This window comes from Adiantum capillus-veneris, chromosome 26 (genome assembly GCF_014529385.1).
Source record: "Adiantum capillus-veneris isolate H3 chromosome 26, ASM1452938v2, whole genome shotgun sequence".
Classification (NCBI taxonomy): Eukaryota; Viridiplantae; Streptophyta; class Polypodiopsida; order Polypodiales; family Pteridaceae; genus Adiantum; species Adiantum capillus-veneris.
Genome location: NC_140956.1, coordinates 108,989,517 through 109,236,676, shown reverse-complemented (window position 1 = coordinate 109,236,676; position 247,160 = coordinate 108,989,517). Strand labels below are relative to the sequence as shown.

General features: G+C 42.3%; 2 protein-coding genes, 1 long non-coding RNA gene and 2 pseudogenes across 10 annotated transcripts; 3 read left to right on the top strand and 2 right to left on the bottom strand.

Moving 5' to 3' along the window:
- Nucleotides 1-10,543: 10,543 nt before the first annotated feature.
- Nucleotides 10,544-74,701, top strand: LOC147423989 (amino acid transporter AVT1C-like). The gene is made up of 7 exons (XM_086502320.1): nucleotides 10,544-10,698; nucleotides 51,781-52,153; nucleotides 52,236-52,451; nucleotides 52,536-52,585; nucleotides 69,909-69,952; nucleotides 74,460-74,522; nucleotides 74,609-74,701. Exons 3-7 carry the CDS (start codon nucleotides 52,267-52,269, stop codon nucleotides 74,699-74,701), a joined length of 435 nt encoding a protein of 144 aa, XP_086358446.1. The 5' UTR covers nucleotides 10,544-10,698; nucleotides 51,781-52,153; nucleotides 52,236-52,266.
- A 16,314-nt stretch (nucleotides 74,702-91,015) lies between these two features.
- On the top strand, nucleotides 91,016-115,982 carry LOC147423988 (amino acid transporter AVT1B-like; annotated as a pseudogene).
- A 76,052-nt stretch (nucleotides 115,983-192,034) lies between these two features.
- On the bottom strand, nucleotides 192,035-234,313 carry LOC147423987 (uncharacterized). 2 transcript variants are annotated; one of them, XR_015186591.1, is made up of 2 exons: nucleotides 234,144-234,281; nucleotides 192,035-192,476 (listed from the first exon to the last, which is right to left on the bottom strand). It is a non-coding gene; the product is annotated as an uncharacterized LOC147423987 (long non-coding RNA). The 2 variants fall into 2 exon arrangements; XR_015186590.1 differs by having other exon boundaries at nucleotides 192,170-192,476; nucleotides 234,179-234,313.
- On the top strand, nucleotides 224,134-239,145 carry LOC147423986 (uncharacterized). Of its 7 annotated transcripts, none has more exons than XM_086501593.1 (2): nucleotides 224,134-224,278; nucleotides 236,157-239,145. In XM_086501593.1, exon 2 carries the CDS (start codon nucleotides 236,271-236,273, stop codon nucleotides 238,392-238,394), a length of 2,124 nt encoding a protein of 707 aa, XP_086357719.1. In that variant the 5' UTR covers nucleotides 224,134-224,278; nucleotides 236,157-236,270; the 3' UTR covers nucleotides 238,395-239,145. The 7 variants fall into 7 exon arrangements, with proteins under 7 accessions (XP_086357719.1, XP_086357714.1, XP_086357718.1 ...); XM_086501588.1 differs by lacking the exon at nucleotides 224,134-224,278 and adding an exon at nucleotides 234,213-234,349 and having other exon boundaries at nucleotides 235,074-239,145; XM_086501592.1 differs by lacking the exon at nucleotides 224,134-224,278 and adding an exon at nucleotides 234,214-234,349.
- A 3,086-nt stretch (nucleotides 239,146-242,231) lies between these two features.
- LOC147423985 (uncharacterized) overlaps nucleotides 242,232-247,160 on the bottom strand; it is a 20,150-nt pseudogene continuing 15,221 nt past the window's right edge.

Here is a 247,160-nt window from a genome sequence, read left to right as displayed (position 1 = left end):
TTTTGTATCAGAAAGTGTTTCTTATAGATATCCATGTAAATTTGAAGCCCCATGCTAACATCTTGACATTGCTTTGTGCAGTTGTATAAAGAGTTTGTTGCTTGCCTATGGCAAGCTATGTGGAAGGTATGAACTATATAAGGCCCCAATCAAAGATGTACCTATCCCAAATCAAACCGATGGAAATTCTTGCGGCTGGAGATGTCTTCTCCATGCAGAATATGTCCTGCAAAGCTACTTTGCATTAAAACCTTTCATGACTAAGGTAACCATTTGGCAATGCATTCAGTTAGTTTTGGTTTAGTTTATAAAATAATTCTCACCATGTGGTCTTTCAATTTTGCAGAGTGCTTTAAAAAACTACACATATGATTATTTGCAAAGATACCGGGTAAGTTTAATACAACACCTGCTTACTATGTCTAGCCCTAGAGATCTTGAAGATAGCGGCTTGGATGACCGCACTATTGATCTAACAATACATCACATGCCACCACGACAAACCCCTGCATCCGATACAGTGGAATCACAACGGGCCGAGGGGGTCATATCAGCAGAAGATGAAAGAGCCGAGGATGAGGAAAGGTCAAATGAGCATATGGAAGGTGCTAGTGTACAACCAGAGGAGACAATGAAAGAGCCAAGTCAGCCAGTGGAGGAGCCAAAAGATCCTATGGCTGAAACCCAAGATGAGGAAAGCAGGCCTATAGATGAGCAAAAGGATATGGATGAGGAAAGCAGGCCTAGGGATGAGCAAACTGATATGGATCAGGCAAGGATGTATGAGGCAAGCCGGTCAACCGAGGGAGAGGAAAAGACCTTGGAGGAAACCTTGAATGAGGCAGAAAGAGCCATGGGGGAGACCCCTGATGAAGATGTGAATGATGACTATGAAGATGTGAATGATGAAGCTAAAGCAGAGGAGAGCAACAACGACATCAACACTACAGAGACCCAGTATGGACCCTTGCTACCTGTAGATACGGTTGTTCCGGTAATGTCTATTCAAGTATGGAAAAATATGTTCAGCTTCTAACTACTTATATGTACTTGTCAACTTTTACAGAGGTTGATTATCTTGGACGTCAATGGATTGCTGCTGATGCGCGTGCCTCTCGGTGACACAGAACCCTTTGAGGATTTGCAAACGTTTCGGATGGGAACTTGTCGAGTCGTGGTTCATCCAGGAACCAAGGAATTTATTCAGTTTCTTCTTCCGCGCTTCAGAGTTGCCATATGGTCTTCAATGCAAAGGCAAAACTTGTCGCCACTAGTTACAATAGTTTGCAGTGTATGTGACGCTCACACGTCAAATTTTGCCTTTTTGTATGATCAAAGAAAATGCGTTACCGTTGAGGGCCACTACCACCCTAAAAAACCACACTTACCTCTTTTGTACAAACCGTTTAGCCAAATTGGTGTACCCTTTGACGCAACTAATACACTACTGATTGATGATACTCCTGAAAAGGGAGAACTAAATCCGCCGGGAACAACTATCTCACCACCTTCTTTCGAGGGGCATTCCTTCGATTTTTACCTTGAAGACATTCTGATTCCATACTTACAGAAATTGTATCTCAGTCCATTGTTCACGGACGAGTTTGTACTTTCTAATGAATTAAGATGACTCTTCTATCATGTCTTTGTCTTGTCTAACATTGAGAGAGAGAGAGAGAGAGAGAGAGAGAGAGAGAGAGAGAGAGAGAGAGAGAGAGAGAGAGAGAGAGATTTGACATGGTAAAGAAATGTATTTCAAGCACACTTTTTTACAGGGCACAATTGACAAATGAGCTCAATAAACTTCATGTATTGAAAGTCATTTGTATAGACTTGGGTTCACAAGAATATCTGTTACATTGACACTACTTCAACCCGACCATCCAACTCTTTGCACAAAATATCTTTTTCCCTTCGCCGCATCACCTTACGGCTAGCTAGGAAAAAGGAAAAATCTGATAGGTCCTTGTCCATTGACTCTTCAATTATGTCATGCCGCAAATGCTGAAGACTGCATAGCTCCCTTATTGTAACCACCAACAGTAGGCCATGCATGCTCTTTATCAATCACTTCCACATCCACATCAGGATTATCTTCCAAACCTGCAGAAACCTGGTCCATAGGAATGTACTTACCATTGAGCATTTGTGATCGCATATACCAAAACGAGAGTAACAGTGATTGGCTTGCAATCATGTACTTGAAAACTAGAGTATCAAGCGCGACCTCGCACCGTAAACCAATCTCTTCCTTTACATACCATCCTCTGTCAAGAAGTTTGTCACAGGATGACTGCTGAAATGACTTACACATGAACATAGTTTTCGTAACACGGATGTTGTAGCTATGAAACAACTCTATGAAGAGTGCAACACGACAAAAGTTTGCAATTCTAACTAGTTTGGTGGGAATAGAGCTACGTAGAGACCTCTATATATCCTTGTAGAGCTTACTTCGCATTGCCTCCACCATTGTTTCCTCGGGAACTGGCCAGTCCACAGTGTTCCAGTCGGTTGGTAGAGGCACTTTCACCAACATGCCATTCTTATTCCCTGAGCTGAGTTGGTAGAAGTGGTCATAAAAAAATATTCCCTCAGCAGCCAGTCTTTTGCTGCTCCTTCCTGAATACTGTAGAGAACCAATGTGGGCATGAACAAAATGGAAGAGGCCTATTATGCACTCCACAGGCTCCCATTGCTCATAAGAAGAGGGATAAACATCTGCAATATATATAGGAAGAGTTAAACTAAGAGTATCAATAAGTAAAAATGACAAATCTAATGTAATTGAGCTGTGAAGAATGGAGACATTGCTCATAACAAGCGGGAGAAACATTGCAAAATATATAAGAAAAGTTATAATGAGAGTATCAGTAAGTTCACATGTCAAGAGTACTTACAATTGCAACGTGGTTGATGTATATCTGATACATTTCCACTGTTTGCTATCACCTCTGGATGGGTAAACACATGCTGAACGAGAACTTCCTTTACAGATCTTTTGCCGATTTCAACTTTGAAATCCAACACTCTGGCCTTCCATGCTGAGCGGTAAACGTTGATACCACTAGACCTCTTGGGTCTTCTTGGTTGCATGAGGACCCATGAACCTTTGTTTATCCTTTGTCCAACCCATTGGTTCTCTGCACTTATTGAAGTTGATATTGTAATTGAGGATATGCTACTACTTGGCCTTCTAGGCAAAGTGCAACTGTTGGTTGTTGGTGTGAGAGACAGTAAACACCTGGAGCTTCTTGGGCGAGAAGACGTGGAAGCCATAGCTCTCAGAGAAAAGCTTTAGTGGAGGGAGATTCACTTTGAAAGCATTCTAATGGAGGGAAAGTGTTTTAGAATTCCAATATCTTGTGCGGGCTTAATGGTCACCCTCCAGTACGTTAATGACCATAAGAAAATATCAGAAGTGGGACCACATGCAAGCACCTAAAAGCTCGGTAAAAGGAAGGAAAATACGATGCTACAATCCTAGATTCATGAAAGTTTTATGCTATTTTCCTATTTTTTGAGTCTTTCCACGTACTTTCCTACGTAACGTAGCCTTCGTGCTCATTGGACGCGCTCTATTTTTCTCTCTCTTTATATGGCCCTCCAAATGACCTCTGAAATTTCCTAATGATTTATGGCGAGGCTGTTTTGCTTCTTTGGCTCTTTTGGAACCTCCCTTCTTTTTTAATAATTTCTTTGTGAAATTTTAAATTTTCTAGATTTTTTAATATTTCTCTAAATTTTTTGAGAATTTTTTATTTTTTTGGTGAATTTTGTAATTTTAATGGATTTTTTAAAGGTTTTATGAAATTTCTAATTTTTTATTTATTTATCTATCCAATATTGATTTCTTAATGAATTTTTTGTGAAGTTTTTGATTTTTTGTGAATTTTGTAGCTTTTTAAAAAATTTGAATGAATTTTGGTTGACTTATCTATATTTTTGTGACTTTAAAACATATTTTGAAATTGTTTTTTTCTATTTTCTAGTTTTTTGAAAAATTTAGTGATTTTTAAAAGATTTTTTTCCTAATGTTTGTGATTTTTTTTCAAATTTATGTGTGATTTTTTTAATTTTTATTTTTGGGTATTTTAATGAGTTTTCTTTTTTTATTTTTTAATGTTTTAAAATTGTTTTTTGGGGCTCTTTATTAAATAAAACCAACTAAAATTAAAAATTAAACCTAGTTCATTAAACTAACTAAATACTCACCTCTGTTTACCTGGATAGAGTTGGCGTAGTGCTGTTCATGACGAAGGCGCACAACAAAGGGTGGTCACTTGACACTGGCGGTTGGGGCGATAAGCACGCACGCACGCTGTCAGTGGTAGAGAGGGAGAGAGAGGCAGTGAGAGAGAGAGTCCAGCTGGCAGTGACGTGACAGGAGGCAACGAGAAGGCCTAGCCTGGCACGCAGGAGGTAAGGCACACACAGAGAGAGAGAGAGAGAGAGAGAGAGAGAGAGAGAGAGAGAGAGAGAGAGAGAGAGAGAGAGAGAGAGAGAGAGAGAGAGAGAGAGAGAGAGAGAGAGAGAGAGAGACATTGCATCCACTGGATGTGGTGAATGTGTGGGTGGGCAGCAAGAGGTGATGGCGGCAAGCAGGCAGTGGTTCGTATGGCGCACAAAGTGAGACGAGAGAGAAGAGAGTGTGGCGGTGGACTCAGGAGCAGACAAGGAGAGAGAGAGAGAGAGACAGAGAGAGAGAGAGAGAGAGAGAGAGAGAGAGAGAGAGAGAGAGAGAGAGAGAGAGAGAGAGAGAGAGAGAGAGAGAGAGAGAGAGAGAGAGAGAGAGAGAGAGAGAGAGAGTGGGGAGAAGAGAGAGTAATGAGCGCTGAGAGAATAGGGAAGAAAGAGAGTGGGGAGGAGAGAGACTATAATGAGCGTTGAGAGAATGGGGAAGAGAGAGAGTATAATGAGCTTTGAGAGAATAGGGAAGAGAGAGAGTGGATAGAGGAGATAGTATAATGAGCACACCCAAGATGAGCTGGGAAGGATTTATTATTATTATTATTTTTTAAAACCCCAAGTGATTTAAGCGTAGGTTCTCACTGAAACTTACGTTTGCACTCGATTTTCGCTCAGAGTCTAAAATCTCTTAGTCGAGCCTGGAAGTGATCGTTGTAACCTTGCTCAAGCACACATCGACTCATTGAACTTTACCGACGTGCGTCGAAATCATTTTTTTTTCTAATTTCAAGTCTTGAAATGTTCAAAAACGCTAAAATTGGCAGAAAATAGCTTGAAAATGTTAAAAAAACATCCAAAAAAAGTCAAAAATTTCTAGAAATCTCAAAAAATCATAAGCAATCACAATCAAACACTTTCAACATGCACATAATCACCCTATCCCTGAAAATAGCAAAACGCTCAAAGCTTGACCAATGAGGGCACAAAAGCGCTCAAAATGATCGTAAATACACACACAAAATAGCTCATCAAGATCGCAAGATATGAATTTTTAACGAAATTAAGCGGAAATTAATGGAAAATTAGTAAAAAATTACAAAAAAAATATCCAAAAAATACACAAAAAATTTCTAAAAATTCTCCACACATAAATTGTTAGTGAATCCAAATCAAATCACAATAATCACATTGATTCAATCGCCAATTAATTTCACCAATAAAAATAAAAACTAGGTAATTAAATCGGCAATTTTAGGTTGAAAATTGACACAAATGGAGTGCATAAATCCCTGTTTTGAACTCAAAAATGCAACAATTAACCATTAAGTACTTCAAATTTTCAATCAAAAATTGAATTAATCATACACATTAAGCACCTTTTAGGCGCACACACACACACACACACACACACACACACACACACACACACACACACACACACACACACACACAAATAATTGACAGTTTTTACCAATTTTTAGGTGCAAAATGAACTCACAAATGTCTTATTGGGCATGAACACTTCAAAAATCAATCATCACAATTGCAAAATCTTTATGTACACATTGATTTTTTAGTGCACACAAGGGAAAAAATAGTGCACACACACTCAAAATTAAGCATACACACTCAAAATAGTGCACACACACTCAATTAGAATGCACACAGACACGATTTTAATGCACACACTTGCAATTGACCATTCAAGCAAGCAATTAGGCAAATTAGAAATGCACATTAGCTATGAAACCATCAATTTGCACATTTAATTCCAAGAAAAATTTGGCATTATAACGGCATGCAAACTTGCAAAATCAAAATTTCCAATTCACAAATTGACAACCGCTAAGCATACCGTACAAATGTTGAGTCCGTAAGCACCTTCCAATTGCCAATTACACAATGTGTAGGCCGATTTTGTCGATGCTCCAAAGCCCTAATCTTGCATTCCAACAGTAGATGAGGGCACTGCCTCTAATTAAGAATTGAAATTGCTAGTCAACAACTTGTTGATCCTGACTATGGCAATTTAATCTGCCTCTCTCATACACAACTATCAACATAACCCTCACTTTCCTCCCCACCTGCTCTATTAATAGATGTCTACTAACGTAAAAACCTCGCAACATACACAAGGGATGCTGGTGCAAAAGGAGCCATTGTCAAGGAGAAGTAATTTCAATGCCCTCAAAAGACGCAAATCTTCCCTTCTTGGCCTACTATATTCTCTCATGTTATGTGCAAATGGCTCTTTTTGATTTAAAAAAATGTATAGTGTGATATATTACACACAGATCCTGATATAGCATGCATTCTCATAGCGTGCTGCAAGTAGTGCACTTTACTCAAAGAGATGACTAGCTTAGCTTAGCAACATTGCTTGCTTCGAAGCTTTTCTGCAGTTTATACAATTAAGAGCTCAATAGCTTGTTGCTTATGTTTTCGAACAATGTGGAATTATTTCATAGCAAATAAATCATTGATGTTGTGCATTGCGAGTAGGGACCGCTATTGCCTCTTAATTAGAATTGTCCATCAAAGTCAATAGCTCATAATAGTCATAACATGCTCTCAGACTTTGACTAGGTTCTCTGGAGAGCTACATTCAACCTAATTGTGGCTAGATAAATTGGTTTTGGGTCAAATAAAAACAATGCCAAAGATTCAACGTTGAGCCTACATCTCGTGGCTTAAGCTACTCTCCTTTGTTTGTTAGTTGCTACTTTCAAATGGCTTATACCATGAATTTCACTATCGTGGAACTCAAGACCTAAGAATTGGGCTGAGTCCAAGTTAGTCTAATGGAAAGTGGATGAGAGGAGCTAAACCATAGCCTGTCATAGCAGAGGAAAAAGAAAATCTCTCGAGTATCTTAGTAGCAAAGATACCAGAGTGGGATGAGATACTTGAAGAAGAGAAAACCTCTTTCAGGAAAAGGAAGTTCTCTAAGGTAGTCAAAGGAGAAGAGTTAGTGGATTTGAAACTTGGCACCACCAAGATTCTATACCAGCTTGTCAAAGGTGCATATGTACTCTTATCTGTCTCTCTCTCTCTCTCTCTCTCTCTCTCTCTCTCTCTCTCTCTCTCTCTCTCTCTCTCTCTCTCTCTCTCTCTCTCTATATATATATATATATATATATATATATATATATAAATATATTTATTTATATATAAAAATTATATATTTATTTAAAAAATAAAAATAAAATAAAAAAAATATATAAAGATATAATTAAATATGTATATATATATATATATATATATAGATGCTTTTCTTTAAATTTGCAACTCAAATACGTCGAAGCACTCTGTATTATGTGGGTTTTCTATTCCAAATTAAAAACCATGTAGAGGACATGGAGCTACTCTCTTGCAATGCCAGCTAGCTCTTTTGTGATTCTTCTTCTTCTGCAGGTGCAGAGAGTAGCGATGAAGAGGATGTGGAGCGCACCCCTGTCCTGCACATTGCAAAATATCACTCTTCTCCCCAACTATGGCCCCCGAGCTACAAGCAAAGCATCTCTCTCTCTCTCTCTCTCTCTCTCTCTCTCTCTCACACACACACACACACACACACACACACACACACACACACAAGACACGCTGGGAGATAACACACACACACACACACACCCCAATACACAAGACATGTAAGAGAGAGAGAGAGAGAGAGAGAGAGAGAGAGAGAGAGAGAGAGAGGAGATGATGCTCGACATCCTAGGCATAGATAGTTCATGTCACTGTCTGCAGGACAACGTCCCAAGTATGGATGGGTCATGGCAGGTCTCCCAGACTTCACGCGAGGACTGCTATGCTATCAACCATATACTGTAGAGAGCCCTGTTAGTCCATCACACGTGGCCTCCCTTCTTACAGCCACTTGTTTCCTTGTCCCCCCCTGGTGTTACTCCACTGCTCATCAAAGGGCATGTTTACTTAATCTATGAGGTGGATGCAACGCTTTGCTCCCTTGTATGTTTGGCCAAGTGTGTTGTGTGTGTCCTAGAGCTAGAGGCAAAGCATCTCTCTCTCTCTCTCTCTCTCTCTCTCTCTCTCTCTCTCTCTCTCTCTCTCTCTCTCTCTCTCTCTCTCTCTCTCACACACACACACACACACACACACACACACACACACACACACACACACACACACACACACACACACACACACACACAAACACACACACACACAAGACACGCTGGGAGACAACACATAGACACACACCTCAATACACAAGAAATGTAAGAGAGAGAGAGAGAGAGAGAGAGAGAGAGAGAGAGAGAGAGAGAGAGAGAGAGAGAGAGAGAGAGAGAGAGAGATGTGTGCTATATTCCCTCATCTTATGTGCAAATGGCTCTTTTCGATTTAAAAAAATGTGTAGTGTGCTATATTACACACAGATCCTGATACAACATGCATTCTCATAGCGTGCTGCAAGTAGTGCACTTTACTCAAAGAGATGACTAGCTTAGCTTAGCAACGTTGCTTGCTTCGAAGCTTTTCTGCAGTTTATACAATTAAGAGCTCAATAGCTTATTGGTTATGTTTTCAAACAGTGTGGAATTCTTTCATAGCAGATAAATCATTGATATTGTGCAATGCGAGTAGGGACCGCTATTGCCTCTCAATTAGAATTTTCCATCAAAGTCAATAGCTCATAATCGTCATAACATGCTCTCAAACTTTGACTAGGCTCTCTGGAGAGCTACATTCAACCTAATTGTGGCTAGATAAATCGTTTTTGGGTCAAATACAAACAATGCCAAAGATTCAACCTTGAGCCTACACCTCGTCGCTTAAGCTATTGTCCTTTGTTTGTTATTTGCTCCTTTTAAATGGCTTATACCATGAATTTCACTATCGTGGATGGTTGTAAGGGTGGGGGTGGGCTTTTGTAGGTGAAAAGACAGACTTAGTATTGCTACATGTGAGGAGGTTTTGGCGATCATTGGGTCAGTACTCAAAAGTACCAAAGCGGGAAAAACTTCTACTTCGATTTGAGTTGTAAATTACCGTTGTGATTTTGTGTGTTTCATATCAGGTAGTTTTACAACCTACATAATATCCTTTGGAATTCCTACTTTGGAATTCCTATGTCAAATATTATGAGTTTGCGACTATCTTTGACGCAAACTTTCAACCACGGCTAGCCCTTATAGAGGGTAAAATCATTCACTTTAAGGTGCCATCTCTTTGATTTCTTTTGGTGCTTATTCTGTACTCTATGCAATACATTATGTACAACATTTAAATAGACATGCATAGACATAGATGGGTACACATACACATATATAAAAGATTGTTATTTTAGTCATAAGTTTGTATGCCGTGTCTTTGACTATGTTTTGACACTGCTTGGGGTCCCATTTCATTTAATAGCTTATTTTAGGAATTAAGGAATTGTGCTTTTGTCTCTTGTCTGTATTGATGTCAGACTTTAAAGAATCAATTCGTTGCCCTCTCATTTCCTTATTTGAATAAATAAAATTATAGCAAGAAAAAACAAATCCTCTTACTGTTCCAAACATACAAACACAAATTTCGAGGAAATAAGTTGCAGTCAAAAGTTAATAAAAGATGATTAAATAAAACACACAGTGATACAAAATTCTTGAGAACAAGACCCTAATACATACCAGAATTTCAAACCTACAACAATATGCACTACATCATATTCAATTATTTTTCATGGTCACAATTTATTGTTTTTCTATACCAAACTTTATGTGGTTCATTACTGCTTGTTTTTTGGGAAAATCATAAAAAATATTACATACTTACTTATAGTTCACAACTGCGAGCATTCTCTAATCCAATCACCTTGACTGGTTAAAGTTTAGTGTTTCTCCAAACTACAACTTACATTCTTTGTTATTGTCTATTGTCAAGCATAGATTACATCTATATGATTTCTTGCGCCTCAAGTTTAATAACATTTTTAACCACCCATTCCAATTTTTAATTGGAGGTAGTGCCCTCGTCTACTACAGACGACCTTGTTTTATTGACTCGACAGTTGGTAGCTTTTGATGGCGTAGTTTTTTTTGGAGCTTCTTATCACATCCACGTGGGTTAATGAGAGCGCAGGATTGAGATTTTGCTCCTACGCTAACGAAGTAACCACGTAGAGGAGATGGAGATGCTCTCTTGCGATGCCAGCCAGCTCTTTTGCGATTCTTCTTCTTCTGTAGGTGCAAAGAGTAGCGATGAAGAGGATGTGGAGCGCACCCCTATCCAGCGCATTGCAAAATATCACTCTTCTCCCCAACTATGGCCTCGGAGTTGCAGGCAAAGCATCTCTCTCTCTCTCTCTCTCTCTCTCACACACACACACACACACACACACACACACACACACACACACACACACACACACACACACACACACACACACACACACAAGACACGCTGGGAGACAGCACACACACACACACCCCCAATACACAAGACCTATACGAGAGAGAGAGAGAGAGAGAGAGAGAGAGAGAGAGAGAGAGAGAGAGAGAGAGAGAGAGAGAGAGAGAGAGAGAGAGAGAGAGAGAGAGAGAGAGAGAGAGAGAGAGAGAGATAGAGATAGAGAGAGATGATGCTGGACATCCTAGGCATAGACGGTTCGCGTCACTGGTTGCAGGACAACGTACCAAGTATGGATGGGTCGTGGCAGGTCTCCTAGACTTCACGCAAGCGACTGCTCTGCTATCAACCATATATTGTAGAGAGCCATGTTAGCCCATCACACGTGGCTCTCCCTTCTTACAACCACTTGTTTCCTTGTACCCCCCGAGTGATACTCCATGGCTCATCAAAGGGCATGTCTACTTAATCTATGAGGTGGATGCAAGGCTTTGCTCCCTTGTATGTTTGGCTAAGTGTGTTGTGTGTGTGGGTATGCATGGCTGGGTCTATGTGTTGTCTATACAAGCATATTTGTGTGTGTTTGCATGCTTGCTTGTGTGTGTTTACATGGTTTGTTTGTGTGCGTGGTGGGTGATGGAGTATTTGGATGTGTGTGCACGTGTGCGTGTGGGCGTGAGTTGCATGGGTGAGCTGGGAGTGTAGAGGTGAGGGGATGCTCATATTTACGCCTTTGTGTATGGGTGTGTGTTTTTCTTTGAGTGTGCACACTTTTTATGACCTTCTGTTTGGCTTTTTGTTTGGTTGTGATTATTTGTAGGTAGGGTAGGGGCCTCTCTTCTCTTTTCCGGGTTTCTTCTAGTTCCCACTTACATCTTCATAGTTGAGATCATGTGCTCAATTTTGCAGTCTTTAGTAGCTATCTTTAGCAAGTGGACTGATTACCTTTGCGGATGAGAACTATTGTTCGAGTTCAGTGTTATCAATGCGTCACTTTGGAGATTGGCTCTATATTCTTGGTGTCTATCTATGGATTTTTCATCCTCATCCTTATCTTCCGTTGCCCTATACTCCTTGCTTGTCCTTCATCATTCTGCCTTGTTAACTTTTGGAGTGCTTGTCCTATGTACGTTAGTGAGTTAGTCCCCTTTATTTTTTGGTAAAATAGATTTCTTCACTATATTTTTCATTAAAAAGATGTTTCCATGTCAACATTATTTGCACACCGGTGCCATGTCAACAATTTTTGTATTACTTCCACATCATCCACTCGATCGATACAATCCAATACATTGGTTATCACATCATCTAGTCTGAATATAGTCTTTCTACATAGGTGCTATATCCAATGATCATGAACATGCATTTGTGCATGTGTGGCTACACAATGGCCATGGCCCATGCACCATCATTGAATTGTCATGTATGTCCCTCTTATAGAAGAGTAATAGTTCTCGATTCAACCTATCAAAGTCAAAATCATCAAAACATATCAATGGTCATTATTTTTAAGCATGAAGGTGAACACGGATGGGTCTTGGTTATCATCCAACCATTGAAACAGGTCTTGGAATGACATCCAATGATCAAGTGGGGTAAAGACCACTCGTCTTTTTGTGCAAAAAAAATCCTTCTATTAGTTTTTAATATGGCCATCTTCCCTTCAATACCAACCACTGAATATTCCTTATTGGATGAGATACTTTTGGGAAGCCAACGACCCAAGATATCAAGAGTTCCGATCTGGAATGAGACTCCTTATCGGATCAGATACTTTTGGGAAACCAACGACCCAGGGTATCAAGAGCTCCAATCTGGAACAAGACTCCTTATTGGATGAGATTCTTATGGGAAGCCAACGACCCAAGAAATCAAGAGCTCTGATTTGGAATGAGAAAACTGATTGTCCCTCAGAAATTTTTGAGCTAACTTGAGTTGTTTGCAGATATGTTGTAATTGCGTACGATTACTTTCTTTCAAGAAGGGGGGATGTCACAAACTACTGACGTGTCAAGTCATTGAAGAACGAAGCTAACCTTCAGATCCCGGCTGAGGGCCCTAAACCCTAAGTGAAGAAGCAGAAGCAGCATAAAATTTTTTACCAACTTGCAAAGTCTTACCGAGAGGCCCGTCAACTTATGGGACCCCGTTCGATGGGGCCCAAGTGACCCAAAGAAATTAAAGTAAAGCAAGCCCACACACACACTCAATTGCGTGGCGACTTGATGATGTGGTAGTAGTACGGAGTCCCGGATTTTGCGCTGATAGAGCTGCATGGATTTCCGGATTTTACGTTAACATGCTGACGTGGCAGACCTATACGGATTTTTGCATTTTACGCTGATTGCTACCGTGGCAGAGTTGTACGGATTTCTGCTTTTGTGCTGGCAGCTTTTTGGCATCTGCTTTTGGACCAGATGCTTTTGAGTTTATAGATTTTCATGTAAACTTCTTTTCATAGGCCAAGGGCCTTTAAATATGAGCCAAGGGCTCATTTTTTGACATGCTCCGCATGAGGTGCAAAGGATGGAGTATCGGTGATGTACTGAGTTCAAGCAATATAAAGAAATACCAAAAGGGGTGCCAAGGTTTGGGGCTAGTGCTCTCTGGGGTGGAACTCTGCCACTCCGCGTCTTATGTGTCATGCATCTCTTTCAGTTCAGTTGTTATTGGAGTGCTTAAAGTCTCTTAAGTGTTTTCTTTTCCGTTGGTTCGTGATGCCCGTCCCGTGATAGAATGTTTTAAAAGGGTTGTTTTTACTCGTGCCCGGGACCCTTGTGGTTATTTACGGGGGGAGTATTTAGAAGTCTTAGCAGTGGTTACTCTCAGCACCTCCAAATAACGCAGGTTGCGGTCTAGGGGGCGTTCGGTTGTAAAAGGCCTTTATATCTCATGGACCAGACCTGGATGGTTATTTACGGGGGGGAGTGTTGTGTTGTGAGCATATGTGTTGCATTTGTGTTGTGCCAACCAGCGATTATTCCTTATTCGGTGAGATTGCATGGGTATGTAATTTTAGTGCATCAAGACACCCATTAGAGATCAGCGCAGTTTGGGTGTGAAGGTTAATTTTGCTACATCGGAATATCAAGACCTCCGATCTGGAATGAGAACATACTCCTTATTGGATGAGATTTTTCTCGGAAGCTAATGACCCAGGATATCAAGAGTTCCAATTTGGAATGAGAAAACTGGTTGTCCCTCGGATTGTCCCTCGAAATGACCCTCAAAACTTTTTTTGAGCTAACTTGAGTTGTTTTGCAGATATGTTGTAATCGCGGACGATTACTTTCTTTCAAGAAGGGGGGATGTCACAAAGTGCTAATGTGTCAAGCCACTGAAGAACGGAGCCAACCTGCAGATCCCGGCCGAGGGGCCTAAACCCTAAGAAGCAACAGCAGAAGAACAAGAAGTCCTACCAACTTATGGGACCCCGTCAGATGGGGCCCCCAAGAGACCTAGAGATAGTTACATAAAGCAGATCGCACACACACTCTCAATTTCCTGCGTAAAGACCTAATGATGTGGCAACAATACCAGATTTTGCACTAGATGATGACATGGCAAACCATATGGATGCCCTCGCAATTTGCACTGACATGCTGACGTGGCAACTATACAGATTTCCGCAATTCACGCTGAAGGCTTTTTGCGCTAGCTCTTGAGGCCATATGTTTTTAGAACTTGAAGCTATTCTCTGGCACGCTCCCTCATAGAAGTGCAGAGGATGGAGTACTAGCATTGTAATGAGTTCAAGCAATATAAAGAATTACCGAACTTGGCGCCAAGGTTTGGGGCCAGTGCTCTCTTGGGGTGGAACTCCACCACTCCCCGTCTTGTGAGTTGTGCATCTCTTTCGCTTCAGTGTTATTTAAAGTGTTTAAAGTTGTTGAGTCTGTTCTTTTCCACTGGCACATGGTGCCCGTCTCATGACACCCGCTCCGCGTCCCCCGTTGCGTCCTCGCTAGAAATGGCCAAAAGGGGATGCCCAAAAGCATCAACTCTAAAAGCTCTTTCATCCAAAAGCATCTGTTCCAAAAAGTCCATGCAAAAAGCTACAAAGACCAGCTAGCGCAATTCGCAAAAATCTGTATAGCTTGCTACGTAAGCATGTCAGCGTTTGCGAAAATCAACCCAAACATCAAGCTTTTGATCTTTTCAGATTTAGGCCCCTCGGCCGGTGCTCCATAAGTAGGTAGATTAGGTTTATTAAAAACTCTAACCCCCTTCTATTTTAGGCCCCTCGGCCACATTTTCAGGGTTCAGTTCTTCTTGGTTCGTTAACCCCTTGTCCTCTCGGCCATTTCCTTAGCCATGCCACCAACTTGTGACAATGTAGTACACTTGTAGTTGTAGTACAATTGTGGCTCTTGAGAGGTTGCCAGGACATATTTGATACGAGGGTGGATGCATGAATAGGTGGCCCGGTTTTAACTGGTTGAAAGTATCTTTTGGAGGCTTAAAATTTAGGGGGTATGAAACTGGTGTTATGGGCAAGAATTGTTTGAATTAAATATTCGTGTGGAGGATACAAAATCTTAAAAATTATGTGGAGGATTCAAAAACACGTGTGGAGCCCACGTCAGAATGAATGTTCAGTCGAATGTTTTCATGACTGTGACTTCTCTGTATCTTTGTGCCTTTCTCCTTCTGCGCCTTTCTCAGCTCGCTCTACAGCCCCCTATGCACGCTGCTTATCCTTCGCTATGGATAGCAACCTAAGAAAGAGCCCAAGGAATGCAGCCCGACAGGTCTCCCCCACAAAGACCCGACATTCTCCCACGAAGGCATGTCACCTATCTTTGTCTCTCTCTGTGTTGTGTACAACGGACCTGTGTGTAGTAGAGTACTGAGGTGTGGATACATTGAGTAATGAGTATGGATTTATTCATTTCAGAGACAGAAGTTACAGCCTCCTCCCAAAATCAGCCGCTTTGTTCACCCCAAGGATGTGGAGGTGCCATTAAAGGCATTCTGCACGACAAAGGAGGATTTTCACAGGGAATATGGGTTAAGTCGTGAGGGGAAAGATGTTAGGAAGTTGACAGATGCAGATGTGTCCATATCCGACTAGATGAAAGTTTTCACGTGTCTTCCAGTGAAGGAGAAAAAAGTGCCGATAAAAACAGCAAGGCCGGATCACTACAAGGCACTCTACCAGCTCTACAAGAGGGTGTACCAATCCAAACCACCAAACTATCTGCTGGGAGTCAAGTTTGCACGCGGATATGTTTATTTTGTATGCGTAGGTCCGGTAAAGTGGGATGAGTTTGCATATGAGGTGGTGAAGAATGTGACCAATGAAGATCACTTAGATAGGAAAAGAGAACAATGGAAGTTAGAGACTTCCCAAGAATCCACAGGTACCCCAAGTGGTTCTGCCATCTTCTTAGTAAATACCCCATCCGGAAGTACACCAGTCGGAAGTGGACTTTTTACGACCACTCAGTCTGCCTTTAGTGTTGAAGTATCCACTTCCTTGCAAGAACTTCTTGTTGAGGTTAGAAAATCTCATGACAATGTATCAACCAAGTGTCAGAAGGCTAAGGATTCAGTGGTCAAATCTGTTGCTGATGTGCACCGTTGCGAGGGTGCCCTTGACACCATCCGAATGCACTTCCCTGATGATGCCAATGTACCAACAGGCTTGCTTGACAGCCTCCAAGAAAAATTTGACCAAGCAAAAGCCACCTACAGTAGGCACATGTATGCTTTTAACTCCATCTGATTGTAGTATAATACATACAAAGTACCATACGGTATGATTTTTCATATCGGTAGGATTATATCATATTCGGTAAGGGTAGATGACAATACTGGTAGGATTATACCCTACCGGTATGATTACATCCTACCGGTATGATTATATCCTACCTAGGATGTTATCTTACCGGTAGGATTTAGGAGATAATCCTATCGGTATGATAACATCCTACTGGTATGGTTACATCCGACCAGTATGGTTAGATCCAACCGGGATGATAAAATCCAACCGGTTTGATGTTATGCTTCCGGTATACTGTTATCCTACCGGCATGATGTTACCGGATGTTATCCTACCGGTATGATGTTATACTATCCAGTATAATAACATTATACCGGTGGGATAACATCATACCAGCAGGATGTAATCATACCGGTATGATAACATCATTATACCGATTTTCAAGCATTCATACCGATTTTATACCTGTTTGACATTGTCTGATAACAGAGGTCTCTTGCCTACAGGAAGAATTATCCAAATGCTTGGACCGTGAGGAAACCTTTGGTCTCTATGTCACGTTTGTGACAGGCATGATTAGTCAACCAATGCTACCTGAAACCATAGTCTTGCCTGCACGAGTTTCAGCTCCTGGACATAGTGTTGTTCTCATTGATGTGTGCAATGCTTGTGGTGTAAAAATTAATGATCACAATCGCTCAAGCCATGTTGTTCTATTGCCTTGTTCACATGCATACCATGCATTCTGCTATGCTCACTTGGATGAGAAAGGAAAGTGCATGCTTAAGGATTGCCTCGGAGTTATTTCTGCAGAAGACCAATCCCTTCTAAAGAAGAAGCCAGTTGAACCATGCCCAAAAACAGGTGAGAAAATTGTTTCAATGGGTAACAGGTGGTTGATTTTTGTCTTCTCTGATGTTTTTTCAGAGTCAAGCTGCTTCAGAACTACTATCGGTAAAGACACAGGGAACGATGCAGTGACGCCTGCATACAAGACACCTGTGGAGGTATTGCTTGATGAAAATGTCCTTGGCAATGCTGAGAAACCTATTTCGGAAACAACAGAAGAAGAACAAAACTTTGAGGTAAAGGAGCAGAGTACGACTGGTGCTGAAGAGAAAACCCAGAATGAGGAAGACGATTTGTTGCTAGACACTGGCGTGCGGGTGACAAGATCAAAGACCCCGAGAAAACGAGGCCGACGTGGCAAGAGTAAGTTTTTTCATTGATTATGGCTCTAATAAGTGATCTCTTGCTACACAGCTTTCTAAAGCTGATGGTCGTGTAGATGTCAGGCTGGAGGGAAGTCCCGAGGAGACCCTTGCTGAGCATATAAGAAAGGCAAAAAGAAAAAAAATCGAGAAGACTGGAGATGAGAAGCCTGAAATGGAGCAAAAAAGCAAGGAAGAGGAAGAGATCGAGGGGCATCCAGAAGAGGAGATGGACATAGAATACACTAAGGAGATGCAGAATACCGGCACAAGTTCTGACCCTAAACCCAGAGCCTGCAAAAGATTATAGTTTGCCCCCCCATGTTTCTTTTTATGTAACCATTTCTGAAATTAATATAACTTTCTTTCCCATTCGACGTCTCTTTCATCTTGTGCCTAATTTTTGAGCATTGTGTGTTTTTATTGTATGATTTCAATCTATAGATATGTCCTAACTGCATATTTAAATTTGAGTCTTGTGTAATTTTGCATCTGCAGATATGTTTTCAGTTGAAGAATGGCGCCTTGCAGCTAGGTTCAGGGCTGACAAGCAGAATGACAGGGCTGACATTCGTGCAATATGGAATTGCGTGTTGTCTCCTGCAGTGCTCGTGTTTCCTCTATGGTATAGACTAATTAAAAGAATCCCACTGATATCGCCAAGGTCACCACCTCCGTTGAGCGTCCAGCGTAGGGTTCTCATTTTGGACCTTAATGGATTACTGCTCAAGAAATTTGATGGAAAATATGGTGAAGATTTGCCCCACTGGCCAGAAATGCGGTATGTTGTTGAAGGGGATACACAGTTTTGGGTAAGGCCCGATGCAGAAGTGTTTCTGAATTTTTGTTTCAGATGGTTCGAAGTGTGGATATGGAGCTGCTGCGAGTTTGAGAAGCTCAAACGCACGCTAGCGACAGTGTTCCCTGACCACCACAAAAGATTCAATAGAGTGGTAAGTCAGGCGCAGTGCACAAGGGCCCCTTTTAAATTGGGCGCGACAGATAAACCGGTGTTCCACAAGAATCTCAAAAAATTTCCTGACCTACCACCTGACACACTTATCTTTGATGATTCTGGATATAAGCTAATGTTTAATCCGTTGGGGTCATTTCTTGTTTTTCCCAAGCTAGAAAAGCAGTCTAAAGAAGTGCGCGCCTGTTTTCTGTCAACCGCTGTCATAAACTGGTTGGCACACTGGTTGTACTCTAAGGACAGAATTGAGTATACAAAGAGGACTGTAATTTGGGCAGACGGACAACCTGACGACACCTATGTGCGTCGTTTTAATTGGAAATGGCGGATTGACTTTTTCAAGAAGAAAGGAACATATTTTTTATATAAAAAGAAAGCTTCATAAAGTCTGTGAAGTGGGCGACTTTTGTCGATGTATTTTTTTGTCAATGGATGTAAATGGAGAATTACTCAGCCAAAAGGCTCAATCAATGTAACAGAATTTATGTATAATACATTTACAAGCAAGTTGCACGGAAATACGTTGTATTCTATATTTCAAGTATATTGCAAATAAAAGGAGAGAGTGAGAGAGAGTGTCTCATAATGGTATTATACTGGGCATGACTGGAATGATACTGAGAAGTGAGAGAGAGAGAGAGAGAGAGAGAGTCGGATACAAAGAAGTGACATGCATGATACCAGTATGATTCTTTCAAGTGATTGGTATGATACAGGTATGATGCTGAGAAGTGACCGGTATGATATTGAGAAGTGACACGAGAGAGAGAGAGAGAGAGAGAGAGAGAGAGAGAGAGAGAGAGAGAGAGAGAGAGAGAGAGAGAGAGAGAGAGAGAGAGAGTCTTATAATGAGAAGTGACTGGTATGATATCGGTATGATATTGTGGAGTGACGGTATGATACTGAGACATTACACACACACACACAGAGAGAGAGAGAGAGAGAGAGAGAGAGAGAGAGAGAGAGAATGAGAGAGAGGAGAGAGAGAGAGAGAGTCTTATAATGAGAAGTGACTGGTATGATATCGGTATGATATTGTGGAGTGACCGGTATGATACTGAGACATTAGAGAGAGAGAGAGAGAGAGAGAGATGAGAGAGAGAGAGAGAGAGAGAGAGAGAGAGAGAGAGAGAGAGAGAGAGAGAGATAGTTCTATTATCATCCTGGGAGGTCAAATATGACCTATGGGACCAAATGAACATGTCACGTGGTGTGAGTGGAGTTCATAAGTGACTCTCGATGCTCAAAAAATGGTTGAAATGAGCGTCGCAATAGAGAGTCCACATCGTGGTTGGGAGAGGAAGGTATGTAGGGAGAGATCATGGCTGAATATATGGGGAAAAGAGGACCTAATGTGGTCAAAAGATGAGCACTCAAGTAGTGTGTGGTACTCACTCTCTCGCATTTGACGAGGGCATAAGGTGCAAAGTCGATGACACTCCTCGCCAATGCCCCAACGTCCTATCTTGCAGCGTAGAGAATGGGAGCTAAGACAAATGGAGGCAATGGTGCGGATCGCACTCAACGGGATGGGCTCAAGGATGTAGGAATGGGTTCAGTTACCTCGTTCCGAGAAGAAGAGAGATTTGTAGTTTGGGGAAACGTGTGTGGTGTAATGGCTGAAGCGAGAACCTCCGGATTTCTCCCAAGCCGTGATACATTGGCGTTGTAAGAAGGCCTCATTAACTTGGGAGTCGATCGACGCATCCTTGACCAAGTGACATGCATCCCATCTTCCAAACCATTTCTTGATATCAAGCATCCACCCCGAACTTAGTATTTTGCTCTTGCATGTCTTTTGAACCATTTGACTTGCTTCATATGCGATTCTAGGAAGTCGATGCAAAGGGCTACGTTGTGTCTTACGCATGTACTCCACAACCCTTTGCATGCCCAAGACCTCAATGGGAAGCAATCCGGACTCAAGAAGTAAGAGCATGTAGGGTGTTTGTGTCTTGACTTGGAGAAAGTTGGTGAGAAAACGCTTTTGGACATTCTCAAACTCTTTCCAAGTAGACTTCCCAATGCTTCCACCCCACACCTCCACTCCATAAAGAAGCACCGGTGTCACCAATGTGTCAAAGAGGTACTTTTTGAGAGCCCAACACTTGATCTCTCTTGCATTGCACATGTTCTCAAATGCATAATAGGCCCTCTTTCCGGCTTCCAAACGACGCATTGCACAATCCTTCCATTTATGATTGGATGGAACCTCAAGGCCAAGGTACTTAAAGTGATCTACCACTTCAAGTTTCTCATTGTTATATACAATGCATGGATTTTCATCATTGAGGGTCTTTACAAGCATAACCTTGGTTTTGGATCCATTCACGATCAGCCCGCTATGTAGGCAAAAGCGTTCCAATACACTCATAAGCTTTTGTGCATCTTCTAAGGTATGTGCCAAGAGCACTACATCATAGTCATAAAGCAAAAGCATGATCACCGCATTTTCGATCTTAACCTCTTCTATGCCTTCTTGCTGCATAAAGTCAAGAACCATGCATTCCAATTCATCAATGAGTAGCCCAAAGAGGGTTGGGGAAAGTGGGCATCCTTGTTTGACACCAATAGTGCTTGCAAAAAATTCTGAAATTCCATCTCCCATACGTAATCGACATATCACTTTTTGGTAGATGTGAAAGACTGCATGCATAAATTCTCTCGGCACTTGAAGTCTTTGCATATGTCTCCAAAGATTTCCTCGCGGTACCATGTCAAAAGCTTTCTTGAAATCCACAAAGCAACAATACAACTTTTTTCCTTTCAATCGAGACGCTTCCATAAGAACTCTAAGAGTGACAAGGTGATCAATAGTGCTATGATGCTTTCAAAAACCTGCTTGGCCAAGTGCACGTTTGCCATTATTTTCAGCCCATTCACTTATCTTCATCTCCATGATACATCCAAATAACTTTGCCATTAAAGAACCAACCATTATAGTGCGATAGTTGTTCACATTGTTTACATCTCCTCCTTTGTGCAAAGGTTTGATCCAATTTGCACTCCAATCATGAGGCATGCCATACTGAAGTGCAAGGTTAAACATATCGTATATCCAATATCGTGTTTTCTTGCTTGTCCATTTAATCATTTCAGCCTTGACACCTTGAAGGTCACCTGCCTTGTGAGTAGCAAGTTTCTCAAGCGCGCGGCATACATCTTCAATGGTAAAGAAGGGAGACATAAACGGAAGGGAGCTACAACACTCCATCTTATCAACATTGGGTTGCTCATAGAGGTTCTTACAATGAATATACATATCCTCAAGAGTCAAGTCACCAAAGCTCTCAACGCGCTTGCCTTTTAGATTTTGCCAAAACTTGCCACATGCATGTGCTTTCTCTTGTGCTAAAAGAAGTTGTTTTTCGACTTCCCACCTTCTCCTCTTCTTTTGAACAAGTGCTTTGTATGTGTGTGAACATTCCAAGTAAACTTCCTTGTCTTTGATTGCATCCAATCTTAGCAAGTGTTTTCGGGCTTGACTACATTCCATGTCAAACTATTTCTTCTTGGTGCTACCCTTCTTAGACCTTTTTCAAGACATGTGTTTCACCAAAAAGCATTCCTTCGCACAAGAGAAAATTACTTCTTTGAAAACTTTCCACTTGCATTCTAATGTTGGGCTCTCTTGATTCTCTATCATGCTTAACATTTGGTCCACCATATCAGCATATATAAGTGCTCGTTTGAAGTCTAGACGTAGGTACAAATGATTCACATCATGATTGGAGGCTACATGCTCGGGATGTTTACCACACTTGAGGTCAATACATAACATCCTATGATCCGATTCCGGATTCCATTCACCAAGTGTAAAGCTTTGTATGCATTGTAGAGTGGCTTTCGAGAACAACATATAGTCAATCACGCTAGCACCGTTGTGCTTTCTACATGTAAAGTCATTGGTGCCTTGCCATAGAGATACGCCATTTGCAATGAGCATTTCGGTACTATTGCACATATGTAGAAGTGACTTTCCATAGTGATCCACTTCTTTTGCATCATTAGAACTTCGATTATACATGTATGAGTCATCCATTCTTCTTGAGATATGCGGCATGTCTACTTGTTGTGTGTCGTGTTGTAACATATTTGTGCAAGCATTCATTTCTCCAAAAACAATGACTTCACCTTGATCCTTGTAATGAGCAATGTCTTCCTCTAGTTCAACAAAGGGCTGATCTCTATCCATATTCAAGCAAGCATAAAAGTTGGAGTCATAGTGAGGAATGTAGCAACCAGCCACAAACATGACTTGACCATTTGGTGGGCTGATTTTCAGCCATAAGTAGCGTTTATACTTATCTTCTTTGACAATCGAAACATCTTTCAAACCCTTTTTGGTCATGCATGCTACGCCTCCTTGGCCTCTTCGTTGCTTTGCATTTTTGGCCCATATCAAAGAATGCACATCGTATTTGTCAAATCCAAGAATTCGTTGCGCATCATGCTCCCATGTTTCAACAAGAAGTATCACATCGGAGTCATTGGTAAGCTCATCAATGCCAATTCCCGCATTCCATGGATACCCGTTACAATTCCAAAAGCTTATTCGCAAGCGTGAGTTGGTCTCATAGATCATGTGTCCCTATTTGTTGGGTGGACTTGCATCCTCCTTAAGTGGACTTTCTTCTTGAGGTGATACCTTAACCTTCTTGCTTCTTTCCTCAGATGCTTTGCGACGTACATTTTTTTGCATAAGAGTACGATCCTCATATACATTACAACCTGTGCCTTTGAGGTAGATCCAACCATTGTCAAGGATGATCTTTCTCTTTACCTCATCAGCCATGGTACATACAATAGGTCTTTCTCCCGAGCGAGAGACTCCTTGTTTTCCAACTCGATGTGCACCATAAGCCATGATTCCTGACATGCCAAAGTGTGTAGCAAAAAACTCTTCAGTAGCAACTGCAAGAGATTGGGGTGTTTCCATGCTTTCCTCCTTGATTCCATGAATGACGATGTTCTTTGAGCATTTTTGTCGTTCTTGCAATTCTTGAGTGTCCACATTCTCTACATTCTTTGCTTGGACAACGGCTTGCGTGATAGGAGATGTAGAAACCACATTATCCTTACATATATCAGCCCATGATTTGGATGCATTTCTCATCTCACATACATCATGTCGTATTGTATCTATTGTTTCCTCTTTCAATACATGATCACTCTCAACTTTGCTCAAGCGCTCTTTCAATACATTCATGTCAACAAGAGAGCGTTTACATTCTTGAACTTCATTCTTAAGATGCATCAAGCGTGTTGTTTGCATTTCAAGAACCTTCTTGAGATGCTCATTCTCCACAACGAGAACTCTTAAAGTACTATTCTCCATTGCAAGTGCGCGCAACTCTTCACCTTGTTTGGTGACGGTTTCTTGTAACGAGATCAAGTAGGCCATGATTATTGCTTCCGTTGTTGTAGATGATGTGGTTGGATTAGCATCCAAATTCCTTGGAGATTTTGCATCATTCTCCATGGCGAGTGTGGCTTTTCCACCCTTGCGAGTTTTGTCCGACATTGCCTTCAAGTCGGCAACAAAAACGCAAAGTTTTGACAGTTTTTTCAGTTCTGAGATGTTGCTACAGCAAAGCCTTTCATTACACAGAATAATTCTGCCTTTACATCACTGCGTAGAGGGCTTCGTGCTCTTTGATTGAGGCTATAGATCACCTAAATCGGAGTTCGGATGAGCAAGTTATGGTCAAAAGAGTGAACTATTGTCTACTAGGTCAAAAAACGGCTGAGAGAGAGAGAGAGAGAGAGAGAGAGAGAGAGAGAGAGATAGATAGATAGATAGATAGATAGATAGTTCTATTATCGTCCTGGGAGGTCAAATATGACCTATGGGACCAAATGAACATGTCACGTGGTGTGAGTGGAGTTCATAAGTGACTCTCGATGCTCAAAAATGGCTGAAATGAGCGTCGCAATAGAGAGTCCACATCGTGGTTGGGAGAGGAAGGTATGTAGGGAGAGCTCATGGCTGAATATATGGGAAAAAGAGGACCTAATGTGGTCAAAAGCTGAGCACTCAAGTAGTGTGTCGTACTCACTCTCTCGCACTTGACGAGGGCATAAGGTGCAAAGTCGATGACACTCCTCGCCAGTGCCCCAACGTCCTGTCTCGCAGCGTAGAGAATGGGAGCTAAGACGAATGGAGGCAATGGTGCGGATCGCACTCAACGGGATGGGCTCAAGGATGTAGGAATGGGTTCGGTTACCTCGTTCCGAGAAGAAGAGAGATTTGTAGTTTGGGGCAACGTGTGTGGTGTAATGGCTGAAGCGAGAACCTCCGGATTTCTCCCAAGCCATTATACATTGGCGTTGTAAGAAGGCCTCATTAACTTGGGAGTCGATCGACGCATCCTTGACCAAGTGACATGCATCCCATCTTCCAAACCATTTCTTGATATCAAGCATCCACCCCGAACTTAGTATTTTGCTCTTGCATGTCTTTTGAACCTTTTGACTTGCTTCATATGCGATTCTAGGAAGTCGATGCAAAGGGCTACGTTGTGTCTTACGCATGTACTCCACAACCCTTTCCATGCCCAAGACCTCAATGGGAAGCGATCCGGACTCAAGAAGTAAGAGCATGTAGGGTGTTTGTGTCTTGACTTGGAGAAAGTTGGTGAGAAAACGCTTTTGGACATTCTCAAACTCTTTCCAAGTAGACTTCCCGATGCTTCCACCCCACACCTCCACTCCATAAAGAAGCACCGGTGTCACCAATGTGTCAAAGAGGTACTTTTTGAGAGCCCAACACTTGATCTCTCCTGCATTGCACATGTTCTCAAATGCATAATAAGCCCTCTTTCCGGCTTCCAAGCGACGCATTGCACAATCCTTCCATTTATGATTGGATGGAACCTCAAGGCCAAGGTACTTGAAGTGATCTACCATTTCAAGTTTCTCATTGTTGTATACAATGCATGGATTTTCGTCATTGAAGGTCTTTACAAGCATAACCTTGGTTTTGGATCCATTCACGATCAGCCCGCTATGTAGGCAAAAGCGTTCCAAGACACTCATAAGCTTTTGTGCATCTTCTAAGGTATGTTCCAAGAGCACTACATCATCGGCATAAAGCAAAAGCATGATCACCGCATTTCCAATCTTAACCTCTTCTATGCCTTCTTGCTGCATAAAATCAAGAACCATGTATTCCAATTCATCAATGAGTAGCCCAAAGAGGGTTGGGGAAAGTGGGCATCCTTGTTTGACACCAATAGTGCTTGCAAAAAATTCTGAAATTCCATCTCCCATACGTAATCGACATATCACTTTTTGGTAGATGCGAAAGACTGCATGCATAAATTCTCTCGGCACTTGAAGGCTTTGCATACGTCTCCAAAGATTGCCTCGCTGTACCATGTCAAAAGCTTTCTTGAAATCCACAAAGCAACAATACAACTTTTTTCCTTTCAATCGAGACGCTTCCATAAGAACTCGAAGAGTGACAAGGTGATCAATAGTGCTATGATGCTTTCGAAAACCTGCTTGGCCAAGCGCACGTTTGCCATTCTTTTCAGCCCATTCACTTATCTTCATCTCCATGATACATCCAAATAACTTTGCCATCAAAGAACCAACCATTATAGTGCGATAGTTGTTCACATTGTTTACATCTCCTCCTTTGTGCAAAGGTTTGATCCAATTTGCACTCCAATCATGAGGCATGCCATACTGAAGTGCAAGGTTAAACATATCGCATATCCAATATCGTGTTTTCTTGCTTGTCCATTTAATCATTTCAGCCTTGACACCTTGAAGGTCACCTGCCTTGCGAGTAGCAAGTTTCTCAAGCGCGCGGCATACATCTTCAATGGTAAAGAAGGGAGACATAAATGGAAGGGAGCTACAACCCTCCATCTTATCAACATTGGGTTGCTCATAGAGGTTCTTACAATGCATATACATATCCTCAAGAGTCAAGTCACCAAAGCTCTCAACGCGCTTGCCTTTTAGATTTTGCCAAAACTTGCCACATGCATGTGCTTTCTCTTGTGCTAAAAGAAGTTTTTTTTCGACTTCCCACCTTCTTCTCTTCTTTTGAACAAGTGCTTTGTATGTGTGTGAACATTCCAAGTAAACTTCCTTGTCTTTGATTGCATCCAATCTTAGCAAGTGTTTTCGGGCTTGACTACATTCCATGTCAAACCATTTCTTCTTGGTGCTACCGTTCTTAGACCTTTTGCAAGACATGTGTTTCACCGAAAAGCATTCCTTCGCACAAGAGAAAATTACTTCTTTGAAAACTTTCCACTTGCATTCTAATGTTGGGCTCCCTTGATGCTCTATCATGCTTAACATTTGGTCCACCATATCAGCATATATAAGTGCTCGTTTGAAGTCTAGACGTAGGTACAAATGATTCACATCATGATTAGAGGCTACATGCTCGGGCCGTTTACCACACTTGAGGTCAATACATAACATCCTATGATCCGATTCCGGATTCCATTCACCAAGTGTAAAGCTTTGTATGCATTTTAGAGTGGCTTCTGAGAACAACATATAGTCAATCACGCTAGCACCATTGTGCTTTCTACATGTAAAGTCATTGGTGCCTTGCCATAGAGATACACCATTTGCAATGAGCATTCCGGTACTATTGCACATATGTACAAGTGACTTTCCATAGTGATCCACTTCTTTTGCATCATTAGAACTTCGATTATACATGTATGAGTCATCCACTCTTCTTGATACATGCGGCATGTCGACTTGTTGTGTGTCGTGTTGTAACATATTTGTGCGAGCATTCATGTCTCCAAAAACAATGACTTCACCTTGATCCTTGTAATGAGCAATGTCTTCCTCTAGTTCAACAAAGGGCTGATCTCTATCCATATTCAAGCGAGCATAAAAGTTGGAGTCATAGTGAGGAATGTAGCAGCCGGCCACAAACATGACTTGACCATTTGGTGGGCTGATTTTCATCCATAAGTAGCGTTTATACTTATCTTCTTTGACAATGGAAACATCTTTCAAACCCTTTATGGTCATACATGCTACGCCTCCTTGGCCTCTTCGTTGCTTTGCATTTTTGGCCCACATCAAAGAATGTACATCGTATTTGTCAAATCCAAGAATTCGTTGCGCATCATGCTCCCATGTTTCGACAAGAAGTATCACATCGGAGTCATTGGTAAGCTCATCAATGCCAATTCCCGCATTCCATGGATACCCGTTACAATTCCAAAAGCTTATTCGCAAGCGTGAGTTGGTCTCATAGATCATGTGTCCCTATTTGTTGGGTGGACTTGCATCCTCCTCAAGTGACTTTTCTTCTTGAGATGATACCTTAACCTTCTTGCTTCTTTCCTCGTATGCTTTGCGACGTACATTTTGTTGCATAAGAGTGCGATCCTCATATACATTACAACCCGTTCCTTTGAGGTAGATCCAACCATTGTCAAGGATGATCTTTCTCTTTACCTCATCAGCCATGGTACATACAATAGGTCTTTCTCCCGAGCGAGGGACTCCTTGTTTTCCAACTCGATGTGCACCGTAAGCCATGATTCCTGACATGCCAAAGTGTGTAGCAAAAAACTCTTCAATAGCAACCGCAAGAGATTGGGGTGTTTCCATGCTTTCCTCCTTGATTCCACGAATGACGATGTTCTTTGAGCGTTTTTGTCGTTCTTGCAATTCTTGAGTGTCCACATTCTCTACATTCTTTGCTTGGACAACGGCTTGCGTGATAGGAGATGTAGAAACCACATTATCCTTACATATATCAGCCCATGATTTGGATGCATTTCTCATCTCACATATATCATGTCGTATTGTATCTATCGTTTCCTCTTTCAATACATGATCACTCTCAACTTTGCTCAAGCGCTCTTTCACTACATTCATGTCCACAAGAGAGCGTTTACATTCTTGAACTTCATTCTCAAGATACATCAAGCGTGTTGTTTGCATTTCAAGAACCTTCTTGAGGTGCTCATTCTCCACAACGAGAACTCTTAAAGTACCATTCTCCATTGCAAGTGCGCGCAACTCTTCACCTTGCTTGTTGACGGTTTCTTGTAACGAGATCAAGTAAGCCATGATCATTGCTTCCGTTGTAGACGATGTGGTTGGATTAGCATCCAAATTCCTTGGAGATTTTGCATCATTCTCCATGGCGAGTGTGGCTTTTCCACCCTTGCGAGTTTTGTCTGACATTGCCTTCAAGTCGGCAACAAAAACGCAAAGTTTTGACAGTTTTTTCAGTTATGAGATGCTGTTACAGCAAAGCCTTTCATTACACAGAAAAATTCTGTCTTTACATCAATGCGTAGAGGGCTTCGTGCTCTTCGATTGAGGCTATAGATCACCTAAATCGGAGTTCGGATGAGCAAGTTATGGTCAAAAGAGTGAACTGCTGCCTACTAGGTCAAAAAACGGCTCTGTGTGTGTGTGTGTGTGTGTGTGTGTGTGTGTGTGTGTGTGTGTGTGAGAGAGAGAGAGAGAGAGAGAGAGAGAGAGAGAGAGAGAGAGAGAGAGAGAGAGAGAGAGAGAGAGAGAGATAGGGACTGGTATGATACTGAGGAGTTACAGGTATGATACCGGTATGATACTGAGAAGTGACTGGTATGATACTGAGAAATGACAAAGAGAGAGAGAGAGAGAGAGAGAGAGAGAGAGAGAGAGAGAAATAGAGAGGAGCTTGTATAATACCGGTATCATACCAGTCACTCTTCAGTATCATACTGGTATGATACGGAGAAATGACTGGTATGATGTTTAGAAATGACACACACACATAGAGAGAGAGAGAGAGAGAGAGAGAGAGAGAGAGAGAGAGAGAGAGGGAATGTATGATATGGGTATGATACTGGGAAATGACTGGTATGATATTGTATCATACCGGTATGATACTGGGAATTGACTGGCATGATACTGAGAAGTGACTGGTATGATACAGAAATGATACTGAGAAGTGACAAAGAGAGAGAGAGAGAGAGAGAGAGAGAGAGAGAGAGAGAGAGATAGATAGTTCTATTATCATCCTGGGAGGTCAAATATGACCTATGGGACCAAATGAACATGTCACGTGGTGTGAGTGGAGTTCATAAGTGACTCTCGATGCTCAAAAATGGCTGAAATGAGCGTCGCAATAGAGAGTCCACATCGTGGTTGGGAGAGGAAGGTATGTAGGGAGAGCTCATGGCTGAATATATGGGGAAAAGAGGACCTAATGTGGTCAAAAGCTGAGCACTCAAGTAGTGTGTGGTACTCACTCTCTCGCACTTGACGAGGGCATAAGGTGCAAAGTCGATGACACTCCTCGCCAGTGCCCCAACGTCCTGTCCCGCAGCGTAGAGAATGGGAGCTAAGACGAATGGAGGCAATGGTGCGGATCGCACTCAACGGGATGGGCTCAAGGATGTAGGAATGGGTTCGGTTACCTCGTTCCGAGAAGAAGAGAGATTTGTAGTTTGGGGCAACGTGTGTGGTGTAATGGCTGAAGCGAGAACCTCCGGATTTCTCCCAAGCCATGATACATTGGCGTTGTAAGAAGGCCTCATTAACTTGGGAGTCGATCGACGCATCCTTGACCAAGTGACATGCATCCCATCTTCCAAACCATTTCTTGATATCAAGCATCCACCCCGAACTTAGTATTTTGCTCTTGCATGTCTTTTGAACCTTTTGACTTGCTTCATATGTGATTCTAGGAAGTCGATGCAAAGGGCTACGTTGTGTCTTACGCATGTACTCCACAACCCTTTCCATGCCCAAGACCTCAATGGGAAGCGATCCGGACTCAAGAAGTAAGAGCATGTAGGGTGTTTGTGTCTTGACTTGGAGAAATTTGGTGAGAAAACGCTTTTGGACATTCTCAAACTCTTTCCAAGTAGACTTCCCGATGCTTCCACCCCACACCTCCACTCCATAAAGAAGCACCGGTGTCACCAATGTGTCAAAGAGGCACTTTTTGAGAGCCCAACACTTGATCTCTCCTGCATTGCACATGTTCTCAAATGCATAATAAGCCCTCTTTCCGGCTTCCAAGCGACGCATTGCACAATCCTTCCATTTATGATTGGATGGAACCTCAAGGCCAAGGTACTTGAAGTGATCTACCACTTCAAGTTTCTCATTGTTATATACAATGCATGGATTTTCGTCATTGAGGGTCTTTACAAGCATAACCTTGGTTTTGGATCCATTCACGATCAGCCCGCTATGTAGGCAAAAGCGTTCCAAGACACTCATAACCTTTTGTGCATCTTCTAAGGTATGTGCCAAGAGCACTACATCATCGGCATAAAGCAAAAGCATGATCACCGCATTTCCAATCTTAACCTCTTCTATGCCTTCTTGCTGCATAAAATCAAGAACCATGTATTCCAATTCATTAATGAGTAGCCCAAAGAGGGTTGGGGAAAGTGGGCATCCTTGTTTGACACCAATAGTGCTTGCAAAAAATTCTGAAATTCCATCTCCCATACGTAATCGACATATCACTTTTTGGTAGATGCGAAAGACTGCATGCATAAATTCTCTCGGTACTTGAAGGCTTTGCATACTTCTCCAAAGATTTCCTCGCGGTACCATGTCAAAAGCTTTCTTGAAATCCACAAAGCAACAATACAACTTTTTTCCTTTCAATCGAGACGCTTCCATAAGAACTCGAAGAGTGACAAGGTGATCAATAGTGCTATGATGCTTTCGAAAACCTGCTTGGCCAAGCGCACGATTGCCATTCTTTTCAGCCCATTCACTTATCTTCATCTCCATGATACATCCAAATAACTTTGCCATCAAAGAACCAACCATTATAGTGCGATAGTTGTTCACATTGTTTACATCTCCTCCTTTGTGCAAAGGTTTGATCCAATTTGCACTCCAATCATGAGGCATGCCATACTGAAGTGCAAGGTTAAACATATCGCATATCCAATATCGTGTTTTCTTGCTTGTCCATTTAATCATTTCAGCCTTGACACCTTGAAGGTCACCTGCCTTGCAAGTAGCAAGTTTCTCAAGCGCGCGGCATACATCTTCAATGGTAAAGAAGGGAGACATAAATGGAAGGGAGCTACAACCCTCCATCTTATCAACATTGGGTTGCTCATAGAGGTTCTTACAATGCATATACATATCCTCAAGAGTCAAGTCACCAAAGCTCTCAACGCGCTTGCCTTTTAGATTTTGCCAAAACTTGCCACATGCATGTGCTTTCTCTTGTGCTAAAAGAAGTTGTTTTTCGACTTCCCACCTTCTCCTCTTCTTTTGAACAAGTGCTTTGTATGTGTGTGGACATTCCAAGTAAACTTCCTTGTCTTTGATTGCATCCAATCTTAGCAAGTGTTTTCGGGCTTGACTACATTCCATGTCAAACCATTTCTTCTTGGTGCTACCCTTCTTAGACCTTTTGCAAGACATGTGTTTCACCGAAAAGCATTCCTTCGCACAAGAGAAAATTACTTCTTTGAAAACTTTCCACTTGCATTCTAATGTTGGGCTCCCTTGATGCTCTATCATGCTTAACATTTGGTCCACCATATCAGCATATATAAGTGCTCGTTTGAAGTCTAGACGTAGGTACAAATGATTCACATCATGATTGGAGGCTACATGCTCGGGCCGTTTACCACACTTGAGGTCAATACATAACATCCAACAATAAGAGCTTGACTGAGGGTGTCATAGTGTCCTTCATATGCTGCATCCTCATTTATTTCGTCGTCATCGTCTTTCCCTTCTTCTGTAGGCTCCAAAATAAGGTATGTCCACAAAGGAACGTGTGACTTGCTCACACATCTCCTCCACTTTTCCTGTTTACATGCACTACAGAAACAAGATAGTGAACGTGTTCTCAAAGCAGTTGTATCATGCTTTGAATATGCAGAAACAGAGTGCATTGAGCGGGTATTTTTTACAGCCTTCACATCCCAATTTTTTCCCCTTTCGACATCTCCCAATTCAATCACCCAAAAATCATGCTTACATAACGGGCTTGGGATGCATAGGTGGATGTAGCACCATCTGACAAGGTCTGTCTCAATAATGCCACAACATCTGTAGCACAATCTATCTTTGGGCAGTTTGGCTGCAATTGGTATTGAGTTAAAGACCTTTTTATCACTGCTCCCGCACCGTCATGTTCTTCCTTACCATGTCCGGATCCAAAAAAGTTCCAAGACATTTTCCATACCGTAAAAACACTGTATCTTCAATTTATTCAATGGATAGAAGAAGATTAATATACTCTTGGCACGATAAAATTACCAAAAGAAACACGTATTATAATATTAGTGATGTTAGACAAGCATTTTATTACAACTTTAATGCCACTATTATAGGTCTTTATATTAAAACCACCTTCAGATAATGTTTGTTAGAACATGGTATACCTGGCAAGGAAATAGAATGGTCTTCTTGATTTGAATTGTGAAGCTGCTCCATCAGACCATACCCAATGAAGTTTTATGTTCAGACCAAATTGCTTTAGCCATTCCACATGTTTCAGAAAACAGTGTTGAACAAAATGTGTGTCATGTTGCTTGTCATCTGAAATGAAGAAGTGAATTGTCTTGTGGATGTCACCTGCATAATATAAAAATCAAAAATTATTGAAGGCTTAATACAAAAGAAATAATACTGATCTAGGGTGATGTCGTTACCTGCAATTCGGAAATATGTTATGTGCACAAAAATAGTTACTTGATTTTAATACCAGTGCATGGATTGAATCTCATTTTGTTCTTTGAAACTATAATTTTCAGCAAAGTCAACAACTGACACAACAACATCTTTTGGAAAGCTTTGTATACATTCCTTATATTGTTCTGCTTGCCATCTATACACAAAATTATGCATTATGTATTTCTTAGGATGATCTTTGAACATGACTGAGAGATCTTGGCATGATATTTCCTTATGCGACAAGACTTTCCTTTTCTTCTTCAGACCGTCACGCGCAGTTCCTACTTCTAGGTCCTCAAAAATCTTCACCACAATCTTTTTAGCAATAAATGCAGCCTCTGTAGCACAAACGTCTAACTTATCCGGGCCACACCTTTTACATTGACCACTCAAGCAGGCAAGGGCATGGAAGGTGGACGTATCTGATTTAGGACACAGTATAGAGTCCAATAAGGCTGTTACACTCTTGATAGGGTTTTTTGGTGCCTTGCATCCACCATTGTCTTTGCATATGTTGCATTGACAATGGCAAGCTTTTCCATGCAGACCGAATACAGAACTTCGCATGTGATTTATGGCATCCTTTAGAAAGGACATTTGAACATGTGAAATGCAGCAACAAGTATATCGGTCTCTCAATTTCCGCACAAAATATGGCTTCATGTACTCAAACACCCACTGCCTTATTACAATTTCAGGGTATTGTTCTTTGAAGTTGAGAAAGAGCTCCACCTACAATGAAAGACATATATGGTTAAAGAACATTGAAGAAAACTGCAGGTTTTGAGGAAAACTGTTACATTACTATAAACCAGTATTTTTATTTCAAACCACTATGTTTTTTCACTTAATTGGTTAGGTAAACCAGTATATATGAACACATGTCCTTGGTACGTACTAGTGGTATATAAGTGTCAACCAGTGCAAATGTTCTTACTGCTGATGTAAACCAGTCTTTTCATTTATAACCGGTATGTTATTTACCTAACCAGTACAAGTGAGCACTTAACCACGATGTATACCAGTGATAAATAAGTCTTACAAAGAATGAACACATGCCCTTGGTACGTACCAGTGGTATATAAGTGTCAACCAGTTCAAATGTTCTTACTGCTGATGTAAACCAGTTTTTTCATTTAAACCGGTATGTTATTTACCTAACCAGTACATGTGAGCACTTACCCATGATGTGTACCAGTGAAAAATAAGGGTTAAAAAAATGAACACATGTCCTTGGTACGTACCAGTGGTATATAAGTGTCAACCAGTTCAAATGTTCTGACTGCTGATGTAAACCAGTCTTTTCATTTAAAACCGGTATGTTATTTACCTAACCAGTACATGTGAGCACTTAACCATGATGTATACTAGTGAGAAATAAGTGTTAAAGAAAATGAACACATGTCATTGGTACGTACCACTGGTATATAAGTGTCAACTAGTGCAAATGTTCTTACTGCTATGTAACCCAGTCTTTTCATTTAAAACCGGTATGTTATTTACCTAACCAGTACATGTGAGCACTTACCCATGCTGTGTACTAGTGAAAAATAAGGGTTAAAAAAAGGAACACATGTCCTTGGTACGTTCCAGTGGTATATAAGTGTCAACCAGTGCAAATGTTCTTACTGCTGATGTAAACCAGTCTTTTCATTTAAAACCGGTATGTTATTTACCTAACCAGTACAAGTGAGCACTTAACCACGATGTATACCAGTGAGAAATTAGTGTTAAAATAAATTAACACATGTTCTTGGTACATACCAGTGGTATATAAGTTTCAACTTGTTCAAATATTCTTACTGCTGATGTAAAACAGTCTTTTCATTTAAAACCGCTATGTTATTTACTAACCAGTACATGTAAGCACTTAACCACGATGTATACCAGTGAGAAAAATGTGTTAAAAAAAATGAACACATGTCCTTTGTACGTACCAGTGGTATATAAGTGTCAACCAGTTCAAATGTTCTGACTGCTAATGTAAACCAGTCTTTTCATTTAAAACCGGTATGTTATTTACCTAACCAGTACATGTGAGGACTTAATCACGATGTATACCAGTGAGAAATAAGTGTACAAAAAAATTTACTGGATATGTAAACCAGTATTTTCCTTTCAAACAGATATGTTTTTTACCTATCTGACATGACAAACAGTACATGTGAACACTTAACCACTATGTATACCAGTGAGAAATAGGTGTTAAAAGATTTTTACTGGTTATGTAAACCATTTTTTTACCTAACCAGTTTATACATATCATACGCGTGTGAAAGTATGCGTTTGCAAACGTATGTTTCAACAAACATACGCGTATGATAAAAACTATGTTTCCATTTATATTCTCCTTCACATCCAATATTTATCTACTCTTAGTCTAGGACCAAATACAGATTCCCCTTATTTCCATTTATAACTTCCTTCATATCCGATTTCATATCTACTCTTATCAGCCCATTTATAGTGAATATAGGTCATGAATGCAAATATTAGAAAACAAAAATGGATATAGTGAAGCAAGTTATTACTTGAGATTGTTCAAGAAGATGCACAGGATGTTTGACATATGAATTTCTTCCAATACGCTTTCTGCACACATCCTTCTTATTGGGTGAAACACGAGTGTTAGACATCCAAAAAGAGAAGATGAAGTCTTTCTCATCAGGTGTTATGAAGCCACGATCCATGGGCTCTCGAGCACACAAAGAGATTGGCAAATTGCCATCACCTGCTGCCCTCAACCAATTCTTTGCAGCTATGAAGTTCCTCTTGTGCAAATTTAGCAACTTAGATGCAGCTGAAACATTCACTTTTGAGGTAGATGTACACTCAACATTCATAAGCATTGTGGTGATGAACCTTTTAAGAAAGAGCTCCTATCCGCTCTTGGGTAATTTGATTGCATCTATTGTGTTGCGTATGGCTTCAACAAAGGTTGTTTGTGCCCTGGGCATTTCAAGGTCTCCAAGAGAAGGATGATTGACAAACTTGCACAAAATATCTGAGCGTGATGCAACATCGAGGGCCTTTGTACGCCGATTGAAGAGCATAACAAGGTCATTGCAAAGTCTTTGACGCTTTGCATCATCAGCACCATTTTGACCATTATCTTCCTCACGTGCTACCTGCTCAAGCTTGTTCTTAGCACACTGCTCCCTCTTTCTCCTAGCATGATATTCCTTGACCGCATCAATAGCATACCTAGCACACAGTTCACAGTGAGGTTGAGAGCAGTCACATACAGTGTGAGATTCTTTCTCCATGCTAGAGAGGGAGAGATTGAGCGAGGTGATAGGCCTACAGAGAGCAAGAGCAGTATATGACAGCAATAGATGTGTGATAGGCCTACAAAGTAAAACAACAATCTGTGCTCCTACAAAGAGAGTTAGAGAGAGACAGGAAAACGAGAGAGCGGGAAGACAAAGAGCTGGCTGACGTGCATAGTTAAGAGCTACAGAGCCGTCTTCTATATTTGAAAAAGAGACGTGGAAATAGTAATGGTGTAAAGAGCTGGCTCACGTGCATAGTTAAGAGGTACAGAGCCGTCTTCTATATTTAAAAAAAAGCTGTGGAAATTCTATATTTAATTAAAAATCTGTTCAAAAGAATATATCGAATTGAACTAATAGAGATGGTTTTATGTACCGGTTATAAAACCTCTGTCTGGGACAAGGTTTTTGGTCCACCTATTCATGCATTCACCCACAGGTTTTATGCTGCAATCGATGTGTTCAGGTCTTATATCTCTTAACCGAAGGGAGGGGACACCACTTGTTTGAGACAATGGCGACCATCACACTCCTCTCTTTGGTTTATAAGATATTGGCTAAATTGATTAGTACTAAACTGCATCCTTTTTTGCTGTGTCCTTTTCTTTTGGACCTTATACACAGTTCTCATATAGGTTCTGTTCAAGATCAGTGTATTCTAGACATTTCTTTTTGCTTTCATCAAGCAGTCAAGCGGGCTCGCTCGTCACATACGCTGTTGGCTATCCTCCTTGAATTTGAGAAGGCCTATAACAGAGTTGATTGGAGTTTTCTTGAGGGATCCCTACTTCGGATAGGTTTTCCAGATGCTTGGATCAGAGGAGTCTCAACTCTATATAGATAAGCTTATAGTGCAGTGACCATTGGAGGGTTTGCTGGCTCTCTCAGGCAGGGTTGCCTACTAGCAAGATACTTGGGTTGCCTACTAGCAAGATACTTGTATTTATTTGTGGCAGAGACAATGTGGGATTTTAGTAGAGCACAACAGCCAGGTATTAAATATTTGCTCATGTCCCTTAAGGATGAGCTAGATTTGGTAGATCAAGAGTATTCTGATGTCACTCTACTGTTTTTACGCTATGCCCCGGATGTTTTGGATGCGATTTGTCACTCTTTGGATGTATATTGTTTAGCCAGTGGTGCACACATCTACCGGCACAAGTCTTTTGGCATTCTTGCTGACCTGGGGTATAGTGGATGGTTTTACTTGGTTGAGACGTGGTCAGTCTTGTAGATAGCCAGGGTTTCAGGTAGGTCTAGATGTGACTATGGAACAACAGTTTGCACTTGTTATGTAGTTGATGCGTAGGAAGATTTGCAGCTGGTCCTCGTAGCATCTTTCTTTGGCTAGTCCATCATTGGTGGCCAATCAGGTGCTGTTGGCCTTTGCTTGGTATATTGCATCATGTTGGATTCTCCATAAGAGTGTTATGGCACAGTTGAGGTGCTTGATTTGGAACTTCTTTTTTGGGGGATCAAAAGGTACTTGAGACACTTGGGCTTGATAGTCCACAGTGATTCTCCCTCGTGCAGAGGGTAGTTTGGGTGTCATTGATCTTGAGTTACAAAGGCGTGCACTTCTTGCCAAGCTCATTGTTAGGTGTTTTTTCCTAGGCAATGAACCTTGAAGATGTCACTTCAGCCCACCTTAGCTACAATCACTCCTACCCATGGTGTTAGAGACATGCACACATGGACTGCATGGATATGGTTTTACAGATGTGCTTTTACATTGAGAGCATCTCTCCTTTTGTGCGCTCACTGTTATAAATCTAGAGCTCCTTTAGAGAGTGCTTGGTTGGATGTACAGCCCGATCCAGAGAGGAGATTGCATAGCAGCCTCTTGTATGGATTTGGTGACCATCCCTCTCCACTTAGATTCTGGAGAGAGACCTTCACAACTCAGGCAGCAATTGCACATTGATTGAGCTATTTGGGATGTAGGTTTAGCAAGCTCGATGAGCACTTGGTGTCGTGATAGATTGTTTCTAGCAAATATCTTTGCAGAAAGGTATCATATTCACAGAGGGATTCACCCCAGGATTATTGAGATAATCTGCCATTCCAGACTCGTGGGACCAGGTCATAAGAGGAGATACTTCTCTTCCACATCATTAGGGCTGGTGGGGTTACTTCGATGAGTCTAGCACAACCCTTCTTGTTAATTATCAAGTCCTTTCATTCATTATTGCTAGAGAGTAATGCTCCTCTGCACACACACACACACATACATTTTTACTTCAATGAGAAAGGACCTGTTCTTTCTAGCCTTACTTGGCAGTCGATCAGAGTCATGGGTTCTTGTAAGAGAAAGCGATTCCTGGATCCTCATCTCACCGCAAAGGATGCTGCCTCTTGGAGGCTTTGGATTTGGGAGGGTCGTCCTTTATCTCAACTCTATTGGGATCCTGGCACGTGGCAGTGCCCATTGGATGTATGTGGACATGCTCTATTGCTAAATGGACTAGTTTCTTATTTTTCTGATTAATTTCTATTTTATGAAATTAGGATATTTAAATGTGTACACTTGAACTGTTAAAGTTAGGCATTGTAGATCTACTGGAACTGATAAAAGCCATCAGGAACGGACAGCTGTGATGTGTCATATGATGGGTGACATTAAGCATCATGAAGGAGTTGTTCCATAAGCTCGGTGGGAGAGACTGGGGAATGGGTATTCCCGATGCGTCACATGATGGTGACGGGAGCATTGGATAGGGAATATTCCATTGGTCTAGGAGGAAATCCAAACTGGATAAAGGAATACGTGTAAAGACGCAAACACAAGAATAAAGAGGGTTACTAGAAGCTTTTTCTTGAAAAAAGCAGGATATTTTTAAGTGCTTTCTGGGAAAGTAGATGCTTTCCCGCGAGGAAATATATGTCTGCATTGCATCTGTGCACGAGGTTGCATCCAGGGACGCCTGGGAAGTGTTGTGTAGCATAAATTTTCTGCTCACTGAGGTTTTTATTGAGTTTTTGAACAGGTTCACCCTATTTAATAAGTGGCTGACTAACTGCCCACTTAATAAGTGGGAAACCCATTATTAAAATAAAGCAGGACAATAGGAGGGCGTCCCCAAAATCTGCCAAAATCAGCAAATAGGGCAGCAATCTCTCTCTCTCTCTCTCTCTCTCTCTCTCTCTCTCTCTCTCTCTCTCTCTCTCTCTCTCTCGTTCAACTCCTCATCGGCTAGATCTTTAAGGTCTCTTGGGATAGTTTCCTATGACGTTAAAACTCTCTTCTTCTTCTTCTTCTTCTTCTTCTTCTCTCTCTCTCTCTCTCTCTCTCTCTCTCTCTCTCTCTCTTTCCCTGTCTCTCTCTCTCTCTAGAAGCTTCCGCCAATCTTCTCTCTCCTCTCCGTGCTATCCCAACACCCCGATCCATTGCTATTGTTATGGGAGAGCTGTCGGCTATTCCTCCTGCCCTCCGGAGCCAGCCCAACTTTCGAGAGTCGGGTACAGTTTCGCTTTCTTATGTGGGGAGGAGCAGTCTTGTGATTAATGCATTGTGTTGGCACTCATTAGTTTTGTGAGGTTGTTGCCACATATTTGATTTGTATGCTGACAGTGTCAGGGTATCTCATTGGTACCTTTGAGTATGATACCCAGAGGGGATGCGTAGCATGACGCTCCTTGATCCCAAGATAAGGTGTTTTGCATACTAGTTGTCATTACATTAGGAACGTTTGGCGAGCTCGTTGCTGTCACGTCCTCAGTGTTGCACCATCCTCTACTGTGGACATCCTTGCAGACATTTGGATGGATATTTATCTACACTCCATTTAGTCGCTGGGATTCAGCAGTGGGTTCCTCAAGGGCAGTTGAGGAGCGCAGGTTTTGTTTTTTGAGATGATGACCTCACTCCCACATGTTTCTTAGTTTTTCAAGGTCGTATGTAGTGGCACAAATCCCCACCACAGTGGTTCATCCTGCACTCCACCATCCATGTCTCATGTGGATTCTCTTTGTCTCTCTTTGTCCCAGGATGCGTCCCTTGTGACTATGGCCTATATGGCTCGTAAAGAGCCAAAACTCAAGATTAAAGCTAGGAAAATCCCGACAAGAGAAAACTACCTCACTTCGACACATTGAGGGCAACTGGCCTTGGTTTATTCATCTGTCTCTCTTCTCGATTAGTCTAGCTCCCATGAGGAGGTGCATTGTGTTCTCTTAGGGTGCTTGGGGCTTGTTGCTAATCTTGAGGCCAAGTCAGTGGTCTCATGTGTAGGAACAAATGGCATCAGTAGTAGCATATGTGTGTACAAGGGATCTATCCATCAAGGACATGTCATATCTATGCCGGACCACCCTTGGTCACTTGTACATGCATCTTTTTATGAGCATGGAGTGCCTTCCCCTGATCTCTCTCTCTCTCTTAGAGATTGTCTTGTCTCTTTCTACCTCAGTGATCTATCTTCTCCGCAGTTGCTTGTATATGTATGTGGCATTGCACATTTTCTCTATTTTCATAGGATCTTTTTAGAGTCAAGCGAGATTGGAGTCGAGGTGTCCATCAGATTGAAGGTCAGTCTGCATCCTCATTGCATCTTTTTCTACCTATTTCTATAATGTCTTGGTATCGTGAATGTCTTGGATGCGCAATGTAGGTTGATCCGGTGCTTTATTGGACTTGATTGAGAGAGAAGAAGCTTGTAACACGACAAGCACCGCGTGCCAACTGAAATGAGTAGACTAAGATAGACAGTTAGCACTTCAAACAACTAAACAGAAAGACAAAGAGAATCCACACGAGACACGGATGGCGGAGTTCCACTCCTAGATTGCAATGGCCCCATATGATGGCGCCCCTTTTGATATTTCTTTATATTTCTTCAACAAGGTACAACTCTATGGCTCTACTCTGCTTCTCCATGTGGTGAAATCCAAGAGAGAGAGAGCCCACAACATGTATTTAAAGGCCCTTGGTCTATACAAAAGCAATTACACACCCAAACAAGTTCAAAATAGTTCATTTGTATTTCAAACAATATTGTCAAACAAAGTTCAAAGAGTATCTTAATACAATTCAATCTTAAAATCATTTGGGTTGGTTTGTGTCAGCCAAACTTTAAGGACGACTGGCTTGTCGTTTTGCTACAAAGTGATGGTGCGGTTATGAATCTGGATGGTCGCATCGTTCTTGTCGTGCCAACGCATGCCCAAAAGAGCATCACAATTGCCCAACTTCATGATGTGAAAATCTCCACGAGTTGATTGTACTCAACATCCATATGTTTTAGGAATTCGGGATGGATGAAACTTTTGGTGGCTCCTGGGTCGAAGAAAATAAGTGCCTTGAAGACATTTGGGTGAAAGCATGTTAACCTGTCGCGCTTTTTGTGCTAGTTAGCAGTTTCAAGTTAGCACATCTTCAAAAAGTTGGGTGTCCGGTAAATTTTTTACAAATAATATCAAAATTTGTCGGAGGTTGTACATTTGGATTCCTTGTTTCAAGTGCTTTCTATTGATATATCATATGTCATAGATCTTGGAGATGTAGCTCAAGTTATTGTACTTGTTAGCATATGTCAAAATTGTGCTAGTTAGCATTGTCCAGGACACGAAAAAGCATGACAGGTTAACATGCTTTCACCCATTTATCATTCCATAGGCTTTGTATAGTTGATTGGAACCTTCTAGAGCAATGCCGTAAATGTCGGAGACAAGTCCCACAACAGTTTTGGTTCTCTTTGCAGATGGTTGTTCTGGAGGCAGATGGTTGTCCCGTCTAGAAGCATTCAAAGCATGAGCCTTCTTGGAGTAGGGCGTCTTGTTGACATTGAGTTAAATGAGGCTTGACCACTTGAGTCGAGTTGTCGGAAGAACCCCGAGAAGTGGTTTGTTGGGGACCATAATTCTTAGTGTTGGTCGGTTGCGCTTCCGTAGGAAATTCCAATTTTTCTTTCATAAGTTAATAACCAACCGCAACATGGTCCATGAGCTCTTGCATAGTAGATACGTTTTTAGAGAGACAATATTCCTATGATGGTGATGGCAGTCCAATTGTAGAGCGCTCGCATTGGTCCTTCGAGGGAATCAGCTTGAAGAAAGACATTGGAAGGTAAACATCAAGGAACCTTTGGTTGTAGTCTTCCATGGTTTCCGTGGCAAGCATTTTCTAGGGAGGTCATGCAGCTTCATGCAAAAATATTCTTGAAAGCCTACCAAGTCCTTGGAGCATGCGGCTTGAGAGATATTTGATTCTTTTGTGTAGTTCCCCAAGGCATAGATGTTGTCAAACTGTTGCGGAAACTGCAAGGCTTTCTTTCTATCTTTCACTTCAAAATTTTACTGTAGTTTTTTTTCCGAGAAAAAGATCCTTCTATTAGTTAATGAAAACTGCCCATAGGGCTACAACCACCTCTGCAAGAGAGGGCTACAACAAAAATGATGGGGAGACTCTCCCAATGAAAAAACAGCATATATACAATGAGTCTAAATCAAGAGATGGGAGGAGGGAAGAGCCACACAGGTGGATGGTAGTGCCATCTGAGCACACCCTGGACAATGGTGTAGAAAGGCCCACGGCGCCAGAGTCTAAGGAAAGCCTCGTGACGCTCCCGCATGCAGTCAGAGCTACCCTATAGTCCCTCTAGCTATCGTCTGAGAGTATGGATCTCAGCTCTAGCCAAAAGTCACGAACAGTCTCTGGTGGTGGCATAGGGCGAGCCTCAAAGATGCGTAAACAGCGGGCCCGCCAGATGAACCAAAAATGATGGGGAGACTCTCCCAATGAAAAAACAGCATATATACAATGAGGCTAAATCAAGAGATGGGAGGAGGGAAGAGCCACACAGGTGGATGGTAGTGCCATCTGAGCACACCCTGGACAATGGTGTAGAAAGGCCCACGGCGCCAGAGTCTAAGGAAAGCCTCGCGACGCTCCCGCATGCAGTCGGAGCTACCCTATAGTCCCTCTAGCTATCGTCTGAGAGTATGGATCTCAGCTCTAGCCAAAAGTCACGAACAGTCTCTGGTGGTGGCATAGGGCGAGCCTCAAAGATGCGTAAACAGCGGGCCCGCCAGATGAACCAAAGTGTCAGGCCACTGATGAGCTCCCAACACTCCTCTCTCTCACTGCACCACTCCTGTGGAGTAATCTCTGTAGCAGGCTGGAGTGTAGGTCGTCCCCCCTGTATCACTATCATCCTGCTAGTGGAAGATAGCTCAACATGAAGTGCCGGCCCGTGAGAGTGGACCAAGCCGCTGCCCCCCAAGTGTACTGTCGAGCCTTGGAGAGAGTAGGCATCAATGGAAGAACTTGTAGCCACACTTGCTGGGCCAAGGGACAGACCCAAAGACAGTGACACTGACTCTCCACCAAATGGTCACAGGCTGCACATGCGATTGAGAGACCACTATGCACTAGCCAGCTCCCTACTGTTATAGCTCTGTGTGCGACCAGCCACTGAAACAAGGTGACGCGCCTCGGCTGTCTGGAGTCCCACAACCTCTCCCAAAAGGCTGCCAAGAACTCGACTGTGAGACCCTCCTCCTGCCAATGACGTGCTGCAGCGGGGCGGGCCTCTCTCTGTGGTGCTAGTATATGACGTACAAACCGAACAGTGTACTGAAAGAAAGGGACTCCTGGGTGGTCTGCAAAAGAGAAGGGGTCCCTCCATAGACACTCACCAGGATCCCACTGTACTCATGCCAGTTGACAACACTCCCAAGTCCATAGCCTCCAGTGTCCAGTCTCAAGAGCTGTTGGGCCAGGGTCTATTGCGCAAGTCCTCCCACAGATGCCCACTACTCGGATCCTCTGGAAACGGCACTCTGCTATCTGCGGGCCTCTACTGCAACTCGCTATAGTCGTCCCCCACCCTGAATCTCAAAGAACAGGGCTGGGATAGTCTCTGAACAGGCGCTGACTGAGATGAGAACCTCCAGTCGTGTGAAGGCTCACATCCACCGGGGTGCTACTGGCTTGAGAGGCGTGAGCCACTCAGCTGGAACTGACTCTGAGATGTTCTGACACATGCTCTGCATCCCTCTCATGCCCTGTAGTAGCTAGAACCCCTGCAGCTCCTCTAACAAACCTGTGAACTCTAGCAAGTCACCTAGAGAGTGCGCTGGACCTGCTGTCATGGGACCCCAAGAAACATGAGGCCGACTACCAACCAAATGGCCTCTCTGAGTGCTAACCATGGGGTTCCAGATGAGGGACTGCCGTAGGCGCTCCTCTGTGCACGTCGACTGTCTCTGCTCTAGGCCACACCGTAGGAGCTCCCAAGATCGAAGCAAACTCACAGCGAAGCGGTCCTCCAGTCTCCTGCTCAAACCAACTCTACGCATCTCTATAAAGATGCAGTTGGTCGAAGGTTTCCAAGGGCCTCCTAACTGAGGCACCCTGGCACAAAGCCTCTACAGCAAGAACTCCTTCCATGGCTCCTCACCTGGAAGAAGTCCTTTGACTATGAAATTCCCAAGAAGTGCTATGTTTTGTTGTGTTGGATGAATGATCCCAAGCCCTCCCTGAGAACAAGGAAGCATGATGACCTACCAAGCCACCTTGTCTCGGGCTATCTGAGTGTCACATCCTGACCAAAGGAAGTTCCTGATCAGCCTCTCGAGAAGATCTAAGAAGTGATGTACCGCATAGTCGCCAACAACACATGGTTGGCAATTACTACTCTACCAGCCAGAGAAAGTCGTGTTGAGCTCCAATGTTACAACTTTCTCATGATAGACAGGAGAAGGGGAGAAAGCTGCTGCTCCGGAGACAAGGTTAAACCAGCCTAACAACCCAAGTATCGAACTGCAATCCCTGGGGGAATCCACTTGAAACCCGCTCTTGGCATCCAATCTGGCACAGGAGCACTACCAACTGAGAAATCCACTGTCTTTCTCCAGTTGATCAGTGCGCCCGATGCACAACAGAAGGTCTCCAAAGCCTGCTCACATCTGTGAAGATTGGCCTCCAGGCCATCTAAGTACAAGGCTGAGTCATCGGTAAACTCAACGTCCAGTAGCTCATCTCCCCAAATAGGGAGTGCTAAGCCCCGTAGACCAACCTACTGTGACACATAAAATCTGCTCATCACCTCCGCATAGAACAGAAAGAGAAAGGGGGCAAGAGGACAGCCGTGTCTGACCGAGCATGTAAGCATGAAGCGATCACCTCTACCTCCTGCCAAAAGCACTTGACTGTGAGCCTGTCTGTACAAGGATGACACCCCTCTGATCCAAGCATCTGAGAAGCCCATCTTGCGTAGAGTGCCCTCTAGAAAGTCCCAATCAACTCTGTCGTATGCCTTCTCAAAATCGAGAAGAAGAATCACGAGGTCCTCACCACAGATCCGTGCCAGGGCAGAAGCCTCCCAGAAAGTAAAGATGTTGTCAAGGATACTGTGTTCCTTGACAAAACCTGTCTGAGTCCCATGTATAAGGCTCTCTAAAAGTGGCTGAATCCTCAAACTCAGAGCCTTGGCAAGAATTTTGTAGGCTGAGTTGAAGATGGTGATGGGGTTCCACTGTCGAATCTCATCCAAGGAGCCACCCTCCTTGGGAATGAGGTAGATCAGGCCCTCACTCATGCTGTCAGGCATCACTCCTGTGTGCAAAATGTACTAAAAATCACTACAGAGATCTGGGCCAAGCAGGTCCCAGTACTCCAAGAAAAAGCTGGGAGTCAACCCATCCTCACCTGGACAGCTACCACGGGGGAGGGCCCTAAGAGCCGTGTACAGCTCCTCAAGCTGAAGTGGCATCTCTAGCCTCTGATGCATCTCCTCAGTCACAAGAAATGGAATCTGTGCCTAAACCTGCTCCCTGCATGCATCCTGTCGCTCTGACGGGACTCAGCAGATCGTAACTCATGATAGAAGTGAGTAGCAACTACATGCATATCCTCGGGCTCACAAGAAACTGACCCATCGGGTCTCATCAACTGACAGACCTTGGCATGCGAGTGCCAAGGTCCCACTGTCTCAAAAAAAGCACCAGTCACTCTGTCACCCACCTGAGTCCACTAAGACGCCTGTTGGTGGAAAGCAAACGCATGTCGCCTCTCCTCTGTGCTAGCAAGCTCCTGCCAAGCCTACTGTAACTGCTCCTCCAACCATGGACTGTCTGGATGCTACTGCTGCATCCTCTGTAATGAAGCAATGCCCCGTTTGAGATGCTGCTCTGCCTCTCTCGCTACAGCTCGGCGAGCCAGAGACTCTTGAAGAAAAAAATGGCTAATCTGAGCTAGGCCTGAGGCCACTCTGTCAGCAGGAGAATCCTGTCTATCCATGCCCTCTTTCCAGAGAGCCTCTACCCTCTCTCTGAGTGCTGAGTCCAAGAAGACCCACTCTGGGATGCAAAGCATCGTGCTCCCACTCCTCTGCCTGTCTGCCACTGTGAGGATCACTGGTGCATGGTCCGAGAAGGAGGTCCCTGCCAGGATGCCCATTGATCCTCCCAAGTCACTGAAGTGGTCACTAGTGTAGAAGCGATCTATCTGCGATAGATTCACTCCTCCCACTCTGCGGTCCGATCTAGAGAAGGCAAGATTGTCTGGGGGCCTGACAAAACCAGAGGGATGCCATGTATCTGACCCTCAAAGTCATACACAACCTCTCCCAAGCTACCAACTCGACTCCATGCACAGTAGCATGGCTTCCACCAATCCTGTCAGAAGGGTCCTCCAACATGTTGAAGTCCCCTCCTATGCACCAATGATCTGCCTGCGGCAAATTCAATAATCTGTGACCAAAACTTTGCACGAGCACTCGCCACATTTGGCGCATAGATGTTCAGGAAACCCACAAGGACACCCTGAACCTGCATAGTAATCCACTGAGCCTTGCCTGGCACAATAATCCCTCTGCCCACAATGGCCTACTGCAATGAGTCCGCAATAGTCATACATACCCCACCTTGGATGCCTCCAGGTCCAAAAGCAGCTGACCAAAAGGTATCATATCGTCCATGCAAAAACTGACCACATCGCCGAATGCGGCTCTCACACAGATGGTGCTCCTAAAGCATAAGGAGATCAATCTCTCCTCCCACAAGGCAACGCTGAAGCTCCTGACGCAATCGACCCCGCTGACGCTAAAACTGGGGCCCACCTAGTCCTTGCATGTTCCATGAGAGGATCCTCATGGGGAGTGAGAGAGAACAGATGTTGCCGCAGCAGCTAGACGGGCTATCTTCGAGGTTGGCTTGGATGGGGAGGAATCCGCATCTGAGCGTCCTCTAGATAGGCATGACTGTAGTGAGTGCCTAGCCCAAGCCCAAGTAGAGCGAGCCGTGCGTAAAGCAACCTCCTTTGTCCAGGAGTCCTCATGAATGTTTACATAGCATGGCAAACACTGCGTATCAGCAAAGAAGTACACCACAATGTGCCTACATCCTGCTGAGTCTCGGGGTGTCACCGCAAACTTGGCCAATGGCCACAAAGTCTGCAGAATGTCTGTAACTCCAAGTTCTCCCATGTGGTGAGAGAACTCTAGGACCTGTGTATGCAACCATCCCAACACTGAGTCGAGGGTCCACTCTGTCTCGGCCCTGCCACAGAGGGGGAAGGAGAAACCAACTGCTGAGTCCAAGGCCTTTGTCCCCCTAGCGGTAAGGAACAGAGCATGGACCCTGAAGAAGGCTGCCTCATGGTCATTAGGAAAAGTTTTGAGGATCGCCAAGAAAATGAGTGAAGCCGTAGTCGAAGAAGTCCCAGCGGTGTCGGATGTCAATGATCGTCAGACCACGAGGGATAGCTGCAAGGGAAGATGTCTGTATCTGAAGAGGGGGCCGTAAGAAAGGCTGACCCTCTCTCGCTAGGCGACTCGTGGCAAAGGCGCTGCCAAGAGATCTCCTAGCTGCCGGAGAAGGCCCTGCCCCCTGGGTCGACTGTGGAACTGGAGTAGGAGGGGGGGAAGAAGGAGCTGGGGGAAGCGGTGGAGAAGAGGAGCGGGAGGGGGCAACAGAGGTAAAGGGGCGAGGTAGAGAGGCGATGGGAGCAAAAGGTGGGGGGGAGGATGAGGAAGAGGGGGGGAACTCTGGGGGGGAGAATCTATCGAGGGTGAAGCTGAGGTGGGGCCTGGAACAGGGACCTCCTCCTGCTCAAGAGGACCAAAGCGATTCCTCGTGGGAACCCATTGCTGCTGAGTAGGAACTTGAGGGCCACTCTGAGTGCCAGGCTGACGCTATGGCCCCTGTCGTCGTCTACAATAGGCCTGCTGCCACCCTCCTTCGCTGGAACCCCATGATCGGAGGGTGGCTCTGCCTGTGTGCATTGTGTTGCTGATTGTGGCTACCGGCCAGCCCTGGCAGGCTAGGGCTGAGGCTGTCATGCAGGTTGCAACCTCCTCCGTGGACAGGCCTTCGCTAGATGGCCCATCTGTTGACAAATGAAGCACTGGTTCGGGAGGCTCGAATACTTCACACTCTGTCTAAACCAACCCCCACTCACCTAAGGCAAAAGGATAACTTTCGGGAGCGTATAGGTGTCTCTGACCAAAACTCGAATTGAGGGAATGCCAGCCGCCTTGGCAATTATTGATGCTGCCATATGAGGTGTCTTCAGGACAGTCCCAATGGCTGAGCCGATCCTGGATAGAAGTGGTAAGTACTCCCTCCGTAAACCCGAAAAGCAAACCGAGATGGGGATGTCTGCCTCCTCTACTAGAACATCTGAAGCCGGTTCAAAACCATGTCTCCACTGTCGAAAGTGGGCACGTGCTGCTCAGATGGTCAGTGGACTCATAGCTATGACCTTGGACGCCATCTCGAAGGTCTCAAACTCGATCTGATAGTAACCCCATCCGAGAATCTGTACATCCAAGATCTTGCCCACCTCTACGAGAGGGCGAGCCTGGAGAAGGTCACGCAGCTCTCCTTTGCTAGGTCGGGTGCCGAGAATCTTGCAGATGACCGAAGTCGCCTGCAATCGCTCTACCTCTGCGGCAAGGCTCGCTTGCTCTGTCGGCGAGAAAGCAAGTCGAATGGTGGGCTCAACGGGGTCGGGCGAGGGGGCTTCGGGTGAGTCCCTATGTGGTGAAGTTGGAGCCTCCATCTGTGTCTACTGCTGTGGCATAAGAAGAGAGCGGTGGGAGGACTCTGCAAATAGGCACGCAGAACACTGCCCCAAACGAGACTCAGTACAAAAGGAGCCGATTTGCAGAGATCTATCGGGATGAAAAGAAAAACAGGCGGGCGGGTAACTTTGGAGGGTGCTATGAGAGAATGTCACGAAGCTCGTCAAGGAGAAATTGCATATACTCTGTGGAATCCAAAAACGCATCTTGCTCTATCTATTCTTGGGAGGACTGGTATGCTTTTGAAAAAGCACAAGATTGAAGCTCTGATATCACTTTGACGGGGACGAGTACCATGTGTCAATTGAGAAGAACAGACTGAGACAGACGTTTAGCACTTCAGGGCCCCAAATGATGGCGCCCGTTTTGGTATTTATTTATATTGCTTCAACAGGGTACAACTCTGTGGCTATGCTCTGCTTCTCCAAGAGGTAGAATCCTAGAGAGAGAGCCCACAACACGTATTTAAAGGCCCTTGGCCTACACAAAAGTAGTTACATGGAATGCAGCAGTTCTAAAAGCATCTGGTCCAAAAGCAAGCACTCAAAGGGCTGTCCGTATAACGCTACCACGTCATCAGCAGCCAGCGCAATTCGTGGAACGTTTGTATAGCTGCCATGTCATCAGATTTTACGCAAGTTAGGGTAGAGTGTGTGTGCTTTATTTTTAAGGATTTAGGTCCCTCGGCCAGTTCCATAAGTTGTTGGGGGCTAGGATTTTCAATCCTTACCCAATTTATTATTTGGGACACTCGGCAATGATCTGCAAGTTGGTAACTCCGCCTAGGGCTTAGGCCCCTCGGCTGGGTTCTACAGGTTGGCTAGGGTTAGGCTCAGGGAGTCCTTACCCTGTGGATCTTCAGTGGCCTAACAAGTCAGCAGTTTATGACAAAGCTTGCTGTTTTTTCCTACGTTTTCACCTTTTTGGGCTGATTTGGGTATGTGTAGGCTATGCCTTGTCTACGACTTCCCCATCTTCTATGCTTGTTTACCCCGACCCCCCTTCACCGAGGGGAACCCCGTAGAGGATAACAGACACGGAGCATTACTGGATTGCTTTGGTTTTCCCAGATGGAGTTTTGCCATGGTTTCTCGCAAGGGGAGCAAGCCTTTGGCTTTTGGATTCAAAGGAGAAAACATCTTTTTCGTCCTTCTTTAGAAATAGAATTGTTTGGACAACAGTGGGATCTTCTTCAACACTTGGGAAGCAGTTTCCTATGGCTGTGTTTCTTCAAGGAGAGGGATTGGCTGATTGTTGGATCTTTTGCAAATGCACGTTTTTTCTTGGATTTGTTGATAGAGTTATCCCTATGTTGGACTTTACGTAGGTTGATATGGAGTTCCAGCCTTCTGTTGCACATGCAAATATGGATTTTCAGCCCGTCTTGAAAGAGGGATAACAAGTTGATGACTCAATTGCACCTTTGTACCAAGTTGCGGATTTTGGATGACAAAGGTGGATTACTTTCCTCCTAGAGAGAGTAGAACTTGCAAGGCAAGGTAGTCGGACTGCTTGTGAGCGGAGCTTGCAAGATCAATTGCCTTGCTTGTACAACCTGTGTGTCCACATGCCATACAAAGAGTGCCTGTGTGTCCACCTGCCACCTCGGCCACAACCGAAGCTCCTTGCCACATCATCAAGCTGCTTCAGCTCCTCAAGGATAGTTTTCTTAGCCAGAAATTGGTGACAACACGCCTACTTGTATAGGTGCAAATATGTGCCTAGCATTTGTGAAGGTTGACTTTGGCTTCTTTTGGCATATAAGAAATAAGGTAAGTAGAGGCCATCACAAAAATGAAACTTGGTGCATTAGGTGGTTAAAATGGTTTTGTAATAGCTTAAATTATCTCCTTGCTTGGACTTGGAAATAGTGTACTCACAGTTTCAACCTTTTTCAAGTAGTTATTTACACATCCCCCTCACCTAGTTATCAGACATGCAGGATATTCAGCTATTGTGGCAAGATAAGTTAATGTATTCTTCTAGCTTAAATAACCGCGTAGAAAGGCTAAGAATGTGTAACAGTCAATTGAGAGATCTATTTCTTTCAACTTATTTCTTGTGAATGTATATGTTTATATTATATTTATTTAATTTAGTAAGTTGATCTTCTTAAAGAGCATTGGATAGTAAAGTGTCTTACTTTTGTCAGGCAATCGACCGATGCATATAGCCTTGGAGCATCACCAAAGACAAGTCCGTTCTCATGGGGCAGCAAATCATCTCCACAAAGAACCAACAAGAGGCGGCACAAATTTCCATCTGCAGAGACTTTATGTGACAAAGAGGGTGGTGATGATGGACAGTACTGGTCGCGAATGAGTACTTCTCCAAGACTATCCTACCTTCATCAAGCCACCATCTCTCCATTGATGGCATAACTGAGGAGCCCTATTTAGGCAATGGATGTGAAGACAAGCCGTCGCATATCATTCCTCTCTTGCCTTCAAGAGAAGAAGAGAAGATTCAAATCCGTATAGAGACTTCTGGACAGTGCAGCTGGATGCAAGCAACATTCAATGGTACGAATTGTAATCAATTGATATTTTGAAGAAGTTAAACTCAAGACTTGAAAAAAAATTATATAGAACTTTGGAACTTCAAGTTTCAATGTGATGGCTGGAGTGGGACTACTATCATGCCCATATGCGATGAAGGAGCGTGGGTGGGGGGAATGGCAGTGTTGGTGCTATTTGCTCTTATATGTTGCTACACAGGTCACCTTTTGTGCAAATGCATGGACAGTCAACCCCTCAGCATACTTACCACGTACCCAGACATTCGACAGCTTGCACTTGGCAAGATAGGTCGCACAATTGTGTCGGTACGTTTGATTTTATGTGACTGTGATCTCCATATTTGGTAAAAATAATGCCACAAACTACTAATGGTGTTTTTTTGTTTGCAAATGGTTCTCTATGCCGAGCTCTGTGTAAGCTCCCAACCCATTGTTAAAGGTCAATTCTTGATAATTGAAAAAGTACATAATTATCCCGCTTATATTATGATGATTATTGCAAACGATAATGCAGGCGTATGGTGTGGAGTTTCTTATACTAGAGGGAGACAACTTATCCAAGCTTTTTACAAACTATTGGTTTACAATGGCTGGAATGGACATTGGCTCATATGCGATCTTTGCTATTTATGCTACAATGGTGATCCTGCCTACTGTGTGGTTGGAAAACCTCAATTGGCTCTCTGCTCTTTCGTGTGAGTATCCAAGAAATAAATGCATGGATAGTTTTTCCTGCGCATTGTCAATGCTGTTGTTACGTGTGTGCAAGTCTACTACTCCTTGAGTCCCAAACATCTACTACTCCTTGAGGGACAAGAGTCGATATACCACGGTCCTCTTGATAAGGTGTCTCCCTCTTTCTCTCTCTCTCTCTCTCTCTCTCTCTCTCTCTCTCTCTCTCTCTCTCTCTCTCTCTCTCTCTCTCTCTCTCTCTCTATGTTAAGGCGGTTATGCCGCTAGCGGAAGCTAAATAGCGAGAAACTCAACCAACAACAGAATTTGTCAGACGAGGACGGAGCTTGACCCGCAGGCGCATGGAAACAACTAGGTGGGTGTCAAATCACCTACTCGACCTTCTAGTGACAATCACTACTAAGGAAATCAAATCTAAGTTCTAAAATACGCAAGTGACTGAAATCCGTACTACGAATGAATGCTATACAAAACAAGATCTAGAATCATTGAATCGATCTCAAACTCAAGGGGAAGTCTATACACTAGGTAAGAACAACACCCTAAAGACTTGAACTGCAAAATCAACCTATAACCACTCCGTGCGGTAAACGCGTATGAAGACAGGCCAAAAATTACAGGTGATTGAAACTTGACCCCGATGGTACTAATGTGTAGCTCTACTCGTTGTGGTTCTATAGATATGATGCACGCTCCATTCCGACACACGAGTTGGAAGAAAACTCACACCGAAGCTCGTAGGAACTTACCACACATAGAAGCCGATAGCGCGCACTCTTGGTATCTGTGCGTAGCTCTCGCTATTGCTAACACAATGGCGGTGTCACTTCTCCAATGGCGGCTCCGTAGCTCGCGTAGCAAGAAGATAAGACTCTCTCACTCTCTCTCTCTCTCAGACACAGTCACGGCGCTCAAAAACTCACTTTGATTAATAATCTGAATCCTTTAGGTTACAAAAAATTTGGCTTATATACCTCAGCCTTGGAGGTGAGAACATCTCTAACTAATTACATCAGCAAGTGAAATTACTTCGGGGTTACAAGCTGGAAACTCAATTGAGTCCCGTTACTTAATGAATGGCTCAAATCAAAATTAATGTCGGAAAGACATTTATTACAATCAATGGTTACAAAATGATGAGTGTGAGCAAAAATGTGGGTGTGATCCTCTGCTGGCTCAACACTCCCCCCCTCCGTGTTCATGTCGTCCCTGACATGACTTTTATGCTTGGTCAATAAAGTCTTGTCGTCTTGAGCATCTGCAAATGTGATTCGTATCGTAGGTTGCCGATGGTCAAGGTTGGGCCGAATATTTTGCTTTCGTGGGTGAAAAATCCGGTGTAGAAAGCTTCTTCAAATGTTTGCATGTGGAAGCTAGGCAAAAACATAATCCTTTGGTATAGGAGGTGTAACACCTTTGGAGAAGGCTGCAATGAAAGATCGTACATCATATCAGTCACTGTGTCGGCCATCGATAGTAGACTCGAGGTTGTGGCTTTATCTGGCGCGAACACTTCAATGCAAGCTAAGAGAGTCCTGCAGATTTTCTTGAGCATCTGACACGAAAGGTCATGAGAGCCAGTAAAGAGCTTGATGGTGCCCGTTAGGGTTTTCACCATGTAGGCTTTACCTATTCTCTCTCCTGCCTTTGGTCCTGGCATCCTGGGATAATTAAGCCAATTCGGCTTCTTTTCCGCAATCCTGCCATGCTCTTTCCAGTTTCTGACTCTTGGCACCGGGCAGAAGGTTGCATCCTCCCGAATCTCCTTTGGTGCCTCCACCAAGTAGATGAGGTAGGCTGGGTATTTGTTCAGCCAACCTTTCCTCCATCTAGGTTGCGAATCTACTATCTTCTTTGATTGTTCCTCCTTTGTGATGTCGCCTTCGTAAAGAGCGACATACTGGTCCTCCTCTATTCTCTTTTTCGTCTTTAGCACTTCAAATTTCATCAAAGGGAAAGGCAGGCTGGGTTGCATCCACTGTTCATGGAGCACTTTTGTTTCTAGTCCCTGAAGTCTAATGGAGATTAGGAGTCGCCTCTCCCATTCCATTTCCGCCTTGGCACTCTCCTCTGCTGACTTTTCTATTTGGTCATGGAGCCTTTTTTCTTCTTCTTCAGAGATTCTTGAAGTTGAGGCCACCTCTTGAGCTGGGACTGGATCTTCAATTGTGGTTGCCTCTCCAGTTTCTGGTAGCTCTATGGCTGCTCCACCTGATTCTTCTTGTGGTGTCTCTGTCTCTCTTCTTTGTTGCTCTTGTAGATCTTGGAGCTGTTTGCGGAGGGCCTCATTCTCTGTCCGTAGTGTTTGATTTTCTAATGTGATCCTCTCCTCTGCGGCCAATGATCCCTCCGCAATGTGCAACCTTTGCACTTGCTCTAATCTCAGCTCTCTTTGTAAGCTTCGGACCTGGTCTTCCAAAGCTGGTATGATAGCTTCCTCTTGTTTGGTTCCTGCTCTGCTAGCTCTAGGGGTAGTCCTGAGTCTAGTGATTGTTCTTTCTTGGAGCTCGACTCTCTCCCTTAGCTCAATGAGCTCATTCTTGGCCGCCTCCAACTCATCCTCTATCTGCTCCCTTGCTTCCTGTGCACTTGTTACTTCTCTTGAAGCCTCGGCTAGCTGGAGTATCAAGCCGTCTCTCTCGTTTTCCGCGTCATAGAGTGATGCTTTATGACTTTCAGATTCAGTCATAGCATTCTCTAATTTTCTCTGCAACTCCGCTTCCCTTTGTTTGGTTGTCTCAATCTCTACTTCCTTTGCCTTGGACCTTTCTTTTATCTTGCTGAGCAGTTCATGCACCATGTGCATGTCTTTTTCATCATCATCTGTCAGCTCTAAAGCTCTTTCCGCCACCACCTCCACTGGCTTTGTCTCTTCTAGTACTTTCGGTTCATCCAGTTTCTCTTCACTTTCCTTTTTACTCTTTGTTTTTTCCTCCGTTCCTCTCCGTTCATCTTGTTTTTGTAGGGTGATCCCATAAACTGCCTCAAGGGCCTCTTCTTCGGTGTATCCTATCTCTACCAGATCCTCATAATCATTTCTCTTTTACTGAACTGGATCTATCTTCTTTTCTTTGGTCTCGGCTTCTGGATTTTCCAAAACATCTGTGTCCACCTCTACTGTGGTCTCTTCCACAATTTTTTCCGTCTTCTTCGGGCTTGGTACATCAGTCATAGAGGGATGTTTGTCCTCAGATTCCTTGGCTTTCCCTTTGTCGGCTTGCCCATCTTTCTCTTGAGGCTTAGTAGACCCATCTACTTTCCTTTTCCCCTTGTCGTCTTTTTTCAGCTCAGCTTTTAATTGTTGTACCTCCTCTTCAGTGTATGTCTCGACAGGTTGCTGCTCCAGAATAGCCTCCGACTCCTCATAAGCTTTAATATATTGATCGTATTGATCAATATGTGGCCTGGCTTAGCTAGTTCCGACTTTAGTGGGGTCTGGCACCCACTTTTCTTCAAAGTCACCCTTTAGAGCTCTTTCCGCTCTAAACTGCTCCACTAGTCTTTCCATTCTTGCCGCTTTCTAACTTTTGGTTTGCTTGGGAGCAACCTTCTTCTTTACTTTCTTCTTAAGCGGCTCGTCCACATCCTCTGCAGGTTCTGAAACTACTTCTAGTTTCCAGCGTGCTCTTGTGGATGCCCTCTTGGATACTTCGGGCTGTTCTTCCTCCTCGTCGGCTTCTCTAAGCCACTCATTCTGGGAGGGAACCTTTGGCCACTGATCTCTAGCTCCAATAGCTTCATAAGCTATTCTTGTCAGAATTTCCGCTCCTCCTATGTACTTTGGCTTCTCGTTGTGCATGGCAATTACTTGCTCGTGGATGTGTTGAGCGTAATTCACCTCTTTTGGCATATTGCTCTTTAATGCCCATGTGATGGTGGTCGCAATGGCATGGGGTGGTGTCGTATACTTTTGCGGTCTTTTACTGCAAACATGAAGAAATTGGTTGTATAGTCGGCAAAGGGTTGCCGCTCTTGGGTCCGCCATATCTCCATAGGTTGCATTTTGCTTCTTGGGCCCATAGACCTCTATGGCCTCCCTTCTTTCCCTGACCGAGCTCCCTTTGTTGTGCAGCTTCAATGCGTCTGCAATGAGCTGTGGAGTGATCTGTACTTCTACTTTCTCTCCATCCATGGCTGTCAATGTGGCTTTTCCATCCTTCTGAATGGATGTTGCCAACTCGTACACTCTTCTTGTATCCACACCTGATGGTCTCGAGGTGAAGAAACTGTGCAAGTCTGCCCTTTCCAGGTACCTGCTGATGTCTTCTGACCTGCTATAATGTACCAATTCCTGTGGGATCATCGGTACATCCACCGCTTGCCCTTGAGGATCTCCGAAAGTCCCCTGGTAGATCTTTATTCCCTCTTTCTCCAATACTGCTTCCTCCACCCAAGTTTTGGTTGGCTTGAGGGTTTCTGCTGGAATGTCAAAGGGTTCCGCTTCTGCAAGAGCATCTTTGATTGTCGGTCTCTTTCTCTTCATTGCCAATGAATTGGCGGAATCCATGGATCCTGTAACTCCAATTTCAGAAGTTAGCGTCTTTTTAGTACTGAAAGCCGAAATGAAGCTTTTAACTATCCAAATGACTTGAAAATTGAAACATGAGCTATTCAGGGCCTAAGGATGCAAGGTAGGTGAAAAAATATGCAAAATGGGCTCAAATTCATGCTGGAGACATCATACGCGTATGATGTCTTTTGTGTCAAAATGACTTCATATTGGTTGTGCTTGTAGCTGATAGTGTATACATGAGTATCATATGCTTGGATTTGAGTTTGGATACCATTTGGTCAAGTTTTGGCCAATTTAGTCCAGTTCCGGCTCTTGGCAAAATTTTGAAAGGGAATTGGATTTTATGATCCAAATTGGATAAAACTTGGTGGTTCACTTTCAAATAGCATGTAGATCACTTCTGTTTGGTGGTTGAAGCCCTGAGGTGCCAAAATCACATAGTGAGACATCATACGCGTATGATGTCTTTTAGTGTATTTTTGGACCAAATTTCTCTATAAGCTTGGATTTGGCTTTAGATAGGCTTATTCAGTGGATTTATGAAGTTTGGATAGATTTTGGGCTAAAAATGGCTCTGGAGACATCATACGCGTATGATGTGTTTTTCATCAATTTTGCATGGGATTCGTTCTGTGGACTCCCCATGTACTAGAGAAGGACTGTTCCTACTCAAATCTTGGTTTGGACTTGAGTATGTTGGATTTGGGCCAAAAATAGGCTTTAGGTGAAGGATTTTCCTCAATTGGGCTAATGGGGTGATCCTCTTGACCAAATGGTTCCAAATTTCATATGTAGCATGTATTAGATATATATAATGGATGTATGATGACAAATGAGCAATTTTGGCTCTGTAAGTGCAAATAGACATCATATGCGTATGATGTCTTTTGTGTCAAAATGTTGCTTTTTGGTTCCAGATAGCTTGTAGATGTGTTAATCAACAATCCTACAAAGTTTCAATGAGTTTGGAGTTATTTTGACAAAATTAGGACCAAAAATCAATTTTATGGCCTACTTTGCGTCTTTTTGGTTTTCCTTGGGTTTTCTAACTCCAATTCTCATGATACTTGGTTCATAGGATGTGATTAACATGTGGAATGAGGCTATGCACTCATATGTTGAAATGGATGTGAAATTCATGCTGTGAGACATCATACGCGTATAATGTCTTTTCTTGAAATGTTGGTCTTTTTGTGCAAAGAATGCTTTGTGCTAGTGCCCTAAGCCCTGCTAACTAGTTTTCAACTTAAAAAGTCATCAGTTTAGCTAAAAAGCCCCCTTATATGCATTTCAGTCTCCGAAGTCGTCTTTTTGCCTTGGAGTTGAATTTCTTCAACTTTTCTTCTCGAGAGTTGCATTTCCAGCTCATTGGATATGTTGTGAAGCCATCTATTTGGTCGAACTTGACTTTGGCTCCCCGTTCTCCATCTTTCTCCTTTTGGTTGCCCGAAAGCGTCTTTTTCACCATCGGTAAGTGAATCAGCTTTCTTTTGGGTTTTGCTTGCAAACATAAGTCATCCATGTATATTTGAAGCTGCTTGTGAAGTTTCATTTCATTCGGTCGTCAATTTCAGCCGTTATGCCAAAATGACGCTTTGTGTGTCCGCAGCCGAATCGGTTGTTCCGACCTACTTTTGGTGGTCCAAACCTGGAGATACTCCATGGTTGCATTGCCCTCGATGTTGTTAAGCTTCCTAAGAAGTTTTGTGTCATTTAGACAACTTTTTCCTGTTTGCCTCTTGCAGGCTCTGTTGACCTAGGGTTTTTCCAGTCGTTCTTTCTCGAGCTTTGAGTGTTAGAAACCCATCTTCTATACTAGGGTAACCCACCTATAAGTTCTTGCAAGGTTTGGTTAGGCGGTTGTGCCACTACCTAGCATTCTACCGCATTCCCCGTCTGCTCTTGTTTCTTGGTTTTGCTCAGTTTTCGCGACAAAAGTTAATGATAAGCATCAAAAGCTTATGGCAACGAGTCTACCTCTCATGTCTGGTGTCCTCTGAGCTCTCGTAGCAGTCGTAGAAGGCTGTAGAAGGTTGGATGCTCCTGTGTGCTCTTTGCTCTCTCCAAGAAGGTAATAGTGGAAATGAGCTTGAAAGTGATGTGAAAAATACTTAACTTCGGACTTCCCGGATCACTTGTTACCAAATTTGACATGTGCTCCTATCTCGTCGTGAAATGCACTTTAGGATTTGAAATTTCTCAATTTGGACTCCATTTGACCTGTTTCTGAGAAATCTGTCCACTTTGCCAAAATTCTGCCGTTTCGGACTTTCCGCAACTTTTTCAGAATTGTACCCAGTTTTTACCATGGGTTGCCCTTGTCATTAGGACCATCACCGTCTATTCTTTTCTTTTTTCCGATCTCATTTCACCTGCTTTTTTTTTATTTTTCTTTTACTTTTATTAAGAAAATCATAAAAAATAAAGGAAAATAGAAAATTGAAGCCAAAAAATTCCAAACATACATAATAAATAGCTGGTAACCCTGTGTATATGAATATACACTTATTTGTGATTTCTGAACTTGGATTACCACTTTTTAGCTCCAAAAACACTCTTATTTAGTGATATTTACACGTCTAGAGACCCAAATTCATCATTTGATCTCTTCTTGTTGCAAAACAAGGTATATAAGGGCATAAATATTATCAATATCCGCAATCAAATATAAAAATTGCAAAATCATGTAAGACACTGCCCTTGTAATATAATTTTTTTGTTTTTCTTTGTTTTTGTCGCTTGTAGCTGCTTTGTAGCTCCTGTATACCTGTATACCTCCCCCCCTCCTAGCCTGAGTCCTCCTGGACGACTATGAAGTGTCTGTGGGCGAAGCATTGTAGTTGTTTTGGTCATAAGTTCCCAATGCAATTGTAGAGCGATGAAACAACAGTCTTTCCAATAAAGCTTCTCTTTGTTTGATTGAAGGATTGGTGGTCGGGTTTTGGGTTGGTTTTAGCACTTCGGTAGTAGAATCAGTAGATGGATTCTTCTTTACCTTGTTGTTCTTTTTCACAATCCAAATCTGCTTCCGCTTCGCTTGTGCTTGCCACAAACTCTTTGCGACCCAAACCTGCTTTGTTCTTTGTGTTGATTTCCTCGCCTTGAAATACCTAGGAGTTTCCGTGGATTGTACTGAAGGGAGTTCCTGTTTACAAATCCTTGGGATCCAAATTTACTTGCTATAGCTTTGTGCCGTCATGAACTTCTTTGGAATCCAGATCTGTTTCACTGTCCTTGATTGTCTGGAATCACTCTGTTGTCTAGTATTGAAGACTCTGTTTTCCACCTTTGTGTTCTCTGGCACAACCTTTTTTGGTCTCCATACCAACTTTGACTCCGTTTTTTCCCAAGGTTGAGCTGTTATATTGTTGCTTGTCTTCCTTATCCAATGTTGAGAGTTCCTCGTCGAAGAGCAATCCAGTTGTATAGAAACTTTTGGTTGCCATTGCTTCTTCTTTTTCTCTGGTTGTTGTTTACCTTTGTTCTTGGATTCTTCCTTTGGAGTTGGCTCTGCTCCTTTGGTGAACTTAACTGATTGACTTTCACCTTCGTATTTGATAAGCACTGATTTAGAACTCCAGTCAATCATTGCATTGTATTGCTTCTGCCATGGTTGTCCTAGCAATAATGGATGTTGTGTAGCTTGGTCTTCAACCACGTAAAACATATGAGGATACACATACTGGTTAATCTGTATATGTAAAACTGTGCATCCGACAGTTTTGATTGAATTCTCAGAGTAACTCTTTAACTCTTGCTTGGTAGTTTGTAATTTAGTGTCATTTGTCAATTGTCTGTACAAACTGAGTGAAAGTAGGTTAGTTTGAGCTCCTGAATCCAATAGTGCGCTGGCTTTGATTTGGTTGGTTCCTACTTTGCATTCAATGATGGGTTCTTCTTTGTCATTATCCATTTCTGTTATACTGACTGCGTTTATTCGTATTGCTCCTTCATTGCACTGTTTCTGACGTAGTAGTCTTCTTTTCTCCATTCTTTCCTTCGCTTCGGCTTGCGCTTCCTCCACAATCTTTTTCTTTTTCTTGACACGCAGCTTTTCTTGATGTATTTTGAGAAGCATGTCTTGGGTTAGCGGAAAAAGATACTTTTTCACTCTGCATCCACTAATCCAATTGGGCATTTCTTCTCCGTCTAATGTAGCAAGCTTGACGGCTCCACTTGGTGATAGATCTTTAATCACCAGAGGTCCCATCCCTTGCTTTTTAAGCTTCTTAGCATGCTGTTTCAGAGTGTAAACTAGGACATAGTCCCCAACCTTAAACTCTTTAGTCCGCACATGCTTATCAAAAAATTCCTTTTGTCGCCTTTTTTGAGCGTAGATAGAAGCTACTGCTTTTAGGCGAAGCTCATCTAGCTTTTCCAGGTCATCTATTCTATCAGAAAGCTCGTGCCCTTTCCACTCTAGATCTTTAGCCACCCTTAAGGTTGAAATCAAGAATTCTATTGGTAAGATAGCATTTAGCCCAAAAACCATGTTATATGGGGTCGTTCCTATTGATGTTTTATATGCTACCCTATATGCCCATAATGTTGAATGCAACTTCTGGTCCCAGTCAGTTCTCGACTCAGATACAATCTTCGTAAGGACCGTGCATATGGTTTTGTTTGTTGCTTCAGCTTGTCCGTTTGCTTGTGGATGATACGGGGCTGATTTCCTATGGATTACCATGAATTCATCTAGAAGGATCTCTATCACTTCATTTATAAAATGTGTGCCTCGATCACTCACAATTTCTATTGGCAATCCATATCGTACAAAGACGTATTCATATAGAAATTGTGTCGTGGTCCTGGCATCTGCTTTTTGAGTTGCCTTTGCTTCGACCCACTTTGTTAGATAGTCGGTAGCCACAACGATGTATTGTGCATGAGTCTTATATGTAGGAGGTGAAATGGGTCCGACATAATTAATCCCCCATTTTGCAAAAGCTCTTGCCCCCATCATTGGTCTAAGCGGCATATCATCTCTTTTAAGTGGTACTTTGGTCCGCTGACAGTCATCACACCGTTTAACGTATTCCTCAACGTCCATATGTAATGTTGGCCACCATATTCCTGCGGCTAAGACAAGTTTTGCTGTCTTATCACCTGAGAAATGGCCTCCACCTACTCCTCCATGAGCTTGCTCCAGGATTATCACATACTCAGACTCTGATGCGCAAATCCTAAGCTGGTTGTCTTTACCTCTCTTATAGAGTTGATCTCCTATTAAAGCGTAATCTCTAGCTTCTGTCTCTACAGATTTCTGACGAGCTTTTGACGTTCCTTCTGGGAAAGCTCTATTTGTGAGATATTCAACAATATACTGACTCCATTCCGGAGCTATCATTATCTGATATAATGTCGAATACTCTGCTGGCGGTTTTGATGAACATACAATACATACAGTGACATATTCATGTACGCTTTCTTTCATTCCTGGCCAATAGACTCCCAATTGTAACAAATTCCTATATGTGTTCCTTCTTGAACAATGAAATGCACATTCCTGAACATGTGCTTCGCGCAGATATATATTATATTCCTCAGGATTGATGCATAGTCGTAAAACATGATCATTTCCCAATTGATACAACCTTCCTGCAACCAATTGAAGATTCTTGGATTGCTGAATGGCAATATGTTTCTGGTTGTATTCTCTTTTATCAAACTCTCCTCCATAGGTTAATAAGCTAACGACATTTTGAGACCACTTTGGTATCATTTCTATGTCTAACAAGTACGCGTCTGGCATGTCGTCATCTACTCCTATAGGGTCTTCCCCATTCGTCAATCGCGAAAGATGATCAGCTCTAAGATGTGTTTTTCCTTTCTTTACTACTACCGTGAAGTCGAATTCCAGTAAGATAATGAACCATCTCACTATTCTCCCGGTATTGCATGGTTTATTCACTAGGTATAGCAAGGCTTGGTGATCCGTAAAAAACACAAACTTGTTGGCTAGAAGATAATGCCGAAATTTCTTCACAGCATATATCATTCCTAATCCTTTTCGCTCTGTTGTGGTGTAATTCTTCTCTGCATTGTTGAGCTGTCGACTGGCGTCCAATGGTTCGTGTACTTTGTCGACTAGCACTGATCCCCCTGAGCTTAAGCTCGTTGTTTCTTTGACACTCTTTTGTTTCGTTCTTTCCGGACTCATCTCTCGTTTCCCGTTTTGACTCTCAAGTTTTTCTAATCTATCTTTAGTTCGCTTTAGTTCCTCAGCTAGAATAGCGTCTTCACGTTCTTTTCTCAACTTCATGCGTTCTTTTCTAGCTTTCCATGTGTTTCTCTGACTCCGCGGTCCTTGACTAACCACTTCATTCGCTAACTTTCCATTCTCAGGTTCTCTAGTGGTTTTCTTAGCTTGAGCTCTAGTAACAACTTGCGTTGGTATCAGAGTTTCATTTTCAGACCCACTGCTGGTAGGAATAGTTTCTAGCATATTCAATGTCGTCTTTTGCACTTTGTTTGGATTCTTTGAACAATCCTCAATGAAGTGAGTAACCCCACACTCAATGAAATAAGCGTTAATTCTAATGATTTCCGTATGTGGACAAACATTCATCAAATGGTCACCTCCACACTTGTAACAGGGTCCTAGTACTGGTCTTGGTCCCACTTGATTCGTCCTTTGTGGATAGGATGGTCTTTGTCATGTTAACCCTCCATGAGCTATGAACATCAATGTTCTTGCGTCCAAATTATATCTCTCTTCATCAAAAGCACTTGTAACTGTTGGTGTTCCAACATTCCCAATCATGCCCCATGGTTCTGGTTGTTTGGGTTCTTCTGGTGGGTAATACACAGTTGGAGACATGTGTGCACCAGATTCTTCATAATAGGCTTGAACAGGCACTAAGGCTTGTTCTTCCTGATTTTCTAAGGTTGGTGCATATCTAATGCCCACTGGTCTTGCTCCTGGTAAAGGTGGTTGTTGTCCCTATACCGGTTGCGGTCTTTCTATCCCCATAGGTCCTGGTACATTTCCCGTTGGGTATCGAGGTACTGGATGTACCTGAGGTGGTGCTAATTGAGCAGGAGGTACATACTGACGCTCCCTTACATACCCTTTGTTGTAATAGCACTCCTCTGTTGGATGGTTTGTCCATTTTTGTTCAATAGCACACCATTTCAGTGGTTTTGGCAATGGTTTTTGGTATGGTGCCATCCTTTTTAGAGCATCTTCTATCATTTGCTCTACATTTGGCATGGTTGTTGTTTGAACATTCTTTTTAGTGGTAGTCTCGCTCGCTATGGAGGAAGAGCTACTAGATGCAAAATCTGTATCCGCTGACACCTCTCCATAAACCGTACAGTTATCCACTAAGTACAATGCTTCTCTCGTTACTTGCTCGAAACTTGTACAAGCTTTCAAGTGCAAGTCCTTCTTGAGAGTGTCGTTTCTCAATCCCTCAATAAAGAGAACAGATAGTCTGTTATCTTGTGGTAGTTCACGTACTGGACATCTCTCAATGTATTGTTTGAAGCGAAGTGAAGCTTCCTTCACTTTTTTGTGTTCTCTCTGTTTAAAAGCATATATTTGTGAGACTGTATTGTGCTTAATCCCTCGTTTTGAGAATTCCTCAGCAAACTCTCTTAGCAAATGGTCAATGTCATGGAATCCCCCTATGTTTAGTGTTTGAAACCATGTCAATGCCGTACCTTCTAGTGTAAGACCAAATCCCTCGTATTGTGTATGGAAATCTGTTATCTGCTCAGCTCTTAAGACTTGCTTAAAGAGTGACACATGTGCATACGGATCTTCTGAACCACCATACTTCTTTGGCATACACTTGGCTACTTGAGATGGTCACATACGTCTATGGTCTGCTACCAATCTCATTGCTCCTATGTCCCAGCTAAAGCTTTCTCTAGCATCATGGACTTCATGGGTTACCCTTGTCGGTTCCCCTGCCCTGAGTCTACTACTAGGAGGTAAATGTGATGGTTCCGCTTCGAACCTTGGACCTGGAGTGGTATACGTGGGGATTGGAATTGCACTAACTCGATTCATATCCATTGACTCTCTGGAATGTAATGATCCCATTGGTCCGGGCTTCCAGTACTGAGGTTGACTGAAAGAGTCAGCAGCCTGAGTTCTTTGTCCTCCTGTCGTCATTGGGTTTTGCACTCCATTTATTGGTGCTGGTCTTTGTGAGCTAGAAGTAACATAATACTGATGTAGTGGTCCCCCAAAGTATGTATATCCTTCTAATTCTTTCTTTCCCATTGTTGAGTATTGCCTCCCATACTTGTCGTAAGCGGCAATTTTCACTTCCGATCCCTCTGTGTAGGTAAAGACATAAAGTCTTTTTTGGTCTGTCAACTCTCCAGTGTAGGGTTCTTCACATCTATAATAGAGATCTTGCTCCCCATTATTATATTTGTATAGCCCCACATAGATGTTATCAGTGTTGATCCTTGTAGTTTCATTCTCTCTTCTTAACCTCGCATCAGGGAAGTTCATTATTGGTGCTTTCTCCTCAAGTTCTTCATCTACTTTGGCTTTGGTGCCCATCAATCCCCACTTGTCCACAATGTTAGGGTTTAGGACTACCAAGTACATGGTACCCTCGTCATCTAGATATCTATCTCCGCTATAGCTCACAGGCACTAAGTCCTTGAACTCACTAGGTCTCTCTTCTATCTTTACACAATAGCGGTCCATTCCATCTTTGTAGATCTTGGCACCTTGCTCATTGTCGTACTGGTATTTTATAAACAATAGCTTCATTGTGGCGGAAGGGTTTGATGATCCTGCTGCCATATTTTCTCTGTTGTTCAGGTTTAAGTGTTCCAAGTGTTCGGTGAGAATCTCGTAAGATCTCTCCGAAGAAGTATCAGAAACACTTCCTTCAAAGATCGGTTCTAATGGTTGCACCCAACTTTGGTTTACACTTCCCTCGGTTAATATGACACTTGCTTGTTCCCCTTGTTTTGGTTGGTTATTCTGGAGATTCTTGTCCGATCTCAAATTCATCAATTCCCCTAAAGGACTTTAACTTTTCCGTCTCGACAATTTGTTTTCCCAAGTTTTTGTGGTCGGAATTGATCCAAACTGATTGATACTTGGTCAATTGTTTAATCTTGTCAGTTGGACAACTTCTGTTTCATCAAGTGAGAATTTTGTTGCAGTTATGCTGAAAAAGACATTATACGCGTATGATGTCTTTTTTCACAGATTTGGACTATTTTGGTTATGCTCACTCTCAGTAGCCCCCTTATGCTCTGTCCACTCACAAAATTCAGTTTGAACTCTGTTTGAGCAAGTTATGGCTAATTTAGGCTTTTCTTGGCAATTTTTCGCTTTTGACTTGTTTTGGGTCAATTGTGATCCAAATGGGATGAAACTTGAAATATAACCTCTAGACAGCTATTACAATGGATCTGTGTTGGCAAAGTATCAAAATATGTCCAAAATTAGGTCAAGGACATCATACGCGTATGATGTCTTTTTCATCAATTTGGGTCAAGACTTGATATTTATGCTTTCTACAGTGTTTGTAACAATTTTGTCAGGTCAGATATCAAAAATAAGCAGTGGATGTGCTAAAAGACATTATACGCGTATGATGTCTTTTGTCCCAGATTTTGACTATTTTTGGTTTTAAGCCTTCTCCAATGTTTATAATTGAGTTTCAAGTGTTTTTGTCAGGTTTGAATGTAAAAACAAGATCTGAATCCAAAATTTCCTATTCTTTGCGTTTCTTGGACTACTGCTTGTCTTTTTGGGTTTCTTTGAGTGTTAATGCTCTTGTTTTATGTTGAAATTAGGGTATAACCCCCCTTTTTAACACTCTGGTAAAGTCAAAATTTCTGTTTTGGTCTCTGTTTGGTCATTTAGACATCATACGCGTATGATGTCTAAAGTTGCAGATTTCCAATTTTTTGGCACAGAATCCTTCCTAAAGCTTTCTCAAGTGCTCAGCAGCTCCCAGATACACAGAAAATTTCTCTGACTTTTGTTTATTGCAAGTTTCACTACTAACTCGACGGTTTAGTGATCTAACATGCAATCAACCATATCAAGCAAATACTCCAATGATTACTAGCTCTAGATCAGGATCAAATGAAGTCCTACCTAAGCTATTCCTAATCATAAAATGGGTTTGGTAATTGTGATTTTAAAGAGATCCACTGTCACTCACGGACTAGCAAATTCTTCTTCTATCAACAACTACTCAACACCAACAAAACAACAAACAAATCTAAGCTAAACTAAAAATACTGTCAACACGGAAGACCCAGGAATACCCCACTTCCTAGTATCTCTCGAGATCTTCGGAGTCCACCACTCCTAGATCTTTTCTAACTAAAGTATACAAAGTAGTTTATACGACTCACCTCGTAGGATTAGTCTAAGGTCACCTACTTAGGGCTCTCGTCCCCAGCAACGGCGCCAAATATTAAGGTGGTTACGCCGCTAGCGAAAGCTAAATAGCGAGAACTCAACCAACAACAGAATTTGTCAGACGAGAACGGAGCTTGACCCGCAGGCGCATGGAAACAACTAGGTGGGTGTCAAATCACCTACTCGACCTTCTAATGACAATCACTACTAAGGAAATCAAATCTAAGTTCTAAAATACGCAAGTGACTGAAATCCGTACTACGAACGAATGTTATACAAAATAAGATCTAGAATCATTGAATCGATCTCAAACTCAAGGAGAAGTCTATACACTAGGTAAGAACAACACCCTAAAGACCTGAACTGCAAAATCAACCTATAACCACTCCGTGCGGTAAACGCGTATGAAGACAGGCCGAAAATTATAGGTGATCGAAACTTGACCCCGATGGTACTAATGTGTAGCTCTACTCGTTGTGGTTCTATAGATATGCTTCACGCTCCATTCCGACACACGAGTTGGAAGAAAACTCACACCGAAGCTCGTAGGAACTTACCACACATAGAAGCCGATAGCGCGCACTCTTGGTATTTGTGCGTAGCTCTCGCCATTGATAACACAATGGCGGTGTCGCTTCTCCAATGGCGGCTCCGTAGCTCGTGTAGCAAGAAGATAAGACTCTCTCACACTCTGTCTCTCTCTCTCTCAGACACAGTCACGGCGCTCAAAAACTCACTTTGATTAATAATCTGAATCCTTTAGGTTACAAAAACTTTGGCTTATATACCTCAGCCTTGGAGGTGAGAACATCTCTAACTAATTACATCAGCAAGTGAAATTACTTCGGGATTACAAGCTGGAAACTCAATTGAGTCCCGTTACTTAATGAATGGCTCAAATCAAAATTAATGTCGGAAAGACATTTATTACAATCAATGGTTACAAAATGATGAGTGTGAGCAAAAATGTGGGTGTGATCCTCTGCTGGCTCAACACTCTAACTGTGTGTATCTGTAAGTGTAGGTATATATATATATAGATATGTATGTGTGTAGGTGTACATTGTATGTGCTTTAATTATAGTCTTCAGTTGAAAACATATCAACAACCACCAAAAAGATATTAACACCACCGTCTAATAGTACTTCTTAGAGAGAAACAATAATTATTCATGACAAAATGTTAAGCTCAATCAAATAATAGCATGAGACTTTAATCAATGCATGAGTTCTTGATTGTGAATATCTAGTAAGAGTACACACTCTTACATATACATACATACATAAGCGTGAGTGCGCGCTTACACTTTAAGATGGTGGTGTTAATATCCTTTTGCTGCTGAATATATTTCCATTTGAAGACTATAATAAAAGCACATACAATGTTAAGGAAAGTTGTGTTTTTCTTTACCTCGATTTGATTTTGTCCCTGTTTTTGTAGCTTTACCTTGTGCTTCCTCTCCTATTTTACAATGTCAGTGGTGGGATTTCGCATGTTTGGAGATGAGACACTATCCCAAATAACATTGAACCTGCTGAAGACCAGCAAAGCAACCTACTTCGCCCTATTCCTAACAGTAAGTAGCTCCTCATGCTGGCAAAGAGCATTAATTGAGCTTTATAGTACATCACTTATACACTTATATCCTCACCTTTATCTTTTGGTTTTGTTTTTAAACTTTGGAAATAAGGCAATGATGACTTTAAGTGATTATCTTTAAAAGCACTTCACTCATTCCTTCAACACCTCTCTACTCTCTCTCTCTCTCTCTCTCAAGCACGCACGCACACACTATGTGACAAACATACTCCTTAGGTAGATACACAATTAAGTGTTTACTTCTCTTCCGTAGCTTATACATTAAAGGGAGGCCTGTTGACAAAATATCCTTTAAATCTGAGCATTTTTCTTTGATTCTTACCTTAAGTTTGTACGATTATTGAATTTAATGTAGCCCTGGACCTTAGCACACATTTGCTCTTATTATAACCCCAATTGCAGATGGGATAGAAGAGCTCATACCTACGGAGAGTCTTGGACCTTGCCAAAAAAAAGCATTAAAGATGACACTACGAACACTCCTTGTCATTTCCAATTTGTGTGTAGAAACTTTGGTGCCTTTTTTTGGTGAGTATATGTTTGTGCAATTTTAGTTACTTTCTTTCTCTAGTTTGAGTAATTTTATTCACTGTTTTTGGCAGGATATATGATATCGTTCATTGGTTCAGTCCTCACTAGCCTTGTGGTGAGTTTTTTTGCTATCAAACCTTTAGCATGCTTGATTTGAAATAATGTGTATGCCCACGTGCTTGTTTCAATTTTGTTTTTATATTTTAGACTTATATAAACATCAAACAGTGCTTGATTTAGATTAATGTGTATGAAAGTGTGTGGTTTTAAGGTCCTGTAGAATTGCTCGCCGCCCCCCCCCCCCCCCCCAAACTCTCTCCTCCCTCGCCGATAGGCTACCTTCAACACTTCGGTGGCCCTCCTCATCGTTTTTTCCTTCCTCTTTCCAGTACCAGACACATAATGGCGGCCCTTGCTCCACCTCATAGGGACTCCACAGAAGCCCCCTCGTTCGACACTGGGAGCCGACCCTTTGACTTGGTGTAAGGTGTAGCAAAATGAATGTTGAACTTTGCTCAAGGTGAGTGGTCCGAATTGTGCTCAAGGTTCCTTTTACTTAGGCAAGGGAGAGCCTTCCGTGCTTTAATGAGAAAGTGCAATGGACACAAACAAAGTGAATGAACGCTGTGAATGAAGGTGCATGAGTCTGAGAGATAGAGAGAGAAGAGAATACAACACCCAGAAGTTGTCAGACCCTCCTCCAAGGGCCCCACTCTCAATCGCGAGAGCGGTCTACTTATGATTGCACAAATCTCTACAATGCTTGGACTTGCCGACGATGTCGACGACTATGAGGACAACGGCGAGATGGGCTGAAATCTGAAAATGCTAAAGGCTGAAATCTGCAAATCTTTATTTGATGAATTTTGACTCTATGTCGGTGACGATGATGCGACGACGATGCACTGAAAACGCAGATGCTGAAATCTGCGTTTTCTAGGCTGAATCTGCAAACTTCGCTAAATCTGACCGTGCGGCGAGGATTTGCTGTTGCTGTAGAAAGGTGAGATCTGCGAGGTTCGGCGATTCTACTGCGAAGTCTGACTACTGAAAACTGAAAATGTTGATGCTAATTGAGGTTCTCTCGTGAAGAATCTGCAAAACGCTGAGTTGCTTTGCTGATGCAAAAACTCTACGGCTGATTTTTGCTGCTAGGGGAAATCTACTAACGCTAGGCTGATCTGCTCTCGTGAAGTGGTTCTGCTGTGTCTGCTAATGCCGAAGCTTCTCTGCAATGCAAAAACACCAAGGCTGATCTGTCTTGCAAAAAACGCTAGCTTTGATGTTGTGTTGCAAAAATGCTAGGCCATGTTGGGGGTCCTGCTCAGAAGGTGCCTGTTGAGCAAGGTGATCGTGCTGCCTCTTCTGCCAGAAAGTTCTAGCTCTGGTTTGCTTATATATTATCTTAGCAAAATTGCCCTACCTAGTTTCCAACAAAAGTCACTTAATAAATAAGTGAAAAATGTACAAAATAGGGAAAATCGGTTTAATGCACTGGAAAATTTCCCTGATGGATTCTGATGGGAATGTTGATGATCATGCTGTGTGCAACCGGAGGATATGCATATACTCTACATGACTGGTCATGCACGGTCTGCGAACAGACTCACAAAAGTGCCAGATCACTTTCTACTCTAGACTGACTTGATTGAACTGAACCCTGGTCATGCTGTAGCTTGTCCACGGACACATGGGGTTGGATGTGTCATGTGACATACCCTCCTTTTCAAAGTGAGGTATTGGTACCGAACTGTATGGCGTCGAGGGAGATCGCCCCAACAACATCCGGAATCCTTGAAAGGACTCCTCACGAGTAATCATTTTCGGGGATCCTAATCCATCAATCACACACTGAGTTCATGTTGAACCGAGTGGTTCAATCATTCAGTTCTAGGTGTGTGTCCATCTCATCCCGCAAGAACTCTAGATGCACTCACAATAGTTCCATTGAATCATTCATGATTCAAAATTCATTATCAGGTTCATTAAGGAGCTGTCATTGCTCCAAAATCATCTCATTCTCGTTTCTGTTATCTATTCACAAATAGCAGGATCTTCCATAAAACATTAGTTTCATACTTAAATCAGATTCATCTTTGGAAATTCCTATTTCCAAGTTCTTCATTCACACACTTGGTTCATATTGAACAAACTGTTTCAATCATCTAGTCATCTCATCCGTTCAAAATTCTTGATGCACCTAGATCCCTGTGTAGTCATCTCATCCCGTAGGAACTCTTGATGCGCTCACAACAGTATCTAGTCATCTCATTCATATGGGAATCTTGATGCACTATAATCATCATCATTCATTTAAAGTTCATGATTCTTGTCTTGAATCGTGATCGGGTTCATTCCAGGGCTGTCGTCGCTCCCAACTCGTCATCATCTTATTTTCAATTTCAACCTGCAAAACATGCAAAATTTCAAGCAATGGTATGTAGGGTGCATTGGTGAGATTTGGGAGTGGAGACCGGAGTAGTATTAGGCATTGAAAATGACGATCGAAATGATGTCGCCACCATCTCCATCGTTGCTGCATTACTATCACCACCAACCGATGAAGAAGGTGTAGAAGAGGGAAAAACCAAGTCGTTGGGGTTGATTGCGGGACGCTTCGGCCTTGCCGCATCTTTCTCTTCTTTGTTGGCTTTGATGGCGGCATCCTTGGTTTCAAATCCCTTCAAAAATTGCTCGTTGACTTCCTTGCATATTGCTACTTGTTGTTCCTCTAGCTTAAGGAGGTGAGCGCGGACTTTGGTTGTGCTAGATTGCCATTCAAGCCAAATAGTTTGCGCTTCCATGCACGCGCACCACCGGCCTTTCCCAACACTCGGGAATGCACTTTGTCCCACCATGAAGCTTAATCCTTCTTTTTCTTTGCGCCCAAGGACACATGTTCACTTGATGCCGAAGCTTGGGCCATGAGACTCGTCACTCAAAAGAGGGAGGGAGCTTGCGCGCGCGTGCGTGCGAGAGAGAGAGAGAGAGAGAGAGAGAGAGAGAGAGAGAGAGAGAGAGAGAGAGAGAGAGAGAGAGAGAGAGAGAGAGAGAGAGAGAGAGAGAGAGGTTGCGGCGTGGAGCTTGAAACTTGAGCCTTGAGGCTTGAGCAAAAGAGGGAGAGAGGGAGAGACTTGAATCTTGAGGGCTTGACTCTTGAGCCTTGAGGCTTAAAGCCTTGAGGCCCAAGTGGCAAGAAAGAGGGGGAGAGACCGTAGACGAGACTCGAGAGAGGGATGATGAATGGAGAGATCTCCGAGCTTCAAGCTTGAGCCTGGAAGGCTTGAGGCCCAAGGGATGCAGAGAGACTCGAGAGAGGCTCAAGGGAGAGGCTAGAGCATGTGAGGCTTGAGACTTGAGCGACGGCGCGGAGAGCCTTGAGGCTTGAGGTTGATTCTTGAGAGCTTGAAGGCTTGAGGGAGGGATGAGCCATTATATAGGAAAGCCATCTCCCCCCCCCCCCCCCCAAAAAAAAAAAACGTTAAAAAACGTTGCCCAAGAACGGCTCTGTTTTTTTAAAAAACGGTCAAAAAATTCAAACTACTGTTTGGGACAGTCCGCTCTTCCGCCGTTCAGAAGCCCGTTCCGGCCACGTTCCAGTTGCATTTGGGTGGAATGTTTGTTCCTGTTTCGGGTGCGTGGCTCAGGTGGGAACGCGTTTCGGGAAGGGCAAGGGCCTGTTCCGGCCGTTCCCTGTTACTCTGGGAGGAGGGTATCACAACTGAGTTCCTGACAAACTTTTGAGAGCGCTTGTGGAGCAGTAGACAACCGAGGAAAGTCACCATGTTCTAGTAGCTCGTCACCCATCGAGCTACGGTAGTGGGGAGTTGCTTGGTCTATAGTGGCCATTCGGTGGGCTGTGCCGTGTGTTGCCACCCACTTGAGTCGTTGTCTATGGGACTTCCCCCATGGCGTAGTAGGTTTGGCTTTGGATTCTACGGCTGATGCCAACGCTATCATCAGCTAGTCAGGGGTGCTACTGCTTGGTCCACCCTCATGAGCCCAGCACTTCGTTGTGAGCTGTCCTCAGCTAGCAGGATGATTGTGATAGAGGAGGGCTGGCCCACTCTCCAGCCTATCACAGAGCTTATGCCCCAGGAGTGGAGCAGTGATAGAGAGCTTTGCTGGGATCTTATCTGCAGCCTGACTCTCTGGTTCATATGGAGAGCCTGGTGCTTCCGCATCTTTGAGCCCTGGCCCATCCCACCAGTGGAGACTGTACCAGATATATGGGTGGAGCTGATCCACACACTTCGAGGTCAGTTCGAGAGGCTACAAGGCAGCTCCGACCGTATGCAGGAGCGCTGCGAGGCATTTCTATGAATTTGGCGTCCAAATCCCTTTCTACACCATGGTCCATGCGGCTCCTTGATGGCATTCTCGGCCACATATGTTGTTCCCATATCTTGATTTAGCTGTCATTGTATATATCTCATTTTTTCATTGGGAGAGTCTCTCCTCATGCTGATGTACCCCCCCCCCCCCCCCCGCCCCTCCCCTTTTTTTGGGTATTTTTATTAACTAATAGAAGGGATCTTTTTCTTGGGGAAAAAAAGTATGTGGTTTTAATTTCGTTTTTTTTTTTCTCTAGGCTTACATCAACAGCAATTGTTTGTGTGCAGACCTTGATTTTTCCATGTGTATGCTTCTTGAAGATCTACAAGAATAACACGACTAGACTACAGGTAAGATGTGTGTGTCTCAAAACACGCTTCGAAGCTCAATTCTTGAAGCATAGATGCCTAACTTCATAAATGTCTTTTGTGCCCAGGCGGTTTTGTGCAAAATAATCATTGTGATTGGCATGATTGCAAGTGTTGTTGGAATGTACTCATCTGTGATCAAAATTGCTAGCAAGTATTGAGTGTAGCTAACTTCTTCTAGAGTCAAGGAAGCACACTAACTATCAAACTAACCAATTTTTTGAAGTGGTAATCTTTTTGACGGCTCTAATCAAACAAAATTCTTCAATTTTCACCATAGTAATATACTAACAATAGTCATACCCCACCAACAAATAGTGAGTGATGACTACATTGTGGTGACTAATGACCAAGTTTTTGATAAACATGGTCAAAAGAGAACGTACATTTCACCAATGATTACAAAACTTTCTCAACCACACCGTGTTTCAGTCCATAATGAAGTAGTTATGTCAATACAATGCAAATCTCTCTCTCTCTCTCTCTCTCTCTCTCTCTCTCTCTCTCTCTCACACACACACACACACACACACACACACACACACACATTTTATGAAATATCAGAAACCACCATGTAATTCCTAAAATATCCAAAAAGGTAGTCTAATGAAAAAAAAGTCCATAAATGGTAATGACCAAGGTTCAACTTAATCAAATTTAACTACATTCCCATTGACCAAGGTCACCTAATAATTTAAAGAAGTCGAGAATATCATTAATCTTGTTACTTGTAGGCACATACCCTTCCTTCCTCGATTGCGGCTCTGTGTGTGTGTGTGTGTGTGTGTGTGTGTGTGTGTGTGTGTGTGTGTGTGTGTGTGTGTGTGTGTGTGTGTGTGTGTGTGTGTGTGTGTGTGTGTGTGTGTGTGTGTGTGTGTGTGTGTGTGAGCAGAGTGAATGTAATGGAGTCAATGGTGCAAAAGAGATTGGATTATCAGCTTGCTACTTTTGAGTTGTGGAAATCGAAAACAGAAAAGTGCATAGCGGTAAAAGATGCTTTCATTGAAGATCTTTAGGGCAAACTTGCAACTCAAAAGTAGTACAGTGGGTCTGCCTTTACAAGAAAAGATAAAAGAGCCGAAGTCATATCATGAATGGATTGAAGGCTTGGACTGATGTGGTCAAACAACATGAGGAAAACACAATGGATAGAAATTGTGGAAAACAGAAGTTAGCTCCTCACCTACTTCCCTTATTATCTCACCAACAATACATTGGAGGAGGAGAAGCTAAGGGAATTGAATGTACGAGTTATGGGATGGAAGGAGGAAAAAAATCCAAAAGATAATGCATTGGCTTATGTATTAAAAATGGGGCAAATAAAAGTTTCCCATAGATGCATGGAGAGTACAAAAGGAATAATGAAATTTGTTGATTTTGAGGAGGAGAAAAACATTTCTCGCATCAATGTGCCTTAATGGGTAAAAAACATATTTCTGAAGGAAGATCTCACATGCTCAAGTAGCACATTAGAAAAAATGCACTCTGCATATTCTTGATGTGAGAAAGAAAGGAAACTGGACTATTTATAGAGATGGGAGAGTGATCAATGTGGAGAAATGGAGTGCATGATGGTGCATGACCTATAGGGCCATGCTAAGATTTTTGTAGTATGGAATTATCATGGATCTTAGCATGACTTTTGAGAAGAATTTTAGAGGACGTGATATTGTTCCATATCCATCCTCTAAGGACAAGGAACTTACCCGCAAATTGAGGGTATAGATGGGAATTGGAAAGACACCCAATAAGGGGTCATAAGGAGTTGCCTTGCTTTATAGGGAGGAGTTACATCCCATCGTACAAATAGTATGAAGGGACTAGCATGCTTGCTATATGGTTATAAGAGTTCATATAGATAATTTTCCTCCTCATATGCTATTATGCACTTTCTGCCTCTCAATGTGCTAGCACAAATGGGTGATTGCCAAATGAGGTCATGGATGATGATATAGCCGAAAATGAGAGATATCATGTTGGTTGGGGGCTTTAATGCAAGGCCAACTTCTTGTCAAGTTTCCTTCTTTGAAACATCAGCAAAGGATTTTTGTGAGTATGAATATGAAAATCTTGTATTGAGAGAGTTTTTGATGATTTTATGCAGAGAAAAGTATGATAAATATCTCCTAAGATGGGAGCTATGCATGGGTTATCCATAATAATTGGCATCACTAAATGGTCATCATCAAGAGGACTAACATATTACCCACACTGGCATGGTGCCAAAACCATGCCATTGGATGATGTATATGCTCAGCTTGCTCTTGTACCATATTACCCACACTGGCATGGTGCCAGCATAGTGGGATTATGTATATGCTCAACTTTCTATTATACCATATTACCCACACTAGCATGGTACCATCACCATTCCATTGGATGATGCATATGCTCAGCTTGCTCTTGTACCATATTACTCAATTGGCATGGTGCCAGCACAGTGGGATTATGTATATGTTCATCTTTCATGAGTTACATGTTTCAACAAGATGGATTGGAGTTTGCATACCTAACTTTCATACTACATTGCTATACTATGCAACCATGGACATCCACGGCTGACGTCCTTATCACAGAAACAATTTCTCTAAGGAGACCAATCATGTCCATACTTATGAGCTCTTTAGATTCCTAGTAACTGTGGACCGAGTGTGGACCCCTGTGCACCTTTGACAAAGCTTACATACCACCTTAGAGATGTTATTCATGTGGTAGGAGCTACAATATTTCCTCACTCTAGGAATATAGCTAGACATGGTAGTCACACTATGCCTTGAATAGGTGGTATCATGATGAGTGAGGAGAAACTAGAAGCTGATTACAAAGAGAGGTAGTGATAGGGGACGCCACATGTCAAAAAACACATTACGAGATAGTGACATGATGTAAAAATTGCCACCCTTTAGTACCCCTTGGATGAATATTACTCACATTTAAACATTCAGAGATCAAAAAGATGATCAGACTAGATCTCAAGAAAATCATTCTTCACATTATCGAGTATTGATTTACTTTGTGTAGGAAATGGTCGTGCAGTGACCATTCCATGAAGTAACGGGCGACCACATGGCGACCGACGGAGGCCGAGAGCCATGGTGGGAGCATTTTTTTAAGGAAATGGTCACTGCATGACAATTCCCGACTATCAATGTTTGTGGGGAGGGGGGCCGGGTTACACACTCCTATGCAGTTGACAGTCATCACGGGTAGACTATTTGCACGCCACTGCAGCATAAATTTTGAGCGGCGCTTAGGTAGCAACTGTTGGTTCGCTAGGAAAGTTAAATTTTCATGCTGCTAATGTGACCTTAACTTGTCCGTTGTCTGCATGGATTCTGTTCTAGAAGGGCGAGCAGATGGACATCTCAGAGAGCTCCCCCCCCTGCCCATGACCAAGTGTATACACTTCAGTGCCCCAGGAGCAGTTGAAATACAAGGAGGATCTCATTGTCTCTTGAAAGATGGATTCGAGCCTCTCTTCTAGATGATGGATAATTGTCACCACATAGGCCTTGGGCTATTCTTGTTGGAGCTTCATAGGAACATACATGCTTTATTACACCGTTCTATGTGCCCTAGAAAAGGATCCACTCAAAGACTGGTGGCAGACTCTTTCAGAGCGCTAGCTCCCAACAAGATTGATGACACTCCCAAATTTTGACTCTTCAAATAGTGCTATAATAGCGATTTTCTTATTGCTATAAACACCATATTAGACGCCTAGATGTGGAAATGATAAATAGCGACTTCGTTGGCTACGGCTACGAGAGCGTTAATATTTTCTTACTGCTATAAACACCATATTAGACTCTCTCATCGGCCGTTGCATCATGGCGTTAGTTTCCTCATATGTTAGAACCTTGTACGCGCCACTCTATGTCTCTCAATAGTCACCTAGATGTGGCGATAATAATTAGCGACTTTGTTGGCTAGGGCTACAAGTGCGTTAAAATTTTCCTAAATCGTATGGTCTTTATAGCGAAAAGAAAATATTAGGGCTACGAGAGCGTTAAGATTTTCTTAAATCGTATGGTGTTTATAGCAATAAGAAAATCTTAACGCTCTCATAGCCCTAGCCAATGAAGTCGCTATTTATCATTGCCATATCTAGGCAATTATTGAGAGACATAGAGTGGCTCGTACAAGGTTCTAATATAGGAGGAAATTGACACCATGATGGAGTGGTCGATGAGAGAGTTCATGCAGTGGTACTTACAAGGGCACCTCATTAAGGAGATCAAGCATTGGAAGGTAGGTCAGAGTTGCCCTAGTGACCCATTCATTTGTTCACATTTCAACGTTTGTTACTTTAGGCTTTTGTATTTTCTATACTAGAAATTTGGATGCATTTGTTGCTTTAGTATTTTATATTTTCTATGTGGGACATTTGGATGTGTTGGTATTCACTCTTAAGAAAATCCTAGCTTCTTGTATAATTTGTAGTCTCAAAGGTTCTAGGCCTTTTGCAAACGTAAATAAACATTATATGTCATAAAGGATAGGCGAGTTCTCTTTGGCCTCTCCAAAATGTCATTAAAATCTCTTTCTCTCTCTCTCTCTCTTCTTGACTATGAGGTCTCTTGGGATTGTTTTTATGACATAACAACTATCCTAATTGTGTGTGTGTGTGTGTGTGTGTGTGTGTGTGTGTGTGTGTGTTCGAAGACAATATCACAAATGAACATTACATGTTCAAAGACCAACAAACACGAGTAATACATGGGTCATGTACAAATACCACTTATTGTTTAAAAATTATTGTACAACCAAATCTCAGTCAAAGCAGGTTATAGAGACCCGCCGCCCTATGACAACCAATAATGTCCTTGCATCAAACCCTTTGAAAAGCAACAATCCATTTCAACACACGTCAAGGAAGGTAGCCCTCACTTGCATCCATAGCCATGTTGTAGGCCTTGGTTGACTATCTTCACCCGACTTTTGACTCGAATCATTGGAAGACTTAGGAATCCAAATCTCTTCATGAACTTTGTAACTCCTTTGTTGACTTTGCTTAACTCTAGGTCTTTTTGAACTCTTGAGATTTTCATGCATGTCTGTCTCAATTGCAGTTGGTCTTTTGTTGACTGGTTTCCAAATCTTTGTATAGCCTGTGTAGAATCATTGTGCAAGAGGAAGATTCATTGTAATCCATCTTTGTTCTATATCCTCTTGGGAGAAATGGTAGATGTTAGTAGATTTTGATGTTGTTCTATTGTACACCTGCTTCATACGTATCTTGGGATGATTTTGAGATCGATACCTAGGGGGCCTTCTTTCTTGGTAGGTTCTCGATTGCACTTCATATGCCCTGACCTTCGATTTTGGTACTTAAATTTTTTTGTTATCTATATAGTACTCCCGTTATTTTAAGCTCCATTGTGATGCTATCCATCCCATGTGTTTGTCTTACTGTTCTGATCTTTTGTCTTCAATCTACACTAGATCATTGACTTTTACTAGACTGCTCGGAACAAACACTTGCTTGACTTTCCTTTTCTTTCTTGAGTACTTGAGCTGAAATATCTTTGTTTTTCTGGGTGTCTCCCTAGAGGTTTCAGATGAGTCAGCAATTGACTTCAAGTTTAGGGTTTGGACTTGCTTGAAGAAGCCGATCCATGAGGGTTCTTTGATGTAGAGGCGTATGATGTCATGCCTTTTGTGCTAGTCAGTGGAAGGTCCACTTTAGCTTTACCTTTATCTGCATGATTTGTCTTTGTTTCTTGGGACATTTGCAACTCTAAATCTAGCATTAATGGTATCTGTAACTGTTGCTTGCTATCTCTTGGAAAAGAGAGTATTAGCATTGTATCTTCTTTGTAGGCCTTGTGCTAGTCTAACCATTGATATCCAAGGATGATGTCTACAAGCATGTCGTTTGAATTTTTTACTTGAAACTTTACCTGCTCTTCATTCTTTTGGATGCTAAGAATAGCAACCATTTCTTCTTGACTCACAACCATACCTAGCATTGCTTTACTGTTCTGTCTACTTGGAGTGATTTGGAGGATCCTTTGGATGTTAGCTGGAACCATATTGCACTTTTCTTCTTTATCCAATAGAGCATTGCATCTGACACTCGCTCCATTTGTACTGTTGAGAACTATAGCTATCCTCATTGGTTCTCTTGAAGATTTTTGTCCTGCTTTTGCTATGGTCTCCTCTTGATCTAATTGCGTCTCTATGGAAGGTGACTTGAGACTCTGTTTTCCATTAGCACTTCTATCTGTTGGCAATGATTGAGTGACCTTTGGAATTCCTATTGCTTTTTGGTTGTTTGCAACCTTTGTCTGCAACCTCGTTCTTCTTTACTTCTGGCTTTGATGGCTTTTCCTGCTCAATAGCTTTCGTGGTTGCTATTTGCTATGTTTATCTGCACTTCTTGATGCTTGATTTGCTTTAAGATCTTCTGAAGTTCTATTGGATGGAGATGATTCATCTTCAATAAGCTATGCTTTGGTATCAGTCTCCATTTTAATTGTGCTTGAGGACTTTTTGCTGTCGTGCATAGGTGACCAGTCTTGGTCTTCATTCCTTGTTGTCTGTGATGATTGCATCTTGTTTGAACTCCGTATCTCTATAACATTTTGGGCCATTGGTATTCCCACTATGATGTTATCTGGAACATCTTTTGCTGTGATCACATGGAATTGAGAAATGATGATATGTGAACCTATTTGAATAGCGGTGGAAATGATTCCCCAACATTCTGCTCGTTTGTTTCCAGAGATGCTAATGAATTTAGGATCACCTTCCAGCTGTGGTTGGCCACTGTTTTTCCAAGTGTGAAAAGACATGAGATACTTATCTAGCTGAAAGTCCAGCTTTACTTTGCTTGAGAGATTTTCTTCATGTTCACCAGTGATGTTGTACTTGATCTTCTCAGGATATTTGTGTGAATTTACTAACTTTGTTGTGGTTGTGTCCTTGGGTTGAACTTTTTATGTAACTTTCTTGCTTTGATCCCCGGGGGGTTCACTATATTTAAGACCACTATATCACGTGCGTTCAGGCTCTTTTTCTAAAATCCCTATTCTGTGAATTTTCTAGAAAATATAATGAACCCTTTTCTTTTAAATTCTGTAATTTTTTTTTTAGATGTGTAAAAAGCATATCCTTATGTAAATTTATTTCTGTAAGTTTTAAGGGATTTAAATACCCTTCTGTTGAACTCACGTGATAGGTTACATTCTATGTAAGGTGAACCCCCCGGGCTTTGATCACCTACCTCAGTTGATGTTGGCTCATTTGGATGTGATATTGCACCTTTTGATTGCAACAGTTGAGCATTGTCTACATGCATCTGAGTAACCTTTGATCTTAGAAGATCCACTGTACTTTTCCATAGAATTTGTCTCTTAAGAGGAGATTTGGTGGTGACTTTTGTGTAGCCTTCTGAACTTTAACTTCGGTTGATTTTGACCTATATGTCACCTACTTTGGCAGCTTGAGGCTTTGCATCGTCTTGAAATAATCTTTGACTTCAGGTTTAATACCCGCAGGGGTTTGTACAAGGTCGTGAACCTGTTGGTATTCATTGCCATTTGTATCCATGTATGCATTTTGTGAGCTTAATCACATGCAACTGCTTGAACACTATTGGGTTGCTTGGATTTTTTGTGGAGATCAGTTGAAATAACAACCATATGATCTTTCAATGGTTTCTTCTTTGAAGGGGTCTGGCTAGAGGCTATAGGGCTTCTAACTGGTGTTGCATTTCCCGGTACAATAGATGAGCTTACTGGATTTGTAGCTCCCCCCTTTCTAGGGTGATCACTAAATCTTTCTCCATTATGAGAGTTCAAAACTGTTTGACTATCGTTTGGTCTCACCTTTTGGGACTGTCGAGGTACACTGTGGGTTTCGCTCGGTCTTGTTTTCTGCTCTTTTTGACAATTTTGAATTTTTTACAGCTCACGACTCTCTTCGTTCTCTTTTTCTCGGGTTTTTCAGGTTGTTCTCCTGCTGCTCTGGTTTGCTTCTTCTCGGTTTCTTCCTTGTGATTTTCTCGACGGCTTTTTCTGCTCGTCTAGTCTTTTTTTGCTTACAATGTGAATTTATGGCGAGGCTGTTTTGCTTCTTTGCCTCTTTGCCTCTTTTGGAACCTCCCTTCTTTTTTAATTAATTTCTTTGTGAAATTTTTAAATTTTCTAGATTTTTTTATATTTCTCTAAATTTTTTGTTTTTTTTGTAATTTTAATGATTTTTTTAAAGGTTTTATGAAATTTCTAATTTTTTATTTATTTATCGATGCAATATTGATTTTTTTGTGAAGTTTTTGATTTTTTGTGAGTTTTGAAGCTTTTAAAAAATTTAATAAATTTTGGTTTTTTCTATTTTCTAGTTTTTTTTTTTAATTTGGTGATTTTTAAAAGAATTTTTTCCTAATGTTTGTTGTTTTTTTTCAAATATATGTGTGATTTTTAATTTCTATTTTTGGGTATTTTTATGAGTTTTTTTTGTTTTCTTTTTTGATTTTTCAATGTTTTAATATTGTTTTTTTGGGGGGGGTTATTAAATAAAACCAAATAAAATAAAAAGTTAAAAAAATAAACCTAGTTCATTAAACTAACTAAATACTCACCTCTGCTTACCTGGATAGAGTTAGCGTACTGCTATTCGTGATGAAGGCGCACAACAAAGGGTGGTCACTGGTCACTGGTGGTTGGGGCGATAGGCACGCACGCAGGCTGGTTGTTAGTGGTAGAGAGGGAGAGAGGCAGTGAGAGAGAGAGAGAGTCCACCTGGCAGTGACGCGACAGGAGGCAGCGCGAAGGCCTAGCCTGGCACGCAGGAGGTAAGGCACAGAGAGAGAGAGAGAGAGAGAGAGAGAGAGAGAGAGAGAGAGAGAGAGAGAGAGAGAGAGAGAGAGAGAGACAGAGAGAGAGAGAGAGAGAGACAGAGAGGCGATGCACCCACTGGATGTGGTGAATGTATTGGTGGGTAGCAAGAGGTGATGGCGGCAAGCACGCAGTGGTTCATATGGCGCACAAAGTGAGACGAGAGAGAAGAGAGTGTGGCGGTGGGCTCGGGAGCAGAGAAGAAAAGAGAGAAGAAAAGAGAGCGAGAGAGAGAGAGAGAGAGAGAGAGAGAGAGAGAGAGAGAGAGAGGCGATGCACCCACTGGATGTGGTGAATGTATTGGTGGGTAGCAAGAGGTGATGGCGGCAAGCACGCAGTGGTTCATATGGCGCACAAAGTGAGACGAGAGAGAAGAGAGTGTGGCGGTGGGCTCGGGAGCAGAGAAGAAAAGAGAGAAGAAAAGAGAGCGAGAGAGAGAGAGAGAGAGAGAGAGAGAGAGAGAGAGAGAGAGAGAGAGAGAGAGAGAGAGAGAGTACTGCAACGCTGATTTCGGGGCGCAGGAGTAGGGGGAGATAATGACAAAGGAGAAGGTGGAATGGCATGTGCGCAGAGAGAGAGAGAGAGAGAGAGAGAGAGAGAGAGAGAGAGAGAGAGAGAGAGAGAGAGAGAGAGAGAGAGAGAGAGAGAGAGAGAGAGTACTGCAACGCTGATTTCGGGGCGAAGGAGTAGGGGGGGATAATGACAAAGGAGAAGGTGGAATGGCATGTGCGCAGTGAGAGAGAGAGAGAGAGAGAGAGAGAGAGAGAGAGAGAGAGAGAGAGAGAGAGAGAGAGAGAGAGAGAGAGAGAGAGAGAGAGAGAGAGAGAGAGAGAGAGTACTGCAACGCTGATTTCGGGGCGAAGGAGTAGGGGGGGATAATGACAAAGGAGAAGGTGGAATGGCATGTGCGCAGTGAGAGAGAGAGAGAGAGAGAGAGAGAGAGAGAGAGAGAGAGAGAGAGAGAGAGAGAGAGAGAGAGAGAGAGAGAGAGAGAGAGAGAGAGAGAGAGATGTTATGGGTGAGGTTCCACAAACCAGCGAGAGAGAGAGAGAGAGAGAGAGAGAGAGAGAGAGTGAGGAGAAAAGAGAGTATAATGAGCTTTGAGAGAATAGGGAAGAGAGAGAGTGGATAGGAGAGAGAGTATAATGAGCGCACCCAAGATGAGCTGAGGAGGATTTATTATTATTATTATTTTTTAAAACCCCAAGTGATTTAAGCATAGGTTCTCACTGAAACTTACGAAATCTCACCGTCGAGCCTGGAAGTGATCGTTGCAACCTTGCTCAAGCGCACATCGACTCGTTGAACTTTGCCGATGCGCGTCGGAATCAATTTTTTTTCTAATTTCAAGTCTTGAAATGTCGAAAAATGCTAAAATTGGCAGAAAATTGCTTGAAAATGTTAAAAAACATCCAGAAATCCAAAAAAAGTCAAAAAATTCTATAAATCTCAGAAAATCATTAGCAATTACAATCAAACACTTTCAACACGCACATAATCACCAAAAATTGCATTTTTTGCCAAAAATACTAATTGCGACAAAATCAACAACTCTGTCCCTGAAAATAGAAAAACGCTCAAAACTTGACCAATGCGCTCAAAATGATCGTAAATACGTACACAAAACAGCTCATCAAGATCGCAAGATATCAATTTTTAACGAAATTAAGTAGAAATTAATGAAAAAATTAGTAAAAATTTATTTAAAAATATCCAAAAAATACTCAAAAAATTTCTAAAATTTCTCCACACATAAACTGTTAGTGAATCCAAATAAAATCACAATAATCACATCGATTCAATTGCCAATTAATTTCCCTGTTTTGAACTCAAAAACACAACAATTAACCATTAATTTCTTCAAGTTTGCAATCAAAAATTGAATTAATCATACACATAAAGCACCTTTTAGGCACACACACACAAATAATTGACAGTGTTTACCAATTTTTAGGTGCACACAGACAAGGGTTAATCTTGTCGAAATTGCAAAATGAACTCACAAATGTCTTATTGGGCATGACCACTTTACAAATCAATCATCACAATTGCAAAATCTTTATGCACACATTGATTTTTTAGTGCACACACACTCAAAATTCAGCATACACACACTCAATTAGAATGCACACAGACACGATTTTAATGACTTGCAATTGACCATTCAAGCATGCAATTAGGCAAATTAACAATGCACATTAGCCATGACACCATCAATTTGCACATTTAATTCCAAAATCAAAATCAAAATTTAATTCCAATTTGCACATTTAATTCCAAAACTTGCAAAATCAAAATTTCCAATTCACAAATTGACAACTGCTAAGCATACCACACAAATGTTGAGTCCGTAAGCACCTTCCAATTGCCAATTACACAATGTATAGGGTGATTTTATCAATGCTCCAAAGCCCTAATCTTGCATTCCAATAGTAGACGAGGGCACTGCCTCCAATTAAGAATTGAAATTGCTGGTCAACAACTTGTTGCTCCTGACTGTGGCAATTTAATCTGCCTCTTTCATACACAAATATCAACATAACCCTCACTTTCCTCCCCACCTGCTCTATTAACAGATGTCTACTGACGTAAAAACCTCGGAACATACACAAGGGATGCTGGTGCAAAAGGAGCCATTGTCAAGGAGAAGTCATTTCAATGCCCTCAAAAGAGGCAGACCTTCCCCTCTTGGCCTACTAGGGGGTGACAAGGAAAAAAGTGGCTGTAAGAAATGAGGGCCATGTGAGATGGACTAACAGGGATCTCTACAGTATATGGGTGATACTCCACCGCTCATCGAAGGGCATGTCTACTTAATCTATGAGGTGGATGCAATGCTTTGCTCCCTTGTATGTTTGGCCAAGTGTGTTGTGTGTGTGGGTATGCATGCTTGGGTCTATGTGTTGTTTATACAAGCGTGTTTGTGTGTGTTTGCATGCTCGCTTGTGTGTGTTTAACCTAGCTGGTATAGAATCTTGGTGGTGCCAAGTTTCAAATCCACTAACTCTTCTCCTTTGACTAGCTTAGAGAACTTCCTTTTCCTGAAAAAGGTTTTCTTTTCATCAAGTATCTCATCCCACTCTGGTATCTTTGCTACTAAGATACTCGAGAGATCTTCTTTTTCCTCTGCTATGAGAGGTTGTGGTTTAGCTGTTGTCACCCACTTTCGGTTAGACTAACTTGGACTCAACCCAATTCTTAGGTCTTGAGTTTTACTCCCCTCGTTTGCGGATAGATCTTTAAGTCTCTTGAGATAGTTTCCTATGACGTTAGAATTATCTTCTTCGTCTCTTGTTCTATCTGCTTCTTAACTTTGGACATCTCTGAATCGGCCACTACTGTCATCCTCGGTTATGCCATCTTTGATGACCTCCCTTGGTGCCGCCACATGATCCTTGGCACCTTGTGTTCTCTTATCCTTTTCTAATAACTAGGTGACTTCAATTTTAAACAAGGTCGTCTACAGTAGACGAGGGCACTGCCTCCAATTAAGAAGGGAAGATCTATCTCTTTTGAGGGCATTGAAATGACTTCTCCTTGACAATGGCTCCTTTTGCACCAGCATCCCTTGTATATGTTCCGAGGTTTTTACGTTAGTCGATATCTGTTAATAGAGCAGGTGGGGAGGAAAGTGAAACGAGCTTAGGAATTCCAAAGGATATTATGTAGGTTGTAAAACTACCTGATATGAAACACACAGAATCACAACGGTAATTTACAACTCAAATCGAAGTAGAAGTTTTTCCGGCTTTGGTACTTTTGAGTATTGACCCAATGATCGCCAAAACCTCCTCACATGTAGCAATACTAAGTCCGTCTTTTCACCTACAAAAGCCCACCCCCACCCTTACAACCATCCATGATAGGGAAATTCATGGTATAAGACATTTGAAAGGAGCAAATAACAAACAAAGGACAGTAGCTTAAGCCACGAGGTGTAGGCTCAAGGTTGAATCTTTGGCATTGTTTGTATTTGACCCAAAACCGATTTATCTAGCCACAATTAGGTTGAATGTAGCTCTCGAGAGAGCCTAGTCAAAGTCTGAGAGCATGTTATGACTATTATGAGCTATTGACTTTGATGGACAATTCTAATTGAGAGGCAATAGCGGTCCCTACTCGCAAAGCACAATATCAATGATTTATGTGCTATGAAAGAAATTTACACTGTTTGAAATTATAAGCAACAAGCTATTGAGCTCTTAGTTGTATAAACTGCAGAAAAGCTTCGAAGCAAGCAACGTTGCTAAGCTAAGCTAGTCACCTCTTTGAATAAAGTGCACTACTTGCAGCACGCTATGAGAATGCATGCCGTATCAGGATCTGTGTGTAATATACCACACTACACATTTTTTTAAATGGAAAAGAGCCATTTGCACATGACATGAGGGGATATAGTAGGCCAAGAAGGGAAGATCTGCCTCTTTTGAGGGCATTGAAATGACTTCTCCTTGACAATGGCTCCTTTTGCACTAGCATCCCTTGTGTATGTTTTGAGGTTTTTACGTTAGTAGACATCCGTTAATAGAGCAGGTGGGGAGAAAGTGAGGGTTATGTTGATATTTTTGTATGAGAGAGGCAGATTAAATTTCCACAATCAGGAGCAACAAGTTGTTGACCAGCAATTTCAATTCTGAATTGGAGGCAGTGCCCTCGTCTACTTTAGACGACCTTGTTTAAAATTGAAGTCGCCTAATTATTAGAAAAGGATAAGAGAACACAAGGTGCCAAGGATCATGTGCCGGCACCAAGGGAGGTCATCAAAGATGGCATAACCGATGATGACAGTAGTGCCGATTCGAAGCTGTCCAAAGTTAAGAAGAAGCAAGAAGAAGAGACGGAGAAGAAAATTTTAACGTTGTAGGAAACTATCCCAAGAGTCTTAAAGATCTATCCGCAAACAAGGGGAGTGACGAACTCAAGACCTAAGAATTGGGCTGAGTCCAAGTTAGTCTAACCGCAAGTGGGTGACAGCAGCTAAACCACAGCAAACCACAGCCTATCATAGTAGAGGAAAAAGAAGATCTCTCAAGTATCTTAGTAGCAAAGATACCAGAGTGGGATGAGATACTTGATGAAGAGAAAACCTTTTTCAGGAAAAGGAAGTTCTCCTTTGAATAGCTTAGAGAACTGCCTTTTCCTGAAAAAGGCTTTCTCTTCATCAAGTATCTCATCCCACTCTGGTATCTTTGCTACTAAGACACTCGAGAGATCTTCTTTTTCCTCTGCTATGACATGCTGTGGTTTAGTTGTTGTCACCCACTTTCGGTTAGGCTAACTTGGACTCATCCCAATTCTTAGGTCTTGAGTTCAACTCCCCTCGTTTGCGGATAGATCTTTAAGTCTCTTGGGATAGTTTCCTACGAATGTTAAGATTCTCTTCTTAGTCTCTTCTTCTAGCTTCTTCTTAACTTTGGACAACTTTGAATCGGCACTACTGTCATCTTTGGTTATGCCATCTTTGATGACCTCCCTTGGTGCCGGCACATGATCCTTGGCACCTTGTGTTCGCTTATCCTTTTCTAATAATTAGGCAACTACAAGGTCGTCTACAGTAGACGAGGGCATTGCCTCCAATTCAGAATTGAAATTGCTGGTCAACAACTTGTTGCTCCTCCCAGTGGCAATTTAATCTTCCTCTCTCATACACAAATATCAACATAACCCTCACTTTCCTTCCCACCTTCTGTATTAACAGATGTCTACTAATATAAAAACCTCGGAACAGACACAAGGGATGCTGGTGCAAAAGGAGCCATTGTCAAGGAGAAGTCATTTCAATGCCCTCGAAAGAGGCAGATCTTCCCTTCTTGGCCTACTAGGGGGTGACAAGGAAACAAGTGGCTGTCAGAAGAGAGGGCCACGTGTGATCGACTAACAGGGCTCTCTACAGTATATGGTTGATACTCCAGTGCTCATTGAAGGGCATGTCAACTTAATCTATGAGGTGTATGTAATGCTTTGCTCCCTTGTATGTTTGGCCAAGTGTGTTGCGTGTGTGGGTATGCATGCCTGGGTCTATGTGTTGTTTATACAAGCGTATTTTTGTGTGTTTTTATGGTCACTTGCGTGTGTTTAACCTAGTTGGTATAGAATCTCGGTGGTGCCAAGGTTCAAATCCACTAACTCTTCTGCTTTGACTAGATTAGAGAACTTCTTTTTCCTGAAAAAGGTTTTCTCTTCATCAAGTATCTCATCCCACTCTGCTATCTTTGCTACTAAGATACTCGAGAGATCTTCTTTTTCCTCTGCTATGACAGGCTGTGGTTTAGCTGTTCTCACCCACTTTCGGTTAGAATAACTTGGACTCAGCCCAATTCTTAGGTCTTGAGTTCAACTCCCCTCGTTTGCGGATAGATCTTTAAGTCTCTTGGGATAGTTTCCTACGACATTAGAATTCTCTTCTTCTATCTTCTTCTTAACTTTGGACAGCTTTGAATGGGCACTTCTGTCATCTTCGGTTATGCCATCTTTGATGACCTCCCTTGGTGCCGCCACATAATCCTTGGCACCTTGTGTTCTCTTATTCTTTTCTAATAATTAGGCGAATTCAATTTTAAACAAGGTCGTCTACAGTAGATGAGAGCACTGCCTCCAATTAAGAACGGAAGATCTGCCTCTTTTGAGGGCATTGAAATGACTTCTCCTAGACATCTGTTAATAGATCACGTGGGGAGGAAAGTGAGGGTTATGTTCATATTTGTGTATGAGAGAGGCAGATTAAATTGCCACAGTCAGGAGCAACAAGTTGTTGACCAGCAATTTTAATTCTTAATTGGAGGCAGTGCCCTCGTCTACTGTAGACGACCTTGTTTAAAATTGAAGTCGCCTAATTATTAGAAAAGGATAAGAGAACACAAGGTGACAAGGATCATGTGCCGGCACGAAGGGAGGTCATCAAAGATGGCATAACCGAAGATGACAGTAGTGTCGATTCAAAGTTTTCCAAAGTTAAGAAAAAGCTAGAAGAAGAGACGAAGAAGAAAATTTTAACGTCGTAGGAAACTATCCCAACAGTCTTAAAGATCTATCCTCAAACAAGGGGAGTTGAACTCAAGACCTAAGAATTGGGCTGAATCCAAGTTAGTCTAACCGCAAGTGGGTGACAACAACTATATCACAGCCTATCATAGCAGAGGAAAAAGAAGATCTCTCGAGTATCTTAGTAGCAAAGATACCAGAGTAGGATGAGATACTTGATGAAGAGAAAACCATTTTCAAGAAAAGGAAGTTCTTTAAGCTAGTCAAAGGAGAAGAGTTAGTGGATTTGAACCTTGGCACCACCGAGATTCTATACCAACTAGTCAAAGGCGCATATGTACTCTCTGTCTCTCTCTCTCTCTATATATATATATATATGTATATAAATATAAATATAAATATATCTATATTTATTTATATATAAAATTTATATATTTATATTAGAAAAAATAAAATAAAATAATATATATATATATATATACATATATAAATTTATATATATATATATATATACATATATATATAAATTTATATATATATATATATATATATATATATATATAGATTCTTTTCTTTAAATTTGCAACTCAAATACGTCGAAGCACTCTGTATTACGTGGTTTTTCTATTCCAAATTAAAAACCACGTAGAGGAGATGGAGCTGCTCTCTTGCAATGCCAGCCAGCTCTTTTATGATTCGTCTTCTTCTGCAGGTGCAGAGAGTAGCGATGAAGAGGATGTGGAGCGCACCCTTGTCCCTCGCATTGCAAAATATAACTCTTATCCCCAACTATGGCCCCGGAGCTACAGGCAAAGCATCTCTCTCTCTCACACACACACACACAGAGACACACACTGGGAGACAGCACACACACACACCCCAATACACAAGACATGTACGAGAGAGAGAGAGAGAGAGAGAGAGAGAGAGAGAGAGAGAGAGATGATGCTCGACATCCTAGGCATAGACGGTTCGCGTCATTGGTTGCAGGACAACATCCAAGTATGGATGGGTCGTGGCAGGTCTCCAAGACTTCACGCGAGCGACTGCTCTGCTATCAATCATATACTGTAGAGAGCCATGTTAGTCCATCACACGTGGACCTCCCTTCTTACAGCCACTTGTTTCCTTGTCCCCCCCGGGTGATACTCCACTGCTCATCAATGGACATGTCTACTTAATCTATGAGGTGGATGCAATGCTTTGCTCACTTGTATGTTTGGCCAAGTGTGTTGTGTGTGTGGGTATGCATGCCTGGGTCTATGTGTTGTTTATACAAGCGTATTTGTGTGTGTTTGCATGCTCGCTTGTGTGTGTTTAACGTAGCTGGTATAGAATCTCGATGGTGCCAAGGTTCAAATCCACTAACTCTTCTCCTTTGACTAGCTTAGAGAACTTCCTTTTCCTGAAAAAGGTTTTCTCTTCATCAATTATCTCATCCCACTCTGGTATCTTTGCTACTAAGATACTCGAGAGATTTTCTTTTTTCTCTGCTATGATAGGCTGTGCTTTAACTGTTGTCACCCACTTTTGGTTAGACTAACTTGGACTCATCCCAATTCTTAAGTCTTGAGTTCAACTCCCCTCGTTTGCGGATAGATCTTTAAGTCTCTTGGGATAGTTTCCTACGACGTTAAAATTCTCTTCTTTGTCTCTTCTTCTAGATTCTTCTTAACTTTGGATAGCTTTGAATTGGCACTACTGACATCTTCAGTTATGCCATCTTTGATGACCTCCCTTGGTGCCGGCACATGATCCTTGGCACCTTGTGTTCTCTTACCCTTTTCTAATAATTAGGCGACTTCAATTTTAAACAAGGTCCTCTATAGTAGACGAGGGCACTGCCTCCAATTAAGAATTGAAATTGTTGGTCAACAACTGGTTGCTCCTTACTATGGCAAATCAATCCGCCTCTCTCATACACAGATATCAACATAACCCTCACTTTCCTTCTGACCTGCTCTATTAACAGATGTCTACTAACATAAAAACCTTGGAACATACACAAGGGATGCTAGTGCAACAGGATCCATTTTCAAGGAGAAGTCATTTCAAGGCCCTCAAAAGAGGCAGGCCTTCCCTTCTTGGCCTACTAGGGGGTGACAAGGAAACAAGTGGCTGTAAGAAGGGAGGGCCACGTGTGATGAACTAACAGGGCTCTCTACAGTATATGGTTGATACTCCACTGCTCATTAAAGGGCATGTCTACTTAATCTATGAGGTGGATGCAATGCTTTTCTCCCTTGTATGTTTGGCCAAGTGTGTTGTGTGTGTGGGTATGCATCCCTGGGTCTATGTGTTGTTTATACAAGCGCATTTGTGTGTGTTTTCATGCTCGCTTGTGTGTGTTTAACCTAGCTTGTATAGAATCTCGATGGTGCCAAGGTTCAAATCCACTAACTCTTCTCCTTTGACTATCTTAGAGAACTTCCTTTTCCTAAAAACGGTTTTCTCTTCATCAAGTATCTCATCCCACTCTGGTATCTTTGCTACTAAGATACTCTAGAGATCTTGTTTTTCCTCTGCTATGACAGGCTGTGGTTTAGCTGTTGTCACCCACTTTTGGTTAGACTAACTTGGACTCATCCCAATTCTTAAGTCTTGAGTTCAACTCCCCTCGTTTGCGGATAGATCTTTAAGTCTCTTGGGATAGTTTCCTACGACGTTAAAATTCTCTTCTTTGTCTCTTCTTCTAGATTCTTCTTAACTTTGGATAGCTTTGAATTGGCACTACTGACATCTTCAGTTATGCCATCTTTGATGACCTCCCTTGGTGCCGGCACATGATCCTTGGCACCTTGTGTTCTCTTACCCTTTTCTAATAATTAGGCGACTTCAATTGGGAAATTTTTACATTAGTAGACATCTGTTAATAGAGCAGGTGGGGAGGAAAGTGAGGGTTATGTTGATATTTGTGTATGAGAGAGGCAGATTAAATTGCGACAGTCAGGAGCAACAAGTTGTTGACTAGCAATTTCAATTCTTAATTGGAGGTATTGCCCTCGTCTACTATAGACGACCTTGTTTAAAATTGAAGTCGCCTAATTATTATAAAAGGATAAGAGAACACAAGGTGCCAAGGATCATGTGCCAGCACCAAGGGAGGTCATCAAAGATGGCATAACCAAAGATGACAGTAGTGTCGATTCAAGGTTGTCCAAAGTTAAGAAGAAGCTAGAAGAAGAGACGAAGAAGAAAATTTTAACGTCGTAGGAAACTATCCAAGAGTCTTAAAGATCTATCCGCAAACAAGGGGAGTTGAACTCAAGACCTAAGAATTGGCTGAGTCCAAGTTACTTTAACCGCAAGTGGGTGACAACAGCTAAATCACAGCCTGCCATAGCAGAGAAAAAAGAAGATCTCTCGAGTATCTTACTAGCGAAGATACCAGAGTGGGTTGAGATACTTGATGAAGAGAAAACCTTTTTCAGAGCTTCTTCTTAACTTTGGACAACTTTGAATCGGCACTACTGTCATCTTTGGTTATGCCATCTTTGATGACCTCCCTTGGTGCCGGCACATGATCCTTGGCACCTTGTGTTCTCTTACCCTTTTCTAATAATTTCTAATAATGTGTACATACCTGGCGGCCCGCCCACTTACCTGGGCGACCACATTGGGCTTTATACCCCAACAACCTCCCACTTAAAGTCCAATGTGGTACTTTAAGTGTGAGAGAAGCTACTATACAAGCTAATATACACGAGATGTAGAGAAGTGATGTACTACCCTACACCTAACTGCTTGCGAAAATGTGCAAAGCTCTCTGAGGGAAGTCCTTTTGTAAGTAGATCAGCAGGATTTTCTGTGGTGTGAACTTTGACAAGCTGAAGTTGCTTATCCTCGAGCATTTCCCTGATGAAATGATACTTCACATCCACATGCTTTGTCTTTGAGTGATAAACTGGATTGCGAGCCAATTGTATAGCACTTTGACTATCACAATATAACACAGGCATCTCTTCTTTGATTCCCAAATCTGTTACTAGTCGATTAAGCCAAATTGATTCTTTGCATGCCTCTGATGCTGCAACATATTCAGCCTCTGTAGTAGACTGAGTAACACAATCTTGTAATCTAGAACGCCATGATACTGCTCCACCAGCCAATGTAAAGACATACCCTGACGTAGACCTTCGGTTGTCTAAGTCACCTCAATATTCCTTTCACTGCCTCCCAATGTTTTTTGCCTGGGTTTGACATGTATCGACTTACTACTCCCACTGCAAATGCAATGTCTGGGCGAGTAGCAATCATTGCATACATCAAACTACCCACTGCAGACGCAAATGGAATCTTATCCATTTCAGCCTGTTCTTCCTTAGACACATGACAATCTTGTTTGCTAAGTTTCACATATGGTGGCAATGGAACACTCAATGCCTTTCCCTTCTCCATATTGAAACGTTGCAAAACCTTGTCAATATACTCTATTTGAGATAACCAAATCAACTTCTTTGATGTGTCTCTCTCAATGCGCATACCAAGTATATGACTTGCCTCACCCATGTCTTTCCAAGTGCTTGGCAGCAATCAACATGTTATCCACATACAAAATAAGGATCAGCCAACTGCCATCCTTAGCCTTCTTTGTATATAGACAGTGATCGAACTCACTACGTTTGTAGCCTTGAGAAAGCATAAACTTATGGAATTTATGGTACCATGCCCTCGGTGATTGTTTTAAGCCATAAAGACTCTTTAACAATTGGCATACCCAATCTTCCTTGCCTTTCTCAACAAACCCTTCTCGCTGCTGCATGTAAATTTCCACATCTAAATCACCATGCAAGAACGCTGTCTTGACATCCATTTGGTGCAACACCAAATCTAATATGGCAACCAATGCAAGAAAGCATATTAATGTAGTCATCTTGACCACCGGAGAGAAGACTTCATCAAAGTCAATGCCTTGTTCTTGCTTAAAGCCCTTGGCAACAAGCCTTGCTTTGTACTTTGGCTGACTATCATGAGCGGCGATCTTATACCTGTAAACCCATTTACAAGGTAGAGCCTTTTTGCCCCGTGGTAATTTAACTAGCTTCCATGTCTGGTTTTTATGCAGAGCTGTCATCTCTGACTGCATGGCCAATTGCCAATTCCCGGAGTCCTTCATTTGCACTGCTTCCTTGTAACATGAAGGCTCATTGCAATCAGTCAACATGACATAGTTCATAGATGGAACAAACCTATCAGAAGGTCGCGTGACACGTCCAGATCTACGCACAATAGGTGGCTCAGGCTCAGCCACAACCTGTGGTTCCACTCTATCCTGTCCTTGCTCCTCTTGAGCCCTGACATTATGTCTTGCACGTGCAGGTCCATCTTCTTGGAAGACAACTCTTCTAATCTCCTCAACCCTCTCTGGTTTAGAATGATATTTGGATTCATTAAAGTGAACATCATTGCTGCGGACAACCGTTCTGGATTCGGGATCCCAAAGTCTGTACCCCATCTCACCAGAGTTACCATAGCCTAGAAAGATGCACTTTCTACTCTTTGGCTCAAGTTTGTTCCTAAATTCCTTTGGAACGTGAGTATATGCCTCACAGCCAAAGACTCTGAGATGCTTGTATGAGGGCATTTTGCCTGACCATACCATCTCTGGCATTGAATCCTTCTGCAAAACCTTGCTAGCAGATTTATTTACAAGATGAACAGTTGTTGATACAGCTTCAGCCCAAAACCCATTTGGCAGCTGTGCATTAGACAACATACTTCTGACCTTCTCTTGTATGGTCCTATTCATCCTCTCAGCAACATCATTTTGAGGAGGATTGTAAGGAGCAATAAGTTCACGTTTTATACCTTTTGACTCACAAAGTCCTGAAAGGGCTTTGAAACATACTCTCCACCATTGTCAGTGCGTAAGCATTTAAGCTTCTTGCCACTCTGATTCTCCACAAGTGTCACAAACGTTTTGAAAACACTAAACGCTTCATCCTTGTGCTTGAGAAAGTAAACCCATACTTTCCTCGAGTAATCATCTATAAATGTCATAAAGTAAGAAGCTCCCCCTAGAGATAGGTTAGGCATAGGTCCACACAAATCACTATGAACAAGTGCCAACTGTGTATCTCTTCTACTGCTTCTATGCTTATGTGGCTGCTGTGTTTGCTTACCATACAGACAATGTTCACAGAATTCAAAATCATTAAATGAAAAGCCAGGCAAATAACCAGAACGAGACAAGATTTCCATTCCCTTCTTGGACATATGTCCTAACCGGCTATGCCACAAAGAAACGTTCGGCTGCTCGGTTACATTGATTACATTTTTAGAGACATTTGATACATAAATCATGTAAAGTCCTCCAGACTTTACTCCATGTGCTACTGTCATATAACCCTTGGATATCTTCCACATGTTCTGTCCAAAAGTGGTGACGTAGCCAGCATCATCAAGTAAACCTGTGCTAATCAAGCTCTTTGTAATTGCAGGAACATGTCTCACATTCTTCAGCGTCAAAGAAGAGCCATTCTGAAACTTCAATTGAACATCTCCAACACCTAAGATCTCACATGTCTACCCATTGCCTAGTCGAACATGATCGTTAGTGGTCACATAAGAGGTAAACCACTCCTTGTTTGGAGACACATGAAGTGATGCCCCTGAGTCTATAATCCAGTCACTCAGTGCATTTCCATCAGATGCTGTAAGAAGAGCTGAGTCCATTGTATTCTTCACGAAGTAGATGTCTCCTGCCACTAGACTGTCATCCTCTGCAACAGTGTTTGTCACATTTATTTCTTGAATCTTCACTGAGGACTTGTTCTTCTCACCATGGTCTTCAGCTTTCTCTTTGCCTTTTTCTGCTTTCCATTCTCTGCAGTCTCTTTTCATGTGACCCTTCTTGCCACAATGGTAGCATTCTATGTCACTCTTGCCTTTAGCACTGCGGGACTTGCTACGAGACTGATTCCTCTTTCCACCTTTGTACTTTTCTTTGGTCCTTCCCCTGACAACTAAGGCTGTTCCTTTGCCTTTGTCCATTGTCTTTCTATTGGTTTCTTCAGTAAGCAGACTTCCTTCTACACCTGCTATGTTCAAACCATCTGGAGGTGCAGAATTACTCAAAGCTGTGCGAAAAGTGTCCCAACTTTCCGGCAATGTGATCAACAGGAACATAGCTCTAACAGGTTCATCAAATTTGACACCTTGAGCTGACAAATGACTATAGATTGTGTTGAATTCATTCAGATGATTGGACATAGGTGTCCCTTCTTTCATCTTCAAGTCAACAAGCTTCTTAAGCCAGTATACCTCTGAAGTTGCACTCTGCTTCTCATAAAGATCACTCAGCTTTAACGATGCTTGATAAGCCAAAATCTCGTCTGCTACATTGAAGTAAACGCTTTCTGCCAAAGTCAGCATAATGGTAGAAAGTGCCAATTCATCCATTTTGCTCCATTCATCTTCGTCCATATCTTCTGGTTTTATCCCCTTGAGCTTTATAGGTTTTATCTGCTTCTTTTGTACCAACACGTGCCAAATCTGCTTCTTCCACAATGGGAAATTGGTTCCATCCAGCTTCTTGATATTGTAAAGAGCAGTGTCCTGTGATCCAGCCATAGCTACGCTTCACAGTAGTTTACTTTCCTGGGAAAAATTCGACAGAGTTTCCCCTGTAAACTGACCTTTGAACCAATATCAACCTGTCAAATGAACCAAGAAAGCTTCAAATTCTGCAGAAATTTTGGCAGAGTCTCCTTTGTAAAATGGCTATGGTGTACTTAAAACAGACCAAAAACCAGCTCAAACAACACTGTCTCTCTGACACTGTAAGCTGTGGGTAAACATGTCCTGCACCTGTACTGTCTCTGACTGTCTTGTCACTGTCCTGTAAGCATAGACTGTGACAATGCCTCAACGGCAGTAAAGCAAAGATGCAATCCCAACTGTCTAACTCACAGTCAATACATCCTAGCTGCCTATCTAAGGGTGCTCGAGGGATCGCTCCAAGACCTGTATCACCGAAAGGATCTCAACATTCAAGAATCCCCCAGCTCAATAAAACCTCACTCGACCCTCAACAAAGGCTGCAGTAAATCTGACAGTACATAGACTTCCCACAAAGTCATACATCCACAAATTTCCCACTATATGCTGTAACCGCTGCGGCGGTTGTTTGCTGCGTGACTCACAGCCAGCAAACCCTCAACAAACATACATCATCTCTGACAATACATCCCATGTGGAAGTACCTGCAATGTCAGGATGAAATCTGGAATATCAAGCAGCAAACACAAGCTACCTGATGAACTAGTGGATGTCGCCTACAGTCTGTGTGTAGATGCGCCCGTGTCGTATGTGACACGCCTCCAAGAACTGTGAGCCGTACTTCGATGTGTAGACAACCACAAATCAACACTTTGGGAGTGTCGATATCCTCAGCACCTGCAGTCGTAGGCCGAAAACCCCAAATTTGCAGAGTCGGATCTACACCCATCGAGACCACGTAGTCGAAAATGGCCTGCGTAGACCTTTGTCGAAGCCGAACAGTCCCCGAGATGACCTCGAAGCCGAACGGTGCCCGAGATGGCCATGTCTTCGCCTGTCAAATTTCACTCCAATCTGAGCTGGTGACTCTAGCCTCCTGCAGTGCTGCCCCGAGCCTCGATCTGAGCTCTGATACCAGTTGAAGGAGTACGAGCGGAAGTGTGACGCGAGAGAGAGTGCGAGAAGAAAAGCACGACGATATGGTGAACTCGCTCTACTGTAATGTGTAGAGCATAGTGATTTCTTATTAGGTTTTTACAAAAGAACATGTGTACATACCTGGCGGCCCGCCCACTTACCTGGGCGACCACATTGGGCTTTATACCCCAACACGTCCTTTATCGTGAAGGAGTTGTTCCGCAAGTTCAGTGGGAGAGACTGGGGAATGGGTATTCCCGATGCGTCACATGATGGTGATGGGAGCATCAGATAGGAAATATTCCATTGGTCTAGGAGGAAATCCGAACTGGATAAAGGAATATGCGTAAAGACGCAAACACAAGAATAAAGAGGGTTAGTAGAAGCTTTTTCTTGAAAAAAGCAGGATATTTTTAAGTGCTTTCTGGGAAAGCAGATGCTTTCCCGCGAGGAAATCTATGTCTACATTGCATCTGTGCACGAGGTTGCATCCAGGGATGCCTGGGAAGTGTTGTGTAGCATCAATTTTTTGCTCACTGAGTTTTTATTGAGTTTTTGAACAGGTTCAGCCTATTTAATAAGTCGCTGACTGCCCACTTAATAAGTGGGCAGCCCATTATTAAAATAAAGCAGGACAATAGGAGGGCGCCCCCAAAATCTGCCAAAATCAGAAAATAGGTCAGCTCTCTCTCTCTCTCTCTCTCTCTCTCTCTCTCTCTCTCTCTCTCTCTCTCTCTCTCTCTCTCTCTCTCTCTCTCTCTCTCTCTCTCTCTCTCTCTCTCTCTCTCTCTCTCTCTCTCTCTCTCTCTCTCTCTCTCGTTCTCTCGTTCAACTGCTCGTTGGCTAGATCTTTAAGGTCTCTTGGGATAGTTTCCTACGACGTTAAAACTCTCTTCTTCTTCTTCTTCTTCTTTGTCTCTCTCTAGAAGTTGCCACCAATATTCTCTCTCCTCTCCGTGCTATCCCAACACCCCTATCCATTGCTATTGTTACGAGAGAGCTGTCGGCTATTCCTCCTGCTCTCCGGAGCCAGTCCAGCTTTCGAGAGTCGGGTCCAGTTTGGCTTTCTTATGTGGGGAGGAGCAGTCTTGTGGTTAATGCATTGTGTAGGCACTCGTTAGTTTTGTGAGGTTGTTGCCACAGATTTGGTTTTTATGCTGACGGTGTTAGGGTATCTCATTGGTACCTTTGAGTATGATACCCAGAGGGGATGCGCAGTATGATGCTCCTCGATCCCAAGATAAGGTGTTTTGCATACTAGTTGTCATTACATTAAGAACGTTTGGCGAGCTCGTTGCTGTCATGTACTCAGTGTTGCACCATCCACTACTGTGGACATCCTTGCAGACATTTGGACAGATATTTATCTACACTCCATTTAGCCATTGGGATTCAGCAGTGGGTTCCTTAAGGGCAGCTGAGGAGCGCACGTTTCGTTTTTTGAGATGATGAGCTCACTCCCACATGTTTCTTAGTTTTTCAAGGTCGTATGTAGTGGCACAACTCCCCACCACAGTGGTTCATCCTGCACTCTGCCATCCATGTCTCGTGTGGATTCTCTTTGTCTCTCTTTGTCCCGGAATGCGTCCCTTGTGACTATGGCCTATATGGCTCGTAAAGAGCCAAAACTCAAGATTAAAGCTAGGAAAATCCCGACAAGAGAAAAGTAACCTCACTTCGACACATTGAGGGCAGTTACTGGCCTTGGTTTATTCATCTATCTCTCTCCTCGATTATTCTAGCTCCCATGAGGAGGTGCATTGTGTTCTCTTAGGGTGCTTGGGGCCTGTTGCTAATCTTGAGGCCGAGTCAGTGGTCTCATGTGTAGGAACAAATGGCATCAGTAGTAGCATATGTGTGTAGAAGGGATCTATCCATCAAGGGCATGTCATATCTATGCCGGACCACCCTTGGTCACTTATACATGCAGCTTTCTATGAGCATGGAATGCCTTTCCCAGATCTCTCTCTCTCTTAGAGATTTTCTTGTCTCTTTCTACCTCAGTGATCTATCTTCTCCACAGTTTCTTGTATATGTATGTGGCATTGCACGTGTTCTCTAGTGTCAGAGGATCTTTTTAGAGTCCAGCGAGATTGGAGTCGAGGTGTCCTTCGGATTGGAGGTCAGTCCGCGTCCTCATTGCATCTTTTGCTACCTATTTCTATAATGTCTTGGTATCTTGAATGTCTTGGATGCGCAATGTAGGTTGATCCGGTGCTTTATTGGACTTGATTGAGAGAGAAGAAGCTTGTAACACGACGGGCACCACGTGCAACTGAAAAGAATAGATTGAGATAGACGGTTAGCACTTCAAACAATTGAACAGAAAGACAAAGAGAATCCACACGAGACACGGATGGCGAAGTTCCACTCCCAGATTGCAATGGCCCCATACGATGGCGCCCCTTTCGGTATTTCTTTATATTTCTTCAACAAAGTACAACTCTATGGATCTACTCTGCTTCTCCATGTGGTAGAATCCAAGAGAGAGAGAGAGAGAGAGAGAGAGAGAGAGAGAGAGAGAGAGAGAGAGAGAGAGAGAGAGAGAGAGAGCCCACAACATGTATTTAAAGGCCCTTGGTCTATAAAAAAGCAGTTACACACCCAAACAAGTTCAAAACAATTCATTTGTATTTCAAACAATATTGTCAAACAAAGTTCAAAGAGTATCTTAATACAATTCAATCTTAAAATCATTTGGGTTGGTTTGTGTCAATCGAACTTTAAGGACGACTAGCTTGTCGTTTTGCTACAAAGTGATGGTGCGGTTATGAATCTGGATGGTCGCATCGTTCTTGTCGTGCCAAGGCATGCCCAAAAGAGCATCACAATTGCCCAACTTCATGATGTGAAAATATCCACGAGTTGATTGTACTCAACATCCATATGTTTTAGGAATTTGGGATGGATGAAATTTTCGGTGGCTCGTGGGTCAAAGAAGATAAGTGCCTTGAAGACATTTATCTTTTCGTAGGCTTTGCATAGTTGATTGGAACCTTCTAGAGTGATCTCATAAATGTCGAAGACAAGTCCCACCACAGTTTTGGTTCTCTTTGCAAATGGTTGTTCTGGAGGCATATCCCCTTTAGTAGGAAAATTGTTCTAAGTGTGTCCCGTCTAGAAGCATTCAAAGCATCGGCCTTCTTGGAGTAGGGCGTCTTGTTGATATTGAGTTAAATGAGGCTTGACCACTTGAGTCGAGTTGCCGGAAGAACCCCGAGAAGTGTTTCGTTGGGGACGAGAATTCTTAGTGTTGGTCGATTGCACTTCTGTAGGAAATTCCAATTTTTCTTTCATAAGTTAGTAACCAGCCGCAACATGGTCCATGAGCTCTTGCATAGTAGATACTTGTTTAGAGAGACAATATTCTTGTGATGGTGATGGCAGTCCAATTGTAGAGCGCTCGCATTGGTCCTCCAAGGGAATCGGGTTGAAGAAAGACATTGGAAGGTAAACATCAAGAAACCTTTGGTTGTAGTCTTCCATGGTTTCCGACAGCCGCAATTGAACTCCACCACTGCATAGCATTATCTTTGAGAAATTCTACGGCTTGAGAGATCTTTGATTCTTTTGTGTAGTTCCCCAAGGCATAGATGTTGTCAAACTGTTGCGGAAACTGCAAGGCTTTCTTTCTATCTTTCACTTCAGAATTTTACTGTAGTTCCCCCGTCCTTGAAATCTTTTGGTTGAATTGGTACACAACCCGAGGACATGGATAGTAATAGGGAAAACCATACGCATTGTATCCTAGTGGAGGTGGGACAGATGGTGGCAACCGCGGTGGAGGAGGCGGTTGCAGTGGGTACACTCTAGGAGATTGAACCATATTTCAGAAAACTCCCCCAATAGGAATCGAAGACTAATTAGATTGTTGATTAGAAGCCCTTGTGCTTTCGAGTGCCGGAGGAGAAAGAACAGCCTACGGCAACAGAGGCGGCAACATGCAATTCAAGTATTGTTGAAAGCTCTGCAGAACTGGGATATTCTATTGAGGATACCAGTGTAACAAGGAACGGGCGAAACGCAGCCAAACGTTCCGAAACGGCGTTCTGGACGAGTCTCGCTCCCGAAACGGTTGGGAACGGAACGCCGTTCCGAAATGGGGTGTAACCAGAAGGGTGGTCAGAAATGGGGGGAATGCGGTGGAATAGCAGACGGAACGGCAGACCGCGGGGCGGAACGGGCAAAATTAGGCATTTGGGGGTAAAAAAGTAGGCTATTTGGGGCAGATTTGGGGGACATATTTGGGCCAGTTTGAGGGCAAGTTTGGGGGCAGATTAGGGACTAGGCTTAATGGAGGTAATTCAAGCCTTACTTTAGTCGACCATTCCGGCCCCCCCTCCTCCCCGTTCCCATCTCGTTCTAGACCTTCCTGTTCCCGTTCGTCCCAGGTAACTTTGGAGGGTACTCGGAGAGAATGTCACGAAGCTCGTCAAGGAGAAATCGCATATACTCTGTGGAATCCAAAAACGCATCTTGCTCTGTCTATTCTTGGGAGGACTGGTATGCTTTCGGAAAAGCACACAATTGAAGCTCTGATATCACTGTGACGGGGACGAGTACCATGTGCCAATTGAAAAGAACAGACTAAGACAGACGTTTAGCACTTCAAACAACAGAACGAAAAGACTTTACACGGGACACAAAGTGGCGGAGTTCCAGTCCAAGACTGTAATGGCCCCAAATGATGGCGCCCATTTTGGTATTTCTTTATATTGCTTCAACAGAGTACAACTCTGTGGCTATGCTCTGCTTCTCCAAGCGGTAGAATCCTAGAGAGAGAGTCCACAACACGTATTTAAAGGCCCTTTGCCTGCACAAAATTAGTTACATGGAATGCAGTAGTTCTAAAAGCATCTGGTCCAAAAGCAAGCACTCAGAGGGCTGTTCGTATAACGCTACCACGTCATCAGCAGCCATCGCAATTTGTAGAACGTCTGTATAGATGCCATGTCATCAGCTTTTACGCAAGTTAGGGTAGTGTGTGTGTGTGTGTGTGCACTTTATTTTTAAGGATTTAGGTCCCTCGGCCAGTTCCATAAGTTGTTGGGGGTTAGGATTTTCAATCCTTACCCAATTTATTATTTGGGACACTCGGCGATGATCTGCAAGTTGGTAAATCCGTCTAGGGCTTAGGCCCCTCGGCTGGGATCTACGGGTTGTTGGCTAGGGTTAGGCTCAGGGAGTCCTTACCCTCTGGATCTTTAGTGGCCTGACATGTCAGCAGTTTGTGGCAAAGCTTGCTGTTTTTTCCTACATTTTCTTCTATTTGGGCTGATTTGGGTATGTGTAGGCTATGCCTTGTCTACGACTTCCTTGTCTTCTATGCTTGTTTACCCCGACCCCTCTTCATCGAGGGGAACCCCGTAGAGGATTAAGGACACGGAGCATTGCTCGATTGCTTTGGTTTTCCCAGATGGAGTTCTGCCATGGTTGCTCGCAAGGGGAGCAAGCCTGCGGCTTTTGGATTCAAAGGAGGAAACATATTTTTCGTCCTTCTTTAGAGATAGAATTCTTTGGACAACAGTGGGATCTTCTTCAACACTTGGGAAGCGGTTTCCTATCGCTGTGTTTCTTCAAGGAGAGGGATTGGCTGATTGTTGGATCTTTTGCAAATGCACGTTTTTCCTTGGAGTTGTTGATAGAGTTATCCCTATGTAGGAATTTACGTAGGCTGATATGGAGTTCCAGCCTTCTCTTGCACATGCAAATATGGATTTTCATCCCGTCCTGAAAGAGGGGTAGCAAGTTGATGACTCAGTTGCATCTTTGTACCAAGTTGCGGATTTTGGATGACAAAGGTGGATTACTTTCCTCCTAGAGAGAGTAGAACCTGCAAGGCAAGGTAGTTGGACTGCTTGTGAGCGGAGCTTGCAAGATCAATTGCCTTGCTTGTACAGCTTGTGTGTCCACATTCCATACAAAGAGCTCCTATGTGTCCACCTGCCGGGCATGTATTGCTACCTCAGGCTAGCAAGTCAACAAGCACCTCTCCACCTCGGCCAACAACCGAAGCTCCTTGCCACATTATGAAGCTGCTTCAGCTGCTCAAGGATAGTTTGCTTAGCCAGAAATTGGTGACAACGAGCCTACTTGTATAGGTGCAAATATGTGCCTAGCATTTGTGAAGGTTGACTTTTGCTTCTTTTGGCATATAAGAAATAAGGTGAGTAGAGGCCATCACTAAAATGAAACTTGGTGCATTAGGTGAATAAAATGGTTTTGTAACAGCTTAAATTATCTCCTTGCTTGGACTTGGAAATAGTGTACTCACAGTTTCAACCTTTTTCAAGTAGTTATTTACACATCCCCCTCACCTAGTTATCAGACGTGCAAGATATTCAGCTATTGTGGCAAGATCAAGTTAATGTATTCTTCTAGCTTAAATAACCGCGTAGAAAGGCTAAGAATGTGTAACAGCCAATTGAGAGATCTATTTCTTTCAACTTATTTCTTGTGAATGTATATGTTTATATTATATTTATTTAATTTAGTAAGCTGATCTTCTTAAAGAGCATTGGATAGTAAAGTGTCTTACTTTTCTCAGGCAATTGACCGATGCATATAGCCTTGGAGCATCACCAAAGACAAGTCCGTTCTCATGGGGCAGCAAATCATCTTCACAAAGAACCAACAAGAGGCGGCACAAATTTCCATCTACAAAGACTTTATGTGACAAAGAGGGTGGTGATGATGGACAATACTGGTCGCGAATGAGTACTTCTCCTAAGACTATCCTACCTTCATCAAACCACCATCTCTCCATTGATGGCATAATTGAGGAGCCCTATTTAGGCAATGGATCTGAAGACTGCCATCGCATATCATTCCTCTCCTGCCTTCAAGAGAAGAAGAGAAGACTCAAATCAGTATAGAGACTTCTGGATAGTGTAGCTGGATGCAAGCAACATTCAATGGTACGAATTGTAATCAATTGATCTCTAGAAGAAGTTAAACTCAAGACTTGGGAAAATTTTATATAGAACTTTGGAACTTCAGGTGTCAATGTGATGGCTGGAGTGGGACTGCTATCATGCCCATATGCGATGAAGGAGGGTGGGTGGGGGGGAAATGGCAGTGTTCGTGCTATTTGATCTTATATGTTGCTACACGGGTCACCTTTTGCGCAAATGCATGGACAGTCAACCCCTCCGCATACTTACCACGTACCCAGACATTGGACAGCTTGCACTTGGCAAGATGGGTCGCATAATTGTGTCGGTACATTTGATTTTATTTGACTGTGATCTCCATATTTGGTAAAAATAATGACACAAACTACTAATGGTGTTTTGTTGTTTGGAGATGGTTCTCTATCCCGAGTTCTATGTAAGTTCCCAACCCATTGTTAAAGGTCAATTCATGATAATTGAAAAAGTACGTAATTATCCCACTTATATTATGATGATTATTGCAAACGATGTCAATGACGATGATGCGACGACGACGCGTTGAAAACGCAGATGTTGAAATCTGTGTTTTTCGGGCTGACTCTGCAAACTTCACGGGATCTGATCGTGCGACGAGGATCTGCTGCGGAAAGGTGAGATCTTTGACGTTCAGGGGTTCTACTGCGGAGTTTGACTGCTGAAAACTGAAAATGCTGATATTAACTAAGGTTCTGTCGCGATGAATCTGCAAAACGCTGAGTTGCTTTGCTGATGCAAAAACGCTCGGGCTGATTTCTGCTGCTAAGGGAAATCTACTAACGCTAGGGCTGATCTGCTGTCGTGAAGTGGTTCTGTTGTGTCTGCTAATGCCGAAGCTGCTCTGCAATGCAAAACCGCCAAGGCTGATCTGTCTTGCAAAAGACTCTAGCTTTGATGTCGTGTTGCAGAAACGCTAGGCCATGCTGGGGGGTCCTGCTGAGAAGGTGCCTGTTGAGCAAGGTGCTCCTGCTGCCTCTTCTGCCAGAAAGTGCTAGCTCTGGTTTGCTTATATATTATCTTAGCAAAATTGCCCTCCTGAGTTCTCAACAAAATTCACTTAATCAATAAGTGAAAAATGTCAAAAATAGGGAAATAGGTTTAATGCACTGGAAAATTCCCCTGATGGATTCTGATGGGAATGCTAATGGGAATGTTGATGATCATGCTGTGTGCAACCAGAGGATATGCATCTACTCTACGTGACTGGTCATGCACGGTCTGCGAACAGACTCACAACAGTGCCAGATCACTTCCTACTCTAGATTGACTTGACTGAACTGAACCCTGGTCATGTTGTAGCTTGTCCACAGATACATAGGGTTGGATGTGTCACAGGACATCCCCTCCTTTTCAAAGTGAGGTATTGGCAACAACATCCGAAATCCTCGAAAGGACTCTTCACCGGCCCACTCTGATGTGTGGGTCGTGCGATACTTGAACTTCATAAAGGTCTGCAAAGTCTTCTTCTTTGGGCCGCACCGAAAGCGACATAAAGTCATCTTCCATGCTTCCACTTTGTTTAGAATCATGCGTCTACCTTCTTCAAGAATCTCCGAGGATGAAAATTCCTGAAACCAATTCCAACACAAAAACATGAACATACCCATTCCATGTAAAGTGACTAGAAAAATTCTATTCTTTCAAAAAAACAGTGGATGCAATGGAGATGAACATAGAGACGGAGTGCCAAACCGTTCATCAAACACATGCAAACAATGAGATCGAATCTTGTCATGCTGATCTAAATCAATCAACTATGACAATTCACAACAGAAGTGCCACTGCTTGATGCTCAATCTTTCTTGTGCTCTTTCTATGACTGTGTCATGCCAAGGGAGAGACATGGAATGTGACTTCCCTGAATGCATACTTTTCATCTTTTCATGAGTAATCCGCATACATCCGTGCTCATTCATGAGTGAATTGTGTTTATCGTGCAATATGTCATGCCTATGAAAAGGGATCACATAAGGACGATGACTAAAATACAGGAAACCATCACGAATGAAACACTCGAACAATGCATGCTGACTAATCATTCGAACACATAATACTTCCTGTGAGGGTTTTGAGATCTAGGCTCGAAAGCCAAGATAAGTTCTTCGTGTTTGATCGAATCTTCTTCTGGGGGTTCTATGGACCTTGACTCAAAAGCCAAGATTGGTTCCTTGTAATTGATTGAATCTGCAATGAGGTTAGCTTCACTAGAGAAAGTATCGACTAACACATCATCCTTGTGAATAATCATGACATCTTCATGCAAATCATCATGCTTGTGAGAAATCAAATCTTGATCATCATGCAAATCATCATGCTTGTCATTGTCATTCAAATCATCATGCTTATCATTATTAGGCAATTCATCATGCTTATCATCATGCAAATCTTGTGTATCATGCTTTGGAGAAGAAGATATTGAGAGAGTCTCCTTTTCTCGAATCTCTTGCATATGTGCCTGCACTTGAGAAAAGAGTCGCAACATCTCTTTCATGTGTCAGTCGTTCATTTCTTTTCACTTATTTGGAAAATTCCCCTGATGGATTCTGATCAGAATGCTGATGATCATGATGTGTGCAACCGGAGGATATGCATCTACTCTACGGGACTGGTCATGCACGGTGTGCGAACAGACTCACAAATGTGCCAAATCACTTCCTACTCTAGACTGACTTGACTGAACTGAACCCTGGTCATGTTGTAGCTTGTCCACGGACACATAGGGTTGGATGTGTCACGTGACACTTGGTCTTTCGCCAAAAGACCAAGTGAGCTTGATGGCCGAGGTGGAAAGGGTCCAAGCCACCTCTGTCATTTGCAAGATTTTTGCCATGAGACCCAGCAAAGGTGAGGTTCGTGACCTGCTACAAGCCCGACTCCTTATCGAAGTAGGCAAGATCGTCTATGTGTAGATTCTGGGGAGAGGCTACTACCAAGTAGAGTTCTAGTCTCCCGAGATGGCAGCTAAAGTGATCTCGTTGAGTCCGCTTACTTCAAACAGTGGTACCACGGCTTTCACCCGGATGTGCTTGAGGAGGAGGCAAATCTTCTCATCTCAGTTTTCTTTCTAGGACTGAGGCGAGAGTATCTTCCCTTACTCTCGAGGATTGGCTCTATGTTTGGGATGGACTTGGAGACCCCGTGCACCTCCTCTTCAGTTGTGGCCAAGGCCGCAAGGTTACCCACTATGCGGGTTCTTGTTAGTCACACGTGCACTCCCGAAGGTGGTTCTGCTGCCTTGAGTGAGTGGTGGTTGAGTATGGAGTATTCGAGCCTTCCAAACCAGTGCTTCATTTGCAGACAGATGGGTCATCTTGCCAAGACCTCTCCATCAAGGAGGCCCCGATCCGCGCCACATACCCATCCTACTGAGGCTGGCCATGCTCGGCAGGTAGAGACATAGGAGCACAGTCGGGTACCTCGTCTAAGACAGGTGCCTAGGCAGAGGAGGGCTACGAGCAGGTTCGTGGTCATCGTCGTTGCCAGGGATCAACACGTCAGTTTGGCGCCCCTGGTGGTCCGCCTACATCAAGCCAACAGTAGTTGGTTCCCACAGGGAACCGTTTCGACCCTTTACAACACGATGAGCCGGCGGATACCCCCTCCACCTCAGTTTTTCCATTGACAGCCCCTCCCCCCCCGCCCCACACGCGCTTCATCGCCTATTCGCTCCCATACCCCGCCGCCGGCCCAAGGGATTGATCACTTCGCGGTGGTAGCTCTCTCTTGGCAGTGCATTTTTCACAAGCCGTCTGCTAGTGCAGGAGTCGTCGTTTGCGATAGTCCCTTGTGGGCTGACCAGTTTCGTCTATCGCTGCTGGGAGTTCTTCGACTACGACTTTACACATTTTCTTGGCGACTCTTCTCTCGACCTTGAGGTGGCTTGCTTCAGAGTCCATGTACTATTTCTAGCAACTAGAGGGGCAAAGGCCCTAGACACAACGGTTGGGTTCTCTTTCCCAGTGTGTGGCAGGGATCAGATTGAGTGGACTATGCATAGAGTGCTGAATTGGCTTCATGTTCAAGCTCTCGAGTTCTCTCACCACACCGGAGACTTGGGGGTGATAGATTTTATATAAACACTGTGGCGATTGGCCAAGTTCTGTGTGACACCACTAGATACAGCAAGATGTAGACACATTGTGGTACACTTTTTTACAGAAACACAAAGTGCACGTTGCTATGTATATGTTCATGAGGATTCTTGAATAGAGAATGTAGCTCTACAAATTGCACGCCCAGCTTGGGTGTGGGTCCCCGATAGGCACTCCAGACACGACTTTCTCGAGGTCGCTCGGATGCGGATTACTCCCCATCCAAGCATGCCTTGAAGATTGCAAGATTGGTTGTAGTAGCAGCATCGGCCTTCTCTCATTGACCCCATGAGGATTGTCTCATGAAATGTGCAGGGGTTAGGTGGATCTCAGTTTCTACGCAGAAGAGGTCGACTTAGACAGGAGCTTCAGAGATGCCTTGTAGGTGGAGCGATTGATAGGCTTATGCTCCAGAACATCACTTGTGTGAGAGCCACATCAAGCGTTGTGGACGGATCTTGTTTGGTCGCTATGAAACCTTTTTTGGTCAGTTGCTTTTGGGCCTGGTGGCATTCACGGAGGTGTATATATGCATCGTGGGCACAGGCATCAGTGTGCCATGCAGGGCCCATTGGATGACTATGCAGATACATGGCTGCCTTGTTGGTTTTCTGAACATTTATTTGCCCAACCATGCAAGGGCACGGGTTGAGTTTTGGTCATATTTGGTGGAGAGCAGTGGTGTATTGAAGAGATTTCAACATGCTTGAGGACCCCTCAGATAGGATTAAGGGCAGTCATGCTACTATACATGGGGCTGAGTTGGCTGTTTGGGAACGGCTATGTATGACCTTGTGGATTTCGGATGTTTGGCAACATGCTGGCTTTGCACAGCCCTTAGACAACCTCTTTCTCTCCTGATTTGACCACAGAGTAGGTGGAGTGAATCTATCCAGGATAGAACGCTTCTATGCTAGTGAGCATTTTTGTGACTTGGGTGGTTTAGTTTGCATTTTGGAAGGGACTACCTTCTCTAATCGCGCGCTAGTGATCCTTACTCTAGCCGACAAACAAAGGAGTGGCAGTTTTCACAGACTTTGGCACCCCAAGTTGAGAATCCAATACGACACATGAGAGAATCACCAAAAATATTTCACAACTTTAAAAATAGAGTCGACACGGACCGGCATAGTTCCGTGCCCAGAGGTATTGGCCCCAAAATCTGGCGCCCCTTTCGATATTTCTTTTTATTATAATGCTTGAGCAAAGTACAACTCCCGAGGGTCTTTTTCTCTCAGAATCTACGTCCGGATGCTTTGCAGAGTGAGGCCCCAAGGGTCTATTTATTCTTACAAGGGATGCCCCAAAAGTTTGTAGCTCAAAAGCAAGTAGTCCCAAAAGCACTTGTTCCAAAAACTGCCAGAAAAGCAGCCAACGCACTTTGCAAAAATATGTACTGTACATACATTTTGCCATATCATCAGCTGTCAACGCGAATTGCGGAAATCCGTATTGTCTGCCACGTCAACATTTCAGCATGAATTCCGGCATGTCTTGCTGCCATGTCAACATGCCGTACAATCTGCCACATCATTTGTTGTTGTTGTTGTTGTTGTGTGTGTGTGTGTGTGTGTGTGTGTGTGTGTGTGTGTGTGTGTGTGTGTGTGTGTGTGTGTGTGTCCTAGTAGTACATCTACATCATCATTGTGTGACATACTCCCCTCTTGAAAGAATTGTAATCGCCCTCGATTATGCCTGCAAAATCAAACATAATCCATAAACCAGTTCAGTAGACACTAAATACCGATGCACTTGATGACACAAATCCAGTACTTATACAAAGACGACAGTCACATCACATCACATTCAGAACATATCACATAGAGTCTAGGACCGTGATTCCTGGCAACGTATTTAGCAATCGCATCTAGATCCGCACCGGACCTCACTAATGTTGGATTGACTAATCCCATATTGCAATCACGTCCATATATTTGATTTTGATCTAGGAAAATGATTTCTGGCAACGTATTTAGTAATCGCATCTAGATCCGTACCGGACCTCACTAATGTTGGATTGACTAATCCCATATTGCGATCACGTCCATAGATTTGATTTTGATCTAGGAAAATGATTTCTGGCAACGTATTTAGTAATCGCATTTAGATCCATCCTGGATCTCACTGCTGTCGGATTAACTAATCCCATATTGCGATCATGTCCATAGATTTCTCTAGACCAAAATGCTGCAATCATTTGGTCAATAATTCCATCTGCACTCAAGCACTATCATGTGCGAGTAATCATTCCCGGGGATCCCAATCCATCAATCACACACTGAGTTCATGCCGAACAGAGTGGTTCAATCATTCAGTTCTAGGTGTGTGGCCATCTCATCCCGCAAGAACTTTGGATGCACTCACGACAGTTCTATTGAATCATTCATGATTCAAAATTCATTATCAGGTTCATTCGGGACGTGTCATTGCTCCAAAATCATCTCATTCTCGTTTCTGTTATCTATTCACAAATAGCAGGATATTCCATAAAACATTAGTTTCATACTTAAATCAGATGCATCTTTGGAAATTCCTATTGCCAAGTTCTTCATTCACACACTTGGTTCACATTGAACAAAGTGTTTCAATCATCTAGTCATCTCATCCGTTTAGAAGTCTTGATGCACCTAGATCCCTGTGTAGTCATCTCATCCCGTAGGAACTCTTGATGCGCTCACAACACTATCTAGTCATCTCATTCATATGGAAATCTTGATGCACTAGAATCATCATCATTCATTCAAAGTTCATGATTCTTGTCTTGAATCGTGATCGGGTTCATTCCAGAGTTGTCATCGCTCCCAACTCGTCATCATCTTATTCTGGATTTCACCTACAAAACAGGAAAAATTTCAAGCAATGGTATGTAGGGTGCGTTGGTGAGATTTGGGAGTGGAGACCGGAGTAGTATTAGGCATTGAAAATTCCGATCAAAATGATGTCGCCACCGTCTCCGTCGTTGCCGCATTACTATCACCACCAACCGATGAAGAAGGTGTAGAAGAGGGAAAAACCAAGTCGTGGGGGTCAATTGCGGGACACTTCGGCCTTGCTACATCTTTCTCTTCTTTGTTGGCTTTGATGGTGGCATCCTTGGTTTCAAATACCTTCAACAATTGCTCGTTTACTTCCTTGCATATTGCTACTTGTTGTTCCTCTAGCTTAAGGAGGTGAGCACAGACTTTGGTTGTGCTGGATTGTTGTTCAAAGCCACATAGTTTTCACTTCCATGCACACGCACCACCGGCCTTTCCCAACACTCGGGAATGCACTTTGTCCCACCATGAAGCTTCATCCTTCTTTTTCTTCGCGCCCAAGGACACATGTTCACTTGATGTAGAAACTTGGGCCATGAGACTCGTCACTCGAAAGAGGGAGGGATCTTGTGCGCACGCGAGAGAGAGAGAGAGAGGTTGCGGCGTGGAGCTTGAAACTTGAGCCTTGAGGCTTGAGCAAAAGAGGGAGAGAGGGAGAGACTTGAAGCTTGACGGCTTGACTCTTGAGCCTTGATGCTTAAAGCCTTGAGGCCCAAGTGGCAAGAGAGAGGGGGGAGAGACCGTAGACGAGACTGGAGAGAGGGAGAATGAATGAAGAGATCTCTGAGCTTCAAGCTTGAGCCTTGAAGGCTTGAGGCCCAAGGGATGTGGAGAGACTCGAGAGAGGCTCGAGGGAGAGGCTAGAGCATGTGAGGCTTGAGGCTTGAGCAACGGCGCGGAGAGCCTTGAGGCTTGAGGTTGATTCTTGAGAGCTTGAAGGCTTGAGGGAGGGATGAGCCATTATATAGAAAAGCCATCCCCTCCCCCCCCCCCCTCAAAAAAACCTTAAAACACGCTGCCCAAGAACGGCTCTGTTTTTTTTAAAAACGATCAAAAAATTTAAACTACTCTTCGGTACAGTCCGCTCTTCCGTTGTTCCAAAGCCCGTTCCGGTTATGCATTTGGGCGGAACGTCCGTTCCCATTTCGGGTGCGTGGCTCAAGCGAGAACGCGTTTCGGAAAGGGCAAGGGCCTGTTCCGACCGTTCCCTGTTACTCTGGGAGGAGGGTCTCATAGCTGAGTTTCTGACAGACTTTTGGGAGCACTTGTGGGGCAGCAAACAGATGAGGAAAGTCACCATGTTCTAGTAGCTCGTCACCCATCGAGCTACCGTAGTGGGGAGTTGGTTGGTCTATAGTGGCCATTCGGCGGGTTGTGCGGTGTGTGGCCACCCACTTGAGTCGTTGTCTATGGGACTGCCCCATGGCGCAGTAGGTTTGTCTTTGGATTCTATGGCTTATGCCAACCCTGTCGCGTAAGCTAGTCAGGGGTGCTGCTGCTTGGTCCACCCTCATGAGCCCAGCAATTCGTTGTGAGTTGTCCTCATCTAGCAGGATGATTGTGATAGAGGAGGGTTGACCCACTCTCCAGCCTATCACAAAGCTTACGCCCCAGGAGTGGAGTAGTGATAGAGAGCTTTGTTGGGAGCTTCTTTGCAGCCAGTGACTCTCTGGTTCATATGGGGAGCCCGGTGCTTCCACATCTTCGAGGCCTGGCCCATCCCACCAGTGGAGACTGTACCAGATATATGGGTGGAGCTGATCCACACACTTCGAGGTCAGTTCGAGAGGCTGCAAGGCAACTCTGACTGTATGCAGGAGCGCCGCGAGGCATTTCTATGAATTTGGCGTCCATATCCCTTTCTACACAATGGTCCATGGGGCTCCTAGATGGAATTCTACGCCTGAGGGTGTCACTCTATATACAAAACGAGACGCCTCTTGCGAGCAAAAAACTTTGATAAAACCCCTATATACGACTCATATTAAGGAATATGACCCCCCTTTCTACGGTTATAAGACAATCAATGCAAAAAACTATCATACCCCTATCTTACATATTAAATTTAGGTCTCACACAATTTAACTAAGTAAAACTAGTCAAAGAGAGTGTAGCATAGTGACTGGTAACATACTAAGGAACTACTTTTGTTGATAACTAGATGTACCCTCAATGTGTCTTAGTTTGAATTTTAAACTATGTGCCCGTTTAGCCTGCACTCTAGCTACTCGTCCAATTCTGATCCATCTAGATTACTAAAAAAACATGGTTATAAAGTTGTGTTAGGTTCTCCGTGTAAATTTGCATCTATACAAAATCTTTATAGCTTTCATCCCTCAACAAATGAACTATAATCACAAAGCAAGCAATTGATACAAAGCAGTGCTAGGTCTTGCATGTATCTTTGTAGCTATTCACTCACAAGATCGAGGGCACACTCTTTTGGGAAACCATAATTTTGAAACACAAAAACTTCCTCTCATTTTTTCCTTTTCTCACTTCTCCCCCCCCCTCCCCCCCACAAATATGAAACCCCCTCTCTTATTTTTAAGACTGGGAGATAAATTACTGGGGACCTGCCCCTAACTTATATGCTTATGTAACTTGTAAAAAAAACCCCTCCCATGCACTTACGTGGTGCGGTAAGTTTTCCATGGTGAATCCCCCGGGATTCTACGCCACCTATGTTGTTCCCATATCTTGATTTAGCTGTCATTGTGCATATCTCATTTTTTCATTGGGAGAGTCTCCCCTCATGCTGATGTAACCTCCCCCCCTTCCCCTCTTGTTGGGTAGTTTTATTAACTAATAGAAGGGATCTTTTTCTTGGGAAAAAAAAGTATGTGGTTTTAATTTCGTTTTCTTTTCTCTAGGCTTACATCAACAACGATTGTTTGTGTGTGCAGACCTTGATTTTTCCATGTGTATGCTTCTTGAAGATCTACAAGAATAACACGACTAGACTATAGGTAAGATGTGTGTCTCTCAAAACACGCTTTGAAGTGTAATTCTCGAAGCATAAATACCTAACTTCATAAAAGTCTTTTGTGCCCAGGTGGTTTTGTGCAGAATAATCATTGTGATTGGCATGATTGCAAGTGCGGTTGGAATGTACGCATCTATGATCAAAATTGCTAGCAAGTATTGAGTGTAGCTAACTTCTTCTAGAGTCAAGGAAGCACACTAACCATCAAACAAATTAATTTTTTGAAGAGGTAATCTTTTCGACGGCTCTAATAAAAAAAAATTCTTCAATTTTCACCATAGTAATATACTAACAATAGTCATACCCCACCAACAAATAGTGAGTGATGACTACATTGTGGTGACTAATGACCAAGTTTTTGATAAACATGGTCAAAAGAGAACTTACATTTCACCAATGATTGCAAAACTTTCTCAACCACACCGTGTTTCAGTCCATAATGAAGTAGTTATGTCAATACAATGCAAATATCTCTCTCTCTCTCTCTCACACACACACACACACACACACACACACACACACACACACACACACACACACTCACACACACACACATTTTACGAAATGCCAGAAACCACCATAATAACTCCTAAAATATCCAAAAAAGGTAGTCTAATGAAAAACAAGTCCATAAATGGTAATGACCAAGGGTCAACTTAATCAAATTTAAACACATTCCCATTGACCAAGGTCACCTATCAATTTAAAGAAGTCGAGAATATCATTAATCTTGTTACTTGTAGACACATACCATTCCTTCCTCGATTGCGGCTTTCGGTTGATGCTCTCTCTCTCTCTCTCTCTCTCTTAGCAGAGTGAATGTAATGGAGTCAATGGTTCAAAAGAGATTGGATTGTCAGCTTGCTACTTTTGATTTGTGGAAATCAAAAGCAGAAAAGTGCATAGTGGTGAAAGATGCTTTCATTGAAGATCTTGAGGGCAAACTTGCAACTCAAAAGTAGTACAGTGGGTCTACGTTTACAAGAAAATATAAAAGAGCCGAAGTCATATCGTGAATGGATTGAAGGTTTGGAATGATGTGGTCAAACAACATGAGGAAAACACAGTGGATAGAAATTGTGGAAAATAGAAGTTAGCTCCTCACCTACTTCTCCTATTATCTCATCAACAATACATTGGAGGAGGAGAAGCTAATGGAAATGTGCGCATTGAATGTACGAGTTATGGGATGGAAGGAGGAAAAAAATCCAAAAGATAATGCATTGGCTTATGTATAAAAAATGGGGCAAAGAAAAGTTTCTCATAGATGCATGGAGAGTACAAAAGGAATGATGAAATTAGTTGATTTTGAGGAGGAGAAAAACATTTCTCGCATTGATGTGCCTTAACGAGTAAAAAACATATTTTTGGAGGAAGATATCACATGCTCAAGTAGCACATCAGAAAAAATGCACTCCGCATATTCTTGATGCGAGAAAGAAAGGAAACTGGACTATTTATAGAGATGGGAGTGTGATCAATGTGGAGAAATGGAGTGCATGATGGTGCATGACCTATAGGGCCATGCTAAGATTTTGCAGTATGGAATTATCATGGATCTTACCATGACTTTTGGGAAGACTTTTAGAGGACGGGATATTGTTCTATATTTCATCCTCTTAGAACAAGGAACTTACCTGCAAATTGAGGGTATAGATGGGAATTGGAAAGACACCCAATAAGGGGTCATAAGGAGTTGTCTTGCTTTATAGGGAGGAGTTACATTCTATCGTACGAATAGTACAAAGGGACTAGCATGCTTGCTATATGTTTATAAGAGTTCATATAGAGAATTTTCCTCCTCATATTCTATTTTGCACTTTCTGCCTCTCAATGTGCTAGCACAAATGGGTGATTGCCAAATGAGATCATGGATGATGATATAGCCGAAAATGAGAGATATCATGTTGGTTGGGGGCTTTAATGCAAGGACAAATTCTTGTCGAGTTGCCTTCTTGGAAACATCAGCAGAGGATTTTTGTGAGTATGAATATTCAAATCTTGCATTGAGAGAATTTTTGATGATTTTATGCAGAGAAAAGTATGATAAATATCTCCTAAGATGGGAGCTATGCATGGGTTAGCCATAATAATTGGCATCGCTAAATGGCCATCATCAAGAGGACTAACATATTACCCACACTGGCATGGTGCCAAAACCATGCCATTGGATGATGTATATGCTCAGCTTGCTCTTGTACCATTTTATTGAGAGACATAGAGTGTCTCGTACAAGGTTCTAACATAGGAGGAAATTAACTCCATGATGCAACGGCCGATGAGAGAGTCTAATATGGTGTTTTTAGCAATAAGAAAATCTTAACGCTCTCGTAGGCCTAGGCAATGAAGTCGCTATTTATCATTGCCACATCTAGGCATCTAATATGGTGTTTATAGCGATAAGAAAACCGCTATAATAGCACTATTTGAAGAGTCAAAATTTGGGAGTGTCATCAATCTTCTTCGGAGCTAGTGCTCTGAAAGAGTTTGCCACCAGCCTTTGAGTGGATCTTTTGCTAGGGCACATAGAACGGTGTAATAAAGCATGTATGTTCCTATGAATCTCCAACAAGAATAGCCCAAGGCCTATGTGGTGAAAATTATCCATCATCTAGAACAGAGGCTCGAATCCATCTCTCAAGAGACAATGAGATCCTCCTTGCATTTCATGATATATTGTACATCGACATCTGTAATGCTCCTTTGTCTTTGGATCTAAGTCTATCTGTTGCTCCTGAGTTATCCATCTGCTCGCCCTTCTACAACAGAATCCATGCAGACAACTGACAGGTTAAGGTCACATGAGCAACAGGAAAATTTTACTCGCCTAGCGAACCAACAAAAGCCAGATCAACAACTGGAATTTCAACCAACAGTTGCCACCTTAGCGCTCAAAATTTATGCTACAGTGGCGTGCAAATAGTATGCCCATGACGATTGTCAACTGCATAGGAGTGTGTAACCTGGCCCCCCTCCCCACAAACATTGACAGTCGGGAATAGTCATGCAGTGACCATTTCCTAAAAAACATGCTCCCACCATGGCTCTCGGCCTCCATCGATTGCCATGTGGTCGCCCGTTACTTCATGGAATGGTCACTGCACGACCATTTCCTACACAAAGGAAATCAATACTCGATAATATGAAGAATGAATTTTCTTGAGATCCAGTCTGATCATCTGTTTTATCTCTGAATGTGTAAATGTGAGTAATATTCATACAAGGGTACTAAAGGGTGGCAATTTTTACATCATGTCACTATCTCGTAATGTGTTTTTTGACGTGTGGTGTCCCCTATCACTACCTCTCTTTGTAATCCGCTTCTAGTTTCTCCTCACTCATCATGATACCAGCTATTCAAGGCATAGTGTGACTACCATGTCTAGCTATATTGTTAGAGTGGGGAAAGATTGTAGCTCCTACCACATGAATAACATCTCTAAGGTGGTATGTAAGCTTTGTCAAAGGTGCACAGGGGTCCACACTCGGTCCACAATTACTAGGAATCTAAAGATCTCATAAGTATGGACATGATTGGTCTCCTTAGAGAAATTGTTTCTATGATAAGGACGTCAGTCGTGGATGTCCATGGTTGTGTAGTATAGCAATGTAGTATGAAAGTTAGGTATGCAAACTGCAATCCATCTTGTTGAAACATGTAACTCATGAAAGATGAGCATATACATAATCCCATTGTGCTGGCACCATGCTAGTGGGAGTAATATGGTACAAGAGCAAGCTGAGCATATGCATCATCCAATGGAATGGTGATGGCACCATGTTAGTTTGGGTAATATTGTATAAGAGCAAGTTGAGCATATACATAATCCCACTGTGCTGGCACCATGCCAGTGTGGGTAATATGGTACAAGGCAAGCTGAGCATATACATCATCCAATGGCATGGTTTTGGCACCATGCCAGTGTGGGTAATATGTTAGTTCTCTTGAGGATGGCCATTTAGCGATTCCGATTATTATGGCTAACCCATGCATAGCTCCCATCTTAGGAGATATTTATCATACTTTTCTCTGCATAAAATCATCAAAAACTCTCTCAATGCAAGATTTGCATATTCATACTCACAAAAATCCTCTGCTGATGTTTCAATGAAGGCAACTTGACAAGAAGTTTTCCTTGCGTAAGCCCCCAACCAACATGATATCTCTCATTTTTGGCTATATCATCATCCATGACCTCATTTGGCAATCACCCATTTAAGCTAGCACATTGAGAGGCAGAAAGTGCAAAATAGCATATGAGGAGGAAAATTCTCTATATGAACTCTTATAAACATATACCAAGCATGCTAGTCCCTTTGTACTATTCGTACGATAGAATGTAACTCCTCCCTATAAAGCAAGGCAACTCCTTATGACCCCTTTATGGGTGTCTTTCCAATTCCCATCTATACCCTCAATTTGCGGGTAAGCTCCTTGTCCTAAGAGGATGGAATATAGAACAATATCCTGTCCTCTAAAAGTCTTCCCAAAAGTCATGCTAAGATCCATGATAATTCCATACTGCAAAATCTTAGCATGGCCCTATAGGTCATGCACCATCATGCACTCCATTTCTCCACATTGATCACTCTCCCATCTCTATAAATAGTCCAGTTTCCTTTCTTTCTCGCATCAAGAATATGCGGAGTGCATTTTTTCTGATGTGATACTTGAGCATGTGAGGTCTTCCTCCAAAAATATGTTTTTTACCCGTTAAGGCACATCGATGCGAGAAATGTTTTTCTTCATCTCAAAATCAACAAATTTCATTATTCCTTTTGTACCTCCATGCATCTATGGGAAACTTTTCTTTGCCCCATTTTTTATACATAAGCCAATGCATTATCTTTTGGATTTTTTTCCTCCTTCCATCCCATAACTCGTACATTCAATTCCCTTAGCTTCTCCTCCTCCAATGTATTGTTGGTGAGATAATAGGTGAAGTAGGTGAGGAGCTAACTTCTGTTTTCCACAATTTCTATCCATTGTGTTTTCCTCATGTTGTTTGACCACATCATTCCAAACCTTCAATCCATTCACGATATGACTTCAGCTCTTTTATCTTTTCTTGTAAATGCAGACCCATTGTGCTACTTTTGAGTTGCAAGTTTGCCCTCAAGATCTTCAATGAAAGGATCTTTTACCGCTATGCACTTTTCTGTTTTCGATTTCCACAAATCAAAAGTAGCAAGCTGATAATCCAATCTCTTTTGCACCATTGACTCCATTACATTCACTCTGCTCAGAGAGAGAGAGAGAGAGAGAGAGAGAGAGAGAGAGAGAGAGAGAGAGAGAGAGAGAGAGAGAACATCAATTGAAAGCCGCAATCGAGGAAGGAAGGGTATGTGCCTACAAGTAACAAGATAAATGATATCCTATATGACTTATTTAAATTAATAGGTGGACCCCAGAATACGATGAACTAGGCCAATTACAACTCACAAGCTCATGTAGAGGTGTTTACTTTACCTTGGTCACTGGGAATGTGTTTAAATTTGATTAATTTGACCCTTGGTCATTATTTATGGACTATTTTTTTCGTTAGACTACCTTTTTTGGATTTTTTAGAAGTTACATGGTGGTTTTTGGTATTTCATAAAATGTGTGTGTGTGTGTGTGTGTGTGTGTGTGTGTGTGTGTGTGTGTGTGTGTGTGTGTGTGTGTGTGTGTGTGTGTGTGAGAGAGAGAGAGAGAGAGAGAGAGAGAGAGAGAGAGAGAGAGAGAGATTTGCATTGTATTGACATAACTACTTCATTATGGACTGAAACACGGTGTGGTTGAGAAAGTTTTGTAATCATTGGTGAAATGTAAGTTCTCTTTTGACCATGTTTATCAAAAAATTGGTCATTAGTCACCACAATGTAATCATCACTCACTATTTGTTGGACGTGGGGTATGACTATTGTTAGTATATTACTATGGTGAAAATTGAAGAATTTTGTTTGATTAGAGCCGTGGAAAGATTACCTCTTCAAAAAATTGGTTAGTTTGATGGTTAGTGTGCTTCCTTGACTCTGGAAGAAGTTAGCTACACTCAATACTTGCTAGCAATTTTGATTACAGATGCGTACATTCCAACCGCACTTGCAATCATGCCAATCACAATGATTATTCTACACAAAACCGCTTGGGCACAAAAGATATTTATGAAGTTAGGCATCTATGCTTCGAGAATTGTGCTTCGAAGCGTGTTTTGAGAGACACATATCTTACCTGTAGTCTAGTCGTGTTATTCTTGTAGATCTTCAAGACGTATACGCATGGAAAAATCAAGGTCTGCACACAAACAATCGCTGTTGATGTAAGCCTAGAGAAAAAAAAAACGAAATTAAAACCACATACTTTTTTTTCCCAAGAAAAAGATCCCTTCTATTAGTTAATAAAACTACCCAACAAGAGGGGAAGGGGGGGGGGGGGGGGGACATCAGCATGAGGGGAGACTCTCCCAATGAAAAAATGAAGATATGCACAATGACAACTAAATCAAGATATGGGAACAACATAGGTGGCCGAGAATGCCATCTACGAGCCCCATGGACCATGGTGTAGAAAGGGATCTGGACGACAAATTCATAGAAATGCCTCGCGGCACTCCTGCATACGGTCGGAGCTGCCTTGCAGCCTCTCGAACTGACCTCGAAGTGTGTGGATCAGCTCCACCCATATATCTAGTATAGTCTCCACTGGTGGGATGGGCCAGGCATCGAAGATGCGGAGGCATGGGGCTCTCCATATGAACTAGAGAGTCAGGCTGCAGATAAGCTCCCAGCAAAGCTCTCTATCACTGCTCCACTCCTGGGGCGTAAGCTCTGTGATAGGCTGGAGAGTGGGTCAGCCCTCCTCTATCACAATCATCCTGTTAGCTGAGGACAGCTCACAACCAAGTGCTGGGCTCATGAGGGTGGACCAAGCAGTAGCACCCCTCACTAGCTGACGACAGGGTTGGCATTTGCCGTAGAATATGAAGCCAAACCTACTGCGCATTGGGGCAGTCCCATAGACAATGACTCAAGTGGGTGGCCACACATGGCGTAGCCCGTCGAATGTCCACTATAGACCAACCAACTCCCCACTATGGTAGCTCGATGGGTGACGAGCTACTAGAACATGGTGACTTTCCTCGGCTGTCTGTTGCCCCACAAGTGCTCGCAAAAGTCTGTCAAAAACTCAGCTGTGAGACCCTCCTCCAAGAGTAACAGGTAACGACCGAAACAGGCCCTTGCCCTTCTCGAAACGTGTTCCCACCTGAGCCACACACCCGAAGCAGGAATGGATGTTCCTCCCAAATGCGTAACCGGAATGGGGCCGGAACGGGCTTCGGAACGTCGGAAGAGCGGACTGTCCCGGACAACAGTTTGAATTTTTTGACCGTTTTTAAAAAAAACAGAGCCGTTCTTGGAAAGCTTTTTTTAATGTTGTTTGGGGTGGGGGGGGGGGGGATGGCTTTCCTATATAATGGCTCATCCCTCCCTCAAGCCTTCAAGCTCTCAAGAATCAACCTCAAGCCTCAAGGCTCTCCGCGACGTCGATCAAGCCTCAAGCCTCTCCCTCGAGCCTCTCTCGAGTCTCTCCGCATCCCTTGGGCCTCAAGCCTTCAAGGCTCAAGCTTGAAGCTCGGAGCTCTCTCCATTCATTCTCCCTCTCTCGAGTCTCGTCTACGGTCTCTTCCCCTCTCTCTTGCCACTTGGGCCTCAAGGCTTTAAGCCTCAAGGCTCAAGAGTCAAGCCCTGAAGCTTCAAGTCTCTCCCTCTCTTCCTCTTTTGCTCAAGCCTCAAGGCTCAAGTTTCAAGCTCCACATCGCAACCTCTCTCTCTCTCTCTCTCTCTCTCTCTCTCTCTCTCTCTCTCTCTCTCTCTCTCTCTCTCTCTCTCTCTCTCTCTCTCTCTCTCTCTCTCTCTCTCTCTCTCTCCCTCCCTCTTTCGAGTGACGAGTCTCATGGCCCAAGATTCTGCATCAAGTGAACGTGTGTCCTTGGGCGTGAAGAAAAACAAGGATGAAGCTTCATGGTGGGACAAAGTGCATTCCCGAGTGTTGGGAAAGGCCGGTGGTGCACGTGCATGGAAGTGCAGACGATGTGGCTTTGAACGGCAATCCAGCACAACCAAAGTCCGTGCTCACCTCCTTAAGCTAGAGGGCCAACAAGTAGCAATGTGCAAGGAAGTCAACGAGAAATTGTTGAAGGCATTTGAAACCAAGGATGCTGCCATCAAAGCCAACAAAGAAGAGAAAGATGCGGCAAGGCCGAAGCGTCCTGCAATCGACCCCAATGACTTGGTTTTTCCCTCTTCTACACCTTCTTCATCGGTTGGTGGTGATAGTAATACAGAAACCACGGAGACGGAGGCAACATCATTTCGATCAGCATTTTCAATGCCTAATACTACTCCGGTCTCCACTCCCAAATCTCACCAACGCACCTACATACTAGTTGTCATAATAATCAATATCTAATTCTCCTAAATGATTTTCTCATATTAAACTGATCATTTAATGTGGGGAAGTGCCAAGGGAGAAAAAGCTAGAATATTGGTTAAGTTAGCAGACCGGCCACAGTAGGGATCCAAAGGAGGGAAAATAGGGATCCAAAGGGGGGGCCATCTGCAAAAGAGCCATGTGAAACAACGGGCTAAAAAGACCCTAAGGTTCAGCCCATTAAGACTTCCAAAATGCTAAGGTTCCAAAATTCAAAGGTTGTGTCCAAAGGTCAACCTTAGGGAAAATTGGATGCTTAGTGTGTGCCCAAAAAGTCTTTCTAAATCCCTACATGGGAGGGGGCGAGCCCCAAAGCTAGGGGATGATATTGGGCAGTCTCCCAAGGGGTCCAATGAGCATTCAGGAGCCCCATGGCTTGCCTGATTCCTATTGGCCAGGAGGCAAAGGGGTCCAATGAGAGTTTAGTTTAATTATTTAATTATCTAAAGCTCTCACAAAAGGGGAAAGGGGGACACATGTCAGAAGGCTATCACTTATGCTGCTTAATCCCTATTGGCTTGACCTGGGGAGGTCCAATGAGGCAAAAGCCAGACTAACTTAGCAGCTAGGGCTCGCCCAAGAGAGAGAGGGGGCTGATTTTTGCTTGGCATTCACTCTCACACTCTCACACTTGACCATGTGTGAAGGGAAAATACTCTATCTCCTCCCAAGCTTTAATGGAGAGCTCATCACCTACTCCAAGCTTGTGAGATAGACGCCTACATCAACACTCTCTTGGCATGTGGATGCAAATCCAACCAAGAGCCAAGCTTCAATGCATGCTCATCTTCTCTACCAAGCTAATTACTAAGCTAAGCTATGCTAATATGAGTGATTATGTGAGGAGATGTACTTCTTTCTCGTAAGATACTTCTTTTTCCTCTCAATCTACTCTCATACCCTGCTAGCTCTCACCATCTTCGAAGGTGTGTGAGGTCTTGGGTCTGAGAACGGGGATAATTCAAGTTGTGTTTGATTAAGTGTTTTGCTTGGTGTATGAAGCTTCCATCTTCATTGCACTAGCTAGTCTTGAAGGAACACAAAGAATTGTATTGTACAATGTCTCTCTTGATGGGAGAAACCATAATACAAAGCCTTTTGGAGGGGGGACCGGCTCCATGCAAATCCGGTCCTCAACTGTTGTCAATAGCTTAATTGCTCTCTCTTTTGAAAGTATTGTCGATGCTATCTAACTAGGTGTTATGCATTTTGTTGCTCTCTCCACCCAAGCAACTCTTGTAATTCTCATTAAGAATCTATTCTAATGAAATGCCCACTATGTTCATGCTAATTTCCGCTACAAATAAGATTTTAGGCCATTAAATGTTACATTGGTATCAGAGCTCAAGGTTTCTCTTTTCTTGCTCAAGAAGGGAGGTCCTCAAGCTAGCTACAAATGGTTGGTATTATTAATTGCCTGTGAGTAAGTAGAATAGGGATTTTTCAGCCTTTCAGTGCGCCTGCCTTTGTGCAGTTAACGGGGCATCACCGTCGAGAGCTATGGTCTTAATAATGGAGTCCTACGGGGCTTGCCTACGGCTTAACCACTATTGAGCTATTAGAAGCTTGACAGGAGCCGGTGCTGTTTTGGTGTCGAAAGACCCTCTCTTCTATTCCTTGCAATTAATGGTATTCGAGCCGCGGGTACAGTAGCTTGAGTGCTTTTTCTAAAGGGGTAAAGAGGAGTAGCAACTAGGGCTTGAAGTGCCAAAGTACACCTAAAAAGTTTACACCTAAAAGTTGTTAGAATGGCTGACAATATTAAAGAGAGTGAAATTAATGTTGATAACTTTGATTTTGCTCATGAGCAAGCTACTAATGATGCTTCAATGCTTGTTAATTATCTTGTTTCTAGGCTTCAACAAGCCATGGGCAATCCATCTCTCCAAAGTGAAGTGCAACGGCAGCTCCGTGCTCACGGGATTCTCCAAGCTCATCACCATGACGAGAGAACACCTAGGAAGCCTCCTTGTGAGACTACCAAAAGAGGTCTCTCTCCGATTCGGGAAGAAGAAGAGAATCCATATGAAGGGCTCAAGAACTTACTTCTTGATGATGCATCTCCTTCCCAAAGGAGAACTCAAGAGCCTCCACCGAAGGAACGAGAAAAAAGCGAGTCTCCCGCCACCTCGGCGGAGATGGCTCCACGAAGACGGCGGGCTAAACGCTCTCCATCACCACCAAAGCGGAGAAGACCATCACACTCTTCTCCACGCCATAATTCAAAGAGGGATGATAAAAAGCAAGAGAAGAAAAAGGCGAGAAAGAGGACACCCTCTTCTCCATCTTCTTCATCCTCTTCCTCTTATGAAAGCTATGGTGAAGACGACAAAGATCAAGACAAGAAAAAGGCGAGAAAGAGGTCACCCTCTTCTCCACCTTCTTCAAATTCTTCATCTTCTGAAGAAAGTGATGGTGCAACTTTTGAACCATCAAAAAGAAGAGGCCATAGGAAATCCTATGCCGCATGGAAGAGGTCGTCCAAGCTGAAGAAATTCAAAGAGGGAGGGAAGAGCATCTCTTTCCTTACCTATGATGGCACCTTCGGTGCTACAGACAAAGTTTTGGCCTTTATCCAGCAATTCGATGCGGCGTTTGGAGATGAGGGCTTCACGGAGTCCTCTAAGCTACGCCATGTAGCTATGCACTTTCGAAAGTCCACCAGACAATGGTGGTCTAGCCTACGAGCCAACGGTGAAGCTCCACGAACATGGAAGGCTTTAAGAGCTTCCATTATGAAGCAGTTTTTGGCCACCGATGCCAAAGACAAAGTACTCACCGAATGGCGAAGCTTAAAGCTCTCTCCCAATGAATCCATCCACAAATATGTAGACAAGTTTTGGGACCTACAACTCAAAGCCACTGTCTTCAAAAAGTTGGATTTTGGAGAGCAAAAGCAACAATTTTGTGCGGGCTTAACCGAAGAAATGGCGGAGTATGTCAACTCCCAAAGGCCACGTACCATATCGGCAGTAATACACCATACTATGGTGGCCTCGCGAATCAATTTCCAAACGGGGGGTAAAAGAAATAATAAGCCCCCGGAAAACAAAGGTTCCAATGAGCCTAAAGGGAAGGACAATGTCCAAAAGTCTCCTAAGGGCAATTCCAACAAAGCTAAAGAGAAGGGAGTTTACAAAGGAAAGAATAAACTCTCTCCTGAAGAGCTTGAGCGTTATCGTAAAGATAACCGGTGTTTCAAGTGCGGCGAACAAGGGCATGCGTACCGCGCTTGTCCCCAAAAGAACAACCGCCAAGATCCTCCTAGAGCTTCTTTGGTGGAAATCCAAGAGGAGGAGATTCACCAAACTCACCACAAAGGATCTCCTCTATGCCATGGTTGGGGAAAGGTAAGAGAACATGATGCTTTTATTCTCTTTGACCCTGGTTCTACTCACAATTTCATATCTATGGAGTTAGCCACCAAGCTAGGCATACAATCCTACGAGATGGGAGATATCCTACCCGCAGACAGTGCCTTCAAGGGGCAAGAAGCTTCAGTCACTCCCTTAATCGGGAAATTGAGGCTTCATGTCCAAGGCTATGTGGACAAAGAGGATTTCTTTATCTCTCCTCTCAAGCATGAGGATGTAATCCTAGGGGCACCATGGTTTGACCGTCTGGCTGCCCATGTTAAATTTCCTGAAAGGAGAATCTCCTTTAAGTTCAGGGAAAAGGACATGTATATAGATGCTAGGGAGATGGGTAACACCATCCCCATTGTACATACACCAGCTTTCAACAAGTCAATAAAGAGCTCTATTTCCGTGTACATGATTTTTGTTAAAGATTCTCAAAATGAACCTAATGCTTTAGCAAAAGAAAATAAAAGCAACCAAAAGGAATTAGAGTTATCCAATTTTCTCAAGGGGTTTCAAGATGTCTTTATTGACGACATCCCTTCTGAGCTACCTCCTAAACGAGGTAATGACGACCATGCAATTGAACTTCTTCCAGGAAGTTCACCGCCTAACAAACCTCCTTATAGAGTTTCTCAAGCTCAACAAGAGGAGATTATGCAGCAAGTGCATGAGTTAATTGAGAAGGGCATGGTTAGGCCTAGCTCATCTCCATTTTGCTCACCTGTGCTATTAGTGCAAAAGAAAGACGGCACATATCGTATGTGTGTCGACTATAGAGCACTAAATAGGATCACTATCAAGAATAGGTTTCCCGTTCCACGGGTAGAAGACCTATTTGATAAGCTACAAGGATCGACCTACTTCAGTAGGATTGACCTAAAAAGTGGCTATCATCAAATAAGGATAGTTGATCAAGACACTGTAAAGACCGCATTTCGTACTACATTTGGTCTTTACGAATACATTGTCATGCCTTTTGGCTTGACTAATGCACCAGCCACATTTAACCGCTTGATGGAGAAGCTGTTCAGACCTCATCGAACCTTCACTGGAGTGTTCTTTGATGATATTATCATCTACTCTAATTCCTTAGAGGAACACAAGCAACACCTCCAGGTAATATTTCAAGTTTTAAGAGAGAATAGACTTTATGTTAATCGAAAGAAAAGTGAATTTTTCTTGCAAGAGATTCAATATTTAGGTCACATTATCTCTCAAGATGGAATCCAAATGGATCCATCCAAGTTAGAGGTAATAAAAGGATGGCCTAAACCAAGGAATCTTCATGAACTAAGAAGCTTTATAGGTATGTGTGCATACTATAGACGCTTCATAGAAAAGTTCTCACAAATTGCGGGACCATTACATGACCTAACAAAGAAAAATGTTAGGTATACGTGGTCTGCTAAGGAGAACAATGCTTTCGAAAAGCTTAAAGAAAAGCTTATCTCTCAACCTGTGCTTACACTACCAGATCTCTCAAAACCATTTGAGGTCCAATGTGATGCTTGTGGTGATTGCCTTGGGGCTGTTTTGCTCCAAGAAGGGCACGCCATAGGCTATGAGAGTCGAAGGCTTGACCCTGTTGAGCAAGCTCTAGGCATATACGAAAAAGAACTCCTTGCAGTTCTACATGCCTTAGACTCATGCTAATTTCCGCTACAAATAAGATTTTAGGCCATTAAATGTTACACTAGTGCTTGCAATTTTGCCTGTTTTGCAGCTGAAATCGAGAATAAGATGATGACGAGTTGGGAGCGACGACAGCTTTGGAATGAACCCGATCATGATTCAAGACAAAAATCATGAACTTTGAATGAATGATGATGATTCTAGTGCATCAAGATTTCCATATGACTGAGATGACTAGATACTGTTGTGAGCGCATCAAGAGTTCCTACGGGATGAGATGACTACACAGGGATCTAGGTGCATCAAGAATTTTGAACGGATGAGATGACTAGATGATTGAAACACTTTGTTCAGTATGAACCAAGTGTATGAATGAGAACTTGGAAATAGGAATTTCCAAAGATGAATCTGATTTAAGTATGAAACTAATGTTTTATGGAAGATCCTGCTATTTGTGAATAGATAACAGAAACGAGAATGAGATGATTTTGGAGCAATGACAGCTCCCGAATGAACTTGATAATGAATTTTGAATCATGAATGATTCAATGGAACTGTCGTGAGTGCATCCAGAGTTCTTGCGGGATGAGATAGCCACACACCTAGAACTAAATGATTGAACCACTCTGTTCAGCATGAAATCAGTGTGTGATTGATGGATGGGGATCCCCAGAAATGATTAATATGATAGTGCTTGAGTGCAGATGGAATGATTGACCAAATGATTGCAATGTTTCGGTCTAGAGACATCTATGGACATGATCGTAATATGGGATTAGTTAATCCGACAGCAGTGAGATCCGGGATGGACCTAGATGCGATTACTAAATACGTTGCCAGAAATCATTTTCCTAGATCAAAATGAAATCTATGGACGCGATCGCAATATGGGATTAGTCAATCCAACATTAGTGAGGTCCGGTGCATATCTACCGATGCGGATCTAGATGCGATTGCTAAATACGTTGCCTGGAATCACGGTCCTAGACTTTATGTGATATGATCTGAATGTGATGTGATGTGACTGTCATCTTTGTATAAGTACTGGATTTGTGTCGTCAAGTGCGTCGATATTTAGTGTCTACTGAACTGGTTTATGGCTTATGTCTGATTTTGCAGGCGTAATCGAGGGCGATTACAATTCTTTCAAGAGGAGAGTATGTCACACAATGATGATGTAGCAGTACTGCTCGGACACACACACACACACACACACACACACAACAACAACAACAACAACAAATGATGTGGTAGATTGTACGGCATGCTGACATGGCAACAAGACATGTCGGAATTCACGCTGACATGCTGACATGGCGGACAATACCGATTTCCGCAATTTGCGCTGACAACTGATGATGTGGCAGACTGTATGTATTGTACGGATTTTCGCAAAGTGCGTTGGCTACTTTTCTGGCAGTTTTTGGAACAAGTGCTTTTGGGACTACTTGTTTTTGAGTTACAAGCTTTTGGGGCATCCCTTGTAAGAATAAATAGACCCTTGGGGCCTCACTCTGCAAAGCATCCGGACGCAAAGTCTGAGAGCAAAGGACCCCCAGGAGTTGTACTTTGCTCAAGAATTAATATAAAATGAAATACCGAAAGGGGCGCCAGATTTTGGGGCCAATACCTCTGGGCATGGAACTATGCCGGTCCATGTCGACTCTATTTTCAAATTTGTGAAATATTTTTGGTGATTCTCTCGTGTGTCCTATTGGATTCTCGACTTTGGGTGCCAAAGTCTATGACAACTGCCACTCCTCTATCTTTCAGCTAGAGTAAGGATCACTAGCGCGCGATCAGAGAAGGATCACTAGCAAACTAAACCACCCAAGTCACAAAAATGCTCAGTAGCATAGAAGCGATCTATCCTAGATAGATTCACTCCACCTAGTATGTGGTCAAATCTAGAGAGAGAGGTTGTCTAAGGGCTGTGCAAAGCCAGCATGTTGCCAAACATCCGGAATCCGCAAGGTCATATATAGTCGTTCCCAAACAGCCAACTCGGCCCCATGTACAGTAGCATGACTGCCCTTAATCCTATCTGAGGGTCCTCAAGCATGTTAAAATCTCTTCAATGCACCACTGCTCTCCACCAGATGTGACCAAAACTCAACCCATGACCTTGCATGGTTGGGCGCATAAATGTTCAGAAAACCAACAAGGCAGCCATGTATCTGCATAGTCATCCAATGGGCCCTGCATGGCACACTGATGCCTCTGCCCACGATGCATATATACACCTCCGTGAGAATGCCACCAGGCCCAAAATCAACTGACCAAAAAAGGTTTCATAGCGACCAAACAAGATCCGTCCACAGCGCTTGATGTGGCTCTCACACAAGTGATGTTCCTGGAGCATAAGCCTATCAATCGCTCCACCCACAAGGCATCTCTGAAGCTCCTGCCTGATTCTACCTCCCTCGCATAGAAACTGAGGTCCACCTAACCCCTGCACATTTCATGAGACGATCCTCATGGGGTCAATGAGAGAAGGCCGATGCTGCTACTACAGCCAATCTTGCAATCTTCGAGGCAGGCTTGGATGGGGAGATCCGCATGAGAGAAACCTCGAGAAAGTCGTGTCTGGAATGCCTATCGGGGACCCACACCCAAGCTGGGCGTGCAGTCCGTAGAGCTACATTCTCTATTCAAGAATCCTCATGAACATATACATAGCAAGGTGCTCTTTGTGTGTCTGAAAAAAGTGTACCACAATGTGTCTACATCCAAATGTATCTAGTGGTGTCACACAGATCTTGCCAATGGCCACAGTGTTTATATAAAATCTATCACCCCCAAGTCTCCGATGTGGTGAGAGAACTCTAGAGCTTGAACATGAAGCGAATTTAGCACTCTATGCATCGTCCACTCAATCTGATCCCTGCCACACACTGGGAAAGAGAACCCAACCACTGTGTCTAGGGCCTTTGCCCCTCTGGCTGCTAGAAATAGTACATGGACTCTGAAGCAAGCCACCTCAAGGTCGAGAGAAGAGTCGCCAAGAAAACGTGTAAAGTCATAGTCGAAGAAGTCCCAACAGGGATAGATCAAAACTGGCCAGCCCACAAGGGACTGCCGCAAAGGGCGATGCCTGCACCAGCAAACGGTGATAGCCGTTTTTCGACTCTCATAAAATAATTTAAGAAGCCACTTCACCCACAAAAACACCCTAGCACAATGACTAGGCTCGCTTTTTTGTTATAAATAGTGTGCGTGCGTTTAGGTTTTTATCATATTTTTTTATATCAAATCATTGAGCGAGTCATTGGGCTAGGAGACCAAAAAAAAAAATATATACTATTACGGTCCTCTTTACATGTAAATATTTTTTATCAAATAAAGGACCTAAGTATAAAGGGTTTTTTTAAAAATTTGTATTTATAAATACATATTCCTAGGTGTGCGTTATCAGACGTAAGTAATCATTTTTCTAAATCTCTTTGCATACTTTCATGGCATGAAATATTTCTATGTTAGTGTGTACATACCCCATAATATTTATTTTTACAAAATAAACCCATACATTTCATCCCGCACCCTCGTGGAAGTCGAAAGTTGTTTCTACACTGTCACTCACTTTCACTAGATATTTTCTCAATTGCATATTTTACTCTTTCACCCAAAAACAAAATAAAATACTCCTATCATGATATTCCTTCATGGGTCCTGCACATATTTTTTTCCATACACCATGTGCTCATAAAGACAAGGGCTGGGAAAAATCCAAGCACTAGGTCTATCATGTACAATTGTTTTTTATTCTTCAAAATTCATCATCCATGTAGGTGGCAAGGGCCACTTGGATTCCTTAGGTCATGGCATGGCTCATGGGGGGCTCACCTTTGGATGTATAAGGAGAATTCAACCAAAACAGTGTAGACATGTAGTAGTGTTAGTGTGTATACGCGCTTTACCAAGGGCACTTTTCTCCCACTGGGTTTTTCCCCCTGGACATCTGGTGCCAAAGGACACCTTATCTCTTAGGGTTTCATATAAGCTTTGTAGCTCTGAGTTTGTATACTCTATTATTCTAATACAGAGAGAGAGACTACAGAGATCTCGTACGCAAGCTCTGTGTCTTCTCCTTCTCCATCTTCTTCCTACTCTGAGTTGTTGTCTTCCTTCTGTTTCATGTTTCATCATCTTCAACAATTGGTATCAGAGCGAGGTGATTTCCAGAGCCTCTACTTGCGTTTTCGCGTCCGCGCGCACAATCGCAGTTTTCAGGCAGTTTTCGGAAAATTTGCTCGTGGGAGCATCCTCGACGTTCCGGGAGTATTCTGAGCAAGTGAATTTCGGTTTTACCCCCCTTTCGAAGCCGTTCGAGCCCTCAGAATTTTGTTCTGAGCAATGTAGCAAAAGTTACTTTTCGGAGGCGTTTAGATCAACAGGGTGTGCTTTTTGACAGATTTTCTTCAGGTAAACAGTTCTTTTGGGAAGCAGCTTGTCTTAGCTTTGTGCTGAGATTTTGTGTAGAGTTTTGCTTGCATTGGAGAGGAGATTTGTGAATCTCTTGGAGGTTCTTTTGCTCTCTTGTGTGCATCCACAGTATGGCTCAATCTACGGAGAAAGAGATTTTTGGTGCGTTTACATCCGAAGACAAATTGGATGGTACCAACTATTCTCTTTGGTCTTTTATGGCCAAAAATGTTTTGGTTGGTAAAGGATTGTGGGATTATGTATCTGGAGATGACAAGTAGCATCGCACCTGCCACGCCTGGTCGTGGTGCAGCTGTTGGTGCAGGACCCTCACAAGTCACTCCAGAGCAAAAGGGATGGGATACTAAAGATGCACAAGCTATGGCTGTGATTGCCTTAACCATAAAGAGGACAATCACACCACATATCAGATCTTGCAGAACTTCTGAGGATGCTTAGAACACTCTGCAAGCTATGTTTGGAGGAAGAAACGCTGCCAGAATAGAGTTTTTGAAGAAACAACTTGACAAAATACAGATGGACGAAGGTGACGATATTGTCGAGCATCTTACAAAAATCAGGGATCTTAAAGAGCAATTGCTTAGCATTGATGAAGTGATTCCAGAGAAGGACTTGGTTTCCAAAACACTCAATTCACTACCACCATCTTATTTGACTTTTCAGACTTCTTTGACTCTGTCTTTGCGAGCTAATCTCGAGCCTCTTCATTTTGAAGAGTTAGTGGCTTTGCTATTGCAGGAGGATCAATCACATAAGAACAAGTCTTTACATGTGGATGGTATGGACCATGCTCTTGTTGTACAGAACAAAAACAAGGGTAAAGAGAGTGCTCATTACTCCAAGTCTAGTGCAGGACAATCTTCAGAGAAGTCTAAAGGTGATTCCGACAAGTCCAAGAAGAAAGGTAAATGTCACTACTGCAAGAAACCTGGTCACTACATTAGTGAGTGTAAAAAGCGAATTGCTAAAGAAAAGAAGAAAGAGTCAAGTTTGGTTGTTTCAACTTCTGGTGATTCTTCTACAGCTAAAGAAGAGTCTGCAAACTTTGTGCAGGATTCTTATGCTTTCATAGTATGTTCAGATTTTTCTGCTTACAGTTTTGACAAGACACAAATGATTTGGTACTTTGATAGTGGTGCATCCAGGCATATTACTTCAAGGAAGGATTAGTTTTGTTCATTAGATGCAGCTCCAGCAGGAAAGAAGGTGACATGTGCAAATAATGCTTCTTATCCAATCAAAGGCGTTGGTAAGATTTTGATTACCATTTCAGATGGTTCAGATTTATGCTTGCTAGATGTCTTATATGTTCCAGGGATCAAGAAGAATTTGTTGTCTATATCCTCTCTTGCAAAAAATGGTCTTCAGGTCATTTTTGAGGATGACAGATGTGTTGTACGAGATCGAGAGAATGGTTATTCTCTTATCACTACAGGTACGCTGGAAAATGGACTATTTGTGCTAGATCGTTATGAAAAGCAGATTCAGGTATGTATTGCAGAAACAAAAACTCAGGCCATGCACGATGCTGATTTGTGGCATGCTAGATTTGGGCATGTTAGTTATGGCAGTTTGATGACTTTACAACGTCATAATATGGTGCATGATTTGTCTTTATTGGAGATGCCACCAAGACATGTATGTGAAGGTTGCGTTCTTGGAAAGATGCACAGATTTTCATTTTCACAGGATGGTTCAGTTAGAGGGACACAAAAGTTGCAGCTTGTACACAGTGATGTATGTGGTCCTATGAGGATGCCATCTATGGGAAACAGCCTTTATTTTGTGACCTTCATTGATGACTTTTCCAGGTTTTGTTGGGTGTATCCACTCAAAGCAAAGTCAGATGTGTTTGCAGTTTTTCAACATTATGTCGCCATGGTTGAAAATGAAACAGGTTGCAAAGTACAGACTCTTCGTACCGATGGAGGAGGTGAATACATGTCGGGTGCATTTAAGGATTTTTTGGGAAAGAAAGGCATTAAACACCAATGCACTATGCCATACACACCACAACAAAATGGTGTTGCAGAAAGGAAGAACAGGTCTTTAATGGAGACGGCTAGATGTATGCTCAAGGCTAAGAGTTTGCCTCATAAGCTATGGATGGAGGCAGTTGCTTGTGCAACACATGTTTTGAACAGGTGTCCTACTCGTGCCTTGAAGACCATTACTCCATTTGAAGCTTGGTATGACAGAAAACCTTCAGTCAGTTATCTTCGTGTTTTTGGTTGTCTTGCTTATGCTCACATCCCTCAGCAGTTACGTGGGAAGCTTGATGATAAGGCAATCAAATGTATATTTGTGGGGTACAGTATTGGAAGTAAAGGTTATAGACTTTACAATCCTACTACAAACAAGATTTTTGAAAGTGGTGATGTAATTTTTGCAGAAACTACTGCTCAACCTATGGTTTCTTTTGATGTACCGCATATGCAGACACATGATGTATTTGAAGGTTTGCTTCCTTCTTTTGTGGAGAATCGAGAATTACAACAGGTTGATAATCTTGATCAATCTTTTGATCAACATGTGACATCTCATGATGTAGAGGAAATTGTACGTGAAGAGCAAGAAGTTCTCAGGGAAGAAAGAACCTTGCCTAAATGGGTTCAGAAAACTTTGCAGGATAGCAAGTTGGATGCACCGTTGCCACGAAAAACACGTGTTGGTACTACTTTTGGCAGAGAGCAAGTAGATTTGGCTTGCTTTAGCACTCTTTGTGATGCAGATGAGCCTGATTCATTTGAACAAGCTTTAGAGTGTGTTCAGTGGAAAGATGCTATGCAGCAAGAAATTGATTCTATTCATAAGAATCATACATGGGATCTAGTGGACTTGCCTACAGGTAAAAAACCTATTGGTACAAAGTGGGTTTTTAAGGTAAAAAGGAAACAAGATGGTACTGTTGACAGGTACAAAGCAAGAATTGTGGAAAAAGGCTATGCGCAACAGAAAGGCATAGATTATGATGAAACCTTTGCTCCAACTTCTCGTGCATCCACAGTTAGATCACTAGTTGCAATTGCTGCTCATCATGGTTGGAAAGTGCATCAGTTGGATATCAAAACTTCTTTTTTGAATGGTGATTTGCAAGAAGAAGTTTATGTAAGTCAACCAAGTGGTTTTATTGTAAAAGGTCAAGAGCAAAAGGTATGTAGATTGCGTAAAGCTTTGTATGGTCTCAAACAGGCTCCAAGAGCATGGTATGAGAAGATACATACTTATTTGATTGGCCAGGGATTTCAGAATAGTCCAACAGAAAGTACTTTGTATGTCAAAAAGAGAGATGGAGTTCTCATTATGCTAACACTTTATGTGGATGATATGCTTCTTACAGGCAATAGTGCAAATGAAATTGAAGCGTTTAAAGATGCTTTGAGAAAAACCTTTGAGATGTCTGATCTTGGTTTGCTACATTATTACTTGGGTATTCAGTTTGTGCAATCAGAGGATGGCATATACATGCTGCAGGCAAAATATTTGCATAAAATTTTGGACAAGTTTGGTATGCAAAAGTGTAAACCAATCTCTACACCTGTAGAAACTGGATCAAAGTTGAGCATGCACGATGCTGGAGAACCTTTTGTTGTACATACTTATGCAGCAGCGGTTGGTTTCTTGATATATTTGGCAGGCAACACTCATCCAGACATTCAATTTGGGGTTTCACAAGCAAGCAGATTTATGCACAGCCTAGGTATGCATCATTGGCAGGCTGTGAAGCGCATACTTTGTTACCTTTCAAGTACCCCTAATCTTGCCATGTTCTTTCCAAGGGGGGATATGTATGGAAAGCACAGTTCTATGCAGCTTCTTGGTTACAGCGATTCAGATTGGGCTGGTGATTTTGACACACGACATTCCACAAGTGGCAATTGTTTTTTCTTGGGAAATGCATGTATATCTTGGCTAAGCAAGAAGCAACCCACAGTGGCTACATCAACTTGTGAAGCTGACTACAGGGCAGCTTTCACGGCAACAGTTGATTGTGTATGGATACGCAGGTTATTGGCAGATCTTTGTGAGTGTCAACAAGCGCCCACTACCATTTTCACTGACAGCTAGAGTGCTATGGAAGTTGCAAGGAATCCAGTATTTCATGCAAGAACAAAGCACATAGAGGTTCACTACCACTATGTCAGGGAAAGGCTACATGCAGGGGAGATCACACTAACTTACTGTCCTACACAGGATAACATTGCAGATCTATTTACGAAGGCGTTATCACGAGAAAAGTTTGAAGCTTTCCGAAAAGCTTTGGGCTTACTCTCATACACATGATGATCTGCTACCTTGTACGGATTCACACTATCACTACAGGGGGGATTTGTAGACATGTAGTAGTGTTAGTGTGTATACGCGCTTCACCAGGGGCACTTTTCTCCCACTGGGTTTTTCCCCCTGGACATCTGGTGTGAAAGGACACCTTATCTCTTAGGGTTTCATATAAGCTTTGTAGCTCTGAGTTTGTATACTCTATTATTCTAATACAGAGAGAGAGACTACAGAGATCTCGTACGCAAGCTCTGTGTCTTCTCCTTCTCCATCTTCTTCCTACTCTGAGTTGTTGTCTTCCTTCTGTTTCCTGTTTCATCATCTTCAACAAACGGGTCCCACATAAGCACCTTTGCAGTCCCACAATACATAGCTTTTTGGGCAAATTTGGGCAGCCTTCTATCATCCAAATCATCAAACGTTGTCAACATACAAAATGAAGCTCGTGAACTGAATTATTTTACATAAATATTTCAGCATTTTTGGAGATAAGCACGAATTTTTGTGAATTGTTTTGTGCGACCCAGTCTGCCCACTCTATGCACACAAGGATCCTCTTACTCTTCTCTCACATTTTCACACTCCCACCCACATACACACTCATCCCTTTCCTTCCCACTCCCAAACTTGCAACTCCCATGTCCTAATTCACCCTCTTCACCATTGCCATTTCTCTCACACCTCCATAGCCTTCATCCTCCATTTCTACACCCCTAGGTGCTCCCCTTTCTCTCTACATATTTGTCCATATTACCATACTCTCTTCAGCTTTGTAAAGAAATTCAAAAAATCAGCAAAAATCCAAGGTTAACCTCTGCAAATGAAGGCTTTTATCATGAATTTTCCAAGGTTTGAAGATAACATAGCTTTATCGACACGCGCTACTTGGCCATGCTGACCGCTTCTTCTACCGATGTTGTAAAGCGGTGAATGTCAACTTCTCCAAAGCTTCAACCTTGCTTTACAAGCTTATCCCTTCTTTAACTTTTCTCATCATATATCTCACTATTTGGTGAATGATTTTGTAAATATTTTGTAGTGATAATTACTAACTACTAACCACTAACCTTATTGTAAAATGCACCCTCTACTAGAGCAGGCACTCCCAAATTATTCACTCAATCCTCTCTCCTTTCATCCTCAATAATTCTCTTCCCTTGAGCCCACATCCATGTGACTCAAAGGATAAGAGAGGCCCACCCTCATTTTTTTTTAAAAAAATTGCGTAATCTTTGATTTCTTCAAATAAACTTGATTAGGTCTAATCCTAATCGGAGCTTCTAAAACCTATAAATAGATCCCTTCTGTCCCTTGTAAATTATCACATGATCACACTACACCACACCATTCTCCACACATAACACACCACTCTTCAAGCCTAGTTGTGTAGAGTGTGTGCATTGTGAGTGGTCTATTCCATCACTACACATAGGTGCATGGAGAAAATTAAAGTTAGTGATGCCATCTAGAGGAGTGGAGTGATACCATACTCTGCATCACACTTGTAGCCTACTCTTGTCCATAAATAAGATTTATAGTTTTGGTTGCAATTGTATGCTGCAACTACAACTCTTCTCTCGAAATTGACTTGATAAGTTGGCTCATCAGGTGGTTGAAGGTATATTGTCCCTGAAGTCTGTTGTGCCATTTCATGCTTGTTGGTTTGAGGGCTTGTTGAATTGTTTGCCTAAAAAGTCAATTGTAAGAGGGTGCTCGGTGAGAGGGCTCTCGTGACCCTAAGACAATTTGTGTATTGGCAACAAGGTTAAGTTTTGTGTTGTCTCTCTATTTCTCATCAAGCTTTGTGTGCATCTAGTCTTTAAGGCTAAGACTGAGTTGCTCAAGTTGATTTGTGCTCTTTACCTCTCTCTGGCATGGTGAATGTTTGTATTTGGTGTGTGTGGCTATCTTGCATTCCCCTACCTTTGTGTGTTTGATTAGAAGGAGATATCCCGTGCGTCCTAGTTCGCATCTACAACTAGGTGGTGCCCCTTTTCTTATTTGGTTTCTGGCTATGGGTTGTTGTTATCTTTGATTGTGCTTGCCCCAGACCCAATTGAGCAACACGGGAACCTTGAAGGGTGTTTAGAGGCCACTCTTCTTGTTGCCCGCCCCGGACCTCCTCAATTTTGGTGCCCCCACTGAGGAGGGCTTGTGTATTTTTGTGTAGGAGCAACCTTTAGCATAGTCAAATAGGTTGCATGAATCATGAGAATTTGTATGATCCTTTTATTCCCATTACAAGGCAAAAGGTTCACATAATTGTTAGTACTAAGTTGCAATTTGAACGAGTAATTCGCAGGATTTTAGGTCCTCTTAGGTTGACCGGGATAAACGCTTCAGTGAATCCTTTTATTTTTCCAATCATTAGATACGACCTTAGTTTGGACGTGTATATTTTTGTTTTGTTTTAAGAATTAGGGCATGCATAGACCATGGACAATGGCCCTGGAATAGAGGTTTTTCCCTTCCATTTCACTCCGCACATTAGAGTAAGCATCGCAATTAGTAGAAAAATCCATTTCAAAAACGTATGGTGTTCATGTTTGGTGCCCAAAGAGTAGGAGAAATTCTCGCGTCACCAAACCCTTTCATCTTACCTCTTATTGATTATCATAGGTCATTTGATGTGAATATTTTTATTTTGTTGTAGAATAGATCGCAATTTAGAAAATATTATTGTGTAAATCTTTTAAAGAAATAAAAAAACAAAAACGTGCGTCACTTTGAAATCAATTCAATGGAGAGCCAACGCCAAATGTTTGGATATCCTCTTTTCTTTGGAGAGCCTGGAGAGGATGCAGAATTATTTTTAGCGAATTTCAAGATGTCTTGCCGTATCAAGAGGATAGTAATGGATCAAGAACGTGTAGAAATGTTTGAGGTGGTCCTTAGGAAAGATGCTAGCACTTGGTTTGACTCTTTGCCTGAGGAAGTTAAGGAGAATTACACAGAAGTTTTGAATCTTTTCAAGAAATACTTCTTTGATCCCCAAAACACTCAAAAACTATGGCAAGATATTGTTTCTCATAAGCAAAAAGACTTAGATGACTACTACTTGTACAAGCAAGACTTTCTACGTCTTTGGGCTCTATGGATACGAAATGTTCCTAACCCTGGTGATGGTGCAGAATTTCTAAAGAAGGAGAGGTTCATATCCGGACTCTTTCCTGACCTTAAGGTAAAAGTTGAGGTCAGTGCACCTGCTACCTTTGATGCAGCTGAAACTAGGGCTGCTGAGAAATATAGGAAACTCAAGTGCTTAAGGGGGGAGGTTCCAATAGAAGGTCTTAGACCCAAAGGTAAGTCCCAAGCATCAACATCTAGGGAGCTTCCTGAGGTAACGGCAAAAGTGATTGAGAAGTTAAATGAATCTTTAAGCAGCTTGTCAATTCACCTTGCACAAGCTGTAGGTCCAAAAGGACAAGCAAAGAAGTCTGAAGAGCGAGATTCACGACCTAGGACAGTCTTGCAATGTTGGAATTGAGGTGAGTCTCGACATGGGATGTATAATTGTCCTTGGCCCCATGGGGAGCCAGGGAGACCTAACTTGAATTACCCAGTGATGAATGTAGGTGAAGGAACTGGTCAATAACCAAGGCTTCTACAAAGACCAAATGGACCAAGACCACCTCCACAAGGGGTAGAAAGAGTTTCACCTTTGCCATATCCAAATGTGCATGTGGTAGAGGTGAAAAATTCAAATGAGGTTGACATGGAAGCAAATGGCATTAAGCATGGCCCAGGAAAAGGTAAGGAAAAGGAAGGAATAACATCACAAAGTGACCATGCACGAGGAAAGAAAGCAAAGAAAACCAAGGAAGCCAAGAGGACCCGACGTCGTATCAATCTCCAAGACTTCCCTCTTGGACATGGTATGGCTCCATACAACGTGTTGGAAGACATGCGAGGTAAGGGTCCTGATATTGCATGGCCTCAATTCCTTGCATTATGTCCACAAGTTAGAAGGGATTTAACAAAGGCAGTTAGCACTAGGAGAAAGGTAAAAGAGAGTGTGCCTGTTGTAAAAATTGCACATGCTAAAATGAATGAGGATATTACACCTGTGTTAGACTGTTACATCAAAGGAAGATTGGTTAGGAAAGGTCTAGTGGATGGGGGTGCACCAATTTGCATCATGACAGAGGGACTCATGCAAAGACTAGGCATGCACATCCATGAGACACCTGAAATCAAAGTGAAGATGGCAAACAATAGCAAAGCTAGGTGTGTAGTCATTTGTAAAAATGTTTTTGTAGAAGCCTTTGGCATTAAGAAGGCAGTGGATTTCTATGTCATGTCTACCAAAGGAAATGGTTACCCATTTATCCTAGGAAGACCATGGCTAATGAAAATGCGAGCTTTGCAGGATTGGGAGAGTGGAAAGCTAATTTGCAGAATGACAATCATAAGAAGGTTGCTTTTGACATGAAGGAGCAATGCCAAGAGGAGCTCCATGAAGAATCATCTCAAAGTGAGACGGAAGAAGATTGGACCGATAACACTTCAGAAGAAGAAAGTAGCGGCAGCATTACTGAAGAGGAGTCTTCCATTGAGGTGATGGGGGTAAGGTTTAAGCCAAACAACCAAGAGACCTCTTGTCAAGGTTTGGAAGAGGTAGGTACTCAAGAGAACCAGAATGTGCGAGATGAAGGAATGTTAGAAGGTATGTTGTCTACAACAATTACAAAGGACGAAAGAAAGGAGTTCAAATGTGTGCTAAGGAAAATTCCTAGGCTTTTTGCTAAAGACTACACCAATGTGCGTGGAGTAGATGTTGTTCATCACAAGATTGAGTTGAAGCTAGAGGCCACACCTAAGGCTCAAAAGCTACGAAGGCTAGGAGTCATCAAGGAGCAGGCTCTACTCAAGGAGGTAAGACATTTATCCAGTGGAGAATTCAGAGTGGGTCTCTCCCGTTGTTGTCACTCCTAAGAAAAACGGCAAGTGGAGGGTGTGTGTGGATTACCGTCCGCTCAATGAGGCAACAAAAAGAGATCACTTTTCCCTCCCATTTCAGGATGAGATACTGAATGAGGTAGTTGGTCATGAGAAGTACACTGTGTGTGATGGCTACTCAGGCTACTTTCAAATAGGGATTGCTTTGGAGGACCAATTAAAAACAACCTTCATCACTCCTTGGGGTTGTTATGCTTTTAGAGTTATGCCATTTGGCCTGACAAATGCTCCTGCAACTTTCCAACGTTTCATGAACATGGTGTTTCAAGCATTCTTTGGAAAGTCAATCAGGGTGTTCATTGATGATTTCTGCATTTATAGCTCAAAATCATTGCATCTACAAAAGGTAGAAGAAGGTTTTAAAAAACTTTACGACATGGGAGGTCAACTCAACCCCAACAAGTGCCACATAGGTGAGGATGAAGTGATCTTGCTTGGTCACAAGGTTTCCTACAAAGGTATTGAGGTGGATCCAGCAAAGGCAAAAGCTCTCATTGAGCTACCATCACCAAAGAGTCTTAAGGAGGTCATCTCATTCATTCAAAAGGTGAAGTATATGTCACGCTTCATTCACTTAGCCTCAGAGTTACTTCACCCTTTGCAAAAGTTGAAACAACAAGTAGAATTTGCATGGTCTGATGATCTTGAAGAGTATTTTTGTAACATTAAAGTCATTCTATCAGATCTACCAACACTCATGCCTCCTTGTTGGGAGTACACATTCTTTGTTAGCTCTAGTGTTGGGAAGGAAACGATTGGTGCAGTTTTATTACAACAAGATCCCCATAGTACCAGGATGCGACCCATCTACTTTGCTAGTAGGGTCATGAATGCTTTAGAGAGAAGCTACACGGAGGTAGAACTCATGATGATTTCTCTCATATTTGCAGTGAGAAAGTTTAGATCCTACTTGCTACCAAAACCTTTTGTAATTCTCACTGCAGAAAATTTGTTCCCTTGGGTGTCATCTCAAAGGAATCTTAGTACTAGGATCTCAAAGTGGATTATGGAGTTGTAAGAGTTTCATTACTCTTTCAAGGTAGAAGATAGTGTGCGTGCACAATTGGCAAGGATTCTCACTTATAAGGTACATGAGAAGGAAATAAAGGTGCCTGAAGTAAAGACCCTACCATTGCCACCACCTAAAAGTATTCCTAATGCTTTTACCTTGTTCTTTGATGGAGCTTTTTGAAGAGCCACAGGAAAAGCAGGGGGAGGGCTAGTGTTGCTCAACCCAAGTGGAGAGGTGGTCATGAAAGAGAAGGTCAATCTACCAGGTTCAACTAGAAACAATGAAGCAAAATATGACACACTACTTCATGGTTTAAAGATGTGCATTGGCCAAGGTATACGACGTCTCATGGTAAAGGGAGATGCACTTCTCATTGTGAAGCAGATTTTAGGCATTTGGGCATGCAAGAATGAAAACCTAAGGACAAAAGTTCATGCCATTCGTAGGTTGTTTAATCAATTTGAAGAAGTGCAACTATATCATATCCCTAGGAAACAAAATGAAGATGCAGATTTACTTGCACAAAAAGCAGTTGCATGTGTTGAGAGTGAAGTGCAGGTCATCATGGCACCAACAGTGATAAAGAAACCAAGGTACCAGGGGATGGAGTCATTGGCTCCCATTGTGAGCTACATTTTAGAGGGCGAGTTTCCAGAGGACTTCACAAAGGCTCAAAAGCGGAGGCTCATTAAGAAGGCGAGTTCATATTTTTTTTTGGAAGGTGCCCTTTACCAAAGGGGAAAAGATCAAGTTTGTAGGAGAATACCAACAACCAAGGAGATTCCAGCCATTCTTGAAGGTTTGCATGAGGAAGCGTGTGGTGGTCATTTTGCACAGGAACTCACTGCAAAAAAGATTTTTCTTGCCGGATATGTTTGGGCAAGCTTGCACATTGATGTTCAACATTGGTGTAAAAGCTGCCACAATTGTCAGATTAATGGAAACAAGCGTCTGTTACATGGTCCACATCAATTAGTCCTTGCAAATGGTCCATTTGAAAAATGGGGCATTGATGCTATGGGTCCATTTCCCAGGACTAAAAATGGAAAATTGTATATCTTGGTGGCTATAGACTACATGACTAGGTGGGTAGAAGCTCAAAGTGTGGCAAGAGTGAATGAGAGGACAGTTAGCAAGTTTGTGTACACTCACATTTGTTGCAGATTTGGCACACCTTTGGAGATCCTTTCTGATAATGGTCCAGGATTTAGGAAGGGCTTGCTCACAGAAGTTTGTAATGAGCTTCACATTCTACATCGGCATAGCACACCCTACTATCCTCAGTCAAATGGTTTGGTAGAGAAGGCTAATGGCATCATTGCAAGAATCATCCAAAAGATGGTAAAGAACAAGACAAAGCTATGGGACGACTTCTTGGATGGAGCATTGTGGGCCTATCGGACTACCTACAAGGAAGCGACAGAGTTCACACCCTTCCACCTAGTCTATGGTCAAGAAGCTTTGCAACCCATCGAGCTCAACATTCCAACAATGCGACTTCATGGAAAGGTGGCACAAGGAGAAGAAGCAGCATGAGAAGATTGTCTTCTCACCCTAGCAGAACTAGAATGGAAACGGGAGGCGGCTTATGAGCGCTATAAAAGAAAGGCTATGCAAATAAAGGACAAGCTTGACAAAAATGTGAAAGACAAAGGCATCAAGGAAGGAGATTTGGTGCTAAGGTACGATAATTGCCTTGACAATCGCTTTGATGTGAAGTTCAATACTAGATGGCAGGGTCCCTACATTGTAAAGAAGGCCTACTGTTCATGCTACTATCAACTCATGGATTTCGATGGCAAGGAGCACCCCAAGAAGATGAATGGGTATCGATTAAAGCCTTACTTAAGTCGAGTTTTACCAGAGGATCTACAAGAGCATGGAACAACTACAATACCATGTAAGTCTTTGATCTTGGTACTACAAGATGAAGATTCAACTAAGCCACCAAATATCACGAAGGATCGAAAAACACTCTCATTGGAAGATATGCCTTATGATGGTACATGAATGTACCATCATAAGGTACATGAATGGTACATGAATGTACCATCATCTAGGGGAGGGCTAAATGATAGCCGTTTTTTGGCTCTCATAAATAATTTTAAGAAGCCACTTCACCCCACAAAAACACCCTAGCACAATGACTAAGCTCGCTTTTTCATTATAAATAGTGTGCGTGCGTTTAGGTTTTTATCATATATTTTTTTATATCAAATCATTGAGCGAGTCATTGGGCTAGGAGACCAAAAAAATAAATTTATAATATTACAGTCCTCTTACATGTAAATATTTTTTATCAAATAAAGGACCTAAGTATAAAGGGTTTTTTTCAAAAAATTTATATTTATAAATACATATTCCTAGGTGTGCGTTATCAGACCTAAGTGTGCATTTTTCTAAATCTCTTTGCATCCTTTCATGGCATAAAATATTTCTATGTTAGTGTGTACGTACCCCATAATATTTATTTTTACAAAATAAACCCATACATTTCATCCCGCACCTCGTGAAGTCGAAATTTGTTTCTACACTGTCACTCACTTTCACTAGATATTTTCTCACTTACATATTTTACTCTTTCACCCAAAAACAAAATAAAATACTCCTATCATGATATTCCTTCATGGGTCCTGTACATATTTTTTTCCATACACCATGTGCTCATAAAGACAAGGGCTAGGAAAAATCCAAGCACTAGGTCTATTATGTGCGATTGTTTTTTATTCTTCAAAATTCATCATCCATGTAGGTGGAAAGGGCCACTTGGATTCCTTAGGTCATGGCATGGCTCATGGGGGGCTCAACTTTGGATGTATAAGGAGAATTCAACCAAAAAGGGTCCCACATAAGCACCTTTGCAGTCCCGCAATACACAGCTTTTTGGGTGAATTTTGGCACCCTTCTATCATCCGAATCAGAAAAAGTTGTCAACATACAAAATGAAGCTCGCGAACTATTTTACATAAATATTTCAACATTTTTGGAGATAAGCACGAATTTTGGTGAATTGTTTTGTGCGACCCAGTCTGCCCACTCTATGCACACGAGGATCCTCTTACTCTTCTCTCACATTTTCACACTCCCACCCACATACACACTCATCCCTTTCCTTCCCACTCCCAAACCTGCAACTCCCATGTCCTAATTCACCCTCTTCACCATTGCCATTTCTTTCACACCTCCATAGCCTTCATCCTCCATTTCTACACCCCTAGGTGCTCCCCTTTCTCTCTACATATATGTCCATATTACCATACTCTCTTCAGCTTTGTAAAGAAAATCCAAAAATCAGCAAAAATCCAAGGTTAACCTCTACAAATGAAAGCTTTTATCATGAATTTTCCAAGGTTTGAAGATAACATAGCTTCATCGACACGCGCTACTTCGCCATGTTGACCGCTTCTTCTACCAGTGCTGTAAAGAGGTGAATGTCAACTTCTCCAAAGCTTCAACCTTGCTTTACAAGCTTATCCCTTCTCTAACTTTTCTCATCATATATCTCACCATTTGGTGAATGATTTTGTAAATATTTTGTAGTGATAATTACTGACTACTAACCACTAACCTTATTGTAAAATGCACCCTCTACTAGAGTAGGCACTCCCAAATTATTCACTCAATCCTCTCTCCTTTCATCCTCAATAATTCTCTTCCCTTGAGTCCACATCCATGTGACTCAAAGGATAAGAGAGGCCCACCCTCATTTTTTAAAAAAAAATTGCGTAATCTTTGATTTCTTCAAATAAACTTGATTAGGTCTAATCCTAATCGGGGCTTCTAAAATCTATAAATAGAGCCCTTCTCTCCCTTGTAAATTATCACATGATCACACTACACCACACCATTCTCCACACATAACACACCACTCTTCAAGCCTAGCTGTGTAGAGTGTGTGCATTGTGAGTGGTCTATTCCATCACTACACATAGGTGCATGGAGAAACCTGAAGTTAGTGTTGCCATCTAGAGGAGTGGAGTGATACCATACTCTGCATCACACTTGTAGCCTACTCTTGTCCATAAATAAGATTTATATTTTTGGTTGCAATTGTATGCTGCAACTACGACTCTTCTCTCGAAATTGACTTGATAAGTTGGCTCATCAGGTAGTTGAAGGTATATTGTCCTTGGAGTCTGTTGTGCCATTTCATGCTTGTTGGTTTGAGGGCTTGTTGAATTGCTTGCCTAAAAAGTCAATTGTAAGAGGGTGATCTGTGAGAGGGCTCCCGTGAACCTAAGACAATTTGTGTATTGGCAACAAGGTTAAGTTTTGTGTTGTCTCTCTATTTCTCATCAAGCTTTGTGTGCATCTAGTCTTTAAGGCTAAGACTGAGTTGCTCAAGTTGATTTATGCTCTTTACCTCTCTCTGGCGTGGTGAATGTTTGTGTTTGGTGTGTGAGGCTATGTTGCATTCCCTTACCTTTGTGTGTTTGATTACAAGTCCTGAGATATTGTGTGCGTCCTAGTTCGCATCTACAACTAGGTGGTGCCCCTTTTCTTGTTTGGTTTCTGGCTGTGGGTTGTGGTTATCTTTGATTGTGCTTGCCCCAGCCCCAATTGAGCATCACGGGAGCCTTGAAGGGTGTTTAGAGGCCACTCTTCTTGTTGCCCGCCCCGGACCTCCTCAACGGCTTGTGGAAAATGCACTGCCAAGAGAGAGCTGCCGCCGCGAAGTGATAAATACCTTGGGCCAGCGGGGTATGGGAGGGAATAGGCGATGAAGCGCATGTGGGCCGGGGGGGTCGAGGCGGAGAGGTGGGGATAGTAGGTGGAGGGGGAGGGGCTGTCGATGGAAAAATTGAGGTGGAGGGGGTATCCGCCGGCTCATCCTGCTGTAAAGTGTCGAAACGGTTTACTGTGGGAACCCACTACTGCTGGCCTGATGTAGGCCGACCACCAGGGGCGCCAAATTGACGTGTTGATCCCTAGCAACGACGATGACCACGAACCTGCTCGTAGCCCTCCTCTGCCTAGGCACCTGTCTTAGACGAGGTACCCGACTGTGCTCCTATGTCTCTACCTGCCGAGCATGGCCAGCCTCAGTAGGATGGGTATGTGGCGCGGATCGGGGCCTCCTTGATGGAGAGGTCTTGGCAAGATGACCCATCTGTCTGCAAATGAAGCACTGGTTTGGAAGGCTCGAATACTCCATACTCAACCACCACTCACTCAAGGCAGCAGAACCACCTTCGGGAGTGCACGTGTGACTAACAAGAACCCGCATAGTGGGTAACCTTGCGGCCTTGGCCACAACTGAAGAGGAGGTGCACGGGGTCTCCAAGTCCATCCCAAACATAGAGCCAATCCTCGAGAGTAAGGGAAGATACTCTCGCCTCACTCCGGGAAAGAAAACTGAGATAACAAGATTTTCCTCCTCCTCAAGCACATTTGGGTCGAAGTCGTGGTGCACTGTCTGAAGTAAGCTCGAGCCGCTAGTGGACTCAACGAGATCACTTTAGCTACCATCTCTGGAGACTAGAACTCTACTTGGTAGTAGCCTCTCCCCAGAATCTACACATAGACGATCTTGCCTACTTCGGTGAGGAGTCGGGCTTGTAGCAGGTCCCGAACCTCACCTCTGCTGGGTCTCATGCCAACAATCTTGCAAATGACAGAGGTGGCTTGGACCCTTTCCACCTCGTCCATCAAGCTCACTTGGTCTTTTGGCGAAAGACCAAGTGTCACGTGACACATCCAACAATATGTTTCCGTGGACAAGCTACAGCATGACCAGGGTTCAGCATTCATTCCGCTGCACCTTACACCAAGTCAAAGGGTCGGCTCCCCAGTGTCGAACGAGGGGGCTTCTGTGGAGTCCCTATGAGGTGGAGCAGGGGCGGCCATTATGTGTCTACTTCTGGAAAAAGGAGGGCGAAAACGATGATGAGGGCCACCGAAGTGTTGAAGGTAGCCTATTGGCTACTGGCGAGGAAGGACAGAGGGGGGGGGGGGGGGGGGGGGGGGGGGGGGTTGGGGGGGTTGGAATGCAGATGCTACGAGGGATACTGGCGGGATGGGGTGCAGGCTGAGGTAGGGCACAGGTTGGGACGGGCGAGGGTAGAGATGCAGGGCCGAAGCAAGGCGAGGGCTAGGGCGCGAGGGGGGAGCAGCGCTAGGCAGGGGGAGAGGGGAGCAACACGAAAGGGAGGGGGGGGGGGGGTGCACCGAGCAATTCTACAGGACCTTAAAACCACACACTTTCATACACATTGATCTAAATCAATCACTGTTTGATGTTGATGTAAGTCTAAAGTATAAAAACAAAATTGAAACAAGCACGTGGGCATACGCATTAATCCAAATCAAGCATGCTAAAGGTTTGATAGCAAAAAAACTCACCACAAGGCTAGTGAGGACTGAACCAATGAACGACATCATATATCCTACCAAAAAAAGTGAATAAAAGTACTCAAACGTGGAGAACGAAAGTAACTAAAATTGCACAAACATATACTCACCAAAAAAAGGCACCAAAGTTGCTACACACAAATTGGAAATGACCAGGAGTGTTCGCAGTGTCATCTTTAATGCTTTTTTTTGGCAAGGTCCGAGACTCTCCATAGGTATGAGCTCTTCTATCCCATCTGCAATTGGGGTTATAATAAGAGAAAATGTGTGCTAAGGTCAAGGGCTACATTCAATTCAATAAGTACAAACTTAAGGTAAGAATCAAAGAAAAATGCTCAGATTTAAAGGATAATTTACAGGTTCAAAATTAGTAACACAAAACAAGCAAGTATAAGAAATGTTAAATCATTTTAAATGGCCTGCCTTTAATGTATAAGCTAAGGAAGATAAGTAAACACTTAATTGTGTATCTACGTAAGGAGTATGTTTGTCACATAGTGTGTGCGCGCGTGCTTGAGAGAGAGAGAGAGAGAGAGAGAGAGAGAGAGAGAGAGACTAGAGAGGTGTTGAAGGAATGATGAAGTGCTTTTAAAGGTAATCACTTAAAGTCGTCATTGCTTTATTTCCAAAGTTTAAAAACATAACCAAAAGATAAAGGTGAGGATATAATTGTATAAGTGATGTACTATAAAGCTCAATTATTGCTCTTTGCCAGTATGAGGAGCTACTTACTGTTAGGAATAGGGCGAAGTAGGTTGCTTCTCCTACGCTAACGAACTAACTAGTCTTGCTTGGTGAAGCTGGTTACTTGGTTAGTTGGTTGTGATTGATGTCGTCTTGGGTTTGTTGTGGTGACACGAGAAAATGAGTAGAACCAATTTATAGGCACCAATAATAGCTCAGCTTGGGACTTGTTTGGCATTGGAAAGAAGCAACTTGTGTCCCATAGTGCTCCATATATGACAAAAGGGCTACTCAAAAAGGGCAAGTTGAATCGAGCTAAAGGGTTGCAGCTTAACCTACTTTGGTAGTTGTTTACAGGTTGCACATTTCAGCCTAGTAATATCGACCATTTAGTCTCTAAACCGTGGAGCCATCTTTAAGACACCCATCTTATTCTCAATCAAGCGTAGTTAATGTTCCTTTATTTCAATATATAGGTTGAATTGCCAAATTGTGAGAAAAGAAATGCATGTCTATTTGTTATATAGACACAATGATCAAAACTGAGCATGCACTGATGAGGAAAACATGTGGCTAAACTAGATTTAAGGAAGGTTTGAAAAGCTAAAAAATGCAGAAAGCATAAATAGACTATAAATATTCAACTACACTACCGACCTGATAAACGTGTACGAATTTCATCCAATTGTGTAAGATAGAGGACAATTTTTGAGTCAAGCTACAAAAAAGCAATGTGAATAGTTAAACATATATATCGTCTTGCAATGAAACATCACAGACTAAAACTGCAAAGTAAACAGTGCACGTCATGCAGAGGTGCCATACAACAGTATGGTGGAGTGTTGGCACTGTGGTCTCTCCAAAAATTATAAGAAACGGAATCCGTGCCCTGCCCCATAGCGTTTATGTGTTGCGCCAAGCAAATGCATAGTCATGGGGTGCTGGATACAAATAACGGACCTTGTAGTGTTGCAGAGCCGGAGTCGCGCTTGTGCAATTGAAACGTCCAGTGTTGTGAAAATATGTCCCTCCTGCCAGACACAAAACATGCATTATGAAAAATACAAGAGATGTGGTACATTGATTAAGCTTAAAGATAAGTAGATCTAATTTTATATTCTATGTCAAAGGTTCGCTACATAAAGAGTTATGGGTGTTTTTTGATAGATTTTCCCTTTAAAAATTGCACTATATCTCTCTGCTCGGTCGTCAACTCTTTCTCCTACCATATACTTTAGCCATTTTCCTATTTGCAGTGTGTCCTCTCCTTGTAGACCAAGCATGGCTTCTCCTCATTTATGCAACTCATCGGTCATGCAGTAGCATGCTATCATACATAGGGTCTATCCTCAAGAAGCTACACATGAGCATAGAGACATAGAGACACACACACATACATCAAAAAACATCGAGAGAGCGAGGCACACATGAGAGGCAAGGCAATAAATGAGAACTCGCGATATGCTCTCCTCCCCACGTGGAGTCACCATAGCCAAATTTTGAACTATATAATTAGAGGCGAGTTAGCATGGCGATGATAATTTTTGAGCCGGCCTGGTGCCCGTTCATCACCTGCGTCCCCGCTCTCTGCTGATCGACAAGAACGGTCCTCTCCCTCTCTCGCAAAGAGTGGCCACATGTCTCTCTCTCTCTCTCAAAGAATGGCCAAAGACTTGAACTGCTGATTGCAACTGCCCTCTCTTTGCATCTGGTGAAAACGTGCAGAGCTTCTTGGCCCTGCCAATGTTGGGCCCTTTGTTAAGCAAATATTTTTGACTTCATCTTCTCAATCTACCTTAGACTTAGAACAACAGGTAAATCATCAAGACGAGCACATCTTTACAGATTATCACCTCGCACAAAACATCTTGGGCTAAAGCATTGCCACCAGGAAATTTGCATAAGTGATAACTACAATCATGCCACCACCAAGTTCAAACAAACAATAATCATTTGCGGTCTAAGGTGGCATCTAGACACAGTGAAGTGTGGGCAACCCAAACATCTTAGATGGTGCAGCGCATGGTATTCCAAGTGATGACATGCTGGAAGCTCGTCAAGCACTTTTTGTGCTTTGGTGGCTAGCTCTGTGGTGCATACCTTCAAAATGAGGGAGAAGGATCCACACAAGCACAAGTAAAAAAGCGTTGTTTTTCTTGCAAGGCTTCTAGCCATGTGATTCAGTTTGTGGTCAATGGCTTGGATCATGGGCCCAAAGATCAAGAAAATGACCTTTGGCTCACCAAGTAAATAGCCTCGCCGTTGTCTATACCTATGTTTGTCGAGGTCATACGTCTCCACTCGCAATTAACGCGGTCAATTGACGTTCAACTGATGGTGCAGTGCAAAGAGGGCTGATGGTTGCTATCGATGGTGTACTCTGCAGGTTATTCCAGGGTGCGAGATTAGAGCAGCTGGATTTGTAGCATGATGCTTTCCTCCTTGACGTATCTAAATACATCAAGTGTGGAACCCTGGAAGGTGAGGATAGAGGTCGAGGAGCTAAGGCCAGAGGGTAGTATAGATGGGGAAAGAGGGATAGGGCGGAAGGCTAGCGGTGGGTGTGACTTTGAGATTGTTAGAAAAGGTAGGTTGTTTCATTATCTTCGCATGAAAAGCTTACTGCAGGCAATATAGTCATGTGGAATGCCTTGATCTCAAGCTCTGCCGAGAGCAGCCAAGGTAAGAAAAAATCATGCAAAGTATAGTTCAGAGGATGCGAAGGCAGTAGGGTCCACGTCTTAGCTCTCTCTCTCTCTCTCTCTCTCTCTCTCTCTCTCTCTCTCTCTCTCTCTCTCTCTCTCTCTCTCTCTCTCTCTCTCTCTCTCTCTCTCTGTGTGTGTGTGTGTGTGTGTGTGTGTGTGTGTGTGTGTGTGTGTGTATCAAAGAGTAGATAGAGAAAAACCTACAGACAAAGATCCGCGCTTCTTCGAACTACAGGTGGAGAATATCGAACTGGTTCTGAGCGCAATTGAGCAACACAGCATGCTTTTTTTATTTTATTAACTTGGTATCTTTTCATTTTTATTTAGAGCTTTGTTTAAGGAGTTTTTTTTTTATTAAAAAAATCTAAATGCCGCTTCTGCGTTCAGATACTAGAAAAAGAGCCTTTGGCTCACCAAGTAACCACGTAGAGGAGATGGAGCTGCTCTCTTGTGATGCCAGCCAGCTCTTTTGTGATTCTTCTTCTTCTGCAGGGGCCGAGAGTAGCGATGAAGAGGATGTGGAGCGCACCCCTGTCGCTCGCATTGCAAAATATCACTCTTCTCCCCAACTATGGCCCCAAAGCTATAGGCCAAGCATCTCTCTCTCTCTCTCTCTCTCTCTCTCTCTCTCTCTCTCTCTCTCTCTCTCTCTCTCTCTCTCTCTCTCTCTCTCTCTCTCACACACACACACACACACACACACAACACGCTGGGAGATAGCACACACACAGAAACCCCAATACACAAGACATGTGAGAGAGCGAGAGAGAGAGAGAGAGATGATGCTCGACATCCTAGGCATAGACGGTTTGCATCACTGGTTGCAGGACAACATCCCAAGTATGGATGGGTCGTGGCAGGTCTCCCAGACTTCACGCGAGCGACTGCTCTGCTATCAACCATATACTGTAGAGAGCCCTGTTAGCCCATCACACGTGGCCCTCCCTTCTTACAGCCACTTGTTTCCTTTTCCCCCCCGGGTGATACTCCACTGCTCATCAAAGGGCATGTCTACTTAATCTATGAGGTGAATGCAATGCTTTACTCCCTTGTATGTTTGGCCAAGTGAGGGGATGCTCATCTTTAAGCCTTTGTGTATGGGTGTGTGTTTTCCTTTGAGTGTGCGCACTTTTTATGACCTTGTGTTTGGCTTTTTGTTTGTGTGTGTGTTACTTTTGGTTGTGATTATTTGTAGGTAGGGTAGGGGCCTCTCTTCTCTTTTCCGTTGTTCTTCTCGTTCCCACTTACATCTTCATAGTTGAGATCATGTGCTCGATTTTGCAGTCTTTAGTAGCTATCTTTAGCAAGTGGACTGATTACCTTTGTTGATGAGAACTATTGTTCGAGTTCAGTGTTATCAATGCGTCACTTTGGAGATTGGCTCTAGATTTTTGGTGTCTACCTACGGCTTTTTCATCCTCATCCTTATCTTCCGTTGCCCTATACTCCTTGCTTGGCCTTCAGCATTATGGCTTGTTAACTTTTGGAGTGCTTGTCCTATGTACGTTAGTGAGTTAGTCCCCTTATTTTTTGGTAAAAAGTTTTCACTTCCACATCATCCACTCGGTCGATACAATTTAATACATTGGTTACCACATCATCGAGTCTGTATATAGTCTTTCTACATAGGTGTTATATCCTATGATCATGAACATGCATGTGTGCGTGTGTGGCTACACAATGGCCATGGCCCATGCACCATCATCGAATTGTCATGTATGTCCCTCTTATAGAAGAGTAATAGTTCTCGATTCAACCTGTCAAAGTCAAAACTCATCAAAACATATCAATGGTCATTATTTTTAAGCATGAAGGCAAACACGGATGGGTCTTGGATATCATCCAACCATTGAAACAGGTTTTGGAATGACATCCAATGATCAAGTGGGGTAAAGACCACTCATCTTTTTGTGCAAAAAAAATCCTTCTATTAGTTTTTAATCTGGCCATCTCCCTTCAATACCAACCACTGAATATTCCTTATTGGATGAGATACTTTTGGGAAGCCAACGACCCAAGATATCAAGAGTTCTGATCTGGAATGAGACTCCTTATTGGATCAGATACTTTTGGGAAACCAACGACCCACGGTATCAAGAGCACCAATCTGGAATGAGACTCCTTATTGGATGAGATTCTTTGTTGAAGCCAACGACCCAAGAAATCAAGAGCTCCGATTTGGAATGAGAAAACTGATTGTCCCTCGGAAATTTTTGAGCTAACTTGAGTTGTTTTGCAGATATGTTGTAATTGCGTACGATTACTTTCTTTCAAGAAGGGGGGATGTCACAAACTACTGACGTGTCAAGTCATTGAAGAACGGAGCTAACCTTCAGATCCCGGCTAAGGGGCCTAAACCCTAAGTGAAGAAGCAGAAGCAGCATAAGAAGTTATACCAACTTGTAAAGTCTTACCGAGAGGCCCGCCAACTTATGGGACCCCGTTCAATGGGGCCCAAGTGACCCAAAGACATTAAAGTAAAGCAAGTCCACACACACACACACTCAATTGCGTGGCGAGTTGATGATGTGGCAACAGTACGGAGTTCCGGATTTTGTGTTGACTGAGCTGTACAGATTTCCGGATTTTACGTTGACATGTTGATGTGGCAGACCTATACGAATTTTTGTGTTTTACGTTGACTGCTACCGTGGCAGAGCTGTACGGATTTTTGCTTTTGTGCTGGCAGCTTTTGGGCATCTGCTTTTGGACCAGATTCTTTTGAGTTTATAGATTTTCATGTAAACTGCTTTTCATAGGCCAAGGGCCTTTAAATATGAGCCAAGGGATCATTCTTTGACATGCTCGGCATGAGGTGCAGAGGATGGAGTATCGGCGATGTACTGAGTTCAAGCAATATAAAGAAATACCAAAAGAGGCGCCAAGGTTTGGGGCTAGTGCTCTCTGGGGTGGAACTCCGCCACTCCGCGTCTCCTGTGTCGTGCACCTCTTTCAGTTCAGTTGTTATTGAAGTGCTTAAAAGTCTGTTAATTGTGTTCTTTTCCATTGGTACGTGGTGCCTGTCCCGTGACAGAATGTTTTAAAAGTGTTGTTTTTCCTCGTGGCTGGGACCCTTGTGGTTATGTACGGGGGGAGTATTTAGAAGTCTTAGTAGTTGTTACTCTCAGCACTTCCAAACAACACAGGCTGCGGTGTAGGGGGCGTTTGGTTGTAAAAGGCCTTTATATCTCATGGCGCGGACCTGGATGGTTATTTGCGGGGGGAGTGTTCATCGGCCGCTTTATGTTTCTATGTCTTGTAACATGCATATGTGAGCATTTGTGTTGCATTGTGATGTGCCAACCAGCGATTATCCTTATTGGGTGAGATTGCCTGGGTATGTAATTTTAGTGCATCAAGACACCCATTAGAGATCAGTGCAGTTTGGGTGTGATGGCTAATTTTGCTACGTCGGAATATCAAGACCTCCGATCTAGAATGAGAACATACTCCTTATTGGATGAGATTTTTCTGGGAAGCCAACGACCCAAGATATCAAGAGTTCCAATGGAATGAGAAAACTGATTGTCCCTCTAAATGACCCTCAAAACTTTTTTTGAGCTAACTTGAGTTGTTTTGCAGATATGTTGTAATCGTGGACGATTACTTTCTTTCAAGAAGGGGGGATGTCACAAAGCGTTGACGTGTCAAGCCACTGAAGAACCGAGCCAACCTGCAGATCTCGGTCAAGGGGCCTAAACCCTAAGAAGCAGCAGCAGAAGAACAAGAAGTCCTACCAACTTATGGGACTCCGTCAGATGGGGCCCCCAACGGACCTAGAGATAGTTACATAAAGCAGATCACACACACACTCTCAATTTCCTACATAAAGACCTAATGATGTGGCAACAATACCGGATTTTGCACTAGATGATGACATGGCAAACCATACGGACGCCCTCGCAACTTGCACTGACATGCTGACATGGCAACTGTACAGATTTTTGCAATTCACGCTGAAGGCTTTTTGTGCTAGCTCTTCCGACCAGATGTTTGCGACTAGATGTTTGCAAAAAGGTATCATATTCACACAGGGATTCGCCCTAGGATTATTGAGATAGTCTGCCATTCCAGACTTGTGGGACCAGGTCATAAGAGGAGATACTTCTCTTCCACATCATTAGGGCTCGTGGGGTTACTTCGATGAGTCTAGCACAAACCTTCTTGTTAATTATCAGGTCCTTTCGTTCATTATTGCTAGAGAGTAATGCTCCTCTGCACACACACACACACACACACACACATACATTTTTACTTCGATGAGAAAGGACTTGTTCTTTCTAGCCTTACTTGGAAACCGCTGATCAGAGTCATGGGTTCTTGTGGGAGAAAGCGATTCGTGGATCCTCATCTCACCGCAAAGGATGCTGCCTCTTGGAGGCTTTGGATTTGGGAGGGTCGTCCTTTATCTCAACTCTATTGGGATCCTGGCAAGTGGCAGTGCCCATTGGATGTATGTGGACATGCTCTATTGCTAAATGGACTATTTTCTGATTTTTTTGATTAATTTCTATTTCATGAAATTAGGATATTTAAATGTGTACACTTGAATTGTTAAAGTTAGGAACTGTAGATCTACTGGAACTGATAAAATCCATCATGAACGGACAACTGTGATGTGTCATATGATGGGTGACATTAAGCATCGTGAAGGAGTTGTTCCTCAAGTTCGGTGGGAAAGACTAGGGAATGGGTATTCTCGGTGCATCACATGATGGTGACGGGAGCATTGGATAGGGAATATTCCATTGGTCTAGGAGGAAATCCGAACTGGATAAAGGAATACGCGTAAAGACGCAAACACAAGAATAAAGAGGGTTACTAGAAGCTTTTTCTTGAAAAAAGCAGGATATTTTTAAGTGCTTTCTGGGAAAGCAGATGCTTTCCGTGCATGAGGTTGCATCCAGGGACACCTGGAAAGTGTTGTGTAGCATCAATTTTCTACTCACTAAGTTTTTATTAAGTTTTTGAACAGGTTCACACTATTTAATAAGCGGCTGACTGCCCACTTAATAAGTGGGAAGCCCATTATTAAAATAAAGCAGGACAACAGGAGGGCGCCCCCAATATCTCCCAAATCAGCAAATAGGGCAGCAATCTCTCTCTCTCTCTCTCTCTCTCTCTCTCTCTCTCTCTCTCTCTCTCTCTCTCTCTCTCTCTCTCTCTCTCTCTCTCTCTCTCTCTCTCTCGTTCAACTCCTCGTTGGCTAGATCTTTAAGGTCTCTTGGGATAGTTTCCTACAACGTTAAAACTCTCTTCTTCTTCTTCTTCTTCTTCTTCTTCTCTCTCTCTCTCTCTCTCTCTCTCTCTCTCTCTCTCTCTCTCTAGAAGCTGCCGCCAATCTTCTCTCTCCTCGCCGTTCTATCCCAACACCCCTATCCATTGCTATTGTTACAGGAGAGCTGCCGGCTATTCCTCCTGCCCTTTGGAGCCAGCCCAGCTTTCAAGAGATGGGTCCAGTTTGGCTTTCTTATGTGGGGAGGAGCAGTCTTGTGGTTAATGCATTGTATTGGAACTCATTAGTTTTCTGAGGTTGTTGCCACAGATTTGGTTTTTATGCTGACGGTGTCAAGGTATCTCATTGGTACCTTTGAGTATGATACCCAGAGGGGATGCGCATCATGATGCTCCTCGATCCCAAGATAAGGTGTTTCCCATACTAGTTGTCCTTACATTAGGAACGTTTGGCGAGCTCGTTGTTGTCACGTCCTCAGTGTTGCACCATCCTCTACTGTGGACATCCTTGCATACATTTGGATGGATATTTATCTACACTCCATTTAGCCACTGGGATTCAGTAGTGGGTTCCTCAAGGGCAGCTGAGGAGCGCAGGTTTCATTTTTGGAGATGATGAGCTCACTCCCACATGTTCCTTAGTTTCTCAAGGTCGTATGTAGTGGCACAACTCCCCACCACAGTGGTTCATCTTGCACTCCGACATCCATGTCTCGTGTGGGTTCTCTTTGTCTCTCTTTGTCCCGGAATGCGTTCCTTGTGACTATAGCCTATATGGCTCGTAAATAGCCAAAACTCAAGATTAAAGTTAGGAATATCTTGACAAGAGAAAACTACCTCACTTCGACACATTGAGGGCAACTGGCCTTGGTTTATTCATCTGTCTCTCTTCTCGATTAGTCTACCTCCCATGAGGAGGTGCATTGTGTTCTCTTAGGGTGCTTGGGGCTTGTTGCTAATCTTGAGGCCGAGTAAGTGGTCTCATGTGTAGGAACAAATGGCATCAGTAGTAGCATATGTGTGTACAAGGGATCTATCCATCAAGGGCATGTCATATCTATGCCGGACCACCCTTGGTCACTTGTACATGCATATTTCTATGATCATGGAGTGCCTTTCCCATATCTCTCTCTCTCTTAGAGATTGTCTTGTCTCTTTCTACCTCAGTGATCTATCTTCTCCACAGTTGCTTGTATATGTATGTGGCATTGCACATGTTCTCTAGTGTCAGAGGATCTTTTTAGAGTCGAGCGAGATTGGAGTCGAGGTGTCCATCGGATTGGAGGTCAGTCCGCATCCTCATTGCATCTTTTGCTACCTATTTCTATAGTGTATCAGAGCCTTGGTGTCTTGAATTTCTTGGATGCTCAATGTAGGTTGATCCGGTGCTTTATTGGACTTGATTGAGAGAGAAGAATCTTGTAACATGACGGGCAGCACGTGCCAACTGAAAAGAATAGACTGAGATAGACAGTTAGCACTTCAAACAACTGAACAGAAAGACAAAGAGAATCCACACGAGACACGGATGGCGGAGTTCCACTCCCAGATTGCAATGGCCCCATACGATGGCGCCCCTTTCGGTATTTCTTCATATTTCTTCAACAAGGTACAACTCTATGGCTCTACTCTGCTTCTCCATGTGGTAGAATCCAAGAGAAAGAGATCCCACAACATGTATTTTAAGGCCCTTGGTCTATACAAAAGCAATTACACACCCAAAAAAGTTCAAAACAATTCATTTGTATTTCAAACAATATTGTCAAACAAAGTTCAAATGGTATCTTAATACAATTTAATCTTAAAATCATTTGGGTTGGTTTGTGTCAGCTGAACTTTAAGGATGACTGGCTTGTCGTTTTGCTACAAAGTGATGGTGCGGTTATGAATCTGGATGGTCGCATAGTTCTTGTCGTGCCAAGGCATGCCCAAAAGAGCATCACAATTGCCCAACTTCATGATGTGAAAATCTCCACGAGTTGATTGTACTCAACATCCATATGTTTTAGGAATTCGGGATGGATGAAATTTTCGGTGGCTCCTGGGTCAAAGAAGATAAGTGCCTTGAAGACATTTATCTTTCCATAGGCTTTGCATAGTTGATTTGAATGTTCTAGAGCGATGCCGTAAATGTTGGAGACAAGTCCCACCACAATTTTGGTTCTCTTTGCAGATGGTTGTTCTGGAGGCGTATCCCCTTTAGTAGGACAATTGTTGTAAGGGTGTCCCGTCTAGAAGCATTCAAAGCATCGGCCTTCTTGGAGTAGGGCGCTTGTTGGTCAGTTGCGCTCCCGTAGGAAATTCCATTTTTTCTTTCATAAGTTAGTAACCAACCGCAACATGGTCCATGAGCTCTTGCATAGTAGATACTTGTTTAGAGAGACAATATTCCTGTGATGGTGATGCAGTCCAATTGTAGAGCACTCACATTGGTCCTCCAAGGGAATTAGCTTGAAGAAAGACATTAGATGGTAAACATCAAGGAACTTTTGGTTGTAGTCTTCCATGGTTTCCATGGCAAGCATTTTCTAGGGAGGTCATGCAGCTTTGTGCAAAAATATTCTTGAAAGCCTACCAAGTCCTTGGAGCATGCGGCTGTGTAGCAATTGAACCCAACCACAGCATAGCATTATCTTTGAGAAATTCTGCGGCTTGAGAGATATTTGATTCTTTTGTGTAGTTCCCCAAGGCATAGATGTTGTCAAACTGTTGTGGAAATTGCAAGGCTTTCTTTCTATCTTTCACTTCATAATTTTATTGTAGTTCCCCCATCCTTGAAATCTACACAACCCAAGGATGTGGATAGTAATAGGGAAAACCATACGCATTGTATCCTGGTGGAGGTGGGGGAGATAGTGGCAACTGCGGTGGAGGAGGCGGTTGTAGTGGGTACACTTCAGGAGATTGAACCATATTTCGGAAAACTCCCCCAATAGGAATCGAAGACTAATTAGATTGTCGATTAGAAGCCCTTGTGCTTTCTAGTGCCGGAGGAGAAGAAACAGCCTAAGGCAACACAGGTGGCAACATGTAATTCAAGTATTGTTGAAAGATCTACAGAACTGGGAGATTCTATCGAGGATGCCAGTGTAACAAGGAACGGGCGAAATGTAGCCAACTGTTCCGAAACGGCATTCCGAACGAGTCTCGCTCCCGAAATGGTTGGGAACGGAACGCCGTTCCGAAACGGGGTGTAATCAGAAGGGTGGTTTGAAATGGGGGGAACGGGGTGGAACAGGAGATGGAACGGCAGAATGCGGGGTGGGACGGGAAAAATTAGGCATTTGGGGGTAAAAAAGTAGGCATTTTGGGGCAGATTTGGGGGACATATTTGCGGCAGTTTGAGGGCAAGTTTGGGGGCAGATTTGGGACTAGGATTAATGGAGGTAAATTCAAGCCTTACTTTAGTCGACTGTTCCGCCCCCCTCCTCCCCATTCCCATCTCGTTCTGGACCCTCCTGTTCCCGTTCGTCCCGGGTAACTTTGGAGGGTGCTCTAAGAGAATGTCACGAAGCTCGTCAAGGAGAAATTGCAGATACTCTGTGGAATCCAAAAACGCATCTTGCTTTGTCTATTCTTGGGAGGATGGGTATGCTTTCTGAAAAGCACACGATTGAAGCTCTGATATCACTGTGACGGGGACGGGTACCATGTGCCAATTGAAAAGAACAGACTGAGACAGACGTTTAGCACTTCAAACAACTGAACCAAAAGACTCTACACGGGACACAAAGTGGCGGAGTTCCAGTCCGACACTGCAATGGCCCCAAATGATGGTGCCCGTTTCGGTATTTCTTTATATTGCTTCAACAGGGTACAACTCTGTCACTATGCTCTGCTTCTCCAAGCGGTAGAATCCTAGAGAGAGAGCCCACAACACATATTTAAAGGCCCTTGGCCTGCACAAAAGTAGTTACATGGAATGCAGTAGTTCTAAAATCATCTGGTCCAAAATCAAGCACTCAGAGGGCTATCTATATAACGCTACCATGTCATCAGCAGCTAGCAGAATTCGTGGAACGTCTGTATAGCTGCCATGTCATCAGCTTTTATGCACGTTAGGGTAGTATGTGTGTGTGTGTGTGTGTGTGTGTGCACGCTTTATTTTTTAGGATTTAGGTCCCTCGGCCAGTTCGATAAGTTGTTGGGGATTAGGATTTTCAATCCTTACCCAATTTATTATTTGGGCCTTTGGCGATGATCTGCAAATTGGTAAATCCGTCTATGGCTTAGGCCTCTCGGCCAGGATCTACAGGTTGGCTAGGGTTAGGCTCAGGGAGTCCTTACCCGCTGGATGTTCAGTGGCCTGACATGTCAGCAATTTGTGACAAAGCTTGCTGTTTTTTCCTACGTTTTCTCTTGTTTGGGCTGATTTGGGTATGTGTAGGCTATGCCTTGTCTACGACTTCCCCATCTTCTATGCTTGTTTACCCCGACCCCTCTTCACCGAGGGGAACCCCGTAGAGGATTAAGGACATCGAGCATTGCTGGATTGCTTTGGTTTTCCCTGATGGAGTTATGCCATGGTTTCTCGCAAGGGGAGCAAGCCTGCGGATTTTGGATTCAAAGGAGGAAACATCTTTTTCATTCGTCTTTAGAGATAGAATTGTTTGGACAATAGTGGGATTTTCTTCAACACTTGGGGAGCGGTTTCCTATGGCTGTGTTTCTTCAAGGAGAGGGATTGGCTGCACGTTTTTTCTTGGAGTTGTTGATAGAGTTATCCCTATGTAGGACTTTACGTAGGCTGATATGGAGTTCCAGCCTTCTCTTGCACATGCAAATGTGGATTTTCAGCCTGTCCTGAAAGAGGGGTAGCAAGTTGATGACTCATTTGCACCTTTGTACCAAGCTGCGGATTTTGGATGACAAAGGTGGATTACTTTCCTCCTAGAGAGAGTAGAACCTACAAGGCAAGGTAGTCGGACTGCTTGTGAGTGGAGCTTGCAAGATCAATTGCCTTGCTTGTACAGCCTGTGTGTCCACATGCCATACAAAGAGCACCTGTGTGTCCACCTGCCGGCATGTATTGCTACCTCAGGCTAGCAAGTCATTGAGCACCTCTCCACCTTGGCCAACAACCAAAGCTCCTTGCCACATCATCAAGATGCTTCAGCTCCTCAAGGATAGTTTGCTTAGCCAGAAATCGGTGACAACACACCTACTTGTATAGGTGCAAATATGTGCCTAGCATTTGTGAAGGTTGACTTTGGCTTCTTTTGGCATATAAGAAATAAGGTGACTAGAGGCCATCACTAAAATGAAACTTGGTGCATTAGGTGGTTAAAATGGTTTTGTAACAGCTTAAATTATCTCCTTGCTTGGACTTGGCAATAGTGTACTCACAATTTCAACCTTTTTCAAGTAGTTATTTACACCCCCCCCCCCCCCCCCCCCCCCCCCCCCCCCCCCCCCCCCCCCCCCCCCCTCTCTCTCTCTCTCTCTCTCTCTCTCTCTCTCTCAAAAGCACGTGCGCACACATTATGTGACAAACATACTCCTTAGGTAGATACACAATTAAGTGTTTACTTCTCTTCCTTAGCTTATACTTTAAAGGCAGTCCATTTAAAATGATTTAACATTTATTATACTTGTTTGTTTTGTGTATACAAATTTTGAACCCGTTGACAAAATATCCTTTAAATCTGAGCATTTTTCTTTGATTCTTACCTTAAGTTTGTACAATTATTGAATTGAATGTATCCCTTGACCTTAGCACACATTTGCTCTTATTATAACCCCAATTGCAGATGGGATAGAAGAGATCATACCTACGGAGAGTCTTGGACCTTGCCAAAAAAAAGCATTAAAGATGACACTGCGAACACTCCTTATCATTTCCAATTTGCGTGTAGCAACTTTGGTGCCTTTTTTTGGTGAGTATATGTTTGTGCATTTTAGTACTTTCTTTCTCTACGTTTGAGTAATTTTATTCACTGTTTTTGGCAGGATATATGATTTCGTTCATTGGTTCACTCCTCACTAGCCTTGTGGTGAGTTTTTTTGCTATCAAACCTTTATCATGCTTGATTTGGATTAATGTGTATGCCCACGTGCTTGTTTCAATTTTGTTTTTATACTTTAGAATTACATCAACATCAAACAGTGCTTGATTTAGATTAATGTGTATGAAAGTGTGTGGTTTTAAGGTCCTGTAGAATTGCTCACTGCCCCCCCCCCCCCCCTTTCGTGTTGCTCCCCTCTCCCCCTACCTAGCGCTGCTCCCCCCTCCCGCCCCAGCCCTTGCCTTGCTTCGGCCCCGCATCTCTGCCCTCACCCGTCCCAGCCTGTGCCCTACCTCAGCCTACACCCCATCCCGCCCAGTAACCCTCGCAGCATACGCACCCCAACCCCCCCAACACACCCCCCCCCCTCCCGACTCTCTCCTCCCTCGCCAGTAGCCGGTAGGCTACCTTCAACACTTCGATGGCCCTCATCATCGTTTTCGCCTTCCTCTTTCCAGCAGTAGCACATAATGGCGGCCCCTGCGCCACCTCATAGGGACTCCACAAAAGCCCCCTCGTCCGACATTAGGGAGCCGACCCTTTGACTTGGTGTAAGGTGTAGCGGAATGAATGTTGAACTTTGCTCAAGATGAGTGCTCCGAACTATGCTCAAGGTTCCTTTTACTTAGGCAAGGGAGAGCCTTTCGTGCTTTAATGAGAAAGTGCAATGGACACAAAAAAAGTGAATGAACACTATGAATGAAGGTGCATGAGTCTGAGAGATAGAGAGAGAAGAGAATACGACACCGGGAAGTTGTCAAACCCTCCTCCAAGGGCCCCGCCCCACTCTCGATGGCGAGAGCGGTCTACTTATGATTGCACAAATCTCTACAATGCTTGGACTTGCCGGCGATGTCGACGACTATGAGGACGACGGCGAGACGGGCTGAAATCTGAAAATACTAAAGGTTGAAATCTGCAAATCTTTATCTACTGAATTCTGACTCTGTCGATGACAATGATGCAACGACGATGCGCTGAAAACGCAGATGCTGAAATCTGTGTTTTCCACGCTGAATCTGCAAACTTCGCGGGATCTGACCGTGCGGCGAGGATCTGCTGCGGAAAGGTGAGATCTGCGAGGTTCGGGGGTTCTACTTCGAAGTTTGACTGCTAAAAACTAAAAACACTGATGCTAACTGAGGTTCTGTCATGATGAATCTGCAAAACGCTGAGTTGCTTTGTTGATGCAAAAACGCTAGGGTTGATTTCTTCTGCTAGGGGAAATCTACTAACGCTAGGGCTGATCTGTTGTCGTGAAGTGGTTCTGTTGTGTCTACTAATGCCAAAGTTGCTCTGCAATGTGAAAACACCAAGGCTGATCTGTCTTGCAAAAAACGCTAGCTTTGATCTTGTGTTGCAAAAACGCTAGGCCATGCTGGGGGGTCCTACTAAGAAGGTGCCTGTTGAGCAAGGTGCTCCTGCTGCCTCTTCTGCCAGAAAGTGCTAGCTCTGGTTTGCTTATATATTATCTTAGCAAAGTTGCCCTACCTAGTTCCCAACAAAAGTCACTTAATAAATAAGTGAAAAATGTCAAAAATAGGGAAAATAGGTTTAATGCACTGGAAAATTCCCCTGATGGATTCTCATGGGAATGCTGATGGGAATTCTGATGATCATGAAACCGGATGATATGCATCTACTCTACGTGACTGGTCATGGACGATCTGTGAACAGACTCACAAAAGTGCCAGATCACTTCCTACTCTAGACTGACTTGACTGAACTGAACCCTGGTCATGTTGTAGCTTGTCCACGGACACATAGGGTTGGATGTTTCAGGTGACATCCCCGCCTTTTCAAAGTGAGGTATTGGTACCGAACTGTATGGCGTTGAGGGAGATCCCCCCAACAGCATCCGGAATCCTCAAAAGGACTCTTCACCGGCCCACTCTGATGTGTGGGTCGTGCGATACTTGAACTTCATAGGGTTTTTTTCAGCTTTTTTTTCAAGGTTGTTCTTTAGCATGGGAAGTGTTTTATCGTTGATGGTGCTCTTCCTTCCTTGAGTGCTTCATATCTCATGTGGCATGGTTGATGCATGTGTTGGACTTCAATTGTCGAGGCAATTTTGCATCTTGTTGCTCATTCTTCTTCTCCTTGCCACTTTTTGCCGTGAAGAGTTCTTCTGATGTTTTTGTCTTTGTTTGTCATTGACTTGCAATACTTCACTAGCTTCAGCACTATGGAACTCCTTATGTTTTGTTGTTGAGAGATTTTTTGTTGAAGTTATCATTGTTTTTTCGTTGTCTTTGTATGACATTCTTTGCCTCTCCATTGATTGTTGAAGCTTTGGTTGTATTTAGCGTCAGAAGAGCTTTGGCATTGATGACACTCCCCCCTTCCTTGAGTGATTCATATCTGCCATGTTGTTGATATGTGACTTGATCTTTGATTATCGAGGAAACTTTTCTTCTCATTGTGCAGTCTTCTCTTTGTTGCCATTCTTGGCCATCGTGCAAAGGGATTTTCATGTTTTTGAGTTTGTAGAACTGAGCCACTTTGTGGTGTGGACTTTATAATGGATTTTCTTTCCATGTCCACTACAATTTGAGTTGTCTGCAATAGGTCACCAACATTGAAGCATTGTGTGAGCTATATTTGATTGTTGTTGATGACTCTCTTGCGGAATTTGTCATTGCTTGTCATTGTAGTCCATTCTTTGACTTGCCATTGTTTGATGGAGCTTTGTTGCCAACCTTAGAGATAAAAGATTCACTTGATAAGCATATAGAGACCTGCAGTTTCTGCTCCAAGTCGTTTGATTTGGGTAGCCATTTCTTTATTGCTGATGTAGAAGGATTATATACAAGAAGATGATGTGTTCTAGATTAGGGTCTAAAACCTAGATGAACAAAGGGAAAAACCTGGTGGGAAAAAAGTACCTTTGGTATACGTTCTTATTGGAGTTGAGCATTTGGACTTGAAGTAACTGTCATGCAAGGTGAGTGCTTGGGAGAAACAAAGGAAGAGTACCTGATGCAAGTGCCAATTATGGGACACTCTATATGCATACGAGAAGTTTGTCAAACAAAAGCATGTAGTGTAAGAGATGGAGTTGATGAGTGCTTCAAGGAACAAATGTAGCACACGTGACATCAACGAAAGTCTCAATAGCTTCCGTGTTTCCAAGAAGGGTTTTCGATGTAGAACCTTCTCCACTCATGCCTCACTGTGCTGAGTGTGTGAGTGTCTTTTGAACTTCTTCCTTCACTTCACCACTATACTACAACGACTTTGACTCTTATGCTCACCTATACCAGCATGAGCAACACAACGTAATTATGCTCAACTCTTCCAGCTTGAGAAGGACCTAGAATAACTAATACGCTTAGACCACAGAGAATATTACATGAAGTTTTGGGACTAACGCCTCGCTCGTTTAGTGGCTTAGCTGCCCAAGTCTGACTTTTATGCTATGTATTTTTAATGGCGACTTGGACTTACCTGTTCAAGGCCAGAAATCCATGTCCATAAGTTCTAGAAATTTAGGCCTCTTCCATTGTGTTGGTCACTGGATGCGACCATTTTGTCTAGTAGGTTGGCATATTTTAGTTCCTCTTTGAGTTACTTGTCGTATGTTCCCACTGTTTTGTGAAACAAGTTCTTTAACTGCTGTAGAGATTGTTGGAGCCTTTGCTTTATCTTGCATGAGAAGTGGTTGTTGAGATGTGTAGGTTCTCTGTGATTGAATTTTCACGAGCAATTTTGGAACCCACCTTGTCTTTGGTATGTGTGTGACCGTCTTTTGTATTTTCTCATTTTGCTCAATGAGTTGATGGAACACTAGGCTTTGGTAGCCAGATTTGATGATTTCCGTTGTAGAAGCCTTGCTTTTGGAGTTGATGATGAGGTATCCATCTAGAGATTGTAGCAACCTTGGTTGTAATTGGTTTTTATTGGCTTTTGGTTGTCATTGCTTGCCTTTGGGTAGAAGCTTGTTTTTCATGATTTCTCTTGGTTGTTCCAGATTGAGCTACAACTTTTGGTAACCATATTTGAGTGTTACCTTCATAAAATCCTTGTTCTTCAAGTAGCTTCACTGGAATCATCCGTTGATGCATCTCTTTGGGTTAGGTAGCTTGCTGACTTTGGTACCCATACTTGCTGCATTGCTTTCTTGGAAGGTCTTTTCTTCTGCCTTTTGTGGTTTTTATTTCTCCTATTTGAGTTGTTTGTCTTTCGTTGATAGCGCGTCTTGTTCTTTGCAGAACTTGTTGGTTGGGGTGGGTAAGTCCAGGCTATTACTTTTGGCTTTTTGGCCCAAACACTGGTGCTTCCTTGGAAGTAGCCTTGATCAATGATTTGATTCATTTGATGCTACCCACCATGTCACCTTTTGTTGTTGTGGTTGAACTCGTGCTTGGTGTATCCAAACTGGGTCTTTGACTTGATGTGCTCTTTGGATACCAGTACTTGGTTGACATTCTTCGACTTCTTCTGGATTATTTTTTGTGATGGAAACTTTGGTTGATAGACTTTTTGTTTGGGTTTCCAATGCATTGTCGATGGTTTGGCTCTTGATGTAGAGGTTTTGTGGGAAGTTTGATGAAGCTCGTTGAGGGTAAAGTCGTCTTGCGAGGTTGATATACTTCAATGTTTACCTTTGCTTTACCTTTTTCCGCGATGGTTGGCGATTTCTTCTCCACCTGGATTTGAGAAGCTTCATGGAGTCTTACCGTTGTTGTTGTTGAAGCTTTTGATTGTTGTCAAAAGAAGATGTTCCTCCAAATTTCTATCAAGTTCAGACTCTCTTTGGTATGATGAGATTCAATTATGTGGAAAGTATGCTTGTACTCCCCAGTACTCAACTTGAGTACGGCTTCTGCCATGCCAAATCTAGGAATCAAAATTTTTGAACTTGTGTATATGATCTCCTCTAGCTCGGTGATTGGCGGCTTTCTCATCGTTATCCACGTTTCATAAGACATCAGATTCTTTGTCGCTTCTGGATCAATCACAATTGAACATGTGGTTTTGAGTCCTGTTTCTCTGCATATGCTGAATTTGATCATCGTAGGAGACCCGTTGATCTTATTCCTTGTCCTTGTTCTTCTTTTGATCTTGCATTTGCTGAACATTTGATGTTGAACTTGGAAACTTTTTTCCTTCATTTGCTTTCATTTGTGCTTTTTCTGGAGTCGACTTCTTTGAAACAGCTTTTGTCGATTCTTCAGGTATGTCAATGATGACATATTCTCGTGGTTGCTCTGCTTCCTTTGTTTGCACTTTGGCACCATGCTCCATGATGTAGCTATCTGTCTCACCTTTTCTGCTTGTGAGCCCACCCCATCTATGGTATTGGCTACTTCCCTTGTATCTAAAGGTGTCTCAACTCTTGGCTCTTCCTGATTTCTGTTTACAATCCCATGGTTCTCCAATTCTTGGATTTTTTACGGATTGACACCTCCGTTTTTGGAGCATATGGAATATGTGGTTCTATAAGTGCTTGGGCCGTCTGTATGAGCTCCTTGCACATTTGCAACCTCTCTTTTTCATACCCTAGATGAGGATATGTCAGCCGTCTATGCTCTTGGGTTTGATTGGGTTTTAGCCTAGCTTCATAGGCCTTTAAAATTGCATCTAAAGGTTCAAAGACTTTGTCGACCGAGACTGAACCACCTGAGTCATTCTTTGACTCTTTAGGTCCTTTTGCATTTTTCTTGATATCTTGCTCATGTTTAAGTTGTTCTTTTGTTTGATGCAGTTAAATTTCTAAAGTTGTTTTCTCCTTTAGCCTCTTTGCTTTCATTTTATCCCTTTTGGCTTTCCATGATTTTCTTGCAGTTCTCACCGATAAGTTTTTGATCTCTATTTGAAAAGGCATTGTGGCTTCCTCGGCTAGTTTGTTTTTGGCAGCTTCTTGAGCTTGAGCTCAAGTCATCACCTTTAAAGGAACTGTGGGTTCTACCCAGATCCGCTTGAAGAAGGAATTAAGCCTACAACATTCATTGTTGCTTTCCCTTTGTAGTCTGGATTCTTAGCACAATGTTGGAGTAGATGGTCTCCCCCACAACATTCACAGAATACAAATAATTCTATTTGTGGACCCTTTTTAGAGAACATCGTGCCCAATGGTCAGCTCCACATTAATAGCATGGGACTTCTTGTTTCATAGCTGGTGATCTATCCAATGGTTGTTCGGGAATGGTAAGAATGTTCTTTGAACCATACTCCTAATTGGCTATGAACATGAGCGTATTTGCATCCATGGAGTACTGGTTTCTCATGGGTTGTGGCACATGTGTTGGCTGAGTGTAGTTGACTACCACTCTACCATCATTCGAAAGATGTGTTTCTTGCCCTATCATACGTTGTAGTTTTGATTGAGTGCTACACTACGGAGTGGGATGATCCCCTCCACAAGTATTACATCTCCTCAATTGAGGCTGTCGTACATCTAGGTTTTGTTTGTAGCCTTGGTTTATTCTTCTAATTATCCCCTCGACCACTTGATCAATGATTGGTTCCCACCAAGGAGTTTGAACATCTCTCTTTGTTGTTGATTCACTCTTCAGAGATGATGTGTTAACTATATCTTCAGTCACTTCTCGGTAGGCCTTGCAATTGTCAACTAGATATAGAGCTTCTCTAGTGACTTGCTCAAATGTCGTGAATCCTTTCAAATGTAGGTCCTTTTTTAGAGTTTCAGTCCTCAAGCCCTCTACAAAGAGAACTAATAATCTCTCATCTTGCGGTAGCTCTCTCACAGGACATCTATCTATGTATTGTTTGAAGCAAAGCAGAGCTTCCTTCACTTTTGCGTTCTTTTTTTGTTTGAAAGCATAGACTTGCGACACCGTGTTGTGCTTGATTCCCCTTTTCAAGAAGTCCTCCGTGAATTCTTTTGCAAGAGTTGTGCTATGTTGGGAGAATCATCTCTATTCAATGGTTGGAACCAAGTCAAAGCTGTTTCTTCCAATGTCAACCCAAATCCCTCATACTGAGCATGGAAATCCGCAATATGTTCAACTCTCAAAACTTGTTTGAAGAGTGAGACATAAGCATATGGATCCCTTGACCCACTGTACTTTGTCTTGACACATTGAGCCACTTGATATGGTCTTAATTGTTGTGGTTCAATCACCAATTAACCAATTTGTGGTCTCTTGGAAAGACATCTCTCATCCTCTCCTCTAGTCTTGGAGAAAATCCTGGTGGAATCCTCTCAGATATGTGCTCTGGCATCATTATTGGCTGAAAGTAAGTAATCAGAGTACCCTTGTATGTGTATCATTCTAAGTCAATTGGATTGACAAGTTTGTACTTTTCCATACTTATCTGCCATCAAAACTTGAACTTCATGGGCATTTGTATACGTGAATGCATAGAGATTCTTATGAATGGTCAACTCTATAGAATAGGGCTCTACACACCCCCATTTGTGAAGCTATATATGTCCTCATGAGCATAATATGTAAGCACTCTCATGGCTTCATTGATTCTGATGAATCTCACATTTGGTTTGTTGATCACAGGATGATCTCCTCTAGGTATTCTCCCACTCTCACTGTTGAAGGCATTGCAACATTTCTTATGTTTTCATGTCTCTGGGTGGAGTATAAGACCCTGGTGGATGATTTGTCATGGTGAAGGCTCACTCAAAACTCTCAAGATAGTCCTTAACACACCCACTTTGGATTAGTGCAACCTATCTCTTTTTTACCCTGATCACTATGAGTGTGCAAATGCGGTGCGTGTGCGGAGAGTAAGAGAGAGAGAGAGAGAGAGAGAGAGAGAGAGTACACAGGATGTAGGTGGACCTCCCAAATCTCACTGTATGAGCACAATGTGAGAATGAGTGAGATCTCCTTACTCTTTGTATGTATAAAGAATAAGGAGATAAATGTGGGCGGCTGGACACTGACCGGCAGACACGAGCAAAGCACGGTGAGGCACACCACCTTTACCTAACATTCTCCCACTAAAGGCTGTGTGCCAATAAGTGGCGAGAAGATTAACCTACAAGTAGTATATACAAGAGGTGAGAGAAGATGGGTATCAACCTATTCCCACTGGTTCACTCTATAACCGCTCTAGTGTAGATGCAACATGCATACCACTAGGGCTAGAGCTACAATGACACTCCTGATGCAAGTATCGAGTGACGACCTGCATGGCTCCACAATGCACAATGCCATTGTCATTCATTGCACAACTGACAACTTCCACTGTAAATGCACCAACCACATAAGCAAGATCAGGTCTTGAGACCAAAAGGTCAAACATGAGAGACCCAAAAGCCGACAAAACATATACTATGTGTTTCAACCTATCCCTGTCAGAAACCTCAGTGCCATTTTCATCCTCATCAAGAACCACCTGACTATGCATCACCATGTTAGCATCATCTGGCAAAATCATATCTGCTGAGAATTACTGCAAAACAAAAAAATCAGCACCACTGCAATCACACACAGCTGTCTGAAGGACACTATCACCCTCAAACGTATCAGACGCATCATAGAATAATTCATCGATCTCTGGCTCAACTGATGTCACCTCAACTGATGACTAACCAAGCTGTGCATCCCCATAGATACCACTGTCTGTGTGAACGTCACCACAAGATAAATGCATAACCTGCTCTCCATGCAACACATCCACAAAAGCGACACGCCTCGTCTCTCGTGAATTGTTCACCTCTCTCAAGTCTGTCCCCTAGCTCCAAACATGGTTGCAAATACATAGAGACTACATCGCCTCGTGTGTCAAAAATATGCAAAGGGTATATCAGACCACTCCTAGCACCTCTGGCTATCACCAGTGATCCCCTATGCATCTGAAATGACTACTCTCCAAGTAGTACACAATGTCCACTACTCTGCAACTGACGCACTGAAATGAGACTCTGGATGAGTCCTGTACATAACGTACATCTCGTAGCGTAAGCAATGCACCGCTAGGTAAAGACATGCATACATCTCTAGCACCCTCTATGTCATATGCTAAATCATCAGCAAACTGCACACAACCAAGTTTCCCACTAGAGAAAGAAAAAAAAAATCACGACATGGCTTCACATGAGAAACTACATGCTCGTCTAGTAGAAAACGCGTAGACAATGTTATTCCAAGACACGAAGTAGTCTGAAGGTAAGCTAAACTCAAAAGTGACATTCCTGTCACATGCATACTCTCTAGCATTTGTCCTCATAGTAGCACCATGCATTTGCCTCTTCCATTGCCTCATATGCCTGAAGCAATGGCACCTAATATGCCCATCATGTCCACAATGCCAACATGTCAGTCCTGATCGTGATCAAGAACCACCTCTAACCCGAAGTGTCTCCATATCCATGCCAAAACTATGGCAAACAATGCTCGAGATCACAAGACTCTCCCACCCGAGAGAAAACCACTGTCTCAAGCAAAGAAGGTGAGCGAACGGTCAAGCTCACTAGCCTCCACAATAGGCATACATATTTGGCCCTGAACTAGAGTAAAAAACTATGAGAATGAGTGAGAGCTCCTTTTTCTTTCTATGCATAAAGAATAAGGAGATAAATGTGGGCGGCCGGACACTAGCCTGTAGACAGGGGCAAAGAACGGTGAGGCACACCGCCTTTACCTAACAATTAGGTCTCTCAAAGTCGGGTCTTTATGATCATTGGGTCTTTGGAAATTAGTTCTAGGCACCCTAAAAGTTTGGATTTAGGAAACCTAGAAAAATTCAGCTCTAAAACCAAAAGTCCTATTGCTCGCAAGCTTTCTTCTTGGCTTTACCTGACTCAATTTGGAGTTCTCTATCAAAAGTTACAGCACTTTTAGTAAATTGCACTTGAAACAGCACTCAAAAAAGTTTCAGGACCAAGACACAGGAACTTTGGCTTGTATCTTGGTCTCCCAAAGGTATTTTTAGCTCAAACTTGAGATTTGGGATATTCACAAGTATGTCTACAAGATCACCAAGTCAGATGACCCCACTATGATGAGGTACATGGATCGCGATCCACATTCCGCTGTCAGTTTTTTTTCCAAATTTTGACTGTGTGTAAACAAGGTCATATGCAGGCTCTGTACCAATTTTCATCAAATTTTGAGGTTGAGGTACATGGATCACGATCCATGTTCAACCACATGTAACATTTAATGATCTAGTAACTTGTGTATAGTGGAAAATAACATATTCATAGTGAGCATTTCATTAAGAATAGATTCCTAATGAGCATAGCAAGAGTGCTTGGGTGGAGAGAGCAACAAAAGCATAACACCTAGTTAGATAGGCATGAATAATACTTCAAAAAGAGAGAGAAATTAAGTTGGCAACAATTGAGGACCAAATTTACATGGAGCCAGTCTTTGTATTATAGGTTTCCCCCATCAAGGGAGACATTTTACAATACAATACTTTGTGTTCCTTCAATAACTTGCTGGTACAATGAAGATGGAAGCTTCAAGCACCAAGTTGACACTTGAAAACACAACATCAATTCCCTCATGGTCTCAGACCCAAGATCTCACACACCTTCAAAGATGGTGAGAGCTAGCGGGGTATGTTAGTAGATTGAGAGGAAAAACGAGTATTCTTACGAGAAAGAAGTATGTCTCCTCACATAATCACTCTTAATAGCTTAGCATAGCTTAGTAATTAGCATGGCAAAGGAGATGAGCATGCATTGAAGCTTGGCTCTTGGTTGGATTTACATCAAAAAGCCAAGAGTTGTTGGTGTAGGCCTCCCTTCTCACAAGCTTGGAGTAGATGATGAGCTTTCCATTAAATCTTGAGAAGGAGATAGTCTTCTTTACTTCACACATGAGATTGTGTGAGTGTGTGTGTGATAATGCCTTGCAAAAATCAGCCCCCTCTCTCTTGGCCGACCCCTCTTGCTATTTGCTCATGTTGGCATCATATTGGCTCCTGCAAAGCTTATCCAATGATAATTAAGAAGCATAAGTGATAGCCTTGTGACATGTGTCCCCTTTTCCCCTTTTGTGAGAGCTTTAGGTATTTAAATAATGCAATTAAACTCTCATTGGACCTCTTAGTCTTCTGGCCAATAAGAATCAGGCAAGCCATTGGGCTGTTGAATGCTCATTGGACCCCTTGGTCAATAGTCTTCTAGAGAGATTAATTTCTCTTGGTTCTTTTATCAAGTGCTTTTAAATGAATTAAACTAAATTTACTCTAGCCTAATTATCATTGGTCCAACTCTATGGCCATCCAATAGGATTTGAATGCTTCTTGGGGGTAACTGGGCTAGGAAGCTGACATGTGTCCACTATGCCCTTTGTGTAAAGTGAGCTTGGAAGATAGTCTGTGTGTTTCTCTCTCATCCCCTACTAATATGGCTCGCCCCCTCCTTGATAGGCATGTGGGAAGACTTTTTAGTCTTCCCCATGACCATCCAATTCCCCCACACTTTGGCCATTGGACATTACCTTTGAATTTTGGAACCTTAGCATTTTGGAAGTCTTAATGGGCTGAACCTTAGGGTCTTTGAAGCCCATTGATGCACATTGCTCTTCTGCAGATGCCCCCCCCTTGGATCCCAATTTTTCCTCCTTTGGATCCCTACTGTGATCGATCTGCCAACCTAACCAATATTCTAGCTTTTTCTCCCATGGTACTTCCCCATATTAAATGATCAATTTAAGATGAGAAAATAATTTAGGAGAATTAGATATTAGTTATTATGACATTACCTCTCTCTTGAAATCATAGTCGTCCTTGACTATGAGGCAGAGAAGATAAAGCCTAGTCATTAGTCCTTTTTCTAGCGGGCAGAGGATTCCTATTTTACCCTACGGCATCATTCCAAAATGGATGACTAATCCATTTGGCGCTTGAGAGCCTAAGCTGCCACAAGCATGTCTGCGCATTAGTCGTATCAAGCTTCCATAGTAGAGTCACAAGCTCTACTTCGTGTTTGGAAGACGTCGTCTCCGCAAACTTGATCCTAAGCATGCATACTTCTTAACTTTGTGCACAATAAAGAAAAAGAGAGTCTTATAAGACAAAAACTTTGTTCATTTTAAACTCTAGGGAAGCATTGTAAGCATTGACAAGGTTTAGGTTATCCTTTAATTGTATGCCTTGCATCCATCTAGAATTTTCAAAAGGATAGTTCTTAAACTTAATCAGATACCATCAGATAATCTTATCGCCTCTCAATACCTTGTCTTCATGTCAGAGAATGGACTCAAGCTGCAGCACCTCTTCTTGGTCCTCGATCTCCGGTGGGTCTTCAATAGTTAGTTCTTGAAGTGGCTCTCCTTTGTAAGGCTTTAGTAGGCTCACATGGAAATCATTGTGTATGCGCCAATGACTTGGCAACTTAAGTTGATAGGCCATCTCATTGATTGGTCTAAGAATCTAGAAGGGACTATAGTACCTTTTTGCTAATTTAGCATAGTACTTTTGGTGTCCCGTAGGATTCTTGCCCGTTGTGTGCCTTAATCGAGCCTTGGGAAATTTAATTAAGACTCAATCATTTTGTTTAAAGGCTTGACCTCTTCTGTGCTTATCAGTGGCAGCCTTTTTCCTTTACTGCTGTGAGATAGAGATATACTATCGGATATACTCATCTGCAGTGAAGATATTCCCGTGTACCTTAAGTAGTAGGGGACTTTTAGATCTTCCCTCAATTACTTGAAAAGGTGCTTTTTCGGTGGAGGTATTGTGCGCTCCTTGCCGCACTGTCGAAGCAAGGGACTTGCCAATACACCGTATGCGAGCCACAAACGGCTCCAAGCACACAACAAGCCTAAACTAGCAAGCTCAAGAGAACAAAGGGTGTGTCACTCACCACTCTACGCTCGCCTTCGTGGTGGATTCCTCGCCGCGATGAAGAAGAAGCTGCAGTCGTGCCGCGCTCAACCGCCTCGCCGCCGCCGTGCCTTCGTAATGCTCGATTGCACACACACTCTCCCTCTTTCTCTCTCTCTCACACACACACAAGGAGGTGAAGAAGAAGAAGATGGAGATGGAGCAAGAGCACTCTTCAATTGCACAAATGAGAGAATGAGTAAAAATTAGGTTTAGTTGGCTTTTATAGGAGCTCACCCCATTCACACTTGGGCGCCCATGCTTAACCAACTAATCCCTTGAATGTCCAAGTTAAAGTGCGCCTCTCATCGACGATCACTCTACCTTTTCCTATTGGACCGACAAGCCCGGTACCTGACTCTACTTAAATAAATAATACAACGTTTATAGATCATAGGGTGTCCGTGTGCCGTGAGGGTTAACATGCCCCCCTTCCTGATGTAGATTCCGTCCTCGGAAGCTATTGAGTTGAAGCTGGTTCGTCGAGGTGGAAGAGCATTTGAGATGAATGTCCTTAGCCTTCTTCAGTCACTGCAAAATCAAACAACATTGGCACAGTAATGGCATTCTCTTAAAAAGCATATGCAGTTTTAGATAGAAAAATTGATTGGTCAAAGAATTTCAAACAATTTGTTAGCAATGAACATTAAATTGCAATGTAATCAAATGCATAAACAGATGTAAAGGTAAAAAATTAAACAAGTCTGGGGTCACTAATTTGACGGTCGAAAGGCACTAGAGATCAAGTATTAATACCATGGGTAAGCTTCTTAACTTTCTGTGGTCAATTAAGTTGTTTAATCGCGAGAGCCAAGTATTCATGTTCGAGGGCTGACTAGAGGCTATATCTAGAAAACTTTGTAGTTAAGCTACCATAAAAGGAATTTCTCATGAAATCATCACCTGACGGTTACTTTTTCTTTGACCCCTCAAAGTCTTTTCACACTGATTCAATTTTGAAGTGGGTGCTTATTTTGTATGCCTTGGGTTTTTTGCTTTTCAAGGAAAAGCGCCCACACTGGGAACCTCTAGGGCTCTAGTACCATAGGCGATACATGTGAGTGAAGTACCAAATCAAGCTGAGATTTCTCTTCCAGCTTAAAATTTTACATTGTAGCACTTTGATTTTTTGCTTGTTCATTTTCAGCATTTTAATTTTGTAACTTTGGGGGGTCATATAACATTGTTACACTCCCCAGGCTCATCACATTAGTAAACTCCCTTTATAATACTTAAGCTAAAGGTCGATAGGGTTAAGCCCACTAGAAAGCCCTAGTACATTTCACACAATGCTGCCTAAATCGGATTAAGAACCTAAGTAACCATTTTTTATTAGGAAGGCATTCCCCATGGTATTAAGAGAAGATCTCTAACACCTAACTTGGTCAAACTAGCTTAGTCGGACTGCTTGATTTTTAAACCTAGACAAGTGATTATGACAAAACATTACATTGAATTAAATGTTTGATACTAAGCCAATGCGCTGAATATTATGCTACCAATCACAATCAAAGCAGACAATCATAGATGCAAAAAGATAACGGCAATGCTAATGGACAAGAAACACCTGTTTGTGTTGATGGTCGCGCTTGATCTGAAGAGTGAGTCGAGATAAAGATTCCATGAAGGTCCAAATCCTATCAATAGCAACATGCTCCTGTACACACTAGGAAACAAAAGGAATACCTCCAGGAGGCACATTACTGGGAAAAGAGAACTTTGCTAATCACTCAACTCTAAAACAGAAACACTCCTATCGTACTAATCTTACCTACCCTCCATCACTCAAGTGGTGAGGATCAAAGGTGTTTTATGGCATAGGTTTCTGTTTCACTGTACCAGATGTGACATGTGTAGGTCTGAGTCAATGTTTTGACTTTAATGTGCATACTCGTTTGCTAATTGCTCTTGCTCTTTTTTTCTTTTTTTTTTGTGAGTATAAAGCTTTATATGTACATTCCCTAAGATTGGAGATATAGAGGTCGGGGAAAAAGGTTGAGAGGGAAGCAAGTGAATGATGACAGTCAGCAAACACTCCCCCCTTCCTTGGGTAGATCATACCGTTTGAAATGAGCTTGTCACTCTTTGAAACCAATTGTTCCAGTTGGTAATAGGTGAGGATTTTTGCCAGTAGTTTTCTATTACCCTAGGTGCCTCGTCAAGCTGCAAGGGTGGTAAGGTACTCTCCCAGGATCAAACTTGAAGTGGTTCATTAGGTGATTCTTGAACACTGGGAGGTGTGGATTCTTTTGTAGCTTCATTGAGGTCCATTACTATAGATGGAGGCTGTGTAGAAGCTTTTACCTCTATGGATGTATTACATGATGAGCTAGAATCTTCATGGGACTCCCCCCTTCCTGAGCTAGGTGGAACAAATCGTTCTTTCTTTGGCACCCAAACTAGCTCTGGAGCAGGTGTGTAGCATTCTGTGACTTTTTTCTTTCCACGATCATTGATTCGTTTTGGAGCTACGGGATTGGGTTTACATGGGCCAGGTGATAGGTAAGAGTACACTTTACGTTTGGGCACCCAGATTTGATCATTTCCTTCATAGTATCCTTGGGCTTCCAATAGTCGTTTAGGAATCCAACGCAGCGTTTCTTTACATTTCTTGGAGTGAGTGGTACGGTTCTTACTAGGTTTCCGTTTTTTTGCATCAACCATGCTCACTACATAGGTTTTAGGGACCCACTTGTATGTTTTCTCTGTTATATTAGGATGGTTCTTGTGTGTCTCAAGCTTTCTTTCAATTATATCAGTTGAAGCTCTAGAGAGTCGGGCTATGGGGACGTATGGTTCAACCTCCTGGACATGCAATGTCTTGGGTTTTATTTCCTTGGGCAATATCTCAGGGACTATGGCTTGAGTGGTAGGGCTAAGAGTTGGTTTTTGCGTTGTAACACCCCCAGTCCCCCAATCAATAGTGCATTTGGTGGCTATCATCCACGTGCGGCCTAGGTTTATATTACCCTCCATAGTTCCAGTAGGCATGACCAAAAAGTCTTGAGCTACCACCCCATTGTCATAACTGACAGAAGTGTGCCAGATTCCAAAAACCGTAGTTTTTTTCTTGTTGACACCCTTGACTTGGATAATACTCTCAGACAGAGGTGGCTTCCCTAACTGACACCACACCCCATAGGATAGCAGATTGTATTTAGCACCCGTGTCTAATAAGGCGTTATATAGCACTTTTCCATAGGCACTATTTAACTCAATGGGGTATCGTAGAGGTGTGTCAGAGTCCAACCCATCCTCTTCGATTTCCATGTGGAATGCATTTGTGACCCCAAGGTTAGCCTCTCGTTTTTGTCTTATACGTTGTTGTCGCTCCTTAGCCTCAGCTTGAGCTTGTATCTTGTTTAACTCGGTTTGTGCTTTGGCGGCCTTTTTTTGATGAATGGCCCGTAGTTCTTCTTGGCTTAAAGGATCATAATATCTTTTGAATTTACTCCCATTGAGGAATCCAATGGTTTCAACTCCATCAAGAGTTTCCACACGAAGGGTACCTTGTGGGGTAATTTCACATACTCTATATGGTCCTTTACCAGCATATTTCAACTTTTTCTTCTCTTTACGTACTCCATACATAAGGACTTTATCACCAACTTTGATGTCCTTGTCCTTCACATGGCGATCAAACCACTTCTTTCTCCTATCCTTTTCCACAAGAGCATTTTGCACAGCCAACTGTCTCTCTTCGTCTAGTTTTTCTAAGATAAACAAACGCTCGGTTAAGGGGTTACCATTCCATCCTTCTTGCGAAGCTACCCTAAGACTAGGAATGACAAACTCCCAAGGCATAACCGCTTCTTGGCCGTATACCATTTTGAATGGCGTACAATTAATAGCCACTTTATAAGCAGTACGATAAGCCCATAGAGCAGATGTCAACTTCAAATCCCAATCAGTGCGATGAGCTTCTACCGTCTTGGTTAAAATAGAGATTAGAGTCTTGTTGGTGCTCTCGGCTTGTCCATTAGCTTGCGGGTAATAAGGTGTAGACTTATGGTGGGATATCATAAAGGTCGTGGTAAGCTCTCTTATTACCTCATTTATAAAATGGGTACCATTATCACTAACAATTTCAAAAGGGCAACCAAATCTTGTGATAATGTTCTCAAAAAGAAACTTAGCTGTTGTCCTCGCGTCAGCTTTTTGTGAAGCCTTAGCTTCAGCCCACTTTGTTACATAGTCCGTAGCAACTAGAATATATCGAGATCGAGTGTTGCGAGCTGCGGGACTAATTGGACCTACAAAGTCTAAGCCCCATTTTTCAAATGGTTGGGTTACTTTAATAGGATGTAAGGGCATTCTGTCCTTGCGCTGTGTGGTCTTGTAACGTTGGCACTCATCACACCCTTTTGTAAAAAGTGATGCATCCTTAAATAAAGTTGGCCACCAATAGCCTGATTGCAGCACCTTTCTAGCAGTCAGGTCCCCTGAAAAATGTCCTCCTGCTATGCCCATATGTGCTTCTTGCAAGATATACAAATATTCATCCTCGTGGGCACAACGCCTAAGAATATCGTCCTTGCCTAATCTATACAGGGTTCCGGCAATCAAACAATAGGGTTCACATTCTTTTACTAGCCTTCGAGCGATATCCTTACGAAGTTCCTTGGGTGGAAAACCATTAACTAAAAAGTTAACAATGTTCTCACTCCATTCAGGCATAGTCTCAACTATGAATAGGGAAGTATCGGGTAATTCATCATCAACTCCTGTAGGGGCTTCACCATTGGGTATGCGAGACAAATGATCAGCCATGACGTGCCTTTTATTGGGTCTCACTACAATCGTGAAATCAAACTCCAGAAGAATTAACAACCATCGTGTGATTCTTCCTGTGGAGCATGGCTTGTTTACCAGATACAACAACGCTTGATGATCCACATAAAATACAAACTTGTTTGCCAGAAGGTAGTAGCGAAATTTCTTTACTGCATAAACCATTGCCAAACCTTCTCGCTCTGTAGTGGTGTAGTTCCTTTCAGCATCGTTCAATTGACGGCTTGCAAAGCTAATGGGATAGTCCAATTTATGTTCTCCTGGTTGAGTGAGAACACACCCAATAGCAAAGTTTGATACATCAATATGCACATGGAAAATGACATCCCAGTTAGGTGTCCTTAAAATCGGAGCACTTGCTAGTGTTTTCTTCAATTGTTCATAGGCCTGGTCACACTCTTCAGTCCATTTAAATTCAATGAGAAGCTTGTACAAAGGACGTGCTATCTCAGCGAAAAATAAAATAAACCGTCGATAATAACCCACGTGTCCCATGAACCTTTGAACTCCCTTGTAATTGGTTGGTGGTGGTAACTCTAGAATCACTTTAATTTTGCTCTCATCGGTTGAGATACCATTCTTGGATACTATATGCCCTAAAATAACTCCATGCTTGACCCAAAATTGGCATTTGAACGGGTTCAATGAGATACGATATAACCTACATTTTTCAAACACCTTCCGCAAACATGATAGATGTTCTTTCCAAGAAGAGTAAACACAAAGGTCGTCTAAGAAAGCTTCACAAAACTCTCTCAAATATTCTTTAAAAGCAGTGTTTATTAATCGTTGGAATGTAGCAGGGGCATTTGTTAAGCCAAAAGCCATCACACGAAATGCAAACATGCCAAATTCTGTGATGAAGGCAGTTTTAGCTTGGTCCTCTAGCGCTATCGTGATTTGGTTGTAGCCTGAGTACCCATCTAGAAAGCTATAAGCTTCCTTGCCTGCAACTCTTTCGAGTACATGTTCGGAATATGGTAGGGGGTAATGGTCTCTTCTAGTAGCTGCATTAACTTTTTTGAGGTCCACGCACACCCTGAGTTTCCCATTTTTTTTTGGCACGATAACTATTGGCGACACCCATTCAGAGTGTTCAATAGGATATATGAACCCACATTTGATAAGCTTTTCTAGTTCTTCTTGAATGATCTTTGCGTACTTAGGATTCATCGGGTAGGGTCTTTGTTGTACGGGCTTCGCAGTGCTAATCATAGGGATTGTATGTTGGACCACAGAAGGCGGAACACCTTTCATATCATGGTATGTCCAAGCGAATACGTCCTTGAATTCCTTGAGAAGCTCTTTGAGGACCGCCTCTTCAACTTCTGTGAGGTCTTGGGCAATAAAAACAGGTTTTGATTCTTCACCGGGGTCAGCTAATTCTATTTCTTTAACTATTGCCGGACCATCATAGATTCCATTATTCCCATCGATAGGTATTCTTTGGGCTTTTGTGTACACAACCTTTGCTTCCCCTGTGGTGTAAGATTTGAAATGTTCTGGTGCAGGATGCAAGTCTGTGGATTCTGGTTGTGCGTTGGTTTGCGCTTCCATTTCTGCTTTCTTGTGTTGTCGAGCTAACTCTTGGTTTTGACGCCTCCTTGCAGTGCGGCTCAACTTTGGCTTGTCCATGATCTCTAATTGGGCTATGTCATGGGGTCGTGGTCTACACCACATAACATTTTGGAGATATTCACCCCAATTGTCTACCAATTTTCGATGAGCATCACATGCTCCTATATAACTGAGCCATTCTGCTGAGGATCTCTTCTTGTTTATCCTAGCACGTACATTGGCTCGATATCGACGCCTCTTAAGGTTTTTCTTTTTCTTATTTGAGACCTGCTTTTGATTTGCATTTAGATCTGGCTCACTAAAGGAGTCCTCGTTGGTGTCCTCTTCACTCTCGGAGGAGCTATCATCGGTTGATGTGCTCGGTCCTTCCGAATGTTTTGACTCTGAACTTGCTCCACTCTCTAATTCATGAGATTCAAAATCCGTTTCACTCTGGGAGTCAGTGTCCAAGTCGTGTTGGTCAAAGTCTTCTATTGAGCTATCGGTGTCACTGTCAGATTGGTCCACAATTGCCTTGCCCTTAGAAGATGCATGTATGGCACTTATCATGTTCAGAGGTGTGATTTGTGGTACCTCTTCCCCCTCTGGAGTGACCCAAGTGGTTCCTCTATTTCCCCAGGTATCTATGGTTGCAGCTAGGTGTACCCAATCCACATTGTCTGACTCAGTCATCCCAGGTAGGATATCCATATAAGGAGAATCTTGGCCAATGTCTGTATCCTTCTTACAAGTGTAACAATATTGTAGTGGGGCCGAGTGAACTGTGGTGTCAGAGCGATGATCAATAATGGTTTTACTCCCTAAGGGGTGTACCTTACCAGTCACCAAATCCACTCTAAGGACAGAGTCTTGGAATTGCAAATAGACATGATTTTTAGACCAATCGTGAACCATTTGTGCTTCCCTCATGAATGGTCGTCCTAAAATCATTTCATATGACATAAGGTGTTTAGAGAAATCCATTACAATGAACGTATGTCGTACCTTGTGTCCTAGAACTTTGATCTTAAGATCCTTGAGCATCCCCATAGGTTTGGCTATGGTACCATTTGCCATCTTTACCACAATGTTAGTAACACTGAGGCGGGGTTTTCCCATGGATTCCCAACAATCTTTTGTAACGATGCTAACTCCCGCACCACCATCAAGAATTCCCTTTATAGTTAATCCCTTGGTAGTGATGGGTAGGGTCGCATTAGACTCGTCGCCTTCAAAATACTGCCCTAATTCGTTAATGGGTACCTCGATCACAGACTCGTGTCCATCTAAGTCAAGTGATTGCACATGATTTTCCTCATCAATCATAATCGAGTCAGGCCTATTTGGTTGCGCAAACTGCGGTAATCCCGTTCGTAGCTCTCCGTTAAGGAATGCTCGAAGTGCAAGGAATAACTCAGGATCTCCATACAGCTTTGCTATGATCGTGGTTCGGACCTCAGAAGACATGAAGTCCACTAGTTTGGCAACATTCATTGGCGTTTTGCAGGGTGTAGGTCCTTGACTAGGAACTGGTGAGGATGGAATCTCATATTCCTCAATGGGATCAGGTATTCCTTCGTTAAACATCCTTTCCAACAAGAAGGGTGTATGCTCACTTTCTGATGTCCTGTCCTCACTCCCTTCTTGGATGATACTAGATATGGCTAACGGTCTATGGTTCATGTGGGGTGGATGAACTTGCGTGGGAAACACTGTGTCATGAATTTTGACCTGCATGGGTTCTGGTTCTAGTTTCCTTTGAGTCTTCTCCACTAAACCTCTTAGAAGTTTCACCTGCTCAATCTCGTCTACTGGGTTTGGGTACGTCCCAATCTTCTTTTTACGATTCTTCCCTTTTTGCCCCTGCGGTTTATCTTGGGGGTCTTGGATTGGATTTGGAAACACTTGTGGTGTTTTTAGAGGCTCTTTATGGTTTTCTCTTATTCGGTTTTCATTTGGTTCCATGTTACGGTTTTCTTTGTCGGTCTTTCCCTTTGTGGTATTGGTTCTAGTCTCCATTGTCTCGACTGAATCTGAATCATCCTCGAGGTCATTCATATACACGGGGTCATCTCCTGTTCCTATGTTTGTTTTGGAACTTGGCTTTGAATTTTCCGTATTCTGCGACTTCTTCCTTCGTGTCTTCTTTTTCTTTGCTTGGATAACTGACGCGGTATCTCTCTCTTCGAGGATATGTCCTGGCCCTTGAAGCATGGACCGTGTAATCGCATAAGCAGGTGCGACGGGTGGTATTGGCGATGTCACACTAGCAATTTCGACCAAATTCAGGGGTGTGATTTTAGGCGCATTTGGGTTATAGGGGCATTGGGCAATCAAGTGATCTATGCCACAACGATTACATGTGAGTATTGGCATTGCAGACGTGCTCCCTTGATTCATTTGCATCTGTGCAACATTCTTTTGCAGCCTAATAGGGCACTCCGCTACTCGATGTGGTCCACCACACTCGTAGCATTGAAGAGGTGGCCTCCTAGCCTGGGTGTTGATATTTTGACCTCTGGATGCGACAGCAGCAGCTTGATAAACCGGCTTGACTTGCCCCCAACAATCTTCCATGTAGTATATAGGACACTCTTCCAATGTATCAAGTCCGTAGGCAATACTAGTGTCTATTTCCTCCTCACAACCATCTGCATAAGCATTTGATGGCTCGCAACCCACTTGGTTCATAGGGGCGACTCTTGGATGCGGGGGCTGTGGTCCTAGCACAGGAGGTGGTAGCGGTGTAGTTTGTACAACATTTTGAGATCTAGGGACCATGTGTTGCGGTAGTTGCTCAACAGGTGGAGTAGGCATCAATACACGAGCTCGAGGCGCATCCGTCCAGGCTACAGGTGGTCTATTTGCCATCATACGTTTGATCATTAAACAATCCTTAGCTTGGTGACCATACCTACCACATGCATTGCAAGTTTCATTAAATTTTACTCTAAACGTAGGGCACTCACTAGTGCTATGTGGACCTAAGCAAATGGAACACCATTGTTGCTCCCTTCTTGGATACATGTGACTATTTTGAGGGGGTCGATTATCCTTAAGAGACTCTTGGATTGCCTTGGTGAGGTCTGTCAAGAATGTCTCAAATACCTTTGGCTCATTGGCAATGGGCTTTGCAGTCATGGGTTCATACTCAATGGCTTGTGAGCTAGTGGATCTCGTGTCAGTAGACACCCTCATGCCTGCTATCATCAAGTTGTCCTCTAATTGGATTGCATTGGCAGTGACATCTTCCCAGGTTGTGATACCTCTAATCACTAGTCCATTATAGATTCCTTCATTCCTCAACCCTCGAATGAATCGATCAAGCAGTTGGTTATTGTTGAAGCGCTCATTTACAGGGCAACGAGAGTTTAAGTGCTTTAGACGACTAATGAAGTCCCTTACTGACTCTCCTTCCTTACGTTCGGCCTTCTGTAGCTGAGATGCTACACCCCAAAGCACACCTTCTCGTATGTACTCCTTTAGAAACAACCTTCGAAGGGTAGGGTAGATTGTTTTCTCGTCCACCCTTAGGGTCCTATACCAATCTCCAGCCTTCCCACTTAATGTCAAGCTTAAGGCATTGCACTTATGTAGTTCGTTGCGTTCCCCTAAGGAATCACATACTTGTTCAAACACTTCAATGTGTTTTCTAGCATCTTCGTCCCCATTGAATTTTTGCATGAGTTTGGCAATTTGTACTGCCTTACTTCTAGGCTCTCTATCATATGCATGACGCATATTTTCCACGATAGATCGACCTATGGTTTGAGCAAACGCTGCCAAGTCACCTATGTGAGGAGGCAGGGCCGGTGGAGGTACTCTTGGAATCATATGTGGGAGAGGGACGGGTGCCGGTCTTGGCATATGTGTGGATGATGCAGGATATGGAACATAACCGGGCATAGGTCCACTCGGATAAGAGCTAGGGAGAGGCACTCGAGGAGCATAAGCAAGTGGTACAATTGGAGGTGTGGGGGCCATGTGTGCATAAGGGGCTAGAGGCACATATGGTCGAGGCCCCATATTAGGTACTACGACACTAGGTAGTGGCACTGCGCTAACCGTAGATGTCATCGGTACATTCTCTGTCAGGCTTATCTCTGGAGTGAGCACTGTGTTTTCCTTAATAGAGGGTTGAGCCAAGTTAGGGAAGCTAAAGTTGTCGCTCGGAGGCTCAGATTGCATAGAGACCCCAGGTGAAATGACGTAAGATGGGTCCATGGGGCTCATTAGAGGAGTCTCCATTTGTGATAGAGTAGGCTGTTGAGCCTTGCTCGTATCCAGAAATCTCATGGGGCCAGTTGAGAGTATATTTACCCCTCGGTTTTGCCTTTCTGATCGAATAATGCCATGGATAACATTACAGATCATTTTCTGTTGATCTTCGATGCTCGTGGCACTAGAGGTGGATTGTACAATCTCTATCCATCCTACATGGTAGGCGTGGCCAGAGTGTAGATCCGTCAACACCTCAGTGTGGAGGTCGTATGTCCAATGATCATTAATGAACAATCCTTCTAGAGTCGACGTGTTAATGGTTTCTTGTGAGGTAGAAGCAATGTTGCTCCCCGTGGTTTTACTTGTCACCAACGGTACTCTAGAGGGAACTTCTGAAGGAGGCAGCTCAACAGGGCCTTCTTGGTAAGAAGTTGGCAGGATATCCACATGGACACTCTTTGGGGGTGTGGGGTCCACGTGCAATGTGAAAGGAGAGTCCACTTCCCCACCCCCTTCGTGTGCTTCATTTGCATCAGGTTCCGAGCGAGTAGCTCTACCTAATGTTTCCATGAAACGGCTAAACATACTAGTACTAGGCTGTGGAGCTTCGGGAGGTGCATGGCCTTCTCTCTCAGTGTTTTGGGTAGGGTATGCTTCCATGATTTCTGAGTCGGAGGAGGAATCACTAGCGGCTATTTTAGGGTCTTGGGTGGTGCTACCTTGTGTCCCCGCTGAGGGTCTAGAGCTTATCGTGGATGGGTAATGGGTATCCGTATGAACAGAGGCACTACCAATGTGATCGTGCTCTAACACTCGTCCAGAGCGTAAGTGCATGTGCTTTTGATACCCTAAGGTGTCAAAAAGCTGCTCTAGGAGGCCTTGTGACTAGTTTTTAGCGTGTTTTTTGTTTGTTTTTTTGCTAGATTTTTTAGAGCGTGTCGTGGAATGGGCCGTGTGATAGCTCGAAACGAGCGTATCGGTCAGAGGGTCGTGCCGTGCTTTACAGCCCTCCGTTTGGTCACTCTATCCCCTCGGAATCCCTAAAACTGTCAATTTCCAGTAGGGAACTAGGCCCAAACTAGAAAGTCTAAGGGTGCAAGTGGGAAGAGAAAGGAGGAGAGTGGAGGACTTGTCCTACATGCTCTCATTCTCTCTTGAGGGAGTAGGGTATATATATAAGAGTGAGTCTAGTATATATCATAAAACTGAGGACTGAGGCCTGGGCTTGGGCTTGGGCTTGGGCTTGGGCTTGGGAAAATGATCCCGATCTCGATCTATCTTTTATACAAACCAACCCGTCCGTTTTAAGAGTCACGTTTTTTATTTTCGGAAAATTTCGCCGCCCGCTCACTTACGTTTTGAATTTCCGATTTTTTTTTATTTTTTTTGGGTGCAGAAAATACAGGAATTGAAAACGCAGATATGCAAAAATTGCAGAAAGCGCAGATATGCAAAAATTTCAGAAAACGCAGAAATTGAAAAAACGCAGATACGCAGAAAATTGAAAAACGCAGAAATGCAGAAATTGCAGAAATCGCAGAAATGCAAGAATTGCAGAAAATGCAGAAATTGCAGAAAATTAAAAAAACGCAGAAATGCAAAAAATTGCAGAAATTGAAAACGCTGAACTTGAAAATGCAGAAATTGAAAAAATGCAGACAATAGCAGAAATTGAAACTTGACAGCAAATGCAGAAAACGCAAAAAACAGAAATCTCCACACACTCCTTCCCTGCCTTTCCTATGATAGAAATTGCACCACAAGGAAGCGTAAAGTGCTAACCGAGCTTAGTGTAGGGCATATCCCCGGCAGCGGCGCCAAAAATGTGCGCTCCTTGCCGCACTGTCGAAGCAAGGGACTTGCCAATACACCGTATGCGAGCCACAAACGGCTCCAAGCACACAACAAGCCTAAACTAGCAAGCTCAAGAGAACAAAGGGTGTGTCACTCACCGCTCTACGCTCGCCTTCGTGGTGGATTCCTCGCCGCGATGAAGAAGAAGCTGCAGTTGTGCCGCGCTCAACCGCCTCGCCGCCGCCGTGCCTTCGTAATGCTCGATTGCACACACACTCTCCCTCTTTCTCTCTCTCTCACACACACACAAGGAGGTGAAGAAGAAGAAGATGGAGATGGAGCAAGAGCACTCTTCAATTGCACAAATGAGAGAATGAGTAAAAATTAGGTTTAGTTGGCTTTTATAGGAGCTCACCCCATTCACACTTGGGCGCCCATGCTTAACCAACTAATCCCTTGAATGTCCAAGTTAAAGTGCGCCTCTCATCGACGATCACTCTACCTTTCCCTATTGGACCGACAAGCCCGGTACCTGACTCTACTTAAATAAATAATACAACGTTTATAGATCATAGGGTGTCCGTGTGCCGTGAGGGTTAACAGGTATGTATAGTGTTATTGCAGGCATACTCCACTAACGATAAGTACTTCTCTCATTGGGACCTTTGATCTCCTTCTATTACATAGGCTTTTAGTAGATCAAGAATTGTTAGGTTAGCTATTTCACTTTGGCCATCCATTTGAGGGTGATAGGCCAAAGAGAAGTTTAGCCTTGTCCCTAAATTCTCAAAGAGACCCTTCTAGAAATTACTGGTTATTCTAGGATCTCTATCCGACACTATGGACATTGGCAACCCATGGTACTTGAAGATTTGTGATATGAAGAGGGTTGCTGTTTGATCGGCTTTGATAGTCTTTTTGACAGATATAAAATGAGCTTGTTTGTTGAACCTGTCTACTATGGTCCATATTCCCGTATTACTATGGATAGACTTAGGCAATCCAAAGATAATGTTACAAAAGCCTCATTTAACCAAATGAGTGTTAGCTTTCTCATACCAAGCATGAGGACACTTCTTCAACCCATACAAAGCTTTCTTATATTTGCACACATCATCTTCTTGTCCTTTGTCAACAAAACCATGAGGTTGTGTTACATGGACTTCCTCAAATATATCACTATTCAAGAAAGTAGTAACGATGTCTGATTGATGTACATCCCATCCAAAGTGAGCTACCAATGCACATAGAAAATGAACAGTAGTCATGCAACACGTGGGAGGAAAAGTCTCTTCATAAGCTATGCCTTTTTTATGTGTATAACCTTTTGCATTAAGTCAATCCTTGTAGTGATCAATCTCACCATCCAACTTACATTTCAACTTGTAAACCCACTTTGTATCAATTTCCTTTTTTCTGGGAGGAAAATCAAATAAAGTCCATGTGTCATTTTCTATAAGTACATCATATTCTGATTGCATGGCAACCATTCAATTTTCTATATTTTGTGCTTCATCAAAAGACAGAGGTTCCTCCACATCACACAAACTAGAAACAACCACTTCATAAAAATCTAATGCATAAGATGCATGGCGAGAACCTGAACGAGTACGACTAGACATAGGTGCATCCAATTTATTGTCACACAAAGTATGCACCAACCATTTTGGAATACCTTGAGCCTGCTCATTTTAGCCCTTTCCACATCAAGTGCATCATGTACAATTGTATCAGTTATAGGCTGATCTATAGTATTTTCAAAACCCCCCATAGGTTGTACATTTGTCTCATTGGAATTTACATTCAAAGTTTCCACCATTAAAAAGAGGCAACAACCTATCATTAATGTCCCATGAGCTTACATTATTGTCTCTAGTACGTGACAACAAAGGCTGAACATAATCTTCTACAAACACATTATCTCATGAAACCAAGATATGTTTTTTTTGCGGATGTATAACTTGTAACCTTTTCTTTCAGTACTTGTAATGGCTATTGCCCGCATTGGAGCAATAGGCATTACGGGAATGATTACCCGCAACTACATTATATGAACATCAACATATAGAATGACAAGAGAAGGAAGTACACAGTACACAGGCACAGAACACCTATTGCTTCATTCATATTATTCCAGACTCAGAGTTACAACAGTAGATGCCATGAATATCATAGAGATTGGTTAAGTTACATAAAAAGACAGGTATGCCCCTCCATATACACCTGTTGCTCCAGCGCAGATCGGGAACGGTGCACACACTCCTGTCCCATGATATCCCGTGAAGAACTGCCGCTACTGCCACCACATACCGCATGACTCCTGATTTGCAGTGTCCAGACCTCCGCAGGACCGTAGGACCGCATGTGCGGCTAATGTTGTAACAGTACTGTAACCAACAAAAATGCATTTAACAACCTTATCATCCAATTTTCAGCATTGCATTTGTGCCACTAAAACATAAGCTAAAACAACCAAAAATGTGCATGTGATCAATACACGACTTTTTATCATTCCATGCTTCATAAGGAGTCATAAATTGCAAAGATTTTATAGGACACTTGCTAAGTACATAAGTAGCACACATGATATCCTCAAGCCAAAACAAATGTGGCAAAGCTTAACTCTTGACCATACATCGTGCCATCTCCATAAGCGACGTGTTTTTTCTTTCAGTAACACTATTATGCTGAGGTGCATACAACATCGTACATTGGTGTTTTATCCCATGATTAGCTAGAAATACATTAGACTTATGAGACATATAATCTCCCCATGATCTGAACGGAAGGTGCCCATCGTACATTAAGAGATTTTCAGCCATAACCAGAAATTTCTTGAAGCACATAAGAATTTTGGACTTAGATTTAAGCGAATACACCCATGCATGCATGGAGTAATCATCAATGAAAGTCACAAAGTACATATAATTTCCTAAGGATGGACTTTGCATAGGCCCACAAACATCACTATGCACAAGTTTCAACCTGCATGTAGCCCTTATAGAACCGTCCTCTAGAAACTTTGACGCTGCATTTTACCCAAAATATAGCCTTCAAATACATGCTTTGAAGGTGCATCAAGAAGCGGCAAATAAGTAACCATATTAGATTTATGCAAACGTAGCAAATTGGAAAAATTTAGATGCCCAAAATGTATATGTCAAAGTTTTGGATATAAAACAGCCTTTGAATTCAAAACTGCATTTGCAAAATTCTACCCACACTTGTCATACAAAGTGAACTTATATAGCCCACGGCACAAAATTCCAGATGCAACAATTTCATCACCAAAATTGAGATCATGAGTTGTACATCTATCATCCACAAAATTGACAACAAGACCAAGTCTAGCAAGTGCAAATACATGCAAAAGGTTCTTTTTGATCACAGGTACCTAAAATGCATCAACATGTGTGAAAGAACTACCATTCGCATCAACAGCCAACACAATCTTTCTAACTACCTTGACAAGATAAGGGGCATTTTTGACACACGTGACCGTATTCCCATGAGGGACAGACTCGAGAGAGGTAATCAAGTCACAATGTGAGGTAATGTGCTTTGTAGCACCACTATTAAAATACCACACATGTAAATTTGCAACAACTGACATACATGCATCATGGACAGAAGGATCATAGGTGTACTTTCACTAAATCCCCACTTTGCATCTACATCAACATCACAATCTCCTTTTCACAAAAGATTTCACAATAGCTGCCCTTTTAGTGGAGTGTGCCTTTTTCTTCTTGGCCTTTTTTGCCTTCAATCAAGGACATTGCTCTATCAAGTGATCATTAGCCTTGCAATAATGGCAATGAATCTTCTTTTTTCCTTCATCACCAGAATTCCCAGATGAGGTGTTTCCAATAGAAGCATTAGGAACATGCAATTTCCCACTTGCTGAAGAACCATGAGAAGTGGCTACATTGCTATTACCACCTTTTCTTTGAGCATCAACAAAGGCCTATTCAACTGCACACTGTTTAGCCTTGTTCTTTCTTAAAAGTGTCTCTTGCAATAGCAATGTGCATAATGCATCAAACTTGAGAACATCAGGATTTCCTTGGTTCATAAGTCACCAAGTACTAGCAAAAGTCTAGCAAGAATCTCACAATGAATTAAGAATAGTTTGCACAAGTGAACTGTAATAAATAACTTCACCTTCAGAAATGAGTATCTCAATAATATCCTTGACACCAACAAGGAAAGTGTGCATGTCATCTTACTCATGCATACTATTTGACTCCAGCTCTTTACATAGCAATGCAATTTTAGCTTCATTGCAACTTGCATAAAGGCCAACCAGAATATCCTAAGCCTGTTTTGCTGATTTAGCTGCGAGCGAAAGTGAGGAGTAACAGTGCACTCCATACATAATGCAATCAATGCATGAGCCTATGCATCTCTAACATACCAGCGAGACTGCTCAGTCAAAGGCAAAACAACACTAATAGCAACAGTCCTGCCACCAAGACCTACAACATCCTTCACAGAGCCTTTATCCACATAAGACACAAGTACATCAATGCCATGCACAACATTCTAAATGCCCTTTGACAAAAGCACATGTTGCATCATGTAAGCCCACATTGGGTTATTATCCCCATCTAGATTATTCTTAGCATACACTGACATCCTGCAAACATTTGTGTTGTTGTCAGCCATGGCAAGTGAGGGCTCATGATATGAAAACTGCCCAAAAAGAGGAAAAATGAAGTAGGACCAGTACGTGCTATGTCATAAAATATAATATCTAACTTTACCAAATGATTTTCTCATATTAAACTGATCATTAAGTGTGGGAGAATAAACGGGAACAAGAGTTAGAATAGAGACATGTGCTTCTAGACCTATCTCAACACGGGACCAAAAGGAGAGATGGTTACATCTCAATAGGGGTCCAAAAGGAGATGGTCTATCAAAGAGCAATGTGCAATAAGCGCTTCTAGACTTACCTCAATAGGGGACAAAGAGGAGAGATGTTTACATCTCAATAGGGGTCCACAAGGAGGTACTCTATCAAAGAGAAATGTGCATCTAATGGAGCTTAAAAGACGTTAGGGTTAGCTTCATTAAGACCTCCAATGGTTAGTGTTACAAGTCCTTTGACCTTAGGCAAGCTAGGGCTGACCTTGAGGTGGAAACCCAAACTAAACTTACCTTTGACCTTGGGCTGAGCTTGAGGTGGCAACCCGACCTAAACTTGCCTTTGACCTTAGGCAAGCTAGGGCTGAGCTTGAGGTGGGAGCTCCACCTAAGGTGCTTGTCATGCTTGATGACTAAGGTACTTGAGGTACTTGTCATACTTAATGAGCAAGGTGATTGAGAAGCTTCCTATGCATGGGGGGTAAGGTGCTTGAGTCAAAAAGAGACCCTACAAACTTAATGAGGAAGTTGCTTGAGAAGCTTCCTATGCATGGGGGGTAAGGTGCTTGAGTCAAAAAGAGACCCTACAAACTTAATGAGGAAGTTGCTTGAGAAGCTTCCTATGCATGGGGGGTAAGGTGCTTGAGTAAAAAAGAGACCCTACAAACTTAATGAGGAAGTTTCTTGAGAATATTCCTATGCAAAAAGTCCCAAAGTTAGGGGAATCTTTGACCTAACCTTCCACTCACCCAAAGGGCACCCGTTTTCTAAAAGGGCAGGGACACATGTCAGACTCTCACTAAGCTTAACCACATGGTGTGCTTGAATGCTATTGGTTGGGCTAAAGAGGGGTCCAATGAGCTTCTAGTTCCATCCAAAAAATATCTAGATATTTTCAATCTCTCTCTCTCTCTAAGGGGTAAGGAGGACACTTGTCAAAAGCCTACCCATGTACTTGATTGCATGCTCCATGTGATTGGCTAGGGGGAGAGGGGTCCAATGAGCTTGCAGCATGTGGAAAAGTTGCAACTTGCCCCAAGCAATCAAGGGGGGTGCTAGGGGGATATAAACCACAACCACACACTCATTTTTTGGATCCATTTTCACTTGGTAAAATTTGAGGAACTCCACCTCCTTCTCCAAGCTTGTGAGAAGTAAGAGCCTACACCAACACTCTTGGCTATGGAATGCAAATCCAACCAAGAGCCATGCGTCAATGCTTAAGCTTTCCATCTTCTCCATCTCCATTACTATGCTATTATGTATGCTAGCAAGAAGAGTAATGATAAGTGAGGAACTATTTCTTTCTCCTATGGAATTTTTCTTCTGCCTCTTCCCTATCCTCATGCCCTGCTAGCTCTCTCCACCTTAGAAGGTGTTTGAGGCCTTGGGACTAAGGCTTGGGATAGATAATGCTTTCTACAAATTTTATGTTATGCTTGTGATGCATGAAGCTTTCCATCTTCATTGCATCACCTAGGTCACAGGGAATACAAAGATTGTATTGTACCAAGTCTCTCTTGATGGGAGAAACTATAATACAAATGGCTATTGGAGGGGGGACCGGCTCCATATGAATCCGGTCCTTTATTATTGTCATGTTCTCTAAAATCTCTCTCTTGCAAGAGTATTGTTCATGCCAAGTTAACTAAGTACCATGTTTATGTTGCTACCATCAATTAAGTTCGCCCGCTATGCTCACAAAGTAACCTTACAAAAGTGCTTCACCTAATTTCCTAATTCCTCTACTCTCAAAGTTCATAGGCCATTTCCATTACATTGGTATCAAAGCATTTGGTTTCTCTTTTCTTGCTTAAGAAGAGAGGTCCTTAAGTAGCCTATTAATGGTGGATTTTGTTAATTATATTAGGGTAAGTGGGACTGGGATCTATTATCGATTTTGTTGAGCCCACTATGTGGGATATGGTGCACACCTCGGGAGCTTTGGTCTTAATAATAGAGTCTGTTTAGACTTGCCTACGGCTTTACCATTATTGAGCCATAAGAAGTCGGAAAGGGGCTATCTCTCGGCAACTTCGCTATGTTAGACTCACTCCACTACTCTCTATAATTAACCAATTCGCGCCATGGGTATAGATACTTAAGTGCCTATTTACAAAGACTAAGAGGAGTAGCAACTAAGGTTTTGAATTGCCAAAGCATACACTAAGTAAACATATAAGTTTGGTTAACATGGTTGACAATAGCCAAGAGAGTAGAATGAACATTGATAACTTTGATTTTGCACATGAAGGTGCTAATGATGATGCCCCCATGTTTGTTAATTATCCTGTCACTAGGTTGCAACAAGATATGGACAACCCCGCTTTGCAAGCCGAAGTTACTCAACAACTTCGTGCTTATGGGATTTCCTTTCCTCTCCAAGAGGAGAGAGATCTTAGGAGGCCTCTGATGACACCCCCAAAAGAAGACTCTCTCCCATATAAGAGGAGGAATCCAAAGACGTAATGAATTCCTAAGTTCCTCCGAAGATGTGGCTCCACAAAGATGGCGGACTAAACGATCGCCAACTCCTCCCAAGAGGAAATGATTAACCCATAGTCCTTCTCCTCGTCACTCCAAAAGGGAAGAGGGGAAACAAAGGAACAAAAGGGCAAGAAAGAGATCACCCTCTTCTCCTTCTTCTTCACCTTCCTCCTCTACCGATGAAAGCTATGGTTATTCTCCTAGAGAATACAAGAGGGAAAAACATCACAAATCTTACCCTGCATGGCCCCAAAGACATGGAAAACTCTACGAGTTTCCATCATGAAGCAGTTCATTGCAAGTGATGCAAAGGACAAAGTGCTTACCAAATGGTGAATTTTAAAGCTTTTCTCTCATGAGTCTATCCACAAATATGTGGACAAGTTTTGGGATTTACTGTTGAAGATGATGAAACAGAAAATAGAAGGAAGATAGCAACTCAAAGTAGGAAGAAGATGGAGAAGGAGAAGACACAGAGCTTGCGTACTAGATCTCTGTAGTCTATCTCTCTGTATTAGAATAATAGAGTATTTACAAACTCAGAGCTACAAAGCTTATATGAGACCCTAAGAGATAAGGTGTCCTTTCACACCAGATGTCCAGGGGGAAAAACCCAGTGAGAGAAAAGTGCCCCTGGTGAAGCGCGTATATACACTAACACTACTACATGTCTACAAATCTCCCCTGTAGTGATAGTGTGAATCCGTACAAGGTAGCAGATCATCATGTGTATGAGAGTAAGCCCAAAGCTTTTCGGAAAGCTTCAAACTTTTCTCGTGATAACGCCTTCGTAAATAGATCTGCAATGTTATCATGTGTAGGGCAGTAAGTTAGTGTAATCTCCCCTACATGTAGCCTTTCCTTGACATAGTGGTAATGAATCTCTATGTGCTTGGTTCTTGCATGAAATACTGGATTCCTTGCAACTGCCATAGCACTCTGACTGTCAGTGAAAAATGTAGTGGGTGCCTGTTGACACTCACAAAGATCTGCCAATAACCTGCGTATCCATACACAATCAACTGCTGCCATGAAAGCTACCATGTACTCAGCTTCACAAGTTGATGTAGCCACTGTGGGTTGCTTCTTGCTTAGCCAAGATATACATGCATTTCCCAAGAAAAAACAATTCCCACTTGTGGAATGTCGTGTGTCAAAATCACCAGCCCAATCTGAATCGCTGTAACCAAGAAGCTACATAGAACTGTGCTTTCCATACATATCCCCCCTTGGAAAGAACATGGAAAGATTAGGGGTACCTGAAAGGTAACAAAGTATGCGCTTCACAGCCTGCCAATGATGCATACCTGGGCTGTGCATAAATCTTCTTGCTTGTGAAACCCCAAATTGAATGTCTGGACGAGTGTTGCCTGCCAAATATATCAAGCAACCAACCGCTGCTACATAAGTATGTACATCAAAAGGTTCTTCAGCATCGTGCATGCTCAACTTTGATCCAGTTTCTACGGGTGTAGAGATTGGTTTACAATTTTGCATACCAAACTTGTCCAAAATTTTATGCAAATATTTTGCCTGCAACATGTATATGACATCCTCTGATTGCACAAACTGAATACCCAAGTAATAATGTAGCAAACCAAGATCAGACATTTCAAAGGTTTTTCTCAAAGCATCTTTAAACGCTTCAATTTCATTTGCACTATTGCCTGTAAGAAGCATATCATCCACATAAAGTGTTAGCATAATGAGAACTCCATCTCTCTTTTTGACATACAAAGTACTTTCTGTTGGACTATTCTGAAATCCCTGGCCAATCAAATAAGTATGTATCTTCTCATACCATGCTCTTGGAGCCTGTTTGAGACCATACAAAGCTTTACGCAATCTACATACCTTTTGCTCTTGACCTTTTACAATAAAACCACTTGGTTGACTTACATAAACTTCTTCCTGCAAATCACCATTCAAAAAAGAAGTTTTGATATCCAACTGATGCACTTTCCAACCATGATGAGCAGCAATTGCAACTAGTGATCTAACTGTGGATGCACGAGAAGTTGGAGCAAAGGTTTCATCATAATCTATGCCTTTCTGTTGCGCATAGCCTTTTTCCACAATTCTTGCTTTGTACCTGTCAACAGTACCATCTTGTTTCCTTTTTACCTTAAAAACCCACTTTGTACCAATAGGTTTTTTACCTGTAGGCAAGTCCACTAGATCCCATGTATGATTCTTATGAATAGAATCAATTTCTTGTTGCATAGCATCTTTCCACTGAACACACTCTAAAGCTTGTTCAAATGAATCAAGCTCATCTGCATCACAAAGAGTGCTAAAGCAAGCCAAATCTACTTGCTCTCTGCCAAAAGTAGTACCACCACGTGTTTTTTGTGGAAACGGTGCATCCAACTTGCTATCCTGCAAAGTTTTTGGAACCCATTTAGGCAAGGTTCTTTCTTCCCTGAGAACTTCTTTTTCTTCACGCACAATTTCCTCTACATCATGAGGTGTCACATGCTGATCAAAAGATTGATCAAGATTATCAACCTGTTGTGATTCTTGATTCTCCACAAAAGAAGGAAGAAAACCTTCAAATACATCATGTGTCTGCATATGAGGTACATCAAAAGCAACCATAGGTTGAGCTGTAGTTTCTGCAAAAATTACATCATGACTTTCAAAAATCTTGTTTGTAGTAGGATAGTAAAGTCTATAACCTTTACTTCCACTATTGTACCCCACAAATATACATTTGATTGCCTTATCATCAAGCTTCCCACGTAACTGCTGAGGGATGTGAGCATAAGCAAGACAACCAAAAACACGAAGATAACTAACTGAAGGTTTTGTGTCATACCAAGATTCATATGGAGTAATGGTCTTCAAGGCACGAGTAGGACACCTGTTCAAAACATGTGTTGCACAAGCAACTACCTCCATCCATAGCTTATGAGGCAAACTCTTAGCCTTGAGCATACATCTAGCCGTCTCCATTAAAGACCTGTTCTTCCTTTCTGCAACACCATTCTGTTGTGGTGTGTATGGCATAGTGCATTGGTGTTTAATGCCTTTCTTTCCCAAAAAATCCTTAAATGCACCTGACATGTATTCACCTCCTCGATCAGTATGAAGAGTCTGTACTTTGCAACCTGTTTCATTTTCAACCATGGCGACATAATGTTGAAAAATTGCAAACACATCTGACTTTGCTTTGAGTGGATACACCCAACAAAACCTGGAAAAGTCATCAATGAAGGTCACAAAATAAAGGCTGTTTCCCATAGATGGCATCCTCATAGGACCACATACATCACTGTGTACAAGCTGCAACTTTCGTGTCCCTCTAACTGAACCATCCTGCGAAAATGCAAATCTGTGCATCTTTCCAAGAACGCAACCTTCACATACATGTCTTGGTGGCATCTCCAATAAATACAAATCATGCACCATATTATGACGTTGTAAAGTCATCAAATTGCCATAACCAACATGCCCAAATCTAGCATGCCACAACTCAGCATCCTGCATGGCCTGAGTCTTTGTTTCTGCAATACATACCTGAATCTGCTTTTCATAACGATCCAGCACAAATAGTCCATTTTCCAGTGTACCTGTAGTGATAAGAGAATAACCATTCTCTCGATCTCGTACAACACATCTGTCATCCTCAAAAATGACCCGAAGACCATTTTTTGCAAGAGAGGATACAGACAATAAATTCTTCTTGATCCCTGGAACATATAAGACATCTGGCAAGCATAAATCTGAACCATCTGAAATGGTAATCAAAATCTTACCAACGCCTTTGATTGGATAAGAAGCATTATTTGCACATGTCACCTTCTTTCCTGCTGGAGCTACATCCAATGAACAAAACAAATCCTTCCTTGAAGTAATATGCCTGGATGCACCACTATCAAAGTACCAAATCATTTGTGTCTCGTCAACACTGTAAGCAGAAAAATCTGAACCTACTAAGAAAGCATAAGAATCCTGCACAAAGTTTGCAGACTATTCTTTAGCTGTAGAAGAATCACCAGAAGCTGGAACAACCAAACTTGACTCTTTCTTCTTTTCTTTAGCAATTCGCTTTTTACACTCACTAATGTAGTGACCAAGTTTCTTGCAGTAGTGACATTTACCTTTCTTCTTGGACTTTTCGGAATCACCTTTAGACTTCTCTGAAGACTATCCTGAACCAGACTTGGAGTGATGAGCACTCTCTTTACCCTTGTTTTTGTTATGTAAAACAAGAGCATGATCCATACCATCCACCTGTAAAGACTTGTTCTTACGTGATTGATCCTCCTGCAATAGCAAAGCCACTAACTCTTTAAAACGAAGAGGCTCAGGATTAGCTCGCAAAGATAAAGTTAAAGAAGTCTCAAAAGTCAAATAAGATGGTGGTAGTGAATTGAGTGTTTTGGAAACCAAGTCCTTCTCTGGAATCACTTCATCAATGCTAAGCAATTTCTCTTTAAGATCCCTGATTTTTGTAAGATGCTCGACGATATCGTCACCTTCGTCCATCTGTATTTTGTTAAGTTGTTTCTTCAAAAACTCTATTCTAGCAGCGTTTCTTCCTCCAAACATAGCTTGCAGAGTGTTCCAAGCATCCTCAAAAGTTTTGCAAGATCTGATATGTGGTGTGATTGTCCTCTTTATGTTTAAGGCAATCACAACCATAGCTTGTGCATCTTTAGTATCCCATTTCTTTTGCTCTGGAGTGACTTGTGAGGGTCCTGCACCAACAGCTGCACCACGACCAGGCGTGGCAGGTGCGATGCTACCTGTCATCTCCAGATACATAATCCCACAATCCTTTACCAACCAAAACATTTTTGGCCATAAAAGACCAAAGAGAATAGTTGGTACCATCCAATTTGTCTTCGGATGTAAACACACCAAAAATCTCTTTCTCCGTAGATTGAGCCATACTGTGGATGCACACAAGAGAGCAAAAGAACCTCCAAGAGATTCACAAATCTCCTCTCCAATGCAAGCAAAACTCTACACAAAATCTCAGCACAAAGCTAAGACAAGCTGCTTCCCAAAAGAACTGTTTACCTGAAGAAAATATGTCAAAAAGCACACCCTCTTGATCTAAACGCCTCCGAAAAGTAACTTCTGCTACGCTGCTCAGAACAAAATTCTGAGGGCTCGAACGGCTTCAAAAGGGGGGTAAAACCGCAGGTCACCTGCAGAGAATACTCCCGGAACGTCAAGGATGCTCCCACGAGCAAATTTTCCGAAAACTGCCTGAAAACTGTGATTGCGAGCGCGGACGCAAAAACGCAAGTAGAGGCTCTAGAAATCACATTGCTCTGATACCAATTGTTGAAGATGATGAAACAGAAAACAGAAGGAAAATAGCAACTCAGAGTAGGAAGAAGATGAAGAAGGAGAAGACATAGAGCTTGCATACGAGATCTCTGTAGTCTAGCTCTCTGTATTAGAATAATAGAGTATTTACAAACTCAGAGCTACAAAGCTTATATGAGACCCTAAGAGATAAGGTGTCCTTTCACACCAGATGTCCAGGGGGAAAAACCCAGTGGGAGAAAAGTGCCCCTGGTGAAGCGCGTATACACACTAACACTACTACATGTCTACATTTACATCTCAAAGCGACTATTTTTCAAAAAGATATACTTTGCCGAGAAAAAGCAACAATTCTATGCGGGATTACCCAAAGAAATGGCCGAGAATGTCAACTCTCAAAGGCTTGGTTCTATCACCAAAGTAATACACCACACCATGGTTGCTTTGTGCATCAAATTTCAACAAGGGGCTAGACGAAATGTCAAACCCATGGAAAATAAAGACAAAAGTGATGCCAAGAGGAAAACCAATGCCCAAAATTCTTACCAAGGCTATTCCAAAAACAACAACAATCGGTCCAAGGAGAAGGGAGTTTACAAAGGTAAATATAAACTCTCTCCTAAAGAGTTAGAAGTTTTTTTAAAAGGACCACAAATGTTTTAAGTGTGGGGAGCAAGTCCATGGTTATCGTCCTTGCCCCAAGAGAATTGCCCGCAATAAGACTTCTAAGAGCCTCTATGTTTGAAGCTCCAAAAGAGGATGCTCCTTGCCAAGGATTTCTCCTTTCCTATTCTTGGGGAAAGATGCAAGAGCATGATGCCTTTATTTGTTTGACCCTGGTTCAACTCACAACTTCATATCCACGGAGTTGACCACCAAGCTAGGAATACAGGCCCAAGAGATGGGAGGTGCATTGAAAGCCAATGGAGCTATCAAGGGACAAGACTTCTCAGTTACTTCCTTAATTGGAAAATTAAGGCTTCGTGTCCAAAGCTATGTGGACAAAAAGGATTTCTTCATCTTCCCTCTCAAACATGAGAATATTATCGTTGGGGCACCATGGTTTAACAGCATGGCTTCCAACATGAAGTTCCCTGAAAGGAGAATCTACTTCACCTACAGGGAAGAGAGCATGTATATAGATGCTAATGAGTCAAGGAACACCATATCCTTGCAATAAAGGGAATCAAGAGGAATTAGAGTTGTCTAATTTCCTAAATAGATCCCAAGATGTTTTCATGATTACATCCCTAGTGAGCTACCTCTAAAATGAGGGATGATGACCATGCAATTGAGCTCCTATCAGGAAGCTCAGTGCCTCACAAGCCTCCTTATCGAGTTTCACAAGCTCAACAAGAGGAGATCATGAGGCAAGTGCATGAATTGGTGGAAAAAGGGATGATGAGGTCTACCTCCTCTCCATTTTGTTCACCATTTCTTTTAGTGCAAAAGAAAGACGACACATAGCACATGTGTGTCGACTATAGAGCACAAAATAAGATCACTATCAAAAATAGATTTTTCCTTGCCACGTGTAGAAGATCTATTTGATACTTTACAAGTTTTGGCCTGACAGATGCTCCAGACGCATTCAAACTCATGATGGACAAAAATCTTCAGGCCATTCAAATTCTCTTGAAGAGTACAAGAGACACCTCTAGGTAATCTTTCAAGTTGTGAGAGAGAATAAGCAATTCATTAATCAAAAGAAAAGTGAATTTTTCCTACAAGAGATTCAATATTTAGGTCACATTATGTCTAATGATGGCACCCGTATGGATCCAACAAAGTTAGAGATAATAAAAGGATGGCCTAATCCAAGGAATCTACATGAGGTACGAAGCTTCATAGGTATGTGTGCATACTATAGATGCTTCAGAGACAAAATTCTCGCTAATAGCAGGCCCATTACATGACTTTAAAAAAAGAAACATTAAGTATTCATGGACTGCAAAAGTGCAAGAATCTTTTGAGAAGCTTAAGGAGAATCTTATCTCTCAACATGTGCTCACATTATTAGAACTCTCAAAGCCATTTGAGGTCCAATGTGATGCTTGTGCTAATTGCCTTGGAGCTATTTTGCTTCAAGAAGGGCATGCCATAGCATATGAGAGTCAAAGACTCAACTTCGATAAGTGAGTATTGGGCAAATACAAAAAAGAGCTACTAGCTATTCTAAATGCCCGTAACACATGGAAACACTGTCTCTTGGGGACTCCGTTCATCTTACGAATGGATCACAAAGCCTCAAGAACTTCATAACGCAAACCAAGCTCTCCTCAAACAAATGAGGTGGGAAAATTTTCTTTTGCAATTTAAATTTCATACTGCTCACATTGTTGGCAAGCACAATCAAGTGGTCGATACACTTTCACAACGACCAAGGGTAAATGTGGTGTCTATAGCAACTCACAATGATCTATCTTTTATGATAGATGAGTATGCTATTGACCAAGACTCTAAGTATATAATTACAACCTTTGCAATAGGGAAGAAAAAAGAACCATTCACCTTGAAGGATGGTTATCTTCCAAATGGCAATAGGCTATGTGTTAATCACCCATACAATACGAAAGTCATGTATGAATCCCATACTTCTCCTTATGCGGGGCAAAGAGGAATTCCATATCGACTCTTCAAGGAGTAGAAATGTATGTCTGTTGGTCTACCATGAAAAGTAAACATACAAAAGTATGTTTCAAAACGCGTGCTATAATAAAAGTTGAAAATTGATCGAGGACTGAGACCTACAAGAATCTTTTCCAAAGATTAAAGGGGTTATATCCATCTCACAGGAAATGCAAAAAGGGCTTCTGCTAATAAGCACAAAAGAGCCTTAGCCTTTAAGGTAAATGATTGGGTCTTGCTAAAGTTTCTCAAGGCTCATCTGAGGCATACTACGGGCAACAGTCCTACGGACCACCAAGAGTATGATGCTAAACTAGCAAAAAGATACTATGGTCCTTAAAATTCTTAAGCCAGTCAATGAGATGGCTTATCAATTGAAGTTGCCCAACAATTGGCTCATGCACAATGTTTTCCATGAGAACCTACATAAGCCTTACAAAGGAGCACCACCAAAACAAGCAATAGTTGCAGACCCTCCAAAAATCAAAGTTCAAGAAGACGTACTTCAATATTAATCCATCCTATGACATGAAGACAAGGTTATTTAGAAACGGTAAGATTATTTGACGATATCTTATTATGTTAAATAATTATCCTTTCAAAGATGCTAAATGGATGCAAGGAACCTAGCTTAAGGATAGTATGAACCTTGTCAATGCTTACAATGCTGCACTAGAGTAAGCATATGGAAATGCATTTTAAATGAAAAATGTTTTTGTCTTATAAGACTAGTTCTCTTTTTATTGTGCACAAATTTAAATAGTATGCATGCTTAGAATCATGTTTGTGGTGACGGCGTTTCCCAAACACCAAGTAGAACTTGTCACTCTACTTTGGAAGTATGATATGGACTAAAGAGCAGACATGCTTGCGGTAGCTACGTCTCCCAAGCACCAAATGGACTAGTCATCCATCTTGGAATGATGTCTAGGGTAAAAAGGAATCCTCTACCCGCTAAGAAGCATGGACTAATGACTAGGCTTTATCTTCTCTACCTCTTAGTCGAGGACGACTATGATTTCAAGAGAGAGGTAATGTCATAAAATATAATATCTAACTTTACCAAATGATTTTCTCATATCAAACTGATCATTTAATGTGGGAGGATAAATAGGAACAAGAGTTAGAATAGAGACATGTGCTTCTAAACCTATCTCAACACGGGACCAAAAGGAGAGATGGTTACATCTCAATAGCGGTCCAAAAGGAGATGGTCTATCAAAGAGCAATGTGCAATACGTTCTTCTAGACTTACCTCAGCAGGGGACCAAGAGGAGAGATGTTTACATCTCAATAGGGGTCTGAAAGGAGGTACTCTATCAAAGAGCAATGTGCATCTAATGGAGCTTAAAAGACCTTAGGGTTAGCTTCATTAAAGATCTCTAATGGTCAGTGTTAAAAGTCCTCTGACCTTAGGCAAGCTAGGGCTGAGCTTGAGGTGGGAACCCAACCTAAACTTACATGTGACCTTAGGCAAGCTAGGGCTGAGCTTGAGGTGGGAACCCAATCTAAACTTGCCTTTGACTTTAGGCAACAAGCTAGGGCTGAGCTTGAGGTGGGAACTCCACCTAAGGTGCTTGTCATGCTTGATGACTAAGGTACTTGAGGTACTTGTCATACCTAATGAGGAAGGTGCTTGAGAAGCTTCCTATGCATGGGGGGTAAGGTGTTTGAGTCAAAAAGAGACCCTACAAACTTAATGAGGAAGTTGCTTGAGAAGCTTCCTATGCATGAAAGTCCCAAAATTAGGGGAATCTTTGACTTAACCTTCCACTCACCCAAAGGGCACCCATTTTCTAAAAGGGCAGGGACACATGTCAGACTCTCACTAAGCTTAACCACATGGTGTGCATGAATGCTATTGGTTGGGCTAAAGTCGGGTCCAATGAGCTTCTAGTTCCATCCAACAAATATCTAAATATTTTCAAGCTCTCTCTCTCTCTCTATAAGGGGTAAGGAGGACACTTGTCAAAAGACTACCCATGTACTTGACTACATGCTCCATATGATTGGCTAGGGGGAGAGGGGTCCAATGAGCTTGCAGCATGTGGAAAATTTGCAACTCGCCCCAAGTAAGCAAGGGGGTGCTAGGGGGATATAAACCACAACCACACACTCATTTTTTGGATCCATTTTCACTTGGTAAAATTTGAGGAACTCCACCTCCTTCTCCAAGCTTGTGAGAAGTAAGAGCCTACACCAACACTCTTGGCTATGGAATGCAAATCCAACCAAGAGCCATGCGTCAATGCTTAAGCTTTCCATCTTCTCCATCTCCATTATTATGCTATTATGTATGCTAGCAAGAAGAGTAATGATAAGTGAGGAACTATTTCTTTCTCCTATGGAATTTTTCTTCTGCCTCTTCCCTATCCTCATGCCTTGCTAGCTCTCTCCACCTTAGAAGGTGTTTGAGGCCTTGGGACTAAGGCTTGGGATAGATAATGCTTTCTACAAATTTTATGTTATGCTTGTGATGCATGAAGCTTTCCATCTTCATTGCATCACCTAGGTCACAGGGAATACAAAGATTGTATTGTACCAAGTCTCTCTTGATGGGAGAAACTATAATACAAATGGCTATTGGAGGGGGGACCGGCTCCATATGAATCCGGTCCTTTATTATTGTCATGTTCTCTAAAATCTCTCTCTTGCAAGAGTATTGTTCATGCCAAGTTAACTAAGTACCATGTTTATGTTGCTACCATCAATTAAGTTCGCCCGCTATGCTCACAAAGTAACCTTACAAAAGTGCTTCACCTAATTTCCTAATTCCGCTACTCTCAAAGTTCATAGGCCATTTCCATTACATGCTATTTAGCACAACTCAAAGAAGACTGTAACAACCTATTCTATAGAAAATTGCACTGACAAAAATCTCGTACAAAAGGACAAAATTTCCCGTGCAATATAGCCCGCAGTGGAAAGAGAGGCCGGAATGAGCCCGAATGAAAATTTTGCATAGACCAAGATTTTTGAGCCTACCCAAAGTATTTGTCGACCTGTTGATGCTCACCAATGCTCGCAAAAATTGGATAAAGTGAGTATGCATGTGCTGGTGATGCTAGCGACTATGCTCGGGAGGATGCAACCTACTTTGATACTAATTGTTGGATTTAGGGTTTCATTGAAACACACACAACTTGGAGAAGATGGAGAAGCTCAAGGCACACAACAGAGAGTATGTTTCTTAGTGCGCAGTGCAAAGATGAGTTATCCCTAGAATGATGGGCATATATACAATGCATGGGGAAAAAACCTCCTAGTGAGGGAAAAAATGCCCCCGACGGTCCTAAGTGTGTTCACACACAATACTACAACATATATGGTAACATTTCTAGTCTCACTCTCTTACATTTGCTTGTCAACCATGGTTGGAACTTTTGAGAAATAAGAGTATTATATCAAGAAGTTTGATGGCACAAACTTCACGATATGGAAGCAGCGTATGCTTGATGTCTTGGTCAATAAGGGCCTTGCAACGCCATTGATAGAGCATAAATAGGGTGTTTACACTGATAATCAATGGGAGAAGATTGATGTTAATGCTATAGTAACCATTCACCGTAACCATTCACCTACACCTTGGTGAGTCCATTTTCTTTATGAGTATGGACTACTGCAATGGAATTATGGGTGTCATTATACTCAGCTTTGGATGGTAAGAGTGCATCAAATAAAGCATTTTTTTTAAAGTCATCGTTGTAGGTCCTACACCTCCGAAAAGTAGTGTGAAGATAGAGGAGCTCAATGTTGTTTAGTCTCCACTTGTTGATGTTGTTGTTGATGTGCCACAATTGTCAGATGTACTAGTATTCACTTTCAATTTGAGTCTAAAGGCGTTGTTAGCTCTTGATGAATGCTATGCACAAAATTGGGATCACTGGATCAGGTGGCAGTTTTCATGTTACTCCTCACAAGGAGTAATTCTCGAGTTATACTTCTACACATGGTTCAATTAAGCTTGGTTTTTCTCATCAGCTTGAGATATGTGGCATTGGAGATGTGAATTTGCGTATGCAGAATGGTATCTAGTTCATGCTACGAGGTGTTAGACATGTGCCAAAGCTAACTAAGAGCTTGGTCTCATCTGGACAACTTGATGATCTTGGATACACTAGAATGTTTGACATTGGTTCCTTGATTATTAGAAAGGTTAACTTGGTCATGCTCAAAGGAAAAAAATATTTGGCTCATTATAGTCTTTTGATGTCTCTTCTGTAAAAGAGAACTCTATCTATGTAACCGAGCTGCCTTCTACCGAGTTGTGGCATAGATGGCTTGGTCATATGAGTCAGAAAGGAATGAAGCGGTTACAACATTTTGGCTACATCCCTATGTTAAAGTATTCTAATTTCATTTTTAGACTAGGCCTACCACTTTTCCATTTGATAGGAAGTCAGGAAATCCTCTAGAGTTGGTTCATAGTGATCTATGTGGACCTATGATGCACAAGTCTCTAGGGGGGCATTATTTTTTTTCTTGACTTTCATAGATGACTCTACTCAAAAGCTTTGTGTCTACCGCTTGATGAGGAAAGACGAAGTTTTTGCTATGTTCTAGAAGTTCCTAGCTATGGTCAAGAACCAGTCAGGCAAGAAGTTGAAGGCTTTGCACATTAACAATGGGGGAGAGTACGTCTCTAGTGACTTCAAGAATTTCTATAACAAAAGAGGAATTTGGAGGCAATTTACTACACCATACACACTACTTAGAATGTATTTTTTGAGCACATGAATAGAACTATTTAGGAGAGAGAGTCACTTCCATGCTATCTATAGAAAATTTACCTCAAGAGTTTGGGGAGAGGTTGTTACGACATCGGTGCATATAATCAATAGGTCACATTGAACTACAAGATTTTGCAAGAGACGTGGATATACAAGAAGCCCTATTATGATAGATTACATGTGTTTGGGTGTGAGGTACTCTCACATGTGCCTAAAGAGCTTAGAAAGAAGTCGTACCCCAAGACACAAATGCATCTTCATTGGCTATGGTGCGGATGGAGAGATGGGTTATCATCTCTGGCACCCAAAATCTTGGAGAGTTATATATAGCTCACTGTGATCTTTAATGAGTCAAAGATGTAGAGATAGCTTGTGAAAGAGATTGAGCATCACAAAGTGAGATCCGAGGCAAACAACACAATCTACTAGTGATGTACCTACCACTAGTGATCCTCAAGAGAGAGCTAGTGATGCTTTTGAGAGAGCAGAGTCCAACAATCAGGTAGTAAGGAGATCTACACATGTATCTCGTGCCCCTGAGCATTCTCAACCAGGATTAGACTATTTGTTGGTCACTGAGACTAAAAAGAGCCTACTTGCTACCAAGAGGCCATTGAGATGGAAGATAACGTGAAGTAGGAGCAAGCAATTCAATCTATCACTAGCTTATGGAAAGTGAAAAATGGGAAATGACAGAGTTTCCAGAGGGCAAACAAGACTTGCCTTGGAAATGGGTGTACATGGCAAAAGATCTTGAGCCTATGTATAAGGCTAGATTGGTTGCTAAGGGTTTCAAGCAAAAGAAAAGTGTGGACTTTGATAAGATTTTTTCTCTAGTGGTTAAGATGACTACATTGCATCTTATGCTTGGACTAGTAGCCACTAAGGACATGGAACTTTTCTAGATGGACATGAAGATGGTTTTCTTCATGGGGATCTTGACAAGGATGTCTACATGCTTAATAGACAAAGGGTTTTTTAGTCAAACTTGAGAAGCCTACGAGGGCAGAATTGATGTGTAGATTGAGTAAGACATTGTCTGGCTTAAAACAAGGCATAAGGCAGTGGTATAGAGATAGAGCAAAAACATATTTTTCAAGTTGACAAAGGCACTACATCTCCTAGGACATCTCTTGATCTCTTTTTTAGCTTAAATACATTAAGAAACTTTTCCTTGTATGTGAAGCCCCTCTTAACCATCTTTGGGCCAATCATAATTTGCACTCTCCTTGTGCTTGCACCATGGTCCATACAACATTTAACAAATACCCCACTGACGTTCCTTAGCAAGATTTTACACATGCCCTTTGGATATTATAAATCAAGATCATGGATTTCTATGTGAGTTGCCTTTTGGCATTAGGTATTATGCAATTTCATTGTAAATCTAAACACACAATGGAACCTGCTTGAAGGAAAAAGCAATCTAATTTTTCAAAACTACCTATAGAGAGGTTACCTTCTTAGGTCCTTTCAATATGATGGGATAATATACAAGCAGAGGGGAAATAAAACTACCTCTACATGGTAACAATTCACCCCTAGGAGTAATGCAACAAAGGTTGAGTTGGCACTCCTGTAGAGGGAAGTGCCAAACCCTATGTGATGAGTTCACAAAGGGAAGTAAACCCAAAGCTTTTTGTAAAGCTTCAAACTTCTCACCAGGTAGAGCCTTTGTGAAAATATCATTAGGGATGGCTTGCATAGATCCATATCTCCATGACATAATGATAACACACCTTGATGTGCTTTGTGCCAACATGGAACAGTGGGGTTCTTGAAAATGTCAATGCACTCTAGATGTCAGTGAAGATAACCATGCTTGCAAAACATGGTAATGCAAAGAGTGTTCTATATCTTTGTCTCTACTCTCTCTATTCTTTTCTTTTCTTGAATGCATGCAGGATTTCTCAGGGTGTGTGTTGATGAGACCTCAAGGAGAATCTGCTTGTATCCCTACTTGCATTGAAAAACTACTAGTTTAAGTTTTCCTTAACTAAGCACTCGTCACTACCACAGCTAAGGACAAGCACACCTTGTTTCTATTCTCTATGTATGAAGGAAAAGAGCTCAAAAACTTTGGGGGGTAGAAGGTTATCTCAAACTCTTTACTTTCCAAGAGGTTTTGGCATCTACTTTAATGTGTCAGGAGCATAGTTTGACATGCTAATAGGCCATTGTAAGGCGATTTTGGAATTGCAAGCTAGAAGTTGAGAAAAAGATCATGATTTTGTCCATGAACTGTTCCACAAGAGTTGTTAAGCTTCCAATGATAAATGTTTTGATATCTCACAAGCTGGTTCTAACTATTTGTTGTTTTTGAGTATCAGGCCTCCAAAAAGGGCCGTTTTTCAACAATTATAAAAAAAGAGTTTTCCAAACTTTTATTTTTCTCGCATGTGTGTTATTTTTGTGCCTCTTGTATGGTTTGGTTATTTTTGATAGGTGATTGACGAGCAAATGGACTGTTGGGGTTCATGCCAGCCGGCCTGATGTCCAATATGTTAATTGAACAATCACTAACCTTATTCTCAATGCCTAATAGAATAAGGAACTATGATGAGTATGCTCACTAAGCTCCACACACTCTGTGTGTCTGATCTTCTTCTCCCTTGCACTTTGCATGCACCATGCAACCTACAAGTGGTATTGGAGCTCAAGTAAGAGGTCTAATGGAGATCTCAAAGTAGCACACACACACACACACACACACACACACACACACACACACACACACACACACACACACACAGAGAGAGAGCTAAAATTTGCATCCATGTTGTTGTGTTGTGGCATGTACATAGTGGGAACGAATCCTAGGAGACTTATTTTTGGCTTTTTGAGTGTATAAGTGTATTTCCCATAATGTACACATGCATATCTAAGTATAATAATATTCTTTCTATCTCATCCTAGTATTTATCTCAAGGGTAACATATTCTTACTTTACCATTAGAAAGTATTAAGGGAGAAAGCGTCAACAGTTGCGCCTCTTTAACTTGGGGAAAAAAGCATTGTTTCTTTCTTTTTACTAACCCATTATCACCTGACACTCTAGCTAGATCCTATAACTAGTGTGATTTTTAATATATATATTCTATGTATTTTCCATATTTTTCTTATATTTGTTTTTGATAGCTACTAGGAAGGTATCAAATCCTAGTGGGACACTAGCTTGCATAATTTTCAAAGATGCACCTATTTTAATCCATTATTGGAAGGATGTTTACAAAACTTTGTCAAGGAGTAATGTCATGATTTCATATTGAGTGAGGTGTCCATTGGAATCAAATGGACGTCTACACTATCGAGACCACAAGTATACTTTTACTGTCAAAAAGATATCCTATTTTGATGATTTTTCCCAATCGAATTCAAAAAAGTAAATAAAATGGAGATAAAAACTCATAGCTGAAATTTTTGTCCTTATTTTTAGTTTTTTATTTGGAGCCATAGTTGAGGAGATATGCTCAGAATGGTGGACCCCAATCTGTCTACATCATGCAGGGACATCCCATCTCAAACTTTGCTAGCTTCTGTTCACACTGGCTCCTCTCTTTCTTATGTAACCCTTGAGGGTTACCTTCACCTATAAAAAGGGACCTCTTATTCCTTATAAACATTTAAGAGGAGAGGATTAATGCCTAATAATAATTAGCCATAAACATAAACCTAAGCCCTACACTTGCTCCTTGAAGAAGACTAGAAAATCTTGTAAGCATTCCATGTAAGATCAACTCTAATCAAAGAAGGACTTGGATTTGGTGAATCATTCAAGGCTAGAAGTCTTCCCTCTCCTTCTCTCTCCATCAAAGTGACAAATAAATCCCGAAGGGTTTATCAACTAAGGTGTGTTTTTGCTTTGTGATTTTGTTGGTTTTTTGTTGTTTTGTTTCTCATCTCTAACCCAACCTATATCTCTATCTCTATCTCCAAATCTATTCACTAACCTAGGTATTATCAAATTCTAATTCTACACCCACCTTACTTCTAGTTCTATCTTTATCCATATCCCCATCTCTCTTGTGTCCTACTTGTTCAAGGCATTCAAGCTACAACACTCTGCCAAAGCGATGATCAACCTTCTTGGAGAGCTATGCTAATGCACAAGGTGAGTAGCCATATCTTTACACTCTCACAAATCTCTCTCAATCTTAGAAGCTCATTCTCTCTACAAACTCTCGCTTCTCCTTGCTACAGGTACATCTCTCCATGCAGTATCATTATTGCGTACGGGCAAGAATAGGGCTTGGGAGGGAAATTTCTCTTCTTTTCACCTCTCTCACATCTATCTTTTTCACATTCTAAAAATATCCTAGATGAATAATCCACATGATGTGAATTTTTATTGTTTCCACTCCGCGCGATCTAGCACAATTAACGTATGGATTAGCTGTAAAATACACTTTCAACAACGTATAGTGTTTCTCTTTGGCCCCAGAAAGGCTTAATGAAATACTTCATTCGTCGGATCCCATCATACTATCCCTTCTTAACTATAACTTTTCTTTTGATATAAGCGTAGTTTTTTTTCTATGAACCAAGAGGATTTGTACACACAATTAATCCCAAACACTAGACATAACATATATCGACTTGCATGGGTGAGATGCCTCTTGCATAGAAAAGTGACACCTTGAATTGGCATTGGCATCAACTTTGGTGACATCGGCTACAAATTTTCACATGCTCTTTGGCATTGCAAAGAACGAGACGGAGAGATAGTTTGTTGGTAGTGGGAGGCAAGTTACAAATTGTAGTTATCAGCAATTCTATGCATTTTTTAGAATAGCTTTGGATTTCCATATGCACGTTTGGCCATGATGTGTTTTCTTTGTGGTTTTAGAGGTTTATTTTTCTGTGATTGATTATGCATAGCTGTTGACGGCTTCTCAGAGACTTATTTATACACACAAGGACACCTACATGTTCTTTTGAAACAAAAGATCTACGAGCATCTTTGAACGTTTAAAGGCATTTTGATTCCAGTGGGAGTTTTATGCGTAAGGATTATGCATATGTTGGCATGGATTTTGTGCTACGAGTTCTATTGAGAGTGTTTTACTCCCCGCAAGGAGTTGAATCCTATGATCTTTGCTTGCACAGTTGTTGGAAATTATTTGAGTGCATGTCCTATATTTCACATTGCTTGTTAAGATCCATGTACATTGTGTTGTGGATACTACCACTGTACGCCATAGTGGAGCCGATTTTGGTTTGTTTTGGTAGTCTTGGCCATTTTTGAGACTTGGTATGATAAAGCCCTTTCTAAAACTATGGTTAGTCATGTCTACATAACCTTTTGTGAGGGTTGTTGCGTGAGATTTTTTGAAGCCGAGCATTGGGGTCCCATTTCTCATATTAGGGTACTATGTTCCTTTTTCGCTCAATTAATAAATCACTCTTTTGCCCTTTAACTAATCCCCCACTCTCTACATATCGAATGAATTCAACAAAAAACTATTGTTGTGGATGATTTAATTAATTGAAGTAGGGTTTAATTCTCTTGCCATACCCATGTAAGAGAGTATACACTGCCCCAATTTATCAATTGGTGGTTAGACCCTCTCAATTCAAGGATATTGTCGCTATATATGCCAAATTCATCACCTGCAAGCATTTAAAACTAGTATGCAGATGTTTAGTAGTTAGACCCTCTCAATTTGATGACATTGTCACTATTAGATCTCCCCAATATCAAAAGAAAAAAAAAACCTTCAAAACATCTTAAGTGTGTAAGTGAAGGGTGAGTTTAGGAAATGAAAAGACCCATGAAGGTGGAAAGTCAAAAGACTTTTTGTGCTCATATAAAGAGGTAGTCGACTTCACACTGGTACATTTGTGTTTTTCTTCTCCTTTAATTTCCCTTTAGCATTTTATTCTCTTTAAAGTCTCCTTGCACTATGTACTCGCACTATGTAGGTAGTGAATATATATTTTTTGAAGCTGTTAGACCTACCTTGTATGCTAAAGTCATCGTCTGCAGCATTTAAAACCAATATGTAGCTAATTTTAAGATCAAGGCTATGAAGATAAGGAAGAAGCCAATTCTGTTACCATATACATGTGGTAGTGATGTGTGTGAACACACTAGGACCGTTGGGGCATTTTTTCCCTCTTTAGGAGGTTTTTCTCCCCGTGCATTGTATATACGCCCATCACTCTAGGGCTATCTATCTTTCCATTGCACATTAAGTAACACACTCTCTATTGTGTGCCTTGAGCTTTCTTCATCTTCTCCAAGCTATGTGCGTTTCTCTGCAACCCTAATTCCAACAATTGGTATCAGAGTAGGTTGCATCATCCCGGGCTTAGTTGCCAGCTGCTCCAGCACACGCCTGCTCACTTTCTCCGATTTCAATGAGGTGGTCTGTTGTAGAGCTCAGTCTGCTCAGATTTTTAATTCGGGCTCATGTCGGCCTCCGTTTCAACTATAAGCAGGTCTGCATAGGCAATTTTGTCATTTTGTGCAGCAAAAATTTTAGTGCCGTTTTTTGGATAACAGGTGCCTTACAGTTATATAGCACGTGTTGTTCCCACTCCATTTCTCCTCTTTTCGGGCAGTTTTCACATCAGGTGAAACATTTACCATGGCTGACAACAACACAGATGTGTTCAAGATGTTTGTTGCTGAGGACAGGTTGGATGGGGACAATTACTCTATGTGGGCTTATATGATGCAACATGTTCTTGTGTCAAAGGGCGTCTGGCATATTGTGCAGGGCATTGATGTATGTCCTAGTTCTGAGGATGTAGGCGATGTTGAGGATGTTGCAGGTCTTGCTGCAAGGATTGCTGCTATTAGAGTTGTTTTGCCTATGGCTGAACAAGCTCCTTGGGATGTAAAGGATGCACAGGCTCATGCATTGATTGCATTGTCTATGAAGCGCACCATTGTTCCTCACATTCGCTCAGCAAAATCTGCAAAACAGGCTTGGGATATTTTGGCTGGTCTTTATGCAAGTCGCAATGAGGCTAAAATTGCTTTGCTGTGTAAAGAGTTGGAGTCGAAGATTATGCATGAGGAAGATGATATGGACACTTTCCTTGCTAATGTCAAGGATATCAATGAGAAACTTATTTCTGCAGGTGAAGTCATTCAGACAATTCCCTTGTGCAGACTATTTTTGATGCGTTACCAAAGTCTGGTAAGACTTATGACCCAAGGAAATCCTAAAGTTATCAAGTTTGATGCATTATGCACATTGCTGTTGCAAGAGTCACTTTCCAAAAAAAAGAGGACTAGACAACGTGCAATTGAACAGTCTTTTATTGCTTCTCAAAGAAAGGGTGGTAACAGCAATGCAACCACTTCTTATGGTTCTGCTGCGAGTGGCAAAACTTATGTTCCCAATGCTTCTACTGGGAGCACTTCGTCTGACAATTCTAGTGATAAGGGCAAAAAGAAGATGCGTTGCCATTATTGTAAAGCTAATGATCACTTGATCAAGCAATGTACTAAGTTGAAGGCCAAAGAGGCTAAGAAGAAAGAGGGTGGTTCCACTGCAAATGCTGGTTCCACTACAAATGCAGCCATTGTTGAGTGTTCTGTGAAAGGAGACTGTGATGCTGATGTTGATGTAGAATGGGCTTTTAGTGCAGAGTGCACCTACAATTCTGTTGTCCATGATGCATGCATGTCATTTGCTACAGATTCACATGTGTGGTACTTGAACAGTGGTGCTACAAAGCACATTACCTCACATCGTGAATTGTTCACCTCTCTCGAGTCTGTCCCTCATGAGAATTCAGTCACTTGTTCCAACAATGCCTCGTATCCGGTTCAGGGAGTTGGAAAGATTGAGCTTACTGCTGCAAATGGTAGTTCTTTCACACTTGTTGATGCACTTTATGTACCGGGGATAAAGAAGAATCTTTTGTCTGTATCTACACTTTCTAGACTTGGACTTGTAGTCAAATTTGTGGATGATAGATGCACAGTTCATGATCTCAGTTTTAATATTGAAATTGTTGCATCTAGGCTTTTGTGTCGTGGGCTGTATAATCTCACTTTGTATGACAAGCATGGACAAAATTTGCAAATGCAGTTGCAGATTCAAGGGCTATTTCAGATGCAAAACTTTGGCATGCACGTTTTGGTTATCTGAATTTTACCAGTTTGCTGCATTTGCAAAAATTTGATATGGTTGCTTCTTTGCCGCCTCTTGAAGCACCTGTCAAACATGTCTGTGAAGACTGTATTTTGGGTAAAATGCAGCATTCTAATTTTCCAAAGGATGGTTCAATTAGGGCCACATGCAGGTTGTAGCTTGTGCATAGTGACGTTTGTGGGCCCATGCAAACTCCGTCCTTGGGCAATTACCTTTACTTCATGAGTTTCATTGATGATTACTCCAGGCATGCATGGGTATTTCTTCTTAAAGCAAAGTCCGAAGTTTTTATGTGCTTCAAACAATTTCTGGCCATGGCTGAAAATGTCTCAAAATGTACTATGAGCTCCCTCCGTTCCGATCGAGGGGGGGAGTATATGTCTCATGAATCCAATGCATTTCTGGCTAGACGGGGGATAAAACACCAATGTACACTGCCTTATACACCTCAGCAAAATGGTGTTGCTGAGAGGAAAAATAGGTCACTTGCAAAAATGGCACGATGTATTGTCAAAAGTCAATTTTTGCCGCATTCCTTTTGGCTTGCGGCCATCATGTGTGCCACTTATGTACTAAACAGGTGTCCTACAAAAGCTTTGCAGTCTATTACTCCAAATGAAGCATGGCATGATAGAAAGCCTTCTATTGAGCACATGCGTGTTTTTGGCTGTTTGGCATATGCTTTGGTGCCACAAACACAACGCAGAAAATTGGATGATAAGGCTATTAAATGTATTTTTGTTGGTTATAGTGCAGGAAGAAAAGGTTATAGGTTGTATCATTCGCAAACAAAGCATATTCTGGTTTCACGGGATGTAGTGTTTGTGGAAGATTCTGTTCAGCCCTTGCTATCACTTACTAGAGATAGTAATGTAAGATCACTAGACATTTATGACACTTTGTTGCCTCTTTTCAGTGGTGGAAGTTCGAATGTAAATTCCAATGAGGTAAATGTACAGCCTATGTGGGTTTTTGAAAATGTTACAGATCAACCTATCACTGATGCATATACACATGATGTACTTGATGAGGAAAGGGCTGAAAATGAGCAGGCTAGAGGTATGCCAAAATGGATGGTGCATACATTGTGTGACAGTAAATTGGATGCACCTTTGCCTTGTCATACTCGTTCAGGATCTCATCTTATGCATCAAATTGTTATGCTTTGGCTGTGCCTAGCTTACATGATGTTGAGGAGCCTCTGTCTTTTGATGAAGCACAGAATTCAAAAAATTGGATGGCTGCCACATGCAATCAGCATATGACGCACTTATAGAAAATGACACATGGAATTTATGTGATTTGCCTCCTGGAAAAAATGCCATTGGTACGAAGTGGGCTTACAAATTGAAATGCAAGCCAGATGGTTAGATCGATTGCCATAAGGCTCGACTTGTTGCAAAGGGTTATGCACAGCAAAAAGACATAGATTATGAAGAGACTTTTGCTCCCACTTGTCGTATGACTACTATGCGTTTTCTATGTGCATTGGCATCTCATTTTGGTTGGGATGTACATCAATCAGACATTGTTACTGCTTTCTTGAATGGTGACATATTTGAGGAAGTATATATAACGAATCCTCACGGTTTTGTCAAGAAAGGACAAGAGGACAAAGTGTGCAAATGTAACAAGGCTACTTTCAAGATGAAAGGTTTGGGACTGCTGCATCATTACTTGGGTATACAGTTTAAGTAGTGTGATGATGGTATTGCCTTGTGTCAAAAAAGTTACATAGAGACATTTCTATGTAAGTTTGGACTTGAGGATTGCAAACCTATTGACACTCCCATGGAAATAAGTTTGAAATTGAGTCTTCATGACGTTGGTGATCCTGCTGATGTCACTCTTTACCAAACTACTGCTATTGGATGCCTCATTTATGTATGCAGGGTCTAAGCATTGACAGGCTGTCAAGAGGATTTTTCACTACCTTAGTGGCACTTTACATCTTGGCTTGTTTTATCCCAAGGGGGGATCATTGCCACCAGACTTATATGCTTTTTCAGACTCAGATTGGGCTGGTTGTTTTGACACGCGAGTGTCCACAAGTGGTTTTTGTTTCATGCTTGGCGGTTCATGTATATCATGGTTGAGCAAGAAGCAACCTACTGTGTCCACTTTGAGTTGTGAGGCTAAGTACAGGGCAGTCTTCACAGCTACGGTTGAGTGTGTATGGCTCAGACGCCTTATGGCTGATTTGGGTGTTGGATAGGACACTGCCAACACTATCTACACTGACAGTCAGAGCGCATTGGCAGTTGCGAGGAACCCAGTTTTTCATGCTCGCACAAAGCACATTGAGGTGCATTACCACTATGTCAGGGAGAGGCTCTCAGCAGGAGGGATCAGCTTGGCTTATGTGCCAACACAGGACAACCTTGCAGATCTTTTCACAAAGGCATTGTCTTGTGAGAAGCTCAAAGCTTTCCACAAAGCTTTGGGCTTACTCCCTTTTGTGGACTAATTACGTCCTCAGGGCATGGCACTTCCCTTTACTCATGTGCCAACTCTCGTTCACTGCATACATGTGGTAGTAATTGGTGTGAACACACTAGGACCGCCGGGGCATTTTTTCCCTCTTTAGGACGTTTTTCCCCTCGTCCATTTTATATACGCCCATCACTCTAGGGCTATCTATCTCTCCATTGCACACTAAGTAACACACTCTCTATTGTGTGCCTTGAGCTTCCTTCGTCTTCTCCAAGCTGTGTGCGTTTCTCTACAACCCTAATTCCAACAAATTCAAAATAAGCACCACGAGCTGTTATCAATGCCTCAAGAAGAAGAAGAAGAACATAAAAGTGACACAATGATTTTTCACTCTTGTTTGTTGGAGCACTGTCCATTGCACCTTCCTCCTTGTTTTGAAGCCCAATCTATGAGTATGACTGCTAGGTGCATCGAGCTCAGACAAGGCTATGTAGCCTACAAATCTAGTGAGGACAATAAAATCCTTTACCCACTCTTGTCAAACGAAAGAGTAAAAGGGAAAGCTTTTATAAAAGCAAATCAGCACCCTAGATCACTAGAACTTGCCCCAAATCAAAGGGATCTATGAATCCAAATTACTAATTTTCAAAGAAAACTTCTCAATGGTTTTAATGTATTTATTGCTATTGACTTTTACCTCTAAAATAACTATTTGCAATTCAGAAAACTACATTTTTTCATAATTTGGTTATTATATTACAAAATGACCTGAAAAATTATGAAAAAATCCACAAATTTTTAATGCTCAAATTTGTTGGTCTTCTTTTTTTTTCAATGCACCAAAGGCCCACAGGTGGAGGTGCTTATCCCTTCCAAATGTTAGCCATGAAACATGGTCAAACAAGGGCCGTGCACCATCAAGAAAGAGCCACTCCTAGGCATCACCATGGCCGCCTAATTGATGCACCGCGTGCTGGGAGCGGCGGAGAGAGCTCGTAACAACCATCTAGGAACCTCCTCCTTGGGTGACCCACCCCAGAAGGAGGATGCACTTGAGTGTCCAAGGGCAAGAGCCCTAGCAACATGAACACCAGGTGAGCACAAGGTGCCCCTCTAGAGGTGACCCAATGGGAGATTTGAACCTACAACTCATAAGTTGAGAGGCCAAAGCCTTACCATTAGAGCAACTCTTTGGGGATTTTTTTTTGGTAATCTTACAAAAGTATGTCACGCCTAGGGCAAGACCGGGCAGGCCAAGGGCCAGGATGGACATGCAATCAAGGGGGCGGTATTATTAGCAAGGTAGGCCTATATAGACCATGGTTGGGTGGAGAGTTGCGTGGTCCAGTCCCCTCAATCTCACATTGGTATCAGAGCCTAGGGGGAGGGGAAGCTATGGAGGAGGGGGAAAGAAGACGAAGATGGTGGCCTTGCTTGCATGGATATGCATCTGCTTCTTCTCTCTCTCTCTCTCTCTCTCTCTCTCTCTCTCTCTCTCTCTCTCTCTCTCTCTCTCTCTCTCTCTCTCTCTCTCTCTCTCTCTCTCTCGTGGAGTGTCTTGGTTTTTTCCCGAAGATTGCATGGATGCAAGGAAGAACTTGAGGCCCAACAAGGAACCTTGGGAGGGGCGTGAAATTGGCAACTTGCAAGGCGGTGGAGCCTTAGGGTTGATTTGCAAGGGCTGTAGGAAACACCCCTTGCATGCATGAAAGCCGAGGCCGAACCTGCACCAAATGTTGCATGGGTGGTGCCAAATAGGGGGGCCTTGCCATCAAGAATACAACTCGACACTTGGAAGCTATGGATGCCCCCACAAGGCATTGCAAGTTCTTTTTCCTCTCATGCAATGTCTATGAGCTACCCGCCATCAATGCTCTTCAATTTTTCATATTAGATGAATAAAGATTATCAAAGGGACATAGATTTTGGGTGCCCTGCCCTGCTAAGAGGTGAACCCCATGCGAGAGAGTCAAGCAGAAATCTGCAGCTGAGAACCCAACGATCACCTTGAATTTTGACTCCGATTCATAGAGAGACTTTACCTTGATTCTCTGTAGAAGATCATCAAAACTTGCATAAGTTGATTATGCAGGGTGTACATATATTTTTATGACTCAACTAAAGCAATGGTGAGAGTTGTGAAGGTCATGCAAATTGATGGCAAAATCTATACAAGGCATTTCAACAAAAAAATCAAAAACACCATGCTAATCAGGTTTAGGCTAGGCCTGAGGACATTCAAAAAAACATATGTATTGAGGAAAGTTTCAAAGTGCTGAAGCGTTCTTGGTTTCGTAGTGATCTCAATAGCATGCAAGGCATGCTCAAATTGAACCAAGCTAGTACGGCAAGGCAAATTGATGTGAGTACTTCAGATGGGTACGCAATAGCTTTCATTTTGTTTGACACATTATTTAAGTACATGCAAAGGATCTTGATCCAAAGCACTCACAAATCAAAGGCAAGACTTTGTCAGTTATCTAGTTGTAGTAAAGCAAGTACAAGCAAGGCTTGTGGCTTATAGGATATAAGTATTTGACAGGGCCGGTCAATACTGAAGATTCTAGACATCAATAGGCATCTTTCTCTCTAGTTCAAAGTTTTGGATTTGCTAGAGCACGGCTCCTAGGTAAGTTATCCAAAACCCATTAAGGCAGGTTTTGTCATGCCAAGGGTAGGACTATAGGAGGGCACGGCCCTGGCCAAGGGCCGATGGATACACATGCAGTACATGGGCTATATATAGCTAAGAGACAGAGGGCCAAGGGCCTATATATAGGTATGGTCGGGTGGTTATTGGCATGTCTATCTCCCTATGGTCTTTCACTAGTATCAGAGCTCAGGGAGGAGGAGCCATGGAGGAGGGGGGAAGGAGATCGATTGCATGAGGCATGCATGATCTCTCTCTCTCTCTCTCTCTCTCTCTCTCTCTCTCTCTCTCTAAGTGGCCATGGAGGAGCTTGAAAGATTCAGCAGCAGAAATGATGGGCAAGAGGGCCTAGCAGAGGAAGCGAGTGAAGTTTTGGAGAGGAAGGGCATGTGCAGGCCTTCTTACAAGGGGGGAGGGGCAAGCATCGACCAAGGCAGACTCAAGTTCTCTCTCCCTCTGTGTGCTCGCAGCAGGCAGAACACTGTTTTTCATCACATGACCGCAGGCAGGGGAACAACTCAGGGCACCGGGTGAAGGAAATCCCCATCGGCACAGAGGCCGCCATCGCTGCTGCTCAGTAAATTGTTTTTTTTTTTTTTGGGAGCAAGCGGCCGCCCAAGGGGAGGGCCATTTAGCAAAAAAATTGTTAAGGGAGCGTACCCACCCCGGGCACCACCCCCCCCCCCCCCCCCCCCCCCCCCCCCCCTCATTTGATGCATGGGCCTTGCAACAGTTCGCGAGCAACTCCTCGATGCCCACCTTCTTTTGCAGATCTCTGCTACGGTACCCTGCATGTAATTCACGGCCGTTCAAGCAATTACTCATCATGAATTGGTTTGCCAATCTATGATACAGTGATTTGCATGCCAGTCAACATGGATTTGTCACCTTCTAAACATCCATGGCCCTTTGCTCCGATTCCAAAGAATTGCAATAGTCGAGGTGCCAGTAATGCATGCAAATGGAAAGCAAGGCATTCGATAGAAGTACTTAATGAGGTATGGAGTTTCCTTCTTGTTAAGCATGTGCGTGTTCTCTATAGCATGCAAAAGGCGTGTGTACTGCCACACCAGTTCTTCTTTAATTATGCAATTTAAGTGTTTGCAACGACTAGTCAGGCACGGCTTGACTTTGCACAGATTGGCAAATTTGGGGTTCCACATGCACAGATGCATTGTTAATTTTCCGCTTGTACAACATTTACGGCAAGCAAGGCTTGCATTGAGTTATGCGCAATGACCAAGGGGTTTCATTGCCTGTTGGAATCCACGGCTATGACTGAGACAGAGTCTAGTTGGGTGTTTCTACCACAGTTGGCAACGAGCATGGCTCTCTTACAGGTTGATCCAGTCCATCACTAAGCACGTTACAGTTTACAATTTTGCACTAATCTTGCACTAATCTTGCAGAGGTTTTTATCATGCCAACTTGACAAGCAGTGGTTGCTTTGGTGCAATCCGATAGCTACCTTTCTTTAGCTATCTCTTTCGGTATTAGGTAATCTATAGATTTTCAATCAGATGTACACTTTGGCAAGGCCGGTTTTTTTTTTATGCTCGACAAGGTCGACTTTATTTTGCTAGGACATTGTACATGGGAAAGAGTACTTGTTTGCTATGAGCATTCAATATCAGTTTTGTGTCATCTTATTGCTAGACTACTAGGAAGGAAGGCTTCACTCTAAGACATACGACATAGGAGTTTTCAATGTTTGAAATATGCTATCAGCATATCAACTTGGGAGTCTTTGCAACATGTCAACCAATTTTTTCACTGGAACTCGAGTAAACCAAGCCAAGAAGGCATGAGTGGGACATCCGACAGCTCTCAAGTTATTCGCATATATGGCTATGCGCCAGATTCTAGCACACTACCAAAAACCTGCCCATAAGTGGGCGATAAGGTTAGTCAATTCCAAGTTATGTTTGTTATTGTTTATGTTTTACTTTTCATTCTGGAAAAGACCTCTCGGCTGTGCCAAGCAAAGTGCTTGGGCAGCCTTCTTAGAAGCAACTGTATAAAGCAAAGTGCTTTGCCTGTCTTCATGTGAAGCACGGCTTCTCTATGTGCCATAGTATTATCGATTGACTTAGGATCAATGATAATGGCACCCATATTTGGCACTCTGTGGATATAAGCTCATAGTTTATGCAATAGCGCACTGTGATGTATCCATGCCAGTGTCATCGTGCAAGGCACGTATACCAAGGGCTCACATGGTTGAGACTTTCATTGAAGCGAAGGGCTTATATTCAATTTTTGATTTGTATGCATGGCATACAAGTATGATGGACGTACAACATCCATCATTGCATACGCTTCCGTTATAGCACTAGCTACTCTCTCAAGGACGAGCTCAGTTGTTGCTGTTTCAGACATTTTATTTTTTCATAGGCAACATGCCATACGTCTACACACGAATACAGTCACGATCACATACAAGGTGTGATCAAGATGTGACTTATGGTACCTCTCTCTATGAGAGCATGGTACAATTACATTGATGTACGCTTATAGGATAAGTTATGACACAGATATGGTTTGCACTGGAGAATTTAAAAAGGGCATACAACACATTAGACTAAGGGGATTTCCTCAGCCCAGCATTCTCTCTCTCTCTCTACCCAACTTCTATGCGGAAAAGGTGTAACTAGGAATGATTTTTTTGCAATCTTTCTATGTCAATATGGTAACAGGAAGTGATACGAGCCAATAGGAAAGGCTATGAACCAGCAGGAAGGGCTAAGAGCCATCTATTACCCCATCTGTTTGTAGTCCATTAGTGATGGAACAATTCTATTTTGTTGAGTACCCATCGATTCTAATGGACAAGCAAGAGTCTTCTCATTAGCAAATTTTGGGGCATTCTTTTCAAGCTACACACCTTACATGTGAACGTCAACTTGAGTTGTGAAACTCGTAAGGAATTATCTCTACCACTGTGTCTAGTTGACGCCAGCATTTTCGACAACATGATTGTTCACGAAAACCAAGATCATGGATTTTTTGGTGTGAACAAGATTTAGTTGTGATTACAACTCCAAATTCAATGGAGTTCACAGTAGCACTAAGAGTACCTACATGCATCAGTTTTGGGGTACGACCCAGCGCGTGATTACTAAATCACTTAGTATGGGTTGATGGTCAATTTTTGTAACCTTAACACTTGAATTTTCAAGGAAAGAATTCCTCAAACTGCCAAGGGGTAGTGGAAATATTTCAACTTCAAAAGTAATGAAATGCCACGGGCAAACCCAAGGGGGGCATGGCCCTGGCCAAGGGCTTGGCTTCTCGTTGAGCAATTTTCATGCAACGTTTAACCACGAGGTTTGACAATGTTGCTTTAAACCAAGGGGTCTTGATTGCAAAGGCAACACCCAAGGTTACATGTGCAATACTTCTTGCATTTCACTAATTTTCAATTAGTGTTCCTAGGCCTTTACAGGTGGGAAATTTGGGCAGGTGCTTTTCATTCGCTACAGGTACGGATCTGTTTTGGTTTGGTTTCTTTTGGTTTGATTTTTGTACGTAGGATGCATAAACAATGTTTGCTCTTCAGCAAAATGACAAGGTCATGTAAGAGCCACGCAATTTGGGTTGTGGTGCTTGAAATAAGTTTCTGAATTATGCAGCTATAGACCCACTTGTAGGGTTTATTTGGCACATGTTGTCACATGGGATGCAACATGGTCTAGGAACTCAAGGATTTCGGTTTAGTCAGTGTGAAGCATGGATAATGAGGGTCTCTTTCACGCACGTCGCATGCATGTTTACAGCTACCTCCACACCCAAGTACATCTCGTACTTGAAGGATGTTTTTTCAGACATCTTTATGTGAGACATATTCCACATGTGGAGAATATGAGTCTCTGGGACAGACACTGACGCCACTATTTCAATTATGTGTCGCGACATTGTGCCTCGGTGCTGATCTCATCTGTTTTCTGGACCATTTTCAGCACGACGTATCAGGAGCAATTTGAGTGGCCAGAAATTGTCGGATACGTAGAATGACTTGTTAAGGTACAAGTGCTGCTAAACAACATTACAGATGGTTGTTTTACATATAGAAAGGCTATGAGTTGTTAATGAAAAAGTTTCATTGTTTGTACCTAGAAGTGATCACTGTTTCACCTTCTATTACGGCTCAGACGTTTCAGCAAGGCTTGCAAATGATTGCAACTGAAAGTATTTAGTTTCTTTTCAGAACCATTTACATTCCTCTTTAATGTGTGCTAAGCGCATCACATTTGCCATAAGCATTGGCAAGGATCACCATGGATATACAGGTTCGGATCTGTTTTTTGTTAAATGCATGCACACTAGGTGTTATGGGCCCTAGTGTTTAGCAAAGGCTGATTTGGAACGGCATGCGTATTCATCAAGTTGTTGCTTATGACGTATTTTTCACTCTATGTGCAATATCTCTATGAGATTACTTTTGGGTCTACTAATCACCAATAGAGGTCATGGCTCGGTTTGGGTGTTTGTGGATTTTTCAAGTTAACCACGATGGTTATTTCGGACATTGTTGATTCCTCAACAATGTTACACGACATTGTGATTCCCATTTACCAGTCATCTGGGAAGAGTGTCTGTAAACCGTGGGGGAAACACACCTCAGTACTGTCAGTTATCCAAGGGGACAGGCAAATTACAAAGTGTAATCTTGTGGTAAAGGATATGCAAAGTGCGTACATTAGCACCAAGCAATCCAATTAATAAGCATTTATTGCTATACTTGGAGTTTACTTACCATCAGATAAAGCATGTTTGCGATTAGATTTAGTCTCTTCATGTTTAAATCAGGTTCTCAACCTTGAACACTAGTTATGGTTGGGTTGTTTACTGATGCAATTTGAGAACAAGTTAAGGACTTACACTTGGTTGATGAGTTATGTTAGCAAGTTACTTTCACGGAAAGTGAAAAGCGATACTCTTTCAGGTACATCCTTGTTGTGATAACTCGTTTAAGCATGCTCATGTGCATTTTAAATGAAGTCTACACACTAGATGGTTCCAAAGGACAACAATGTGCAAAATCACGATGTTATTCTTGATTTCATTAAACCTCCTATTGTACCATGTTTTGGTCAAACAAACAGCTGGATCCATGAAGGATACCACTCTGGAAAACATTAGTGTTCTTATGAAGATCCTATCACTTTTGTTTTTGCGGACGAAAACGCTTCTCCAAGGGGGGAGTAATGTCATGCCAAGGGTAGGACTATAGGAGGGCACGGCCCTGGCCCTGGCCAAGGGCCGATGGATACACATGCGGTACTGGGGCTATATATAGCTAAGAGCCAGAGGGCCAAGGGCCTATATACAGGTATGGTTGGGTGGTTGTTGGCATGTCTATTTCCCTATGGTCTTTCAGGTTTAACATGATTCAAGGATAATTGGCAATGGATATTGGATAATGTAGGTATGACTTATTTGTGTAATTATTATAGATATTTATATGCTTTGAATACAATATCCTACTTGACAAGGTCAAGCATCGATGGATTAACTCTGTCTCGACTTTAATCTGGACACAAGGTAACATATGGGTGCCTTAACAATACACGGGTCATCAATTGGGAGTAAGGCTCCTTATGACCAAGGTACATTGATCATGTTTTGACGATGGAGTACGACTCCATATGAGGCTAACCACAATGATTATGGACTAAAATTTTGTATGAAGATGCCCATGAGCAAGGCTTGTGTAGACCTCTGGTGTAGACCAAGATTCTAGAACAAGGTTCTAATACATGCAAGGCATGTCATTATGTCTTGATTAAGGAGGAAGGCTTGTATTTTTACTGGCCACATAATTTGTTGGATAGTATCTCCTTTGAAGGGAAAAAGCAAGTCTTTCAGGAGCAAGGCTCCATATTTATGTGTGCATTGGATGCATAATCTCTGCAAAGCCATTGTAGCATGCCAGTGTGTAGGCAACTTAGGTACATGAAGTACATTGAAAACACAATCATGCCACCAGATGTTCTTTCCAGTGCCAAGGGCAGTGGTTACAAAAATTGGTAAGTATATTACTTTTAAGTTTAAATTTTGAACTTATTCACTTTTGTAGGATTTTCTACAATGCCAACTTGACAAGCAAATGTTGCTTCAGTCGAGTAGAGATTGGTAGTAAGATGAAATTTGATCGCTAAGCTTCCTGAGCTATTTATTTCAAGATTGGGCAATCTAAGGATTCTCAATAAGATGTACGCTTTGGCAAGGCTGATTTTCTTTGCGAAATCTCGACAAGGTAAACTCTTTTTTGCTTTGACATTGTGTGTCATCAAGAGAACCTGTTAGCTATGAGCACTTAGGCTACATTCTGCCTCATCTTTTTGATGAACTTATGTGAAGCAAAGCTTCACTTTGGATCATCTTGCATAGAAGTTTCCAAAGTTTGGAGTATGTTATTAGCATACGGACTTTGGGAAACTTGGCACAATGTCTTTCTGATTTTCTATTGGAGGATGGGTACATCCCGATAGCTCTAAATTCCTCAGCATATACGGCTACGAGCCAACTTCAAGAGAAGACAACCGCTCCTAGAGAGGCAACAAGGTTAATATATAACAAGTTATACTTGCTTTTTCTATAATTTAATCTTTTATTTGCAAAAGGTTTCTCTATTGAGCAAAGCAAAGTGCTTTGCCAGCCTTCATGTGAAGTAAGGCTTGTATCTTGTACCACTGTACTATCCATTGACTTCATATCAAGGAAAATGGTACACATATTTTGTACTAAGTGGATATAAGCTCACAGTTTTCATTTGGCAACGATGCATTGTGATGTATATATGCTCGTGTAATTGTGCAAGGCACGCATAGCAGTAGCTCACAAGGTTGAGACTGTCATTGAAACCAAGAGCTTATCGATCTATTTTTCTAAGATGCATGTATGGCTTGTGAATAAGATGGCACTAACTCCACTCCATCATTGTTTACGCTTTTGCAATAACACCAACTACTTTCTGAGGCTAGTAGATGGGCTTCTGATCATTGTATATGTATACAACGGTGAGCACTTCACATCATTGGCTCTATGCACAAGGTGCAGCCGATCCCAATGATGGTTTCTATGGCTAGCAAGTAGGCATGGCCTAGCTATCAAGTAATGGGTTTATGGGAAGACATGAATAGATTAAGAGAGCCTCCGTGTAGGTAATCTCTTATATAGCCACCTGAGAAAATCTAGTATGACTATTTTCTTTGGGGGTATTTGACATCGTTTTCCTCTGTTCATGTAGGGAGAGAAGAAGATATGTTGCTTAGTTACAGCAGTGATTAGGGCTCTAGGAGTGGTATTTTCAGGGCTATGAGCCTGCTAATACATAATCACTCCATAGGTGTTGAGAGTCATGATTTGAGCTCAACATAGTTGTACTTTCAAGGAAAGATGTCTGCAATCTACCAAGGAGTAGTGGACAAATTCAACTTTCTCAGTTGATTCCAAACATTTTTGAACACAAAGCTAACCAAGGCGTTTGGATTGTAAAGGAAACACCCATTGTTATGAGTTTCTACTACTTGTTTTTCAAGTTGTTTCTTTCAGGTTTGCAACGTGCACGTGACTATGGGTAAGTGAACGTTATGTGCAACCTCCATGTATGCATATGATTTGGTTTTATTCCTTTTTGAATATGTTTTGCTTGAAATTTTCAAGTCGGATAAATAAGTTTGCATGCTTTCATCCATTTTGCTCTTTAGAGACATGACAGTATCATGTAAGAGTAAAGATTTTGGGCCGCAATGTTCCAAATACATTTTTGATTATGCAACTATGGACCTATATGTAGGGTTTCCTTTGGAACATGGTATCACATGGGATAAAACATGGTCTAAGAACTCAAGGAGTTTGGTTTATCCAGTGTGGAGCACGGTTAATGAGGGTCCCTCTCACTCATGTCACTGAGTGTTTATAGTTACCTCCGCACACAAGTACATCTCGTACTTGAAGGATATTCTTTTTTAGATATCCTTTCTTGAGACATATTCCACATTTGGAGAATATGAGTCTTTGGGACTGACGCTGGCACCCGTCATATCAATTATGTGTCGCAACAAAGTCCCTAGGTGCTGGTCAAATCCTTTTTCTAGACTATTTTGAGCACACTCGTAGAGGTGTTAGCCCTTGGCGACATTGACGGCCCTATAGATTGAGCCGATACATAAGTGCCTTGCACAATCGGGCATGGATACATGAGGAACACTTTCAGTGGCCAAAAATTGTTGGATATGTATACAACTTGTTAAGGTTATAAGTGCTGCTAAACAACATTAATGGATGGTTTTATATGCATATAGCAAGGCTATGTGTTGTTAATGAAAATGTTTCATTGTTTGTCCCTAGAAGTGAATTATGTTTCACATTCTATTATGGTTCAAACATTTAAGCAAGGCTTGCAAAAGATTGCAGTAGAAAGTTTTTAGATTCTTCTCAGAACTATTTCATGTGTGCTATGAGCATCATCTTCGCCATAATTATTGGCAAGTATGATCATGGATATGTAGATTCAGATCTGTTTTTGCTAACTACATGCACACTAGGTGTTATGGGCCCTAGTGTTTAGCAAAGGCTAATTTGGAGCGGCATTCACATTCATGACATAGATCTAATAATCACCAATAGAGGTCATGTCTTGGTTTGGGCGCTTGTGGGTATTTCAAGTTAACTAAGATGGTTACTTATAACATTGTTGATTCCTTAGCCATGTTGTAAGGCATTGTGATTTCCGTTTACCATTCATTTTGGAAGATTGTCTGCAAACAGTGGGGGAACACACCTCAGTACTGTCATTTATCCAAAGAGGATAGGCATATTACAAGTGCAATTTTGTGCTAAAGGATATGCGAAGCGCGTACGTTAGCACCAAGCAACACAATTAGCAAGCATGTATCGCTTTGGGTAGAGTTTGCTTACCATAGTGTAAAGCATGTTTGTGACTTGGTTAAGTCTCTTCATGTGTAAGTCAAGTTCTCAACCTTGAATATTAGTTATGGTGGGGTTGTTTCCTGATGAATATTGATAACAAGTCAAGGACTTATACTTTGTTGATGAGTTACGTCAACGAGTTACTTTCATCGAAAGTAAAATGAGGTACTCTTTTGGGGACATCTTAGTTGTGATAACTTGTTTAGCATACTCAAGTGAGTTCTACATGGAGTCATACGTGCTATGATAGATATGTACCGGTTACACAAGATGGTTGCAAAGGGACAACGATGTGGAAAATCAAAATGTTATTCTTGGTTTCATTGAACCTTCTACTGAACCATGTTCCAGTCAAACGGACAACTGGATCCATGAAGGATGCCACTGTGGAAAACATTAGTGTTCTTACGAAGATACAACCACTTTTGTTTTCAAGGACAAAAACGCTTCTCTAAAGGGGGAGTATTGTAAGGCCTAGGGTAAGACCGGGCAGGCGAAGGGCCAGGATGGACATGCGATCAAGAGGGCCCTATTATTAGTAAGGCAAGGCCTATATAGGGTATGGTCGGGGTGGAGAGTTGCATGCTTCAATCCCCTCAATCTCACATTATCCTTTGGAAACAATGTAGATTAGGAGATAATTGAGGCGCCATAGTTAAGCCTTCAATGGTGCTCAATCAAAGAGAAAACATCTATAAAGGGCCATCTTGTAATCAATTTGAAAGTTTAAGAATTTATAGGTTGTGGCTCATTTGTGCATTCAGGTTTAGACTGATTAACCTCAATTAATTATCATTGAAGTCAACATTAATTAGCCTATATTAGTCATTGCTAGTGTTAATCCATGATGGAAGACTCTTCCTCCATAGCCAATAATTCCAACACCAACCTCCATAAACAAGAGACAATTTGTTTTAGAGAAGTTTGCATCCGTGCGTCTGAACTATTAAGCTTATCAACATATACCTCAAAAATATATATTCCCTACAACTCGACCATCTCCTTATATGGATACAAAAAGTATTTTGACTTTCCATTTTCATAAGTCTTTTCATTTCCTAACCTCACCCTTCACTTATGCACTTAAGATGTTTTAAGAGGCTTTTTATTTTTCAAGATTGGGGACACGTAATACCTACAATATGCATGAAGATCTTTCCAACCCTAGCTCACCTTGTAGAAAAGTCCTTTTGATATTGCATGTAAATCATTTCCATCTCTTCAACTCATTGAAGTGTTCATTTCTTCTTGCCTAGTGTGTTCATTTACCAGAATTTCAAGCTATAAATAACTCTAATGCTATTCATGTCGATAATGCATGATTGATTGAATCCGCATGCTATATTAAGTGGGGATGTATCCTTGCTTCTAAATTTTGACAAGAACTTGTGCATAACTCTTAAACCAACCTCCCCAATCTCTTGAACTCCATGACAACCCTAGAGTATACTTAGGGGAGTCTCTACCCGTTCGTCTTATGCTGACCTCTACAAGAACTTGTGCATGACTCTCAAACCAACCTCCCCAATCTCCTGAACACCATAGACAAAACCCAGAGTATATCTAGTGGAGTCTCTACCCATTCGTCTTATGCTGACCTCGTCAATAGATAGGCCCTTTCCAACCCTTGCTGATCTTCTAGGATGGTCGCCCTGACAACATATCATCCTTGAAATCCATGGCTTCAAATTGCTGCGACATTGTGATGACTACTTGTGAAGTTGTGATGGTAGATTGTTCATGGATTATGGTAGATCACTTGGGTGTCACTTAGTGATGGGGGAGGGGACCACAACCAACTAACTTTTCTTAGTACTCTTCTTGAAAGGTAGTGAAAGCGCGCCAAGGTAAAGTTTCAAGTAGATAGATATACATACACGAGAGAGAGAGAGAGAGAGAGAGAGAGAGAGAGAGAGAAGCCCGCACCTACTTGTATCGCACACAACGTAATCAAGAAGTACCTGCCCGGACTGCATGCAAAAGGTGCTTTCTTTTGTGACGCATTGCTTGCAATGCTCGCTTCTGTCGTTTCTGCTTCCTTTGCGTACATTTTCAAATTTCCTGCCATATGAGAGAGAGAGAGAGAGAGAGAGAGAGAGAGAAGAGTTTGGGCTTTCCACCCAGAGACGAAGGTGCGTTGTTTACTAGTAAACATTTTCATTTTGTCTGGTTTGACATGATAATCACAATGGAACGGTATGTTTTGTTTGTTTCTCATTCTCTTTGTGTTTGTGCATGTGACGTGTGTGTGTGTGTGTGTGTGTTCACCTACCAATACACAATGTGTAGGCATGTCTAATGTGTGCGTGCATGTGCTTATCTGTGTGTGTGCCTGTGTGAGTGAGTGTGAGGGAGTGTGTGTTGTTTACCCACCATTAGGTGTTGTATATTCTTGCATAACCGCGCGGCTGTAGACCTAAGGGTGCATGCATTGTAGACCTAAGGGCCAAGGGTGTATGTTTGAAAACAAATATTAATGAGAATGGTTGGCAGTATATTACCCCGCCCACATGTGTGTGTCTGAAAGCAAGACAAGTATTTGCGGTTTTTGCATGCTTGTATTTTTTTGTCTCTTGTGCATGAGTATCTGTTTAGCGTATATAATATAATGCAACCCCTATTGTACTGGTGAAGTCAAGACTGCCTTGTCAATGTAAAAAGGTTCTCTTATTGCGTTGAAAGAGAAAGCAGTTGTACATCCCATGGCATGTGATGCAAACTTGAATTTGATCTCTGTCTGTGTGCCAGTTGAATTATTGATGGTTATCCTGAGTTTCAAACGCTTTGTAACTGTCGAATGAACGTTTTCGGTTCACTCCCAACGCAGAAGTTAATCCAATCTTCGACTTTGGCCAGGTTTGCTCCCTGAACTGGTCCAATCGCATTGAGGCAAAATGGAATGGCCCATTAAGGCGGTGGCTGTGTGCATGTGGCACCAATCATTGTAAAGAGGAGCTATGTAAAGCTAAGATGTGCACATTAAGCAGTTGAGTTTGCAAGCCTAATCCAACTTAGCCAATAGTAGTGCCTGTAATTTCAACACTGATGTTGCAGAAATATGGCAATTTCTATCCTTGGCGTAATGGACTGACTTTGTTTAGCACATTTGAGAAGAGGAACCCACCATGTCCATAAGACCTCAGTGATCTGAGTATTTCAGGATTTTGCTTGACCACGTATGTTGTTCACTTTAAGCATACTTTTGAAAAGTCATGTAGGATCGTTGTAATCTGGACTCTTTGAGTCACATTCCTAGTGAAACTCTCCCACAATGAAGATAGCTGGATTGTTACTCTATTTGTGCGATCGCATAATGAATGATGTGGAAGTTCTTATCTGGTAGGCCCTGGCTTGAGCTTTGAGAAAGACTATTCAAATGAACTGCATGAAGGGTCAGAAGGGGCCATGTTTTGTTTGGTTTACACGAGGATACCAAAATTTGTTGGTTTTACATGAGGATACCAAACCCCACAGATATAGAATTTCTCATGAAATGATTACCACTAAAGAAAAAGAATGGGCAGCAAATCTTCTCAATGGAAAGATTGGTGTGGACCGTAAGGTCGTTTTCGCCCTTGAGCAATGCAAAATTGCATAGGTGCACCAACTTGCTCTAATTTTTGGAAAATGATAGGGATCCCTTCTCTACGCCATTGATACCTAGTCGTTTGATAGGTATGTCACTGGTTACCACTAATTCTGCTAGATTTTGGTGCAATCCTTTCGAACTTATGTTTATCATGCCGTCTTGCTATATCCTTCTGAATGCGTAAGGCCAAAATAGAGATCAATGGTACCATTTGGAAAGTCATAGAAAGTTGGCCATTCTTATTTTCCTTTTCTACTTTGCTTGTACTTATGTTCTGGTCAATTGTCTGTGCAATCAAAACCCTTTATAAGGAGTGCCTTCTCAATTAAAAGCCCCATTTTTGAGTGCAGGGCCTTGCCTACTTTTCAACCTTATGTGTGATTATTTCAGCCCAACTTGCTGACTGAGGTCTTTCAATTCAAGCAAGCCCAGTGAGGTCTTGCAATTTGTGCAAGCTTCTGTCAATGACGCTCCCACAGGCATCACCTCCGATACCAAACAATGCAGTTGAGAAGCGCGACCTCTTACACTCTCGGAAGAGGCTGCACTACCTTACCAAAGTTGCGGTGGACAAGGCTTGCAAGCTGCATGTCGAGTCCGGACGGCTTGTACACATTGTTGACACACAGAGCTGTGGAAGCTCAAAGGGACTTGTGCTCTCCAGCTCTTTCTCTTCATTTATGAAGAAATCATCTCCATCACTGTCAAGGCAATGGGCTCTTCCAAAAGGATCAACCGATCGACGCTCTGTAGCTACCAGAATTCATGCTTTACTCATTGAATGGAAGGCAGATTCCAGCTTTGAATGGAGAGCGAAGGTTGCCTCTGCAGTTCCTGTCCTGGAAGAGGCTTTTTACAAAGGAACAAAAAGTAAAGAGGAGTATACAAATCCCCAACTTTTAGAATCGCAGCTAATCCGCGTGCTCTGCCACTTTGAAGCGGGTAATGGACCCTTCTTGCTTCAAGGTAGCACTCCTCTCTATTCTGTGAGGCGGCATTTTCCCTCTACAACCTCTGTGGCAAGAATGCCTTTGTTTCATGGAAACATGTTGGGTCCTGGATTATTCACAGATGAAGAATTCTGTGAGCTTGCATCTGAGCAGACATGCGAAAGAACACGGCTTGGCTACGACACAAATTCTGCAGTGGTCCCATCTGACATAGAGCAGGTAGCAAATTTAGGCCTGGTGATGAATCATCAGAATCATGGAGGTCATGCAAGTACTGGGTTTGTAAAGAGGGTTGCAAACATGCTTGCTAAGAAGAGAAGGGAGAGTAGCGTATGTTTGATGAATGAGCTTAGAAAGGTCAATTTAGGCACAGAGAGGGCTGAGGATTTAGCAGAGGATAGTCAAGGCAGAGTCAGTGCTTCCACTGATATGAGTGATGAGGTGCGGCCAGATCATCTGAGTTCAAGGATGACTTTGGGTGGCATCCTACAGCTTGACATGTGCAATGAATCCACGACACAGGGAATCGTTGTTGTGGTCGATGCAGAAGAATCCTCGGTTGCAAGAAGCAGAAGTGACCAGGAAGCTGATAGAGCTGAAGGGTACCCTTCACCATCAAATGTATGCACAGAGACATCCAGCGCAATGATCAACAAGTTTCCAGTCGATTTTACCAATCCACACGGGACTTCTGAGTCAGGAATTTCAGAGGAAGGACTTTCTTCTTTATTGGGAAGCTATAGTGAAGACAGCAATGTGTCAGGCACGACAATAGCGGCACCAGAATGTGGTGCGACTAATGAGGTCTTATCAAATCAGAAAAAGGGTGCACATGGTGGGAGGAGATCAGTTCACTCGCCCTTCTCATCCTTGTCCTTATCATTCATGCCCATTGCATTCGCATCCTCGACCTCATCCTCATCTCTTACACCGCACTTATCGACATCAGCATCGCCCTCGCATCTGTTTTCACAGCTACCATCACATTTAGGACCAGTACTGCCATCATCATCACCGTCAGCATTACATGCTTCCTCATTGTCACCATTACAGCAGCAACAAGCACAGCATCGATCACAATGTCTGCCTCAGCGGCTAGCTCCGTTGTCAAGAGCATCAGATGTCATTTCCATTCGTCATTCACAGCCACAAATAGCTGGAGAGGCCAATGATTGCAATGTACAGAGTGAACCGCCTCAAGCTTTTCACCCAGCTGAGGGTCCGGCAACACAGGTTGAAATACGGCAAGCTGCAACACAGGCTGTGTCCGTGCAACATGCAGAAGCAGGGAGGGGGGCGTTCTCGTTAAGTTCGTCACCATTGGTAAGTAATGCTGTGTCATCAAAGGCAAGGGAGAGAGGGTTGAAGTTGCCGCTGAGGCGCTTCCTAGCTGAGAGAGAAGACTACAAGGGTTCTGTAACTGGTTATGTGGATGCGGCTTGCCCTTGGGAGACATGGGAGGAGGCGACGGAACAGCTTGATGGGATGTGTTGTGTGTGTATGGTAGGTTTGAAGGGAGCTGCTTTCATACCGTGTGGTCACACATTCTGCCGCAGGTGCTCTCGGGAACTATGGAGAGGCAGGGGAACGTGCCCTCTTTGTAACAGGTATATCAGAGAGATCCTTGATATCTATTAGAAGGGGCTTGATTTGGTGATCCGAAGCAAGTTGTGCTCAATGGGGTCTTGTTTGAAGCTCTACTAGTAGCAGAATATATGACCAAAATTTTGTATTCGTTCCCTGCACACGTATGCTGTCATCGCACAGGCACGCAGGCACACATGCAAGTCCACACCCAAGTGTGAGGGTTTGAACTTGGAACTGATCTCAAGCAGCAGCTCAATGGCAGGTTCATTCCAAATACATACCGGCACAAAAGCTTTTGATGATGGTTTACAAAGGTAGGTAGAGTATATTTTAGCCTTGATGCACATCATTGTGCTACATTGCTTTGTTGGCACTGCCTTTTGAGAGAAAGGGAATGTTGATGCAGAGGTTTTTTGAGCCCTCCATGCTTTTCCCAAACCGTGCCATGTGGGTGGAAAGAAATAGTAGGAGGTCTCTTTCTCTCTCTTGCGCACCAAAAGGGAGTGCCATAGTCAGACAGGCTTGTCGATGGACTTTCATGGTTTGATCCTTTCATGAACTTCAGGTAGTGGATGGCCTTTTATTGGAGACAAAAAGTGCTTTCAGAGTGTGGAATTGCTGATTTTGACTTGCAGGGCATCTTTCAACAAGTGAAAATTTGCATGCTTCTAATCTGCGTAGTCATCGATGGTAACCTCTCCTTGTCAGTGTAACAATGAAGTAAATTATGCACCATTCATGCTGAAAATGAACGTTGTAGACCGCTGTTGCAAATCTAAAGTTTCAATCTTTTTTGTGTGCATGCAAAGTGCATATAACAACTGAGGTAAGTAGGAGGCTACTATTAAAACTGCATTGTTTACTTTTATAGACCTTAATAAATTTTATAGTATTACTAGTATAGCCGGCGGCTTCGTTGCCCCTCTCTCTCTCTCTCTCTCTCTCTCTCTCTCTCTCTCTGTGCGTCACTCCCGGACGCTGCAGGCCACACCTGTTGGTTGTAGGAGGATCTGATGCGTGGCGGGGGGGGGGGGGGGGGGGGGGGGGGGGGGGGGGGGGGGAGGAACCGGAATTCCCTCCCCCTTTATCTACTAGTATAGATATGGATGAATATACCCTTTGAATGTGATGCAAATGGTCTTCTTCTTTTGAATTTTTCATATGTATTGTTACTGATACGAACAGCTAATAGTGATTTGATTACTTGGGTGGCATAATTGAGCAATTTCAATAAATGTTTCTCAAGTCTCAGTTTACTTGGTTGTCATCTACTCTGATACTCTTATTTATTTTGCATAGTCTTACACAACTTAATGCATCTAGCAGGTTTTCTCAAAGTTCACATATGCTAAATGGAAACAAAATTTCCTTCCAAAACTAACCACAAAAAATGGCAAGGGAAAAACAGATGTGAGTTATGAAAAATTTGAATGTTTGAAAAAAAATGTCAAGGTGCAAATCTTGGTTGTTTCCTATTTCTTTATCTTTTCTTTGACGAATTTACTAACAATCCTTGTCATATATTTCTATGTTACTTCCCGAATTCTTCTTCGCTCAAGTTCCATCAACAACACAACCAAATTTGTAAACCGTGTTGCACATTTAGCTTGTTTGGTTCTATGCAAATCAAAGAGCACATTGATAAATTTCTACCTTGAGGTTCTCTTACAATTTGCTAGCTTAGGTTTTGGCAAGGGTAGAGATGACACATTGGAGACACTAAGTGGAAATATAGTTGCTGGTTTGGGGGGGTGGGTTGTTTGCAAATCTAGTCATTTTCGTATCATTTTCACCATGAAAAGGTGAATTAAACAATACCACCATTGATATTTTTTAAATGAAAATTTATGCTTATTGAGAAAATGGAGGCATTAGAGATTGGTGAAGTTTCAATAAAGGTACACTTTTTAGCAAATCACAAAGGACACACAAGCAACGTTCCAATCATATTGTTTTGTCTCTAAATTGGGGTGAATTGATTTCCCTACCCTCAACACTAAGTAACACCTATGCAAAGCCATGGGATCGACAGTTGGGGTTGGGGGTGGGATCTTGAGGCACACTAAACCTGGCCGACGTGAAAATCGAGGCGTGCCGCCAGAAAAATGGAGGGCGCTAATCTTGACTAGCGCGAAAAACGAGGCGCATCGGCACGATTTGAACCCGTGACCTCATGGGTTTGATTAGGGTCAAACGGCCTAACCACCTCACCCGTGCATTCATTGTGTATCCCAAACCGTTTTGACGTTGTAATATTGTGAGTTGGGGGTGCATTGGCCACGTTGTTTAGGTTTAGCACTTGTTCAGGTTTAGTTTTTGAGCAATCCAGGTTTAGTGCGTGTCCAGGTTTAGTATTTGAGCAAACATTTACGGTTGCGACCTTTCGATCTTCGTGCCTGAACTTCGTTGTCGTCGATCCCATTACTTGGCTCTTCATTAAATATAGGTGTTACTTGGTCCTGAGGTTTCCCTACCAAGGCATGTCTCATAATTGGCTCCTTTACTCTATTTAAGCCTTCAATATGGTCAACTCAATCTCAAGATTTAGAGCAGTTGCAAACAAACACCGTCAATCACCATCCTCATGTTATGAATCTTTTAAGTTGGCACAATCACCCAATTTTGGCTCATGACAACATGCTTTGGTTGGATGTATTATAGGTTTTCTTGTGCTCGTTTTCTTTTCTCAAGTTGCTTGTTGGAATTAGGGTTGTAAGAGTGCTCACAAAAAGTTCGAAGAAGAGGGAGAAGCTCAAGGCACATAAGAGGAAACCATGTTACGTAGTGTTCAAGTACAAAGGCAACCTAACTATAGCATGATGCGCATATATATTTATACAACACATGGGTGAGGAAAAATGTACCTCAAAGTTCTGCATTGGTACCTAATATGGTAGCAAGTAATTTTGTGAGTGATGCACTAAATAGAAGTTGCATGCACGCTACCTATATTAAGCCTTACATTAAAAGTGGTCACATTAGAGCCAGTTCACATAGACAATTGGTTCGCAACATGTTGGCAACTTTTTGTGTTTACATGGAATGTTTCCATGTGAACTCACCAAGCCTTGCATGGTTGCAACTTGTTGCCAACCACACTCTCATGTGAACTAACACTTAGATTGAGCACAAGTTACCGAGCATGAAATAAAAACATTTGTGAGTTACATGCATGTGCCTTACTAATGGATCCAATCTGAGCCAAAAGGAAAGTAAATATGGCACCAATGATCTCCAATTTGGAAAAAAAAAAACATAGCTTTACCATGCAACTTTTTGCAGTGTTATTATGGCACTAAAGCATAGGCAAAGCAACCAAAGATTGGCAACCGCTTAGAGGCTTAATTTTGTGTTTGTGCATTTGATTTTTGACTAATCGGTTGATCGATTGTTTATTTGTGTTGTCATCCACAAGCATAGGTGGGTGGATTTGGAAACACACACACACACAAATCTACAATTTGGTATTTTTAATTTCGTGGACATCCAATGCCTCACCAAAAAGGTTATGTCCGAGTCTTGCTATGCTCTTAGGATTTTTGTGAAATTAAGTGTTAGGGTGTTTCTTTTCGAGTCCCACTAGACTTTTGTGAGACAAATTCTTTCTCTAAGTAAAAGCAAGAGAAAAAGTGGGCTCTTTCATTTTTCTTCAAATACAGAAGGAAGCACAACTAAAATGTGGGAGAGATTTTAGTGCTGAATTTTCATTCATTGATCATGGTAGTCACTCCTTAAAAAGAAAATCGAAAGTATAAGCCGCACTACTATTTTCTAGGGTGTTGTCCCCTTCATATCACTAATATCATAATATTGCTATGTGACCGTAATATTGTAATTTTTATTAAATACCATTAATTCCAATGGCGCATAGTGAGACTCGGCTCTAAGTTAAAGTAGGCTTTGGGGAACCTGTAAACACATAAGAAAATTTTCATAATTCTCAACTTAATGAGGTTATGTTGTTAAATTTTTCTCAAATATTTTGTGCACTTAATGCGTAAATGAAATGAATTGTCATGACATGCTCCAATAGTGTTTGATAGAGTTTAGAAGTTTAGGGACTTGTTAGATCTATTCTAAAGAGGTAAAGAGAGTTGTGAGTGAAATAGCCAAAAGCATTTCATTCTTCAAAAATTTCGTTACTTATGAGTGCTGTACCATTTTTCATTTCAACTCTCATTTACGTTTTTTGTTCATTCTTTTCAACATATAGGAGTAGGATAAGTAGAAACCAACACCATCAAATTGAGCTACAAAGATCAAGGGAAAAAGGGCTGAAAATCATATTTTGGCAAAAAAGATGATAACTCTGAAATTGTGAAAATTTGATGGTAAAGACCTAAAAACTGATCAGAACTCAAAAAATTGTTGATCAAGGGTCTTAGAATACTCAAAAGAAGGAATCTGGAGAGTTTCAACAAATTCTATGGAGGAACATGGATCGCGATCTATATAGTTTAGAGGACATTTTAAGTGATCAGTGACACTGGGTATCAATAGAACATTGCTATGATAAAGTTTATTTGCAAGAAAAACTCAAAAATCCCAGCAAAATTAGTTGATAGGGCAAAACACGCAAAAATTGGGTTTCAAATATAAAATTGGGCATATCTAGAGATTTTGTGATCCAAATTTAAAAAAGGTTGGGCATTAGTATCTACAAGGCATCGAGAACCAATTGACCAAATTTCATGCCAAAATGCTGTCAAACATGGATCGCGATCCATGTACCTTTTCATCATTTGGGATTGAGATTTGAGTAGTGGGTAGCTGATACCATTAGAAACAACTTTTACAAAAGATACAATAACAAAAAATTGTAAAAAGTTGATTAGCATAGCAAAACATCAGAAACTAGTCAAAAACCGCAAAGTGGACACAAAATTCCACTCTTGATTGGAAAAAAGTGATCAAAATCCAAAAAAGTTTGGCAAACAGCTTCAAAATAGCAAGGACTACAAGTTGACCAAGATTCATGTCAAAAGGAGGTCAAACATGGATTATGATCCATGTACCTCTTAATAGTTTTTGGCTGAGATTTGAGTAGTGGGTAGTTCAGACATAGACAAACATTCCCAAAAGAAGCATTTGCAAACAAGTTGAAAAAAGTGATCAAAAGACCCAAAAACAGAAGATTGTCAAAAACTACCAAACCAGACTTGCACTTTTGTTTGATCAAAACTAATCCAAATTCAAAAATATTTTGGGAGCATCTACAAACATTAGTCTATCAGCTCACCAAATCCCAATTTCAAAAGTGATCAAACATGGATCGCAATCCATGTACATCATTTGAGTTTTTGAACAGAAACTATGCCAGCCTGAGCAGAGACCATTGTGAGAAAAACTTTCCAAAAGAGTTGTCAAAACAATTCAAGAACTCATCAAAAGGGCAAAAAACACTTCAAAGGAAAAAAACTGCTAAGACAAAGCTAGGGTTTCTCTTTTGGTTGACCAAAACTTGTCCAAATTCAAAAAGATCTTGGGAATAGCCTAGAAATACCTTCATCTATGAGTGGTTCAAATTTAGGGTCAAAGGCTCTCCAACCATGGATCCCGATCCATAAACCTTTCTCAAGTTTTGAAACCAAAACCTAGCCATTGTGGTCTACATGCTATTTCTAGCTTAATCCCAAAGTTCCATCTCATTTGGGCAAGTCAAAATCCTAGAACTGCCAAATACTCTGAGAAAGGGTTAGAATTGACCTAATTTTAATCCAGAGGCCCAAACCCAAAAATTTTAGTACCACAACATCTACTAATCATGTTGGTCCTAATGGTACCAAGAAAAGTCAATTTAGCCTGCAAACATAAATCGCAATCCATGTACCTATGGTGATAGCTTGACCTGAAGTTTTTCCAGATTGTAGTGCATATCCAAGGAAACATATTCCCAAGTCCAATTTTGAAAAAAAAAAAATGGCTCAAAAGCTAGCAAAATAAAAGACAGTTTGAAAATCACATAGCAGATCTAGGGATTGGCTTATGACCTATCAAGACAAGTCCAAATCCAAAAAGATTTGAGATAGCTTGTGGACATAGAGTGTAACAAGCTCTCAAAGGATCAAGTCCGCATGTGGTGAAACATGGGATCATGATCCATGCACCCCAACCTCAGAATTTGATGAAAATTGGTACAAATCTTTTGCATGACCTTGTCTAGCTACTGTCAAAATTTGACGAACATGGATCGCGATCCATGTACCTCTTCATAGTGGGGGTATTTGACTTGATGAGCTTGTAGATATACTTGCGAACATCTCAAATCTCAAGTCTGAGATAAAAATACCTTTTGGAGACCAAGATACAAGCCAAAGTCTCTGTATCTTGATCCTAAAACTGTTTTGAGTGCTGTTTCAAGTGCAGTTTATGAAAATTGCTTTTTGATAGAAAACTTCAGATTGAGTCAGGTAAAGCCAAGAAGAAAGCTTGCGAGCAATAGAACACCAAAACAAATTGATTTTTTAAAGATTTTCTAATTTCAAACTTTTAGAGTACCCCAAAGACAATTTGTATAGACCAAACTTGTCACAAAGACCAGATTTTTTTGAGAGACTTGACCAGGCACAAAAAGGGATAAGTTGCACTAAGCCAAGGTGGGCTTCTCCAAGACTATCTTGAGAGTCTTGAGTGAGCCTTTACCATAAACAATCATCCATCAAAAGGGTTTTCTACTCAACTCAAAGATATGAAAACCACAAGAAATGTTGTAATTCCTTCGACAGTGAGAATCAACGAAGATCTAGAGGAAAGGCATCCTTTGATCAACAAACTGAGAATGTGAGATTCATCAAAACCAACAAAGCCATGAGAGTTTTGACAGATTACGCTCATGAGGCCTTGTATAGGGTTACAAATGGGGATCCACTTACCTTCTACAAGTGTGTAGAGCCCAATGTTAGAGAGAACCTCTATGCATTCACATATACAAATGCTCAAGGAGTGTAAGTTTTGATGGTAGATAAGAATGGACGAGAGTAAAAACTAGTTTATCCAAAACCACGAAGGTATACATACAAGGATACTCCAATCCCTACTTACTTTCAATAAAAAATGATGCTAGAGAATATATCAGAGAGGAATCCACCATGATTTCTCCAAGATGAGAAGAGAGAGCGAGAGACGTCTTTGCAAAGAGACTTGAATTGGTTAGATTGGTGACTGAACCACAATGTATGAGACCATCTCAAGTGGCCACATGCATAAAGGCAAAGTACAACGTGTTAGGAGATCCATATGCTCATGTCTCACTTTTCAAACAAGTTTTGAGAGCTGAATAGATTGCGGCTTTTTCATACTCAATACGAAGGATTTTGGATGACACTGGAAGGAACGGCCTTGACGTGGTTCTAACCACTGAACAAAGATGATTATCCATAAATAGAAAAAATCTTGCTCAAATTCTCATGAGAGTTATCTAAAAGGGGGATCAAGCACAACACGATGTCAAAAATCTACGCTTTAAAAAAAAAAGCAAATGAGAAAGTGAAGGAAGCTTTATTTGTTTCAAATAGAGAGATGTTCAACGCGAGAGTTACCACAAGATGAGAGAAATTCAGTTCTCTTTATAGAGGGCTTGAGGAATGAGACTCTAAAAAAGTACCTCCATTGGAAAGCATGCACGATATTTGAGCAAGTCACTAACCAAGCTTTATGTCTAGTTGACAATTGTAAGGTCTACATGTGATGCAAACAACACGACTAGTAATGCCTCTTCTATAACGAGCGAATCCACAACAAAGTGGTATGTTCAAACTCCTACAATGTTCAACATCAATCAAGAGCATCGATCAAATGGTCAAAGCAGTAGTCAAAAGAATAAGCCAGGGCTACAGATAGAACCCGAATGTACAAAAACAACTTATGAGAAGATGTGACACATGTGTAGGGGATCATCCAACCCCATGGTGTAACACTTAGCCCAAACCACAATGTATGCCAGGGCAAGAAACACCTCTTCTGAATGATAGTAGAGTGGTAGTCAACTACTCTCAACCATTGTATGCCACAACCCATGAGGAATCACTATTACATGGATGATACCACACTAATGTTCATAGCCAATCATTATTATGGTTCAAAGACCATTCTTACCAGGCAAGAAAAACCATTGGCTATACTAGCAGCTACTCACAAGTATGACCATGCTATGAGTGTGGAGGCAATCATTGGGCAAGAAATTTTCCTCATTGAACAATGAACGTAGAGATATTGTGATATTGTCTTGAATGTGCTCTTACACACCTCATTTTTAATTGTCCAAAACACCTAAACAACAAGGGGAAGGCAACAATAAACATTGTAGGAATGCTACCTTCTTCAAGCGGATTTGAGGTAAAACCCATAGTTCCTATAATGTGATGACTTAAGCTCAAGCTCAAGAAACTGCCAAAAGAAAACCAGTCAAGGAAGAACACAAATTGCCTGCTCAAACAAAAATTGAGAGCTTATCAATGATGACTGAAAGAAAATCATGGAAAGCTAAACAATGGTGCAACAAAGTTGGTCGGTGCTGGAAAATGTGATGTGCGGTTCTATTGATGCATATGAGTGCAACCTGGAATGCTAATGCATGTATAAAGACCCTGGGCAGGCAGGTGATAGCAAACATGTATGGTTAATGTGGTTTTTTAGAGTAAAAAGGCTCCAAAATGAGCCAAACAAGTTGGCAGGGTGAATTTTTCAAAGTGTAGGAATGTTGCTTTGGAATGTGATCTTTGAGATGCTTTACAAACCGATCTAAAAGGCTCCTCAAATAGAGCTACAAAGTGGGAGTTATAGGAGTCTCAATTTGGAAGGTTTTATAGAACCCCAACA

What these genes read in the sequence shown, in the direction of transcription:
- LOC147423989 (XM_086502320.1), top strand. Translation starts at nt 52,267, where the DNA reads ATGCCCATATGCGATGAAGGAGCGTGGGTGGGGGGAATGGCAGTGTTG. An exon ending in CTCCCAACCCATTGTTAAAG is followed by an intron (nt 52,586 to 69,908) that starts GTCAATTCTTGA and finishes TGTTTTTGGCAG; the next exon opens with GATATATGATATCGTTCATT. An exon ending in ATAACACGACTAGACTACAG is followed by an intron (nt 74,523 to 74,608) that starts GTAAGATGTGTG and finishes TTTTGTGCCCAG; the next exon opens with GCGGTTTTGTGCAAAATAAT.
- LOC147423986 (XM_086501593.1), top strand. Translation starts at nt 236,271, where the DNA reads ATGACGCTCCCACAGGCATCACCTCCGATACCAAACAATGCAGTTGAG.